Source organism: Castor canadensis, chromosome 11 (genome assembly GCF_047511655.1).
Source record: "Castor canadensis chromosome 11, mCasCan1.hap1v2, whole genome shotgun sequence".
Taxonomy (NCBI): domain Eukaryota; kingdom Metazoa; phylum Chordata; class Mammalia; order Rodentia; family Castoridae; genus Castor; species Castor canadensis.
The window spans coordinates 119,302,674-119,591,031 of record NC_133396.1 but is presented as its reverse complement, the minus strand read 5'-3'; the positions used below and the strand labels follow the sequence as shown (position 1 = coordinate 119,591,031).

Here is a 288,358-nt window from a genome sequence, read left to right as displayed (position 1 = left end):
TCCTTTCAACTATGTTCTTCTACGCTGGCTTAGTCATGAATTACTTTAGTTTATGCCTAGTATCATGGGAAGTCATTTGTCCTTTGATTTTAAACAATTTGGATATGGATTTGCTGGATATGGTAAGATTGGTTGGCAGTTAATTTGTTTCAGGGCTTCAAATTCAATAGCCTATGATCTCCTGGGTTTTAGCATTTCTGCTGAGAGGTCTGATGTTATTCTAATAGCTCTGTCTTTGTAAGTGACTTGGCACTTCACTCTTGCAATTTTCAGAATTCTTTTTTTGTTCTATATTCTTGGCATTTTAGCTATAAAATGGTGTGGAGAGGTTTTTTTCTGGTTCAGTCTAGTTAGGGTTCTAAATACCTCCTATACTTGGATGTACATTTCTTTCTGTAGGTTTGAGAATTTTTCTGCTATAATTTCACCAAGTATCTATCTTTAGTCTATATCTGAATTCTCTCTTCTATAGAACAGATTTGTCGGTTTGGTGTCTTAATCATGCCCCAGAGGCCTGGGATATTGTGGTCATGACTGCATTTATTTTCTTTATTGTTATCTGAATGTAATAATTCCTCAACCTTATTTTCAATCCCTTCTACTCTTTCTTCTGCCTGGTCAAGACTAATGGTGATTCTTTCTATTGAGGGTTTTTTGTTGTTGGGTGGGGGAAGGCAATATGGTTTGAACTCAGGGCCTATACCTTGAGCCACTCCACCAGCACTTTTTTTTGTGATGGGTTTTTTGAGATAGGGTCTCATGAACTATTTGCCAGGGCTGGCTTCAAACTGCAATCCTCCTGATCTCTGCCTGCTGAGTAGCTAGGATCACAAGCTTGAGCCATGGGTGCCCAGATCTATTGAGTTTTTTATTTGATTTATTGAACGTTTCATTCCAAGATTTCTGTTCTCTTCTGAATATCTGTCTTTATGCTAAATTTCTCATCCAAGTTGTTGAATTTCTCATGCTAGTCTTTTTTTTTCTTTTCTCCTTTTATTTTATTGTTTTTACACTTACTTACATGTGTATACATTGTTTGTGCCACCTCTCCCCTCCACTACTCCCTCCCACTTCTGGGCAGAACCTGTTCTGCCTTCTTGTTCTCCAATTTTGTTGAAGGGAAAACATAGGAGATAATAAGAAAGATGTACCATTTTTGCTAGTTTCTGATAAAGATAGCTATACAGAGAGATTCTTAGTGTTGCCTCCATGCACTTGTGTATTGCAACCCACATTGGTACATCTCTATCACACTTCCTGGTCCCCTTCCCACAGTGGCCTCTGCAAATTTAAAATTACTTTATTCACTCCTCAACAGGGAGCACATCAACCACATTCAAGTTTTAGGTTTCCTTTTCTTTCCCTATTTCTCCCGTGCATGTTCTCCCCTTAGTGTGTGACCCATGTCCAATAACATTACTGCATTTGTTTTGGGTGTATAATCCATATATGAGGGAGAACATGAGATTTTTGGCTTTCTGAGCCTGGCTAACTTCACTTAAGATGATGTTCTCTAGTTCCATCCATTTACTTGCGTATGACAAAACTTCATTCTTCTTCATTTGTCAGTAGTGGGGCATCTGGCTGTTTCCATAGCATGGCTATTGTGAATAGTGCTGCAATAAACATGGGTATCCAGGTGCTTTTGTAATAACGTGAGTCACATTCCTTTAGGTATATTCCTAGGAGTGATATGCTGGATATATAGAAGCTCTAAGTTTAGTTTTTACAGGAGCCCCCATATTGTTTTCCAAAGTGGTTGTACTAGCATACATTCCCACCAGCAGTGTATGAAAGTTCCTTTCTTCCCCACATCCTGGCCAACATTTGTTGTTGATGGTGTTCTTGATAATAGCCATTGTAACAGGAGTGAGGTGGAATTTTAGTGTGGTTTTGATTTGCATTTCCTTTATAGCCAGGGATGGTGAGCATTTTTTCATGTGTTTTTTGGCCATTTGTATTTCTTCCTTAGAAAAAGTTCTGTTTAGTTCAGTTTCCCATTTCTTTGTTCATTGACTTTTGGGGGAGTTTAGTTTTTTTGAGCTCTCTGTATATTCTGGTTTTCAGGCATTTGTCTAATGTATAGCTAGCAGATATTTTCTCCCACTCTGTGGGTGGTCTCTTCAATTTAGAGACCAGTTCTTTGGTTATGCAGAAGCTGTTTAATTTCATGTAGTCCCATTTGTCCATTCTTTCTCTTAGTTGCTGGGCTGCTGGAGTTCTACTGAGGAAGTTCTTGCCTACACTTATTGTTTCCAGGGTATTCCATGCTGTTTCATGTACTAACTGCAAGGTTTCAGGTCTGATATTAAAGTCCTCAATCCACTTTGAGATGATACTAGTACAGGGTGACAGATGTGGATCTAGTTTCAATTTTCTGCAGACAGATAGCCACTTTTCCCAGCAATATTTGTTGAAGAGGCTATCTTTTCTCCATTGTATGTTTTTGGTGCCTTTGTCAAAAATAAGGTGGGTATAGCTGTGTGAGTTCATATCTAGGTCCTCTATTCTGTTCCACTGGTCTTCATATCTATTTTTGCACCAGTACCATGTTGTTTTTATTGCTATGGCTCTGTATTTACAGTTTGAGGTCAGGTATTGTGATACCTCCAGCATTGCTCTTTTTGCTTAGTATTGCCTTGGCTATTCATGGTCTTTTGTGTTTCCAAATAAACTTTAGGGTAGATTTTTCAGTCTCTGTGATGAATGTCATTGGAATTTTGATGGGAATTGCATTGAACATGTAGATTGATTTTGGTAGTATAGCCATTTTTACTATGTTGATTCTGCCAATCCATGAACAGCTCATGCTAGCCTTGAGTTGACTTTTGTACTTCATTCGTCTGTTTATTTGAAGTCTATTTGAGGTCATTGATCACTTTTAAAACTAGACTTTTGAAATCTTTGTCTCATATCTTGATCATTTCAATATCTTTAGATTCAATAATTTATATATTATGAACTTTTGAAAGAGACATGTTGCCTTGCTTTTTCATATTTCTTATGTTTCTATGTTGTGACTTGTGCACTCATTAGGAAAATCATGAGTTTTAATCTTGCTTTAGGAGTTTCTGAGCTACAAAGTAACCTGAGGGAAAGAACCAAATGCAGCTAATCTTTTGGATCTGTATCTAACTACAGACTTTTTGAGTAGCTTAATTGATAGAGTGCATGTGAAAGGCCCTGAGTTTGAGCCCCAGTACTGCAAAAAAGTACAGATTTTTTCATGTCATTATTCCATGAACAATACAACATGACCACTATTTACTTAGAATTTGCATAGTGTTAAGTATTCTAAGTAATTCAGAGAAGATTTAAAACATACAGGAAGATGTATGTTGGTTAAACATAAACACTTTACCATTTTATCTAAGAGACTTGTGCATCCATGTGTTTGGATATTCATAGGGGTCCTAAAACTAATCTCTAATGGATACTCAGTGGCAACCATTTTCATAGTGATTGATTGTGTATACCTAACCCTGTTTCTAAGAAGTAAAATAACTTATTTTAATTAAGCTTTACCATCCTAAGAGGGAGGTATTATTATTCTCTGTTGTCATGGGTGAAAAACTGAGGCTTAGAAGGTGAGGAGCACACCGATGGTTATTTGGCCAATCAATGGCAGATCTGGATTCACCCCACGGTGAAAGGGTTTATGGGCTTCCAAACTAAAACCTCATCTTCTATACCAGCTATTTTCCACCCTGCCTGGCACATGCAAATCACCTGAGGAGCTTTAAAACTCTTCATGCCAGGTCAAAACCCAGACCACTTGCATTATTAGCTTTAGGGGTGGAATGCAGGCATCAGCATTTTTTAAGTTTCCTGTATAATTCAAAGGGTCTGAATAACCACCATCCAAAAGGCACTGGAATCACCTGGGAGCTTGTTAGAAATGCAAAATCTAGGACCCAACACCAGAACTACTGCAGTAGTTCACTATTCAGTATTCACTATTCACTATTCACTATTGTGAATCTGCAGTTCACAATATTTCCATGCAAATCACAATTGGAAAAGCTTTGGTCTAGGAGAGAAGTAATGCAGGCCTACACTTGACTTCACAAATCTGTACTCATCTTTATTATCCAAAAAATTGGGGAAGGGGGGGAGAAGAAGAGTAATTTACAGTACCCTAATGAGTAATGCTTAGACTAACTGTTCTGTTTCTAGAAATTCCTTGAGTTTCTTAGTTCAGTTCATTTAGGTTTGCTTTTTCCCAAGACTATTTAAAGATAACTGGCTTTCTCTTCCCAGCTTCAGGCTCTATCTGGAAAATAAGGATGCCAAAAAAAATTACATTGGCCAAGGCTCAACTAAAAACCAACCATCATACAAACCACTGTTATTCTGCAAATATTCACCAAGCACTCTCATTAGGCCTGACACTAAATCATCAGAAAGGAAAGGAACTGTAGCCTGGCCCTAGCAGGCAGTGTGACCTAATCCTGCAGAATTCCCCCAACCCCCGCGCCTTAACAGCTCCTGGATTCTCTAGCTGATGCAGAGGAAGTGTAATTTGAGAAAATTCATCTCTTTCCTTCTCTTAGTTTTAGGCCTGACCTGAGTAGCCAGTACCTGTCCCAGCCTCTTTTTTTTTCTCATCTTCCTCTTCCCTTCTCCTGGCCCTCCTAACTCCCTTCTCCTTGCCCTCCTCGCTCCTGCCTCCTCATCTTCCTGCCTCCCTCCTCCCACCCTGCTGACTGTCTTCTCCTCACCTTCCTTAGGAGTCCTTAGGAGTTGTCACTGGCTCTGGGGAGGTACTGGCATTCTGTGTTTTGCAGCTCCTTATTATCCTCTGTTCCTATAACCAGGGTCTCTGACTGCTTCTTCATTGTGTTGTCAGCTCTCTTTTTGATTCCTACATTAATGCTAATGGACAACTCTTTCAGCTGTTTGCTTACTCTTTTTTTTTTTCTTGCTCAGTTTTTCCTACTTGAGTATTCCTTAGTTCTTGCTGTGAGCTTGTCTTGGATCCACTTTAAAAAAAAACAAAACAAAACCAAACCCTGAGTACCTTACACATTGGGTACCACCCTGCAGCTGAACTATGCAGAGGGATGTGGGAAAGGTGATTGCAGCAGAGTCTACCACATAGCCACCTGAACACTGCTTACTTTGAACTGTAGAACCTTGTAGCCCCTTTGTCATGGGGTGAATGATACTGCCCTTCATACTTGCTAATATTTCTTATTCAATGATTCTTCTTGGGGACAGTTCCTGTCATTTGAGGAGCTTATGAGAGACTTTCCCAATCCCAAATACTTTCTTTCATGGGCAACAAATATCTGAAATTTCACCTCTTTAGAAATTGTTCCTTTAGGTTGTTTTCAGATTTGAACCAAAGGAAGGAGGACAGCTTTGGGAGTTTGCATGTTAAAGCCATGATTATACCTGTATGGACAGGGGACTTTGTTGGTAGGTAGCAAAGGGCAAGATGGAGAAGGAAGCTTTCTGGTCCTGAGGTAGTTCCTGGGTGGGTGGGGACCACCTGCCTCTTCACAGCTTTCCCTGAGGGCAGCAGTGATGTTAAGGAAAACATGCTAGCTGCCTGGTTTCTTCCTTCTTTCCTTTCTTTTTCCTCTCTTTCTTTCTTTCCTTCCTCCTTCCCTTCTTCCCTTCCTTCCTTCCTCCCTCCTTCATTTTCCTTTTTTCTGAGACAAGGTCTTGCTATGTGGTCCAGATTGATCTCCAACTTGTGGGCCCAAGCCATACTGTCTTAGCCTCCCAAGTAAATGAGATTACAAGCATGCACCATTGTGCCCAGAAATCCTGATTTCTTTCCCTCCCTAATCAGCCAATATTCAACAAACATTTGTCAGGGACCTAAAGTTCTGGCTAGAATGCAAAGAAAAAGAAGTGGAATAGAAAAATTAGTAAATAAAGTTAGTAACCTAGTCACCAATACTAAATATCTTCTAGGTTCAGAATTCAAGCCCCACAGAAACCTACAAAAAGCACAAATGTATAAACCATTAAACATACAGCCCAAGGTATAAAGAGATACATACACCTGGGAGTAGGGGACACACATACACACACACATACACACACACACACACACACAAATGTGTATATGAATATACATGAGTAATACAGATATTGTATATGTATTTCCCCCACTAATACATCTCTTTATATCTTACATACACAGACAGTGGTCAGTTCATAGAAACAAGTACAAATTAATAACATCTCCATCATTATCATCAGACAGGATCTGAGTCTAGTGGGCTGGAGGAGCTACACATCACCCTTGATCTCTTTTTAGTTCTCTTTAGTAACCTCAACTAAGGGAAATATTCTTATATATTTTGTTTTGTTATTACTTCTCCTCCATTTTTTCCATTTTATACCTCTTATACTCCTCATAGTCATCGAGTTAATCACTTGATCTGATCTCCAATTCTTCATCTTTTCCCTAATTTTTTCTTCCCTTTATTTGTTTGAATGGTTGGCTTTGTTTTATTTTACTTTGTTTCTTTTTTTTTTTCTTTTTCTTGATCTTTCAAATTCTTACCTTGGATCTTTTAAGTCACAGTTTCTAGTTGAAAATCTCTTTTGAGCTTTATTTGGTTGAAGGGTATCCTTATATGTGCTGTTATTGTTCCTTCCCTGCTTTGGGGACCTCACCTAGTTGTTGAATGAAATTCCCATAAACTCTAAGTTCTTAATTGCACTGAGCTGCCTGCCAGCCCTTGCAGCTGCTTGGCTCAGAACTGACAACAAAGTTTAGAGTTGGGAATGGGGGAAGTAGGATGAAGTCAGGTTGCTATTGACTTCAAATCCCCTTGGAAAACTCTGGGAGCCAAGCACTTAAATGGCTCTCCACTGTATTTTCAAGAATCCCAAATGCAGTCAATGACATGAATTCGAGTTTGGTGTTTTCGTCCCCATCTGAGTAAACTTGCACATGTCCTTTAAAAACACAAGGGACAGAGGGGTGCTGGTGACTCATGCCTGCAATCCAAGCTACTTGGGAGGCTGAGATCAGGAGGATCGAATCTTGAGGCTAGTCTGGACAAATAGTTCATTTTCAAGACCCAACTCTAAAATACCCACAGCAAAATGGACTGATGGTGTGGCTCAAGAAGTAGAGTGACTGTTTTGCAAGCTTGAAGCCTGAGTTCAAACCCCAGTCTCACCTAAACAAATAAATAAATACCCATGCAGAACATTGGGCTCCTTGTGCCAATGTATCAATTATTTCCTTACCTGCCTCTCAGAATTTGTTGTGAGGAGCAAGTAAAACATTAACTCAGTTGTAAACATGATGTGTCTCCGATTGCTGCTATCTTTAATCTTAACTCCCTTTTTCTTTGACTGAAGAAATAAGAAAGGATTTAGAGAGCACTGGAATAATTATGGAATATGTATATGACTGCTAGAGCCCTAAGAGAAATGCCTTCAAACAGAACAATCGTGACATAGTTTCCAAAAACTGCAAATTTATCTGTGAAGCACAAACTGCAGACAGTGAGAAGAAGGGGGCCAACTGCAAGCATGCACCAATGCCTATCCCTCACTCGTTATAAAGCCATGGTAGGGGAGCCAGGCAAGGAAGAAAAGTGATTAAGCAGAGCATTTTGGAGGTCAGAGAGACCCAGGCTAGGGAGCTCCTTACCAGTTACCACTAATAAAGAAATACTTCACACAAAACAAATTCAACAGTTTATTTGTACAAATAACCATGTGCCAATCCAACAGAAAAAGTTGGACCAGAAAAGGTTCAGAGAACATTGCTCTACATAGAGAGCAGAGAGTACCTCTAGAACGGAAAAAGCTGAAAAAGGCAGAAAAAAGGGACAAAAAGTGGACTGGTTATTTCAAGTTGTTTTTATTATAAGGGTTAAGGTCAGATAAACAACTCAGTTTCAATTTGGTAACAAGGAATTTTGACACAAGAGACTCTATCTGGTTTTTATTGGGACCCAGGGCAGGAGCTCAGCCCAAATCAATGGTTCTGATAAGTTTCCTTTAACACCATTTTTATGACATTGGGCAAGCTATTTTCAAATCTTGCTGAACTTACTCCTTCATCAGTAAAATGGGAAAGAAATACAATAGCTTTGCCATTGGCTTTTGTAGAGATAAAAAGGCATAATAACATGTGATACATAAAATCCCTGATGTGTAATACATTCTCAACAAACGGAAGTAAGTTGTGTATATATCTATATTCAGACAACACACACTGTATTTATTTGACTTTATAAATAAACAGATATTTTTTCAATTTTCCAATTTAAACTTCCAACCCATTACTTGCAAATTAAGGTGATGGGTGAGGGGAGGGCGGGAATCTGTTTCTGGAGTTATAAAATAACAGCCCTCTGTGATTGACTTGAATGATGAGTTTTCATCTGCCAGGAAAAAAAAAAGTGAAATTAGCGTTCTCATCAGCTGAGCACAGGCCCCAGCAAGACTGGCAACTGTCACTACGTCATTGTGAGGACACATTGACAAGCCAGGACACAGAGTGCCTGATGTAGCACTCTAGGTCTAATTACAGAATCTTTTAATTCGCTGCCTATTTTGGCAGGGAAGATCCATGAGGCAGATCCATGAGGACAAATAAAGCTTCTGCATATTAGCACTTGGCTTGACAGCCAACAAGCTCTAACTGAACACCTGCCCACTGCTACCAGTGCTAAGCACCACGCATTAGGGGGAATCAAAAGAAATTAACGAGGTGGTCCCTGCCCTTGGAGAGCTTAGGGTCTACAGGATCAGGTTGCCTCTACATTCCTGCTTTAAAATAGATATGTTTATATCCACACCATTTGGGTTTGCTGATTCTTACTTTCAAAAACTTTAAATATTAGGTTATTCAACCTTCTTTGTTTCATAGCTTAGTTGACTATAAGGTCTGCATTTCATGCAAAAATTATACTGTGTAAAAGAAAATAATATGTGAATAACAGTTTCCTAGTACAGATCTTTGGATGCTTGGGCAAGCTAAATGGGGTATGTGACACAATTTTTTTATCACTTCTTTCTCTCCCATTTAGGTAACACAGAGATTTGGAAGAAAACTGACTTACATGAACAAAAGAGCCAGTTGTGGTGGTACACATCTGTAATCTCAGTTACACAGGAGGCAGAGGTAGGAAAATCACAATGTGAGGCCAGACTCAGGTTAAAAGAAAAAAAAGACAGAAATAAAAGGCATTTTTACCTTTTCAGGTATTTTTATTTACCTGAAAAATAAAGCAAAAAGTTCTGGTGTAAGGCTTAAGAGTACCTGCCTGTAGCAAGCACGAGACTCTGAGTTCAAACCCCAGTACTGTCACAAAAAAAAAGAGAGAGAAAGAAAGAGAAGATAAAGGAGGAGAGGAGAGAAAAAGCAAAAAGAAAAAAGATCCTCTCCAAGGGAAAAGGATGGAAGGGACAACGTGAATGTTGGCAGCCAGCCCAAGCAACACAGGTAATGTACAGACACTGGGATCTCCTTCAGCAGCAACTTGGTGTTGACTGTCCACCCCTCTGGTGACCCAGTTGCAGGCCCTGTGAAGGGTTCTCCCTGAAAAAGAAGGTGGAAGGCAAGTTCCTTGAACTTGAGTCTACTTTAGTAACTTTTCTGACTGTGGAATCAGAAAAAGACAATCATGATATTCTGGCAGAATCTCATTGTTTAAAATATTTTATTTAGTTAAGGATTCAAATGCCCTTACCAACGAGAGCTTGCAATCCTCAGAACTCTGTAGACCACCTCACTGCAGCCATCATTAAGTATGGGATGCAATTAATATCCCTGCCTTGCGAGCACAGGTGCTCCCATCCCTCACACCCACACCAACTGCTTCTGTGAGTCAGACACATTCCTGGTACACTCCAACACCAAGTTTTTCTCTCTGTAATGTTGGCACTCTGAGTTCTCTTTAGGGAAGTTATGAACTCATTGGCATGTGGGAGTGAAGGATATGACACAAGAAGACAGTCAGGAAATGGAAGCTCTTATGTGTTCTACCTTTGGGACTGGCTTTTCTAGGAGACCTTATCTGAGTGATTCCTTTCAGCAAAGGGTCAGTACTGGGCTTCTTAATAGAAGTATCCAGAGGCTCAGAAAACCTCTGGAAATGAAGGGCTGCTGAAGCTACTTGGGTAAAACCTTCCATTCAGAATCACAGCCCTGAGTGGGGCTTGGGAATCCAGATGTGGAAACTTGAGCAAGGTGTTCACCTCTCAATAGGTGAATTTTCATATGGGTAGAATGCTAGTGTGTGTACCCCTGGAGAGTATGATGAAGTTTCTATAGCTCCTTCATATGTACAATGTTTAAAACAAGCACACCTCCTCTATTCAATCCTGACAAATTGATAATAAATTATGAAATAATGTACTTTTATTTAAAAGAAGTCCGTGACATAGGTCTGATGTAATGCAGGAATCACAAAAGGAAATAATAACATCTAAAAAAAATGCTCATGTTAATCTCCCAGTGCAGATTAACGATAATGCCCAGAGTAGATGGATGGGTCAGTATGTGCCGCACACCTTCCAAATCATAAAGAAGACCATTGGTGTCAGCCCAGGTTCTCATACTCCAAGTGATGGGCAAAGCTGCTCTTGTTTTGACCTTGGTTTTCAAGGACTTTTCCTCACCACCAGGCCCCAAAGTCTTCAAGTCACTGAATGAAGACTTGGGAGCTCTCAACCACTTCTCTTGGAAGAAGGGATATAACAATTCTTTAATTCCTCTCTTTTCCATACATAAAATTCCAAATAAGTATCTGCTGTCAACCACATGTACGTGTCGCTTTTCTTCCCTCTCCCTCCACTGATGTCAAAACTCTACAGACATATTTGTCTTTTTGAATAAAAATGAGTTGCCATCAGAGCCCTTTTATGCACCCCACCCCAAATTCATATACTATATTTGGAGACAGGGCCTTTAATGAGGTAATGGAGGTTAAATGAGGTCCTAAGGGTGGGACCCTGGTCCCACAGGAGTAGTGTCCTTAGAAGAAGAGGCAGAGGCACCAGTAACATGTGCACACAGAGAAAAAGGCCATATGAGGACATAGAGATGAGGTGGTCCTCCACAAGCCAAGGAGCTAGGCCTAACCAGAAACCAACCTTGTCAGCACCTTGCTTTTGGACTTTCAGGCTGCTGAAATGTGGGAAAATAAATTTCTGTTCCAGTCTGTTAGTGTCTGTTATGGTTGCTGTATCAGACAAATACAGAGCCCTCCTATGAAGTGAACTCTCTCCCTTTCCCTGATGCTAAGAGTGAAAACACTAACATACACATCCATGTAGCATGAAGGGGGAAGCCATGAAAATATCCACTATTTCCAGCTAACCGGAAAGTATTTACAATCATTTATATTAGCAAAAAAGGAAACAAGGTAGTGCAAGGCCTTGCAATTTTTGTGTAAGAAAGAAAGAAGTACAACTAGATTTATCACTTTTATTATTTACATGACAAACAAGAAAGCCTATCTTGTATTCCATGGTGAAGAATAAATTGGTTCTCATTTTTTTGCACAATATTTCCTGGTGTATTTTTGGTTAGCATGTAAAAATCTTGGGAATAATATTTTGGTTTTTCCAAGTGTTCATTTCATTCAAAGCAAATTAGTCAGAGAATCACAACCGGTATAAATCTGTCATCATCATGGCCCTTGCTCTCAGAACACTACTGTGCTGAATCCTGAGATAAATCTTTATGCCAGAAATCCTATTATTTAGAAGTGTAATAAAAAAAAAAAAAAAAAAAACTGGGGATGACATCAGGACTGTGAGAACAGTGCTCTCCTCTGAGTGTCAGAAGAATCTCACTTCCGCTCATCACTGGCTACAAGGACAATACCAGTCTGCAAAATATTCGGTTGGTTCCAACATAAATAATCTTCTATCCTCCTGGGAAAATTCTTTTTTTCACTCCATGGCTTCAGAAAGGCCATTGGCAAGGACACAGTCACACCTTCTGGAGATGGCATGGAAATATCATTTGGTGAGTTGAAAAGAGATTAGGAAATGTTTTCCCACTTGTGGGTAAGTAGATAGTACTTGAGGTATAGTGATCACTCTTGTCCACACGTCCTTTCTCAACTCTTGGCCTCTGGCTCATTTAAAGACCTAGCAGGGAGCATTGGCTTGATGGGCGGGGTGGGGGGTTGTGCATTTAGGTACAAGAAGTTGGCAGGAGTGTAGCACAGATAAAAGTGAAGAGATCAGGCAAGGCAAGAGGAAACATCTGGAGCACCCGGCCAGGTCGGCTTTAGGCTTCTTGCCTGAAGTGGCTCTTTATTGACTCCTCTTCATTGTTGGCCTATCATCTGGTTTTCCTGCTGCTGCAGATTTCTCTGAAAACAAGTAGATAAGTGCAAACGCTGCCATTTGCTTTTGAGGCTCACAAGATGTTCTCTCAAATCACACATGTAGCCTCACTTTGGTAATTCCCAAGTTGGGATTTTTCTTAGACTGCTCCTCTAAGCACCACTGAACTTGAAGAGCACATAGTAGGGAAACAGGTCAGTCTCCTGAGTCATTCATGTCTGGTTACAGATCTAAAAGAAAGCCCTGTGACTACATTTCTTAGGTCTGACTAGGCTGGTTGTCTTTTATTTTCAAGCAACAGTACATTTATCTGGAATGTTGGAGAAAGGAGTAGTTTTTTTTCTTTTTATTGCAATAAGGACACTTAACATGAGCTATAACCTCTCAGTAAATTTCCAGTGTGCAATACCATGCTGTTGACTATAGAGCTACACTGTTGTGCAGCAGTTCTCCAAGCCTGGCTTGACTTCATCTTGCATGACTCAAGTTGTAGACCCATTGGTCAGGTTGCTCCCTATTTCCTCCTCTTTCCAGCCCCTGACACCACCATTCCTCTCTCTGATTCTCTGAATTTGATTATTTTAGATGCTCATGTAAGTTGAGTCATGAAACACTTGTCCATCTGTCACTGGGCTATTCCACCCAGCATAAGGTCCTCAAAGTTCACCTGTGTGGCTGAGGGTAGGGATGTTTAAAGCAATGAGCACCAAGCAGGTCTATTGGATACTGATGCCTTCTGAGCAGCTGCAGCCTTCTCCACACACATCTGATGGATATTCCTGAGTCCTGCAGAGCAGCAGGACTCTGAGTCCAACCCTCAGTAGAGTGAGATGGTTCTGTAGATGCCTTTTTTTCCATTAAAAACTTTCTGCTGGGTTGCTTGAAATCTGAAATCTGGGTATCTTGTTACAAATGCATTATAAAACTCAAGGGTGTTGTTGATTTTCTGGCATGGGAATTCCTGATTCCAAGGTTGAAATGATGGGTTGAGTTGATTCCCACATATATTTCTTTTGGTGATTACTGGTTAAACTCAAGGGTTGAGGCTTGTGAAGCAGGCACTCACTCACTCCACCACTCGAGACACACCTTAAGCTCTTTTTACTCTGGTTATTTTAGAGATAGGGGCTTGCATTTTGCCCAGCCAACCTGGATTGCCATTACCCTATGTTAAGCTTCCCCCGTCTCTGGGATGGCATCACTTATTTAAATATTATTTCAATATGTGAAATATATTTCGCAAACATGAGTTACAACTAATATAAAATATCAAAAACAAATATATTTTATATAAATCTATATAAAACATAGATTTTAATATGTACCTCACATTTTATCCATTTTCTTGAGCATTTCTGATTTATCATAGGAGCATAATCTAATCCTACACTGACTTCCCTAAGGGATTAGTTAATATTTATTTTAATGCCTTTTAAATCTTTGGGTTCCTAAAATCTTACATCTCTCAATTTAAATCAAATCTTGATTTCCTGGAAATCCTGGCTAATGTCAACAATCCCTTGAGTCCTTAAAGAGTAGCAGGTAATTTGTAGAAATATTTGAAACAGATTAATTCTCAGGGATCACAGCTTCTCTACATGGAGAGCAATATAATTTTAGTTTTCTTATTTACACACTTTAAGAAGAAAAACAAAACCAAACTTTTAAGTTAGTCAGTTACCAAATATTTATTGAGACTTTCTGCTTTATGATAACACAATATTAACAGGCTAATTTATTCATTTCAGTTAATCCCTCGAATCCAAATGGTGTTAATCATTCATTTTTTTCTCCACATTTTAATTTAAAGATTGAATTCATATTCATTCATAAATGTTCTTCATTATATTTCTATTCTAGAGTCCAAAACTGTAAGATGAATAGGATATTAATATACACTAAAGTATTATGTATATCCATAGGATATATTCATATGTATTTACTTGCCCACCAGTTGTATTATAAGCTTAAAAGTGGCAAGGACAACATCGTTTTGCATTTATTATATCACTCCCTCCCTCCCTCCCTTCTCTTCCTCTACACATTGGGAGAGGAGCCACCATCGCTGACTTGTTGCTGCCATTCTGGATAGTAAAGTACCAGAGCTAAAGAGCTGAACTTAACTATGATATTTTAAAGGAAAGCTCTTATAGCATCAGCAGACACAATGGGTAAAAAATAATCAACATTATCATCAACCAAGTGTAATAATAACTCTCTGGTTAGACTATTCCAATTTGACTTTTGAGTCTGTCTCACTTGTCTGGTTTTGGTGTTTTTTTTTAAATTCGGGGTGGGGGGAGAGAGAGGCAGAGAGGCAGAGAGACAGAGAGACAGAGAGAGAAGATTATGGAGAATAATCTGCCCTATAGTCTCCTACCTCTAAGTCTTCTCCTTTGATAATTAGCAGAAGCCTGGAAGATGAGAAAGTGAGAAAAGATATGACGATGTAGAAAGAAAGGATTTGCAAGTGAGAATGCAGTTCATTTGAATAAGAGGAGACAATGAGAGGACAGAGAAGAAGAGGAAAGGCCTGGAAGGGAGCTGGGGAGGGCTCCTGCCCTGGATCCTGCTCATCAGGATCTGGGGTGTGGGTGAACAGATGGCATAAACCACAAAGGTAAGCTTCCTACACTGTCAAAATACCACTGCTGTTTGACTTTCTCAAAATAAGAATTCTTTGCAGTAATTATAACACCACACCCTGACAAATCTTATTTTAGACTTATGACGATCTCCCTTATGGGCTCTTAAATAATTTTAAATGGACGTTGTACCTAAAATTATATAAGAAAATACTTGGAGATTTTGATTTTTTGCTTAAAAAGTGAAAGCACAGATCTGAAAAGTTAGGAATTGTCTACATAGTCAACGATCAGGCAGTGTATCTCTCCACAGACAACTCCACAGAATGGGACACATGGCCAGGATGTAGACTTTCCCAAGGATATGGTCTAAGTTCTTATTTACCCACAGATGTGCAGGATCTCTTTGACCTTGAGACAGGGCCAGTCCTCCTCCTCCTCCTCCTCCTCCTCCTCCTTACAAACTAAGCAAGGTGTGGTACTCCACTGGCAGTAGCATTAGAAGGCACAATAGCCCACAGCTGATAACCTATGCTTGGTTCTTTCAGTTGGAAAAAGTAGGCAAGGGAGCATTCTCATTGCCTTCCCTAAAGCAGTAGGCCACAACATGCAGTGGGCATGAGAATTTCCCAGGTTGCTTACGGAAATTTAAGATTGCCTGGAACTCCTGCTGTCCTTTCTCCCTATCTCCCCAGCTCTTGATTCTTCAGGTCTGCAGTGATTCCAGGAATTTGCACTTTTATAAATCCTTCCAGGTGATTTTGGTGCAGATGATCTAAACACTTAGGGAAATATTGCTACATATCTTTTGTATATTTCTGATGTCATATGATGTCTTAATGTTTGTCACATTTCATCCTTTCCAGACCTGTTAAACTTAATCCTAGAAATCAAAATCTTATTATATAAACACTGAAATTATAGGCACTAAGTCAGTTTCAAGGAAATTTTGTGCGTGCACATGTGTGTACATGGATGGAGATGATGATGTATAGATAGAAAGAGAGATAGATAGATAGATGCAGAAGAAAAATTATGCCGAGTCCCTTAAATTTGGCTCTGTTTGATGTATGTATTGATTGATCTCTGTCTGTCCTGATTTTATGGGATAAGAAATACTTTTCCAAAAGTGATAGCTCTGTACATGAGGGAAATTAGAATATTAATGCCTGACATGCAACTATATTAATAATCTAAAGTGATATCAGAGTGTGAGTATCATGATTATTTCTATTTCCTGGAGGTAAACAGATAATTTGTATTCAAAAGGACAAGCTATTCTGAGGTCAGCCTGAAAAAAATATATCTATAAAATCAATTTGTTGGCCATCCTTAATCTTTGTCTAAAATTCATTCAGACCCAACTTTTATGCACTTCAAGGAATAGACCAGAATGCGGGCTGTGGAGGCTGTTTTTTTTTTTTTTTTTGGACCTCAATTCTTCGTGTCTCTTTTTAGTCAAGGCTGAGTCTCACCATGAAAAAGCTGATGTTACTGTCCAGGTAAATAAGAACAAGCAAGTCCTTCCACTGCTGTCTCCCAAGCTTAGGAAAGTGCAAAAGTATGTAGGGTCTCAATCAATATTTGTTGAATGAATGGATTGCCTAATGCATTGTTCTTTTAACATAAAGCATTTACATTAAAAATTTTTGCATCAAAAAATGAAATTTTATTCTAAATTTTCTCCTTTTGTTGGTATATTTATAGATGTCTTCCTGTCGCTGTAATTGGGTGTGTATTAATTTACAACTCAAAAGTTGTTTCAACTCTGAGTTTCTTCTCCAAAATTGCTCTGTGGACTACAAGACAACTTCTCTGTCTCTTGCACACTGTGGTGCCTCTCCCAACTTCAGTACCCTGAGCTGCTGCAGAAGGCTGTGTCACATGCCCACAGTCTGCAGCTGTCAGGTGGTTCCTCAGAGAACCAAAGCTCCAAATTATGACCAGGAAAGAGCTTAGTACAGTGGTCATAGGGCTGCCTAATTGAGAATTTTTCTTGGATAAGTTCAGCTAAAACAATTTTGTAGCCATTTTCTCCTTTTTGAAAGCTACTTGATTTAAGAAACACTGGCTCTCTCCTCAGCTTACCTCCCTCAGCTCACCTCTGCCCCAAACACACACACACACACACACACCCTGTAGTTGTCTAACACAAAGTCTAATTAATTGCTTCTGGCGGTATCCTCCAAATCTTTATCTTTTCCTGGGAAACACTGTTACCTAATTTTAGGGATGTAAAAGCACTGTGGCTTCTCTCCAATCTCTACTTTTTTTAAATTTAACATGTTCTTAAATTAAAAGTGTTCTGCACTATATTCCTTAAAAAAGAAAAGACTAACAGAAAAACATTTTCATATTAGATTCTTTTTAAGTCTTCATTAATAGTTATTTCTATCCCAGGTGGCTTTACCAGGATCTGTTTTGAATCTTGCCCTGCAGATGTCACAACTGCCTAGCGCCCTGTCCCTGGGGTGAAAACAATCTAATGTGACTCCAGACGTGTACTTATTTAAAAAGGACAGAAGTTGCCATCTATTTAATGGCCACTGCAAGGAAGTATCTGGATAAACTCATGCAGGTAAGATGGGAATAAATGCTTTCTAGATTGCAATTCGAAAGCTGAGTGGCAATACAAAAATCCCATAATGACCAGGAGTTTCTCTGCACTCTGTGCTTCAACCTTGACCCTCTCTTTTCTGACCTCTTCATGTAAGTCTCAGAAGAAACACATGATGGGGAGAAAAATCATTGTGAAAAAAAAACACAGAAGATAATGATGTGAAATAGTTGCCCACACAGTATGTAAACAGGAGATGTCACAACAGTCATAGTTTTCTTCTGGAAAGTGTAAGAAAATGGTATTGTATAACAAGCATACTTTTTTTTGTTTTTCTTTCTTTTTTCCTTTTTCTTTAATGTGATAATTTCAAAGATACATTTTCTTTACTTCTCACAGACAAATTCCTAGAAAGCTCCCTCTTTGCAGTTACTGTCTACAAGTAGTTAGTGATAAAAACACATGAAACATGACAGAGTGTTTTTATTCTACAGACTCCCAAAGATGGAAGGGACTTTGAGCTAAACTGGTGCATGACTTCTCAAATGTGGCTATGTTAGACCACAGCTAATGCTTCTGACTGTGTGGTCTCAGAAGGAGCCTGGGCTTATGTCCACTTAAAAGGTCCAGAGTTGTTATGCTATGCAGCCAGCATGAACAAATCTAGCCCAAACACCTTATTTTGTACAGGGGAAACTAGAGACCATGGAGATTAAGTGAATTATTAAAGAGTCACTTCAATCCTTTTGAAAAAAAATATTTTTAATTATTCAGCAAACACTAATCACATGTCTACTTTGTGCTGTGTTAAATATTAGACAACGGCAGAATGCAGACAAATAAGACATAGACCTTGTCCTTCACGTCTTATGTAGTCAAGACAAATAATCATCTAATTATTAAATGAGTGAGTGACTGCATATTGAAAGTACTTGCAAACTATAAAATGCTATGCAGATATAATGTGCAATTATTGCTTCTCTGAGTTAAAATCTGGAATTCTATTTGAAGCAAATGTCTGTACACTGGTTTTTCTTTTTCAGGAACTAGTAGTAACTTTTGCCATAAGATGAAACACCATGATTTCACATCACTAATTTAGGAAGACTAATAAATAACTTTCATGTATCTCCTGAACTAACCAGCCAGAGATTACCTTGCTCCTATCTCAGTTGACCTATGTATATATACTTGCTCATCCATGTGAGAGGAAGCTAATTAAGAAACAGAACTTCAGTTTGCCTGCTGCCCCTCTGAAGAAGACATAAGATGACAGTTGTATGTATTGAAATTCAAGACATACATTTCATTTGTAACAAGTCAATTTTCTGTCCTCCCCATGGCCCCACTTCTACTGACCCCCGGTCTGCTGGTGACCCAGTGCCCCTCTGCAACCCTGTGGTGGAAACTCGTGCCACTTTGGGTACTGAACTACACAGGATCTGAATTCCTTTTCCATTCCTACAGTCCTTGCTGGTGCATTGACTCCCTGATAGAATGCTCTAGAAGATTAGCAAGGCCATTCATTTTCCGCTAACTGCACACAAACACCATGAGACGACTCTGGGGCTCACTGATACCTCAGTCAATTCTCTTTTCCAAGTTTGCTTCTCACTCTCCTATGTCTTTTTGTGTGCCATTTGGCACAGTGTCTCAATTCTGTAGGAAGGTAACTTTTTTTTTTTCATTTATATCCAGATTCTCTTGTTTCCCACTTGGGGCAGAATTTTACTAATAAATGCTTAAACAGCAGCTCCACAGTTATGAGTGGCTTTTCATTGCCAGAATAAACTCTAATTAGTTATTTAAGTATGTCTCTGACTAAATTCATTTTATTGTTAAGAACAAATGAGAGAAGAGAAATTCTTTGCAAACAGAGTTGTAATGCTCAATAAAGGAAGGTTACAGATATTATAATTTGGAGTGTTTCACTAAGGTTTTGAGAGAGGCATCATAAAAGATGGTGATCATCCTTTTGCAACAAATTATCTTTCAGTCAATTTTCTGGGAAGATGGACATATGGAGCCATGCATCTCACTGGAAATGGCCTCTGATATGCTTATTTGTATGAAAGAACACAAATACAAATATAGACTTATACCCCCAAAGAATTACTTATGGATTTATAATGTTCAGCTATCTTCCAATTAGACTCACTTCTTTATTCTTGCCTACATCTGGGATGAATTAAATATAAGCGACATTACCCCAAAGTAAAATGTGTGGCAGAAACTTTTATCTCATGACAAGGCATGCTTTCATGGCATTTTAATCATGCATTTCCTCTTAGAGTCTGGTTCTGGAGGAAGATGATCCTTCTCAGTGACAATGACTCCAATCCATCACTCTCTCTGAGCCAAAGTCTTATCTCAGGTTCACTCTCAGACACGATGTACCAAGCATCCGTGGCCATCTTTCAAGCTCTCTTCCTGTTTATTGCCTTAAAACTGGGAAATGGTTCAATGAACAAAGGCAGTCCCCCAAGGCCAAGCAGTGTGCAATGCGCTAATAAATATTCAAGCCAATGTCTTTCAAATGTTATTGTGAATCATCTTCCCTCCTTCCTTCCCATGGTTCAGTCATCTTGCTGGCTCCAAATTGTCACCTTTTGTCTCAGGCCTCAGCTGCCTTCAGTTTATTGCCTATGGCTGCTATTGTCTTTGTCCCCTTTATGCTTCACTGTGTCTCATTTTCCTAAATTATCTGGCACCCACTTTTCCATAACATTGTTCCTTTGTTCCAGGAAAAAAATAATTTTTAGAGGCAGCAGAAACCCAGTTCCAAAGGCCACAGGGTGACATCCTTTCTCACCTGATCTTTATTCATATCTGGTTTTTAATTGCATTTTTTTCCCATTTCTCAAGCACCGCACACCTCCCTTCCGCTCTGACAGGAAGGAGCACTTTATTTCTCATTCAAAACGCTTTCCTACTGATCTCAATTCTTCAGAAGCTCCAGAGGCCTCTTGTTACCTGTTGGTTTTTCTCATGTTGGTTGATCTGTTGGCCTTGCTGTCGTTTATTACTTTTTCAACCTTTTTTTTTCCCCTTCTTCTTTCCGAACTTAGGCCAGAACTTACAACCTGCTGTCTTTTCTCATCTTCACTATCATTATCTTCAGACCGAGTCTTCCCAAAATGGATTTTTTTACCAACCCCGTGCTCTTTAAAGAAACAAAGAGGAGAATTATGTGATGGTTTCCAGTGTCGGATTGTCTGAGGCTTTGTTTGAGCGAGAGCTTCAAATCCAAAGCTAAACCTTGACTTAACACACAAACTCAATTGGCAAGAGGAGTACCCATGTTCAAGCCCACCAATTGGCCGAGGACACAATCAGAGGGTTATTGGCAGGTATCTTCTTATCTCCCTGGTGCACTGAAAAAACTCAATTCATTAAAATAATAAAAAAAGATCTTGGTCCCTCATGTGAGCGGCATGTGATTTTCCATGAACGTTCGGCTCAGAAGGCATCGTGCCTATTATACATTCCATTTATAAATCAAACACCCCTCGTCCTGCGGCTGCACGCTGACATGTCAGCGAGGTTTGGGTCAGCCGCACACACTTCCACGTGAACAGCAGATGAAGGCAAAGAGACAGGGAAGCGGCTCTTTTTTGCCCCCCTTTTCTACCAGTAATAGGCAGCTCGAACGTTAAAATTGGGCTGAGACTCCAAAACCAAAGTCCCATGAACCATAGAAGCAAAGGGACTTGAAATGAAAGACAGGATCTGTCTGTTCTCTTGGATCCTTCACCTTTCTTTCTCTCCCCTTCATCGTGTTCATTGGAAAGGAAAGTATGTGCATGTGTGTGTGAATTAAAGAATATATCCAGGAAAAGATGGGGGGGGGGATCAGGTCCAAGAAAGACTTTGGTTTCTAAATGCTGTGAAGGTGGTTTGGGCCTGGGAGTCTAGGGCTTTGTCCATGTCCAGAAGTGAAAACAGAAAGATGACAGTCAGGTTGCCTATCAGATGCCATGGAGAGCCCCACTGAATAGCTCTACCATGAAGGCAACAGGTACCAAGTCAGCCCGGCCACATTTTAAAGTCATCTTGCCCTTCCTTGCTGCACGGGGACCTCCTATGATCTTGCAGCCTCCCGTCTGTGTCAAAAACTTGCAATTCACCAAGATCCAAAGGGGAGAAGATTTCACTAAGAAAATTAATTTCCGACAGAGCAAGGTATGTCAAAATGTTCCAGTCTTTGCTCCTTTTCCCTCCCCCTCCTGTCCGCATATAACCCTATTATCTTTTGTCATGAGTAGCAGAAAACCAAACTAAAAGGAGGGTAAAGGACTTTTAACTTGCATTTTCCTTTGGACTCTTTTACTTACTGCACCAGATGAGAGCCAGGAGGAAAGGAATTGAGAGGATCTAGAAAAATAAAAGCCAACTAAAAATGTGAAGTTCTGAAGGTAGACATTGCTAGGAAAGGGTCATGTATTAGGGGACTTGATTCTCTCTGCAAACGGGGGCAAGCAAGAAAAGATCTATTGAAAGGTGATGACATAATTTTTTACCATTTTTTCATATCTCATGTCCTAAGACTTATAATCTCCCTGCTACCTAGATTGTGAGAAATGTAGAATAAATAATTCAGTAAAACTCCAAAAAAGGAAAATAAGTAAAGATGATTGAAGTAGAATAAAGGTAATTATTTTCCCTGAAACAATGAAATCTTGTTGAAACAAGTAGGTCATCACATGGTGAGCTGATAAGACTTATCACTAACAGTTCCTCTCAAAGGACAAACCGAAAGTAGGTCTAGAATTCAATCAGGTTTTAGGATAAATTGGTATTGAGGCAGGCTAGGTTAGGGATAGTCTGGGACTGCTCCCTCGGTTGACTCAAGAGCCCCTCCCCCTAGCCCACAGGTGAGAGGACCCAGGTAATGAGCAGTCTCGCCCCACCTCCAAGTTCAAGGTGGTAAAAAATGATCTACCAAAAACCCCAGCCTCCTTCTTTTCTTCCTTCACCTGGCAGAGCGGGTGACTCCCCTCCCCTCAATAAAGCTGTTCTACCTCTCCCCATCCATGTGCTCTGCTTGGATTCTTCTACTCAGAATGCAAAGACCAAGATCTCCTGAAAACATGGTTTGCTGATAACATTTGTAACAGTTTGGTCAGAAATGTTTCATTGAAGGGTTTACTTGTCATGCAGAATAGGCTTTTTCAGCCATAGTTTGATATTTGAATTAGAATTTAGTGCAGTTCTCAAAAAGTATAGTTTGTAGACACAATGAGCAAAATATCAAGGAGTAGGATCCAGGCACATGAAGTTGAAAAAAAATTAAATTTCTGGAGCATTCTAATGTATATCAAAAGTTGAAGACCATTGCTTGGACCTTATATAAATGCCTTACATAATAAATGATGTGCAATTGTTTAAACAAAGAATTGGCATTCCATATTACTTTTTCTAGTAATAGCAATGAATCAGTGTTGCCACCTGGTTCACCTGTGTGGCCCAGCATTGGCCAGAAGTGGCAGAATTAGGAAAGGAAAAGCTAATTGTCCTCTAACTGTAGGTCATTTCTCCTCCAGCAGCACAAAGACCGTCCTCCAGGGACTGACCAATTAACAAAGTGAATGCAGTGTCACGTGCCTAGGTTTGGTATAACACTTATTATTAAAGACAATGTTTATTACTGTTTTTATTAAATGCAGAAACTAAATTGAGGACATTTTTCTTCAGTGGCGCATAATATATACCTGCTGATTATTTTTATGTTAGAGTCTGACACTGTTTTTTGGGATAGTTTTTACTTCTTTAATTAACTGAGTATAGATGACTTATATTTTTTAGGTATTTATCTGATTTTGCAAAGTCAGTTTCTGCCTTGGCTGCCAACAACATAGGATGCATAAAACAAGCAGTGATAGCTATAGTGGGATAAAATTGAATGGATTAATTTTTAAAGTAGTTAAGTTGCTTAGAAGCAATATTTAGAAAATATAGGCCCTATTTCCTCACAAGTGTGCTGTAACCAGTTAAGAAGCATTTATCCCCAGAATGTCATGTTATATGTAAGTTATCAGTACCGGATGCAGCATTCGTAATGCTTTTTACTTTAAAAATTTGTGTGCACACCTTACTCAGATACTTTGTTTGTCCTTTAACTTAAGCCTAGGTTGTTCTTTAAGTTGTTATGTGCTAACCAGTTGCACAAAATGTTATCCAGAGCAACAAGTGAGAAAACTAAGGTACAGAGCCATGAGACAGTCAGACGGCTGGCTAGACAAGAATCAAGTCTCCTATTTCTTGCTCCAGTGCTTTTAAATTACACTGTCCTGATCTTACTAATTAGCAGAGTTCTGATCCACCAGTTTACAACTAACCTAAGATAAGCAGAGGAAAGAAACCCCACAAAAAAGCAATACATTGCAAGGGACAAGAGTTTTTTTTTCTGCATACCAAACGAAAGACAAGGGCTCTCTTTGGGGTTGGTTAAATTTCTAGGCAGTCATGATTACTGACATGCAAAGAGATAGAAAACATTCTGCTAAAAATGCTTCACTAATAAGTCACTTAGAGAAAGTTTTTCATTTCTATATATTTTAGGTACAATTAGATTTAAACGAAAATACACAAATTCATTATCAGTAACAACCCAGAAGATATCTTTCTTAGTTCTGTATACCTACCTACATAAAAGTAATAGCTCTACATTGTACTTAAATCACATCCTGTGTACTATCTCTGCCATTAGAAGATTATTACTGAATTTTTTTTTTTTTTGAATGACTGAGGTTTGAACTTGGGGCCTCACCCTTGCTAGGCAAGCACTCTACCACTTGAGTAGAGTGGCAAACTTCAAGGTCATTTATCAAGATTGTGTTAGCCATCCTTGTGTTGTCATTGATTTATTTTAAATTTAAATTTTATGTGTTTCAAAGTTATATATGCATAGTTTAAATTTTCAGTGTTCAAAGGCTTATTAAAGAATAAAGAGTTCTGCGGCCTGAGAACTATTCTCCAGAGTCAGCCTCTCTTGATTCTTTTAGCTGCTTATTTTATGTTAATAACACATTTGCTTGTACAGGATGAGTTTTCAAGATTAAGTATAAATAACTGCTTTCCCACCTTAAAAACTAAGGATTTTTTTTTCACCATTACTATACTAATCACCATCATATATATGTGTGTGTTATATATAAATATGCTAGATATATGTTACATACATGTAAGTGTATATATACCTTCCTACTCTTTATTTTCTAATAAAGTTACATCTTTACTTTTGGTTGATGCATATTCAGTTTTGTAGTATTATTTCTAAGTTCATTCTAATCACAGATAAACAACTCTATTTAGTTGGTCAAAGATTCTTTCCAACACACATTTTAACAACTGATATATCTTTCAATTGTTAGTCAGACAGCTGTTGTAATCGACTTAGCATTGCACATACCCAAGTTTGCTCAAAGTTACTGATAATTTCTTCACTCAGTTGAGTTCATACATGGTTGGCACCACACATGCTGGATTTAACTGCCACATAGATATATTTAAGAAGAATTGGCATTTTAGAAAAAGTTATTGTATGAATAGAAAGATAAAAATGAGCAGTAGAGCATGGATTAATTATTAGTAAATATGTGTCACTAAAATAATGATAGCAATTCAATACTTAACTTGCTAAGTATACCCAAGAGCTTTATGCAATCTAAGAAAAAAAACACATGAGTAGATGAAACTATGTTATGTTGGATAATGAATGTAGACAGGATTCCCTATCACAGCAAATGCAACCCAAGACAGGAGAATACACTCAGCCCCTCAGTACAGGTAAGAGTCATTTCAAAGCTACAAGAAACATTGTGACTGATTCACACAGGACTGACATGAAAACATGTGTCATTATTTACAGAGATTTTTCTTTCTTAGTGGTACATAAAATATTGGTGCATTATGTAATTAATAGCATCCTAGAGTCAAGTAAGTTTGGAATACAATGCAGTATGGTTGTATTTATTATTTTGAACAACATTTGGGCATCCCAGAGTTATTTTTTATTCTTTCATTTGTGTTTTCTAAATGTTTATAACAAACTCATCACAAATTGTTCTCTAAAAGTGTAGCTCTCTTCTTAGAGAAGGCAAGATCAGGAACACTCCCAGTTTCATTTGATTCTTTCAATCTGCACTCTACTTCATAGCTCATGTCCTATGCTCTTCATTAGCATATTAGGATATTTTTTCTCCCTATCATTCCCCTTGATTAGTAGTATAACAAAACTACTTCTAGTTAGTTTGGTGGGGGCAAGAAGTCATATTTCTGAAATCTTGCATGTCAGAAAATGTCTTTACTCTAAATAAGTTTTGTAGAAATACAATTCCAGGTTGGAAATTATTTTCCCTCAGAATTGTTAAGATGTCATTCCATTGTCTTCTAACTTTCCATTGTCTTGCTTTAGATAACTCAAATGTCATTCTGACATGATATGTATGTGACAGTCTACATACCTTACTCCTTCTAGGAGCATTATGACTTTCTCTTTATCTCTGCTATTCTAAAATTCTATAGTGATATAATATGTGTCTAATTTCATCTACTACTCTCATCTCTTGGTGGTATTATTCAATCATTAGTGTGACATTTTATGAATTGTATCTGTGATGATTTGGTCTATGTTCTCTTTCTACAATTCCTATTATTTAAATATGGGAATTCTTGAACAGATCCTCTAAATCTTTTTAATCATTTTTTATTTTTGTCAAATTATTCTGTTGTATTATAAATTTTCACTATTTTATGTCCCTCTTCTACTTTTTCTCTTATGCAATCACATTTTTAATTTCAAGAGTTCTTCAATATACTCAGAATGTTCTTTTTTATAGCATCGTGTTCTTGTTTCATAGATATAATGAGTTTATTATATCTCTGAGGCTATTTTCCCTCACAGTTTTCTTCTCTGTATGTGGTCTCTATTTCCTCCAAAGTTTTTTCTGTTGTTTGGTCTCTGTTTTTTTTTTTTTAAAGGCTTCCCTCAAATGTTTGCTAATCTGCTTATAATTTTAAATGGAGAAATAAAGGTCTGATTGAAGTTGTGAGGGGGTGAGACTTCATAAAAAATGGGCTTTACCCTATGGTGATTTGTCTTGTCCCTTTCATTACTAGATCTTTGGCTGCCAGTACCCTTAGGTCTATGTTCTTGGACAAATCAGAGACGGGACTTTCAGTCTCCTCCCTGAGAAAATGCTAGGAGGGTGAGTCGCAGCAGTAACTCCCAGTGGAGTGTAAACTGAGTGTGTGGATCATCTGCGTAATTCAGGCCTGTAAACATCCCTGACGATCAGTGGCCCCAGTAATCACACCACTCCATCCGCTCTGTGTCAACACTGTCTCCAAAGATGTAAGCAAGCCAGGAAATCTCTTTGACTTTTTCCCAGGGATCAGGTGACTGAGGCTGTCAGACTGTCAACACATGACATCTACTGGCCACAAGGATTGGCACTGGGCACAGATGACTTCCCTGATAATTGAAGAAGGGCATTCTGTCTCTTTGGGCCTTTTCAAGAGAGCAAATAGCCCAACTATCCTTGGCAACCTCTATAGGCCTGCAAAGAAAGCCAGTTTCAAGTTGAAGACAATAATTTGGATTGTAAGCAGAGAGGCAGGAAAAAATAAACAAAATATTTCAATTCATATCAACAAACCTTGAAGTCTATCCTAATTCTGTATTTTCTAATATGTGTCAATCAACTTCCTTACTTTAAAAATTGGGTTAAACTGGGTTCTTTTCTACTGATAAACCTCCTCCCATACCTATATTACTTACACTATCTACTACTATTACACAGTTCATCGTGGATGGAGTATGCATCCGAACTTCCTCACGTTTGCCCAACTAGCTATAATAAGAGTGTTAAAGTGGTTCTAATATTAAATAGTGCTGATAAAACGCATTTACCACACCACGATCCTTGAACTCAGAATCCTCCTACCTCTGCCTCCCAAGTGCTGGGATTAGAGATATGTGACACCATGCCTAGCTAGCTTCAGCAGTTGCTTTTGTTAGATAAAACAACAACTGTATTTAAATATCTTTGCCTAAAAAGAGCATTTTCTCTTTGCTCAGCCATAACTTTTAATAGTAATTTACTCTATCACCAAAATGAGAGCTGTCAAGTCATAAACTTAGAAAGAGGAAAGAATTGTCATATTCCAACAATATATTTGCTTTTAATTCAGAAAGTAAGCACAGATGAGGATTATTCCCTGGAGGAAACTACTTGAAAGCATTTTGAACGTTACTGTCCCAAAGATTAATATATTATTGATTAAATAATTCTGAGACAAAGCAACTCAAAATGTAGCTGTCCCAGTACTGGTTCATGCAGATGTTTGTAGAAAATCAAACCATATAATTGAGGAAAATTATTATACTTTGCAAATTTAACTGTTTGATTGGTCATCTAAAGTAATTTAGATAATTGTCAATTTCTCCTTTTATTTCGGGCAGCATAATAATTTTCTAAGCAAAATGAGAAATGATAAATAGAAACTCATATAACAGAATAATTATAAGGGCACAGTCCTTAATAACCTTCTTTTCTCTATCCACAGTATTTCTTGGTCATCTCATCCAGGCTCATGGCACTAAACACCATTTATCCTTCAAATCCTTAACTCTCTTGCCCTGACCTCACTCTAAACTCAGGATTCTCTTGCCAGTTGCCTATATGATAGCTCCCTCTAGATATGTCATAGACAACACAAAGTCAGCAGATTCAGAACTCGGCTCTTGATCTTTCCCTCAAAATCTGCTCTAGCTAGGCTTTCTCGTATCAGTGGATGGCAATGTCATCTTTCCCAGGGCTTAGGACAAAAGCGTTGAGTCACCCTGGACTCATCTCTTTCTCTCAAACACTGCATTGCACTTATCAGCAAATCCTTCCTCTTGGCTACACCATCAAAACATATCCAGACTCCAATAACATCTCTCTGCCACCAATGCCACTAGCCTGTGCAGAATCATTGCCACCTCTTGCTCGGACGGCTGCAAAAGTTTCCTAACTGGAGGCCCTGCTCCCACACTTGTCCCCCGCAAGATTTACTTTTTAAAATACCGAGTCTGGTCATGTCATGCCTCTTCTCAACATCATCCAATGGTGTCTGATTTCATCCAAGATTTAAGTAAAAACTTTCGTAATGGCCTGTATGAATTCATCCTCTACTCCTTAATTTCATGTTCTACCATTTTCTTCTTGGTCACTTCTGGGTCACTTCTCTCACTGTAGGATCTTTCTTCATTGTTGTCTTTCACTTCCTTGCAGGTTCCATCCATGAGGTCATATATGAGTGAAACCCACCCTGGGGTTCATGTTTAAAACTGCAAATTCTTTGCTCTGCACCCACCTGTCCCAATTTCAACTTTGCTGCTCCATTTTTCTGCTTTTCGTCTGAAATGATTGCTCTCTTAACATTTTACTGAGCGACCATGTTTACTGTCTCTTTGTGCCACCAGAAGGGAAGTAGCATGAGTTCAGGGATACTGGTTTGGTCACCGGCATCCCACTACCTACCTCAGAACCTAGAACAGAGTGAACGAACAACTCACTGTTGCTAAATAAGTAGGAAACATAGACTGTGTATGCCTTCCTTGCTGATGGCAAAAATGAAATAATTCCCAGGCTAAATTATTAGTTTTACAAAAGGGTTTGTAATTTGTATTATTAATTTTCTACTGGATGGAAACTTGAATGCTTTAAAAATATGTACTGATGTATGTAATACCTAGTACTAATGGAAAAACACTAATAAATAAGCGCTGACATCTCTATGTAATCACATAGCACAGGAGTACAGATCTCAAAGCTTGCCTATGGGTTTCAACCGCAATACACTTCTCTCATTTGTTCCCACTCCCAGTGCTCCAGGCAGAACTGTTGCCTATATCCATGGCTCTTTCTTATTTTAAGAGGAAGTTTCTTCATGCTATACTTTTTTTTCTCCTTTTTTTATTGTTGTGCTGGGAGTACACTGTGGCATTTGCAAAAGTCTTTACAATATATCAAATATATCATAGTTGATTGCTCTAAAATTTCAAATCTAGAAAAAAATGCTTTAAAAATAATATCATGAACACCACGTAGCTCTTACCTTTTTTCTCAACTTTTAACACTTTGCCATATTTGCTTTCTCTTTCTTTCTCATTAATATTTTTATTTTCTTGGACTGTTTGATAGTGATTGGCTGATATACTAAACTTTTTACCCTAAACACTTCATCCAATGTCAGCAAAATGTTGTTTATAGCTTTGTTTTTTTATATCTAGAAGATCCAGTCATGGACAATGAATTGTATTTAGCTGTCACATCTCTAGATGAGTTTTCTTCTCCCTCTTCCTTTTTTTTCTCTTCCTCCTTTTCTTCCACCTCTTTCTTCACCTTTTCTTTCTTGGTCTATTATATCATTGTCATTTTAAAGCGTCTATGTGACAATTTTTCCTCATTCTCAGATTAAAATTATAGCTTTTTGTTTAGCACTGTTAATGCATGCCTTGATAGCTAGAAAAGAGGACATACTGTGAAGTGATTACAAGCCTAGTCCATGTAGTCAGGCCTCCATGGTTCAAGTCCAGCTCTACCACTCATGAACTGTGAGAAATTCTTAGCAGTCCCTTGCCTCTACTCCACTATTTATAAGATAGGAATGGTCATATTACCCACCTTACAGAGCTGTTGGGTAAATTAGATAGGTTAATATATGACACACTTAAATTAGTCCTTAGTATGTGGCAAGGCTTTTTAAGTGTTAGCTCTATTTATAGTTTCAAGACAACCTTAACATTTCTCTTTAGTGGCTGAGCTAGGTATGAAAATACAGGGCAGTCACTTAATATCTTTCCGGAGTACACAGGAACTATCAGGGGCCTGAATGGGAATTTTAATTAAGATAGATCACTGGTTTTGAAAGTTCAGAGTGCATTCACCACATTTCCTTTTATAATTGACATTTATTCGAGCCTCAGACGAGAGTGGAAAGGTGGCATCTATTCAGAGGTGAACTGTCTTGACCTAACACACCTCTAGAGGGCAGCAGAGGTGCTAGCAGCTGGCCTCTTTGCAAGGAACCCACATGAGTCACTCCTGTCCCCAAACCTTAAACAGAATAGGAGGTCAGCTTGACTCAATAGACTAAATTGGTGTGTGATTGTTTACTTGGGGACATGAAGCAAATAGCCATGAGTAATATCAGCGTGCATTTATCTTTTTGGTAATAAAGCTTATCTTACATTTAACTGTTTCTGAAGACTAAATATTTCCCACTAATGTGCTCACCTCATTCAAACCATGGTAACATGAGGCCGGCTCCATCTAGTTCGAGCAATTTAATTCTTAGCAAGTAGCTGAGTGTTGAGAGCGGCTTAGTGATGTAATTGCTGCCAGTGTCCACTCCAAGGGGCAGGGAGCCTGCCTGGCTGCCATCTCTTATTCTTTAAAGTTTCACATCAACGTTAAAACCATTTTGCAAATGTCTTGCTATCAGAATTCAAGTGTTTCCCCAAAGTTTAGCCATTACCAAGGTTTGGATAGAAGTGGTTTTGAAAATCCAGAAATAAACCATACACAGTGATTTAGTGGCATTATCAGAAAGTTCTCTGCACTCCAGATGGGTAAGTGCAGACAGTGGCTAACTACATAGAATCTAAAAACAGGTGCACCGTAACTAACCAGGTGTGTGATCTTGAACAAGTAATTTAATCTCTCTGGTCCTCAGTTTCTTCTTCTGTAAAATGAGAATAATAACAGTCCCTGCTCTATAGGGTTTTAGGAGAATTTAAGTAGATAACATATGTGAAGCTCTTCCAACAGTTCCTTGCACTTAGTAAGCACTCTGGAAGTGTTAGTTGTCTTGATCGAGTACCTGAAAATCTTTTGGAAGCATTCAAGTCTTTCTCTCCCTCATTTTCCCTTCCCTCAATCATGATGCACAACAGAGAGCAGGGTTCAATGCTCTCAAGTATTGCCCTCCACAGGTATGTGCACTTGCCCTGTTCAGCCAAACACATAGAAGAAAACACCTATATTCCACAGCTTTCCCTTTAAGTGCCTTTGCTCCATCTGGCCTGCTCCTCTCCTTGGTGTCATTTTCTCTGGACCAGCAAGGGTCTGTCAGATTTTCTTGGCATGGGTTAGGTTACTATTTCTCTCTTGCTCATTTGTGTTCTAACAGCCATCTTAAGAACCTTAAGATTTCGTGTCTGAACACTCATTATCAGATATACTCTTCTTCTTTTTAATGTAGTAGAAAGAAATAGACAAATATTACAATGCTCCCCCTTCCTTTTCAGTACTTGTGTTCGCTAGGCAAGCACTCTATCACTTGAGCTACATACTCCCCCCACCCCCAGTCCTTTTGCTTTTGATGTGTTTTTCAGATAGGGTCTCACATTTTTGCCTAGACCAAATTTGGACCACAACACTCCTCCTACCTCTGCCTCCCAAGTAGCTGAAAATTGTAGGCATAAGCCACCCTGGCCATATTCCACCCGCTCCCCCCCACCCCGCTTAAAGCAGAAAAATATAAAGAATTCCTTTACTAAAAGCAAACTCCTTAAAAAAAAGAAGAACTTAAATTTCAGAAAATAGGTACAGTATTATACCAAAACTATATAAATAAATAATTAAGGATTAAGAAGATGATGCTTATACAGAGAATCAGGTTAGTGTTTTAGACTTACGTTATTTTAATGTAGAAATAGGACCCATACGAATACAGCTTATTAAGAAAGACTTGTGAGTCTGTGTGGTGGTATACACCTGTAATCCCAACTACTTAGGAGGAGAGGCAGGAGGATCTCAAGTTCAAGGCCAGCCGAGGCAAAGGAAGGGAGATTCTGTCTCAAAAAAAAAAAAAAAGGCTAGGGCATAGCTCAAGTAGTAGAGTGCTTGTCTAGCATGCACAAGGCCCTAGGTTCAATCCTGGTACTGCCCCCAAAAGAAGAAAGACTTGTGAACTCATATTGGTGGACTGGGAGTATGCATTCTTCAAGGTACACCAATAGTTTCATGTTTTTCTATTGTCTGAGCATATCTTTGGCTTGGGAGGTGGGTATATGAAGCTTAGTTCAACAAAATGTTCATAGATTTCATCCCAGACCTACTTTTAGGATTTTTAGGAAACCAATAAAATCAAAATAATTCAATCCATCAGTCCATTGTGAAAAACTATAGAAAATGTATTGATAATAGCATAGCACACTGAAAGACAGGATCTTACCCAACAAGCACTGTGGTTAAGCACATGGCTTTTGTCCCAAACTAAAGGATTCCAATTCCCAGCTATTCCACTTGTAGGCTCGAAGATCTTGAGCAAGACTTGGTGGCCTTGACTGTCACATGGAGCTAATAGTACTTACCTGTGGCAAATAATGGTGTTCCTATCCCAACCCCCTCTGTGTATGCCTGTAGCTCTCCCTCTCACTCCCCCTCCCCTTCCTCTTCCCTCTCCCCTTCTCTCTCTCTCTCTCTCTCTCTCTCTCTCTCTCTCACACACACACACACACACACACACACACACACACAGCTTCCCTGCCACCCTGGAAACTGTCAACAACTGACTGAGTAGCAGGATGGAAGCCATGCCCCCTTTCCAAGTCTACACAGGAGCTGCCCTATGGGAGCAAGCTGAAGCTGTCTCCTGAAGGAGTTTGCCTGAGATAGACCCTTGTCTGGCTGCTTCTTTTTCCCATCCATCTTTCCCCTCTCCATCACTAGTCTCTCCTGGAAACACCTCAGGGATCTATCCCTTGCATTTGAACCTTATCCTAGTGTGTACTTCTGGGGACCTAGGATTTAACCTGTAACTCTCAGAGAATTTGGAAAGGATGGAATATGATAACACAGCTAAAGCACCTAAAACATTGCCTGGCATACAGTAAGTACTATTTAAGTTCTAGTTATTGTTATGAGTGGAGGATGTAGGGTGTAGAATGGACCTATCATACCAAAGGTAATGGATGGAGCTATACAGGAACTTCAAACAAACACAGTACTGCAAACATACACACTTGAGAAATGTCGAAGGAGCAGAATAATCCACATAATTGCTTCCATTCTCATCACTGGCTGTCCCCTTGCCCTTAATTACAAGGGAACAAATGCTTCTGGCTGAGCAGTAATATAAAGAGGCTGCCACTATGTGCCCCTGTGAGACCCACCACAGGCATTCAATTTAGCTAATAAGTATGGATACTAGGAGACTCGAATGTTCTCTCTCCTGTGTGCTTTGTATTTTTTTTTTTTTAAATAAGTGAAACTCTTTGGTTCGTCCTTTAACCTTGTTTCATAGAGTAGTTTCAAGGTGGCGTGTTTGAAGGTAAGCAGCAGGGGTCTTAAGAGCTTAATTTTAAGAAATTCAAAGAGCAAAGAATGCACTTTGTTCTCTGAGTTTCTTAAACCTATATTTCATATCCTTTCATAATAATTTGTCTTTTATGGATAAAATATACACAAATCACTGAGAAAAAAAGGCATCTGAAATGACCTTGGGCGACCAAGTTCTTCTGTTTTTAAGCAGCGCACTCGGGGTATTATTAAGATTTCTATGTGGTGGCATTTCTAGCACATAGGAAGACTCAGAAAGAGATGTTACCATTTCTTTATTTTTCAGTTCAAAAATAAGGGCAAAGAAACTTACTCATAGGATTTCTTTTTTTTAAGGTTTTCATTTATCAGCTCCTGGAAAAAAAATTGATATAGGCAAAATCCCTACATGATAAAACCAGAACTAAAGTAATAGTGGCTAGGGGGAACCTGTAAGTGAATTATTATGATCCTAAGTCCTAAAAAAAAATTATTCTTCTCATCTGACCCCACTGCAGACCGGCCTTTGTCCACTTCACAGCATTTGAGCCATTAATGATCCCTCCAGGCCAAAATGAGCGTCCTCCCTCTGTCCTCACTCACTTTCATCTATTTGAGCCTTTGTTCGACTCCACCACTGTCTTCCTCCTCCTCCATAAGCCTCTCTTCTTCTAATTTTGTCTGATCCTTTAGTACTCCTTTTCTTTTCAATTTCATCATCTATTTTACAAAAATAAAAATGAGAACGATAATTAGAGATAAGGGAGAAAAAGGAACCCTATCCAAACACTATTATATAATTATATTTTTTCCAGTTGGGTTTTATGTACTATGAATAGGATTTCGTATCCTTTTTCTACCAAATACTTTCCTTTAATTATTTCACAAGTTGCTCCATAGTCTCTACAACCTCTTTCCTTAATTATTCTTAATAATTTCTACTCTCTTTTGATTCTCACCTTCTCAGGCTAATTTCTTTCTCCATGGAAATTCACTTCTTTGTGTGCCCAGTCCCCGAATCCATTGAACCAATAAATATATCCTACATTCTCTTTTTCTGTTCCTGTATCCCTTTTATTCTAATGACATGAATAACATTGGAAAAACAAACAAAATGAAACTCTCTAGTGTTCTCTGAAATGTCTAAAACATATTTTTCCTCTAAATAATTTCTAAGATTTTCTTTAGAATTGTTAGAAAAGTGACAAGTAGGAAGAGTCACTTAATGAGTATTTTTCAACAGAATAGAAAATGGAACACCATTTCCCAAACTCGATTTTAAAAGGGAATGGGGCGGGGTAGGGAATAGCTCAGGAGGTAGAGAGCTTGCAAGCTCCAGGCCCTGAATTTGATCCCTAGTAATATAAATAAAGCAGGGGAGGGATGATTCATGATCAAAAAAAATTTTCCTGAGGAACCTTAAATTAAGCAAAATTTAGAATGTTTCTTTACTGTAAGAATTCTCAGAGCTATAAAATGTTAACACTAGCACCTAGTATAGTTGGCAGGCATTCAGTAAGTATTGCCTTATTATAGAACACACCTGATGACTCTCCAAGAAATACTGTAGTACCTGCAATATTTCCCCTAAAGAAAAGAAGTTTATTTATTAGAGATATTTGAACAATTATTAAACAAAAGATTGTTTATTGAAGCATTATTTAGACTAGTTAAAAACTTCCCAACAATCCTAATGTTTATAAGCTATGGATTAATTGAACAAATTATGGCACAATAAAAAAAAACCTCATAGCCTTACAAATTATGATAAAGCTTAATATTTATTGACAGTAAGAGATAAATTGTATGTGAGAAAAATTAGATTATAGAACGGTATGAAATTTTTCAAGTAGCTGGGCCAATCACATGAAGCATAAATGCACATGTTGAAGATGGTGGAACGTACACCAAAAACTAACAATAATTGTCTTTGGTTGGTAGTTACACATGACTTTCACCTTGCACTTTATATTCTTATTATTTTTTTAACAACAAATATGTCTAATCCCGTTAGAAACAGCAATAAAGCTATTTTCATTCTAATAAATAATACAAGCAGCATTCAATGGAATTACACAACATTAAATGGCCATTGCTATAAAATTACAGGTAACAAACCAACCTTTTAAGAAGCTTTTCTGATCTAAGTATTTTAAGCACAAAATTATTTTCAAACACTCTATCTTGTTAATAGCAGCAACAATGAAATTAATAGTGAAACTTGTACATCAGAATCTTTTTAATTTCTTTGCACTCGAATTCTCAAGAACAACTTGAACTTTCCAGAGCCTCTTGGGAGAAGAGAGTACCTGAGCCCAGAACTGGATTGCACTGGTGTATGTGAGCTATGACTGTGACCAGGATACAAATGAATTCTGTCTCAAGTTCCTTCAGTCTAGAATGAAGCACTGGGACTAGACAATGTGCCTTCTCTTTACCCAAAGTTTGATGATTTTTGTCAAAGGTGTCTCACTGAGCTGTGATATTTTTGAAATTGAACGAAGAACCTGGAGCAATGTAATTATTTCTTATCCTTTCCATGGGTTATAAACATTACAATAAAAAAATGCAAGGAAATAAATACATATATCATGTATAATTTGCAAATAATGTATCAAGCTTAATTAATTTTCATGTGCTTTATCTACCAATTCTACTTTTAATACTTGACCTAACAATCATTCCAGAATGTAACTAAAGTGTTAACTGTACAAAATGTTCATTTCAATATTAAAATAGAATAAAAAGAACATCAGCAATATCCAAGAAGAAAGCAGTTAAATAGGTGACCGTGCACCATAGAATTCCACAACACGATGCCGTTGAAATGATTTAATGTCAGCACAAGAGATTTACAAGCTATTTTAAGTTGAAAAAGTAGGTTACAAAAGAGCATGTACAGGGACTGGTGGGGTGGCTCAAGTGGTAGAGTGCTTGCCTAGCAGCATGAGGTCCTGAGTGCAAACCCCAGTGCTGATAAAAAGAGCACATACGATACCAATTTTTATACTACCAATTTTGTTGTAAAATATTTTCAGGTACATACATAAAGATATAGAAGAATTCACAACAAAAACTTTATGCTAGCAATTATAGGGTATATGCATGTGTTTTCTAAACTTTATTACATGAATACATATTGCTGCTAATGCAATAAAATCAGTGGCCATGTAAATTTTCCCAGAGTCTGTTTCCTTACTACTGTGAGCAACACAATAAATAATTTGTAATCCAAGTAAAAATAGAAGTCAATTAGACTATATAAGTAAATGTTCATATACTGCATTAGTGTTAATAACACTGGGATCAAATATTCCTAGACTCTTTTTTAAAAATGATAAAATTGTGGACTGGCAGAGTGGCTTAAGTGGTAGATTACCTGCCTGGCAAGTATGAGGCCCTGAGTTCAGACCCCAGTGCTGCAAAAAATAAATAATACATAAATAAAAATTTAAAATAGTGAAATTGTGCTAAGAACAGAAATAAAAATGTTGAATGTCTTTAAAGAAATGATATGTGTCCATTCAATTCTGTGTGGCCTTCTATTTCTTGAACCACACCAGTCTGGAGTATAAATGGTGTTGACATGCACCAGCATCCATGACCAAGACCTTAAAGAAATCAAAGTATCCTGGTTGTGAATGTCTAGCATAAGCTTGTTTGAAGACTCAACAATCTGTGTTAAGGAATACTGAGTAGTCTTTGAAGTGATGCTGGAATGCCATCCACAGTCTCCATGCCTCTAAAACCTAGCGATGCCTATAATGGTTTGTAAAACGAGGTGGAATTCACACAGGGTTGGCAATTTTTATTTTGCCTAGAACATTGAAAAGGATATCATTCATAGCTGCCATCATTTAAAAAGACATTGGAGTCTTGAAAAAGTTGATATTTTGAAAGCCCTGGAAGATGAGTACATTTAGCTTTGGGAATGTAAGTAGTTCATTTAGCATGTTTTTCTCATTTTGCTGCAGATCTGTGAAAACCCTAGCATGTATTGGCACCATTTTCTAAATGAACACAGTTATGGATAAAAAGGTTCCTGTAAGAAAAGACCCCAATACCAAAAGACACCATGCACATTTAGTCAAATATCCACAAAGTAATTGGTAAACACTTAGAGGATGTAAGGATGTATGAATGTAAACTTGCTGGGTGCAGTGGTAACACCTGTAATCCAGCTACTTGGAATACAGAGTTCAGAGCTTGCAATTTGAGGCCAGCATGGGCACAATGTTAGCAAGACCCATCTCAGTCATCAAATGGGACATGTTAGTATGCATCTATAATTCCAGCTACTCAGGAGTCAGAGGTAGGAGAATCAACGGCTGAGGCCAGCCCTAGGCAAAAAGCGAAACCCTATCTAAAAATAACCTACATGCCAAAAGAGCTGGAGGTGTGGCTCAAGTGGTAGAGCACTTGCCTAACAAACACAATACCTCTAATTCAAATCCAAGCACTGCCAAAAAAAAAAAAAAGGAAGAAAAGAAAGCAACTTTTTGATTGAAGTTAATTTTAAAAATAAAACATTAAAACAAAAATGACCTTAATAACTTTAAATAATATTAAAACAAAAATGACCTTAATAACCTTCCTCCCCACAATTCCCAAGGTTTATTTCATATTCAAATATGACAGTTTTTGTCATATTTGCATAATACCTAGTATTATATATTTAATCCTTTTCCTTTAAGTCTCCCTCTAAGGCAAGAATATTGATAGTTGATGTACTAAGTGTACACATCTAATCATTTTCACATTTTTGTCCCCACGACTGCTTGACTGCTTTTCTAGTCTGACTTCCTCAATGGCCCCTCCCCAGGCTCAGTAATGGGCTGGTGATCTCACACGTGGAGGATGGCAGAGCAGTCCATGAATTTGAAAAGCAATAGTGATGCCAGGGAGATTCAGTTTAATCGTTCCTAAGTTAAAAACACAATTTCAATGATGCTGGAAGTTATGTGACCCTGCTTTTACCAATTTTGTCCCCCTCCCCATTCTCCTATGGCTTAATCTTACCTGCCTGTATAATCCATTCATTCAGTGAATATTGAGTACCTACCTTGTACCTGGCACTGCCTAGGGCTATAGCAGTGAGCAAAACACACAGACACCCTTGACCTCAAGAGGCAAAGGGTCTAGTAGATTTTTATCCGTCATATTTCTTATGTAGTCTAAACTCCTGGAGGACAAGCTCTGGCACTTTGGGTCCCCTCCAGCACCCCAGAGAGTATTTTACACTGTTAGATTAACACAAATGATTAAATAATGAAGGATGCAGAGCTATTTCAGTTGGTTTATCCTTTCACCTTGGAAACCACACATAACATTTTTTTCCCTCCCCATTTAATCTATTTTTTTAGTTCCCAATTTTTCATATTTTAATTTACTAAATGCTAAAAAACATAACTGTAGCTTTCAGGGAAGGAAAACTTAATAGTTGAGGAAAATAAATAAAAAATAAATAAAAGTTTCATTTGCTGCATTCTAAGTGCTGTATTTCAGAAATTCAAGCCAATGAAATAAATGCTTGAATTATTTAAATTTCATAAAAGGTAGCCTTTGGAGTATATTCAGACAAAATATTTGACTTCTGTTTACTATGTAAAACAATTCAGGATAAAACAATTTAGGACTTAAATTAGTTGTAGTTAAAGATAACACATACTTCATTCATTAGTAAGCAAACAAGAAATCGTCTTTTGCCAGTTTAAGAAAATATGCCATATTTACCTTAATTTTAATGATTTGCCATATAACAGACATTTGATGTTACTAAATTTTAACCTCTATTAGGAAAAAAACAATGAGCTGACAGAATGGCTCAAGTGGTAGAGCACGTGCGTAGCAAGTGTGAGGCCCAGAACTCAAACCCCAGCGTCACAAAGAAGAAAAAAAGAAAGTGCTGCAATAGTTACTCCTTAAGATGGCAAGATGACATTTGACCAGATTGAGTTTTTACATGGATTCTTCCTTAGCTCACAGTTACTTTTTTCCTCCTGTATTTTTCTTCCTTCATATTAAGAAAAATAATCTCCACTGTATAAAGATTCTGTGTGAAGATTAAACCTATAAAGCAAGTAAAGCTTTAAAATTTTAAATATCACATCTCATCTCTTCATTTGGTAGAACTTACCTACCCTTGCATAAAGTCAGTGTGAACTTCCCAGAGGGTACAAGGCACTTTGGCTTCCTTTGTACTGCTCAAAGTCCTGAGCAAATTCAAACCATGTCCCCAGCCCCCTTCTTCCAGCCACTAGATGACACCGCCTCCCCAAAAATAAGAAAATTGTTAATTATGCCCAGTAGGAGAGAAATATGCAGGACTAATGAACTTTGTTGCTACTTTGGGTCCATTTTTTTTAGTGGATAAAAAAATAATGACAATTCCCAGGGAGAAAATTTTAAATGTTTACAAGTCTTATTCAGGACCAAGCATGTCAGCAATGAAGTCTTTTCCTGAGTTTTTATTATCTTTTGATTCAATTTTTATTATCTGGTCAGAATTATTAATTGCCTGAATCAGAAGGACAAAGTCAGCTTAAGCTTTTTCTTTTCTGCTTTCCCCCAGATACAAGAGAGCATGGCTGGAAGTTTAAAAATTGATCAATCTGCCTCTGATATCATAATGCATGTACTATTTTTTTGGCTTTCTTACTCCTCCCCCAGTACAAAGAGTTCCTTCTGGGGTGACAGCATAGGAAAAATGCTGCAATGCAGCTGAGATGCTGGAGTCAGACTGTGAATTATGCATGAGAGTGATCTGTTCTTGCTGCATTCAGCCTGTAAGCACAGGTCTATTTCTATTCACACCTTTGTTTGCCAGCCAGGCAGCAGAGCAAGACACGAGTGCCTTCGGCCCCCTGGATTCACGGGCATTCCAAGTCCACATGTAGAACTCTGTGATCAGGAAAATCAACAATGCACTCCTTTAAAACAACAACAAAATCTCTCATCACTTTTATAATTGTTGATAACAACCTTGGAATACAGATTCTGCTCAATAGATATTGATCTCTTTAAACTTTTTCTAGATTTGCTTACTTAGAATTGTTTATTCATTCTTTGGATAATGGGCTAATGAAGTCTAGGAGTTACTTCAAAAACATTGTCAGTATAGCCCAGGTGCTGTGGGCTCAAGTCTGTAATCCTAGCTACTTGGGAGGCAGAGATAAGGAGGATTGATAGTCAAGGCCAGTCAGGGGTAAAAAAATTTGAGAGACCCCATCTCAACCAGTTGTTGTGTGTGGTATCATCCCAGCTACTTGAGGATACACAAATAGGAGGACTGTGGTCCAGGGCATCCAAGGCGTAAGTTGAGACCCTATCTCAAAAATAACCAACTCAAAAAGGGTTGTGGGTGTGGATCAAGCGGTAGGACACCTGCCTAGCAAGCACAAGGCTCTGAGTTCAAACTTCAGTACCATCTAAATTAATAAGTTAATAATTAATTAACAATATCAGTACTTTGGTCACTCATCAAATATTGCAGAAACTAACACATAACAAGAATCATGCTATCCACTGAGAAGACTATGAAGTAAATACAGCATATGGCACTAAAGCTGTCCTTTAAAAGCTTTCAAATAAGGTCCAAAAAAATCAAGCTGATTTTAAATTACTGTAACTGTCAGAACAAAATTCTGCACTATTTAAAGGATAAGAACAAAACCCACAGGTAAGACTTAGCTTCGGAGGCAAAGATTGTTAACGGGAAGAAAAGTTGGAGACATCTCAGAGTAGCTAGGACTTAAGCTGAGTAAGACAGAAGTGGGTTTTTAAAGCCAGAAAGAAGAACTTGACCTTGTGAGATGGATGATAAGGGGTAATTGGAAGGTGTTCAACAGAAAGGGAGGGTCATTATTAAAGCAGTTATTTTATGACAATGTGTTTGATGGTAGTAACAAGGCACATGGGACAGGGAGACACTGGACAAATGAAGCGCTTCTATAAATTCATGTATTTAAGACACAACAAAGCCAGGCATGGATGGCTCACGCCTGTAATCCTAGCTGCTCAGGAGGCAGAGATCAAGAGGATCAAGGTTCAAACCTTGTCTGGGCAAATAGTTTGCAAGACCCTATTTTGAAAAAACCCACAAAAAAAAAAAAAAAAAAAAGGCTGGTGGAGTGGCTTCAAACCCCAGTACTGGGAAAAAAAAAAAAAAAAAAAAGAAAGACATGGTTACACTTTTCATTATGCCTCTCATTGCCCCTGAATGGTGAAATGTCTTCTCAGTCAGTTTCCATCCCTCTTACATTTGGGTGTCTCCATCATGGTAAGACATGGCAGGGTGGAGACATCTGGTTCTTGGTCATTTGTCCATACAGGTTCCTGCAGTGTCCCTTGTTCTCATTGCCAGGGGTGTTCTTGGAGGGTGTCTTAGTGTGTTGTGGCTGCTGTAATAAAATGCCACTGTTACTGCTCACAGCTTTGGAGGTTGCAATGTCCAAGATCAAGACACCAGCAGGTCTGATGTCTGGTGCTGGCCCATTCCCCAAACACAGCACCTTGTGGCTGTTCATCACATGGCAGAGGGGGCAAACAGCCTCCCTCAGGCCTCTTTATGAGGACACTAATGCCATCACGAGGACTCCACCCTCATGATTTCATGATATCCCAAAGACCACATCTGTTAATTCCATTACCTGGGGAGGTCAGACTTGGACTTCCGAATTTGGGAGGGCAGGACACAAACATTCGGATCATAGCATGATGGCAAGTCACTGTCCTGGTTCCCATGGAAGACTTCTGAAAGGTTTTAGTCATTTCTTCCACACACTCATTTCTATTACCCAGGGAAAATGTGGGGTCTTTGTCCTGTGGCTGCCCTAACAAATGATCACAAGTGAGATGGCTTAGAACAACAGTAATTTATCCTCTTGTGGTTATGGAGGGCAGAAGTCTGAACTCAAGATATCAGCAGGGTTGTGCTCCCTGAAGACTCCAAGGGAAAATCTGATTCTTGCCTCTTCCAGCTTCTGGTGGTTGCTGGCATTCTTTGGCTTATTACCATGTAAATTCAATCTCTGCATCCGTGGTCACGTTGGTGCCTCCTCTTCTGTCCATGTCAAATCTCCTCTGCCTCTCTCATAAGGGCACTTGTGACTACATTGAGGGCCCACCTGCATAAACTAGGATTTTAAATTTAACACATCCTTAAGTCCTTCTTAAACCGCATATGGTAACACTTACAGGTGCAGGGATAAGGATCCTTGAGTGCCGTTATTCAGCTACTTCACAAAAGTTTACACACACGTCAACCTCTTCACCTTCATACAACTAGGGCCTGCTACATCGTAAGCGCCTGATATGTGCTTAATAGATGAAATGCACGTACAGCACACCTGTCCATTTTCTTAATTGTCCCTCTTTGCTAGGGCTTTATTTCCCCAGGCCAGAGCTATTTCTTTCATGTGTTAATCTGTGGCTGGAAGGATATTTTACTCATGAATTACATCATCCTCTAGGTTACAGAAATTTAGCAAAGGGGGCCTTCATCTTGGTGCCATTTCTTCCCCTGCATTTCAGTGAGGCAGAGCAACCAAAACTCTCCTTTCCGACTCCAGTCTCTCCCAATCACGGGGCCAAGAGAGTGAGAAAGGTGGATGGGTCCTGGCAGCAATGAAGGCCTCTTTCAGGGAATGTGAGAATGCAGAGTGGCTGAGTGACAAGTATGAGCTGCATGAAGAGTGCTGTCATCGGTCTGCCCTGGCTGGGTGGAAGCCATTCTTTGGCTGTTTATTTTAAACACAGTTTTCTTCGTAATTCAAGCCCCTAAATTCATGGCAATTCCTTCACTAACCATTCCCCATCTAGAGTCACTTAAGTTCAGCACCAAGATTGTTCTGAAATGAGGCTGCTTCTTTTTCAGTGTTCTCTACTCACCTGGAAAGAAAACTCCATAGGGAGAAATCTGTTCAGTAAATAAAAAAGGAAACAAGTAGATCACTTTGCATAAGGGATCCTTGAGACAGTAAATTGTCTACTGTATTTTAAATATGCAATGTTTATTTCTATGCATCTTTTCATCTTTGTGCTGGCGAGAGCCATTGGAAATCAGAATGGTAAAAAACAAAAGAAAATGATGAGTCCAAAAACATATTCAAAACTTGTCTAGGTAGGTATGTATTCAGAAACTTCTAAGATTTGAGAAAACTCTTGGATCTCTAAAACTGTGAGCTAAAATAAATCTCTTTATAAATTTCTCAGTCTCAGGTATTCTGTTAAAGTAACTGAGAATAGACTAAGACATCAGGTCACAGAAGCTCACTCTGAGCATTAAAAACCTCCTGACAGGTGCCAGCCTGCTCTTTTTGGTAAGGTTCACTGCAGTGATGCTTCCTAAGACGACTAACAGGTAGCTAGCTAGCACAAGAAAAGAATTTTCTCTTAGGACCTGACTCACTGGGCTGTTGTAAGATTAAACAAGATTATGTGTTTAGTGACTTAGCACAATACCTGGCCCATAATACTCAATAACTAGTGGTAATTATTATTGGACTCAAATGTTTTAAATCAAGTAGGCCAGGCTACACTTGGTCCAACTTTCTAGCCCAATGACTAGCTCATAGTCAATCATTGTCTCCTAAAACAGATGTGAAACCGTACCCATGATGCCCAAATAAAGGCCAAGGGCTTCTTTATTTTGTCATTAATAAAGGAATTTTTTTTGAAGTGCTCCTAATTCCCCTGATGATGTGATATACTCCCAGTAATATTCATGTTTCCCTTTGCTAAATTAGTCCTGAACTAAAGGGGTAACACAATTTGAGATCACATCTGCAACATTATCTCTTAATACTTTTTGTCTTTGTAAGTAAAACAGTCATATGAATTTTCAGCCTTTGTGGCTATGTGCAACACACATTATATTTTCTCACATGAATAACAATAGCATGTGCGTGTATAGGAGTTACAGGCCAGGCAGTATTCTACCAGCTTTCTGCGTTTCAAACCCTCTCTGCGACTCATGGCCTATGCGGCTTTTCTAAGATCACAGTTGGTGGGGTACTCAAGCCATCAAAGCCACTGCAGTGTTCTGGCCACGCATGGCATCGGCCCCCAACAGGAGTCCAAGTTTCTTGAAGGAAGGGGGATCCCCTGCCTGCTCCGCAGAGCTCGCACCTCCCCTTCTGTCCCTACAACTGACTTCCACTGGCGGGGCAGGGGGCAAAGCGTTCCCAGCGAGGCAGCCTCCTAGGGTCCCGGACGCGCGGGGAAACACACCCATCTTTCCTGCTGGAGCTTCCCTTTACCAGTGTCCCTTCGGGGTTCCCAGAGGGGCCCTTCTAGGGTCCGTGCCAAGGACGCAGGCACGCGGGGCTGAGAGCTCCTCGCCCCTTCCTGTCGTCAAGGGCGCGCCATCCTCCGTCCAGGCCCACGGTGCATGCGGGGAACCCTCGGACACCGGCCCCGGCGACCCCACCGCGACCCCGCCGGCAGCGGCCGGGGGTCCCTCGGGGGTCCGGGGGCGGGGCGGCCCCCTCCTTCTCCCGCCTCCCCGGGGCGCGCGCGCGCGCGCGGCCGGCCGGGCGGGGAGGGGCGGGGCGGCCCTTCCGGGGCGCGGGCAGCCGTGGCGTCTGCGGGCGCTTCCCACCCCGCCCCCCGCGGCTCGGGGTGACGCGTCTCCCAGAACAGCTCGCGGGGCGCCGCGCTCGGCCACAGCGGCGCCGGCCACCCCCCCACCCGCCTTTCCGCCACCATGCGGGCCGAGGGCCACGGCGGCCTGGAGCGCTTCTGCAGCCCGGGCAAGGGCCGAGGGCTGCGGGCCCTCCAGTGCTTCCAGGTGGGGGACTTGCTCTTCTCCTGCCCGGCCTACGCCTACGTGCTCACCGTCGCCGAGCGCGGCAACCACTGCGAGCACTGCTTCGCCAGGTAGGCGGCGGGGAGCCGGGGTGGCGGCGGAGGCGGCGGCCCGACCGCGGCGGAGGAAGTGCGCGGGCTGCGCGGGGTCCTAGCGCCGGCCTCTCGGCCGTGGGGGAGGGGCGAGGCGGGGACCCGGCGGGTCGCGCGGTCCTGCCCCACGCCCAGTGGTACCACGTGCGCTCGCACCGCGGGCCAAGTTCCCGCCGCGTGCCCCGCTCTGCACGCTTTCAGGGTTGCTCGCGCGGGCTGTGCAAACCCGGGGTGCCGTCCCTGACCTCCAACGTGGCCGAGAGCCAGGCTGGTCCCGAGCATGGACATGCGCTGCGCACTGGGTGCATGGGCCCCAGACTCGGGCAGCCACAGTGTCACCTTTCACTTGTGCTTCCTGCGGTGTGTTATGTGTTCCCCCATCCCCCGCGGCCCCAGCTCGGCCCTGCTTCGGATTGGCCGTCCCCCCCCCCCAAGGAATTTAATGACTTGGTAGTAAAAGCAGTGACCCCCTCTTCCTTGTCATTCGGCGCTGGGTATTAGGAGAGAAGCAGGTGGGGCAACCAGGGCTCTGCAATGATGATACCTATCTCGCTCTGTTTGCAGTTAGGAAAACGTGGTCACCAGGGGGGATTAGGCAAAATTGAAATGGGATTTAATTGTATACTGTGTGCGTGTATATATATGTCCATATTCACCTATATGATATATACATGTGTATTCCCGTATTTGTATACCAAACCTTATGACAGTTTCAGAGCTGAAAGGTGCGTTAGAAACACCAATCCTGTTTTGCAGATGAGAAAACTAAAGCCCAGAGAGGAAGGATGGTTGTACACACACTCACACCATTAATTACTGTGTTGAGACGTGGTGTCACTTAGTGCTGCCCGTGTCCCATCTACTTCGGTACTCAGTAAATTTAGGAAGGCAGGAGGTAGTGGTGTTGGAGTTAAGTTTGTACCAGGCCCCCCCAGCTGCTCCCTGCTTTACTTTCTTTGAACCTCAGTTTCTTCACCTTTGAGCTGGAGATTTCTGGACTAGATGAAGTGACTTGAGGTCCAGCAGGTCCCTCTTGAGAATAGGTCTCAAGTCCAGCACACGCTGAGGCCCTCAGTCTCCCAGACCTGAGTGCCTTATCTACAGTAAGACAGCAAAAGAAGGGACAAAGGCTGAATATTACAGTAATCTTGTCCGGACTCCCTGCCAGAACTGTCTTCCGCTTGGGGGGACCTGGAAAGGAACTAGACACAGAATCATGCCGTGGGCAGCCGAAGGGCTGTATGTGATGTGGCTCTTTGAATTGGTGAGCCAAGAGCTAAAGGGTCATGGCACCACTTTGCGACGTTTGAGTGAAGTGAGCATTGGGTTTTCCCAAAGTTAAAAAGGCTGCTGCGACTGGTCCCTTGATCTTCTGAGCCTCGCTGTGGCTGGGAGTCTGCAGCAGTGTGGGTGTCTGCAAGTGGCAGGAGCAAAGCAGGTCACCCAGCACAGAAGGAGCCTCTGTCAGGGATCCTGACGATGTGAAGTAAGATGGTGAGTGCCAGGCGCATAGTAGGTACTCAGATGATGGTTGCCAGTCCTCTTCCCCACTGAATTAAAGATCAAAATCTCCCAGCTAGGAAGGAGAGCAGGAACTGAGAGAAGCTTCTCTTCAGCACACAGCCGCACCCCAACCTTAGTACAGTAACGTGTGACCAACCTGTTAGTGCACCCTCACAACTCATCTGCCTCAGGTACTCTGCCATATGTGACTAAGTTTGTTGCCTTTTTTTTCCTTTCATTTTTCTGATGACATCATTAGTGTCACTAACTTGCCATAGGCCTCTTTCCAGGGCTGCCACATGCAATGGGCTGGTACTACTGCAACTTCACCCCATTCTACTTGGCTTAGGTGAATTTCTGTTAACACCGTAGTTCAGTTTCTCTCCCTGTCTCCAAAGAGTCCTTTGAAATCAACTAAATGTACAAGAAATAATACTTCTGAGACCCATCCATTTGGAAATATCTTTGTGCCTGACTCTACTTGCATTAAATTTGACTAGTTTAGAATTAGTGGGTAGATCATTCTAGTAAATTTAGCGCCAGTTCCTTTGTATTTGTTTGTGACTGAGGACAAATCCATTCAGATGTATTTGGGGGACATGTATATATCTTCATATGGCCTCAAAGGAGTAGGAACAGAAGTCTACAAATGGTGTTGCGTGCAGGTCAGAATTCACTCCCTGTCCCTGTGGCACACACCTGAAAGAAAATGACCCCTTGTCCTTTCTTATGGTTGAAATAATATTGCTGAAGATAAGGGAGCCACCTGAGAATTACCTTGACATATTAATTACATCAGAATTTAACTTGTTTTGATGGGAAAAAAATTCTTTGGGAATCAGTATTATTTGATGAATTGAAAAATGATAGGGAATTTCTTAGCTCTCAGCAGAGTAGGATTTGTTTCTGGGAGTTTGAAATTTGTATCACACTTTCTCAATTGGGTGGATGACACTTGGGAAGATAGGTGTCTTGGATAAGCTGCTAGAGAAGGCAACCCGTAAACATCTAAGTGATGGCGCTGTGTCTATCAGAGAGCTCTGAGATACATTTTTTACACACACACACAGAGGCATGTTTTGATTATTGGCCAATATTTTCTGGCAGGCTTAAAAAAAAGATACGTAGCTATTTTAAATATCACACTGAGACTTGAAGTGCGTTAAGACTGGATGTTGTTTTGTCTTAGAAAGGGAGCACTGGCTATACAGCCCAATGTTCCATTTGAATATTCATTCATTCTGCTGTGGCTCCTCAAATGTCTCCCGCTTGATCTTTATTCTCTTAGCTTTGGGTCCTTAATGGCGAGAATATTGTTTTCTTTGCTTCCTCTGAGCAAGGGGAAAGACCCACTTTGCTTCCTTGGGATAGAGCTATTAGAAACTAGTTTTGGTGAATTTCTATCATGTTGGGCTCTCTTAGAGTGGTTTTAAAAGCCGAAATGTTCTTTTGAGCAAATACTGTGATTAGGATGTCCTGTTATAAGTAATTATGAAGACGTTTTTCTTAGTGTCCCTCAGATGTATTCTCTTACAGTGTTCATCTTATCTTTCCTATTATTTTATCAAATTGGCAAGATAATCTTTAGTGGGTCTTTTATCTGCATTAAGGGCCATGAAGCCCTGATGCTGTTTTCTTAAAGTTCTCTATAATCGCGCTCAGCCTGGCTGCCTGAAGCTGAGTGTTGGAAGAGACATTGTCCCACGGCTATTGTGATTCCTGTTACTCTGAGAACTTTCTCTGAGTATTGTCTGTGGACAAATGACTTCAAATGTTCTCAGATTATGCTTTTTAAATGAACAGTTGGACATGTGCACTGGTAGAGGTTCCTCCCCTCTGGTTCAGATGTACTTTTATAAAATGGGTAATAAGATTAAGATATACAGACAGCGGGTTTCCTCTAAAAAGTTACATCAAAGTATACCAAAGTCAGCTCTCTGTATGTTAGGTAAGAAGATACTGTGTTGTCCCTTTGAATATTTCAAGTTTTTAATTTATTTAGATAAAGACAGCAAAGCAGGGGCTCTGTGCCGACTGACTGGGTTTGAATTCTGGCTCCATCCTTCCTGATGGTTTTTTTGGGCAGTTGTTAATTAACCTCCCCGAGCTTCTAGGTTCCTTTGTCTGTATACTGTGCGTTCTAAATTCCTCACTACCAAGCTAGTCTGAAGTAGAGAAGTCAGGCGCTCAGGACAACCCTCAGACTAAGTAAATGTAACAGTCAGCTTGGCCTCTTGTTTTTGTCTGATGAACTCTACTAGTTAAATGTTTCAGATTCATTGAGTCATCTAAGAAAAGACCGCAATTTCAGGGATGTATTTATGGTGGTAGGGTTGCAGTGGGGGACACTGGGAAGGGTATAAAGGAAATTGTTGGCCAGTGGAGCTTCCACTAACCCTGTTCCAGAGCTAAAACCAGCACTTCTCCACTTTGGGTCCCTCAGGATAACAATGGGTGTCTTGGATCAGCTTTCAGTGTTTTTGAAAACTGAATGAGGTTTTTGAGGTAAAGCCTCTTCAAAAACGGACCTCTTCTAACTCCAGAGTGCTTAAACTCTGATAGGAGGTTAAACAGGTATTTGTAAAGAGGAATGGAAGAAAACAGAATTTTCCACAGAGCAAGGATGTCTTGACTCCTCTCTCCTACCTTCAACATGATTCTTCAGCTGCGTCAAGGACTTCAGTGTATCAGGAGCCATACAGGCCTTTTTTTTCTTATGTGGAGAACATAATTTGTTAGTTTATAGGGGCTCAGTGACCACTGCACACTTGGAAGTGATTTCAGATGAAAGAAATAGAACAGCAGGATATCCTGAAGTAAAATTCAGGGCTGGGATGTAGCTCGGTGGTACAGCGCTTCCCTAGCATGCATGAGGCCCTGGGTTCGATCCCAGCACCAAAAAAGAAAAGACAAAAAAAAAAAAAAAAAAAAAAAAAAAAAAACCTCTCCCCTGAAGTAAAATTCAAACCCTGGTGAATTAAAACTACCATCCAACGCCTCACAAAAGTAATAGGACAAAGTCCTCTTGATCAAAAAAAAAAAAAAAAAAATCTGAAGCTCCCATATAAAATGACATTCCTGTCAATCATACTGTTCTTTGCAGCTCACGAAACATTTCCAGATATGTTGTTTTTTGATCCTGCTGAAGATAACTAGTATAGACAGGGTCTTATCCCATTTTACACAGAAAGAAACTGAGTGTTGAAGAAGCTAAGCAATTTCCCTGAATTTCACTTATTTTTTGCTGTTTAATATTTATGGTGTGCCACCTAACTGCCAGGCTCTGTGACTTTCAGGACAGAGCTAAATTTTCCTAGTGCTAGTGAGATTTTCTTTCCTGTGCCCCCTTCAGCCTGAACCTGCTGTGTGGTTCACTGGAGACCTAATTCATCTCTGATATGTCCTTGAGCAAATGCATTTCTTATCACCTCCTTTCAAAGTAGGTAATTCAATGATTTAATGTACTATTTCTAAAAGCTTAAAAATTCAATGCTCGAAGCTCTGGGTTCAAAGCTTAGTCCCACCATAAACAAAAACAAAAAAACCCCTTAATTGATTCTGCTGTCATTGGTGTCAATCTGCGCTGATGAGAAGGTTTTGGAATGTGTGTAAGAGCCACATTTTCTTTTGTATGTATCAGTTACTACATAACAAAAAGAACGTTAGACCCTGATCCTTTTGTAGGTTTGGAATAATTTAAAACATGCTAGAAGTAAGTCATTGCTCCTCATCTCAATGGTTTTTTTGGGTGGGTGGGGGTGGAATGGAGTTGAACTCAGGGTCTCACACTTGCTCAGCCCATGCTCCACCACTGGAGCTGTACCTCCATACCTGCATATAAAGACTTTGTTCAGTGCTATTTGGTGGGACAGCATTAAAGAATAACTCCTTTTCTTTCTCCTAAATAATGTTTTCAAAACCCTCGTGTACAAATAATTCTGTAAGATTGGGACATGGAATTTGTGGTGCAGCTCTGCCGCAAGATACTTGTAGGACAAGCCTGTTTCACACTTACTATCAGAAGGTTCTTTAAAAATGTTTTTAAAAAGTCTTAATTTCCTTTGGGAATATCCAGGCTCAGTGCTTATAGCATGGCAGGGATCAGGTGTTCAGGAGAACTCAGAATTGAGGAGAACTCAGGACAGCAAAGTTGTCTGTTTTAGAATTTGAAATAGTGGGAAAATTGTAAACTAAGTTTATTCTGTTTCAGAGTTGTAGATCTTTAGACTTAGGTTAATCTCCCCTTTCCTTTCCCTGTTAGTAGGAAAAAAAAATCATCACAGATTTAGACCACTTTATTTCTGCCTATGAAGACAGTCAGTAAAAATAAGTAAGCATCTTTTATGCAAAGTTCCTAAAGTCGTGAATAACTAATTCTCTCTCCCTTTCCACACACCTATTTTGGACCTCAGATGTAGATTTGAGGTAATGATATCTTCTAGTTGAAGGCCTGCTTTCATCTGGTATATGTAGGGCCAATGTATGTGTGTGTGTGTGTGTGTGTGTGTGTGTGTGTGTGTGTGTGTGTCCTGATCATTACCAGGAGCTAGCTGGATATAGAACAGGACATCCTGACACGTGTGTGTGTGTCTGTGTGTGTGTGTGTGTGTGTGTCCCCGTCCTGATCATTACCAGGAGCTAGCTGGATATAGAACAGGACATCCTGATTGTACTTGACCACGTTCAGACCTTCCTTTCCCTGGGAGCCTGGCTGCTCAGTGCTTTCACCTGCGGGTGGCCTGCTCCCGGGCCCGTGGGAGGCTGCGTGTGCTGAAGTCTCCTTTTCCTCTCGGGAACTTGTATTCTCTGCACATCCTACCCATACCCCCAGCCCTCACATCTTTGGATTTCTAGAAAATCTGCAGTAGTTTAGGGGTGCAGTTCTCTGGCAGGGAATTGACTGAAGTACCTGCCTTTTCAGGGTTGAACCCATGACCTTGGCCTCATTAGCGCTCTAACCAGTCACAAAGCCACACACCTCACTTTGTGTAACTTCTGCTGACTCCGTTCCTGCCACCCTCCCGTGGCCTCCTTTTCAATTGCAAAGGCGTTCACAGGACACAATAGAACAGAAGGAAATCAGATCTCTTCAAGACTGCTCTGAAGGACAGGAATATGCAATTTAGCAGGAAAATAATACAAAAAAGTCTTGAAGGTTCAGGAAACAACTTATCTTTTTAGGCCATGCATGTGCTGAGGATCCAGCTGTGTCCCTCAGAATCTTCAATCAAGTTTAAAAATAGTGTGGAACTCCTCATGCCAATTTATTAACATAAAATCTGGTGACTCTTGTGTGTGAAGTGGAAGGTCTCAGATGACTAAGTAGAAATAGGGTGTTATATTATGAAAATGGATTGGATTTGCTCTCATGGGAAAGAATGGATGTTAGAATTTGTAAGTGCTTATTTTGGGCAAATGTGTAGTCTTCAAGACTAAAATGAATGCTTACCATAATAACTAAGATACTGTGTGTGACAGCTAGGATGTAGGAGGAGGTTGGTTCCCATGGGGGCAGGAGTCACCCTGGAGGAGAGGAAAGAAAAGGATGCTTGATGAAGTGAACTGCACAGCAGGGCTTGCAGACTTCAGCCTGCTTTGGGGGAGGAACATGGTTAGAAATCTGGCTGTCCAGGAAGATGCAGGTTTTCATCCAAGCCAAACAGAATCTCAGGGATTTTATAACCTGGCACTTGACAGGCATTATGTTAAACTCTGTGTCAAAATGAAATGTTCTTAGACAGGAAGAACCTTTTCTCTTTAGTCTCTTGAGTACCAGGAATGTAGTACTGCCTCATATTTTGGCAATATTTCTCACTGTAATGATAGTATGAGAAGCACTTGTCCATTTGTCACCTGAAAAGCCCCTTCTTACCTGTTTGTCCCACAAATGTGCAGTATACTGATGGTTGCTGTTCACAATGAGAAGCTCTCATTTTCATGTACTTAGGAGTCACTAGCCGGTGATAAGTTCCCTGAAAATAGGGACTTTTTTTTTTAAAACTCATTCAAAAATATTTATATTTCTGGAGTCTAGTAGATTTTATTCACCTTTATTTTACTACAGTGTCTTGAACTTTGTGAGGTTTCAGCAGAGGTGGTATGAAAAATTTGGGGCTTGAGTATTTTAACTCAGTTGAAAACTTGTAAGCCATGTGTGTCATGAAGAACATGCTGTTAACCAGAATGTTTAACCACACTTATATAAATGAAAAGAGAGCTTTGATCAGATAGTGCTTAGGTCCAATGATATGGTAACATGCCTACTGTAACCTGGCATTCTAGGCCAGAGGCCCAGTTCCTGGGTTTCCATATGTCATGTTCAGCTCCGTGCTTGTCAATTGAAATTTTAAGCTTTTAGAAATAATATATTAAATTGTTGAATTACCTTCTTTGAAAGGAGGTGGAAGGCAGGGAAAAGAGATTTATTACATGGCTTGGGCACACTACAGGAAGAGGCCGAGTAAGCACTGCAGCCATCTTCAGGGTACAGACACGAGCTTTATGTTGAAGTAAAGGAGTAACTGGGCAGGGTGTGAGAGGTATGGGTGATTATTAACAGTCCAGCTCACAGGTGTGGTCCAGTGATCAGAAGTATAGTCTCTTGATTATTATCTCAGGATTGGTCTGGCAGGGCCTGGTCACCGTAAGAAAGTCATTTGTGGCTTGGGGGCAGTTTTGATTCTTGTCACAAGATGTTATTAGTCAGCCCTGTCTTACTTGGATTCCAGGCAGGGAGATGCTCAAAGGACACAGATATAAAATGGAGGCTTCCAGTTAACATGCGGGCCCAAGTAAGGAGACAGGGCTTTCTACCAAGAGCAGTTTCTAAGTACTTGTTACACTACTGGCAGCTCTGGGGAGGCATATTTTGGTAGGTAATTAAGTAGTCTACCTGTGTCTGTGAGTAAACATTTTTAATTATGACTAAAAAAAAACCTTTAGGATTTTTTCAATTTAAGAACATTGAGGTTCAGAAGGTAAGGATTTAGAAATAATCTACTTAGCTGGTCTAATATTTAATTGATTTCACACATGGCCAGATCTTATAAGATACCAGCTACTAAGTATTTTCAGAAGTGGTGAGGAGTCTACGGCCATACCACCCTGAAAGTGCCTGATCTCGTCTGAGGGTTGGGCCTGGTTAGTACTTGGATGGGAGAAGTGGCGAGGAAGCCTACAGACACCTTGCTTTCAGAGAGTGGTCCTGGTGGAACTCCAGTGGAGTCAGAGCTGCTTGCTGGGCACCCCTGGAGCTAAGCCAGGGGCTGGGTCTTCTGCCATGTTAGCTTCATCCTGCAGTGCCAGACTCAGGTAGTGATACATATGCATGCACTACAACACACATGTGTACCTTGCTCTTTTTCCTCTCTTGTGTCCCTCTTTGCCTGGCTAATGCCTCAGTTTCTTCTGAGTAGTGTGTCTTGGTTTCTGCAGGCTTGATTCATTTCTGCCACCTTTGTTCCCATAGCACCTGATCCTTGGTCACACTTGCTTCCTGAGGGCAAGAACTAGGTTTTGCTTATCCAAACTTACGCCAGCCTCGAGGCACTCTGTTACCTCAGTCAGTGTTTGTGAAATCAGTAGTCTCAGTTCAGCAGCTTGTCATTTGCTGGCAGCCCATAGGGCAGGCAACATCACCTATGTAAATATAGAGCCTTGCTCATTTTTGGAAATGAATACTTGAATGAATCCTGCTCTCAGAACCCTTCATGGACTGCCTGTTTGCCTCAGGACACAACGTAGATTCCCAGGTCTTTCGTGGAAGGCTCCCACCCTGTCCTGTGTTATCCAGGCCTACATCGTTTACTTAGACCATTTACTCAAGCAGGTGGTCTTTCCCATGCTCTCCAAAGCCTCCATTCCATTCTTCATCCTTCCTGTTGTCATTGGCTGAATGCTGTTCTCTGCACCTTTCCCTTCCTTCTGCTTGGCCTCCTTCCCTGACAAGGCCTCATACCCCAAGTCTGCCACACTCAAGAAAGCTCCCCATCAAATTGCATCTCTTATTAAGCTCTCCCTTAACCACTCCAGCCTGCAAATCTCTTCATTCCATTTATTTACTACTTTATATTTATTTACAGTGTTTATTATTTATAATCATTGGTCATCCTACAATCCCAGGAATTGTGCTCAGAGAGGATTCAGAGACGGATGTGACCAACTGCTCTATAAATCGCCCTGGCTGTGTCCTTTCCTTGAAGAATGTAGATGACGGCAGCTTCTTGCCCTCCATTCGGTGTTGCCTGGGCCGTTTCGTGCTGCTTCATTTCCATGACATTTCTGTTTATCATTTTGCCTGATACTTTTTTGCCACTTTCACGTAGGCAGGGCCTATTTCCCCAAGTAGCTCATGTTTTGCCTATCACAGTACTTTGCACATAGAAAATAATACTTTTTGAGTAGAAATTGGCTATGATAGATTAAGGTTATCTTCTTACTGCTTCACAGACAAGGTTTTCTAGAGAAAACTGTTCGTCACTCAGAATGCCAATGAAATCAGTAAGACCTGAAAGAAAAATTTCTGTTAAATATGTTCAAACCTTGTCTGGTGAGTCTGAGTCGAAGTCCATAGTTGGAGTAATTGGCTTTAACAGATTGGTAATTCAGGTTTTTTTTTATTCTCTCTTGTATTTTGTTTTTGTTTTTTTGAGAGAGGCTCTTGCCATGTAGCGCCGGCTGACCTGAAACTCACAATGTAGCAGAGGCTGGCCTCCCAGTCACTGTTCTCCTGCTTCCCCCTCTTGCGTGCAAGGACTACAGACATGCGACACCATGCCTGGTGGCAATTTAGCTTTTGTTTGTCTACAGGAAAATAAAACCAAGTTGATGAGAGGGTCAACTCTTAAAAAATTCTTCTCTAAGCGATTTAACAGGCCTCTTTTCCTGTGAGATTAAGAACAGGTCTGTCTGGGGCCAGGAGTTTATACTCAGATTGGACTGCAGAGGACCCAGCTATGGTCAGGGAATTCACATTTAGCATTAGGTTATAGAGGCAATTTTTTTTTTTTTACAGTGGTCTATTTCCAGTTTGAAAACAGAACGTGAGTGAGGAATATCTTTGGGAGTATTTAAAGTTTTAAAATAGTCAAATTTACACTATTTTGGTTTCCCCATTTTTCTTTGATATTTAGCCACATGAATATTTTGTCAGTTAGAGCACCAGCAGTCATAAGGAAATCTGAAAATACTGGCATTCATTCCAGGGTACTAAGGACAACATTCAGGATTGATTATACTGTTCAAGAAATGGTGGATGTTATTGTGAGTCCTTGTATAAGAGAACTGAGTTAAAAACAAAGGCCTTTGTTGTCTCTTTCCTTTTGACCTCATCATCAGCCATGGGCTTTAGAGAAGTAAAGATAAAAGTAGCAAAGCAGTAGCATTCTGCTCTTGCATGAAAGTTAAGACATGGGCCGAGCATAGTGGTACATGTCTGTAATGATAGCTGCTTGGGAGGTAGAGGTAGGAGGATTGAGGTCCAAGGACGGCTTGGTAAAAGCAAAGGGTGTGTGGCTCAACTGGTAGAGCAGGAGGCTCTGAGTTCAATTCCCCTTCCTCCACCAAGAAAAAGTTAGGACATTTCCAGAGGAAAACATGAAAATTTAGCAGAGAACATTTCTATCCTTTGAACAAGCTTTAACTATTCCTGAGATTGTCAAGGCCTTCAAGATAAAGTTTGGATGCAGGTGCCATCCCATAGCTGAAAGGGTATTTTAATGTTCCCTGTTCCATAGACTAAATATTTCTCTCCATCCCTAAATTGTGTGGATTTTTTTCTTTCTAAGACAAAAGTAAATTTCATCTCAGCCAGATCCTATATTAAAACAAATCCTAAACTAGTGTCATCCTTTTATAGCAAGGACAGTCCACCAAGCCTAGATTCTACCTTGTAAATCATGCTTTTAATTCCTATTAAAACCTATTAGTTGCTACCTCACTGCCCTAAATATTTCCTGCCTCCCCTTGAGGACTGAGCTCTAACTTTTAACAAGCTGAGAACAAAGCTGGAGCTGAGGCGAAGGTTCAGCACAGCTCTGGGAAGAAGCCCCCCGCCGCACGTGGGCCCCATTCCACTGTACATCATGGATTAAAGTGATGTGCAGAGCATCTTTCACTGTTACACAAAAAACCTGTCGCTCGAGTATTATCCTTGTGCCTGACCAGGGTTATAATAGGGTTCTGCCACAATTCCTCCAATTTTTATTTCTCTCCAACAAGACTGGAGGCCTTGCTAGTGTGACCACCCTCGCTGGGTGGGAGGCTAACTTTGTCTCTGATTGTCTTATTTCAGCCTATGGTGAAGTTATATTGTGCTGCTGGGCTTTTTTTTTTTTTCCTTTCTCTTTTTCATTTGGCTGGGACTGCCTCTGTTCAGCAGAGCATACTTATCACTTCTTCTGTCACCGTTAGTTAAAAGTAATTGTTATTGCAAGGCCCCTGTATGCCAGTATCATTTTCTTTTCATGGTGAAACCCACGAAGCATTTATTTCAGTAGCAGAAAGTAGGGAGCTTATAGAATCCAGTCCTTTTTATCTAGACCAACAGCACCTGTGGCAACGCATTAACTAGCAGGACTTGTTAATTACATTTCTAACTTGTTGATCTTCATGGGCCTCCAGTGTTTAAAAGCAAGGAAATTAATCACTGTGTGTCCTCCAGTAGAGAATGACAGGTGCGTATCTTCTAAGTTCTGTCCTAGTCACTAATAATCAAATACTTGTATTTTTTCGGTAACATTTCTTTTCCCCTTTGTGGATAGAACCATTAAGTTCAAAGAGCTGCTCTATCACAGCAGGGTAGATATTTGCCCATAAAACGAAGGCTTCAGAAACATAAATCCCCTAGCCATACCTCTGAGTGACATTGTACTGAAGGTATTTCAGTAGTGGACATTAAAAAAAACACACAAAACTGATCAAAAGGGCAGTTGTAGTGCTTAACATTTACGGACTATTTGCCATGTTCCAAACAGTGGAGAAAACACTTTGCTTAAGTTTTCTCATTTAATTTTCGTAGCAAGCCTATGAGATCAAGGTGTCTGGAAGAAGCTGAGGTTCAGAAAGGATGAATAACTTGACCATCATCACATTGCATGTCAAGCACCAAAATAAAAAAAGGATGTGAGATGGGAAGTGGGGAAGAGTAACTCATATTCATGTATTCAAACTAAACTGTGAGGTGAAGTCAGGAAGAAGGGAAAGGAAGCTGAGGGTTTCTTTCTTAAAACTTGCACTTGGCTTCTAGAATACTTCTGTCATGGTTAAAAAATCCAGTGCGGGGTGCTTTATTCTAACATTCATTGTCAAGATAGGGTAGCTAAACAGCCTGATACATCCACTGGATGCCATTCATTCTTGAGAAAAGTTACACCAAAACACAGTCGAGCACATTCTGCACAAAGACGCCACCCTGTTGAGACCCATTACAAAGGCTAGTGGTTTGGACTTCTGGAAGCAAGTTAGAATCTCCTGGGGAAACTTGGAAATCCCAATTTCTGGCCCAGCACAGACCAATCACAAAGAATCAATGGACCTACCCCAGGCACCAGAGTTAGGACCCTGAGTGCTTCTTAGTGATCCTCTCTTAACCTACTTTTTGGTTCCTTTCCTTTGAGGTTCTGTTATTTGTTTATTCTGTTGTTTGCTTTCTTTGTTTGGCACAACCTTTCTTCAAACCTCCCGGACAATTCAGATCAGGTTACATTGCAAATGAAAGTTTCACCGGCTGTGTCTTCTGGAGGCACAAGAGTTTATTCCAAATGTCTTGTCTCATGCTACAGTGAAAATGGATAGCCCCTCTGAAGTTTCTCTATGGGTAGAGTTCCTCAGTTAGCAATAGGCAAACTTAGAAGATCTCTCTCTCTCTCTCTCTCTCTCTCTCTCTCTCTCTCTCTCTCCCCCACCCCCTTTCTTCCTCTCCTCCTTCCCTCCCTCCCTCTCTATCTAGCACATACCGCACACAGTACAGGTATTAACTCAGCAAGTTTTGGTTGCCATGAGACTTCTCTTGAAAACTTTACATCTGTCCCCAGCCATGGAAAGAGCTGAGCACCTGTCTGGATAATTCACACACAGTTCCCTGCCCCACCCCACCTCATCTAGAATGACTCAGGCCAAAATAGATCAAAGCACATTCTTGAGTTATTCATTATTAGTAACAGTGGCTATCAAAATTGTTAGCTTTTCTGTTTCTCTGCTTTGAAGGGAGGCTGGCTCCAGGAGTCGCTGGATTAAGGAAATTCACATTAAGGAAGTTGTATTATAAAATCTGCCCCAGAGACAAGCGAGGCTTCTTAGTTCTTAGTGAGAAGCGCACAGTTCTATTGCTAGGATCCTGGAGGACATGATATTAGCCTGGACCCACCAGGCTAGCTTCCCTTACTGAATAAGAGGGGAGGACCTTCTTTGCACAGAAAATATAGCAGGCCTTGTTTTCTGCAATACATTTTGAGTGAAAGTGTTTCCTGTCAGGTTGGTTAAGAGCCCCTCCTGGGCAATGGGGGGGTGTGTGTGGAGGGGGGGTGGAGGGGGGTGGGGGCGGTGGGTTCACCTTGAGAATGATTCTGGATTCTCCCCCACTGCGTGCCTGTGAAGTGAAGTGACATTAATGGGATAGCGTTGGGACTGGACCTTACACAAACCAGAGAAAAGAATGTCTTCCTTTGTTTTGCTATTCCCATTAGCTTATCCAGATACGTAGATTACCTTTGCTTCTCATTGTCCATTCTCCTGGACAGTTGTCCTGAATGAGGGAGATCTTTGCATGATGAAGACAAAAACGAGTGAATTCAGACTCTGTTACCTGCTCACTTATCTGTTAGATTAGTTACTTCACCTTTAGGGTCCTCGTTATCTTCATTTCAGAAATAAGAATCTTAATAATTTCTTCTTTGATCTGATAGTATTATTAAGATAGATCAGCAGTCTTTGCTTTTAAAAATTGAGAACCTCAAAGAACTTTTTTTCTTATAGCTGTTAATATTTATCATTTAAAATTAAAACAGAAAAATATTAATTTTTTTAGAAGATAATCATTACTGTTAGCATTTTATGCCTAGGCTTTTTTATGAGAGATATTTTCCAATATCAAGGAGTTAGTGAGAATAGTGGTATTTTTTTACATTTTTTCAAATCTCTTTAATGTAAGTAATATAGAAGACAGTGGATTCTCAGATATACTTCTGAATGCGGTGTTACATTGTTTTGGTTGAAGTATATGGCAAAAATCCACCTTTCTAAACTAATTTGAAAGGGAAGAGTTTTTAAATATCTTTTTTGGTTAAATATGGATATTGTCCTTTGATTCCACATTAAAACTCACTAAGTGATACTGACTTAAAGATTAGTTGTAATTGCAATCTGAAGTCATGTCAGTAAACTTCATATATTGTATTAAAATTCATTGATTTATTTTTTGTTTTGATTTTTTTCCTTTTCTTTCTTTGTTTTTTTTTGTTGTTGTTGTTGGTACTGGGGATTGAACTTAGGGCTGCTAGCTAGGCAAGTCCTCTACCACTTGAGCCATACCCTGGTCCTTAGTTTATCTTGTGCTTTAAATGACTCATTTAGCCATGACTAACTTCTAAAACCTCATAATTACTCATTTGGAGAATATTGAATCACTAAGTAACATAGATCTTCCAAAATGACAGTGGCTAATACCATTGCCAGTCTCATCTGAAAAGTGTTAACTATTGAGAAGCTGTCAAGTTCAGGGTGGCAGATACATGTTTTCTAAAATTCTAACTTTTGCTTGAAAGCTCAGATTTTATCATTGGCAGCAAATACTGTTTTCCTGGAAGCGACAGGCTCTCTTCATTCTTTTCAATAATATATCTGCCAAGTGTTCAAGTCTGAATAACAACAGTTATAAAGCTGTTCTTTGAAGTAAAAAAAAAAAAGAAGGCATTCTAAGAAAGAAGTGACTAGTCTGTTTTTCACTGCTAGCAGTCACACAAGTGCCTTTCCCAAGGTCTGTAGCCATTGTACTTCCATTTCTGAATGCAGAAATGCTCAGCATTCTTTCCATTTCATCACAGAATCTCAAAAGAGATACCACACAAGAATCATGTAACATCGATCAGTGCTGCGTCAGGGATGTCTTTCAGACATTTCCCCTCTTGTTGTAAGCAAATGACAGTGAAGGATGCAGAGTTCCTGGACAGTGGGTGCTGCTGCCTTGGTGAAGTTTTGCTCCTGGGCTCCTTTACATCTTACTGTTCTGCATTGCGAATGCTAAGACTGTGGGGGAAAGCTTGCAGCATCATGGTATTATTTTGAGAATAATTTTGACCTACCACTCCGTGAATGGGATTTTTGGGACCCCAGCTGTCTGCAGGCCAACAACTGAGAACCACCATGAGAGATAATAGAAAATAGGTATTATTTAGCCAACACCGAAAAGTTCACCTTTTCTTGCTGGTTTTTGTCTTTTGTGGCTGGCCGACTTGGTGAAGAGCTGGTTCTAATGAAGGTGGCCTTATGGAGTTAATTTCAGTGAAATCATGTTAGAACTCCTCCCTGGCTCCCCATTGCTTTTTCTCTTTCTCCGTGTTATATGGAGGCTGACAGCCACAAGCCAAGAAGATCTGTCTAACCCTTACCTTTGTGTGTGTTGTTGAACTCCTATGTTTTAGATGAGATCAGGCGCATTCACGGTGGTATGGCCGTATACTACTCATATGTTTTGAATGTGATTATTTCCTCATCTTTCACATGAAGAGTTTTAACTCTGGTTTCAGAGGATGGGCTTTGGTGGCTCATGAATCCTTGAAATTTTTATAGAATTTTCTTTTTTTTTTTTTTTTTGGTGAGGGGTGAAGAAGGAGGATTGTTGGGGAAAGTTAATGACTTTAGTCAAATCTTAAAGAGGTCTCTGACCTGTTTCCCTACAAACTCAAATTAATGCCTATCTCAAATTGACATTTTTATGGGGTGGCATTTCCTCACCTATTATCCATTTCCTAACACATTTCTTCTGAAAGAATTTTGCAAGCTCCCTGCCTGCCTTGGGTGGTCTTTCCTTACCAGCCCCTTGGCATTCCTTCCCAGTCCACATGAGTATGGACTGTGTGCTGACATGTCACTTAACAGTTGTTTTTGAGCTGCAGGTGGGCAGCTACCATGCATCTTCTTTCTTTGATAATCCAGAATGCAGTCAGAGTCTGGAGTCCTTCAGAGGCTCACTTAGGGATAATTCAGGCCAGAGAATACACCCAGTCCAATTAGTGGGTTCATTTGTGAACTATTGAGATGTGCGAACTTGGAATATTTATTTATACCTCAACCCCAAGATGTATTTTTCTCCCACACATGCTTCTGTCTGCTTCTTGAAACCCAATTGCTGTCAGGAAAGCTGCAAGGCAGTCTGCTTGGTTCCTACAGCAGCATTTGGATCACTTTATCTGTGGGAGGAGTGTGGTGACTACCGCTCACTGATGAGAAGTGGTGGAGGTTTCTGCAGCATAAAGACACGACATGTATCCGTGTTGTAAAATGTCAGCTCCTTTCCCAACATCACCTTTGCCTGGCTTGCAGAGGAGGTGGCACAAGGTGGCTCAGAGTAGCTCTGCAACAACAGAGCACTCCTTGCAGCAGCAAGAATGCCCTCCAGGGTGTCAGACTCACCAGATTGAGAGTTAGACAGCACTTTTTATAGATGGCACTCTGACTTAAATTATGTGGCTGTTCCCTACTTCACAAAAACCTTCAGTTTTGTAGTGTGTTGGCTTAATTCAGTGGCCTCACAGTTTTTGAAAGAGTATCGGCCTGTCTCACAGCACGCGCACTAGCACTCAATGTTTGGGCAGCCACACTCTCCCTGTGCTTCGGAGGAGGCAGGAAAATAACGCAGCAGCGAACAGGCCAAAGTGACTGAATTACGCAGAGGCAGCAGAGCCTCTAAGTTGTACATGGAAGGCAGGTGTGTAGACATCAGGTCTAATATTAATACCTTGTTCAAGAATGTGCCTTGGCTTGCTGGGATGCATTTATTTTTAAACTGAGCTTTCTGAACAACATTTGAATGGTAGTGGCCTCCTGCCTTCTACCTGTGCACATTCCCTGCAGTATACTAAATCTCTCTTCCTCACATGGCATTTTTTACTTGATATGTGTACCCTGACTCTCCATCTTCTTGGGCTGAGACCTGCAACCTGGCTTGACCTATGTCTGCCTCGCCAGGAGATCCAATAAACAGGATGTAGGAGAATTTGACTCTCCTTAAACCACTGAATAATAGTACAGGTGATGTTAGTGGTTAAGAAATCCTAGATCAGGGTTGCCAAGTTAGAGCGCGTGTTCTTGGTCTCTGTGGACAGAGCCCTTCATGCTGGAGGGCTTAGTTGAATGTTGGTGTGTGTTCTCTTTGATTAACTTTCTCCTCCTCAAGGGCTCAATCTGGTCTAAACTTGCTTGGGGAAGATGCCACTTGGGGGAGAGGATGGTAAGGTGAATCTTGGCTCTGCATTCTGACCAGATGGCTTCTGTTATTGCATGATCAAATGTGCTGCCTCACGACTCTGCCTCTCGCCACTACAGTGCCCTTTCTGTTTTTAAGGAAAGAAGGATTGTCGAAATGTGGAAGATGCAAGCAGGCATTTTACTGCAATGCGGAGTGTCAGGTAGGTGCTGGGTCCGCTGGCAGGGAGGGCTTTCTCTCGGAAGATCGGGACCCCTAGTGTCCTCTTATCCTTGTCGGCATTCTGCAGTGCCTCCCTGCAGCCAGAGCATACCTTGTGTGTGTACACACTGTCCCAGAATGAACAGGCAGCCAGTGATAGGCAGTCTTAGTTTGGGGTCACATGCAGGATCCAAAATGAGGTGCAGTAATGGGAAAGACACAAGGAAAACTGTGTTAGGTACAGACAGGGACATTGATAGTCTGCCCCAAGGATTCCAGCAATAGGTGGAAAATACAGAGATGATAAATGAAAAAATACTGTCTTTAAAAACTTTTAAAAGGTTGTAAAGGATCTGTAATTTTAGAAATTCCTATAGCAGCATCTATCTCTTGCCCTTGGGTTGTTTGAGCCCAGCCAAGTTATGACTAGAGTCAGTTGAGCACCTGGCACAGCCTTTGCAAGACCAGAGGTGGCTGCTGTGAACTTGAACCCAGCCAGTGCCTTGGAAGCAGCCAAGGGCTGAGGGTCTGGGGTGTGGGGCTCAGGAGGCTGGGTGTGATGGATAAGTCTCAGGTCCTGCAATGTGAGAATGGGAAGGTAAATAAGGAGGATGTTGGAGGACCCCTTGGTAGTCCTTTTGAGGGACTAATGACAGACCATTATAGTAAACACTAGTTGAGTAAAATGTTCTTAGATATTTCACAGAAAATGCATTCCATAGTCAATTTAGGGAAACATGGCCTCTTAACTTATTTCACAGACTTTTATAGTTGTTTGTCATTATATACATTAAAAATTTCTAATTTACCTCTAAACTCTCCCTGTTTTTTTTTTTATTATTATTTTTTTAAGGGAACCTGTTAATACACCTGGGAAAATGCTGATGCTGTTAAAGTATGGCTCTAAGTGGCAAGAAAGATTTTTCTTTGTATCTGGACCTCTTTGTTATGTTCTTCTTATACCCAGTGTTATGTACCCTCAACCTTCCCAAACCCCACCTCCTGTCCACTTTTGATTACCTTCTCACCTTGCTGTGCTCTTGGCCTCAAAGCACAGTGGGAACAGTGGGAGTGATTGCTAAGTCCTGTGTCTGATTTGTCAGCAGAGCTCCAGTGACAGTGGCCCCTTGCCAGAGTGAAGCACATACAAAAGCATTGACTTGGGAATTTCAACCTCCCTTAGCTCTGAAGACCATGTGCACAGTCCCTTTGCCTGCCATGGCAGGTTTCCAGAGATACTTGGCCCATGTGACAGAACAGCAATATGGCTTGTGTTGAGTTTCAGGGAGTGTGTCTTCTTTGCAAGAAGAGAGATCATACTTAGACTGGTTGTGGAAAGTGTAGAGCCCAGCAGGTCTTAGGAAATACATGGTTTGACAACTTGTACATGTAAGTCAAGCACTTCTAGATGTTCTTTAGAGATGCAAACATAGCAAATCACATACAGTCCAGATAAAAGAACACAGAACGGTAAGAGGAAATGGCCAAGGAGCAGGTTCTAGAGCTCCTAATTCCTAACTCTGTGAGCATGACAGGTCACAGAGTTGCACTTCCTTTAAATGTAAACCGAGGACTGGGTTTCCATCTTGATGAGTTATAGGAACCAAGTAATACAAAAGAAATGAAAGTTGTATATAAACTGATGTTCTGAACAGACATGAGGGGTTATATAAGCAATAATATTGGAGTTCACAAGTAAAGTTGAATTTGTAAAATTGAGGCTGTACTGAAGCTTAGCTTTATGCAAAGAAAAAAGCCAACATACTTTTGATTTAAGGGGCTTGGTTTCTAACTCAAGAGAACGGCTGGCTCCTAAGAATCAAGGGCACTAATGCTGTACGTTGGGTGAGTCATGCTTATTGCAAAATGAGTCTGAACTCCTCTGAGAGTTCATTAATATAAAATCTCAGGAGTCATGGCCTCTGGGTCTCCTTCCCACTGCTAAACTCTGTTTCATTAGGTCTCACTATATGGCAATACCTGGATGAACTGTCCTAGTCCAAGTTGGGATGTCAAGGCGCCCATTATGGTTCCTGAGGCACTAGTTCTCCATGTTTGTGGACTCTGGAGCATGCAGTGAGGGATCTCTTCTTTGGGGGAGACTTACTTAACCCCAACTTTTTATTGCTTTATAGTATACTTTGACAGCCTGCATGCTGTTCCCCTGAAGACTGCATGGGTGGTCACATCATAGTAGCTAGGAACCCTGGGATGGAGGACAGACTAGTGGGACCGTAATATTCAGAGGTGGCAGGCCAAGATATCCTCCTGATGGACAGTTTTCCTTCCGTCTTGTTGCTCAGTTCCTAGGCCATGTACCCTGTGCCCTGGGAAGTGCTTTGCAGCTCTGTTTTTCTTGTGCTTCTAAGAATCTAGTGATCAGAGTACCCTTCTAGGTGCAAGTGATGACACACCTCTCAAAGCCTTTGTTTGTAAAGGTGACATTCCTGTCAGTTTCATTTTTTTTTTCATCTCTTTCCTGTTGCTGAGGGAAGAGACTAATGGTCATTAAGGTTTTTCAATCTTTAGAACTGAAGAACTGAGTAAGTGTGGGGCAGTGTGTTATAATGAAGTAGAGTAGTGTAAAGGAAAAGACTAGAAATGGAAGGAAGTACAAGGGCTTCACTCAGGAAATCATTGCAAGAGGAGAGATCATACTTTGACTGGTTGTGGAAAGTGTAGAGCCCAGCACGTCTTAGGAACTACATGGTTTGACAACTTGTACATGTAAGTTAAGCACTTCTAGATGTTCTTTAGAGATGGGGCATTTGCTCCAGATGAAAATGTATTCGGGGGCCCTACTGAGAAGTTGCTTAGATGGGCTTAAAGTGGAGGCCCTATGGAAGGATAAAATGTGGCACCAAAACCAGGAACAGTGATGAGGAAGGCAATTGAAAGATTGTCCACTGAAGAAAGCTTGGCTCTGCTGCTCCTTGACCCCACCCACCTGGAGTCTGTAGATGGACAATGTCCCACAGCAAATGGAGTTAGACTGGAGGTTGTCTGGTTCAACTTGTCAGTAGATAAGAATGTAGTGGTGCCCAAAGCAGTCAAGTGACCTGCCCAAAGTCATCAACGGCAGAATTGGGGTGACATCTGACACACTGTCAGGGAAAGCTTTTACCATTTGACACCAGTGCCTATGGGAGTCCTATGGGCCTTCCAGCAATGGAGGCACTGTGGGGATGTATCAGAGAAGGAGAAAGCTTTCAGTGGATGTGGAAGGGCGGAGCTGTGTCCATTGATAATGTAGTGGCTAGAAACCTCCCCAGGAGTGCAAAGGCACACATCCTTCCTGGGGTCTCCTCTTTTCATGTAATAAGGTGTCTTTGGGGATTCCACTCACTGTGTGTGTCCTCCCCAGCTTTCCTCTGCCCACAGTGCTTTAGGATTTTGCTTTATTTACTGTGGTTGGTTTTTATCTTGTCCCATTTACTTTTCTCTTAGTTCACTTGACTCAGTAGGATGGCGCCAGAGGAAAGGTTTTAATTGATGATCATGAAAAGGTATGAGGAGGAAATAAAAAAGACAAAGAAATTCCTTTTTAGTTAGGCTTATTATTTTGCAACCTGTATGTTTTAATGAACTATATTTATTTTTATAAATGTGCCTGGAAACCTGAGTATACTACTCACTCAGACTTCTTTATTAAATTATACCATGACATGTTCAAGGAGAATAGTTTTAGAAAGATGGTTTTGTGGGTTTTTTTTTTTTTTTTGGTGGGTTTAAACTCAGAGCCTCACACTTGCTAAGTAGGAGCTCTACCACTTGAGCCACACTTCCAGCCCTTTTGCTTTAGTTCTTTTTCAAATGGGGTCTCTCATTCATGCCCAGGCAGCCTGAACCACCATCCTCTAATTTATGCTTCCTCTGTAGCTGGGATGACAGGTGTGCACCATCACACCCAGCTTTTATTGGTTGAGATGGGAGTCTCATGAACTTTTTACTCAGGGTTGGCCTTGAACCCCAAATCCTCCTGATCTCTGCCTCCCAAGTGGCTAGGATTATAAGCATGAGCTAGTACCCAGCTAAGAAGTTTTTGTACAGGATAATCATTATGCAGTAGAACAGTCTGGTGGATATTTCTTAACCTGAAATGTAGAGAAAAAAGTCTGTTTTATAAGGGGAAGTGATAGATTATAAGTATGCTTTTGAAAGTAGCGAGGGGCATGTCCTCAAAAAAGCGTGTGAGGAACATGTAGCAAAAGATATAATTGAAGTGTTGGAAATGTTTAATCAACGCTTGTGGGACCCTGTCGTTGTTATGGGTGATTAGTGAATGGGGCCAGAGTCTTAGGTTCAGTCCTGGCTGGGCTCACGGTAGTCTCTTCACCCAGCCATGGAGGGCATCCTAAACCTGGGTTTCTCTTTTTTCTAGAGTACTGTTTTTTTTTTTTTTTTTTCTGGTAGTACTGGGTTTTGAACTTGCTAAGCAGGTGCTCTACCACTTGAGCCACTCTACCAGCCCTCTCTTTTTTCTAAATGTTCAGCATGACCAGGGGGAAGAAATGTGTGTGGATGACTGATTAAATACCATCACTTCCTTTTTGGGAGTTCAAAACACAGTCCACACCCTAGGGATGGTGGCTCAACAACAGTTGTCCTTTTTGTATAAGATAGCCCGTGTCCACCTGACTTCTTTTGCACTCTTCCTCTCAAAAATAAATGGCAGTACAAAGCAGAAATCCAGTGGCATTTTCTTGCTCTTCCACATTTTAAGAAATGACATGCATGTGTGCAAGTAGACTACATGTTAGTTTTGAAAGCACCATTAGAACAATAGAAATATCCAATGCTAGAGTTAGAATTCTAAGAAGGCTTCATGATGAAAATTCAACTGTCTTATCCAAGAAGACAATATCATTTGCTCAGCAGAAAACAGGATACCATCAGGATCTCTCCTTTCTTTCAGTGTTGGAAATGCTGGTGCAACATGAAACAATTTTGCAACTCTTTATATATCTTGAAGTGATATTGTTTGTGCAGAAAAATGAAAGAAAGTCATGCACAGCAGTTAACTGCCTTATCTAAAAATGAAGCATCAGTACAAAAAAATGCCATATCTTAATTTTGTATAGATTTGGTTGCTTAAGTTTATTACAGCAGTTGGTGCTCATTATAGAAAAATCGGAAAGTGCAGACTAAAAGAACAGAGAGGGTATTTTATCCCTTGAGAGAACGCCACTAGTAACAGCTGCTTTGGTTCATATCTTTCTGAATCCTTTCTGTATATGTATGTTATTTTTCTGGAAAATGGGTCCTAGTTTATATAAAATTTTATCTAGCAGAAGTAATAGCTTGAAAGAACTTTGAAGAAAAACAGTAGTTTTAGGAAAAAAACATTTTAGGAAAACAAAAGATGTTTTAAAAGGCAAAAGGAGTTGCAAAACCTCCATGTTCAACAAAACCACCAGTATTAGAAAACAAAACAGTTAATAAAATCAATTCTTACTCATCTGGTTAGCCTGTTTTTTTTGGGGTGGGGGCAAAAAAATCCTGCCTAGTGTAGTTGTTGATAATTTCTTATGTGCACTATTTGGACAGGTTGCTTCTGTCAGGTTCTCCGAGATCTATGGATCATCACTATGGTAGAAGAAGTGTATCAAAATGCTTAAGGAGGCTAGAGGCTGTTGCTCAGTGGTAGAGCGCTTGCCTGTCATGCACCAGGTCACCACGGGTTACATCTCAGCACTACAAACAGAACAACATGCTCAAAACCTAGCTGATACTTGTACCAGATGTTGTCCCTCCCCCTCTCCTTTTTTCTTTAAGAATTAGAGCTGAGCAGTGCAATTGTGATGCAGTCTGTCCTTCTTCCTTTAGTCCATCTCTCTCATCACCTTCAAAAGGGAAATGAGACATTATTATTATGGTAAATCTCCCTTGGTGTAACTTACATGATTCTGCATTTCCTGGAATTTATCCAGATCTCTGGTTTAACTGTGTGTGGGGGACTGTATCTAATTATAGGTGCTCTTACTTTTACCCTTGTGCTCTGACATGGTCTTGAATTGCTTGAAGTTTGTCCTCCATCCATGCCTCTGAGGTCAGTGGCAGCACCTGTACTGAGTGAACCAACAACTGAATCATTACCAGTGTTTGTTGAGGTTGCACTATTTGAAGTGTTTCCTGTGGGTTAGTTGATGGAACCCTTGCAAGGATCCTTTGTGTTTGCATGAATGCCTGATGATCACAATTTAAAAGTTCCACGTCTGCTAGTAGTCTTCAAGCTTTTGTCTAAGTATCACTGTTGGAAGGTGTATATAATCCAGCCCTCAATTTCTGGACCGTTAATTAACGTAGGGATCATGTTATTTACAGCCACGGAGACGGGCAAAAAGGGATTAAGAGGCTGTGTGATATCACATAACTGCTTTGCTGCAGAGTGGACAGGACATTCAAGTCTCCTGAGTCCTGGGCCAGAGGCCCTTCTGACTGCATAGCATTCTCCTTCTCTCCCAGAGCATTTGTTGAAGAGCATCTCTCCCCTCCCATGACATTTACATCATAAACATCAGTATTTATATTAACATTAATTTAAAATTAATTATACCAATAATTAATGACACTCATAAATGTTAATGTTTAACTTCTTTCTCCCAGAAGTTCATTGTTGGTAAACACCAAAATGCCACCCACAGTTCAGAAAAACAGCAGTTTACAGGCCCTGAGGACAGAGATGGTGTCTCCATTAGACAGAGTTCCTGGGTTCATGGTGGGCACTTGCCTGGAGTTGTTAACTGCCCTCCTGTCCCAGCTGGTGGTCTGCCTTTCCCTTAGGTGTCCCAGGCCTTCTTTGTCCTTTCCTCTTTGCTTACAGCTGGGAGGAAGTCTCTTGTCTATAGGGAGCTAGACCCACCTGTTCCCATCTCATTGCCTCATCCCTATGCTCTCGTTTTAGGCTCTGGCTGAAAACAGATCCTCTGCTCCCTTGGGCATATCTTGTCATTTCTTTCTCTCCCTGCTCTCAGTTATATTCGGCATGGCGTTATTTAACTCTGCAGAACATCTTGGCACAGAACTTGACCCAGACAGTTGTGCCAGGTTCCACACTAAGTCGTTAGCAGTGGGTGTTTTTCCTTCTCTGGATTGAGGTGAAGGAAAGAGCAGGGAGACATCTTCATTCTCTCAACAACTCTACTGAGGGCCTACTAAACACCAGGCACAGGTGTACATCTTGGGGTCACAGCCATGAACACAACAGACTAAGTTCCTTTGTTTTAATGGGGGAAGACAGGTATTAAACCAAGTAGCTAACCCATATGTCTAGTATCAGATTTTGAGAAGTACTAAGAAGCAGCAGAAAGCAAGGTAAGGGAGAGTGATTGGGAAAGGGCTGTTTTTGGCAGGGTCATCATAGCAGGTGGCTTGAGAAGGTGACATTGGAGGAGTAGAGGTGTGTAGAGCAGAAGGAGGGAGGGAGCCATGTGAAAAGTTTGAAGAAGACAGTGATAGACAGGAAACAGTGCAAGTACAAGGTCTGACAGCAAGGACACTGTTGTGGCCAGAAAGAAGCAGGGGAGAGTGGGGGTGGGAAGATGATGGAGTTGGAGTGGTAGTGGGAACACCTTTCCCTGTGGCCTCACAGGTCATCTTTAGGACTTCACCTTATGTCTGAGCTGAGAAGCCATTAAAGTTTCTGCGCTCAGTTTTGTGTAACAGGATCCCTCTGGCCCTGTCGTTGTCTGTGGGGGCCATGGGCAGAAGCAGGCATTGGTTAGAAGGCAGTGGAAGTAATCTTGGTGAGTGGTGTCAGGACTGCTACAGGGTAAAAGGGTCAGGGTGGCAAAAAGGTGTCAGACTCTAGATATGTTCTAAGGGCAGAAAGGAAGGAGCATCAAAGAGCAGATGTGACGTGTGAATAAGTACACGGGCTTCAGGAGACTCCAGGCTTCTGGCCTGGGCATCTGAAAGAACAGACTTACCATTTTCTGAGCTGGGGAAGGCTGAGGGCAGAACAGGATAGTAGCCATTCCATTGTGTGCAAGAGAGTGTCTGAGGGCTGTCAGTGAACATGTTCTGATTTCCCATCTAAAAAGCAAATCCCCTCAACCCCTCATCCCTGTAAGCCTTCACCTATTTCACATTTCCTCCCATTCTCTTGTGAATCCACTCCCAGCAGCTTCTCACCTCATCACTCCACCAAAACTATAGGGTTTTTGTTGTTTTGTTTTAAATCAAAGTCAGTTATGACCTTTGCAATATCAGATCAATATTTGGTCACTTCACATTATACCTATCACCAGTCTTGGCATCATCATTTACTCCCTCTTCTTTTCTTCTTTTTTGGTCTTTAAAACACCATTGTGTCCTCTTCCCTTTACCTTTTCCATCTCAGTGGATCACATCAGTACCCTTCCAGTAATGAAAACAGCCCTTTAACCCTCTACCTGGAACAGAAAAGATTAAAGATATGACAAAAAACAAACAAACAAAAAACCCACATTTTTTGGGGGGAGGGTGTTATCAAATGAATATGAGAAATTCTTTTTCATGTATTCTTAATAGTTGCCATTGCCAGACATTTTGAGGGCCCTTGACAAAGTCCTCATTTGTGTTTCTTCTTTTCTTTTTGTAATCTGTGTAAGCCACCTGTCAGTTACTGCCCTGATGTGAGAAGAGTCAGAACAGGACCGTACAGGAGCAGAACCAAATCAGTGGCCAGTACCCCATCCCTGCCCTGCAGTCTGACAGCTTACACAGATAATGGAAGGGTATACATGTTGTTTGGAATAACTGGGCTGCTTGCTGAAAAAACACAAAGCAGATTTTCTCATCCAGCTACCTTGACCAGGCCTGAGTCAAGGTTATACAATTATATCTATCTTGAAAGGTGTTTTTGTTTCTAGCTTTTGTGAGAATCCTCATATTTTCCAAAAGGAAACATTTCACTTGACCTTACTAGGGGGATTTCTTACATCCTTTCTTCTACTTTGTTCCACAGTGTGTGTTTTGGTAATTTTTTAAAAATCTTCCCAGAAAGAAGATTGGCCTGTGCACAAACTGGAGTGTTCTCCCATGGTGGTTTTTGGGGAAAACTGGAATCCCTCAGAGACTGTAAGGCTAACAGCAAGGATTCTGGCCAAACAGGTGAGGACATGTGATACTGTTTGACTGCATTGTATTTTATTTCTTTAACGGTCAGAAAAATCAGTAATTTGGCTTAGGCTGATCATGCTTTGGTAACCTTCTTGGACTCTGTTTCCTGTCGCATTATATGAATGGCTTGGGAACAGTCACAAGGTTGGCTTGTTGTCTGCACTGTGCAATCAGGGTGTTGCATGCCCCAGATCAGGAACATAGCTTCGGCTATTAAGTTCAAAGCTTTACTTTTTTGAGACTAGTTTACATAGAAAAACTTAACCATGACCTCATAATGGCATGAAAAACCTGATCGAAATATTTGCAGCTTCTTAGGGGTCAGGCTGGTCTAAGAAGCTTTAAGATTTCTCCTTTCCTTTCTGAGAGAGCTACCATGCTTCCTTTCTTGTGTGGTATTCTCCTCTCTGTCAGAAGTGGCAGAGACAACCAGGGTGATAGCACATACAAAGAAGAGAGAGTGGAAAATTAGAAGCTGAGGCAGAGGGGAGGGGAAGAAAGAAGAAAGATGCTCCAATGAAGAGGAGACAGTCAATCACGAGCAACACTTTATTCAAAGACTGACTGTTTTCCCTTCTCCTTGCTTGATTAGCTTTTCTGATTGCATGAGAATTGGACACTTAATCTCTGAAGGCCCAAACTCAAAATGAGGGTAGGAAAACACCATAGGTTTTGTCCTTGTGACCCATTGAAATAGGCCTGGGAGGCTTAGGAGGCATACATCCATGGAGGTCTTGCTGTCCCTGTTGATGGAGAAGTTGGTAGCAAGGCCTCTATGCTATAAATATCTAAATGTTGGAACTTCATCCACTGTTGTCTTCTTCCATTTACCTACCAGCACCCACATAGTTACAATTTGTCTACGTTTTAGCCTTAAGTTCAGTGTGATTGTAATGATTAGTATGTGTCTGTCCCTAGACCAAATTAGGATGCTGGGTGTGTAACTCTGAGGTCATTGTCCCACTGTGTTCAGCTTGGGTCAGATGCTACTAAAGTGAGTTGCTGGCTCATAGTAATCAGGGGCATTCAGAAATTGATTAAAAGATCTGAATTTTCACTGGAGGAGGCCAACTTTTGGATCCTTAATAACGGTTATCTTTGAATTTATGAACAGTAGTTGACAAAAAAGAGTACAGGGTAATGGTGTGACTAGATGAAGTGTCAGGGTAAATAAGCCATCAGATTGTATCAAATTGTGCATATCTTGAGTGAATTAGGATACCATTCTTCTGGCTTTTCTTCTTTTCCTCTGACTTACTAGTTACTGATGGTGTTGAGAATAAAGAAGAAGCTGTTATGCTTTCTTGAATGAAACACTTCACTGGGCAAAATAACTTATTAATCTTACAGAAGTACATCCTGTGAATGGAAGATTGCTGCTCTGAAAAAGAATGATTGAAATGTTTTGACACCAGGAGGGTAGTCTGAATGCTATGATGAGTTTACACCAGCTTCATTCAACTTTTATTATAATTACTACCACTACTAATAGTCTATTAAATAAAAAGTTACCTGGCCACCTTTTCATCTCTATAGGACTTGGTGATTAAAAAACCAGACCATTTGTATTCTAGTAGCTTGCAAAGGATTAGGGGAGACAGACTACCAAACTACCAAGGGGAAGCTTAACATGTTAACTAGGAAGGTGAGAACACCCTGCAAGACCACCTGTATCCCCAAATTGAATAGCCGGATTACAAAGACAGGCCTTAGGCCAGCTCCTGAGCTCTGCGTTTGAACTCTTGTCAACACCAAGTTTATTCATGTTCTCAAAGCCTAGCAGGTTTACTATTGTTAGCTCCTCTTGGGGTGTCTAGAACAAAGCCTGCAACACGTTTAAAGTGAATCTGGGCTCATAGATACAACCAAAAGTGTTCTTTTTGAAACACAGAATTTGAAATCATTTTAGCCTGTGCTTAAAGAAAGTGTAAAGTGGATGGCAGGGGGGTGGGGCGTTGATTTTGTTCCTTTTTAGAAGGAGAAATAACAAATAGGATGGTTTGTCTGCAGACTCAGTCCTTTTAAGTAAGGGCCCTAAAAAGTTATTTTTTGGCCCTGTTCTTTCCCATAATAAGCATTTCTGAACCTACTGTGTGCATATTATTTTCAGGGTGTCAGAAATGTGGCAGACACTTAATTTTTCAAGTGTCTTTTAAAAGAGCTCTCCGGATTTGGATGCTGGGCAAACACTCTCAGAGCCCAAGTGGCAGACTCCTTGGGTAGCTTTCTTCCTTGAAAATTGTTGCCTTTTTCTTCATGTGGATGTAAAAGTGAAAGCACTGCTTTTTTACACTGGGGGTTAACATCTCTATCTGTGTGATTTCTTTCCCAATTACTAGAAAATCCACCCAGAAAGAACACCTTCAGAGAAATTGTTAGCTGTGAAGGAGTTTGAATCACGTAAGTCTTTCTATGATCAGTGGGCAGTTATTTTAGCCACACATTTAATGTGGAGTAGCAGGGCTGAGAAAAGGAAGGGGTGCCATATCCACTTGGTAAGGATGGTGACTTTTTAATTATTAGTGTTATTTTGACTTCGTGCTATTTTGAGAATGCTTTTAACTTTCCCCTCCCAGGAATTGACAGGTTTATTAGGAAATAATTGAGAACAGGCAGGATCTCACAAGATGAATTACTGCATTGTGAATCGTCTCCTGCTGACTCTCCTGGCCTGCTGAATATTTTTGGATCTTTGCTGAATTGCAGTCCTGAAAACAGCTGATGTCCTTACCAAAAGGCATTAAATCAGGACTATCCAGTTGCTTGATCATGACATGGATCCCAGGACCAGCTGGGGATCCCTTGACCAGACTGAGGCTGGTTATCAGTCACTGCCTCTCATTCTGACTTCATTGCTAATGATTGGAATTTCATGTTCTGAGGGACTTGAGATTGTTGGAAGAAGAGAGAAAGGAATAATGTGCTGTTTTCTCTCTAGGGTTATGTTTGTCAGTTAGACCAAGTGATAGGGAAACACATATTCTCTGAGGGTTCCACATGTTGGATTTCTACCCCTTCAATGTCATTTATGGGAGAAAAGGATATAGCTGGTAATCCAGTGTTTTTTGCAGGGTGAATAATGGATTTTTTATTCATAGATTTGGATAAGCTAGACAATGAGAAGAAGGATTTGATTCAGAGTGACATCGCTGCCCTCCATCAGTTCTACTCCAAGCACCTCGAATTCCCCAACCATGACAGCCTCATAGTGCTCTTTGCACAGGTAATGATGCCAGCATAAGGTAATACTTTGGCCTTTCCCTTTCTGAGTCTCTCCCCTCAGCACACATGCAGTGACCTGTGAAATTGCCTTGCGGGGTGCCGTGATGAGATCAAGGCACTGGGTTGATCCTCTCTGGGGGCTGCCTCACAAATGCTTCCTGGAAACAAAGGAGCTGTCACTGCCTTGGTTCTCTGGAACATGTTCTTTGCAAAGAAATGACCAAGTGAAAGTCCTACATTAAGCTTCACTTTTCCTCTCTGAAGTCTTGCACCCTGACAAATAAATGTCCTTCTCTCCATAGTGGTTTTTTTCTCCTACCAAGGCCATGCTGATAAAGCCCAGTATTAACAGATACCCCAGAGGAAGGTATGTTTGAGGAAGGACAGAGGGAGGTCCCACTGTGTCTAGGTGCCGCAGTCTTTCCTGATGGTTGCTCAGGAATCTTTAGAGAAGCATAGGTTTTCCGAAGTCGGGTATAGTAAAACATTAGAGAGGTTTGTAAACAAGAGCAAGTTGGAAGTAATTAGAGAGCTGGACATTAGGCCATTGGAAAAGTTAAACGTGGAGCACAGTTAGGACAAGAGAGGAAAGAGCACTGTGGTCAGGACTTTGTCTGGGGTACATGGTCTTCCTGTTCTTACCAGGCTGCTCTTGCCACATTGCCTCTCTCTCCCTCCCAAAGCGGTGTATTTTCCTTCCCAAGCTGGGCATCTGATTGAAGGTGACCTTCCCAGAGAGGGAAGGACTGGGATACTGATCCATCCCCTGCTAGAACCTTCAGTCTCTAAATGTATTAAAAAGCCTTGGGGGTTACTTACACACATTTTGTCTTATAACAGAATACACATCACTGAGGTACCGTTTGACCCAGTCATTCCATTTTCAGAAATCTGTCTGAAGGAAGTAATCAAAAATCATGGGCAGAGATTTACATGCAAATTATTTGTTACAGGGTTCTTTTAAAAACGGGAAAGAAAGTGAGGGAGGGGAGAGAAGAGGGAAGGAGGAAAAAGGAAATAATGTAAATGACTACAACAGAAGTTTGATTAAATACATTATGACATAACCAGGTGACGGCAGGTTACACAGCCTCTGTAAGTTATGTTTCAGTGACTGTCAAAAGTCATGGGGAAATGTTGGTTAGATATAATATCAAGTGTAAAAAGCAGGATGAGCATATGTGTAATATGAAAATACCCATTTATAGTTAAAGGTTACATGGATTACATGGAAGTTCACAGTTGGTTGTGGAAAAATTTTGCTTTTCCCACTTAATAATTTTATGGGTTTTTTAAAGTATTGGACACATATAACTTAAAAAAAAATTAAGAAAAAAAATGTAAAAAGCACGTACTTTAAAGATTGCACATATAAGGAAGGAGGTCTTTCCTCACTTTTGCCTACCTCAAACCCAAGACAACCCCTGTTAATAGTTCATGAATCTTTTACAAACTTTTTGTTTCTGTAGATATATTTCAGCTATGTGACTGTCGTGATCAGAACAAAATGATGTTCCTTGTGAAAGGATTAATGGGATCAATGGGTTCAAGTTACAAATGTTAAGGTAGAAGTGATGAAAAACCTTCTGGATTTTTATTGTCCTTGTTTCCCACCATATTTTCCTGAGCATCCCAAGATGATGGATTTGGGTGATGGTGGGGAAAGTTGAAGAATTGACTTCTCTTAAATATTTCGAGTAAGTAGATGTGGTTATATGAGAAAACAGAGTGATGAAATAAATAGAATGTGTCTTTTCTTAAGCTGTGAAAAAAGATAATTTTTCTTCTAACATAGTAAACTTGCTTGTTGATAGGATTTCTCTTTGTGGTGATGTAGTAGATAAGGGATTATATTTTCATAGCAAAAGTCAAGGCAAGTGTACTTGTAATGAAAATGGGTCAGAGTTTGAAATTTGGAGTCAAGTAGTCTAACACATTTGTGTGTCTAAGAAAAATGTACACAAACATGCAAGCCAGGCATCGATGGCTCACACCTGTAACCCTAGCTACTCAGGAGGCAGAGATCAGGAGGATCACAGTTTGAAGCCAGCCCTGGCAAATAGTTCACGAGATCCTATCTTGAAAAAACCCATCTCACACACACACAAAAGGGCTGGTGGAGTGGCTCAAGTGGTAGGAGTGCCTGCCTGCCTAACAAGTGTGAGGCCCTAAGTTCAAATCCCAGTGCCACCAAAAAAAACCTCTATTCACATAGATACATAAATACACACATATGTAACTATAGATAACTCATTGCTTTATAAACTTTATATTGGTCAAATTATAGCATCCATTCTCACATTGTATGTGCACACACAAACACACACACGCATTCTTTTCATATGTAAATTTAAAAAGGGGCATTCAGTAGCTCCAAAGAAAACTATAAAGCAAAAATGAAAAGTATGGTTCCCTTGCCATACTACCCTCTGGCTCTGCCTGAACCCCACAGTGTGCCTGCTATCTTACCTCTGAGACCTTTTCTCCTTCTGGTTCTGAGGATGCTGTTGTGAGTTAACTCACAGCCCAGCAGCAGCTGGCAGCCAAAGGTAACTGCATCGAGGTGTGTTTTAATCGCTGGGAACATATGTATGGTTGACAAGTGTATTTTTGGTGTGCAGCCTACATCTAGTCTAAATGCTAATTATGAGAATAGCTTTAGCAAGGCACTTATGCCTGATTTGACTTGAAAAAGAGGACAGTGGCCCATGCATCTTTCTTAATGTGCAAGTTCTCTTTGCTTCTCTAGGGATATCTCTGAAGGGAGGGAAAGCTGGCAGGAAAATTGCTGTGCAATTTGGCTTGAACACCATCACTGCCTCCCAAAAGGAACATTAATGAGACTTAAGCAGATAGGAGCCTTTGCTTATGAAGAAGCATATACCCTCTTTCACAGTAAAGTGGGGATGGGGAAGGGGTAAAGAGACCGATGGTCAGAGAATGGTCAAGCCTGAAGGAAACTGGAGTCACAGCTTGGTCCATTCAGGCTCACTGCAAGGGAGAGGGTTGAAAAGCAATGGAGCAAGAACTCCTCCTCCAAGCTTTCCCTATATGTTTTGATAATTCTTGCTAAATTCTCACATTTATTCTTTCATTTTTCAAATATATGTTGTCCTTTGTGGGTACCAGGCACCACTGAGACAGGGTAGTGGCCAGTGGGAGAAGATTGTACATAGGTCACCCAGTACTAGCTGGTGCAAGGCAGAACACAGTTCATATGCCAAGAGGTCTTGCTGATGAATGAGTCCCAACTTACGCCTACCTCATGTTGTTTGGTGGTCATTCGTTCATGTCCCAGTGGCAGAATTGATAAGGATACTTGGAGTTTGGAGTTGGCACAAAAGAATAGTATGCTAAGTCTTCTATTCAGAATTACCTAAGACCTTGGGGTTGTTTTATTAACCCACAGTGCCCTCCCATCTCCCATTTCTCTTCTCTCCCTCTTTCCTCTTCCTCCTGTCTCTCTCTCAAATACTGCAAGTGAGACCTATCATAGTCCCTCTTGCCCCTTCTCTTTCTTTCCCCTCCCCCACTCAATCTCTCCTGTAAGTAAGACCTATACTTCAGTTTGTACCAAGATTTCCAAGCTTTTGCCAGTGGCCCTTGAATTTTATGTAAATGGGTTCTTGACCATGTCATTTAACCGTTGAATTTGCTGTGAGCCTTAGTTTGTACATCGGTAAGATGGGTTTTTATAATAATGCCAGAGTGAAACTGTCCTGGCTTCAGTAAGGGCTCGGTGATGCTCATTTTACAAAGCTCGTCTCTTGGCTAAGATGTTGCATTATCTCCAAGTATGGGGTGAAGTCAGGGCACGAGAAGGAGTTTCAGCCTTTGCCACTGACTGTTTTGTGACCAGACCAGCCTTCGTTCCTTTCTGACCTGCTTCATCTTTTAGCAAGTGAAGAGCTAGTTCCTTCCTGCTCTGTGATTGTACACACTTATAAAGAGTACCCATGGGGTCGTCTCCCAGAATACTTAAGAGGGTGGAGATTCTGGCCTGATTATCTTTCTATGCCCTGTAACCTGCATAAGGCCTCTCAGCAAATCTCTGTAGAAGGAATGAATTTACAGAATACAGGAGGTGGCATCTGTGGTCCTCATTTCCTTCAGCCTACCTGCCCTAGGTGAGACCTACAGAATGGTGAGCGTTGCCCTGAATGCTTTTAATGCAACAATCTTTTTGAAGGATGAGAAAGCGGCCAGCGGTTGGTTTAGCTAAGACATGAAAGGCACAGCCTCCATCTCTTAGCTTCAGGCCCTCGGATCCTCTGCCTCTCAAAGGAAGGGACAGCCATTAGATTAAGTGAAGACGGGCTTTCATATTTACCACCTATCTTCTGAAATAGGCATTCAATTAAGTGGTTACTTTCTTGAGGGGAAGGGACTTGGCGGTGGGCTCCCGATCACACACAAAAGAACTGTGGCATCATTGGAATTAGACTCCAGATATCCTGACCCCAAGTAGCCTGACTCACATGCAGACATGCAAACTTCAGTCCAGTATTTCCAGCCCAGTATGTGCAGTTGAGTACGTAGGCCACATGAACAGGGAGTTCAACCCTAACAATTCTGCTCTTATCTGTTTACATATGGGACTACTGAGTAAATTTTGTTTGAACAAAGGATGTCATGGCCACAAGAAAGCTTTTAAAACCACCAAAGAAGAACATCATCCTAGTTGATGTGTTAAAGGTTGGAATGAAATAACCTCCATTGGAGGGAAGTTCTAGCTTGTCTTTTCTCTCCTTCTCCCTTTTCACTACAGGTGAACTGCAATGGCTTCACCATTGAAGATGAAGAACTTTCTCACTTGGGATCAGCGATATTTCCTGAGTAGGTTGAGTTTGATTTCGTTTCTTTTCTTGGTACTTATTTAACACTAATTTGATTTTTTTTTTTATTTTTACATAAGCCACCTAACTGCATGTGGCAGACATGAAACTCAAAGTGAATTAAGACAGCTTTTTAATCTTCCATAGTTCAAAATATTTCCCCTACACTTAAGGATCCGAAGGTAGTAGTTAAGAGAACAGTTGCTGTTAAGTCCTGCTAGGCAGAGAGCTGTTATTAAAGAACGTCTGATAGTGTGCAGAGAAGGAGCAGCACATGCCCCGCTGAGTAATGTGCTTTCTGCATGTCTGTGGCTCTGGAAATCTTTGGGCTTCTTACGCTCCAAGTGAAGCATTAATTGCTAACTGAGAATTGGACATGGGCTTGTGTAGAGAATACAGGAGCTTCTCGTCCAGCTGCCCTTTCTGAAAAAAACTGGTACAGAAACACAATTTCGAGGGAGACTAAGCTAAAGTATTGAACTAGCAAAAAAAATTTCAAAGAATGATGAGATTTTTCTCTACTTTAGTAATATTCAGGTAATTCACAAAAGGCTAGCTGGTGGACAAATGAAGATGTTTCCAGTTCTGACTTTAATGGAGTGCCAAGAATGATTTTACCCTGGTCTTCCTGTTGAAATGGGTCTTTCAAAAAATGATTCAGTCCCCTAAAATCAAGCCCTGTTTCACAGATGGGCCCGGGGAAGTCTTTCTGCATGCCGAGTTAATCCACACTATAGATTAGTTCCATCTGAAGGGAGGGTGTTGGATGCATCCTGCGGGGCCTTTGGTGTTCTGTGGTATTCTGTTGAAGTGCACATGGGAAACGCCCAGCACCCATGCAGGTGGCATGGAGATGCTCTTGCTCCTGGTGTGTGGTTTCATTGCTGTACCTTCAGTGTGCTAGCAGGATCAGAAAGGAGAATCTACAGATCTATCTCATAAGCAGCTGTCACAGGCTTACTTGACCAGAGAGACAGAAAGTAACATTCTAATTCGCCAGGCTACAGTCATCTGCAGTTTGAATTCCTAGTAAAGACAGAAGTGCATCTGGGGGGGTGTTCTTTTAAATTTTTGCCCTTGGAAAAGGAAGAAGTGAAAGGGGATTGGGCCCTGTGAAGAAGACGCCTCTTTACAACCTCAGGACTGAAACAAACTCTTCAGTGCCTCTGTTCTCAGGTACTGGTGTCACAAAGACTAAAAGTTTAAAAGTGGCGGTGTTTGAGACCTCACTGTTACCTGGGGTGGCCAAGAAGAGTGGCAAGCCCAAGAAGGTATTTGTTTCATGCTCTCTGCCTTAGTGCATTTCCTCACTGACCTTGCAGAGAAACCCAAGACACCATCAAAAATGGGGTCACCTAGTCCTTCTTCTGCAAGATGGCTTAGAAGCCTGCTTTTCCTTTAATGTGCACCCTTTCTATACCTTTGTTTAGCAGATGTCCTGGGTCCTGCTCATCACTTGTCAGGAAGGTGGGTGTGTGGGGTGCAGGGACAAGGACAAGACCACAAGACTGGGTGCAGGTCAGCCACACACTTACTCAGACTTTAGTAAGCTCCACTTGGACACAATACCCTGGGGTAGTGCATTCTGGGCTTCTCAACCCCTTTCCTTTTTTTGTATGTCTGGGGCAGGCGGGAGAGGTGTTCTGGTCTCTGAAGGGTCGGACAGGTGGTACTGGCCATCAGAGAAATGGTACATATGGCTGTGTGTGCCCACAGGAGCATGAGCCCCAGTTTCTGGGCAGTTTTAATTGGGGAAAAAAATCCCCTTGGGCTGAAATCATATCAGCATTGTGATTTCAAAGGCAGCATTTTCAGAGATCAAGCACTCTTTCCCTGTAGTTTAGAAATTTCTGTTCTCAGAACTTTGACCTTGATATAATCAGAAAGCTCAAAGCACCTCACATAGGCGAATCTCTCTCTCTCTCTCTGTCTCTCCTCTTCGCTGTCCCTGAAAAGCAGACAGTGAGCAGCAGGAGCAATAATGTCCCAATTTTCCAGATGAGGAAATTGAGGTGCAGAGAGACTCAAACGGGCTTTTTCCAAGGCCCTCTGGGGATCACAAGCTCTCCCTCGCTTAGGCAGCTAGCATTTCTCAACATCTGAAGAAAATACGCAAGAAATGAGCTGGTTACACAAAAAGCCTCTTGCAAATGACAACCCATTTGTCTTGTAGCCTACTTAGCTGTAGGTATTGGGCTTTGAGTCCTGCTTCTACCAGGAAGGAATATTTGTGGCATTTATTGTTTTTATTATTGTGTGGTTTAGTTTTTAGCTTAGATAACACTGTTTTGAATTGTGAATTACACTTTTCAATATGATTAAAGTTTAACTGTTAGATATTATTATAAATATATGCAGAACAGCCCCTTAGAACAGCCTAAGCTAGCCTATTACGTATATTTTTAAATGTCTTCCAAGAATTCAGTTCCTCTAACTCAGCAAGCAAGTAGCCAGTGAGTCACTTAAATTGTCTTGTCTATGCCATTCACAAAAGTGGGTTTTGTTTTCTGATTGACAGTGTTGCATTGATGAATCACAGCTGTTGCCCCAATGTCATTGTGACCTATAAGGGGACCTTGGCAGAAGTAAGAGCTGTGCAGGAAATCTACCCAGGAGAAGAGGTGAGTGTTCAGTGAGCTCAAGCTGCTGTAAAAGGCCATTGTAGACAGACCCGTGCAGTTATCAGTTGCCAATACTGGTTGTGAGTGATTCTGGTTAATGATCTGACTTGAAATCCCTCACTGGAGCTGTCATTGGACCTTGCCATTTCCTTCTTTAGTCAAGAAGAAACAGGAAAGACTACATTCAAGTTACATTTTTGACAAAGATTTCAAGAGATGCATGGAGAAAGGAGACTGCCAAAATGGCCAGATTGAAAATTTTGATTGTCTTTGGAATCTTTTATCCCTATTGTCAAACAATTGATTCAGAAATTTGTGCCTGTCCTCCTGTCACCCTCCAGCAAAGGTATTACCTAAAAGAGAGTAGAATAAGTGACCCAACAGTAGCTGAAGAGCCACCACTCCAAGTGACATCTGCATTTCACATCATATGAGTTCCGCATATGCACTTCAGGTTGCAGTACACTTTTTAGGAATGTAATTCAGGTGGCCCAAGGGTGTATCTGATAGAGAAAGTAGAGACAGTCTGGGCAAGAGGCATCATCAGCTTCCTTCCTTAACTAAGGGATGTGGAGACAGCCAGGTGTTTATCATCTGCTCTCCAGTCCCTTTTCTTCCCCGTGCAGTGAGTGCTTGACCTCCTCATAAGACATCTCACCTCAAGAAGCCTGACCTGGTGAATTGCTACATGGATGCTTGGTGTTCTTAAGTAAATCCTATATGGAAAGGGTGAATATGGTAGGAATATTATGTACTTGTGTATGCAAATGGAAAATAAGACCTATTGAAACTATTCCAGGAATGGGGGGAGGAGGGATAAAGGAGAATGCTGGAGGGGGTGAACTCAACTATGATGCATTGTAAGAACTTTGGTAAGTGCCACAATGTACCCTCAGTATAACAATAATCATTAAAAAAATGGGAAAAACCCCCAAATTCTTAGCAAGACACATGCATTTTTAGGGACTGTAGTCATACATTTTGGGTTCAACTGCAGTTTAAGTTATAATGCTATTTTTAGGTGTATATCTGGATATTTTAAAAATTTTAAATCTTATTCAGTATGCTAAAAGATGAATGCTTTAGGCTGGACACTGGTGGCTCATGCCTCTAATCCTAGCTACTCAGGAGGCAGAGATCAGGAGGATCACGGTTTGAATCCAGCCTGGGCAAATAATTCACAAGACCCTATCTTGACTCATCACACACATACAAAAAGGACTGAAGGACTGGTGGAGTGGCCTGAGTTCAACGCCTGCACCCCCTCCCCCCACACAGAGATGAATGTCATTTCTCTGGAGGGCGTTAACTAGTCCACACCTGAAGTACAGCCCCAAGCCCAAGGTGTCCTTTATGGTATCCCACTTGGAGCCAGTATTAGGTTTCTGAGTGCCTTGTAGAGATTGTCCTGATGCCTCTTTGTTAAAACAGACAGTTACAGTCAAGCGGGATAGAATCATCCCAGCACTCCTGTGGGTTGATGGGAGACAGTGGCAGTTTGAGCCATGAAGTGATGTTAGTGTGGCCTTTGTCGCCATCTTCTGGAACCTTCTCTGTGTTGCACTGTATCCATGAGTCATTTCAAAGAAGTCAGGCTGGCTTTCACTGCATGCTTGTAGCAGAGCAGGGCTGGCTGCTGTTTCTGTTTGGTGGCATGCTGTCCCAGATCTTAATGTGGTGACCTTGGTTTTGGGAAGTCAGTGCTTTTTGGGTTACTTGCCTTCCAGAGGAGAAGGAACCCATTCCCGAGTGTCAGAACAAGCCATGACATGCCCAGTCCTGCCTTTTGGACCGGGGAGACCATGGCTGCAGCAGTCCTGAGCCCTGTGCTGACACTTGCTGCCCAGGAGTGACTGGAACACTGGTGGCTTTGTGGACTCCATCTGTTGAGGCAGGCGTGTGTCTGATCATGTGGGCTGAGCAGCCAGTGCCTTCCCTAGGAGTACATAATGGACATCTAAGTGCTGGCCTTCCCCACGTGCTTCAAGTTGTAGTTGCAGACCCTGATAAGAAACAAGGGCGGGAGAACCCAGTGAGCCCAACGGTAAGACTTCCCACATTCCCTGACCAGCAGGATCAGGAACTGCCCATTGGGAAGACCATCACAGTGTGTGTGTTCTAGAAGCTGTGCTTTTTTCCTGAAGTGGCTTTTGGGGCCATTCAGAGCTGCTGCTCCAGGCTACTGAGCTCTGCCTCTTGCTCCATTACCAGCCAGCGTCAGGCGAAAGGCTGAATGTAGTAGGATATGCGTGGTCATGCTCTTCCCGGGTGTACCCACGGTGACGGCAGTATCAGCACCTGAGCCATCCCAGGCTGGAAATAAAAGAGACCAAATAAAGACCAGGCAGAGAGAGAACAGGCCTAACCCCAAGCATGAGTTTGCTCTTTGCCCAGAAAGGCCCTGGCTTCTGTCTGTGAGACCAAAGACAGATGGACAACCTACTCTCTTTTGGGAGGAAAAGGATGTCTGATGGATCTTTTCAACCCTACAGTTTCTCCTGTTAGGAACTCTGACTCTCTCCGCCATGAGGAAGCAGAGATTGATTACGTGGGTGCTCAGTTTGGGAAACTAAGTGCCTTGCTACTGGGAGATGGAGATAGGAGGACTGCTGTCCAAGGCTAGCCCAGGCAGAAGTTAGCAAGACCCTGTCTCAAAAACAAGCTGGGTGTGGTGACGCACATTTGTAGTCCCAGTGTCTTGGAGGGTGCAGGTAGGAGGATCTCAGTCTAAGGCTTGCTCTGGGCAAAAACTGTGTGACCCCATCTGAAAAACAAACTGAAAGCCAAAGGACTGGGGGCAGAGTTGAAGAGGCTGTGAGTTCAGTCTCCAGTATTGCCCTCCCCCAGCCGGTACATTAAAACAAACAGCACGGCCCTCAGTGGTGGCTCTCCTGCCCTCTGCCCCAGCAATGTCGCCTCAGATACTTGTATAGCCACAGAATGACAGGGACTGAGTTTCCTTACAGTGGACTGAAGCTTCACCTCTGTGGACCCTTAGGTGTTCACCAGCTACATTGACCTCCTGTATCCAACAGAAGACAGGAATGACCGGTTAAGAGACTCCTATTTCTTTACTTGTGAGTGCCAGGAATGCACCACCAAAGACAAGGTCAGTTCATGGAGGGGCACAGGCTGCCGTGAGGTCCAGGACCCCTGCTGCAGATGAGTTCTCCTGGCTTGCTGGGCATGTTGGCAGGGAATTTTGACCCTTTTAACCTCTTTACAAAGACAGCCAGAGAGAATCCAGTTCCACCAGTCTCTGTTCATACCTGCTTCTTGTAGCAGTACACTGAACAAATAAGAGAAGGATCTGCCAAATTCCTATTATTTAAAAAAAAAAAAAAAAAGATTGCTCAGCCAGGCGTGATGGCACATGCCTCTACTCCCACCTACTCAGGAGGTAGAAGTAGGATAATCGTGAGTTTGAGGTCAGCCTGAGCAAAGTTATTGAGGCACTTGGTGAAGTTATGGAGACCCCACCTCAAAAACAAACGGGTGGAGGTCAAGTGGTAGAGTGCTTACCTAGGAAATGCGAGGGATCAAACTCCAGTACCATAAAAAGGAAAGAAATGATTATTCAAAAGAGAGGGGAGAAAAATACACCAGAGAATCAGGTTTGGACTTGCCGGAGTTTTCTCTGGCACCGGTTACCCCTCCTCATTGTGGCCCATAATAAACACGTTCATTGTATGCTGCCTAGAAAAGACTGACTAGAATATTAATATTTTTGTTTTGTAAGAAGGTGATAGATTTCTGGATTTCATTTAGATCTACTGCGTGATTTCCTTCTACTCTGCTGTAACCTTAGAATGGGCAGGCCTCTTTGTCTGCAGGGGAATGTGTATTGTTTGAGAGGCTCCCACAGGAGATGATGCCTCACACATGTGGACATTTCCCTTAGGACAAGGCCAAGGTGGAAATTCGGAAGCTCAATGATCCCCCAAAGGCAGAAGCCATCCGAGACATGGTCAGATATGCACGCAACGTCATTGAGGAATTCCGGAGAGCCAAGCACTACAAATATATCCTTTCTGGCTTGACAGTCCAGACACTTTACTACCCCTTGCTGACAAGAGTGGGGAGGGAGCAAGAGCAGGATGGACTAGCATTCTGAATTCTGAAGGAAGAATGCCTCCTGGCCAATGTGTGAAGATGGATTGACCTCCATGATCTGGTGTCAACTCAGCATTTTGTGACACTGTTATTTCTCCTTAGTTGATTAGTTTGGTCAGGAGTGCCATGTGTGGAACACTGCAACACTTGCTGTAAGACCCTCGTTTATCAGATGCTTTACTTTGACCAGGCTTAGTACCAAGAACCTAGCTTGTCTCAACTGCTCAATACTTGTATAGTGCCGAGTAGGGGCTGCTGCCACTTAGCAAATGAGGAAGCAGGTTCATAGTCTTCACCTTGTAACTTGTCCAAGGGACACAGCTGGTGGTGGCAGATCTAGGGTTTTACCCCAGCTCTGCTTACTACAAGAACACATGTTCTTATACATTGTGACATTCTCTTGGGGTTTGAAAAGGGATTGGATTTGTATACCAGAAGGTAGAACTTAAAACCAGTGAAAAGAAATTACAGAAAGACTCGAAGTTTTGCAACATAAAAAAGAATTTTGAAGGTGTGGGGATGTAGTTCAGTGGTAGAGCACTTGCCTAAGGGAGAAAAAAATAAGAATTTTGAGGATTGGGGTTGTAGCTGGGGTGCAATTCCCAGTGGCAGGAAGGAAGGGAGGGTGGAAGGACTTTTATTACAAGACTGAGGACCTGTGACTTTAATTAACTTTATTTACATCAGAAGTGAGGATCTGTACTCTGTAACTAAAATTCTTAGGTTTTATATAGCACTTGTGTAGCACTTAAGGACTTCGGGTTTTCCTAGTTCATTAAAAAAAAATTATAATTCCTTTTATTTTAGTTTGGCTTTCTATAATTTACTTTTCCCGGGGGGGCAAGGCAATGGGTAGAGCAGAGGCAATAACTCCTTGACCCCTGCCTGGGAAGTCTTCAACAGCAAGGGCCTGCCAGTCATTTCCTTGACGCCACAGCACCCCCTAGTGAGCTGCTGGAGATCTGCGAGCTCAGCCAGGAGAAGATGAGCTCTGTGTTTGAGGATACCAATGTGTACATGCTGCACATGATGTACCAGGCCATGGGCGTGTGCTTGTACATGCAGGACTGGGAAGGAGCCCTGCGATACGGACAGAAGATCATTAAGCCATACAGGTGATTGCCATGGATCTTCTGATCCTCATAGCGCTGAATGGGACTTCGGGTTTGAAATGTGCACACCAGGTGTGTTATCTTCCTGTCCCGTGTCCAAACGTGCCTAGACGGCTGCTGCTTCTCTGCACCCACATCTGGACATGCCAGGGTAGGCGCTGCTCTGCTGAGCAAGGCAAGCTCCCTCTACTACCCCAAGGAGACACCTAAGAAGGCGAATTGAGGTTATGCTGGGGGTTCCTGGAGCAAGGTTCCTTCTAGGTCCCATCCAGGGCTAGTATCCACACTAGTTAATTACAGGTAGTTGTAAAAGCCCCTAGTTTTCTGCTTTTGCCATCCATACCTTCTAAGGTAAATGACACTTACAAGCTGGTCTCAAAACACTTCTGTCACTATTCATAATGTCCTCTTATTTCATCTTTTCAAATTGCAGTCCCAGTTTGCATATGGGGAAACTTTGGGGCTAATGGGTCAGCTGTGATTATTTAATGTCTCCTCCCCCAGGTTTGAATAAAATGCCTTGCCCCAGGGGGTTATTGAACCTTAAAGTGGGTGATAGAGGAAGTATGGCATTGTCATCTGCCTCGGCCCACACTTTTCAAGGCTGCAAGGATTCCTCAAAGGCCTGGGCATTATTTATGAATGTCCAGGGTCTGCCCAACACCAAGTGAACCAAGTACATCCAAAGTTCTGGACACTAGACCCAGAAATTCTTGTGTTCATAGGCATGCCAGATGTTTCTTGTGGTTACAGAAGCCCCCAGTACCCCTCAAGTTCTAAGACTGTGGACTGTAAAGTTCGTGTCTAGTCTGAATTTCCACTGCCAACTCTGCCATCTACTTATCCCACTGTGCCTTGAATAACCAGCAGGGGGAGCCCAAGGGGAAGCCAGCCTTTAAAATCTCTTAAAACAGAATTTGTTAATTTGGAGATAATCTCAGTCCTCAAATCTTCTCTTGCTACTGAGGAGGGCCAAGAAGTCCTCTGGTTTCACGAGCACCTTCTTCTATGAGATCTGGAAAGAGAGAGAGAGCGATAGAGACAGACAGACAGACACAGGTAGGTAGACAACCTCCCAGCAGGGTCTGGCTGTGCTGGACCCTTCCTTGTCTTAGTCTTTCCTGGAGGCCCAGCTCCATCCTCGTGGGTCTGCTGGTTCTAGGATTTCCTGCAGGGAGCACACTGTCTCCTGCCCAGGAATTCACCTAGAACATGTCTTCTGGACAGGATAGTAGACTAACCTGTAATAAACACCTCTTACATGCTTAGACATACTCTCTCATCCATGAAACACCTCCTGGTCCCCGTTCTAGGGAAATGGCTTTTTCCTAAGCAGACTCATCAGCTGGCTCTCGGTTCAACACAGGAAAAAACCACCCTCTGGGTCCACAGCCCTCTGCTGGAGAGTAGAGGAAGAATCTAGAAGAAATAGGAGTCATCTTCCTGGCTTCACAGAGCTTACAGTTTTGCTAAGCTGACTCAGGGTGTAGCAGACATTTGTGTATGTCTTTGTGCCTGTGTACTGTTTTTCTAATGGGAGGGAATAGGTCTAATGGCTGTCCCTGTGAAAGGGGCATTTACTTAAAAAGATATTTTCCTAGCACCTTGCTCTGGGAACACCTGAAAAAGAAAAATCTGACTGGGTCAACATTGAATGTCACATTTATACATTTTGTATAGAATTTTCTCCAGCAATTCTGATGTAACTTTTCCAAAATACACAAACTGCAAACTGTAAGATGGCATGTCTGATGGTGAGGTGGTATTGACCCACTCCCATTCTGCCCAGGACCTGGCAAGGATTGGAGAAGCTTGGCTGTAGAGTCTGGTCAGCAGCTATAGGCTTTCTGGTCCCAGCTGTGGGACAACAGGTAGACCAGCCTCTGATAAGGTAGTCTGTTGTCCTTTTCCTTTTCCCAGTAAGCACTATCCTGTGTACTCCCTGAATGTGGCCTCAATGTGGTTGAAGCTGGGAAGACTGTACATGGGCCTGGAGAATAAAGCTGCAGGAGAGAGAGCCCTGAAGAAGGTACATCTGAGACTCAAGGCTGGGAGGCCCCCATAGCGCATGCCCTCATGCCTAGGGAGCCCTGTGGCTGCAGGATTGGAGGGTGACCAGCTCTTGATCACCCCCTAGCCATGGCATGCTGCAGGGTGTGTTCAGTAGGTAGAGTAGGGTGAGAAGTTGAACCTCAGCCTAGGCTGGTGCTGATCACAGGCCCAGCCCTTGTCTGGGAAGGATGGATAGCGTCTCCCTAACCCTCACTGCCTTGTAAAGTCGTGGAAGTGGAAGGAGGCTACTGACCTGGAGACCATGGTGGGGAATTCTAAGTTTGCCCCTTAGGATTTAAAATGATGCCCAGTCATGGTGAGATCAAGGGATTGGATATGGAGAGTTGCTTAGTGTTAGATGGTGCCTTGGTAGTGTCTAAAACAGTCTTAATAATCCTTACCATTTATCAAGTTTCAGCTATGCACTAGGACCCTTTTGTGCTTTTTTCTTTTAATTCTCACAATAATAAGATAAGCTTTCCTGATGAACAAGTAAGGCTCAAGTGGGTGAAGTAAGGAGTGTAGGGTATGTAGTGACCTTTCCTTGAACTAGGGCTCTTTCTGAGTTGAAATTTCACCCTTCCCATTCATGCTAGGACTAGAACGCCTGGAGAGAGTGAAGATCAGGTCCCCCTTCCCTGCAGCATTTTTCCTCTGTGTTCGGTAGCTGCCTTGTGAGCCAGACACTTTACCATAGCTTCATCACCTTCCTGAGTACTGATTCTCGTTCTTTACATCGAAGTTAACAATACAGCAACATTCGAGGGCCAGTCTGTTTACTCCTGTGAGACTGTTCAAAAATGTGATGCCTGGAGACCTAATCCTCTGTTTCCCAAAAGCCTCTATAGGCTATTTGGGAAAAGAAGTAAGGCCCCACACCCCAAATAGAAGGGTCAGGGCCCAGCCAGGGTAGAAATGTGAGTTAAACATACGATTCTTTTTTTTGCTTAGACCATAGGATTTGTCACTTAAGATGATAAGTTCATTGACTTTGAGGCTGAAGGAAATGTGGCCAGTTAAGCCACATTTGCAAAATGTTGGTCTAGAAATGGAATAGTGAGGAAAAAGATGCCATGAAATCAGCATCTCTACCTCACTTCTCCAGCTACCACGTGGGTATTTTTCAGAACGTTTCACTCAGCAGTGGAGGGTGAGTGACTAGTTGGTTACTACCTGATCATGTTTCCTTACTTGTCAAAAGCCCAACTATGGATGAGAACAAGGCTCTAAAAGCCAGTTTGCATCCTGTGGCTTAAAGCCATTAAGCCTAGCTTGGGTCCCACTGCAGCAGGTGGGTGGAGGGAGGGCTTCTTGGCTCCTCGGTCATGTCTCTTTCTGTCCTAGGCTATTGCAATCATGGAAGTCGCACATGGCAAAGATCATCCGTATATTTCTGAGATCAAACAGGAAATCGAAAGCCACTGAAACTGTGCCCCTCAGAAACTTCAAACGCTACACATTACTCCAGCATGTCTAAACTCGCTGGAATGAAAACATATCTTGCACCTAAGCCTTGCACACGCCATACTTCGAGGTTGACCTTACTCTTTAACATCAAATTCATTTTAAATGTTTCGTTTTTTCTAAGAGCTAATGGCATGGTTTCATATTTAATAATTTGGGCAGATCAAGTTTTAAAATGCAGGTATTTTCCCTCCATGCCTATTGCCGTCACAATATTGTTAGAACAAGCTTGAATGATGGAAGATAATAATAAAAGACATACCATACTTGAGGTTTATGTTTTCTTCTGTCTGCGGCGAGGATTTTTCTTTTTTATCTCTGAAAAACAGAGACAGGGTCTCACTGTGTAGCCCAGGCTGGGATTACAGATGTATACCACCATACCCTGCTTTGAGGGGAGGAGTTGTGTGTGGTGGAAGTAGCCTGGCTTTGGAGTAAAAGTGGTAACTTGATCTCCATTGTTCAGTGAACCCAATTCTCCACTGTAGGGGGGCGGGGGTCATGTGGTCTCTTTGTTCTGCAGTCACTTTCGCAAGGCACTGGCTATGGAGGAAGAACACAAAGAGGGAAGGTACAAGAAGGAAAGAAATGTCTGGTGGAGACCATCCTCTGACCTGGGCTCCCCTCTGGCAGAAGACTAGTCCATTTAAATCTCTCTGTGCCATCAGTGCGCTTTGTGCCTGCTTTACTTTCCTGGGTCCCCTACCCCATGTGTCTGAAAGGTGACTTTCCACCTGTCATTCCATTGATTGTTCTGTGCATACTCTTTTTTTTTTCCCCTTGGAAAGACTCCAGGGGAAGTTTGAGAAATAAAAAACTTTTCCTTGCCAACCCTGTGTTGTGAGCAAACACTGATCTCAGCCCACGTGGCCAGCAGCAATTCAGCTCTTTGCAGCTCTGCAGCCCAGATAGCAGCAACCTGGACAATTATTTGTTAGCAACGCCGTGCGGAGGACCCAGTGGGCACTCCTGAGTGCAGGGAAGTTTCTCTCAGGAAAATGTCTTGCTCTCCAAGGAGAAGAGCTACCCCATTAGGTAGTAAAGGGAAGCGTGGTGGAGTTTACACTTCCATTATCGTTTTGAGTCATGAAGACTGTGAGGACAGCTGTAAACCTCTCAGTTTACTGCACACAGTGGGATCTAGTAGGTAGAAGGTATTCTCTTGTCCAGTGTAGTCCAATAGACATTTATTGAGCACCTACTGTATGCAAAACACTCTGTAAGACTCAGTCCCAGTCAGGGAGCTTAGTGTTTTAAGAATGCTAAATGGCTACAATTCTGTGGCAAAGCCTCAGATGAGCTTCGACTAACCATATCTAGAAGTTTTATAGAATTAGGAAAGTAGTAACTTTGAGAGATTCAAATAATGCAAACTAAATGAAAGACATGAGCCATTCTTTTCCTTGCTAGCCCCACTGTGGAGGTGAAGCCACTAGACACAGTTGGCTTGATGAGGTCCCAGTTTTCCCATGCCTCTAAAGTGCATTTATATATAGATTTAGAAAAACAAAGGCAGAATGGTACTGATATGGTGCTGGCATTTGCTTCTAATTTAACAATGTGGACTTCTTTTTATTTCCACCCTTGGAGATTTTCCTCATTCTTTTTAGAGATAGAATATTTCACCAAATGCAGAGGTCACAATTCTCTTTGGACATGTTTCTTCCTACTTTGGTGCTATTACAAGCAATGCCACAGGAATAGTCTTAAACACATAACTCTGCTGGTGTGTGGTAGCATGATGGGGGAAAGGATAGATTCCTAAAAGGGAATTGCAGGATCAAATAGAACATTTAAAATGTGGGTCTTTGAATAAATATAGCCATGTTTCCCTTAAAAAATAAGTGTGTTCCTCTTCCTCATAACCACTGTCCCAGATTTTTTTGGTCAATCTAATGTGTGAACTGTTTTGTTTTATATGCATTTATAAGTGAGGTTGGGCACTTTTTGTTTCCGTGAGTTGCTTTTCATGGCTAAGGTGTTTTACTTACACTGCTGACACGAAGTGTGTGTGTGATTTTCTCACAGCAACCAGTTCTCCCACTCCTCTGGCACCAACTGTGTGTCCAATTCAATTCATCATCCACACTACCCAGAGTTAAGAGTTCGACTGCACAGGTTTAAAGTCTCTGTCCCACAAGATTGCCTCACTTCAGATGCCAGCCACCATGACAGTGTCCCTTTCTGTCTGATCTGGCCACAAAGTCAGGGTTCCCATAATCCCATCTCCCTTTGTGTTTGATAATTTACTACAGTGGCTCTGAAAACTCCAGGAAATCATTTTACTTAATACTAACAGTTCATTATAAAGGACACAATGAACAAGCAGAGGAAGAGGTAGGAGCTGTAAGAGTCCTGGTTACAGGAGCTATGGGCTCCATGGACTTGGGTGTACCACCCTGCATACCACACCTGATGTGCTCAAGTCAGAAGCTCTCGCAACCCCATTGTTTGGGGCTTTTTATGTAGGTTCCATTACATAGGCATGATTGATTAATCACTGGTAATTGGCAATTAACTCAGTCTCCAGCCCCAGAAGTTGGGGTGTGGAGCTGAAATCGGGTTGGTTTTTGTGGAGAAGAGTTCCCACCCTACAGCTATCTAGGGGTCTGCCAAGAGTTGCCTCGTAGGAAGAAAAGAAGAAGGCTTGGGGATGGAGCTCAGTGGCCAAGTGCTTGCCTGGAACAAAAGGAGCTCCCATTGCTTTGATTACTCAGGAAATCCCAAGGGTTTTGGAAGCTGTGTGCCAGGAGACAAAGATCAAGTATCTTTCTAGGATGCCATAATGGCCATTGCCTATTTGGCTATTTGTTCATGTTTTCCACAGCTTATTTGCTCAGTGTATTTTGGGGTGGGGTCTTGGCTCTTCATCAATGTTGAAAGTATTTGGTTCTCTGGTTGTCCGTTATTTTTCACAACAGTTGTACAGAGGCAGATACTGTTTTTCATCTTTAAATGAACCAAACTTTTTAAGTCTTTGATCTATCTGGGATTGCTTAATAATAAGGTGTCCAATTGTACTCTAATAAATTTTGACATTTGAAATTGCTAGTTATTTGCACTAGCATCATTTATTGAATGGTTCGTTTTCCCTGTACCACTGCCATTCTCCTAAGACTCTGGTGTGTTTCTGCATTCGTTCATTCCATCTGTCTATTCTGGTGCCAGTAAAAATACTCTTTTAATTATTGTGTTGCAAAACTTTAAGTGTCTATTAGGACTAGTGCTTCTGTGTGCTCTTGAATTTCCCTGACAACTCCCCCATACGCTTACCTCTCCAAAATAACTTGAGAGTCTTTGGACTTGTCCTTTCCTCCACATTTCACCCAACTGCAGTTGTGATTTTTTTTGGATTTTCATTGCTGCACGGGACCAACCTCAAGAATGTGGCAAGTTTTATCAGTTTTAAGTTTTGCCTCTTTAAAGAGGGGTTACTTTAAGTTCACATTCTTCTCAATTCCTAGATTTTATAAACCTATGAGTTGTTTGTTTTTTTTTTAAATCCCAGTGTACTTCTAAATTGATAAGTCAGCTGAGGTTTTCCCATTTTTTATTATTAAAATGTCAAGTAAAATCACATGAACTAGATGTACTTGATCTTTTTGTCATTTTAATGCATGTCAGTATATGTGTGTTTCTTATATTTATCTTTAGTTTCGGAGGTTCTTCTCTTTCTTTCTTCATAAATTTCTTCCTTACCTCTGTTAGTACTCTGGAGAAACAGGTCTACTAGTGGTCACTTGTATCCCTTAAATTATATGATGAGAACTTTTTTTATATTTATCTACCAAAGTAAATAAACTGGGTCTATTTAATCAGTCTAAGAAAAAGAAACCTTTTCTTTTGTTATCCTGCCTCACTGCTCTCCATTTTCATTGGCATGTTTTGCTATCATTTTTAAACATTATGTATCTTTTCTTTCAAGAATTATAATTGTTTTGTTGACACAGTCACCATGTTAAGTGACTTCTGTGTTTAACGAAATAATCATCCCTTTTACCCCAGAGTCTCTTAGACAGTCTCACTTATGATGAATCCCTGGCAGGTGCTTTACCCCTTGAATGGTAACAGATGCAAATGGGTCACTGGCAGAAGTCATTATATTGCCCTGCTACTTATCAAAGGCACATAAACCAAGAGTCTTACCCTCATTACAATCGGATTCACTGTATATGCACTGTGGCAGTTGACTGGCTGAAAATCTGAGACAGGGCAGCAACCTATAAACCTGGAGATGAATGGAGCTGTTAGCTCAAAGACTAAGGTTTTCTCTAGTAGTCTGATGCCCTGCCTTTTCCACATTAACAATTTAGTGTCTGAGTAAATGGGGTTAGTACTTAATGAGGGTTATCATGGCATTTGTGAGAAAGACCCATTTCTATGCCTTTTTCACTCCGTTTACCTACTGACCACACGCTTTTCAGCTTCCTTCTGATAATGATGACTTTGGAAATTTCCAGCTAAATCTTTATTATGATCAAGTTATGCAAGATTAAAAGGTAGATGGCAATAAAAAGTAGGTGGGTTTATATATATATATAAACAGAAGGCAGGTTTTCCTAGATACCTTCGGCTATGAAAATAATCTTTTATGTAAGGGATATAAGTGTGTCCAACCAATGCAAACATACTGAGTACAGAATAGTGTTAAAAGATTTAACTTTTCTCTGAAAAAAAAAAGTTTATTGCATATGGAAATCAATAGATATCTTTTACAAAAAAGGTTAGAATAAAGATCTCACATTTGTAAAGGCACATATGAAACATTTTACAGTAATGATGAGGGCAGTGAGAACATTAAGTAGGTCCAATATCTAAATAAGACTATAAAAACAAGGAACAGTGCAAAAATACTGTCAAAGTCAGTTTTATACACCTCATAATTGTGTATGAAACTGGCAAGCATAAGCTTATTTACTGATCTGAAACAGCACATAGAACAGCATGCATAGCTTCATTTAAGGCATTTAATTAATATTATTAAACTGATAGGGAGTCTATACCAAAGTACAGTTGACATGACTGTTGACAGCATCACTCCCCAACTTAGGGAATGCCCAATACATGTCTCAGTCCCCGCTCCTTTTGACTAGTTTGGTAGTAAAGAGACTCAAGCGCCATCTTGCAGAGCAGCAAGTGGCCATCACAGAAGAGAATGTTTTCTCAGGATCCCAGCCTGGAATGCATCTCTTGCAGCAACAACAGAATGGGTGCTAGTTACATTTCCAGGGCAGCCCACAAACACCAAGCAGCCACAGTCCTATATTTTGGGTGTGTTAGACACCTAGGCTCATGTGGGCTGATCCAAGAACCCTAAAACAAAATGGCTTCTACGCTGGGGACCTCTCTGCACATCATTTCAAAATAAAATCTTTTAAATGTCAGTTATTTTGAAGGATACCAAAATTCATAACATTTTACAAGACACAGACCAAAGAAAGCATCAAAATACTGAATTAAGTAGCAAAAACAGTCCAGTGAAACAAACTAGATTAGGCTATTATCCGATGTAACACAAGTAACATAAGGTTATACATTTAAAAGTCATCTGCATATGTAAACCTTTTCTCCCCCACTTAAACTATCCTCAGGCAGGTTAGCTGACTACTAAAAGAACAAGGGACATACACAGGGAACCATCTCTGATGAAGAAACCTTAAATTTGAAAGGATAAGGCTAAAGAATTTTAGGATTCCCAATAGTAGCAAGAAAGTTCAAAGGAAACTGCAATAAAATTTTACAATGTTCAAGTTGAAAAAAAATGGCTGAGTGACAGTTTTCAGTTCTATGTTGAAGGTATTTATTAGCTAACCACTGCAATTGAGGGAGGTGAGAGGCCCTGAGAAATTGCCAAGAATGCCAGGCACCCTTGCCCTGATCACCTGGCTAAACTCAAAGCAGCATTCCTGAGATTTCAGCAAAATATTCCACCCCAAGGCACAGAAAGATTCCAACCCAAACTTCTCTGCTTTCTCTAAACCTTTTGTCAAATGAGATGGCAATTTGTGCTTCCCTGGATGAAGAGGTTGCAGAAAAAAGATTAACTCACAGATTAGATGAACAGTTTATCCTGCCTTCCCCAGATAACTGAATGTGGATGACAATACATCTTTCAGTATCCCTGGGCAGCCCAGAGGTGCACCTGTCTCACCAGGAAGCCAGTGTGCTGAGAAGCTATGATGAGGGAAATGTGGTCTATCGGGTAGAAGCCAGAAACAAGCCAGTCAGATTGCAGATGTCACTACACTAAATGCAGCCATTGTGAATCTATGTATGTTCACATGAAAATAAATAGTAAATACTACAGCAATTGCTATTTCAAACAGGACTGATACTAATCTTTTTGATTTCTTTGGGAATGAGTGGTAGCTCCTATCATCAAGGGAACAAAAAAGGGTGTAGGAATGTAGCTTCAAGGTTGTTGACAGTTTTCTACCTTCTTCATTCTGGTTATTTTCACTTGCCAGATCTTATTCCTTGAAAACATACCAGCTTTTTTTTTTAATTAGATTTCCTAATTACTTATTTTGAAGAAGTTTTTAAGATAGTGATTCTCTATGACTGGATTTAACTTTTGTAGGAGTTGCACAGACAAGGTAGGTAAGGAAAAAGTATACTGTTGACAACAAGGGGATTGGACTTTGAGCACATGATAAAAGCGAAAGCACACAAGGGAGGGGTGAGGATAGGTAAGACACCTAAAAAATTAGTTAGCATTTGTTGCCCTCAACGCAGAGAAACTAAAGCAGATACCTTAAAAGCAGCTGAGGCCAATAGGAGAAGGGGACCAGGAACTAGAGAAAAGGTTAGTTCGAGAAGAATTAACCTAGAAGGTAACACACACGCACAGGAAATTAATGTGAGTCAACTCCCTGTATAGCTATCCTTATCTCAACTAGCAAAACCCTTGTTCCTTCCTATTATTGCTTATACTCTCTCTTCAACAAAATTAGAGATAAGGGCAAAATAGTATCTGCCGGGTATTGAGGGGGTGGGGGGGAGACGGAGGGGGTGGAGTGGGTGGTAAGGGAGGGGGTGGGGGCAGGGGGGAGAAATGACCCAAGCATTGTATGCACATATAAATAAAAAAAAAAGTATACTGTTGAGAGTTTAAGTGAAAGGAAATGAAAACGCGTGAAAGGTCAGCAGAGCCTAAGGTAAATAACGTGCCCTGGGAATGAAGATAGTGACATCTCAAAATGGTGTCACTCAGATCCCCAAACAAGAGAGGGAACAGTCTTTATATTTCTCTCTGGTTTTTGTGTTCTGATAACACACAACTTGTTGTAAAGTGGAGACATACTGCAGCCCTGGGGATCACAGGTGAGAGGAATCCTGACTGCTGGCTCTGGGAGCCACATGCATGAGCTCACAGGCTGTGGGAAAAGTAGGGATAGCCAGCGGCAAGTGAGGGGTGTCTCTTGAGCAGCAAATCCAAGAACATAGGAGAAACCATGCATCACAGCTACAACACCCATCAAGCTCAACCTCAGCTCTGAAGACACAGTCAACAACTAAGCCAAGATGAAATGAATCCCAACACCACAGCAGAGTCTCGCTTTGAGGTGCCACTTTCTGATTTCCCAAACTGGCATCACAGAAAGGAAAGTTGGAGTAGGAGAGATGTTTTAAGTTTCAGAAAATGTGAAGCGAGAGATGGAAACTTCAGGGCTGTTCTAAAAACCCCTCCTCCTCCTCTCCTCTCTCTGGACAAGCTCCGGCATCTTTTGGAAGAATGACCCTGTTGATCCAAAGCATGGCAGACAATGAATACTGACTTTCTGTGTAGTCACATGTCATATTTAGGCTGCTATGAGCTCCAGCGCTCCTGCCTTGTAACTTGATGTCCTTCAATTTATTGTTAAAATGGGAAGACTGAACAAAGCTCTGAACAGTAGGAATGGATACACATCCTCCCATCTACTACACCAAGTAACAATAAATTGTTCCATTTATGAAACTGATTGATGCCAGATGCTCAATGCCTGGCTCTTGGATATATTAATAGGGAACTTTTTAAGTTGGTCCTGAGAAAAGATGCATCATATTAAGCTAGGAAGGTAAGAAAGGGCACTAGATAAAAATGCTTACCTACCTAAGTATGTGGTGGAAATACCAAGCTGAAAGCAGAGGGGATGAAGGTAGAGAACTCACTGAGCAAGCTGGTGGTTGAGCTTCACAGGACCCTCGAATACCAGTGACTTCTGGAAGACATATTTGGGTTTTCCCAAATTGGGGAGAATTTAGTTGAATACACACTCACACTTCTCCCAGGCATGTTGCTGTTAGTTTTAACAGATGCATCACTAAGCTGTTCTGCTTCAAAATGACTTAGAAGCTGAGGTGACAAGAACCATTCTGCTTCCTTGCTTAGAGACCACCCTATGGGTCCAGCTAAGCTCATTTCCACCCTTCAGAGCCAATTAGTTTGCCACCCACCAAGTTGTAGGCCACTGGAAATTTTGTGGAATTTTCATGAAGATCCAAATTTTGCCATTTGAAAGAGTTGGATGAGTTGCTACTCTGCTCATGGAAAGAAATTGATAAATAGCATGCTGGATAGCTAACAGAAACACTGGCAATCAAATGAGGCTGAGCAGCAGAAGTATGATTGGTAAAACGAGGAAGCCGAATTCCTGCAAAGACCACCTTAAGAGTCCAACAGTGATAACTTGGCAATTCTTGCACTAAACAGCCCATTATGGTTATTTCTGACACTGAGGAGGAATGAAAAATAAATTAATATGAACATGGATATGAGCCAATCACATTTCTTGAATTTATGCTCCGTGGCACACATTCTAGGATGCCTTTACCTCAAGTGATGCAAATGAAAATAAGTAACTGTACTTGCTTTTCCTATCAACCCCACCATTGGATATGGGGAAAAGTAAAAGGCTTTTTAACTAAAGACACCACTGGGACCCACAGATGATGTTTTATGACAGCAAATAAAGGCCAATAGTTAATACATCCAGAAAGGACAACTGCTAAAAATCCCAATGATGTGCCTATCAGAATCAACAGTGCACCTTTACTTTTGCAAAGAGTGACTTCCAAGCCCTAGGAGATGGCCACTGACCGGACAGGATAAGCATCACAAATAATAAGGCAGCAAGTTCACAAAGAGCTAGGCAGCCCATTGCACACATGTCAATGCCCATTAGCTCTCACTTAGAGAAAAGACACAGTACTGTAATCCTTACTGTATGGTGGGAAGAAATTGGATTAGGTTGATTCCCATGAAGTTTCTGTATCCACAGAAAATTTGCTCAATTATTGGAAATTCCACATGGGTCAACTGGTATCAAACTAGAAAAGATGATAAAAGTAGTTAGCTGGATAAACATGCTGACCTACTGTGCCCATTGGGGTTTATAACTACAAGAAAAAGCTGAGAGAAGGCCAGGATAAAGGTTAAGTGAGTATGAGCCAGTGGTGTACTCCCCACAAAGCCATCTTCAGCAGTCTCTTAAGACCTTTGATCCAGGTTGATAGAGGAGGGAGTCAGAGATAGCCATGTGACTCGGGCAGAAAAAGTTTCAATTATAAGTGAAAAAGAGTTCCCCCTCAACGTACAACTATAAAAGTTGCAGAAGTAAATTTCTCTCAATTTAAGTTACTAGAAAGCTTATTACTCTGTATGATCCATGTGGACATGATTTCACCTTCCCTGATTTTGTGCCTTACTTCCAAATGAGTAGAGGACTCATTTTTCACTCCTCTAAGTCAATCAACATTTGACACCCTTCTCTAAATGCTGCTAGATCCTCCTTTACTTCCTATCTACGGCAAGAGCTGTGTATTGATGTGACGGTTACCTGGAAATGGGTTTACTCCAAGCCTACCTCATCTCATCTCCTCTCAAGGGTGAAAACACCAAATTTAGCCACCAGGATCCACAGCCTACAGTGGATGAGGATGAACACTTTGAGTCAACACATTCAGACATGTGTAAATGAAAGAAACAAAACATTTCAACCAGAACACTTCAAAACCGGAGGCTGGGAAATGGCTGTCGGCTTTGTTGTGAGATGGGATCTTTTATTTCCTCCATTTTTAATTTTCTCTCTTCAAATCCAAATGGCAGCAATAGACCCTGACAGCTCTAGCTTTAGACTTGATACACCATCAGGAAATCATTCCAAAAGCTCTAACTAGATAACTAATTTAGTACACTTTGCTTCAAGGTTTATTCCTTGGCTTGCTTCCCAGATATAAAACATCTCTAGGCAATTATTATGCAGATGCCACTAAAAGGACTTTAAATGGCTGCTGCTAATTTAACAGGAGATGCACTGGCATTTACTGGAGATGTGAAAAGGAATCCAAAATGTGCTAGAGAACCAAAAGCATTTGTTTTTAAAAATGAACTATGTGGAATAACTTCTAAATGTTTTCCTTTGGGTTTCAATATAAATGTTGGCTAGGAAATTGGGTATTAAACCTACTTCCTCCCTGCACCATGTGCTGGTAATTAATTATGGAACCATAAGGTAAGAACAGTGGATGAGTTTAAACAAAGCCCATGAGTGATGAGCTCAAAAAAACATTAGATCTACAAGCTGCCCACATGAGACATTTTAGCTGTGCCTACCTAGGGCTTAGAGACAAAAGAAAAATATTGACATTCTTTAGCATATTATAAGCCAGTAACTGAGACCAACTGTTAGAATATCCTAAGGATGAATAATCTCTAAGGAATGATAGGTGCCTTTGCCTGTGCCACTGAAAATACATGTGATACCAGTGGTTTTTGTTTCAGAATATATGTCAAAAATTCAGTTTTTACAAAGCTCAGTTGAAGTTATACTCCTTGATCGATTCTTTAGACCTTGGAGTAGAAGAGAAAGAGGGAGTGCTTCATCTCCAGATAATCTGAGTTTAAACCTGTAGGACTACCATCACGATGCTTGTCCAGAAGTAAAGCTGGGTTGGTTCATCTGCTAAGAGAGTTGATGGGGAATCTGCTTTCCTAGGCATCTGTTGATAAGTGGTGACATGAAGTCACAAAGGTATGATCTTTCTGGTTGATATGATGCCATTTTTTGTCTTTTTTAAAAAAAAAAAGAATCCCAAAACAAACAACAAAAACCAACAAGTAATGGAGGGAAAAATGTATAGAAGACCTGCCATGGTCTATTCTAAGAACAAAACCACAATTAAAAATTGTGTTCAGGAAAAACTAGATGTAAAAAGGAAGATCCCCAAAAATTCAGGAAGAGGAAAACTGTGTGGAACATGATACTGTGTGTACTAAATCAAGAAATTCAGGACACCAGCCAAAGAAGTCAGAAGAAACTAAGCACTGAGCTACAAATAGTTAACATCATAACTGACCAGAGAGTGGGTATGTAAAGAAAGGAAAGCCATGGTGGACTTTGTGAAAAACAAGCTCCATTTTTCATCAAGAGAGGCAAGATTTCACCAAAAGAAGACTAGAGGGTCTTGAGAGGGATCAACTCTGCTCTCATAGGCCAAAGCCTGGGGATGGTACTCGTACAGTGTGTATATGTAGGAAGGGCCACACTTGTGTGACTCCTAGCCAGGGCCCTGCTACCTAAGTGAAGTACCAAACATCTCTCAGAAACTAGCTTTCCCAAATGTGTCCTTTATAACCCTTCTAATGAATTAGTGATAGAAAAATGGAACACACTCAAAGCTTCACCCTACAGGTCCCTATCCAGTGCACATATCATATTTAAATAAGAAACAGTATCAAGACCCTGCCCTTCTCTGTTCCCTTTCTACTCTGATCTACATCCTCTCTTAATCAGGCAAGAGGCTGAGTTGCACAGATGGCCTGGCTCAGGGTCTTAAAGCCACCAGACTGGGACAATAAGGAGAAGCAAGCAGATTCCCTGGGTGCAGTCCCCAGCAGGGTAGCTCAGAATATGGGGTGGTGAAGGAAGACGTAATACAGAGCTCCTCATTTGGTCCAAATGATGTCATTGCTGCCCAGAAAGGAGCATGTTCTCTAAGTGACCCCATCTTTAACTCAAGCTTAGGAAGACATAGTGGGGTGGGAGAAGAGATTACTGAGGATGAGGGCAGAAATAAAGAGAAGAAAGCAACTGTCCATCAAGACTCATGAGTCCACTAATAAAACATTCCTCTCTCCTTTAGAAAAGGGTCTTTTCTTTATATTTCAAGATGGATCCTTTTTCTTGCCATCTTTGATTTGGACATGAGCATTAAAGAATGAATTTCAGGGTGCATTACCAATCTGGCTTCAACTTCACTAGAGATGTCCCCTTATGCTCCTGTCCCTGTCAGTAGGCAACCTTCCCTACTAACATGTTACAATGCAGATCAGTCAAATGTGGTTCAAATGAAAAGTACTGTATTGTGAAAACCGCATTATAATAATTCACAAAAGTTATTCCAAAGGGGGAAAAATAAATTATCTCGTATAAAATAATACATGATGTTTGTAGGTAACTTTGGCTCCTGTCTGCAGAGCCTGCTGCCAGCCATCCACACCCCAGTGGGGAGAGCAGATGTTGTCTGGAGGTGACTTTCCACCTACAGGATGGAGCCGGGCCCATCCTCCAGGAGCTGGACTTGGCAGATTAAATGAGTCTGGAGTTTTGGAGGAACTGGATAAGGACTTGGTAGACAAACTTGTACTGAGCGATGGTCTGGATCATGAACATCCTTTGCTCCCTGAGGAGCCTCAGCATCATGGGTACTTCCACCTTCTGCAAGAAAAGAGAAAAAGCTCAAGTTTCAGACAGGCAGTGACCCTTGCATCCTTCTTCACTCCCTCGTTCAGAATTACTCATCCACTGCCCATGCCCAAGAGCAAGAGAAGAAAAGAACTTTGCCCTGCTAAGGTCTTATGAAATGAGTCTATACCTGCAATGAGAGAATCTCATCGCCAACTGTCATTGGTGTGATATTTTAAATACAGGTTAGTTTGCGAATAAAATAGAGGTTGGATTGGTTGACAGCTACCAACTGTACCACACCTGATAATGAGATTTAAGGCACGTCTGGGTCCTAGTTTTCACATCTGTGAAATAAGCATCATAATGCTCCCTCTAACAGCGTGGCCTTGCCCAGGTTAGGAACACTTCCTCAGCAGAACATGCAGCAAAACCCAGCATCCACCTCTCAGGATCAAACGATGATATGCATGGAAGGCATTTAGTGCCACATTGGACACACGCTGAGTTCTTAGGAAAAGCAATGCATGTAAACAATAATATGGTGTCAGTGCAATATACTCATTTGCTATCTTGTAGGACTGTGGTCATAATCAAACATGATATTTATGTGTCAGCCTTTAAAATGTCAAAGCACAATCCTTGAGCACCAGTCACGTTTGCAGTAAAGGCCTTTAACTAAAAACATCTTCAGTATTAAACAAGATTGTTTTTGTGTGAATTCTTTGAGAATTAAGCTTTCTTAAATGAAGAAAACAAATACTGTGGGTCAATTTTCTGGGTTTTTTGTGTGTGTGTTTGTTTGGTGGTACTGTGAGCCTTCCATTTGTGTTTCCCTGCATAGCCGGAATGACAGGCATGAACCAGAACACCTAGTCATTGGTTGAGGTGGAGTTTCATGAATTTTTTGCCAGGGCTGGCCTAGAACTATGATTCTCCCAATCTCCACCTCCTAAATAGCTAAGGTCACAGATTTGAGCCACGGCGTCTTGGTTCGTAGGTTACTGCTGCTTGAGAAGACCTAAGTCTGTTCCAGAGTCCCCTCACCCTCATCAGATCAATCCTCCTGAGCCAACTAGGCGTCATGGTAGGAGTGCCACTGGGCTTGGCAACATTCACTTTACTTTGGGAACTCTAACCCAGGCCAAATGACACCCACGAAGTTATGAAGGACTGAGCAAGAATCAAAAGTCACATAATAAAAAGTCAGCTATATGCCTCACTTTGTGACCTTCAAACCTTGAAAAATAATCTCAGCTACTTTCAAACTTTGGGTAGTTATGATACAACTAGGCCATCCTCATTGGTTGATCTTCTCAAAACCAACTAAGGAATGCACACTACAGACTTTAAAAGGACAAAGTCAAGTCCTTCGGTAAAGAGAAGATAAAAAAAAAATCATGTGAGCCCTCAAACTACTAGTCAAAATATAGAACCTAGATTATAAGCTTCTGATTGCAACAAGTTGGTCCCTGCCTAAAATATACTCCAAAATGATCACTACAGGCAAGGGCCACCTAGAGATGAACAGAATGAATGTGTTTGATGAGTACTACTCCATTGGGCACTGAAGACACAGGGAAAGAGAGCCCTGTGTCTCTTTCAAAGCCCACCAAAGGCTTTGAAAGGCAGGGTCCCCAGGAGTTCAGAGCAAAGGCTCGGAGTCAGGCTTCATTTGCTGAATCCAACCGAATGTAGTTGGCTCATTACTTCATATTTCTGTGACTCAGTTTCCTCTTCTATTGCACGAGTGCACTAACAGGACCTATCTCACAGTGTTATAGTGAAGGCTACTTGAGTTAATACTGCAAGGGTCTTAGAACAGTGATAATACACAGTCAACACTAAATGCAGATTAGCAATTTCCACTGCTGTTGTCACCATCACCTCCACTATCACCTCCCTTCCCCCACCATCACCTCCTCTGCCACCTCCTCCACTACAATCTCCTCCTCCATTTCTTCTCCCCCACTTCCACCACTTTCCATGCTACCTCCTCCACTACCACCACCTCCTCCACCTCTTCCTCCATCACTTCCTCCTCCACCTCCTCTGCCACCATTACCACTTCCTCTTCCTCTTCTACCACTATTTTCTTACTACCTCCTCCTTCACCACCTCCATTTCCACTACCTCCTCCTTCACCACCACTTCCTTCTCCTCCACCACCTCTGTGCCATCTCCTCCACCACTATTTCCTCCTCCACCAGTTTCCTCATCTACTACTTTCTCCTCTACCTCCACCAACCCCTGTGCCATCTCCTCCCCCACCATCACTACTTTGTCCTCCACCATCACTTCCTCCTGCTACCTTCTCCTCCACTTCCACCACCCTCTGTTATCTCCTCTATCACCACCACTATCTGCCCTTCTGCCAACACTTCCTCTTCTGGCTCCACCATCTCTTCCATCACTACCACCTCCTCCTCCACTACCACTACCATCTCCTCTTTCACCATCACTTCCTCTTCCACCACCTCCTCCACCAGTATCACTTTCTCCACTATCCTTTACTACCTCCATTACCATCATCATCCTTATTCCTTTAACTTATGAGACTAGGCCCATAAGACATATTTTCTGATATGGGGCAGTTTAAGAACAAAGCAAAGCTGGTTGCCCAGGTCCTCAATGAAAGGTTCTCACTCCCACATGCTCCACTGTTAAGTATTTTGAACCCAGAAAATCATGAGGCAATAGACATTTGCTCAGTCTTTCCCAGAAGACATTTTCTCTTTCTCACTCTGTAAAGGAGAGAGAACTTATTCAGAACACCATGATCAAGTCCTCGGCGCTTTAGCTAGGGAGAGCCTGACCTTTTGTAATTAGCTGTTGCTGCGACAGGCAAAACAGCCAGGGGACCAAAGGGGAGGACTGCAAACCATAAAACAAGTGCTTCCTGGGAAGTGCAGGGGCACACAGTCACCAAAAGCACTGGACCATGGGGGCTTCAGTGCAGCCAGGAAGAACTGTCCCATGACTTTCACCTTGCAGACATCAGACTCAACGTAAGCATCTTCATTTCACGGTTCACGCCCAATTTTCTGTGTTTAGAGTAAGTGTAAGAGGGAAAAGTCCAGGAGAAAGAAAAACCATTTCATTGACAAAATTCTAACTGTATGAATTACAAACTAAAACATGAACTATGCTAGCCAGCTGTGGAAAGAAGGCAGGAATGCCCGCATGGGAGGAAAATGAAACTCAAAATTTCATATATATTTGTCAAAAATCTTTGCTTAAAAAATAAATGAACTAAACATGTTCCACTCTTCTACTGAAACAGGAGCTTCAATTTGACTAGCCAGGCCTGAAACAGCATCAGAACAAAGTAGAGAATTTTTTTCCCTAACCATCTACCAATAGCAATTATGGGAAATGGGACAGATAAGACTGACTATATTTGTCCTGGGGGAAAGGAAGTGAAAAATATGAGTCATCTTGCTATCTTTGAGTATCAATGGGAACAGTTCTTTTTGGACTGACCACATACCAACAAAGACTGTTCTGGCATGCAACTGGGCATTGAGGAAGTACACTATGTTTGGACACACCATAGGGAATTTAACCGCCCCGGGCCTTCACCAAGTCCATAGATGGCCCTGTGGGCTGAGTCCCTCACTCCACACCATGCTAGCTTTGATATGTGCTGTTTATGTCCTACTGGACCAATAACACCTGGTGAGCAATAGGACCTACCTCACGGAGCCATAGCCCTTGATATGGTCTCCAAATTGCTCAGAACATAACAATCTTCCATGTCGGACAAGACAGACAAACTAGCTTACTGAGATGAGAAAGAGACAAGGGGCAAGAAAAACACAGATAGGGAGGAAAATCCATTGAAATGGGGAGACGATAATGAGAGCCTCTTTCCTTCCTTGGATCCCACAGTACCACCAGTTTTGAGCTCTGACATACTCAAGCCGTGTGTCCACTGATTCTGTTTCATCTTATTCCACTTTCTAGCACTAGGAGGATTGGGACTTAATGGGAAGTCATTATCTGTACTAGAGAGTTCTAGACATTTCTAGTAGTGAAAGGATATAAACAAATTCAAGGTGAAACAAAGTGGTTAAAAAAAAAAGAGAGCGAGAGAAGACAAATTTCTGCTATGTGATCTCAACTGACTCCATGAGCATTTTCCTTACCAACAAGTTTTGAAGGGTGTGTTTTTGGGACATTAGACCATAGCTGGGATAGCTGCTCTTCTACTTTTTTAGCAGAACAACATTTCTATGTACAGATGGAAGTTTCCAAAATTTAACTTTTTCTAGGCAGGACTTTAAAAATCCTTTGAACATGTTTAAGCCTAACATTGATTACTTTCCTGGAAGCTTCAACGGAACAAACTTCATGGGGCACTGAGGCTATTTGATAAAGAATTTCCTTGTATTTTCTAAGCTGTATGGTATGACTTGGCAGAGACAGAGTAAAGATGGGAAATAACTCTGGACTAGGAGATGGAAGAGCTGGCTTATTGCTTGTGTACCATGATTTAAGAGTCATACAGCAGTAGACAAGTCACGTAATTGTTTCTAGGCCTTGATTTCCTCATCTATGTGACAGATATAAAGATCTACAAGGAAGCAAAGAAGTAAAAGTCCTCTATAAACATTATAGCCTAGGGCTGTGCTTGCCTAGTATGTACAAAGCCCTGGGTTTGATCCCCAGCACTACAAAAAAAATAGTAATGGTGGGGAAGGAAGAAGCACACAACCGTATAGGTTCACATAAATAAGGCAGAAGAACTGTTCTTCAGCCTTTGCTGCTTGAGTCTCTCAGCATAACTCCTGAATCTGATCGCAGTTAAGGGAACACCACATCCCACATCCTACTTCTGCAGGGAGAAGAGGGGCTCCAGGTGATACAAAGACAGGTGATGTTTGCATGCTCAGAGTCTCTGCCCTGCTCTGCTGCACCTCATACTGCCAATCTAGAAAAGAGCAAATACACCCCCCTATAAATTAAAAACTTCACACTTCGACATTTTCCATGCAGACACATTTTCTCATAGGATTTAGGCCAAAGTACATCCAAGAAATGCAAGTCACATCTAAATTACATGTGGCAAAATAACTCTACATGGGAAATTACCTACAGTAGAGCCAGACTGTCTACTTCTAGAAGTGGATGACAACTGTGATCAGAGTTTTTGTTTGAATGTTTCCTAACTCACATTTTCATTTCTTCTACACTATTTTGCATATCTACATAGTCCAATGAGAGGCCAAGCACAAGGAAAGATGTAAATGCCAGAGTCAAAGTAGGAACCAAAGGTCAGGAAACTTCTGGTCAGGAGAAGGGAAGTTAACCACACAATAGGAAAGGGCACAGGCAAAAGAGTGGTCATGGTACACATAGATCTGTTCCTGAGGTGGAACATTCAGAGAGAAGCCCAGAGTGACTCACTTCATTATGCTCCAGGCAGTAGATCATGAGCTCAGAGAGAATGACCACGCCGGTCCTTCCCACCCCTGCACTGCAGTGGACGACAATGGGAGGGTGCCGATGGGTCTTAGTCCCTTCCAGCATGCTGTTCGTATGGCGGCGGACCGACTGGATCTCCTCCAAGTAGGCTGCAGGACAAAATGCGCATCTTGTCACCAGAGTGCTGCATGGCTTTGCACACAAGTATGGGTAAGGGAGGAATAATGATGAATCCTTTTTCTTTTTTTTTAACTGAGAATAATTTACAGTTCTTATAAGACACTAATTATTTGGCTGGTACCTGCTGTACTGTCCTGGATCCAAAAAGGACCAGCTGGGAGTCAATTAGTCCATGGGAGAATTTGTTCTTTAAATGGAATAGTTCTTTTTTTAAAAATTAAATTCTGTTCTCCCTCTGCAAATCCCTAAGTCCCCCAAGCAGATGATCCTAGACATTACTTACAGCAGTTCCTACGATTAACAGACTGATGAGAACAACAGCTAAGTACCCTTGAAACGCCCGCCTGTCAGAGCCAATTCCTGGTGGGGAGAGAGAGCATCCACCGTTCCTTCCTCCTTTCCCTCACTGAAAGAGTGATGTCAAGTGAGGCTTGATTTCATTTCAGATTTTAAAATAGACTTTAGGGAGTCTTGTTTTTCAGCACAGATTCCTTGGGGTTATGTGAATAGATGAGCCTTTTCTGGAGGCAACACACATGTGGGGCAAGGGTTCAAGTCACCCCTCCCTACCACCACCACCACTTCCAACAGCTGCCTATCTCAGCAGGGCTACACAAGGCTCTGTTCACAACTCCAATTGAGCACAAAAGAAAAATTACAGCAATACAACAGAAAAAGAGAAAGTCTATAAATGTAATCGTCAGGCCAAAAACCAGAAAAAAGTCAATTAGTAACTTAGATTTTGCAGTAGCTGAGAAGAAAAAGGTTGAAAGGTCCTAGATACTCAGAAAAACCTCATCCTAATGCAACAGTATGAGCAGGACTGTAAGGTAAATACTCCATTATGAAAGAAAAAGGAGTACATAGACCCATTCTTGTAATTTAAAAGCACTATTAACATCCAATTACTAAAAATACTGGTACTTTCTAACCTCATTCAATTACAAAATAATCTGCAGTAGTTTACCATGCAGACAAACTACTATTACTACTTTTGGGATGATAGCTAGCAGAACATGAGAAGAGCAGTTTTACTGATAGTCGTGTTACTAGTGGTAATATAAAATAAGATAAGAACAAAACAAAAAGACACCCTGAGAAGAACAGTGAGAAGTTGCTATTGGGCACCAACATGAGCCAAGTATTAAGCATAAATTCTTCCTGCATTTTTTTTCTTCAAGGGGGAAAGTATATCTGGCAACTGAGTATTTTGTCTGACAGAGGTTCATGCACAAGAGACACAGCTTTTCTTTTTTTTTTTTTTTTTTTTTTCCATTTTTCTTTTATTATTCATATGTGCATACAAGGCTTGGTTTATTTCTCCCCCCTGCCCCCACCCCCTCCCTTACCACCCACTCCACCCCCTCCCGCTCCCCCCCTCAATACCCAGCAGAAACTATTTTGCCCTTATCTCTAATTTTGTTGTAGAGAGAGTATCAGCAATAATAGGAAGGAACAAGTGTTTTTGCTGGTTGAGATAAGGATAGCTATACAGGGCATTGACTCACATTGATTTCCTGTGCGTGGGTGTTACCTTCTAGGTTAATTCTTTTTGATCTAACCTTTTCTCTAGTTCCTGGTCCCCTTTTCCTATTGGCCTCAGTTGCTTTAAGGTATCTGCTTTAGTTTCTCTGCGTTAAGGGCAACAAATGCTAGCTAGTTTTTTAGGTGTCTTACCTATCCTCACCCCTCCCTTGTGTGCTGACAGAGGTTCATGCACAAGAGACACAGCTTTTCTTGAGTTCAAGTTAAGAAGAAAAATGCAGGGAATATTGGGCATCACAGCAAATGCTAATTTCTTTCCTCCCCTTTTCCTTCCCACTCCTCTTCTTCCCCTTGCCCTCCTCCTCTTCAGTACTGGGGATTGAACCCAAGACCTCATTTTATGCCTGATGCCACTTTAAAATAGTTTTGAATAAAACACGGAGAAACTGGATTAAAATGGATGCTTCCTCCATCAATCACACTAATAGAAGTCCAAAAGCTGTAACTCAATGAAAACTCCTGAAGGGAGTTTTCTGGCTGGCTATGCTGAATCCAGGCAGTTTAATTTAAACATGAGCAAAAATCATTAAAACCTAGAAGAAATGGAAAGCCAACATTTCTGGGCCCTGCACACTTACTGTGAGTTTCTTAGAAATATAACTTAGTCAACTAATTTATAGTCTTTAAAAATATCTCCCATACTTTTTAGAAACTTAGATAGACCTTCCTTAAATTGGTCTGATTTAAAAGATTTGTTTACACTTCTGACTACCTGATTATAAGCTTGATGTTTAATCAGAACTGTTAACCAATCATCAAACCAATCTATTTATATTCTTTTCCATGTTCTGCCTCTTGGAGCAAATTTTAATAAGTGAATTAGCAAAAGATGTCTGAAAGGAATAAAAAGCATGGTTAGGAGGAAAGGAAGTTCTACAAAGGTCTCTGCCCTCCTTATTAATGTTCCGAAGTCTTGACAGCTATCTTTGATCTTGGGCAAATCACAGCCGTTTCTGAGGCTTGTTGCAGATCCTCTGACTCCGATCATCTCCTCACTCACCACATTCACTGCCCAACTTCAGAAGCAAATGAAATCCTGGTATTGATAAACAAGCATGCATCAGAATCTAATGGAACTTGCAAACTGGTTATTCCTAGGCCTTGAAAACCAATTCTCTCTTTTCTTCTTCTTCTCCCACCTTAGCTCCAATTCTAGAAATCAAAATGGACTCAAGGTTTTGACACTGTCTCATATCTGGATGATGGGCCCTTCATCATGGTCACAGGTCTTCCGAGCTAGAGAAGACGACATGGCTGATACAATGCTGCCTGCCTTCCAGTTGGGTAAGTAAGGAACGGGGTTTCTCCACACATTCAGGACCATGAGGATCATTTGCAAAGGGAGGGGGAGATGCACCTCCCCCCCATGAAAAGCAGTTGGCAGCATCAGATCTCACCCATGGACTAGAGTTACCAGCCTATCTTCCCTTTTTAAGTGTGAATGTCTCTTTTGTTTGTTTGTTTTGGTGCTGGGCATTGAACCCATGGCCTTGATTGTGTTAAGCACTCATGCTACAGCCTAGACTGTGAACATCTTTAAAACAAAGACTGTGAACTTAGTTTTATCTCTGTGTCCCCATAGCCAATACCAAATCCTGGTATACGGTGGGTCCACACCTAAGTTTTGATCAAGTACCACATACTCTGAAAAATTAGAGTATTTTTCAGAAGTGATTATATCCTGGGGAGAAAAATCAGTAAATTGATGAGTTTGTCTTCTAAACTCATTTTAATTTCAAAACTACAAGTTGAAGCTGGGCACTGGTGGGTTCATGCCAGTAATCCTAGCTACTCAGAGCTAGGCAGAGATCAAAAGGATTGTGTTTTGAAGCCAGCCTGGGCAAATACCTTATCTCGAAAAAACCCATCACAAAAAAGGGCTGGGGGAGTGACTCAAGGTGTAGGCCCTGAGTTCAAGCCTACACTGCAAAAAAAAACCCCCCAAAAACTACAAGTTGATCTCAACAGTTCCTAGTGCCTTCATCCTAGGTGTGAGACAGTAGTCTCAGATTTACTGCTGTCAGGAAATACAGGGCTTGTGAGATGTAATCCTTTCTGAGAAATAAAAAGTAAGTTTTTAAAAAATTCTATTTCCCTGTGGTTTTTCAATTTGGTAAAAGTGCCACAACACAAAATTTACCATTTTAACAATTTTTTTTTTTTAAATATGGAACACTTCACGAATTTGCGTGTCATCCTTGTGCAGGGGCCATGCTAATCTTCTCTGTATCGTTCCAATTTTAGTATATGTGCTGCCGAAGCGAGCACCCATTTTAACAATTTTTAAGAGGACAATTCACTGCCATTAAGTATTCACAGTGCTGTGCAACCATTTTCCATTTCCAGAACTTTTTTATTGTTCCAAACACAAACTTTGTATGCATCAAATAGTAATTCCCCAATTGCCCTTCCCTCTAGCCACTGGTAACACTTCTACTTTCCGTCGCTAAGGATTTGCCAGTTGCAAGTATGTCAGCATGTGGGATCACACAGTATATCCTTTTGTGTCTGGCTTAGCTCACTTAGCATAATGCCTTCAGGATTCAGCCATATTGTGTCCTGTATCAGAACAGTTATTGATCAATGAGTAATCAAAGATCTAAATCAATGTAGGACTAATTAGTTTATCTGTCTTAGCTTATTTGCATAAAAAGTAAACAAAATATAAGTGACACTCTTTTCTGTTCTGCATAGTAATAAAAGTACAGACTCTCCAATCTTATAATACTTTGCCCTGAAAGAGAAAGCATCCTCTCATTCCATTTACCTCCAATGAAACTGGAGTTCTGCTGCTGGCAAGACCCAGTTCGGTAAAACACAGACTTACATAAAAATCCTTGGACATCCTCTGGGCAGCCATGATCCGGCCAGTCAGTATATTGCAAATGCCACACTGTCCTTTCTTGCCCAGACAAAAGGTGCTTGACCTTCAAGCCTGTGGTTGCATAGCAACCAGAATCTGTTCGGAACTTTGTGGTGACCTTGAACTTGCCATAGGTGGCAGAGCTGTGCTTGGACCCCAGTTTGGGCCAATATCGGTGGCTTTTGGTCCTTCCGCCCTCCTACATCACACACAAAAGCAAAATTGGAAATAAGTCAGGGGAACTGCTAACATCTTAATCTTAAGAGCTGAGAAAGAAGAAAACATGAAAAGTTCCTAAATCAATAACTCAGTGGGGGTACTGTGCAGTGTCTATCATTAGGCAGATTCTCTACAGTTTGGCTAAGACTAATAATAACAAGATTTACAATGACAATTACATCAAGGGAAAAATTTAGAGAAAAGAAAAGTACAAAAGGGAATAAGGTTGGTGTGCTCAAAAAAGGGAAGTCTTCACAGTCTAGGGTAGGCAGCTTGGATTTCACTCCATGGACAATGGGAAGCCACCCAAAGGATTTTAGCAGGGGAGACACAGTGACGATTCTCGGCCCTGCGTCTCATTCTGATGTTCAGCATAGGACTCTATTACACCGCACTGACTTCTACACTGTCCCTATCACCTAGTGTCAATCTCATATTTTTTTCAGCCTGACTCATTTGCTTTAGTTCAACTTACATGTGAAACAGAACAGCTGGCAAAAGCACCATTCTTTTTCCCTTAATTTTATCATCTTTTCTGAGGTGATGCATTGCCAACCATTTTCAAAAGGCCTACTTTTAAGTTCTGCACAGTTTTTAAGTCACTGGAGTAATGTGGAAAGTGTGAAGGGGCTGGTGATTGAGGAAGAGCTCCAAGGCAGAGACTAGATGCAAAGAAGAAGGCACACAGAGCACACAGCTGTAGAGGTGTTTGGGAGCTCTGAAAGCCCTAATGGCTGTTTAGAGGAACCCTAATGACTAGCCTACTTGTAAAGCAATGCATTTTTTGGGGGATATAATCAATCTTGTCTGTGTCTGTAGGGTTTAATGAACAAATCTCCTTTAGTTTGAAGTTATACCACTCCTGCAAAAGTGGGCTTACCTGAGATCTTGAATATATATTTCTGCTTAATACCTAAATCACGTCTGGATTTGTAAGAGATGATAAGTCCTTGGATATCTCACAGATCATTAGACTCTACTTGTTTTAAGATGGCAGGTCCTTTCTTGTCACTTAGTCTCAGGTCAAAAGGATCTTGGCTGCCCACTTGACTTAAAGCAGCCCCCTCAGTCACTCTCCTTCCTATTACCTTGTTCCATTTGCTCTGTGGCATTTGCTACTATCTTAGGTTAGTTCTTCTGTTTACTTTTTACTGTGGTTCCTATTAGTATGTAAGCTTCATGGCGATAGGAGTGAGAATTGTGTATCACATGCCCCAAAGACAGCACAGGTGGCAAACTGTATTCAGTTGAATAAATCCTCTGCATTGCATGTGATCCATGAGGTGATGAATCTAGTCTAGATACTTTAAGGAAGATTCACTTAGTTGGGAAGGTCAGACAAAAGGTCAGCCTAGGAAGTATGAATGGCTTTAAGAAGTTTGATATTCCCCTTCTCTACTCTCTTCTCATAGACTGTTCTAGAAAGCAATTACCCAGAACAGTCAGTAGAGGATATACCTTCCCCCACCCCCAATTCTCTCTTCTCCTGGCCCCCTCATAACTGTTAAGAAATAGGTACAGCAGTATCATGAATACTGGTTAAAAAATGAATGAAGCTAAGTCCCCTAAGTGACTTTAAAAACTTAAGTTGAAATTTCATGAAAGGATCAAAACAGAGATGGTTAATCAAAACAGAGACCATAACAAGAGAGGAAACACAATGCTTTTTCTCCCAGTGGCAGCTGCAGGCTGGCAGGATCAGAGGGCAGTGCATTCCAGATTGTGTAACATCACACAGGGCTCTCCAGGTACAACAGAAAAACTGTACTTGGCTTGGCAAAGGAAAAAAAAAGATATATATTTTTTCTCCCCAAAGAATAGAGAACCCTCCAAGAACAACAGCTTCTGGTGCTGGCCTTTCCAGCTGATAAGCAGAATGGCCTGGGGAGCTGGTTGTGCCTGGGATTGGGAATGTACGTCCACGTATCCAGAGAGCCTGAGCTCAAATTCCAGTGGAAAGTTCACTGCTTTGTTTGGCACACACAGTTAGCTGGTTGAATTCAAGTATGGTCGTTTTTGGTTTTGTGTTGCTTTGTTTTCATTGTACTGCATGGCAATACAAAGAAAAGAGTTAAAAGCCAAATGAAAATGAGAGAGAAAAAACCTCAACAAGATATTGTTTCTGGGGGAAAAATCTACATGGAAGCAAGAAAAGAAAGAAGACACACGCCAAAAGGAAAAGGATTTAAGAAGAAACAGAGCTGCAGGGAGGAGGAGTGGGCAGCAAAGTCACTGGCACCAGGCCCATCTCCTGGCCATCCGTTTCCAGGAAAGCAGGGAGGGAGCCACGCCACTTACCTCCTCTGCAGTGACCATGGCGATGACGTTCACTCCCTGCTCCCATACCATTTGCCAGAAGTCGTGGCATGTGTGTGGCAGAGGTCCCTGAGTTGCAATGTAGTGCCATTCTGCCCCACCAACCACCACCTGAAGGCCAAGAAAAGCATCAGTAAAGGAACCCCAAGACCAGAATGGTCACCTGTCCATTTATAGCCTCCTTCAAATTTGGTTAATTTTTTTGAGCCCAACAGCTTAGTGCAATTATCAAAAACCATAAACTGTTGTCACCATAAACAACTAATGACACAAAAAAATTTTTTGGTCACTCAAGCTTTTCAAGATATATTTACCTGATCTTTTCTGACTGCAACTGACAGTTTGCACATATTAAAACCATATTTTATATACATACATACACATGTATATACATACACACATATATGCACATATAGGTAAATATACACTATGTAAATATGTATATGTCAAACTTTATAGGATTTGTTACTGAAACAAAGTTATGTTTACCATGTGCAATGTATTCTGATACTTTGCATTCGTTTCGCTATTCTAATTTATTTCAATAGAACATAAACACATATAAAAGTGACTAGGACCATTAAATTAGCTTTACAATACCATTGTGTTGTTATCCACAGTTTAAAAATGACTATTTGGGGGCACCCCCTTAAACAATTAAAAAAAAAATCTATGACATCCCTTTTGGAGTAATCTTTCTCCTGCTGACCTGATGTGAAGCATGTCATAAACCTCTGCTGTCACTGCTGCTCTAACTAAATATGTATGGCAAAGATGTGATGAACATACTTCCAACAGTACATAACATTTTATCAGTAACTTCACTTGTGCAGTAACAGAGAATCCAACTGATCTACGGAGTCATGTGATGATTTTTGGAAATAAAATTATTCTCCCATGTAGGACAGGAAGATTGTGGGAGGATAATACTAGAGTTGTGAATGTCACCTGCAGAGAATCGTAAATAAGTTGTGCCCAAAGCACTGAAGGTAATACTATCAAGGTGAAATGATGGCCTTTGGAGGAAGTTTTTGCCTCTCCTTCTATTCCTGTGCCTTGATAGGCAAAGATAAGCCTCCTTACATATCCATGCAATGTAGACCTCTAGAGAATTCTGTGAGCAATGAAGTGATCATTGTTTGAAACTTCCCCCCTCATTTATTTTATCAAACTATATGCTAACTTGATTCAAACAGAAACAATGTTAGTTGTTGTCTCATTACACAAGATATGTTTAGGTCAAAGCTGGCAAGAAAAATCCATTTTCCAAGAACTAGTGGGAGATAACATTCATATACTCACTGGCTGGGAGTCTGGTTTGTTTGTGAATTGTGATTTTAAACATTAGCCTTCCTGGCACCCAACATATAGGAACCATAAATACTTCCAGAGAATGCTGCTGCCTGGGGCCTTTTAGCATACTCCGAGTATTGACAGGAGGGTATTAAAAACTGCATTAAAAACACAACAACCAATGCTACCGAGGTAGATTTCACAGATGTGATTCCACTTCTGGAGCAAATAAATCTCTGTATTGTGTTAATGGCTGCTTGGAACTCAGGGGAGAAAACATTGACAAAACGTACAACTCTATTCCAAAAACACAAGGACAAGTTCTTGCAAGCTCTATGGGTCTATTAAATGCATCCGTGTCTACCCTGGATCCACAAGATGAAATACAGGCCTCAGAGAATGCTGAAGAAAGGAAGGCATCTCGGGTAACAATACCCAATGGGCACCATTTATGCAGAGTGACAGCTGTTTCTAAAGAGCAGATGGAAAATGGTGGAAGAGACTTGGCCAAGGGAAGAGGACAGAAGAATACTTCTCTGTGAGATTTTCATAGTCACTCGATCAAGAGGCAGCTGTGTCATCTGCATCTTTGAGTATATTATTCAGCTCATTATTTCATAATCTAAACTAAGATCAGTTTGCTTAAGACCTTCCTGGGGTTCATTTTTATTGTTTTAGTTCCTATTCCTTAAAATAAGGACAGCCAATATGGTCTGTGATCACTGATTGCTTTTTTCATGTTTCTTTCCTTCTCTTTTTTTTGAGACAAGGTTTTGCTATGTAGCCCAGGCTGGCCTCAAACTCACGATCTTCCTGCCTCAGCCACCCAAGTGCTGAGGTAACAGGTATGCACCACCATGCGCAGCTCAATTTCTTTTTGACAATGCATCCTTATCTATCTATCTATCTATCTATCTATCTATCTATCTATCTATCTATCTATGCTCTTTGCACAAAAACACTAAACCCAACCACAGCATCCTTTGCAAATTCTGTAGCTGGGAACAGGTTTCGAAAGCTACTCAACACAATAGACTATGAAGGGGAACTTCCTAGAACAACTGACTGGATTACTGTATGGAGAAATTCTTCCACTTCAGAGTTCAGAGCAAGTGGTACTATTCTAACTAAATATGTTCAGTTATTAGGACTCCTGGGGAAGGTAAGCTATTTAGGAAATATTTGCCTGAATACACATGTATCATAGCTATAAGTTCTAACTAGAGTCCAGTTAAGCTTTGAAATACTGAGATATGAAGGTCTAAAGTATCTGAAATATTAACAAAAATCCAACACCACCAATTCATTGACTAATGTGGCAAATCTCGCCAGATTCAATATCAACCTCAGCCTTATGGTTTACATATAAACTAAATTTGTCCACTCTTCTAAATGTCATGCAAAATTGGAGCTTCAGCTCTAAAATGAATAACCCATAGTATTTTAAGGAAGAAATGATAGTTTGTTGCTATTGAATAAAAACTTCAATGAGAATAAATACCCATGACTACTGAGGTTTTGGAAGTCACAAATCACATGCTAATTACAATCTGAAAAGACAATCCCCAGTTTCTCCTGAGGGTTTTTTTTTTTGGGGGGGAGGGGAAGGAACGGAGATTACAGCCCACAGAGAAAGAATGAGCTCAATCCTCTGTAATGAGCAAATTTTGGAAACAGCTGACCTGAGGTTTTTCCTGAGACTGCTACTAGACATTCCTCTCTCTGCAGTGACAAACGTCTCCTTCAGTTCACTAAGAAAAACATGGGACTTCAAAAGCTCTCCCTAATTGGGGGCAAGCTCTAGTATAACACCTACACATTTCTTCTCCCTGCATTTTCTTTTTACCAGCAATCTTTTTTTTTTATTCTTCTAGAATTTATTCTTCTTGCATACACATATCCATTGATCAACAATTCCACATTTTCTACAGCTTCTAGCAACCAGTATTCTTTTTGCTGCTTCTATGAGTTTGACTATTTTAAGTATGTCATAAACATGGAATCATTTGTCCTTTTGTAGCAGGCTTATATGTTAAGATGCTAGATCTCATGTAAAATGTTCTTATCACATACACACAAAAAGAACAACGAAAATTTTAGTGGTGATGGATATCGCCACTGGTATGTATATATGTCTAACCTCATCAAAACGTATACATTAAATATGTGCAATTTTGTGTATCAATTATACCTCAGAAATTTTTTTAAAAAAGAAAAGATAATTGCTGGGTGTGGTGGCTCATACCTGTAATCCTAGCTACTCAAGAGGTTGAGATTGGAAGGACCATGGTTCAAGGCCAGTCTGGGTAAAAAGTTAGCAAAACCCCATAAAAAGAGACCAAGAAAAGGAAGCTTCACCAGCAATCTTGAGTTGATCTTGAGGTGCTGATCCAGCGTGTTCCCCTTCTCACCTTGATGTGCGAGGCATTGATGTAGCCTGTGTTGTTTTCTTTGGTTGGGATTAGCTCCACTCGGTTCTCCTCGTAAGGGACGACTTCTCGGATTCTGCTGCGCTCAGCATTTTCTGGTAGAGCTGCGGTGCTGAAAATACCATTTGCCTTTTTCTTTGGAATTTGCTCGTACTCTGTGAACACCATTCCCTCTTCTAACTTCTTCTTCAGGGTTCTGAACTGCAGCAGAAATTAATGTTCAGCTCTGTGAATTACCTTGTCCCAAAACTCCAATAAAACAACCAGATCTCCTTCAATATTCACAGTGACAGTGTTGAGAGATTTCAGTGTGGACAAGTAGACAGTACTGATCTCATTGTTAACCACACTGCTAGTTTCTCTTGTCTGATAACCATTTTACTTCTCACTCATAAAATGGAAAAATCTGCAAGAACTGGTGTGAGTTGAAACTAAAAACCAATACTTCTGCTATTAACACCTGCTTAAAGTCCTAATAAGAAGCAGATTGTTAATTTTGTTATCTGAACATCTGGTCCTCTATGTACACAGCTGTTTCTACTGAGCTAAATTTTAAAATTCTGGTCCACAGATATATAAATCCTTCCTTCCCCCTCCTCCTTTTTTTTTTTCCTCTTCTTGGCCAAATTACTAATTACGATAACATTGTATTAACTAGATTACCTGATCTCTCTAGATGTCCTTTTTGGCTCCAAATACTGAATATCTGCTGTCAGAAACCTAACACTATAATTTTACTAGCTCTCTTAAATTTAGACAACTTGTATCTTAACTTCTGACGGCAAATTCAGGAACTTTGAGGAGCCTTTCTCCATCTCTAAAACACAGCAAGTTTTTGCTTTTCAAACTCAAAGTTCTCATGAAGCATTATGCTAATAACTATAAGCCAACTGCATTTTCTACCTACATTAAAAGAATTCTATAAATTCTTGGATAAAATAATCATTTCCTAGGGAATAGCAGTAATTCACACAAGTCATGGAGCGCTACAGAAATTGTTTGACTTTCTCATCTTATAGAAAAGAAAACAGGCAAAAAGTAATTGACTTGACCTTGGTCATACAACTTGTTAAAAGCTGTTCTTTTTAGTCAAGTATGGATACACCAACTTGATGAAGCAGGAAGACCAGAACAGAGAAACACTGGATGTTGGAAAGAACTGATTTAAGCCATGCAGTTAGACAAGACCTTCCTACTCTCAAACTGAAGAATTAATTCATCAAACAGTGTTGGCATGTTTGGACAGGGAGTGAGCTTTGGGATGTGGAGACTACAGAGAGTGAATCACACACCTGACAAGCCTGGCACTTACCCTCTCATCCATGGGAACTCGGGTGGCATCATGTCGACTTTCTTCCCGCCCAGAGACCCGAGCCACTGAGAGCCCATTCAATGCTGCCAACATCAGGGGCCTCTTCTGTGCCTCCAGGCCTGCCATCTTCTGCTTCTCTAGATTCTTGAGGCAAGAAAAGGCATGTTCTCATTGTTTATAATACCAGTGGAAGGTTGGAATGTGTTTTAATCTCCTCAAATCTATAACTCTCCAGCCAAGGAATGCAGATGATCACCATTAGCAAGGCAGATTCAAACAGCCCTCCCATTATTCCCACTGTGCCTGAGGAAGCCAGTTCCTACAGGACCTCTGAGGTTTTATTTTTAATTAATTCACTCATTAGATAGATAAATAACAGATGCCCTAACAAGAATACCCTGTCATAGGGTTCACAAAGAAAAGGTGGAGAGGTCCATACAATACACTTTAGAATGATAAGGGCTGGAGAAAGATAAGGCGAGGAAAACAGAAACAGAGTTATATCAATAATCTTATCTAATCACGGTGACAGGCATTTTGCAGAGGCTGAATGGTATAAAACTTGTAAAACACTTTGTTGACTGAGAGATCCAGATACAAAAATCACAGTAGAAAATCTTCCTATGTTTCCATCCTGAGAAGCTCATGCTAAAGAGGTGAATCTCCTATTTAACTTCTCATCCTTAGGGTCCCTACTGGCATCAGCCCCAGACAAGAGCTGATGTAGTTTAGTTTAGCAAGATCATCAACAATGAAGCCTAGCTGGTGGTCATGTAAGATGATACACCAGCCATTGTTCTTCACACTCATCCAGGAATCCAAAGGAATGAATGCCATGGCTCCCACTGGCTACATTTAATGGCTATGACTAAGTCATGGAAAGAAGCACAAATGGATTTGGAAGCTTAGCAGATCACTTGGGGGAAGGGATTGTGATTCCATGTAGCCTTCCTTTATGGCTTTCCCATGGCCAAACTCTATCCTCATACAACCTGTGGTCTAACCTGGAGCAGTCAGGGTTCTGGCTATTAGGGCCACTATTGGGCTTTCTCATGTCCTTAGAATGGGTAGAGCAATGAAAACCTACTTAATCATTTCAGGCAGCTCACAAAAAGCATTTCCTGGAAATTCTTGTTTTAAACAACAAGGGAAGAACAGAGGGACTTCATTAAGCACAGAAACAGATAAGTTTGACAGTGTTGATGATTTCAGTGAAAACTGAAGTGAAATCAATTTGCAGATTCTTATGACTGCCATAGAGAAAGGGGTTATCTCATCTCTGGTTTCTTTTCAAGCCATTAGACTTGTTTTCTTTTTATCATTTATAAATTTACTCCCCAGAGAGGTGTCTCGATGGAGCCAAGATACTGGTAGATCACACAGATTATTCTAATTGGGATGGCAGGAATGGCATTACAGCCTATGGCATGTACGTTGTCACCACAAAGTCTCCTGCACTCAGCAAAATGAAGCCTTTGTGAGTGATGCTGCCAACAGGATACCTATTCAGTGATGGGCTGAATCACAGAACAAACCAAAGGTGCAATCTCAGAGGAGGATGAACTCTGACAAGTGTGAAAAGTAGCCACAGACTTCCAGCTAAAAAAAAATCTTAAAACAAGCCTTGGTTTCTCAATTCTAGGCATCCCTCAGGACAAGATTTTGGATTTAAATTTTTGGTTATTGGTTTGCTTAATAGTTAATCTTTGTGAAAGGTAAGTCATCCCAGGTCCCCTACCCTGCTCCCTCTAGTCACCTCTTTTAGTTGGAATGTCTCAAAGTTTTGAGACAGCAATACCTCAGGAAAAAAATGACTTGAAGTCCTCAAAGATCTCCTTCCTTTCTACCTCTATACTACAGGGAGATCACATTTGAGCCTAAGAGAAAAAAAGGATTATACTGTCTCTCTTAGGAAAGGACCACTACCTGCATAGGGAAATGGACTTGTGTCTTAGCTCCTTCTCACTCATCCTACTAGTTTTTCAGCAGCTGTAAAAATCAAACACAGAGACCTGACTTCTGGTTAGTGGGGTGGAAGCAGGGAAGTAGCTTCAAGCTAGCAGGCCTAAGTCATTCATCACATAGACAAGGCTCTAGAATGAGGAGTGCTGCCCACAGGGCAAATTCTTACCATACCTGTGTTTCCTTTTGCTTAAAGTTTCTCACTGTTCTGTTATTTGAGAGGGCCCAAGATGACCATGGCAGCCTCTGTCTCATCCATTCCTATTAAACTGACAAAAGCTGCCTGTGGTGAGGACAAGTATCTGAGCTGTGGGGATGCTGCCTAGGTTAGCAGGTGATATTGTGCAGTAAAAAAAAAAAAGATGAAAAATCATCTTGGGTATCCAAGCCACTGGCATGGTCCCCATCCCGCCTGGCCTCCTGGCTCCCGGACGACTCCTAAGCTTCCTTTGAGGTCAGGAAGCTGGCTGAGGGTAGCAGTCCTTGAGCTCCTGAGTGTTTGGGACTCCAGAAAAAATTAACAGGGAAGATGAAATAGGTCTGGGGCAATTATGTTCCTGAACTAAGAGTTAGTGGGTGAAATTTGCTAGTTGCTATTATCCACATGGATGGAATGAAATAGCATATGGGTGAGAACAGCAGAAAACCCCTGGCTCCTTTGTGATAATGCGCCGAAGCTCTCAGTGGAGACCAATGCCATGATTTTGGCTACAGGCTGTTTGTTTAATATGGGTAACAAGAGAAGAGGAAGAATATGACCAAAATGAGGTTACAGGACCATGTGGACATCATTATGCATCAACTTGGCAGAAGAAACAGCTCAGATGAATGCTTAGACTATTTGATTCTTGATGCTAATGTTGCTCTTAAGAGGCCTGGGGCCAAAAAGTGTTGAAAAAAAAAATCTCTTTATACCAATGAATTACTTTTTTTCCAAGCTGGGGAAGTTCTTTCCCCATGGCACCCACCCTCACATGTCACTCCATCCCCAGCCAAAGGTTTTCATTGCCTGAGGCACAGGTATAAATTTCACAATCTCCCTCTGTTTGCCTGAGGCACAGGTATAAATTTCACAATTTCCCTCTGGCTTGCAAAAAATGGAAAATTTATGCCCATACCAACTCTTAGCACTACCCCACTGATGATCAAAACTGTTAGGATGAGTGTCCTTAAGGTTTTTCTAAAGTAAACAAATTTGCCCTAGATTAGATTTCTGAAGTCAGCAACTTGGCCTCCTTAAAACTTTGGCCCTTGATTATTCTCTTCAGGTTGATTTCCAAGGGTGAATTTGGAAAACTCAGAAATGGAGTCTCCTGAACTCTATCAAAGCAAATTTAAACTGAAACTGTCCTAGAGTTCCTAAAAGAAGGCCCAGCTACCTGACGTGCAGCTGTGGTGAATGAAAAGAAGTCAATCTGAGTTTGATTAGTTACATAATTAAATGATCATTTTAAGGAAGTGAAAATTTCCAAGAAAAGAAGCAGTGGAGTTGTTTTTTCAAAGGTAGAGACTACAATCCAGCCATGTTCTCATTAGTAAGAGCCAGATTCCTTTGTTTTTCTACATGAGCACCTATTACCTGCATAGTCTTGCTTTAGTAATAGAACTGGCCATCTGAATTGTATGTATTCTGAAGGGGGGTTGTTCATATCCAACATCAGAGTGTAGCTTCAGATACTATTCATTTGTGCAAACGAGGTATGTGTATATTCACACACATGCATATGAACTTTACATGAACAAATCTGATGGGGAATTGAAGCTCAAAAGTCAACTTCCAAGTTACATATCCAGCTACTATAGTTTTCTTGAATTTGTATTAAACAGCTATTGAAAAAAATCTAAAACTAAAGCTAGATACATTACAGTCTAGACAATACAGTCTTGACATATAGAACTATGCAGAAAAGGGTACTCTGTAGAGATGATGTTCTTTTAATATTTAATCGGAGAAAAAGAAAAAAAACTTGCTGCTCCAAAAGAAATCCCAAGACATTAAGAGATGTTGGGAGGCAAGCACCTAGCAGTTCGCACAACTGGAAGTTTGAGCCCTGACTAAATGCAAAACGCTGACCTAGGTATTGACCTCACTAACACGCGAACTCAACTACAGTGCTCTGTGCCAAGTGTATGTACTAGAAGCCACAATAAGAATGGAAGATGTACTTGAGAGGGCAGGACCCAACATTTGGTGAAATAAAATACCCATGATTAAATACCCAATGATTGTTTAAAACCGTAACACATCCCTGGTGCCTCATTCCTCCCTTTCAGTGCCTGAAGTGTCTGTGATTTCGCTCTGAAAGGCTGTAAACGGACGACACTTACCCTAATCATCATCTCTCTCTCTATGATACTATCCTCCAGGGAAAACATCTCAGACACAGGCCTCTCCTTCACAGGCTCTTTTTTGACCCGTTCCTTCACGCTGGTCAGGTCAGGCTCGGAGATGGAGGGACCAAGAGAGGACCCGTTGATGGCCAGCTGGTCGGTTCGGGAGACACTGAGGGCCTTAGCCGGCCCGTGCCTCAGCACCCTGGCCCTGGCGATGGCGGTAGGGAGGTTCCCCTGGTCATGCCTCAGGGCCCCATTGCTGACACTTTTCCTTGGTCCAGGGTACTCGGGTGGGGGCTTGTTTGGAATCCGGGCGAGGGCTGCCTGCAGCTGGGCGCTGTACTCCATCTTCTCCCGCAGCACAGGGATCTGGGGCACGGCCTCCGGAGCCTCCTCCTCCTCCTCGCTCTCGCTGCTGTGGATCAGCATGGTGGCATCAGAGAAGGTCTTCTTGTGGTGATACTGTGGGAGCTGGTGGACCTCGTGGGCCCCTGGGTCTTCCTCTGGCGGCCCCTGCTCCCGGAACGTGTTACGGCGGACCATGGGGATGTGCAGTGACTTGAGTGTCATGGCTTCCATGCCACGCACCATGCTGTTCATCACCTCCAGGCTGTGGCGCTTGTTCACTGTGCCATGGTGCTTGGTGGCTGTGAGGGGCTCGCTCACCTCCTGGAGAGACTGATGCACCACTGGAGAGCTGTCTTCCTGGAAGGTCTTCACAGACAGCTGCACCTTCCGGGTCACCAGGTCCGGGCTGCTGCCACTGACATACTTGTGGCGATGACTGGCAAGGTCTGGGGTGCTGGTGGCAGGGCGGGGCCGTGGGTAGGGGGGCGGCGGTCTGAAGAGATAGTTCTTGAGCATATGGGCTGCATTGTAGTTATGGGTGCCTTGCAGCTGCATGTTGGCCAACTCAGGGGTGCTCACTGTGTGTGAGATGGAACTTGCCCCTGGCTTGCTGGGCACAGTACTATTCTTTGGGTTCATCTGGTCAGATGGACTAACAAGTTTGTGACTATAGCCCCCCTGTGGCCCATATGGGACGGTGTAGTGGTGTCTGTCCCGCATCTCGGGCTGGCTGTACACCAGGTCCTCTGGCTGGTTGTAGGCGTGGGTGTTGATGATGTTGAGGTTCCGCAGAGACTGGCTCTGGCTGTCCGCATGCATCATCCCCCTCTTCAGCTGCCGCATGACTGTCTCATAATCGGGGGTCGGCCTGTAAGACGGAACGATGATTGCGCTATGCCGGTGGCTAGGGATGTAGTCAGCCCGCATGACATCACTCCCAGGGATGCTGAGGTTGGAGGATACAGGAGAAGCCTGGATGAAGCTTTGGGAGCAGCTGAGGGAGTTGATGCTGTGAACGCTACACACACTGCCATTGGTGACGGTGCCATTCAAGTAATTTAGGTCCAGGCTGTTGTGAGAATTGCGATACAAGACTTCCTCGTTCCCATGGAAAATGCTGTCTATGAGAAGTCAAACAGAGGCATGTGAATTTTCACACTGTCCTGTTTCAATAAAGTTTTTCTCCATGTTTGTGGGGCAACTTAAATAAGTCATAAAGAGTGAACTCTCACAGTCTCCACTCTCACATTCTGATAATAGCTTGGATAAGATGGAAGGAATTCTTTAGAATATACTGAAAAGAAAGAGTGACCCTAAACAGACAAAGGTATGCACACATAGCATGTTTGTCATTGAGGTAAGCTCTCCATTTTGCCCTGAGTTTTGAGGTCAGTCTCCAATAATGACCCTCACATTGGGTAGACCTGTCTTCTTGTGCAGGGCTCAGCAACAGGACTGGATATTTGGGCCAGAAGTCAAGGGCCTTAATAGTATGACAGATTTGAAATTATCCAGACCTGGAACTGCTCTTTCTGACCACAATGGAAAAGGTTCCTTTACCCAAGTGACTACTGAGTGTTCATAAAAAAACAAGACAAATAACATGACTAGGATGTCAGCATGGCTAGGTTGTGAGCAGCAATAAAGGCAAGCAAAATTAGAATCAGTTCTTTTAGCCATACTCCTCTCATTCTGGATCTACTATGGAGGTTAATTCAAGTAAAAGTTAATTACAGTATAAAGAAGTACCTAGAGAGATACAATGACAAATTTCTAAAGTCAGTCCACTCTGGATATCCATGTTCCTCTAGCACTTTTCTGAAGCCTAAATACACTCGTCCTCACACTGTAGATTTAAGCATGAGAAGAACAAACAAAGATAAAGAAAAAGTGAAAACCAGAAGGGTAATTGAAAATAGTCAACTGTCTGAAAAGAAGGGTGTGGACAAAGGTGACCAAATGAGAGTCTTCCACAAGAGGCAAGAAAAAAGAGAGACCAATGTGTGGGGATTTATCTACCTCCAGTGGATTTGGTGCCTGCCCTGGAAAATAGTGTGATTCTGCTCATCAGATTATAAAAAGTACTGCTGTATCAAATGCTCTTGATTGTGTTGATTTTCATGCATAAGCTTTCCTATTGCATTCAAACTAGCCACGAGATGCTAACACAGAAACTCAAGATCCATTCACTATAACGTCAACATCTGAGGTTTTCTACCATCTCCTTTCTTGAGATGCAGTTAGTATAATGATTGAAAGATACTGAGTTTCATATCCAAACTCCACCATGAACCTCTGTATCCCAGTTTCTATACCTGTAAGAAGGAAGTAAGAGCATCTTAGATTTAGCTTGAGGATTAAATGAGACAATACACAGAAGTAGTTAATGCATGGCGCGCCATAACTGCTCTGTAAATGGCAACTGTTACCACTGAGCTTGTTATTACTAATCGAATGGGCTTGTTTCTGCATTTTGCCTGGGAAATGTTTTGGGAGAAAAGAGAAGTGAAATGGATTTTGTTTATTCTGAGAGGCAATAAATACTAAGAAAGAGGCTAGAGGGAGAGATGAAAGAAAAAAAAAAGCTAAAAGACCAACTAAGAGTGTGTTTCTTCCAATTACAGATGCATGTATTCCTCACCTAAGAAACTCACCGAGCGCTACAAACTTCTGACATGTCAGCAAACATGAAGTGCATTCAGGTGGGCTGAGCAGTCGCTCTCCTCTCTTGACCCCCTTAGAAGGGGAGGAGACAAGAATGCGCCCACTGCCTTGGCTCTTCTGGGAAATATTTTCTCAGGGATGACTAATATTCTAGGCCTTTCACAAGTTGAAGTTGGTGGCTACTGTTACTCAGGCAATGATAAAGTTAAAAGGAGAATATTGCTGTCATGTTAAAAAAAAATTCTTCCTTCCTTAACAGTACCCAACCTTTTGTCTTAAGAAGAGAAAATGGCAAGTCAGAGTTACCTTGTGAAGTGTGCGTTTCCGAGTAGTGCTCGCCACACTGGACGTGCATGGGAGGCAAGATGTACGGCTGCTGCCTCGGCTGAAACAGAGAACACAGCAGGGCTGGGGAGGCCATGGCAGACATGGCCCAAGACTCACAAGAGAACCAGCACACACCATCCCCACCAGCCCCAACTACAGGGAAGCACACTACAGCTGCTCCCTAACCACCCCTGTGACCTCTTCCACTCATCTGAACCCCCACCTCCTCACAAAGTTTGTGACAAACAAGTTGGCTCAAGATCAGACAAAGAGCCACAATCAAAGGACTAGATGGAGCTATGCATTATCTATTTTCTCATACACTTGTGAAATTCTATGCCTTCTTAGTAAGTTTAATCAGAACAGGTATATTACGATGACCCATCTAAGAAATAGAAAGATAGAAGCCTGGTTTGTTTTATTCAAAATTGGCTCCCTCCTGGAGCCACAAGTTCCTATCACCAGTACAATCCATAATTGTAGTTCACAGTTCCACAGCAACCTCAAATGGGGTCAGAGTTAGTACTAACGTGGGCCCAGTAGCAAATTTATATAAAACTTTAAAATGTGATCCACAATACTATGTGTAGTTCTCAAGTCCACTTATTCACCCTCCCCATGCAGAATCAAATGGGGGAAGGGCCTGGCAGGTAATCTAGCCTAACTATCTACTTCCTACCCCAGTGCAGCACTTTTTCTGTAGGATCTCAAGGAATGCCATTTAGACTCAGTCTGAATCACTTCCTGCTGCACAAGAAGGTAAAACTTTGGAAGAAAAAAATACTTTAATGGATCAAGTATTTGTGGCAAGCCAACAAAGGAAATATAATTATTTTCTACTGTGATCTAGAGCAAGCTGTTTAGTATTAGAAATAACGCTTCTTCAATGAAATCCAGTCCCACCCCCTACCTCAAACAGTATCTACTTTACTGATATGAGGTTCCAGGAACAGTTTGTTTGATGAAAGAGTTTTGATATGGGATTTAAAAATCCTGAAGTTTATATGCCACTGAACAGGATGATCTCTTATGTTTCTATTAATTGACCTTATAGATATTATTTTAAGATTACTGTTTCAGGAAGAAGATGACTTTTAAAAAGCAGAGATCAAACCAAGAAACCCAAAGCCAGCAGGGGTCACACTCTCCCAGCATCTTTCAAAGGAAGACCAGTACTCACTAGAGTCAGAAACTAGGAAATAGCTCACCTATCCTTTTCCCTGCTACAAATAATGCTTAGGCATCAAACGGACAAATAAAGAAGGTACTGGAGACAAAAATTCAAAGAAATTAAGACAACAGTAAAGAGCTGAAGTTAAATTAACCTAAGACAGTGGTTCCTGGTACCGAAGAAAAAGTGCTGTATCACTTCTCCAAAACATTTCCTAGTGTCATGGTAGTTGATTTTTAAGTTACAATTTAAAAGTATTTTTCCTTTTGTTGGAAATACATAATTCAACTAAGATTTCCCATAGTAGGACTGTTGGCTTTATATCTTTAAAAAAAAAAAAAAAGCAAGGAGAAATTTATGCAAGGGAATAGAAATAGATGGCACTGCCTTTTCCTGCTCTTATTTTTAAAAAATTCTAGAAATTAAGTAAGTGTGTATGAACTGGCCTAAGTATACAGGCAAAGGACACCAGCTAAACCTTCAAACATTATTTTAGGGTTATTTATTTCCATTCTTCCTGCTTCTTCCTCCCCTTCACCTCCCCAAAAGTCTTAGAGATGGAACCTAAGGCCTCTCACATGCCAGGCAAGCACTCTATTGCTGAGCTACATCCCCAGCCCTTGTTTCATTTCTTTCTCTATTCCAATACATTATTCCATTTCTTTCTATACCAACTAACACAGAAATAAACAAAGTGCTGTAACAGGAAGCAGAAGGGGAAAAGAAAAACAGCAATGGGAGGACCTTCTTATCAGCAAGGAAGCCAAGAGACAATACAGTCTGGTTTTACTTTCACTCATTGTAAAGAACCCTTAGTGTTGAAACCTAAAAGTTGGGGGAAAGAGTGATGCTCTGAATCCCTAGTCTGAAGCTCTGAATTCCCAGTCCTAGATAAGGTCTTCATGAAAGAAACAAAGGTAAGCTTCCCTCAGTATCTTCTCTGGATAATTAGGATGAGATTGGATCACAAGATAGCCTTAAAACACTATGCCTCTCATGGTATGTCATGGACATAACTGAAAAATGATTTCACTAATTAAAATATTTAGACTATAAAGAAAAGGACAATAACATTAAGGAAGAAAAGAATAAAAAACAAAAACCATGAAAACATCTACTGTGCCCCAGGGGAAAGCCCAAGGGATCCTTCTAAATCTTCCAGGGCCAAAAGCCACAGGGGAGATAAGGTACATAATACTGAAATTAATAACAGTAATGACTCAATTCCAGAATTCTAAGTCAGTGTCCATACATTTTTCCAGAAAAAATTATCCTTAAAACTTTTTAAGAAAAAAAACCAAGTTAACAACATGCTAGAAGTAAATATAGTATATAAAATAAAATTCTATCAGATGCTCCTGTTTATCAACTCAAAGGAAGTATTCATCTAGAAAAGTAAAAAGACTACTTTTTTGGAGTAGTCATAACCTAAAATTTAAGAATTGTGACAAAACAGGCAGAAAACTTTAATGGAAACCAAGTCTTCACATCTATTACATTATCCTTGAGTAACTCTCAAAATGTAACACAGCCTAACGTAGAGCACATGCACTGAAAATAAAGTTGTTTCCTTATTCACATAATGAAGGGAACAGTAAAATAAAAAAGTAAGAGAGAAGGTAAAGCTTAGAGAAAAACGTGGATTAATTCAAATTTTGTTGTCAAATCTTTAAAATTGGGAAATGAGCAATCAATCTTCTCTATCAAATACTCCAAGATAATGAGCTAGTCTCATTCAATTTTTGCTCATTTAAAAAACATTTTCTGACTAGTCTGTTGAGTTCCACCTACAGAAGTGAATTTACAACTGAAGACATCTCCTTGCAATGAGCAGCACAGATGAGCAAGTGGAAAAAACGCACAGTAGGCTGGTGGCGGGCTGAAGGTACACAGTTCCATTGGCCTGGTCTAAGACTCACAGTGTGTACCTTGAGCCACACTTAAAGAGGTGATGAGCAAGGGTGGGCACTGCAGACCTGGCAGGGAGGGGACACAGTGGATATTCACTGCCCCCCCCAGCAGGATAACACTCTTTTGTATTCCCACAAGATCTCCCCTAACCATGATGCCCTCAAATCAATAACACAACCCCCTATCCCCACTGTCAGGCTGCTATGCTACTGAGGCTACATACATACCAGGGAGGACCGGCTCCAGGTGGGCTGGCGTCTGATGGGAGGTGGAGAATTTGATTGTCTATATGAAAAGTTGGATTATTATTTATCAGATATAAAAAGATCATAAAGACAAGGGACAAACAGAACGAGAAAATGCACAAGATCTGTGAGAATTATATCAAAACATAAACATTGTTCATTTCTGGATGTTAGAACAATTTTGACCTCCATTTGTAGTCTTTCCTTTATTCTCAAAATGTTTGGAACATATATTTTTGTAAAATACTAAAAGAATGAGGCCAGGCTTACTTTTAAAGAAATATTATGAAAGAAATAAACACTGAAAAACATTACCATTACATGAATTTTTAAAACTGTGTTCTTTGTGCCTTGCGTACAAAATAGTTTGTAATAAAAATTATGAGAGGCAAAAAGAAAAATATTTTTAAATGCTTCCAGTCAAATGAAATTCCAAAGTAGATAAAATATTTTTTAGCATGAGCATATAAAGATAATACATATTATAAATATTTATCTAACCAGAACCTTTATTTTTCAGTGCCGATAATCAAACTCAGGGCCTTGTGAATGCTAGGCAATCACTGTACACTGAGCTACATCCCCCAATCAGATCCTTTACAAACTGAGAACCAAAATAGGTTTAAAAAAAACAATAAACAATTCCAGAGATATAGCTGAGTGGGAACTAGGAATATTATCAAATTCTTGAGAGCTGAAATCAAAAGTGCTTTTGAGCAATGGGTATAAATGCTGTACAGTGTTTTCCTTAGTCCATGGTATTACCACTTAAAAAACAAAAAAATTTAAAAAGTCAAGATGTAGCTCTTCCATTTAAAGGGCTCTCCTTAATGAGGCTTCACCCTTTGTACCTTTTTGGTAATAGAATAGTTTGTGTCCTATGAAAGGATGAAGACAATGTGATAATGTTGGATTTCTTTTTTTTTTTAATGACTGTCCAACTACAATATTATCAGGCCTATGGTAAACACATTCCCCCATTCCTTTTCCCAGGTCAGAGGTATATTCCCCTCTTCCCCTGAGCTATGCTTGCAAGTGGCAAACTGTAGTTCCACAGGAACAGGAAAACTAATGGCTGCCTTCTGAGGTGAGAGAGTGTAGTGCCCCACAAAGGACTCCTATGAGGAGAAGGAGGCTGTTGAGTTGATGCTAGTTTCTCAAACCAGCTACTTGCTGAAAAATGTGTAAGCAGAAGACTGCAGTAACTCCACTTCTCAGGATCTCAGGATGCTTTTTTTTTTTTAAATCCTATAGAAATCAACAATAGAATTCCTGTTAAGGTCAAAGCCACCACCCAAGGTCAAAGGCAAAAGCAGGGTAGAACCACAGAAGGGAATCTGCCCAAAAGAATGGTGGGTGTGTGTGGTACATGTGAGAATGTGCATGTAAGAAGATAGAGCTGCTTAATTTGCACAACCCCTATTGTCCCTTCTGATGTACCTTTGGTAGGCCTAAGCCTATCAGACATATTTTTAGAGCCCAGCAGTGACCAATTGCAGTGCCTGGTAGGAAAGGACCTCCATCACATGTAGAAAAAAGTCTGCCTCGACCTGGGGATCCAGTTCTAAAGCAGCTGCATTCTCTAGCAGTGACTGCTTGCTATAGCGAAATACTCTGCCACTCTTGGATGTGTCCACTGTGGGACTGGAAAAGCAGCCGTCTCTCACATTTACATCCCTGAAGCCCTTTGAACCAAAATTAAACACATTGGTACCCAAATGGTGAAAGTACTCTGCTGAGGAACGTTTTTTTGAAGGCAACCAAGGTAAAGACAACGACCGACTGAGCCCCAGCACGCCATCTCCGAGGTCAGGCCGCATGGAAGTGCCCTCATCAGACTCCTCTTTATCATCTTTATTTCCAAACTAAATTAAAAAGACACACAGATTTGTGACATCTCTGAGTGCCTTCCAAATCTTCCTCTAATTACCCTGGCCTCTCAGTTGCAGTCAGATGACATGACCCAGGAGCACACGCAGGGTTCGCCAACTGTGTGAGCGAAACCAGGGCTGAGGATGACAGCAGCGTCTTCCCTTTCAAGTTGGCTCATCACTTCTGAGCATACGCCACGTCTGACACGGAGGGGCACCCCGGCAAATTGGGAACTGCTCGGTTCTTCCGAACTCAGAGCCGAGGGTCTGAAAGGCACTAATGTGGCTCTCCTAACCAGGCAGTTAAGAATTCACAGTCAATTTGAGAATTATTTGCTCTCTAGGCCTATGGACTATACTACCCAGTCTTCATCATTAAAGTTCTTTCACTCCTGCCTGCTTTAGCCTACTTCTTTGGCTTCTACAAGGATCAAGGGAAAAAGGCAAAGAGAAAAAGTGATCTACAACCTTCAGAAAGCACAAGTTAATCCCACAAAGCCATAGCGAGAGCATGCACTAAATATTTACTTACTCCGTGCAGATTTTGTTTTGTTTGTAAAACTTGTGCCGTGTTGTAAATAACCGAGAAATATACTTGGCATTTTCAATATCATCCTTGGAAAAGAAGGAAAAAAACAAGCATTTGTTTGATTAGGCATGCATTTCACAAGGATTGCTCTATGCAGAGACACAGCCCTCCCTTCATTTACAAAGTAACACGCTGGGCCAGGAAGGAATCAACTTGCTGGATTTCAGTAGGAGTTATGCCTGCCTACAAAGTCCACCAAAGAATGGCAGAAAATGCTGTCTCCTAAAGAGCTATTTGTGACCAAGATGCTGGGGCTGACAGTGACCTAATTCTGAAGCAAGTGTTTTTAAAACAAATAACAGAGACAAGGCAGAGAACAGAGCAAACATGGGACATCATTAAGTTGGAGGCAGTGAGGTACCTTGACTCTAGAAGAGATACTCAATGGAAGGTCAATCACTCAGCTGACTCCAGAGTGAGCCTGGTTTATGATGGGACCAAGAATCCAGGTCAGCCAGCAAAAGAAAATGCAATGCAAATAATCAGGAGTTCCCTGATTAGGGCCATGACAACAGTGCCAAGGAATGCATGCCAGATAAGGAGATCTGTCACAAATCAAGCAGCTAGGGAAGCCCAAATCCTCGAGCCTCGAGACAGTGTGGACACATGGCATTTCATCACCAATACCTTGAAAACGAATAATTGTGGTGCTGGGCAAGAACTAGACATTATCTCTCCAATAAAATACTGATTCTCTGAAGATACACAGAACAAGACAAGGAAGGAGGTGAAAATCAAACAGCAGGTGCTCGCTGGAGCCAGCCTTTTCGGTCCCCTTTGCTCACCGTGTGGAAGAGCACTGTCTCCTCCTTGTCAGTGAGCTCAACCAGAATGGCCGCCTTGTTGTGAGTGATGTTCCCGATCTCATTCCACCTGGACCGAAAGAAATGTAACTGGGTTTGCCCTCAGACGCTCCAAGAATTTACCATCCGGCAACAGGGTATCATCAGTTTCATTTTACAAATTAGTATTTCACTGTTTTTTAAAAAATGCTAAACGTTCCTTCTCTCCAAGAAGAAAACCAAAGGAAATCAACATGTATCTGTTTACATAGGTAACATTCTATGCAAAATAAACCTAGGCACCGATACTCATAAAATATAGTTTTCTTTAGGCCTAGCTATGAGGAAAATTTGCAAAGGCATTTTGTTGCCTTCCTCCCTTCCCCATTTCCAAACTGACACAGCATTTGCCATGACCTACTTGGGTTTTATGCTTTTTGTCCAGGCCAGCCTTGGACTGTGCACCTCCCACCTCTACCTCATGAATCAATGGGATAACAGACATGAACCACCTTGCCTGGCTTCTTTTTTAAGTTAGGATCTCCCTGGCCTTTTGTCAGGGCTGGCATGACCACGAACCTCCTACCTCCACCACAGGATCATTATGCCCACTTAACATAAAAAGTCATGTGAGCTGGGCACCAGTGGCTCACGCCTGTAAGCCTAACTACTCAGGAGGCAGAGATCAGGAGGATTTCGGTTCAAAGCCAGCCTGGGCAAAAAGTTTGCAAGACACTACCTCAAAAATACCCATCACAAAAAAAGGGCTGGTGGAGTGGCTCAAGGTGAAGGTCCTGAGTTCAAGCCCCAGTACCACAAAAAAAAAAAAAGTCATGGATTTCCAAGAAGCTAGACTGAAGAATCCACAGAGTCTGTGCTTCAGTATACACTACAGATTGACTATGCCACCTAGAAAAAAGTACTTAGAGGATGATTAATAAGATTTGAACACACAGACACACACAATTTCCTTCCCTGTCCTACTGGAGACCTTGTCTAACATAAGACACAGTGAAGTAAATACCAAACAAGGGGTGAGAAACCACTGTCTCATCCTACTTGAAGCCAGCTCTTAGCCATCCTTCCTGCCTATGCTTCACTCAGAGCCCCAACCTGTAACTCCTGACCCACTGCTTCTGCACTCCAGCACCTGGCTTTCTGCTCACTACACTTTCACCATCCCCTGCTAACCCTCGACCCTAAATTCCCTCCCTCTAGGAAGCTCTTCTCATTCCCCACCACTACCTGGAGGAGAAGAACTTGCAGGAGCTCTCTACCAACCACCACACTGTGGTACAAGTTTTTACTTGTGTGACTCCGACCTACTAGACCACATACCCAATGGAGGGATTCTGCTTTACCATATCTGAACCCCAAGCACTGAGCCACGGGCTTCACACAGAACGCTCAGTAAATGTTTGCTGAAAAAAATGAGAAACAGGGCTAGGGCTGGGGCTGGGGCTCAGTGGTAAAGTGCCTGCCTAGCACACCCAAGGCCTAGGCTTGATCCTCAGCACTACAGAAAACAAAAAAACAAGAGAGTGAAAAGTAGTAATATTGCCATTGCCTGCACAGAGTATGATCCTTTAATGTACCTTAAGGTAGACAGGTAGCTATTTTTGTTCCTACTTTGGAGCAGCGGCAATGTGGACACAAGCGAGAGTCTGACTCAGTCACATTTGTTCTTTTGGTCAGGGATGGATGAGTTCCCTGCCTGGGTGTACAGGTTTCCTCCAGTAGTCTGTACATGATGCCAGTACCCCCTGTGTCTAGGGCACATGCTGGTGCAATACTCTGCATGTGCTCAGCCCAGCTCTCTGCCTGACTGTACTTTCATCAGACTATAGCTACTTGGACTCAAGGCTACCTGCTCTTCAGTGAGGGCCTGGAGAGGTAAGAGGGATTTGGTTCCTCCAGCTCTGTTCCTTCAAATCAGCTACCAAAACTCTGGGGACACTCCTTGTCCTACCACATGACCTCACCTAGAGGCACAATGAACGTGACATTGTGGTAGAAGTCAATTCCCTTCTTGCAGGGGTTTCAATATAAGTGAAGCCTGGAAGTAGTTCTAAAAGAGCTGAGCACAACCTGTGAATGGCTTCTGCTCACACACTTGCCAATCTACTTTCTTTCTCTACTTTGCCTCAGTAGCTCTTGTGCAAGACTTGTCCACTTCTCTTTTGCAGGCTCAGGGAGAAACTGCAGCGTGGACTTAGCTTTGGAGAACTGGCGAGACAAAATGCCTGGCTAGTTTTGGATGAGCATAATTTATGAGGGCAACTCTGCACATGGTTACATACTTAATTTATACTTTGTTACAGGTTTAGGGAGTTGACTTTGAATATGTCCATAAGTCAGAAAGTTTATTCAAAGCTCTGAAAATCTCTGGTCTCATTCCAGTTTCAATAATATCTTTATTCAATGAGAAAAAAATATATAAAAATGATGGCAAGGTGGCGACCTAGGGAAAGAAAAGCCAGTCAGGCAGCTTTTGGTTGGAACATTGACTCAAAATGACCAAAAGTAACTGCTGTTCTAGAGAGCATGCAGCTAGCCGAGACTCACTTCCAGAAGGTGGCCTGTGCTTTGCCTCTGCGAATAGTCTTCAGTCACCACCCGAGATGCACAGCTCTGTCTACCAGATGCACACGTAGGAAATAACAGGCCATGCTGTCCGTGCAAATGGCAGGCAAGAAGCACACGGACGTTACCATGGAGTCCATGTGCACCAATACAAAGAGCAAGCTCATGGGCACGCCATGGATAGGGGAAAGGCTGCATCCCTGCACAGAATACTTGCGTTAAGTGGGAAAGAGGGCTAAAGTGTCCAAACAATGAACAAAAACGTACTCAAGTCCTTTAAGTTTTTCATAATATGTTTATTGCTTTTTAAGATGCTTTTCTCTAATAATTAATATAAAATATAAAAAATTAGTTTAATGAAATTTAAAAATAAAATAACAGTAAAATAAAAATAAAAAATAACATTTTAATAAAATGAATTTCATATAAAAATTAGTTTGCATCAAGATGCAGTGATATAGGTCTTTAATCCAAGCAGACACCTCCAAGGCAGAGACTGGAAGGACTGTGGTTCGAGGCCAGTCCAGCAAAAAGTGAGGCTGGAGATGAGGCTCGAGCTGTAAAGTGCTTTTGACCAAGAAGGGCTAGCAAGTGCAAAGCCCTGAGTTTAAACTCTAGTACTAGCACAAAAAAAGAAAAAAAATTAGTGAGATGTCATCTCAACCGATAAGCTTAGTAGTTGTGTGTACCTGTGATTCCAGCTACATGGGAGGCTTAAGAAGATGGATTGCAATTCAAGGCAGCCCTGGGCAAAAACATAAGACCCTATCCAAAAAATTAAAGCAAAATGGGCTGGGGGCCATGACTCAAGTGGTAGTGCACCTGCCAAGCAAGCATGAGGTCCTGAGTTCCAACTACAGTACTGCGAAACAACACGAAAACCATCACCATCATCATCATGAAAATAAATAAGTAAGAATCAGTTTCTCTCTGCTACCATGTGTGGTTGGGCAGAGGCTGCAGGACAAGCGGAAGAAGCAGCGTGGATCTAAGGACTGGCATGGAAGATCCCAAAAAAGTAACCAGAAGGAGGCTGGAGAACCAGCTCCAACTACACTTACAGGCCAACTCCACTCTTCTGACTTGAATGGGATTCAAATGTATTTCCTGGAGTCTGTTAGGAAGAAGGGGCTCTTCTTTCCCAGTCAGATCTCCAGGAAAAGTGAGGTGAATTTCTCCCTAACTGCCTTAACCCCACAGAGGGCTAATCATATCTGGGCTGAGAAAGGTTCAATTCTGATCCATAGTCTAACTCACTAATTTGATAACTTTTAATACTCAATGAAGTTGTCTAGAATGTCTCAAAGGAAGAAAGGACAAGATTACCTGTATATTACTGCTTGTCTTCCAATTCTGTTTCTTGCAAAAATCCCCATAAAGAAAATGCCAAGGTGCATACAGTTTCCATGATTGTCCTGCAAAAGATCAACAAGACACTTGTTCAATTCTTCAGATTCATAGTAGTTAAGATATAGAATTGGCCTATGTGTTCATCAATGGATGAATGGACAAAGAAAATGTGGTACATATATATATATATACACATACATCATGTATATATACATACATACATACATATACATATATGTATATATACATGCTGGGAAACTATGTAGCCTTAACAACAGACAGGCATCCTGTCCTTTGAAACAACACGGATAAACCTGGATGACCTTATATTAAGCAAAATAAGTCAGGCACAAAAAGATAGGGTCTACCTCCCTCAGACATAGATCCTAAAATAAGTTGAGCTAATTGAAGTAGAATAGAATGGTGGTTATAGGGACTAGGGAACAACAAGTATGAGGAGATGTTGATCAAAGGATACAAAATTTCAGTTAGGTCTAAGGGACAAATTAAAGAGATTTATCTCATGCTGTCATGGTTATTAACATTGTACTGTATTCTTGAAAATCCACTAAGAGTAGATTTAAAGGGTTTTCACTACAAGAAATGCTAAGTCTATGAGATATTGTATGTTAGTTTGCTTGATTTAGTCATTGCACACATACACACATTTCAAAACATGTGGTAGGTATTAACAATACATAATTTTTATTTGTCAATTAGAATTTTTTAAAAAACTTGTAATGCACAGAGATCACCAGTGTCTTCCAGCATTTGGCTGCAGCCCACCCCTGGGTACCACACCCATGGGCACAGGGTTAGGGTTAGGAGAATCAGGTCCTAGAGGAATTTACTCCCCTGAACATCTTGGTGGACTATATATGGTTTTCCTTTTCTCTCAATTTGTCACAGTACATTTCTAGTTGAAGAGAGAATTTTAGAATTTTCTCAAATTTTTTGACCTTTTGGGTTTTATGAACATCTATTAATTTTTTTAAACTTAGGTCTTGTCTTTTAAATCACAGTTATCCATACACACACTTTGAAGAGTTAAATATTCCTCAGGGCTTGTTTAAAAGAGGAATCAGTCCCAGCTCCCATTTCCTTGCCCCAGATACACAATCTCCACCTCTTACAGCCCCGCTGTGTGTCTCTGCAGTCACAGTGCTTGGCCCTTTCCAGGAGAACCCCACTACAGGGTGATTTTTTTCCAAAGCACTCCCTCTGTTTCCTCTGCTCACTTTTCTTTGAACTCACATTAGTCAGACATTGGACATCCTGGATGGTCCTCTAAATTTTTATCTCCTCCCCCCACTTTCCATTACTTTGAGCTTTTATTGTTTTTCTATTTTTTGATAAGCTTTTTTTTCAATTTCACCTTCTAACCTGTCTATTAAGTCTTCCACTCCTGATATTATATATTTTTTTTATTTCTGAGAGTTATTATTTTCTATACATTCTTTCTTTACAAGCACCCTATTCCTTCAAAGAGGCATTTTGTTTTGTTTTGCTTTTTCATTCTGAAGGTTTGGGATATACTTTTTTGAACAAGGGGCTCTTCTTTCTGCAGAGTGGCTGCTTCATTCTTGTGTCAGCCTCCATGGTTCTATCACAGCATATTGCAGGGTGACACTGGCCACTTATTCACACAGGGAATGGGGGCCCAATGTTAGTTGGGCGACTGATAACACAGGAGGGGTTTGTGGGCTTCACTGTGGGGTGATGTGCTGGGTCCTGCAATGAGGAACCCCACAGTCTTTCCGTCCAGTCAGATGTTTCCAACCTGTTGCCTGGAAGGCTGTAACCTGGCTACCAGGGTTCTGACAGCAGTGTGAGAATAGGCTCAACACTGAGTAGACACAATATCCCTCAGTCCCCTGCTTTCACTGAAAGGAGGTTCCCTTTCTAGAGCAAGAGTGTAGTCATGTGCAACAAGACCAAAGAGGAAGGGAAGAACCTCTGCCTTCCCCCAGATACTTGATAGCATTAAAGTCCAGAAATGTGGTCCCTTCTCAGTAGTGTCTTCTCAACCCACCAAAGCTGATGCTAGAACAGGTTTCTTCCAGCAGCATTAGAGAACAGGGGAAGAGGGTAGACAACTGCTGATGGCCAAAACAGAAAGAGTGCTAAGATGGAAAGAACTGGGAAGAAGAAAGAAAACAGTCTTAGGGATATTGAGAGGTTGAAAAGGTAAGTTTCACTACAGAAGAATACATGTGGGAAAAGAAGATGGGAGGAGTGGAGACAGAAGGAAAAATTCTGCAGAAAGACTTCCCTGGCGTTTTGCCAGTAGGTCCATATCTGGGTCAGGTGGTGATGGGGATTTGGGAAGCAGTTCCCAAGGTATGACAATGGGAAAACATGGAAAAAAAATGCCCAAGGTAGCCATGTCCCCATGATGCTGGGGCACTGCATTAGACAAAGCTTTGACTCCAACTGAGCAAAACATGGAAGCTGCAGACTCGGCCTCAGTCACCCCAGAATTACCCCCACTCTGTCCATGTCCTCTGACATTATGGGACGGACTTGGGCAGCAGTTACACCAGTGTTTATAGAGAAGAAGGAGAAGGATGGGCAGTCCTGTTGGGAAGTGACTAGGACCATTTGGAGGAAGCATTCATGGAAAAACCCATACTAAATGGAAGTGTTCTTCCCTAGGATTCAGCGTGCTATACTTTTTACTTAATTAGATCTGAAGGACCTGCACAAAGCCAAAGGGCCTGCAACCTTTGCTGTCTTATTTTCCAAACTTATTTCAGGGCTGGCCACATCACTGTCCACCCCCACTGCCTTGCTCCCATCTACCATCCTTGGGGCACCAGGCATGATGTGTGTCACCTCAGACATGGACAGATATGTGCAACTGTGCTACACCCAACTGACAATGAGTCAGCATTGCTCGTCTTCCCACTCAGAGGAAGGCAGAATATCCCCTTTGGTCCCACTAAAGAAGCTACTAGAAAGGGCATCAGGACCCTGTACAGTGGATTTCAACCCTACCTCAACTGTCCCTCTTTCCCACAGTTCAGAATTGCTAAAAACAAGCAAATAATATCAACAACTTCCAGGCACTGAGAAGTCAGTTTTCTAGAAGTGGAGACAAGTTTACTAATTTTTCAGTGACCCAAAATATCATGACTATATATGGGCTGCTGAAATGTAAGTGCAATGCAGATGGCTTCATAAGGCATTATTGCAAGGAAAATGGATTACAACCCTATGAAGGGCAGTCATTAGAGAAGCAAAAGAAAATTAAACAAATCTAAAAAAGAGCCATTTAGCCCTTTTTGCAAGCTGTGGCCACCCTGCTCGATTCTACTTGATACACATGGGCAGTTCTCATTAAGGCAAATTGCAAATGTGCAATGGAAGGGGAACAGAGCACTTATAAACCAGCCAGTGGAGTCAGTCTGGAGAGAAATGTTTGTACTGAAATTGCAGGCGTCTCCCAAATTGCTGGAATGTGCTGGTTGCTTTAGGTTTCTGATAGAACTCCATTTTTTTTGAAAAGTTAGTCCACAGAGAAAGGAAAATGAGTTTGGATTATGGGCTCAGCTCTATAAATGACCATGCACCATGACCCCAACTACACCTACTTCAGGAGGGAGGGGTGTTGCAATGGACATGATGTGCTTGAACAGTTTCCTAGGCATAACTTCCATGGAACACCTAAGGGGCTACAAACATGCAAGGCAGAACTGGAGAAATACACCACAATTGCATATGGCAAATGTCTCATTCTACCCCATCAACAATGATCTCTGTACCCATTCAAAGAAGACAAAAGAGAAAAAGCACAGGGAATAAAATTACTCACTAGAGTCTCTGTCAACACACACATGACACTAGCTGTGTCCTGTTGGAAAACTAGGCCTAGCCGTGATCCCTCTGAAGTGCGGGATAAGCTGGTCTGTGGTGATCACTTAGATGGTTGTCTTCTAAATGAGGTATTCCTCAGTATTCTGCTGGAGACCATGACAAATCTCAAAATCTCTGAGTTAAGAAAAGGTGTTTGTTTTACCTAAACTAGGCTTGCTGAATGCTGCCATGTGGCAGTAAGAAGGCCAAGTCACCCTGGCCCACTGCAGTCAAGGCTGGTTTTCCAAATTCCTGTGTCTTTCTGAGAAGGCTGATGTAGCATAGGGTACAGTGTGTTACCTTCACAGGGAAGATTTCCTGTCCGAATCCATCCAAACGTTCCACTTCATTGATGTACATTAGTTCAGCTTCTGCTGGCGGGATTCCACTGCAATCAAAATAGCATCAAAGGAGGAAGTGGTTAAGGGCAAGAAAGTCAGTGGAAGATCCTACCTTCTTGATGGCAAATTCCAGAGCTGTGGTTTAGCTCTAGCTTCTGGGAAAAGCAATCATTACCCAACTGGGAGGGCACAGCACATAACTAAGTAATTCATTAACACATTCCCCAGTAGCCTTTTACTCAACAGGGAATAATAAGAGGAAGGTACAAATATTTAATGAAGAGTCACAGTCCTAAAAACAGCAAATAAATAATTATTCCACACATCACTGTGAATAATGCTCTCTGCTTAAAAAAGAAATTATTTTTTCCCAAATGGGCAAAAATGTCTACTATTTAAAAAAAAGGAAACAATTTGAAAAAGAAAAAAGCTTATTCTTCAATAATTATGTCTTCATGTCATCATCCCCTCGCCTCTCATTCTTCACCTTGCCACCCAGCAGGGCAGTCAACACAGACAGTAGATATGGCAACAACGTTGATTTTTAACCAGTTCACAGAAGAATTCACCTAACAACAGCTCCACATCTGGGTGGGCTTTCTGGTGAGGAGGAGCAAGAAGAAGAGGAGAAAGGAAGGGAAGGAGGCAAGGCAGAAGAGGAAGGAAGGGGAGGAAGGGGAAAAAGAGAGGAAGGGGGCAAAGAAGAAATGGAAAGAAATGAAGAAAAGGAAAAAGGGAGGGAGGAAGGAAAAAATGGGAGGGAGGGAGGGGAATAGGAGGGAGGGAGACAGAAGAAGAAAGGGAAGGAGGAAAGAGAAGATAGTTTTCAGGTCCACATGCTCCTTTCTCATAGCAGAAATTTGGAGCTGAGTCACATGGTCGAAGAAAGAAAACCGTGTTGACCCAGGCCAGAAGTGGGACTGGGAAAACAAAGTCCTCCTGCCCCATAAGCAGAGGACATCTGGCCAGGCAGCCCCTTGCCTTCTACCTGCCTTACCTATGGGCTTTATGTTCTTGGGCCACCTTCTGGGTCAGCTCCTCCAGAACAGCCTCTTCAAGGGCCAAATCCTGGATGAACAGAAAGCACTTAGGTCAGGGTATGAAGAGCATTTGTGATCTTGCTTGCAAACTTTAAAGGCTCCCTTCTGATGTTGCTGGTGAGCCTTGCTCCCTCAGTCTCCACTCCTGTAGAATTATGGGCTGCAATGCTTAGGACTGAGTTGTGATTTCTACTGGTACAACATGGCTGTACACTGTAACCTGGGTTCTTTGAGGGATATTTCGGGTTGCTGCCTAAATTCTGTACCATCTACCCTATCTGCCTGTTTCTCAAATGCAGTTTTAACAAAGTGGCTTGGTATGTAGTTATATGTTTTTACTGATCAAAGTATGGGCCAATGAGCTTCTAGGCTATTGTCCTTCCAAAACTTGAGCCTAGGAAGGTGCTGTGCCAGGCCTGTTTATCCATCCCTACCTCTGGTATTAGCAAACCAATTCAAGTCACATGAAGGCAGAGCAGGCTTATTCAGAAGTTACTTGGTGGCCACGCCGGTGAGTAGGTTATGATGGCTAAGGTACCACAAGGAGAGTTGTAAGATGGTGCTGTGTATCTGGCCAGTTAGTGTCTTGCCCAACTAGAAAACATGACTGCTAAGCACCAAGAGATCACAGTGTGTACCTTCTTTCTCTGAGTGCTGGAGGGGACGGCAGAAAGGACTCTGAGCTATGTATGTCCTGATGAGAGCACCCTACGGCTCCTGCTGATATTCTGGCAGATATCATACAAAGTACTCATTTCCCATTTCTAAAATATCATTTATTATGTCCCTCCTAAAATGGACATCCCATCCTAAACCATTACAATGAAGAAAACTGATACTTTAAAAAACTGGAAAAAAATATATATATAGTTGTATCTATATATAATTATATATAGATATAGTTTTATATATAACTATATCCTGGAAATTCAGTATCTCTGCAGGTTTTTCTGATTCTATAGCTCCTGAGTGAAGATGGAGGGAATTGTGGGAGCTCTTAGTTTTCACATGTTTATTGATTAATTTGCTGTTTCCTATTCAGCCTTCCACTAAGATAACTCAACTCCATCATGGATAAAAAGCTCAGTATTTTCAGCCTTGGGGCTGAAACCACAAAGACATCACATGGCTTAGAAACATAACTGTATGCATACCTCTTTATCAAGTAGTAGTACTGATTTGGTATTAATTTTGAAAAGCAAATGAAAGGCATGTAGCAAAAAGAATAAACTAAAGTGTAAGTGAAGATCAAAAAGGGTTCCATTAAACCTTCACTTCCTCCTTTTAAAAGAAAAAGCCCAAAGGTGCCCCTTTGCTATTGTACTCAATTCAACTGCTTCCACCTGCGCCTGGGGCCCTGTGGTATGTGCCCCACCAGAAAGACGTGCAAGCAAGGCCCTGGGTGAGTGAAAAATGGCAGAGTGCATGCCTGTACACAGCCACACACCTGTGGAGCACCCTGTGTACTTAACTTTGTTCTTTTTTCTGCTGAAGAAATGCCATTTGACAAATTCAGTTACTTGGTAAGATCAAACACAGCCATTCATCCTATCTTCCCTCCCCCACCAAAGGAATGCATTCTTCCTTTTAAAAGCTCCAGTGGAACCAAGCAGAATACTTACAACTTTCCATGGCTCCCCACTGCCTACTCAATTAAGTCAACACCTGCGCCTGCCATTTGGACCATCCTTCAATGTGACCCAGACTTCCTTTCTAGACCTCCTCTCCCAAGGGTTCAACGCCTCAGGCAAACTCCTGTTCTTGACACAAACTACTTTTATATATCCATTCATGCATGTGGCCCGTCTTTCTTGGAAGAGCCATCCATCCAAGGACACCATATGAAATGTCCATCACACTCTGGAGGCCCACTCTCAGCTCTCACTGCCCTCCACAGGGCTTTTCTATTTCCCCAGTGTTCCTCTTAAAGCCCTCTGTACATTCTGCCTGCTGCCTCCCTTACATAGTTATTTGTAAACCCATCTTCTTTATCCTTGTTTCCTTTCTCTATTAGAATTTAGGTAATTTCTCTTCAAAATTTCCCTTCATATCACATAAGGGGCTTCGATCACAGGGCTTTTCCACAAAAACACTTTGTAAGCTCTCAATAAGGCTTTACTGAGCTGAGTTTACTACACAGCATGTAAGTTTCATATTATCAAATAAGAGTTTTTGACTATGCAAAGCTGGTTAATGACCATTTGTACCTCCCGTCTGTCATCTGTCTGCTTATATTTCAATATGTAGAGAGCACTGTTACCTGGAAAGCACATTAGACAGAATAATGACACTAATGCTAATAAAGAAGAAGAAAACCGAAGAGCTACTGAGAATTTACCATGTGCCAAGTTAGGAACCTCACATACATTTCCCCTTGAACGCTCACAATGGGATTAGCTTTGTCATCCTCATTTTAGATGAGAAAACAGAGGCTTAGAAGTGCTCACTTGCCCAAAGTCACATAACCACCATAAAGCACAGCCAGAATGTGGGCATGGCACTGCTCAGCAGCTACGCTGTGATGTTTCTGACCACAGACCACAGCACACCCAGAACACGACATGGCAGGGCAGGCAGGGCATGCAAGCAGAGATGAAAGAAGAGGACTGTATGCCAAAGCCTGGGAATATCCCCAGTTCGGACACACACGGATAACAACCAGCTCCTGCCACATCATCATCAGTGCTTTCCAAGAAGACTTTGTGGAGTGATGGAAATGTTCACATCTGAGCTTTCCAACTCAGTACCATCCAGAAGAGAGCAACTTCAGATCTAAGAATAGCAATCTCAGTATTTATCTATGCAATGGTGAGAGTATATAAAGTCTACACTATGTAAGGAGCTGATCTGCTTAGAGCCCAGAGAGGGTCCACAGTAACGCCTTGACTGCCTCACAGCACTTTAACCTGCTACAAACTCATCATTCATCATGCTGGTCATCTCTTCTGAAAAGTCCAATAGCATCCAATCCTGGTCTCTTCCTATAGGTAGTGTGATAAAGGCTTTTAATGAAAGTAGGGTGGAAACAATGTGATAAACAATCTACCCTCCATTACCAGCCACTCCATCTGACAAAAGTGTGCACCTTCTGAAATCCTAAGGTCTGAGCTCACACTAAGCACACTGGCAAACATCCTGACTGCTGAGGTGAGCTGCTGCAATGTCACAGATGGTGATTCAAGCATATTGACACCAAGTCCTACAAAGACTAAGTAAGATGTTAATCTTTTTGAATCAAGGTTGATAGAACTGGGTAGAGTTAACAAGGCAATAAAAACATCAGGCACAGCAGATAAGCCTGCTGTTTCCTTGAGGGAAGAAAAATCAGGAGAGAGTTATTCTTGAAAAGTTAGAGGTTTAGATTATTTTCTTAACCTCTGAGAACAAAGTAAGATTTGGACCAATTAAATTAATATCCTATACAAATACAGATAAGAACTCTAGCCTTACTTATCCCACTCTCTCAAAACTTAAAATCCTTTCACTTCTAGCTTCAACTGCAGGAAGATAACAGCCTCAGCACTAAAGGTCACCTGCAGGTGTCTGGAGATTTGGTGTGCACATGCCTACCCTAAGACTTTTGGGACAGATAATGACTTCCTTTTGGTCAGCTTCTCAAAGGATCAGTTTACAAAGTGGTTCTTCACAATGACATCCTTCTGAGACATCCCCAGAATTCACCAGAACAATTTCTGGCCAACTCAGGTGAGGAGACCAGACCACCACATTTAGGTTATAGAAAAGGTGATTGTCCTGGATCAATACAGCTGGCTCTTTGTCACATGCACTTTGTCAACCGCCAAAAAAAGGCAGCCTCAGGAATCCTGCTTTTAAGTGAAAATTAATTAGACATTATGTGTGAAGAGAAGATATGGTCAGAGACGGCTCTACTGGCTGGGGTGAACAACTTTATGCTACTTGGCAAGTCGCTTCTTGGAGAGGATCTTGTTTTAAGTCAAAGCCATAGTCATTGAAAAAGGACAGAATCACAACCCAAAGCCAGTATGAAATTAAAAGAAGGAAAACCTTCATGAAGAAAAGAATTATTGGGACCCCACAGATCATCCACTGGATAAATTCCACTGGGGTTGCTCCTTGGTTGTTGTAATGGCTAAGCTAATAGTTATGGAAGTATAAAAATAAACTCACTTTCCAAAAAGTAAAAAAACTTTTGTCACTAGACACTCTGCTTTCTCTCAGATGCCACTGATGAAAAGACACCAAGTTTTATCTGTTTTACTTCCCAAATAGCTATTGCTTTGCTTTCTCGATCTATCTAACTGCAGGCACCTAAAGTCTATCTCCTGCCCAGACCACCCCAACAGATTTCCAGTCAACTTCTTCCCAAAAGTGGTCTCATTGTTTAATCCAGCAGTGTTCAAAATGTAGGGTCTTCACAACCCTGGAAGGAGCCCAGGCATTCTACCTTAACTCCTGAGAAATTTTCAGTCTCATCCATCACAATTCCCCTCGAACACTGCCACGCCACGCTGCAGTCAGACCAGCCAGTTGATCCTCCCAAAAACCCAGGGCACCCTCCCTCTTCTCTCCTGTGTCTGGATCATTCCTCCCTCCTTCTCTCCCTCCCTTCCTCCCTCTCTGCCTCTTACAATCTGCCATCCTTTGAGACACAGCTCACACCCTATTAGTCTTTAATCCTCCCCTAATCCCCCAGCACTCATGGCCCCTCCTCAGTGAGAATCCTGATTGCACTTTATTACACTTGGTTTTGCAAATTTCCTATTTACCTACCCACATTGTAGTCTCCTTGAGGACATGGCACCATTTCTTGTATAATCTCATCCCCCAGGTATTAGTTACCCAGGTCAGTGTTTTGGGCAAAACAAAAAAAAGTGAATGATCATGACTTCTAAACTAGAGCCAGCTCGTTGGATGGGTTCTAGCTCTTTCCTGAAACAGCTTTTCAGATGTTTCCATTCCTCCTCACTAACTCTTTTCATTTAACCAGAAGTTACCAGTTAAGCTACAAACAAAAATTCCTTCAGTGTTAAAACCTAGTCTCACCCCTAATTCAGTCCAGGAACAGGCAGTTTACTTCACGGATTCATTCCACAAACATTCATGTGTTAGACAACAGCAGATAAGACACACTGGATATTTGGTGGCTCACACATATAATCCTAGCTACTTGGAAAGCTGAGCTCAGGAGGATCGAAGTTCCAGGCCAGCCAGGACAAAAATTCATGAGATGCCACCTCAAGAGAAAAACCTGGGCACGCTGGTGTGCACTTATCCCAGTGACAGAGGGAATCATAAAATAGTAAGATCATATTCAGGACTGGCCTGGGCAAAAAGCAAGACCCCCATCTCCAAAATAACCAGAGCAGAAAGGGCTGGTAGCATGGCTCAAGCAATAGATCCTGCCTGGCAAAGATGAAGCTCTGAGTTCAAACCCCATACTGCTAAAAAAAGAAAAAAAGTAAAAAGTAAAAAAAAAAGTCCCTGCTTAGGGGCTGTAGAGCTGACATTTCAGTTGACAAAAGCAAACAAATGCACGCAGCTGTAAATAATGAGAACGAACAACTTCATAAACTGAAGGAGCTTTTGCAGCACAAGTGTGTGCACACAAAACTTAACGGGGCAGAGGAGTCGGGGTGGTTTGATGGTTAAGGAATAGCAGACAGGTAGGTGGGCAAGAGGTAGGAAGACCTCTTTGATGTGACATGTGAATGAAGACCTCAATGATGTTAATGTCTGGGTCACACACAGAGACCAAATGGAGGACATTCGGGAAGGAAGAGATTTGGCTTTGCTGCAGGGTGATGAGCGAACCTGGAGGGCTCAGTAGAAAAGTGTCTTTTTAAGATTTTTATTTTTATTAACAAATAATAATCACCTCTATTTCTGAGTTGCCATGTGGTATTTTGTACACCTATACATGGTCGGGATAAGCATGTGGAGCTAAGCCACATAACCATCACCCCCATACGTACCGTACCTTTAGGGTGAGAACATTTCAAATGTACTCTTTCAGCAATTTTGAAATTATGGAATTATTAAGGTTAGTCGCCACTCTGTGCAACAGATCACCAGAACTTATTCCTTTTGGGTGGGAACTTCGCACCTTTTCACCTACATTTTCCCTTTCCCTATGCTTCCATCCTCTGGCAATGACTACTCTAGTTTTATGAATCTGACTTTAGATTCTACTGTAACTGAATCGTGCATTTGTCGTTCCCTGCCTGCTTTGTTTCGCCTAGCATAACATCTTCTAGATTCATGCAACTTGCTGCAAATGTGAGGATTTCATGCTTTTTTAAAGCCAGACAGTATTTTTTTAATCTGCTCATTTGTTGGAGGGAATTTAGTTTGTTTGTACCTTGGCTATTGTGAAGACGGCTGCAATGAACACACGGATACAAGTCTCCCTCTGAAAACTTATTTCAGTTCTTTTGAGTGTACACTCAGAAGTGGGATTGCTGGATCACATGGTAATCCCATTTGTTTTGAGGAACTTCCACGTTGTTTTCCATATGACTGTGTACAAGGGTCCCCTTTTCTCCATACCCTCACCCACACTTAAGATCTGTCTTCTTTTTGATAATGGTCACTGGTCCAATAGGAGTGAGGTGGTATTTCATTGTGGTTTTAACTCACATTCCTTGATGATTAATCAGGTTGCTTTTTCACATATCTGCTGAAATTTTGTGTCTTCTTTTGAGAAATATTTGTTCGGGTGCTTTGCTCATTTTTAAAAATAGGCTTATTTGTTTTCTTGTTGCTCAGTATGAGTTCCTTATATATTTTGGATATGAGTCCTTATCTGATACATGATTTGCAAATATTTTCTCCAGTCTGTAGGCTATATCTTCACTCTGTTAATTATTTTTTCTGTCATGCAGAAGCTTTGTGGTTTGGAGCAATTCCATTTGTTTAGTTTTTGCTTTCGTTGGCTATGCTTTGAGGGTCAAATGTCATAAACCATTGTCAACACCAATGTCTTACAGCCCTCCCTGTTTACCGCCTGCAGTTTTGAAGTCTCAGGTCATACACCTATGTCTTTAATCCATTTTGATATGATTCACGCATACTGGGTGAGATAAGGGCCCAATTTTAGGCTTTTTCATGTGGATAGTCAGTTTTTCTAGCACCACTTATTGAAGATATTGTCTGCTGCATTGTGTGTTCTTGGCCCCTTTGTGAAAAAGCAACTGATGCCTATGTGGATTCATTTCCAATGGTCACTATGTCTGTTTTTATATCAGTACCAGGCTGCTTTATAATTACCCTTCCCCTGTAACATATTTTGAAGTCAGGTAGTGTGATGCCTCTATCTTTCCTCTTTGTATTTATGATTGCTTTGGCTATTTGAGATCTTTTGTGGTTCCGTGTGCATGTAAGGATTGCTTTTTTCTATTTTTGTGAGATTTTGACAGAGGTTGCATTAAATCTGTGAATTTCTTTGGTTAACATGGACATTTTAACAATATTCATTCTTCTAATCCATGAACACAGGATATCTTTATATCTGCATTATCTTCAATTTCAGTTCCTTGAGTAAACGTATGCCTAAATTTTGTTTTTTATGCTATTATAAATGTAACCAGTTTCTGCCCGCTCTTGCTTTTCCCTCACTCCCTCCCTCTCTTCCTCCCTCCTTTTTTCCTTTTGTGTATACGTGTATGTTTATGTGTGTGTATTTTTGTGTTTCTGGGAATTGAACCCAGATCAAGTGCTCTACCACTCCCCAGCCCTCTCTCACTACTTGTATTTAAAACAGTGCTAGCAGCCCTAGCCAGAACAATTAGGCAAGAAAAGAAACAAAAGGCATCAGGATAAATGATCTGAAAAGAAGAAATAAAACTGCCTCTATTTGCTGACTGCATGATTTGATTTATTTATTTAGGCAGCATTGGGGTTTGAACTCAGGGCTCATGCTTGCTAGGCATGCTTCTGCTCTGGTTATTTTGGATATAGAGTCTCACTTTTTGCCCAGGCCCACCTGGACCATGACTGTCCTATTTTATGCTTCCTTCTGTCACTGGGATGACAGGCCTGTGCCACCACACCCAGCTTTTTTCCATTGAGATGGGGTTTCACACAATTTTTTTTGCCTGGGCTGGTCTGGAAGTGTGATCCTTTGGATTTCAGCCTCCTGAGTAGCTTGGGATGATAGGCACACACCACTGCATCCAGCTATTGGTTGAGATGTCGTTTTGCTAACTTTTTGCCCTGGTTGGCCTCTAACTGTGATTCTGCCCAATCTCAGCCTCTAAAGTAGCTAGGATAAGAGGCATGAACCACTAGCACCTGGGTTGGTTTTATATATGAAACCCCCCCCCAAAAAAAACACACCAAAAAAGCCTGTTAGATCTAATAAACAAATTCAGTTAAGTTAAAGGTTATCAGCGACATTTCTAGAAGCTGGCCAGGATCTATGTGAAAAAGAAATCAGGAAACATGTCCAGGTAGGAACAGGCATCTTTCCTCTCTCAGCACACTTTGTAAAACTTGGCTCTATTTTTATAAACGTGTGGATTCTCCTCCCCAGAGAACATGTAAGATTCTCTGAGATAGTCTTAGGAAAAAATTACATGTCCAAAGAAGGTAGAAAATCAATTAAGAAAAAAAGAAATTACACTTACCATTGGAAACAGCACATATTCTCGGAGGAATTCTTGAGAGTCAAACTGATTATAATCTCCAAAATCAGCTGAGAAGGAAAGAAAATGGGGATTATTACATGAAACTAAAGACGGACTAAATGAGGCCAGACCTGTCACCACATTTATTCCTCTACTCCATCCTATTTCTGCACAACAATTAAACAAAAATAGTGCTGAGATGTGTTTGGTATACGCACCACCTTTACCTAACAACTGTCAATATCAACATGTCAGCATCACCAAGCAATTTTTTTTTTTTTTAGAAAGAATGGGGAACTCTGAAAGCAATTCCTAATTTAAAGATTTTAAAAGAAACCCACATTTATCTGTTTGTTCAATGTGCATCCATACATATCTTCAGAATATCTGCCACAGGGACTTTCTAACTCAAGGTTAATTGGGAGAACTGAAGAGCCAAATGCATCTGCTTCTGTTCGTATTTTTGCATCTGGAAATTCCCACTGTAAATCACCCTTGACCAGGAAGGATGAAAATCTTTACACCTCCAAAACAACTTCACATGTTGCCAGGTGCCAGAAATTCTGTTCTGTCCTGTTCTCATCTCACAAATGTTGGAGCACATGCAAACAGAACACATGGAACTTATGTCATAAATATACAGATGTCCTGCTTCTTATCTCCCTCACCTTCACAAAAACAAAACCTGCATGGAATCATGATTTCATGTAAAAGATTTAGCATCCAACAGAAATGCAATCAGGTATGATTCAGAACAGGAAGATGTACATACACACAGAGAAGGTAAACTTGAAGAGACTGTTGAGCATGTAAAGATCCGCCTACAAATGTAGCACACAATTAATTACCAGTTGGGTGCGACATTCAAGAATACTAAAAATGACTCACTTACGCATCTTTTCAAGTTTATCACCATCAGTTATTGGCTTCCAACCCAACTTATATTTCTGTTGGTCTGTCTTCTAATAGCCCAATATGGTGTTCTCAGGAAAACCTTTTCTAAAATATAGCTAGAGCTGGCCATGGTAGCATATGCTTGTAATCCCATCATTGGAGGATTTAGGCAAGAAGATAGTGAGTCTGAGCCCAGCCTGAGCTATAATAGTGAGACCTTGTTTCAAAAGATGAAAGGAAGAAAGGGAGGGAAGGAGGGGAGAGGAGGCAAGGGAAGGAGAGAGGAAGGCAGGGAAGGAGGGAGGGAGGGAAGGAAGGAAGGGGAAAGGGAGGGAGAGGAAGGGAGGAAGGAAGAAAGGAAGGAAGGAAGGAACGAAGGAAGGAAGGAAGGAAGGAAGGAAGGGAGGTAGAGGGAGAGAGAGAGAGAGAGAGAGAGAGAGAGAGAGAGAGAGAGAATATTGTAGCTAGAGGACATTTCCTCAGACTGAACAGCCAGTTCCAAGGACCCAATGAAAAGGGAGTCCTTTCTCAAAGGTCCTCTGATATCCAGGATATCTGCTCTAAACCTAATGAGTGAGTAGTGAGAGAAAAAAAAGAGTAAATACAGTAAACAGAAAAGAAAGCTTTCTCAAAAGAGAGAGGCCCAACTTGAAGATACGGGACATATTAGACCTTCTCACTCTGTTAAGGGATCTTCACCATTATTGCAACGACACTACCACTGCCACTGCCACCAAAACTGGCCACTGTTTCTTCCCTTTCTGGTCCTTAAGAAGACGGATATAATATAACAGATCTGGGGCATTTCCATCCACAGAGTAATAACAAGAACTATACCACTAATAACCCAGAATGAAAGAGGTTACGGACAGGATGCCTCCCTAGACACTTAGACCCCAGAGGGTTCAACATAGTTCAGTTTGGGATTGGAAGTTCATTTCACAGCTTCTAAATCTGCACTCCACACAGCAAGGACTCAGCTGTTGGCAGGACAACACTTGACTATTAGCTAGTTTACAAGAAAATAAGGACCAAAGGGAAGCCAGTTTCCTTTTAAAAATTAACAGTTCCTTGTTTTCAATTTAACTGAAGGCAATTAAGCCACCACCCCATAAATATATAAGATGTAAACAAAAAGTACTCACACATAACAATGTAGAGAAAGTTTTTAAAATAGCTGATAAATCTATGTTGAAAGATAAATTTACTCCAATACACATTTATTATCTTAAATAGAATAATGGTTAAAGCTATTTGACCATTTAAACATTTAACATTTAAATTTGTCGTGACAGTAACACATTCATAGCATCAAGTCACAGATTATGACCACACTGTGCAGTGGAATAATTCTGAGAAAATGTTCCACAAATTGAAATGTCACTTGAAAAGCAAGAGAAAAGCAGCTATTCCTTCAAATAAAATTGTAGTTACACAAGCATGCATGGTTTGTGCACAGCTTCGAGGAACCTGCTCTTCTGTCACCAAAGATCACTAACTTTTCATTTTAACATAAGATATACTGAAACAACAAGGGACTCAGTGAGGTATCCTTTAACTAAATCTAGCTTTTCACTTGAAGAGGCCAGCAACACCAGGATCAAACAGAACATGAAGTTTCACACGCAGGTCATGACAATGTCTTACCTTGTACAGCTAAGCCGGCCAGCCGGATCACCTGTTCAAGCGTGCACCGTAATCGCCCTTCTAGCACATCTTTTTTCACTTGCAGGTAATACTGATATCTATTCATGGGAAGAGAGGAACAAACAATCTTAAAAAACACATCCTGGGCAGGTATTCCTACAGCAGAGATGTGTCTAGATGCAAACCCTTGTGTACACACCAGAATCTGCAGGTGACGTTGACAAAGGTTGTCTCTGTAAAAGATGGAAAGTGACTTCTGCCTGTGTTTGTCTTTGTTTGATGTAGTAGGTGCCATATCCCGCTCATCCTGAGTTTGAGAACATTCTCATCAAATCACTTGCTTGGGGCCCAGCAGGAAGAACAATTGATAAGGACTCCTTTATAAGACAGACCAAGCATGAAAAACAAAAAAGGCTCCTCCACACCTGGACATGCATTGCAACACTACTGCCAAAGCCACACTCAACACAGTGTGCTCCTGAATCAAGTCCTGAAGCACATAGCCTTTTAAATGTGAAAGCTCGGTAGGGCACATCACAAACAGGTCAAATAGCTTGGAATTCCTCTAAAGGATGGGATGAGGTTTTCAGAGCCAGGTTTCACCTCACACGTCTGGGATTCATAAAAACAGAGTTGAATGCAACTTTCCAAGCAGGGGTACATTCTCCAACCAGCAAAGTACAGAGGGACAGAACATGTCCACAACAGCATCCAGCCTCAGAGCAGAAGCTCAGGGTACTGTTTTCTTGCCAATAAAACCACACTCTCAGGATTACCTAAACATTCAGAAATCTCCTTACCGGGACGTTTACTCCTCAGGACACCACTTCCTCTTACGTCACAGTAACCTCTCCAACAGTCACACTTTTCTACTGTTACTTCCCAACAAACGTCCTTCGGTTTTGGGTAAGCAGAACTCTATATTTTAACTGAACTTTGACACTTCAGTCTGGGGAATCCCAAGCTGACCTGAAGTCCAGCTTTTCCTGGAGCCAGGCAATCAGCTCTGAGAGCTAATTATGGTTGGTTCTGATGCATCACAGGTGTCGTGACATGCCAGCCTACCTCTACTTGAGGGAAGGGCTCGGGCTGTCCATATCCCAGCCCAGTCTTCACTTGACTCTTTCCTCTTGGGTATAATGGACATGGAAAGACGACCACGTTAGTCTTTGGTGGGAAAAAAACTTAAAAAACTCAAATCACAAGGGCAAACACTGGGAGTCAGTTAAAAATCCTTTTCAATTAAACTTAATAAGCAATAGAAAAATAACCTCTTTTTTCTCTACTCACATCCAATCTTTCACCTGAAAAATTTATAACCATTTGCAGGTTTCACTATTTAATCAAGAATTTGACTTCCTGCCTACTTTATTTGAACAGATTAATGAATACATGACAACTGTCTCCACTGATTTTTGGAGACTAGCCCCTCCCTGGTGTGTGCAGAAAGCCTTTTTGCTTACTTGTCAAAACTGGGCCACTTGCCACTCTGCTCAGTGAACACTGCTCTGCCTTTAATGTGTAATTGTTGCCTCAGAATCCCTGATTTCTCTAAGAACTACCTAAGTCCCAGAAAACAGATAGAGGTTGTATGTTAAGAACTTGCGGTCAAAAGCCTTTTGCTAGTAATGAAAGGGCAGTTGTGCTGTTTGTGAATGTGCATAAGCTGATAAGGAGGAAATAATAGGTAGGACCATTCTTAAAACCTTGAAAAATAAAAAAATTTTTTTTTTTTTTTGCAGTACTGATGTTGGAACTCAGGGTTTTGCACTTGCTAGGCCGGCGCTCTACCGCTTGAGCCACACCTCTAGCCCTTTTTGCTCTGGTTATGTTTGAGACAGGGTCTTGTTTTTTTGTGGAAGCAGGACTGGACCACAATCCTCCTATTTACCCTTCCCATTGTAGTTGGAATGACAGGCACACGCCACCATGCCTAGCCACTGACTCAGATGAGGTCTCAAGAACTTTTTGCTTGGGCTGGCCTCAAACCCCGATCTCCCACATCTCGTCTCCCAAGTAGGATTACAAGTGTGAGATAACATACCCAGCTCTGTATGTGTGATTTTTAATGGAGTTTTTGATAATAAAAAAAAATATGATGGAAAGAAGAGTGAAGTCGGATTTGCCCCTTTGTTCTTCATAGGAGAGAATCAGAATAAGCAAAAATTTTGAACCAGTAATTTTACATGAATTTAAAGAAACTTTACTAGAGAACAAAATAACCAACATAAAGCATTCTGAATTCTGCAGTAAAACCAGCTACATGAGTATCTTTTAGCTTCCTTTTTCCCCTGCTCACTAGTCAAGTCCCTAGCTCAGGCATATTTTCAACTGTTGCTTTCAGAGTGAGCTTGCATTACAGAAGGCAGGTCCCACACATTCCCATGGTCCAAGTGCCTCTGTGGGACTGCCTGTCCCCTACTCCCATGGGATCAAGGTGGGGGAGGGAGAACAAGTCTGCTGTGGCTAGTCACATTTACCATGTTCCTCAGTTTCCCCCAGCAGAGCAGGAGCTCCAGTAAAAGTATTTTGCATGTCACTTGCAAGCAAAGCTCAAGGTTTTCTAGCTTTATTTTAAATAAAAAGAAGATTCATGCTTAAAAGCTAGCTAATGATGCTCAGTATTGGGAAGGCAGTTCAGTAAAATCTGAAACAGGAGGGAGGATGAGGGCTCTGCAAAGTGGCCTCTCATTCCAGGTACCATATCATGCTTCCTGTTTGTGTTCTGCACCCTCCCTCCCTCCCAGGCTTTCCCTCAGCACCCGCTGTCATCTTGTTTACTGGGGGAGACTGGTTCATGCTTTTCCTCTGACAGCCCTCTTGTGTCTCCAAGCCAGTTCTCAAGGGAACTGTAAAAGGTCCACTCATTCATACGAGGTAATCTTGTCTTTAAGAGACTTTGGGAAGTGTCAGGGAACTGTCAAGAAAGAGCTTTCATGTTTGGAAGTTAGTAAGGCAAGGGACACCTAGGCAAGTAAGAGGGTCCTTGAGTTATCAAAACCTCTTTTAAGTGCCAAGAGTTCACTGTGAAAGCAGATACATCTTTGAAGATGAGCCACTTAGAATCTGAAGACCCTACTTTCAATACTGGGGGAACAAGAACGAAAGAACAACAAGGGAAAGTGTAGTTTCATCTTATTCCCAGAGGGTCTCACTGGGCCTTTCTTCAGTATGATTAAAAGATACCAAATCAAATAAACAATAAGGAAAAGCCCTTAATAATCCAAAAAGGATTCTCAAATAATCCAATGGGATTCTCAAAATAAAACAACAAACCGGAAACAAAAGCTCAAGATGAGAAACGAAGATAAAATTCACTGGTTCAAAACTTGCTCAAAACACATTGTATGTATATATGGAATTTTCACATGCCTTTGTACTGTTAATGAATCCTAAATACAGTAATAATATTCACCGATTCCTTCTTACTAATCTTACAATGGTTGACTCTCTTCTCTGTGCCATTCATTCTCTCCTATCAAGTAGTTTTCACTTGTTTTCTGCTTTTTTTTAGGGACAGATATTAACATAAGCATATTAAGCCCTTCCTAAGAGCAAACATCTGCTAGACATGTAGTCATCCTAGAAAGAACTAACACACAGTCTTTGCTTAAAAGATGGAAATCACCTTTGTGATCCCTGCTGCCATGTTTCTCCAATGCACTATCTGAGGATTCAATATTTAAGAACCACAGAGAAAAACATTTGGAAAGATGTTATCCTGGCATCTGCTAGAGCTAGAGCCTTTTCACACGTCACCTTGGAGGTGAAAATGATCACCCAAGATGATTCATCAGCAGATTCCTTTGAGACTACAACACCAACCAAGGAACCCATAGGATCCAGCAAAACAAGAGTTCTAGTTTTTCTTAGCCTGCTGCTCCCAACTTTCATCTACAATGCACAAACACATTGTAGCACAGTGAATCACAGTCCCCTAGCAAACAGCACTGGGAATGTTCCCTGTCACTTAGGTTGAGTGTACACTTATGCTAGGATATAAGAGCTTAGGCCTGCAGAATGTGATTCTCCCCCTGGAAGCCATCCAAACAACGAGAGCATCAGAGCATGAGTAAATGACATGGAGCTATCACCACAAGACTGTGGCTGTACTACATATGACTGCAGAAATGAGAAGAAAATTCGGATCTCTTTGGAAATTGGTACATTTTTGTACAGAAAGCACTTTATAAAATATAAAAATTGTATCACTTAGGAAGATTTGATTAGTAAACAGGAGCTGAAATTCTATTTTTAGAATATTGGGTTTTGCTTATTTTTGATTAGAGACTCAATTATAACAGCAGTAAAATATAACAGTGTATCTTATTTTGGAAACATGCAATTTCATGGATGTATACTCCACCCTGTCAGAGCCGGGTGGAGGATGGGGGAAAAAACCAATCCTCATGCCAGGAAAGTAAATTTGTGCCAACTTTCCAAAGAGATGTTCTTTGAAAATCTAAGCTCACAAGGAAAACTTTTTAATATTTTTTCATATTCAAAGACCTGGAAATAATCCTTACTGTTGAGGTCATATTGGTTGGTTTTAGGTTCGGCTTCTCTCTCTTTCCTCTAAGAATTGGTGGATATAATTGTGCTTGTTAAATAATGGTAAAATTTCTACTTTCAATTTTCTTTTTTGTTGTTATTTTGCTTTTAATTTAATGAGAAGATTCACTTGCTGGTTAAATGCAGGTTTCTCTGGGTAAGTAGAAAGGATTCACAATAACTGGTGTTACTAAACGTTACAACTAGGAGCTGATAGATGCTACAAACTCAGCTCTGGAGGCTTCATCCATCTGGAATGCTCCTATCCCATGGAAAGTGACTTTTCTAAGTTCCTTTCTTCTCTAAGATTTTAAAAAGAAAGTTCTTTTTCTTTACTTTTTTTTTTAAATGTCATACTGTGTCAAATCAATAGAGCATTCAGTACTTCTGACAGAGGTATCAAAGGACTCTTTCACCAGGATACCCCGTAAGATTGCCCCGATGTTTAGAGATTCACTGCTAAGATCTTTAATCTCTCCTTTTTAATTCATGCATGAAGAATTTAAGCACTTATGCACTGTGTTTTACTTGCAGGTCTGTTCATTCTTCTCAGATAGAAAAATGCCTTGTGTTGTTCTGCAAAGCATGGGCCACACTGTCACAGAACCACCAGCAAGGTACCAGAGATTCGGAGTCTGAGTACATGGTGCTTTGGGATTACACCTCCACCCAAGCCCAGATGGAACCTTCATCTAAGGCCAGAACCTTGAGATGTGATTTTTTGGTCCTATTTCCACCCCAGGGCACAGCATCCTCAGCGTAAATCACTGGATGGTAGAGCCAGGAGAAGCAGTAGACTGCTAATATGGTGGCAAATGTTTGCTCAGAAGAGTCCCCCAAAACGGTCTACCTGCTGAACTCATTTCCTTGTAACTAACTTTGGCTCAATGAAATGGGATGGAGGTGACTATCATTACCAAGCCGATGTCCTCAGAGCCAGTGGCATTTCTAATTTGGTTCCCTTTGTCCTGAAAGCTGCAGTGTGTGGCAGGGGTGGCTGTTCACTTAGCCTGTGCCCTGGACCAAGATGGCAGGAAATAAAGCCTCGGCCTCAGGTGGACAAGTGAGGTACACAGCCATAGAGATTTGGGGGTACATACAGTCGCAGCACAGTTGAACCTAAGCTATTTAATAAGGGAGGGCTCTAAAAATCCAAGTCTAGCTCTTTCATGTTTAGAACAGCAAATTGTGTTTAAAGAGGAGAGCAACTGGCCCAAAGAAACTGCTTCTCAAAGACACAGTCAGGCAGAGCCAGAGCAGGCCAACCACAGATGTGAGGAGGGCAGGATCTGATTCCCAGCAGCCCTCAATTTCACTGGAATCCAAATACGAAAATTAAAACGAAAGCACCACTGTCTGTGATATTTATAACCCCAAGGGTCTGAGGAAGGGCTTCGAGAACCCAGCCTCCCCAACCCTCAACTAAATCGTCTGTTCCTCAGCCCCAGACAGTGATATGGGAAGCTTTTCTATAAAATCCTACTTCAGGACCTGTTTCATATGGTGGCCCATGATTCTTCAGCTCTGGTTTTTCTCCTGCTGTCAGTCCCCGGGATATTTTCCCTTCCTCCTTCAGAGGCCGAAGGAAGGGAAAGAGATGGAGCTCAGTAGTCTAACCACTTGCTGATAGTTTCTTATGAAGAGAAGCAGAGGGGATTCGAAGTAAAAGCTACAGGGCGGTCTCTGGCTGTAGGCTCCCACCTAGAAAGGGCTATGCCAGTAGCAGGTAGGAAGTGGAGCCTGCACTATGCTGTATTCCCAAGTACAGATTATTTGTAAAAAAAATATCACACAAGTCTTTGCTGACCCTGGCACTGAGTAGCTTCCATAGTCTGAATCACACACACAAAAAATTTATCCAGACTTATTTCTATTGCTACCCTAAAAATACCAGAAGAAGCTGTACAAATAGCATGGATCTCCTATGTGTTACTCCTTCTACTGTTACAGACCAAGGAGGTCTGGTACAGAAAGAAAAAGCTCCTGCCTGGTTATGGTGGATGGAGACACTGTGAGCTGGGACTACCGACCTGTGGTATCTTCAGTGTCATCAATGAGTTCCCATCTGCCCTTGCCTCTTCTAGCTGCTTGAATCAGCTAAACCAACCTATCTCTTTCCATCTGCAGAACCAGTAGGGTTGAGATAATTTGGAGAAAGGGACCACCCTTACATTCCTTAGTCTCCTAAGCCTGTCCATGAAACTGCAGGGGCTGGTGGACCAGAGGAGAAAGACAATTATTTAGTTGTTGTTATTATTAGGGAGCAGGGTAAGACTTACAATGTCCTTTCTTGCTAGAAAATTTCCTTCACAAGGAGCAGTATCAGAAGGCTCTTGCTAGAATGTCTAGAACCTACTTCTCCAAGGCCAGAGTGCCAGACAGTACTGCATTCTGATTGATGCTATGTTGTGCAAATAAGTAACAAATGCAAAAGTTTCTCTACTACAAAAGAGGATATGTTGTCTTGGAATTCTGGGGTAAGGGGAGCAAAGGAGAATAATTTTAAGTCTTAGATTGACTGGGAGAGCAAGAGGAGAAAAACACCACATTCCATCCATTCCAAAGGGTGTTCATAGCTGTAAATCCAGACAATGGACAGGGTGGCCCACACTGTGCTCTGTCTGCCAGGACCAGATAAACAGTATGTACTCAGGCATGCAACCAGATAAACCTGAATGCCTCCCTCCCTCTGTCCCTTGGTCCTCAAAATCCTTGGGAAGAATTTCAGATTATGACTACTGACGTGTAAATACATGTTTGGTACCTGATCCATGCGCTATCTAAAAGCTTTCATATGTAATGAATGTCCACACTGACAGTCAATTAAAACTCTGCACTAAGAGACTGCAAAACCAGCACTTCTACAACTATGCAAAATGGAAATAACCCCAAAGGAAAAAAACAAACAAAGGGAAAAGGCTAAGGCCAGAGAAGACAAAAGATCACCCTAAAAGGGAAAGTTTCTCCTCTAGCCTTTTGCACACCGCATGCTAATACATGTGCACGCATGAAAACAAAAACACATGCATATTCCCAAAGCATACAGAGATGAGATTTCCTTGGCTAAAGTTCAACTCCACAACTTTTCAACACTCACTGATCAATAAATATTGTCTTTTGCCAGAGACACCTAACCTCTTACTGGGACTCCTTCAGTTTCAATGAGTCAAAAGATGGCAATTTTTTTTTTTCCTAAAAAGGATGATGTTTGTTTAAATGCACAGAAATACACACGGGGCCTAAGTACTTGTGAAAAAAGGCAACGATCGCAAGGTGTTGCAAAAGAGAGAGGCATGCCTCAACCTGATCTGGCTTTCTGCTCTTGAACTCTTGCATTAATTATAACAAATTACAGGGAATCCATGTACAGTTTATAAGTATAATAAATTCCCTAATAATAGCCTATAATTTAATCAGGGGTTCTGTGTAGAAAAGAAAACTTGTTTTCTGTAATGCACCACAGATGGAGAGGGAATGCCCTGACACCACTTCTTTCTGTTCCATCCCATACTATTCGTAACATATGCCTTTATTGCAACCACATCTACAGAACTTGAAAGACCCTGGCAGGTTTCATGACTGCGTGCTGAGAGACTATGAACCAGGCAACCATGACAGCAGAGGTAAAATATTTAATCTCAAAAAAACAAAAAACTGTGCTAAAGTGTTTGATGTTAAAATAAAATCAGAATCTGTTTTGATCTGTCGTAAAATCTCCAATGACTTGGAAAACAGTTTTACAGTTTCTCAAAAAGTTAAACATAGAATTATCACTTGACCTGGCAATTACACCCATAAGTATACTATACTCAAGAAAATTAAGAACACATCATTCCCACAAACACTTGTACAGGAATAGCAACATTAACCACAATCACCAAAAAGAGAAAGCAAACCATTTGCCCATTAATTGACAAATGGACAAACAAAATGTGGTCTAGCCATACAATGGAATATTACTTAGTCATAAAAAGGAATGAAGCATTGATACATGGTGCAACACTGATAAACTTTGAAACAATTGGCTAAGTGGAAAATGCCAGACACAAAAGTCCATACCTTGTATGATCCCATTTATATGAAATATCCAGAACAGATAAACCCATAGAGACAGAAAAGTATATTAATGGTTGCCAGAGGCTGGGGGAGAAAGGGGAGCATGTGAGATAGTGGGGATGGCTGCACTTGAGAATGCACAAGATCCCACTGGTTAAATGGTGAATTTTGTTATGTCAGTTGCATCTCAGAACACACAACATCCAGTGATCCCAAAAAGGAGAAAGCACACCAGGCTCTTCATGATCCTGTGAAAAGCACTTTATTTTCAATTTCACACTGCCCCACCATGAGCTGTAGTGACCTGATGCTCTTTCCACAGTTACCACATTCCTTCTTCCCTTGCCCTTTCCTTGGTCCAATGCCTCACCTGCCCTCCACTTGTACACCCTCTGCCCACTTCCAGACTCAGATGAATTTCTCTCTCCTCCAAACCCTGTCATCCAGTCAGCAGGCTCCCCATAGTACTTCAGGCATCACCTCCAGCACGGCCACTGTGTCCTCCCCCTCGACCACGACCTCCTCAGGATCATCTATTGGCAGCACCTGGACATTCAGTAAATGCTTCAAAGTGGATGAAATACCAACAGAGATACAAAAATAGACAGACGGAGGGGAGGCAGGAAATGAGTCACAGCACAGTAACTTTATTAGATGTTATTTCTATGAAATAGGTAAAAGAGGCACCTAAAAGTTTCAGAAATGGCCTGGTGTAGTGGAGTACACCTGTAGTCCCAGAACTAAGGAGGCTGAGACAGGAAGATCACCTAAACTCAGGAGTCAGAGACCAGCCTGGGCAACCCAGCAAGAACCCAGCTAAAAACAAACAAAAAAAAATTTCATAAACGCAACCCATCACACATCAAGTAAAAAAACCTGATAAAGCCTCCGTCTTTATGAAAAGGGCAAAAATACTGCTTTAGTAGTTGGGTGCTGGTGGTTCACGCCTGTAATCCTAGCCATGTGGAAGGTTGAGATTGGGAGGACTGAAGTTCCAGACCAGCCCAGGAAGGGAGTTCTTCAGACCCCATCTCAACTAATAGTGGGCCTGGGGGCACGCAGCTGTCATCTGACATCCCAAGCTAGGAAGGAGGCTGAGAGCGGGAGGATTGCAGTTCCAGGCTAGCCAGAGCAACCAAAATTTTGTGGACCCCATCTCATCAGGAGTGGTAGCACTCACCTGTTACCCTAGCAATGGTAGGAAGCTTAAAATAGGAGGGTCACAGACCACACCAGCCTCGGCAAAAAAGTGAGACCCCCGTCTCCAACATAACAAGAGCAGAAAGGGTTGGCTGTGTGGCTCAAGTGGTAGAGCACTTGCCTTCAAAGTACAAAGCCCCAAGTTCAAACCCCAGTATTGCCAAAAAATAAAACAAAAAAATCCAAAACAAACCAAAAAAACTCCTTTAGTGTGGATAGTTTGTGTACATAATTATTTAGACTATTCTCTGAGCTACCACACAGCAAAGGAGATATTTGGAGAGAAATCTCAGCCTGGGAGCAATGGGATTAAAGAAACCCTTATGCTGGTAAAAGGACACACCAAGATACAACAAGACTCCACGCTTATTAGCCAGCCCAAACCACTTCTCTAAATTGCAGCTGTAGAGAATTTAGAGCCTTATCCATCTTACACTAGCAATAAATATGTCTTGACTCATCAGCTCAAAATACACACCTGCCTGCCCCGAAAATCATGTGTTCAAAACATTACCCACCAGCCGCTGTGGGAAAGGGAGCTTCAATTACATCTGGAAGCAGTGAGTCAACTACTCAAAGATCTGTCTTTCTGATAAGAAGCCAGGTTTGTGGCAAGAAGTCTGCCTAAGCCTGAAAATGTGGCAAGCTAGCAGTTGGGGGAACAGTTCTAAGGTTAGTAAAATGCTGGGCAGAAGGAGAACAGACGTGAAAATCAACACGTAGGAGGCAAGAGGACGGCTCTGTGCATGGCCTGAGTTCTTCCTTAGAATAACCTAAGGAAAGGCACTGCCTACCTTTTCACAGGTAAGTAACTACCAGAAGGGCCATTTCTCCATGGATGAAGTAATGTCTCAGAATTGAGTAGGAAACACTGACTACTGGCTTCATAGTGAAGCCATGGAAGCAATTTATCATTCTACATCCCTAGTGACCCTGATAAAAAGAAAGAAAATGGAAATTCCCAGTCCATATTAACTCACTGTGGTAGACCCTTTACTGGCAACCTTGAAGCTATATGGATGGAGATCAGTGAAAACCGGGGTACCAGGCTTCTACCCTCTACTACCCAGATTCCTGCCGTGTAAACAGGACAAGCACATAGACCAGGTCTTCCTCAGCTCTTGTAAATGGAACATGCTGGTATGCCAACCCTCATGCACCTGCTAGACTCAAGAGGCAGGCCAGAGGCACATGACAAGCCAGGCCATGGGGACTTTTGTGTGTTAAGTGTTGGAAGGGAATGACTTGCATTGATTGTGACTTTTTTTCCTGTTTATAGTGAAGGGCGAGAACCCTTCCCGTCTCAGTCAACCATGTCTTTAGATCTTGACCCCTCAGTATTCTACGTAAGTACTGTCACCTACAGCCCCCTACTGTAATTATGACTGCATGATCCGTCCCTGACTAAGAGCTACTTAAGCCTAACTTCAATAAGTCAGTCAAGCCTAATTTTAAACTTTGGTTGGTTTTGGGTTTATTAACCAATCTCAGTTTTAATGATTTCTAATGACTGAGCTTTAGGCTGTCATGCTCAAGCACTTCAGGTGTCTTGTCTACTCATCCCACACTCTCTCAGTCACGGGATCCCCACTTTGTCATATTCATAATTTAAATAAATCTTCATGCCACAAGTGTGACCCAGAGGAAAAGTATACTTGAAAACACTGGCAAATAAAACACAAACCCAGCAGCTGAATGGGGTATTCATTGGAGATAGCAACACAGCTACTATTTCTGCATGAAGTCAGGAAAGACTTCTGAGGTCCTGCTGGGTCACGTGAGTTCCCATAGCATGGATGGTGAGACATATGCAGGTAATCCATAGCCTCTCCCACCCTCCCCTCACCAAATAGCACTTCACTGTCACACATTTTATACATTCCTAACAATAACAAACCCATCCCTCTTTATTTTGTACCCTACTAACCCATAAGCACCTTGGAGGCACAGCTCACCTCTCTCTGTTCTGTAAATCTTGGACTTAGGAAATGATGCAAGACTTGGTGGCTATATGAAATGCACTAAGACCACTTACTGACTCAGGGAATCACAGTGGGTAAAAGAATGCTTTCTTGGAAGTTAGTCACCCAAATAGTTGACATAACACAAATACTGGACTCAGAAGTAAAACAAAAAAACCAAATTGTCTAAACTGCAGGCATTATGTAATATAAAGACTTTCTCCAGCCATAAAATTAAAATAATTCACAGCACTCTGTATTACCAACCCATTTTGTAACTCTAACTTGCTAATCATGGCAGCACTAAGGCTTGAACTCAGGGCCTCATGCTTGCTAGGCAGGCACTTTACCATTTAAGCCACTCTGCCAGCCCTTTTTTATACTGGGTGTTTTCAAGATAGGATTTTGCAAATCATTTGCCTGGGCTGGCTTCAAACAGCAATCCTTCACATCTCTGCCTCCTAAGTAGTTAGGACTACAGGCATGAGCCACCAGCGCCCAGCTATGTGTACCCATTTTTGTCTCCTTGATTATTTTATAAACTTACTTTGTTCATCTTCATATTTCTCCTCAAAATCTAGCATACATTAGGTCTCTTTTGTATATTTACAGTATAGCAAGACATCATTACAGCCACATATCATGTGACCTTATTAAAAGGACAGTCAGTTACAAATTGGCTGAAAGAGACTAACATTTGCCTAGAATGAACTGAAAGAAATAATAAAAGCCTACCTCATGTGCATCAAGAGCTATGGAAGGAATAAATTCCCACAATTGGAATTTGAGTCAGTTTCTCTGGATATTAAGCCACTAGAGCATTCAAACTGTTCTAAACAAGAACAGTGTTACACTTGTGCAGTAATTCATGTCATTTCATCCAGCCATCCTTTAAGAGCAACACATGATTTCCATTTACATGAGAGGAAATGGAGGGGGCTGGGGGGACCTGCCATGTCTTCTGATTTCAGAGTCAAGTGCTCTTTGGCTATAACACTGTGTTTATGTAGTAAATTGGTATAGGCTATAGTTTCTACAGTGTAAAGTATAAATTTCAAAGGTCAAATGGGAAGGAAGAAGAGAAAAAACTACAGGAGGTCATTAGTACATTACAACATGAAAACATTAAACATTTACTGAATTTTTAATGCTGGAGATGAATTAATCTTCTTATATAGAATCTTCAAAAGCAACTGAGGATATCAAACATGGCAACAACTACCAAAGATAAAATACCAATCCAACAAACATCTCACTGCCCAAGAATCCAGCATCTTCCTGTGCTGTGATTTCTGCCAAAATTGTGCTTGATGTTTTTAAGCATGGAAATGTCTCTCTACAATTCTTCCTTTCAAATCTCTTCTCAGGCTCTAGAATTAAAGGGGGGAAGTATTCATTTGTGAATATAATTTTAAAATAATTTTAGATGTCCTTTCTTCTTTTAGAGTTTCAGTTTTTCTAGCCACCTGTCATCATACCAAAATCTTTTATAACCCTCAACCCAGGAAACTTTAAGATAGGAAATATAATCTCCTAGAGAAAAAAAAAAGTGATAACCCAAAGCAATAAGGAACTACACACAGTTGAATGAAAACCCTTTGTTAAGGATATGGGGACAGGGATGGGGGATTCCCAAGTCTGAAAAAATTCCTCATATTTTCCATTCTATGGAGGAGACTGCTATAAACACATTTCTCCTTTTCACCCTAAGTGTAAGAATTAAAACCATCTCATTAGAAGCCAGAATGGGAACATGTTAAATGTCCTGTTAGGACCCAAGAACTCTGGGGCATTGCTATGACCTGAATCTGGAATGTTGCCTAAAGGTTCACATAGTAAAGGATTGGTCTCTAATGTAGCTCTACTGGGAGGTGGTGGAACCTTTAAAAGGAAGGGCCTACTGAGAGGTCTTCTGGTAAGAAAGGGGGTTGCCCTACAAGAGGATGATGAAACTCCAGGCATCCTTCTTTCTCTTTCATCCCAGCCATGAATGGGTGACTTTGGCACATACTACCACTGTGATACGCCAACACAGGCCCAAGGCCAACATCACGAACTGAAATCTCCAAAACTAGAAAACAAAAATAAACCTTTTCCCTTTATAGGCTGATTGTCTTAGTTATCTGGTACCTAATATGGCATGAAACCCAGAGAGGATGTTAGTTGGGGGCAGTCAGTTCCTATACTGGACATGCAGTATGGGCATCCAGACATGTTCAAAAGAGGAGATTCCTACAGAACAGAACCAAGTAGGCACTCAAATTCCCCCTTCCAGAAGAGCTCAGCAGGTTTATCCTAAAAACATGACTGCAGAAAACACATGGCATCCCATGTTTTGCTAACATGTTCATGAAACCAGCACAGAATCTACTGGTTCAAAATCATAAAAGTTTTCAAAGTCTAATAACATAATGACTTCTCTTACAGAACTTCCATTTAAAAATTAATCCAACTTAGACCCAATTTACTGGTAAAAATAATATAGTAAATATATTCAATTACTTATTTATTCATCTGTTCACCAGAATCCAAATGAGCACCTAACTCCATGTGAGAAGTTATCCTAGGCACAAGGGACATAGAAATAAACTGAGCAAACCTAGCCCCCACTGCATTCACAGTGCATGCATTCTAGTGAGGAAGACAGGTAAAAGTTAAGTAAATAAATAATAGGTCCACTAAGATGCAAGCAGATTAGAGCTACAGTGAGCAACAGAGGCAGGTGCTCAAGAAAGGTCTCTCTGGTAAGGTGAACTTTGAGCCGAGATCCAAAAGGGATGAAGAGTTAGCCTTGTGGATATTTGGGGGATGGATGGTCTAGCTGCAAGCAGAGGAAATGCAAGAACAAAGGCCAGTGGGGACGTGATGGTGGGTTCATGAATGGGCAAGATGCTAGTGTTAGCAAAGAGTGAACAAGAGGATGAATGGCTATGATGACAAGGGAAAGGCCTCATGGGCCCAGTAGAAAGTCTATCATGAGTAAGATGGCAGACCAGGGAAAGGGCTGAGCAAAGAAGCTACATAAACTGATGTGGTTTAGAAAGAATGTACTAGTTGTTTGCTGTGCAGACATTAGACTATAGGGGCCAGGGTGGAAGAAGGGATGTGGGTCAGAAGAAATGACAGTCCACTGGGCAACAGTGCAGCAGTGGATATGGAAGGAAGTAGTCAGAATCTGGACATATTTTGAAGGTGGAATGTAGAACACAGGAGAAAGAGAATCGAAGATTGCTGTATGATTTTTGGTCTGAGCAACTGAAATACAACTTCAGGTAAACACATGATCTTTTTTTGGAAATTGACAGGATGCTTTTTAACAAAATAGAATTTGGGAAATGGACATAACCACTGGCTTAAAAATTATAATCATATTATCTTTCACTAAAACCTAGGAGTTCAAAATAGTGATCACACTACTTCAAACATCTGATCTAATCTCTTTTTCAAAAAAACCGAGGATATAATAATGGATTCATTCTCCCTCCATCTCTCCCCCTGTGGTTGTCTTTTTTAAATCATTCTTTCTCTTTCTCATCCCTGAATCCTCTGCTTCCTATTTCAGTGAAAGAATTAATTTTACAGAATGAAGTTCACATATATTTCTGTTTTCTATGATATGACTTTTCATATCAAAAACAATGCTCTAACCCAGCGTTTCACAAAATCTCCAGCAGCCCAAACTAAGGGCACTATCCACTTGATCCCTTACAACACTGTCCTGCACAAACAACATCAAGTTAAAATAGTAAGACGAAAAACAGTCTTTGCAGTAGAACTTGATCAAAAGAAAAGAATTAAAAAGATTAGGGAGGGGAAAACACTTTATATAATTAAGTTACTTGTCCATGCATCTTCTGCCATTTAAGTATTGTTTTTATGAAAACTCACCCAGAGACACTCCCATCTTTACACTGGCAAACTCTGTCCTTCATGCTTTCCACACAGAACTAAATCCCAAGTATCTCTCCATCTTCTCACGTTAGCACCTTCTGTATAACTCCCATTGATTCTTACCTAAATGCACGACTGGGTTTAGAGACAGGCTGATTTCCTCATAAAAATCATGTTCATAAATTTAAGATAAATCTAAAGGAGAGTTTGATCAAAAGCTTATATGAGAACAATTGTATTTTACTGGGCTCATCTGTAGTTTGTCATCTACACATTTATTCAAACTTTTCTGTAGATTTATCATTGGAGATCAATAATAGCTAGGTGAAAATAACTGATTTTGAGGGAATCACTTCATTTTCCTTTTTTTTAAAGAAAAAATAATATGGCATTTGATTATAATTGTTCAGATAACATACCCAACTTGACTTCTATAAAAATGGCAAGAGACATTCATAAACTACTAGAAATACTTTTTAAATGCAAGGACTTTGTCTATTCTGCTTACTACTGCACTGTCAATAACCAAGAGATTTCTAGCACACAGAGATGCTCCTAGCACACAGAGATGCTCCTAGCACACAGTTAATACTTATTGAATGTATGCATGAGTGAATGAAAAATCCAACTGATTGGTACCATACTCCAAGTGGGCTGTCCAAACTAACTAAAACATTAATTCTGTAAACTTATAAAAATAGTTTTCGAATTGTGTTAAGTAGCAGGCTGGCAGAGTGGCTCAAGTGGTAGATTGTCTGCCTAGCAAGCGTGAGATCCTAAGTTCAAACCCCAGGAGGAGAACTGTGTTAAATTACACTAGTTATTCTATGCTAAGGGAAAAATATGTAGAGTTTTTTGCTTGGGATTTTGGGTTGTTTTGTTTTTGTTTGTTTGGCTTTTTTGAGACAGGGTCTTACCATGTAGCCCAGGCTGCTTTCAAATTCACAATCTTCCTGCCTTAGCCTCCCAAGTGCTGGGATTATAGATGTATACCACCAAGCCTAGTCTTGTAACATTTAATAATTTTTTTTTAGGAATTACTAATGGTAGATGATTTTTTTCTAAACACAGGGCTTTATGATGAGTAGAAAAAATAAACAGGGCTTCTTTATAATGAAAATATTGGGTGTTCTAGATTTAGAATGTATTTCCCCTTAATGATCCTATCAAATTAAAATTCTAAAGATGATATAGAGAAAGATTTCATACTAGGAACCTGTGACCCAATAGTAATAGGAAAACCTTGGACTTTAAAAAATTCTTTCTTCTGAGAAACCAAAAGCTTGCATAGAAAGATCTGATTGTTTCTCTAAGATAGAAATCACTTTGGTTTTTCTCTGGAAGAGAACCTATTTAAAACACTAGGAAGTAATGGAAAGGTCAACTGGCTTCCCCAAGATCTCAAGGCAAGTTCCAGGGGCTCCAGAAGCAATGGAGACAGCCAACCTCTGGTCTGCCTCCAGGAAGCTGGCCAAACTCATACCCACTCAACACAATTCAGCAGCAGCTATGTCTGTGCTGGTGGAATGGAGGAATAAACACCATGATCTTTATTTTACAGATGTGGAAACTGACTTATGGAGGTTTGGTAGCTTGTACCAGGTTACACATGGGGTGGGGTAAAAATATAAATCTGGGCTCTCTCTGCTATAAATCTGTTGCCCAGCTCACATTCCAGACTTCCTTGAGGACTTCACACTGCAGTTTTCTTCTCTTTTGATATAATTTCCTCTGAGAGGACTGCTCCTTCCTCATACCTTCCACATGCATCCTCCAATGAGCTCCTGCTACAGGTTGGAGTTGCCTTTCCCTTTAGATATTTGGGGGACAAAACTGGCTCAGAGCTCCTGGTCTACCTTGTCTTCCTGTCCAGATTCATTTATCAAAACCCAATCCCTTCTTCTAAGTCCCATTTTAAACTGACCCTTCCTGAGATGGCCTCTATGGATGATCTGTGAAGAGTGGGCACTCTGTGTCTTATGCTGTCCAGAATGAAAGCAGGGTAATGGCTCGGGGTGGCAATATGGAGAGGCCAATGAGAACAAAGTAAGATGGACATAATTTTTCAAGAACTTAAGAAAGAAGAAATAAACAAAAGTGCAAAGCAATAACTAATTAGAAAACAAACAAAAACAATAACAGCAAAAACCAGGTGTCCCAAAGCAAGAAAGATGTTAAGTATTAATTGAAAAGTATAAAGGTGTGAAATGAATATTTTGTGGAGGTTTGTTGTTGTTGTTGTTTTTGGTGGTAGGGATTGAACCCAGGGCCATGTCCTCTATCACTGAGAACCTACTAGTCCTGTTAATTTTTAATTAAGAAAAAACAAAGTGTGATTGGAAACAGAAGGCAAGGAATCTATGAAAGTCACAAAAAACTGGAGTTGTCCTGGATGAAGCTGAACCAACATTAAGAGAAGAAAGCAGTCAGTCCTTGGACCAGAGCAGGTACCTGGTGTTCTTCTCTGGTCTCTAATCAATAATCCTACAATTGCAGAGGTTGGTTTCTTTTAACAGGCATCCAATTTGATGACTTGAAATACTTACTCCTTATCACTGCAAAATTCTGTTTTTTTAATTGAGAACCACAGAGTAAAATCTGTGCAATGTCCAAAGGAGCCTCCGTCACAATTCTGCAGTAACTTTGCTCTAGACAACGACTTCATTCCTGGTGATCTAAAACTCCAATGATTCTCCCTCACTTATTTTAATTCTCTCTCACCAACTGCTTATGTACTGGGTCAAGGAAAAAAGATGAAATGAGTTAGTTGTGTGCATGTGTGTGTGTGTATGTGAATTATAATTATCACAGAGTAATATGGAAGAACATCTAGGACTAGGGTGTGGTTCAAGAGGTAGAGAACTTGCCTAGGAAATGTGCAGCTCTGAGTTCAATCCCCAGTACCACCAAAAAAAAAAAAAAAAAAAAGGAATCTTTATGTCTCTAGTTAGACTTAAATAGAGACTTATTTTTCTTCTAGATAAATAAGAAAATTTATCTAGAAGTTTAGCTCACCATTTTTCTGAAGATGTTCTATATGTTAACAATACTAAATGGATTTTTAACTATATCTTGTTATTTAGAATGTAAGTGTTATTTATTGTGTCCTTTGGAAAGTAGTCAATGAACCAAGTGTAAAAAGAATACAGTTTTCCCAAGATAAATGCTTTGGGTCCTACTTGGAACTTTCACATATAGGTTACTTTGTAATACAGTAACTTTTTGTGTATCATGATTTGGGTGAAAAACTTAAGTATCTTTTCAAACTATTTATATGAGAAAATCATTGTATATAAGATATCCTTAAGGTTTTTTTTTTTTAATTTTGTGAGACAAAAGGCTTTATTTATGTTTGTGAAACTGTTAAGGTCCATTTTAAATTCCTACACTATGAGGTGAGGACAGTGTCAAAATGACAAAATTTAACACTTGACCTAAACTTCTATTTTCTTAAGGCAGAATAATGTTAAATGTATACTGACTCCTAGATATCTATTTATTTAAACTTATTGTATATATAGACTAGGTATTCTGCATAAATATCTTTGATTAGCCTTTTTAAATTTCAAAATAAATTTAATTAGATAAAAAAAGCACATTAGATTTCTAGTTTATTACCACACGTGAATCACTTCTCCCTTTGAAGAAATTGTAAATTTAAGCTACTGTTATGGTATGAAGTTTTCTGTATCATTTTTGTTTTTTAAACCAGTATTTCAGTATTTTGTCTGAAAAGAAAATATCACTAAATGTGTACATATGTATTATATGAACTTAATCTTTTAATACTATTTAGTTTTAGCCCATTGGCTAAAAAAAAACTTTAAAAGTTTTAACAAGCAAACAAAATAAAGAATACAGTTTTCCTTTATCTGCTGCTTTCCAATTTCCTATGGATAAACATTTCCAAGCCATACTTTTTGAAATTAGAGTGGAAATTTTTTGTGAAAGACTGTCATATTGTTAGCTCTCAGGATAATGTTTTTATTACTGTTAGCAAGAGTCAATACATCATAAAAGCATGGATGGAGATGTGAAGGCAAATGTAACACATACAAAATCCCTCAATATGTAGAAAGGAGGTGATCACAGAAGTTTGCAAAACAAGACTACTATTTAGAACTGAGCTTGTCTGTCTATAAGATTTTGATTAAATATACTGTACTTCTGGTAACTGGAATCAAGAATTTCATGATCTTCTAGGAAATATCTTTTTTTTCCTCTAGGAAAATACTGATCACAAAAAGAAACTAATGTTTTCCCAACTTTGGTATTTTCTTTGGCTGTGAAATGATTTTACTGTTTCTAAATTTACCTATTGTTTTATCTTACCCTTATCAACATGCAAAGTTAATAACCAGAGAAAGGCAAGACAATTCTAAACCAATTTAGAGGACTTATTATATATTATATAATATATAATTTATTTTGCATTATAGAAGTTTAAGTAGAAGAGTAAATTATTCTAAAATAAAAGAAATACTAAGTAATCCAACCAAAAAAATTTTTTTAAGGTAGGGTCTCATTATGTAGGCCAGACTGTCTTTGAACTCACAATCCTGCTGCTTCAGCCTGCCAAGTGCTGGGATTACAGATATCCATCACTATGCCCAGCTCAAGTGACAAAAATTCTTGAAGAACCTTGGGTTCTCTATTCTGTTCACTCTAGAACCCCCCAGAAAAATGCCCACAGTTCTTCTACTAAATAAGATAACAACCATTTATCCTCTAAATTCCTTAGCCTAAACCAGGTGTCTCAAGCTTTACAACTCTTTAATTCCTCCTCAGTTCCTCCAAATTCACTGTAAGAGAATCTAACATGGATTTACTAACACAAAACACCAGTTATTGCTGAAGGACATCGGGAGACAGTTGCCTTCCATTTAACCAAACTCACTTAAAAGAATCACTTGTAGCACAACTTAAAAATAGATTTTAATTCAGGGTGTCAGGAGTAGGGCACATGAACCCACATTTTACAAAAATGCTGCAGACAACTGGAGCAAGGTCCACACTTACAGCATACCAGGCCCTGAGTACTTAGTTTTGGTTTTTAATAATTATCGCTTACCAAGACACCATCATCCCCTTAAGTAATTTTTTATTAGGATCTTTTTTTTTTTTTTTTTTTTTTTTTTGGTTTTTGTAGTAGTGGGGTTTGAACTCAAGGCCTCATGCTTGCTAGACAGGAGCTCTGCCACTTGAGCCAAGGTCCCAGCCCCATCAGGATCTATTTATCTTTGCAGATGACACCCTCTTCAAGTTACAAGTACGATGAGATCAGCATCAGGTCAGCCTGGCCCATCTAACCAGGCTTCATGGTCCTGCACAGTGGCTTGACCTTCTGGGAGCAGCAAAGCAGGGTCTACCTTATCCCGGTAATCTTAGCCTGCCCACACTCAGCATTGGACCCCTCGAGGGCTGGGCCTCTGCAGTGCACCTGCTCCCTCCCATGGGCGCCGGCTGTGGGAAGGAACCTAGTTGCAAAATATATGGTCATGCTAACAACACAAAATTTTTGTTTAAATTATATTTTGCAACTCCACCTTTGGAAAGTGCCTGAAAAAACTATGGGTCCAATTTGAAGGTATCTTTGATGATATCCCTTTGTCTTTGGGGGACTCTTGAGTCAGTACCAAATTTGTTCTCAATACAGTTTCTACTAAAGCAGGAATTAAGAGTGACCTGAATTTTACTAGTCATCAATTATGCACTAAGCCCCACAGTAGCACTATAAAGTCTCAACATGGCTAGGCTGAGCTACATTTCCCAGCATGCTCTTCCTGTAGGTTTCTGGCTATGTGGTTCACAGAGAGTCTTCTATCAGAGAATAAATAATACAGGTTAAAAAAATACAGGTTAAGTATCCCTTGGCTGAAGTGCTTTAGACCAGAAGTGTTTCAGATTCCAGAGTTTTTAGATTTTGGAATATCTGCATAGAATTTACTGGTTGAGAGCCCCTAATCTGAAAATTCAAATCCAAAATGACTAAAGTCAAAATTTTGCAAGTTTCAGGTTTCAAAGCATTTTGGAATTCAGATTTGTAGATTTTCAGATTAGGGATGCTTAATCTATACCTGCACAGCCTCCTGAGGGATGCAGCAGGTTCTTCCCCATCTTATGTTATGTGCCAAACACTGTGATAGGTGCTTTCTGAATTAATCTCTACCTTACTAATATGACTGATGTCTGACTGTACACAGATACTGAATTTGGGGAAAGAGTATACAGCCTGACCAAGAAACAAATACTGTAGAAGTGAGGTCTTCTAACTTCAAGTTCATGTTCCTTCTAGAACAGAGTTTTAGCTTTGTACCTCATTTTATTTTCAGCTGTTATTTTCCCTGAAGATCAGGTGAAAATGCTAGCTCTTTGCTATTCCGGTAATCCTTTAAAATAGGTAACAGAATTTTAGCAGATATATGACTTGTGTTCGGATTTCCCATCACTACTTCCTCATTAGTCTACATTCCTTCACAGTGGATCATTTATTTGAGGGATCCAATTAGGAACATTTTAAAGTTTTCAGTGAGACCAATGGGTTTCTCATTTTAGCCATAGAAAACATCTTTTCTATCTTCTTCCAAAAGTGTGTCTTGGTCAAAAACACTTGTTTTAAATGTTACGTCATCTCCTGATCTTCTACTAAAGTCAAATGCCTGGCTTGGACTTTAGTTCAATTTACATCAGATATGCTGCGCTTTGCTCAGGGTAGCAGTAACTCATTTTTATGCTGGCAGGAAACAGCAGGCGAAATGTCTACTTACTGTCCCCAGCTGCAGGCACAAGATTGACGGGCTGACCTTGCAAAGAGTTGGGCGGCTATAAACTGAAACATGTTGCAACATGCCCCACTATGATACCTCCTCCTGTCTTTTGCAAACTACACTGGAAAGTACATCACTATTTCATGGTCACACCTGGTAACCTGACACTTGCTGACACCCACAGTTCTATTATTTATTTCAAATGTCTCAATTTTCCACAGTTTGTCATCTGAAAGTCTGGCACTTTCACTACGGCCCAGGGCTGGAGATGACTGATAAAAACGCTAAATAAAACCCATCTTAGTTCCAATCTGTACATAATGCTCACTGTTTAAAAGACTCCACTCAAAGAAGTGCCTGTTTCCCCCTACGCTTTGTTTCCTCCGTCTACACTACTTCCTTCTCTTTGACAAAACTCATCCCGTCCAATTCCAGCAAGTCCACGGTGTGTCACAGTGCTTGCAGGGCAGGGCTGGGGAGGACTGGCAACGGCTCTCTGAGAGTTTAAATAAATCCTACCCACGGGCTCTCCCATGTCAGCAAGCTCGTTCACCTAAAACCAGAGCCAGGCTTGTCACTGAGCAGCTGTGTGACTGAGCAAAGTCCCTGGTTCTCCATTTCTTCATCTGTAAAATAAAGCAACTAGCCCCTGTAATCTCTGGGGCTTTATGTATAGATGTAAAACTCTATGATTCTGTTAAAACTTTGTCTTGATAGAAGGCAAACTGCTTCTCAAATAGACTAAGATTTTTTGGGGGGAAGGGGCTACGAAACAATTGGTACTCTTACTATGGATGAACCTTTAATGGGTAATCGGAAATGAGGCAGATAGTGAATGCAGAAAAGAGGAAATCTGAAAAAAAAAAAAAAAGTGAGCCTCCTCTCTGCAACACAGTACAGGGACCTACTGTCCACTACCCAGGAGTGGTGCGTCCATAGAAACAAGGTCTTCCATAACGGGGAAATTACATCCTCCCATCCAGCTGACCATGACAGTCTAGGTGCTGAATGGCACAAAACCATTTGCGCCCATGAAGAGGTATGGGTTGACCCAAGTATTCAGAAGGACTTCTCGTTATAGGAACAGTATTAGCAGTTACAACCTAAGGTATCAGCAACCTAAATGCCTATGGATCAGACAGATCACACGGTACAAACACTACCAACTGTATACCACACGGCGGGGAGGGCGGGGAGGGCGGGGAGCCAGGCCAAGCCAGCCAGCGTCTGCCTATCTGTAAGGCATATCAGATCAGTTCTCTCAAAACTGATCCCAATGAAACAAAACCTAGCTGCCAATCAGAATCGACCCTCCTAGCACCAGTTTTACTGGTGTTTCAGCCCTGTGGATTTGTTAGCTGACATTTCAATAGGAACTAAACTCCCTGTTAACTTTTATAAGCTGGCGAGGGGAGGTGTGGATGGATGCATTCCTCTGGGAAAGTAGTATAAAATACTATTTTTATTTGATGACCTAAATCTCTACTTGATAGGAATAAAACATCTATTATTTACAAAAAGAAACACTCCTTTTTTCAGGGACTGGTAATAGGGCTCACTTCCTAGAGTTCTAGTGAGAACTGAAGAGATGATCGTTTAAGATACTAAGCTTAGCACCTTGCACATAAATGGCAGCCCGTCATTGGTACTAGTTGGAGATCGCATCCAGTGACAGAATGCAGGCTCCATTCTTGCGCAGAACCTCACTGAACTACAGTATCAGTGAGAGAGGGTTATGGTCTGGGTGTCTGTGCTTTGTAGATCCTGCAGTTGCTACTTAGTGCTGCGGATCCGTTTAATGTGTGGACAGTGCATCTGTCCCTTCCTGCCTCCCTCTTCACCCATCCTATTCCAATTCAATGTCCCAACACGCATATTCCAGGAAAAAGGAAGAGCACAGGATATTAAAGCATCCACTCTGTGCCTCACCAATATTCGTTAAAAATCCATTTTTATAATCAACGCACCATTCCCAATCCCACCCATTATAATGCTACCCCTGAAATCCTACGACTCCTTTACAAGGAGTGGATGTCTTTTAAAAAATTCATCAAACATAGCTTGCATGCTTTGACACGACAAAACATCTCTACATAGTTCTGGTTTGTTTTTCTCCTTTCTCCACCCCTTCATTAAAGGCGAATACTACAGTGTGGCATCATCATATTTGACTCAGATTTTGGAAAAATACAACATTTCCAAGTTTTCACCCATGCTCTATCGCAAACCTTTAATACTTCACCAACTGAATGCTGAGTATCAGTCTAATAATGTAACACTGATAACCCTTTGGAATGAATGAATATATCTTTGAAAATCAAGGAATTTGAGAAATTAAGTTATTTTTAAAACACCTTTTAAGAAATTCCAAATAATATGCATTAAACATATAATTCAAGTATGCAGTAATAAAATTATCACCTTAAAGGCAGATTTCCTTGAAGTATGTTATTGTACTTGTTTTTATAAACTTTGCTTTACAAAGTTTGCATGTACACAAAGCATACATATAAGCGCTCTTGCTTTACAAAGAGTGCAAGTCAAATGATGCAGATAAACTATATGTTAACAACACATGAAGATTCCTTTTGTTATATAAATGAGGCCTCTGATTTATTTCCTTTTGGAATTCTGGTATTTCCCTTTAATAAATTATGCCAATTTATTTTGCTATTCACTATGCTAATTTACTTTACTATTTGTTTTCTGACACCCTAGAGAAAGAATATGAGAGACCCCAGATTACCAGTAGGAATAACCTCACTTCATTTGTCTACACTTGTTGGTTTCTAATGGCAGCAAGTTACTGAACAGCTAACTACCTCCTCCTTGCACATCTTGCAAACTGCAGCATTTACCTAGGAGGGGGAAAAAACAAGAAGTGACTCAACGCATCTGGAAGACTTATCTAATAAAGCAGGCACACATGGTATACTCTTAATTTTACAAAGTGTAAACTTCACTCTCATCTTCACAGTAAAATACAAGGAAATCCTAGTTGAAGATCGAGACAAGTTAATCAATCAACTTCCCTAAAGGAAATTAAATTGGCCTTATGCTATAACCCCCAACTCCACCAAGAGCAAATCCAGGAACAGAAATGGTAATGAGGCAAGTTTCTATTTGCCTAATTGCATAGACAGTGATATTTTAAATTTTGTTTCCTTGGTTTATTTTTAATGTACTTTTTATTTGATCATACTCATAACAGCAGACTCAGCATCCACTCATCCTAAAAAAGTCACAAGGCGAAACAACCTAAGAAGCAGAAATGAATGAACAGAGATGGGAGTATGAGGAGTAGGGGCTGTCGTAGGCCGGTTACTGAATCTGCAGTCTAGTGCAAAGTATGAATGCTGGATCTGCCGTTCAAAAATTAAGAATTTCAAGATGGCAACAGTGGAGCATTAAACCAAGTTCAAGGCCTTTCTGAGCACTGTGCCATGTGCAACTAACTGCACAGGACCAGACTCATGCTGCTGGTCCTGGTCCTGGTCCGGGAAGACACCTGCTAGGCTCCCTGGGTTTTCACCAAAAGTAGTTACAGAGCCTCTTCCAGAAAGATAGGGTCAGCAATGCAAACAAAAAGGACAAATTCAAATAAGCCCCCAATAAATCAAATAGATGGAAATGAAATAAAGGCTGCTTAGAGACACAGCAACTTGATGGTGGAGGTGGGGCCACTGAGATCTGTTTATTCCTACATTCACACTGCCTAGCAAGAGGTCCAGACTGGAACAGCTATTAATGAAAGTCAAAATGAAAAGGAACGCAAATGGAAACTAACCTTTGCATCAATATTTAATCTCCTTCGGGGAAGGCAATTCTCTCTTCCAGGTTTCTGTCCAATGCAGACAGCCATTCTCTTCTATCCCATCACTCGTTACATTAACTGCACACAGTGTTTGAGATTAGATCCTGGTATTGGCTGCATCTTAAAATGCCCAAAGCCTCTGGCAGAAACAAGGCCGTTCTCAATAACCAGTGGAGAGAGAACAAGTTCCCATTCACAGCTGGAGCTGGGCAGGAGGGCTTGCCATTCTCAGCAAATTACATTATCCGCAGGAACCCAGCTGAATCTTAAGCCCCACTTGAAGGGAGTCCCTATTTCCAAGCCCATGGTAAACTTTAAATATCCATTAAAATGGCATTTCACAATAATAAAAGAACCGGAGGAACAAAATAAAGGGTGTTGTAAAAAGCAATGGAAATATTACGGTAATTAGAGCTGTAAAGAGATACTTTGAACACTGACTAACTTGTTTGCAGTGGCACACACGGCAGACTGCAAGAAGAGGAGGGAGAGCACAGAATTTACAAGAAAGGAAAGGTGAAGAGAGTTTTTGTAAGGTCACTGGAACTACTTCCTGAAACCTAGTTTATATACATAAACCTAGTTTTACACACACACACACAACACACCATTTTGTCCCCTTATGGAACCTAACCTGGCTTTGCCACCATATGCCATAGGCCTGAATGTGCTACGGGAAGAAAAGCGTCCCTATCATAGTCTAGAAGTATAATAACTTATCTCTTTTGTCCCTCACTGTCACCAAAAATTGCACTTACCCTCTTTATTGTACATAAACAGCACAGGTTTAAACGTGGTTGAAAGACAACTTGTCCAGTCAGTTGTTCCCAGACAGGAACTCCCTCCAACATTGCAGAATGCCCCAGGCAAGCCCCTGCAGAGAGCGAGGACTTTGAAAATCCTTCTGGGCAGTGTTACCCAGCAGACTAGGCCACAGACTCACAGTCCAGTACTTTGGAGGAGCTGGGCAGTATACAGAGAAGAGTAATACTAAACCAAATGTGGTAGTGAATACCTGTAATCCCAGTGCTTGAGAGGTAGAGGCAGCAGGACTGTGAGTCTGAGGTTAGTCTGGGGTACACAGCAAGTTTAAGACCAGCCTGAGCTACATAGAAGGTACCCTATCTCAAAAAAGAAAGGAAAAGACAGGAGAGAGAGTAGGAGGGAGGGAGGGAGAAAAGGAAGGAGGGAGAGAGAAGAGGAGGAAGGGAAGAAAGAAGGATTCAGAAGAGTGATCCTAAGGGTATGGCACACAGTGGTTGAAAAGCTCAGAAAACACTGAGGCAGCACATGGAGTAGAGGGTAACTGGACAGGTCCCATGGCTTTGGGCCTCGTCCAGTTCACAACACTATATTAAGCCAGTCAGTAATGGCACCATGTAACAGCCTGGACAGCCCCACCCCAACAGGCAAGCTACCACCACAGCCTGGAAAAGGATGAAATGTCATCTGGCCTCATTAGGACAATCCAAAGCTCCTTTGCGCTATGCAAACATACCATTCATCAGTGAGTAATGTAAGACAAACACATTCTGGTATAAAGCAAAATATCCCAGAATTATGTATTTCAGACCATGCATGCACTCAGCAAAGAAAGAAAGAATGAATAAAGGTCTAAATTCACTCTTCAAAAATTATTTTTTCTTTTAAAGTGCTCTGCTTAGTATTAAAAAACTAAACAGGGACTTCCTCACTTGAGGAAGACTTGGAAAAGCCCCAGACCTAAACTAAAAGCAGTGGTTGTGGCCAGCAGCCTTCTGGCTTCCCCTTGCTGTTATTAAGAATCCTTCTGTTTAAAAATTTCTCCACCTCTTACAAGCCATCGTTTTTACTTTCTGAGTCCAGAAAAATCGGAAAACCATGTGTTTATAATGAGCCTGTTGCTATGCAGATCATTAAAACACATTACAAAAATCTTTCCTTTGAGTCAGGAAGATATAATGGGGGGGAAGATGAGTGGCTAGCAAGAGTTCCTTTGTTGAACAGAAAACCTGGCAAGAAGGAGCAGGAGAAGCAAAGCAAGATGGAAAGAATTATGGTTATCCCATCCCTTGAATCGTTCGCACTGAAGGGGGAAAACTAACATTTTCAAAGCCCCAAAGTAATTCATCTTACGGTCTGGAGTGAGGTGAACAGGCTCACTGGGTCTTAATCCCTTTAGGCTGCATGACTCATCCCCAGCTGTCTACTAGTAAGTGCTTCTTTTCACCAGTTTTTTTCACACTTCTGGAATAATGCCAAAAAATCTCTTTTTTTCCTTTCCCTTTTGTTTCTGCTCCTATGTGTATTCTCCTTTTGAGGTCTTTTGTCTTCTCATCCAATTAACATCTTTAGCTGGGGCCTGACTTGTCCATCTTCTTCTCCAATGTCATCACAGTATCTTAGCAGGTTTTCCTCATTATTTGGAGGTTTGGTCCTCAATAGTCATACCCAGTAGATGAGATGAGAAACAAAATATTAAATTAATGTCAAAAAAACCCTTGCTTCCTAATTTTCTAAGTCAAAACAATTTGGAGTTTATCATTTTAATAAAGTCAGTCACCTTATTAAGTAATTTGCAATCAACATCATTCTCAAATTTTTGCTGTGTTCTGAATACACTATTAACCTACAAGTTTGCATGGGCGAGATTATGTGGGGACACGAAGTAAAATAAAACTTCTTAACCATATCATCCTTTCACCCCCTATGAATCTTGAGATTATGTGTATGTATGTATGTGTATATGCATAAATGTATAGGTCTGTACACACACCTACAGTATTAATTCTAAGCTCCTAGTCATGATTAATGCTATGGAACCTGTTTGACTTTCAAACAGAAGCAGCCAGACCAAGGCAAACACGTGCTGGGTGAAAACAAGTTTGGTTGGCTCCAGACAAAGACTTATTTTTTAGCCCAAAGGTTGAATGGGTGCCTCCTCCAATGGTATGCCTGCAAATGAAAGACAGATTTCTATTTCTAATCTATACAAATATCTTACTGTGTGGGATCAGAGACTGCAGATCCCAGGTGCTCCAGGAAAGGCCAGAGCGTATCTCCACCTGAGATGCCTGGTAACACGGGATGACTGGACAGTTAGTCATTAGAAATATTCATTCCTAATGAATATCACTGGAGCCTCTGGTGAAACATTCTGCTGGAATCCTGCTTCACCTCCACTGCTTCCCCTTGGCCACTCTGCATGGAAGGCAGCAGCATTCTCAATTTAGATCTCACATGTTTCTAAAAACCTCCCAAGAAGGTTTATATTCCCAAAGGCTCCTACTCACTGTTACTACTTCACCAGAAAACTTCAGCATTTCAAAATGTTACTCTCTTCAAACCAACTTTCTTTCATGCTCTGGTTTGTAGCCCTACAACTCATGACATGTTACTAAACCACACCTGGGTGGCTGCTGATGGTCCTCGACCTTCCCAAGAGCATGCAATTCTTTTGTTCTTTTCTTTCTCTCACTATCAGTTTTCTTTTCTTTGCTTATGACACTCTTCTTTTACTACTCCATCTCCCAGGCTTAAGTCTTCCTCTTGAAATGCCATCCCTTGACACACTCCAATTTTAGGGCCCCTTGGGAGCAACAAAATTTTTTTGTGATGCTTAAAAAAAAAAGCCCACACAACTCCTTGTGCTAGCCCAATTCCTAACTTTAAACAGTGTTTGCCATAAAAGCAGGTTATACCTGAAATCTACATAGTTCAGTTCCAATGTTTAAATCTAAAGATGTCTCTCAAAGCTTTAAATTTTTTCTTTGTTGGCTTTTCTGCTCAAAAAGAGTAAGAATTTCCTTCAAAATCCTGTATTGGAAAACACTCCTTTCCCTACTTACTAATCTTTATCTTAAATTTGCAAGACTAACTGAGCAAAAGCAATTCTACATCAAAGAAAGTAAGTCCTTTCTAATTAATCACCACCTCTAAACTTCTTTATACCTCAAATTTTGAGATTTAAACACTTCTTCAGATTATGAGTTCAAATATTGATAGTCAAATAGCACAGATTTATGTTTACTTCTCTAGGAAATCTAAAACTATAAAGCTTGTCAGAGGTTAATGAATCCATTGATTTTCAGGTACGGAAAAGTGTCAGACCCACCTGAGGAATCCTATCCCTTTTAAACAACACCTGCTCTTGATCTTCAGCCCTAGGCATTACAACTTAAACTTCTGGTAAAGCTCTAGAATCCATATTTATAATAAATGCTCTAGGTAACTATGAAATGGTAGGGTCTGGTTTGATCCATCCTGACATTTTACCCAATATGGCTGCCTTCTCTATAAGACACCAAACAACCCATGCAGTCTGTGCTACAGCATCCCCAGAGATCTTTTTATAAGTCTTGTTCTACTTTTATATGGCTTCAGTTATTAGAAACTGGAGCCAAATAGCCAACGTCTTTCAACTTCACTTATTGTAGGCCTTAATTTTGTGCTCCAGAGTTAATACAGAATTCCCCTCTCACAAAAGTCTTCAGATGTCCAAAGGCAGCTGCTGTGCCTTAAAAGACTTCATTTTTCAAAGCTTATGTGACCCTTTTCTTTAACTTCATAACATACAATTTCTGAGTTCCTCACCATTTCAACAACTTTCTCTCAACAACAGACATTACAGAATAAGTTTTTTGAGAGTAACACTTCATTTTTCTTAAAAACTTTTAAAAATATACACTATTTTACAGTCTATGCTTCACACTTGTCCCTTGCTGTCTTGCATTTAATTTTCTGATAGCCAAGGATCAGCAAGTACTTATTAATGAATACTGTGTTTGACAGGACTATGTAAAGTACCCAAAAAAGACTCAAAATGAAGTAGACACAATCCCTTGTACAGGAAAGATGTGGATAAGTGAAATAACTTGAAAATAGTGCAAAACAGTATATATCAGAATGCTTCAAATTACTCATGAGAATGAGTGAATACCTCGTGTTTAGATTCAGACTGTGAGCTAACTAATGTCCTGTCTTTTCATACATATCATCTATTTAACAACAGATTTTGATTAAAAAAAAAAAGAAAACGGAGACTATCAAAAAATGTACATGATAATCTCAAGTGTATCTTTATTTCAGATATTTAAATTTTAATACCCTACACAAGTGAATGTAATGTGGAAGGTACAATAGTACTTTCTTCTAAGAATGCCGCTGGCTTGGTTTCCCAAGCACTCTGAATGCCAAAATCTGAGCAAAAAGTGAAAATTAGAGAGTTAAGTCATTCCTTTTCCAACTAGAAAAACCTACTGGAAATATATCCTACTGATGAAGAGGTTCCCTAGATATTTTCATGAAAAACTCTTACCAATAAAAACAATGTACTAATGCCAACAAAAATATTCTTGTTTCATCCACTGAATCATAAACCATCAGAACTTTATTAACTCTTACAACACATCATGTCAAAGATAGTAGGTGGCTCCTCCAGGATACAGCAGAGTGGGGACAATAGCCAGGTCTCCTCTCTATTGACTTCTCATCCCTTTTATTTAATAATCAAAGCTTTGACCTGTCAACATTTTCCACTTTATCTTTACTTCAATCTTTAGCTACCTTCCAAATCCTCAAATCCAAGGCCCAATGGTGCACTACAGGGAAGGAGAGGGGGGTAATTTTGAGGAAAAGAGTAGACAAAACAGTGTTGGGTGGTTAATTTTTATTATATTCTAGCACACCTATTTTACTCAACTTTCCCCCAAAATACTTCTATGATGTTAGACAGAAAACTCTATGTGGATCAGGATTACTACTGCTTTACCAGTGTTATATGGGTTCAATCAAAATTCCACAGCCACAAAGCAACTAGCAAACAACCCCCAGCTACCCCACACTCTCTGTCACTGCAGACAGAGAACTAAGTCAACCAGCATGAGCTGGTTTGTCAGAAGTCCACACCCTTATGTGGAACTTAGAGGGGAAATACACCTACCTTGTGGCCTCTTGCTGAAGCCATGACACATTTGGCACATAAAACATGACTCCGAAGAAAAGCAGAGGCTCATTAGCAAATTTGTCCAGATGTTTCTTCAGAGGTTTCTCCAACTCCACCCATCTTGCTTGCTGGCTCTTGCTGAGAAACCAAAGGCCAAAGTAGTGTGTCTAGATAAAAGGATAAAACCACCATCAGTTCATGCTTACCACAAGCATCCCAAGACCACACAGAAAACAAGACTCCAGCACATGGTCAGCCTTAGTTCCTCAGCATTTCAAAAAGGATCCCACTTCTGTACAATCCCATCTGTACAACAATGTAACCTACTCAGAGCATCCAGCACTGCTCTCCCATGCTTCTGTATGTACATGTAGCTCCTGATGCACCTGTGTGTTTGATAAGGGAGTTGGGGCAAGGTGGAGGACACTACTCACTTTTTTTTTAAGCTCTAAAGGCTGACTTTCCTACATACCTTCTCAATTCCTCATGATCTCTCAGAGAACATGCGGCAAAGGCCAACCCAGTTCTTGCACCTGCTGCAGAACTTATTACTCAACTCCTAAAACAAAACCTTTTGCCAAATAAAGCTGCTGCACTGTGGAAAAACTTTCATACAGTACCAGATTTTAACCGAAAATTAATGCACTCTTTTTGAGCTTTAATGAAGCACTTTAAAAGCATCGCTCTGCACCACTTTACTATACATGAGCTGTAGCAAATCTCTCCCCACATCTAGCTTTTCAGAGTGGAAGACTCTCCTCTCCACAGCTGCCCCAGGAGCCCCTGGTGGCTGTTCTTGGCAGATTACAGTGGGATTTGATAGATGAAAGCGAGATTGTCACCCTTAGACTTGAAGCCACAACTGGTTTAGTTTTCAACAACATGCTAAATGATTAAAACAGGTACTTTCATGCACACAATCCCATCTTTATATTAATTCATCTAGGATTTCAGGATTAGCACAATAATCACCAAAAAAATAGATCACTGCTTTTGAAGATTCTTTTTATATTTCAATTATAGCCTAGAATGATTTACAGCACACCTGGAAATCTGCCTTCAAAAGAATGTTTTCATTACAAAGTTTAATTTCCAAAGGCATGTTCCCACTCCAGCTGGCTGCCCCCTCAATGTACCAAAGATCAATCCCTGTGACAACCCTACCAAAATCCCTAATGAAGCTTTGACTCTAACTTTACTAGAAAACCAGGTGTGCCCTGATGTACAGAAAGCTGCAGACCAAATACTTTAATGGATATTTTTTAATGGATTGCCTTTCAGATGGGTGCAATGATCTGATCAGCTTTCTTAAATGATCTTCCAAAGGACAGGCTCACATCAGATGTCTACAGGTTTCTCAAACTACAACCACCAACAAGACAGAGCCTGGGTGATATTTCTATCAACTGAGACAAACATAACCTAGTAAATTCTGACCCTAGTGTTCATTTCCTAGCTTTAGTGAGTCTGTGAGTTGTTCAAATGTGAGTGATGACATAAAGGAAACGAAATGTGGCTGAATAGAAAGAAAACAGGCTTTGAAGCCAGCTTATCTCCGAGCATGTGTACCGGCCTCAGGAATGTGGCACAAGTTAATGAACCCCCAGCCTCTCAGAGCTTTCTCTTCTGTAAAATGGGAATGATGGCAACCCTCACCCACAGGCTGAAAGGAACCTAAGTTAGAGAATGCCTGTCTCCTAACGCTCAAGGCACACATAAGGAGCTTACTTAATAAAGTGCTTTCTGCGGCAGGTGCTGCTGGTCACTACTCCTGCTGTTACTACCACCATCATTAGCACTGTAATCAGTAAATGGAAGCAGGCAGGCTGCATCAACCTTCCTCTCACTATGACCAGTTTGGATCTGGAGTGTCCCCCAAAGGCATGTGTACAGTCGTGGTCCCAGTTTCATACTATCGGGAGGTGGTGGAACCTTTAACAGGTGGGCCTAGTGGGAGGTCTTTAGGTTACTGGGAGTGTGCCCTTGAATGAGACTGTGCACCCCAGGCTCTTCATCTTCTTTTCTTTTGATTCTCTACCACGAGGTGCATGGTTTTACTCTGCCACACACTCCTGCCATGATATGCTGCCTCACCACAGGCCCAAAGCAACAAAACCAATCAGCCATGGATTGCACCATCTGAAACTTAAAGACAAAACAAACCTTTTCTCTTTATAAGTTGATTATCTCAGGTATTTGTTTTAATGACAAAAGACTGATTCACACACCTCTGAACCATAAACTTAGAACACAGAATTTACCTGGAAGTAAACAAAAAAAAGCAGGCAAAAGTAGAAGTTGGATTATCTCTAAATAACATAAAAGCCTAACAGGTATAAGAGAAAAATAACCAAAAAGCAATGACTCCCCTAGATTTCTCTTGAGAGGCCCTTTATAGTAGAACACGAAAATATCAGTCTGATGCTATCTGAAAAGATGTGTGATTCAGGCTTAGACTAATCTCAAAATGAGGTACCCTGGTCTAAAAAATGGTTCAAGGCAGTTCTGCATCATGCATAATTCCCATGATGGGAATTCCTTTATGGAGGATGGACAGTGCCATAAGGGTCTCCCACTACACTGTGGATGACTAGGAATGCTTGCATATAGTAAATGAGGTAATCTACACAAACTGTAACATGCTATGTAATAATTACTATAGTTGGGAAAGAGCCCTTTTCTAAGCATGGGTGGAGGTAGAGAGGAGGCGCCTCCCAACTGCTTAACAGACTAAGACTAACCATGATTTACCTCTGTCACTAAGAGTAGCTGTGGCACTTGGGGGATCCTTTTATGATCCATACTTCATTCTAATTATAATATTAATTAAAATTATTAACATCGAATTATAAAGGGGCACACAGTAACTGCATAAACATTTGAAAATTGATTTTGAAAAAAAAGAAGAAATTAAAATTTTTATTACTCCTATGCCTTGAAGGTTAGTATTTTATATTTCTTTTCATTCATTCTCACTTATCCAGATCATTAAGCCAGATCTGACCTCCTGCAAAAAATACACCCAGAGGTGAAATATTCCATAGATTACACACAAATGCACACATACTCCAGCACACACGCACTTGCATGCATATGTAGAAATGGAGGATGATGAGGTACAAGAGAACTCGGAGTAAGGTAATAATCTTCAGCTGCAGTCAATACTATAGGATTCTAAATAACAAAGTAAACCACGTCTAATGGAAAAACCTAATTTGTGGCATAAGGTATTTTTTTTTTGTTTGAACACACCACTTTCCAAAAGGACACAGGGCATTTCAGCCTGACTCACCAGGCAGTTATCCAGTGAAATAATTATGTAACTCCTGAAGAAATGGAATTGTCAGTGTAGGGTAAGATTGGGGAGGCAGGTAATCTGCAGCATAGTTTCTGTGCCTTACTGACGGCCAGAACACACTAATTGTAAAGGGCTGGATCCAGTCTTCCAGCAGGAAGGAAAAGTCCACTAATGAGACTGCCAACCTCACGCTGGTGTTTGAAGCTATGCCCAAGAAACCTTCTCTGCTCCAACTATTTCTCTCATCCCTTCTTTGGCTACCTTCCTACTCTGGAATTGAAAGACCCAGTTTCAAAGTTCTTACACTGCTCTGTTCAATTCACAAAACAGCATAGTTTATATTCTGCCATGTCTATACAGTGCCTCCCAGCACACAGAATCAGAGCTTAAATTCTCATTTCAACTCGCATGGGCACCAACCAACTTCCTGTGTATTGTCCAAGGGACTATTAAGCCCGTCAAGCCCAGCTGAGACCACACCAGGCCTGTGCACAGTTGACTTGACTTGCCAATATAAACTCTAGCTCAATTTTGTTAACTGAGCTTTGCTGCTAAACACTACAGGGTTGCAGAAAGCATGGCAGATGATTCCAAGTAGAAACCAGAACCAAAAGGATCTTACTCGAGTATTGCCCGAAAACTTGTTTTATGTCTGATGTATCAGAAGTAAGCCAGGCCCAGCTGATCCTCGTGATACCTCTTGGCAAAGTACAGACTGCCTCATTTTTTTCCCTCTAGTTTCAGAGCCCACAGCTCTGAAGCCATGAGTTTATTGCAATGATGAGAAAAGAAGGCAGAAAAACCAGCTCTCAGGGAGAGAGGAACCACATCTCTGAACCAATTACTAAAAATGCACTGTGATGAAACAATGTAGGGAAAGCCAAACTACACCATCACTTTTTATGTGAGTAGTTTCCTGGTTTGTTTGGTTCGGGGTTTGCCATTTTGTCAGAGGAAGCTAAATGCATGCACTGAAATGCTGGTGCCTTCATATGACTACTTCAAAGTGAAAATGTCCATTTCTTCAGTATTGTGAAAAGATTCCAGGGAATAAAGGCCTTTAAAAAAGAGCTAGGGAGTTACTGGGGATACAAAAATTCTCTGTAGCATCTGTTCAATTTTTCTGTCAACCTAAAACTCCTCTAAAAAACAAAGTCTATTAAAAATAGTTGGAGTGTTGTTGATTTGTTTGCTTATTGTGCTGCTGGGGATTGAGCCCAGGGCCTCAAGCATTCCTCAAACCCAGGCAAGTGTTCTGTCACTGAACTGCATCTCCAGCCCTTCATTCATTATTTATAAAGAGATGATATAATTCCACACCTTACCTATTTTTTGAGAATTTTGTTTTTCCAGATTTGTGACCCATGGCATGGCTTTAATGTTATTTATAGGAGTGACAGATGCAGTCTTCGAAATTACAGGGCATTTAACCCTTGATCTTAATGCAAGCATTTTGAAGAGCTAGTCATCCAGATGCAAAAGTCTGTAGTATCTCACACTGAATTGTAACAGGTTTTCTGTCTTCCTCAGTATTTCAGTTGTTAATTAAGAAACAGAGGTGGTATGCCTCCACGTAAAATATAGAGGAGTACATATAACCATCAAAGTTCCACTAAGGCATAAGGAATACTTCAAAAGGTGACCACACACAGGCTCTGACTCAGCACTTCATGCAATTACATTACAGGAGCTTTGGGAAACAGGCCACTTTGCATCACTTGGATAACTGTAAAATCCAATTTGTGTGTGATCTATCTCTAGCCTGGGTAGGTTTTGGATTTTTCTTTTCTTTTCTTGGGGCAGAGGGCAATACTGGGCCCAAGTGTGAGGTGAATTCAGCACCTCACACTTGCTAGGCAGGCACTGTACCACTTGAGTCACTCCATCAGTCCTTTTTTGTGTTACTTAATTTTGAGACAGGGTCTCACTGTATGCCCTGGTGAGCTTGGACTGCTGTCCTCCTATTTGTGCTTCCCCACAACGCTGAGATGACAGACACACACCACTGTGCCCAGCCACTGGTTGAAACAGGGTCTTAGGAACTTTCTGCCCAGGCTGCGCTGGAACCATGATCCTCCTGATCTCTTCTTTCCAAATAGCTCACTGCACCTGGTCAAGGTATGGAATTTATAATTACCAAGTGTAGCCAAATCTTCATGAAAGTATAGGAAAAGAGACTACAGAGTAACACAGACCCAAGAAATCAAGTCTCATAGCCAAGAACTCACTCTTGAGGCACTGGACTCCCTCAGAATACCAGACAGATGAAAATTTACAAGTGATGCCTGGGGAGATTATTTCACCTGTAACACTTCTATTCTTAGAAAAATGAAGGCACAAGAGCCAATTTACATGATAGGACTGACATGAAGCTTCTAAGACTTCATATTATGATCTTTCAAACGGATGAAAAAAAACAATACAAAGTTCAAAGACCAGAAATAGCCCCCAACATTCTACTCTTAGCAGAATCTTAATCAGTGATGATTATTTTAATCCCTTGAAGTCTACATGTCTATGGATACAGCTATGCAACCTACAAAATACTGCAGGATTCCACTGTTACCTGATGTGACAGGGGAATGAGGTATTTCAATTAATCCAGTCCTCCTCAAGTTACACGAGTTGCCAGGTAGATTCAAAACCCACACCTATCCTTAACACAAGTTGACTTTTCTTTGATGATAGGAAAATACATGTGAAGATTCTGGGTCCTTGTAATCTCTAGCCACTATGAAACTAGCAAAATGTGGAAAAGTAACAATATAGTGGATAGCTTTACGTAAAGATGAAAATATAAATTTGTAAAAGAAAAGTGAAGTGATTTTAATTGGTTTTTTGGATTCCTTTAAAAAACCATGACTCTCGGTCTACCCTTAGCAGAGATAGAAGTGTTAAAAAATTCACCATTTCCCAGAACACTGAATTTTCCAACAAAACAGCAGTTAAGAGTATCTCAGGTCCCTTGTTCAATCATTTATTCCTCTCTCTTCCACTTAAGGATAACACTGTGGCATAGTTTTACATTTTGTGGAATTCTTGCATAGATGTTTGGGGCTGTGGGGGTGGGGGTGTCGGAGTCCTAAACCCAGGGCATGCTAGGCAAGCACTCTAGATTGAGCCTCATCCTCAGCCTGGATGATCTTTAATGTGCATCAGCATCAATAACACAGCCCTCTGCCTTTCTCCCAACTGTACCCTGGAGCACAAATACAATATGAGCCACAGATTCAATTTGAAAGCTTCTAGTGCCAAAAGTGCTCAAAGAAGTAAACCTAATTAAAAAAGTGTCCAAATGTGATACTAATTTCATAAATTTTATTTAAAATGATATAGTCAAAATATTATCACTGTAACCTGTAAACATAAAATTGAGATATTTTAACTTTTCTTCTTCATACTAAGTCTTCAAATTTTGATACGTGATACTAACCACATATCCAACTAGACACATTTGAAGTGCCTAACAGCCACACGTGTGGCCACCACACTGAACAATGTAATTTTGAGTAACTCTTCAAGGAACTAAAAGACTTTGTTTCTTTGGCTCAGATATCAGATCACAGTTTCTAATCATTGAAGCCATTTAAAAATGGAACAAGCAAACTTAGAAAAGGCTGAGAACCCAGTCTCTGAAAGTTGTACCACAGAGGCTGGGCAGCCTGCATGGTGTCTGCAGGCGGATGGCCATAGTGAATGCTTCTATGAGCCAGACGCTATGACACTGTACCAACTTTGCAAAACTAACTCTTTCACTGCTCACAACCACTCGTAGAGGATGCTACTGTGTCTATCTCCATTTTACAAAGGGAAACAACTGAAGCACAGGGTTGCTGAGTAACTAACTAAAATTACATAGATACTAAGAGGCAGAGCCAGGATTCAAATTCAGACAATTTGAACAGAGCTCACATTTCTGGCCACTAAACTCTGCTGTCTCTTTCCTTGGACTATAGAGGGGAAGAATTGGGAGTCAGGTTCAAGCATCTATCTACTACAGTGTATTTATCTCAGAAGATGCCACCTAACAGCAAAAGCAGCTACAGCAGTTGACAAACCCACTGCAGCTCATCCAAGTTTCACCAGCAATCACAGCAATGTTTATTCTCCTTCATTCCAGTGTTTGTGATGGCAGCAAACAGTAGTTGACTGTATATTCTGAAAGGGCCTGTGAGAAACACATAGCTAGAACCTGTACAAAAGGACACCACACAGTTATCCCTTGTGATTGGTGCTAGGACCTTAGAAACCCAAATCAACAGATTTTCAAGTCACTTATATGAAATGGCATGGTATTTGCACATAACCACACATATCTTCCTGTATACTTTAAGTCATCTTTAGATTACTTAAAATACCTAATACAATGTAAATATTTATTTTATTGTATTGCTTAGGGAATAAAAACAAGGGAAACACCTGCATATGTGCAGGAGAGATGCAGTTTTTTCTGAATGTTTTCTATCTGTGATTAGCTGGATCCACAGGTGGGCACCCCATAGATACAGAAGGCTGACAATATTCATTTTTTAAATGTGTGAATTAGTTATAAGGCAATATTGTTTTAGCTATTCCTTAATCTAGACAATGACTTGCAAACTGAGATGAGGTTTCAGATATAGACTCTGCTCTATAAACAGAACAGCACTGTTTTATACATCCAAGTTCTACCTAAGACTTCACGTGGGGAAAGGAAAAGGGAAAAAGTCATTAATCCAGGTATGCTGTAACTACATTAGAATTCTGATTTTCTGATTCCCCTTTATCTCTTAAATCTCTTCTTCAATACAGTTTGCAGCCAGAAACTCATATCTAATTTTCATCTGAGCTTGAAAACAGCTGAATTTTTTTTTTTTTGTAAGAAGTTCATTACCTCTTTCCAGGATTTTTTTTTTTTTTTCTATATCCACTGGTATCTCTACTCCTCTTGTCCCTCCCTCCCCATCTTCATTCTGTTCTGCTGTTGGTTCTTTTCCTAATTGCAAGACAATGGTGTCATGCTCTTCCCTGGAGTCATTTGGTGACTTTGCATCTCATAATAATGTTTTACTCACTCAAACAATTCAGGAATCTTTGCTAGAAGGCTAAAATAATTGTGAAACACTGAGCAAATGTATTAGGGACAGACCCTCATTTATCACCCCCAACCACCACTTCTGCTTTTGGTAGAAGATGAACTCTTGCTCAAGGTGTGCATATACAAATGAAAACCAAAGTGTTAGCTTGCTCTATCTCATCCTTTAATTCAGGAGCATCTATATCCCTTCAGTGTTATCTGCCACAAAATGAAAGCCTAAAATTGAGAGACAAAGGGACTTGGTCCTCTGTGAATGTACTCACTTAGAGCACATAGTCATCATTAAATGCAGACCCAACCTTAGCAATGGAACATCAATCTCTGACAAATGACACTTGACAGAAGACACTGATTGCTCTGCTTTATCCTTGGTGACAACAGTGTAGTCATGGGATAATCTCTCACTGAAAGAAACCATAGTGCACAGCAAGCAGTAATTACCACATGCATGTCCACACTCTCACCTCTCACCATTCACTCCAGCTCAACCTGGTGATGGGCAGGTACCTTCCAGGCCCCCAAGACTGGTTCTTTCACCTCCTTGATTTTTTAAAAATCCAGTTCCCCTTGCTAAGAATGACCTGACTTCTTTTCTCCCTGTAAGTCCAGGTTCAAAGAATGAAGGCTCTATTCACTCTTTACTTAGGCTTTCTCTCCTGGACCACAGCGGTCAGTGGGTGAACCGTGCACCATGCAACACCAGGGAAAACCACTACCCCTCAGGCCTGACCCTGAATTCTATTTGAGCACAGGCACATTCCAGTTCACTGTTCATGTAAATGCTGATTCTCCAGCTGTTCTAGGCGTGTCTTGAACACAAAAGTGCGCCTTACTAATCTATTCCATCAAGTCCTAAAACAGTATCTGCTACATTCTAGTTGCTCAATATTTTCCTCAGTGAAAAGTTGTTTTGTAAGACATGCAAATTTGAACAATTATAAGTTATTAGACGCAGCACTCCTTACTTTCCATACAGTATCTCGTCCAAGATTTACAATAGGCCTATGAAGTAAGCATCGTTATTCCCACTCCACAGGGAGGAAAACTGATGCCCAAGTAGTTTCAGTAACTTTTCCATGTCACCCAACTAGTAAATGACAAAAACGTAATCTGAACTCAAATTTAAGCCTACAAGGCCTAAAGACTATAACCACATGTTATACTGCTCCTGATGTATATGGATAATACTTAATCTAAAAGGCGAGGGGCCAGAAATACTCAGAAGTAACACTACTGGAGATCTTTTTATACATTTGATCATTGTTTTGGCAGTACTAGGGTTTGAACTCACAGCCTTATGCTTGCTAGGCAGCCACTCTACCACTTAAGCCATGCTTCCAGCTCTTGTAGATCTTTTTAAATGGTCTATAATTCAAAATTTTTATGAGACTTTAGATGGCTCTCCTGCCTGACCAATCTACAGTACTAGGGTTCTTCCTTTGTGTCCATGCACATACGGGCATGTGTTTACGTATGTGTACCCTAATGTGGTATCAATAAATAAAAGACAGTCAGCTCCTAATCAACAAGGTCAGGACATTTTATGTGTCTAGTCTGTTGTGTCAGCTCCTAGGCTACACATACTTGCCATTTAGGACAGGTCCCTCCACAGGAAAATAAACCTCAAAGGATGGCTCAGTCACTAAAACCAGAATGCAAACACAAAGAGCCAAAGTGTTCAGGTAGAACAGTGTCCCTGAGAACAAGTTGGTCTGCAAAGGATGCTGAGGGAAGCAGAGAATGCTCTGAACTCCAGTTGCCTTGTGCAGGTGGAGAAAGCACACAAATGAAACCAGTAATCATCACCTTTCTTGTCCATCACCTGTGGTCCTGGGCAATCACTTGGAGCCCACAAGAGCCCACGTCCTCCAACAATTACACAGCACTTCCTGGTGACCCAGGATATCTGAATCTCAGAGGGCTTGGAGTCACCCCACCCTGGCCACCACTCACCCATACCACCTACCCAGCAGCCAATGTGTCATGTGGCCATGAAGACACAAATGCAAGTCTGGATTTCTCACAAAAATCTCTTGCCCTGAATGTCTGGAAGACTGCAAAAAATAGGGCTTGCTTGTTACAATGACCTTCTACACCAAGTCCCTCACAAAGAGCCACGATGTTGAGTGTCTAGATGGTCAACCTCAGCATGCTTGAAGCCAAAGCAGTCTCAGAGACAAAGAAAACAAGGACCAGGAGGGATCTTGCAGGGAATAAATCCCTGTACCAACAGCTCTCCCTCAAAGTCTCACTGGGCACGCTCACTTTAAATGCTTTTTCTCCTTTTCTTCTTTTTGAAAAGGAAAATACAGAAACAAACAGAAAGCAGCTGCATCTGTCTCAAATGTGGGCGTCTTCTCTGAAACTTGAGAGGCAGCCATAATGCCAGGATACCAGCTACCCACTCAATTGTTTTAAAAAGAGAAAATGACTTTGCTGGTCCAAGTCTCCTTTTAACCTCAAAACCCACCTCACTACAGGAAGCGTAAGGGAGCCCATCACCCCTGCAAGTTCTAGGCAGTGCCCTTGCTTCTGGCAACCTCAGCACAGGTCTCCTGATCCACAGAGAGATGATAAGATCACGCATCACTCCATGCTGAGAATAACAGGTTCTTATTAACACATCAGTTGGTAAAAAATCACAGCGGGTGCCAAGAAACAGATGGCTAGTTCCTTTGGGGGGGGATTCTCCCAGTCCCCCTCACCACATGCACACCCACTCACGATGTCTTACCTCTCGCAGCTCCAGCCTCTGGGCTACCGCCTCCAGGCACTCCTGCCCTGTGCTTTCCACTGACAGGGTGCACTCGATGACATTGCTGTCCAACAGACGGATCCGGGTGACAAAGCAGTTCTTGCTCAGGACATTGTAGCGCCGTGTGCGGCGAAGTTTCAGACCGAAAGGCATGGCTCTGGAGCCCTGGTGCTCTGCCCTCCTCTCCTGGCACACACGCCCCTGAGGGGGCCTTAGCAGTTTCGTGACTGGGCAGTCACACTAACACCTGTGCTCCTGCAGGTATGGAAAAAGGTGTCCATGCCCGGCGTGGCCCTCTGAAAGACAGCTGCAAGTAGAAAAGAACAGTCTGGTCATGCACTGGAAGGGAAGCTGCTGATGGTGAGGCCCTGGCTGGTGTACACACACTCACACACACACACACACAGAGGCAGTGAACAACCAGGTTCCAGCATCGGCAAGCTCTACAGCTCCCCTGAGTCTTGGCAAAGCCTGTGCACTTCACCCTCAGTTGTAATGGTGATATGAAAAAAGTCACTTTACCAATAGAGAGGCAGAGTTCAGAGAGGCTAAATAACTCATCTGTGGATGCACAGGGCCTATGGCATACCAATGTCTACACAACCACAATCCCCACGCCTTTTTCACTACACAGTACTGTCTGCTTACTCAAGAAAGCAGGAGGAGTCAGATTAGAACTTTTTTAAAATTTCTTTTAACATCTATGTACTTTTTCTCATTGTAATTGCATGGTGAAAATTTCAACATTTTACAGGTAAGAGTGAGGCTTGGTGATCTCCGAGCTCGCTCCTCCTCGCTCTGCAACGCTGCCTCCTTACCGTTAGCATTTATTTTTCCTTTTTATATTTTAACACTTATTTCTATTTTACTATTAACTTAGAATGGATGGTTTTAAATGGTGGAGATGTAAATTTAATATAGTCAGCCACTTCTCTGTTTTCTAAAATTAATTTAAAATACATGAGAAAGAATTTTGGTGCTGAGGACTGAACCCAGGGCTTTGCAGATGCTAAGCCCAACTCTATCACTGAGATACACCTCGGTGCCCCAAAATGTGTGAGCTCTTTAATGTGCCTAAAATCAAAACTCACTGTCCTTTTCAACAACCATTTAGACAGCTAGATGTGTGAACCTACCTAAGCATCATTTTATTCCTTTACAAAATGCCTGATGCAAAAACCCCGTCAACAAATTACAAATAATTTAACTTCTTAATAACAAGACTTACTGGCACCCTGTCACCCCACCAAATGAAAATAGCCACAGGATTACCATGGAGAATACATGAATAAAATAATAACAAAAGTGGCTTTACCATTTCACCTTCAGCCAGCAATGGTCTGGCCAGAAGGCTCATGAAACTTGTTTTTCAAAGAAGCCAGAGATGTCCAGCAAGTTTTTGTGTTCCAATAGTGTGTTCTCCATTAAGCTCAAAGGACCATGTCTTGCTCATCCGACTGGTTAACTGGATTCCCTAACTCAGGCAGATCCACCCAGGGTATAAAGACAGCCTTCATCCACCTACCAATTTAACATTATCGTTGAGCCCCAGGACACTTGGATGGATAACAAGGAATAACTACTATTTGCAGGAATTCTTCAGTTAATAAATAAAATGGCTTCAATATTTATAAACCATGTCCTGCCAGAAGCCCAGGCCTCATGGAGGTTGTCAGGGTACAACCCTACAACACAGCAAACACACCCCCGGACTCCCAAAGCAGGTCTTTGATACTTGCCCTCAGCACATTCCTTAACATGACAGGTATATGTTTTATGATGGCTTAAAACACAGATGCTAGAAACTCTGGCTTGGTAAAATATATTAGCATTTCTAAATCACTTTATGTTGGCAGTGAATAGTGTTTACCTCCAAGGTAGTCTAACTTGATCTCTTGATATGCACAGAAAAAATAAATAAATAAATAAAATGTGGGGACAGAATTTAAACACACAGTTGGAAAGTGTTTACTACTGACGAATTCCCCCTCAACTTACTGAGGCATGAGGCAGACAGGCCAAGATGAAATGCCTACACTAGTCAGAAAACCTCAAACTGAGAAAAATATTTGCTCTGTGGGCACGAGCCACATTTCTGATCCTGAGCCAGGCACTTTGCATTTGGGTGTGCCTCGCCTTAAACACCTATGAAAGAATGTGGCTAGCTTGGTGCAGGTTTGCCCTAGCAAAAACAATGTCTAGGTATATTCCATGGGGTGACATTCCCAATGCATAGCTATGAAACAAAAGTAAACTGCACAACCATGTGTGCAGACAACTGCAGTTCTTATAAACAAAACACACAAATAGGAAAAAATGTGAGTTCAACAAAATTATCTCAGGGCTGCTTGCTGATACTAAACAGAACTCTATAATTCATCTGTTTCTAAACTTTTTGAATGTTTTACAACTGCCTTATATTTATTTTTGTGCATAAAGATTATGTTACAGTAGATAGACCAAGTAGAATATAAAGAATAGTCTTTATGTTCATGGCTAACAGAGAAGCTGACTGTAAATCTCCTAGAATATACTTATTTTGAGTTTTTAAAAGCTTTCCTAGTCTTCCATTTGTAAGAAACTTGCATGATAAGGTTTTGACAAAAAGTTATAAGGAAACTGTTTTGGTCCTTAAAGCAAAAGAGATTCAGGATTTAGGAAGATAAAATGCAATGTGCTGATCTTGGTTAAATTTAGGCTTCAAAATAAAATAGCTACAAATGATCTGAGTGTAAAATGAGGGAATTTTTAAAAGATGGGAACCAGCAGAAGCAGGAGGAAGAGGGGGGAGGGAACGAATATGATGGAAGTACTTCATACTCATGTATGAAAATAGAACAATGAAACCCATTAAAACTGTTTTAAAAGGGGGAGATAGGGGATAAGAAAGAGTAAGAGAGGGTGAACTTCATCTAAATAAGTTATATGCATGCATGGAAATATCACAATGAAACCCTTTTGTACAATAAATATATGCTAATAAAAAACAAAAATTAAAAAGATATATAAGATGATTAAGGAAACTTGAAATAAAAAATAGAAAGCAGACAATATGAATGTATTATTGCTCATTTTCCTTGTTTTTTGCTTGTGGAATGGCTATGTAGGAGAATGGGATTCGAAGCTGTATTCAGGGTAAAAACACTGTGATACCTGTAACTTACTTAAAATGCATGCAGGTACTCATTACACTGTTGTTCCCTTTTCTGTATGCATAAACATTTTCACGATGAAAAAGTTAAAGAGAAGGCACCTCTCCATGCAGGTATGAAATGTGCTCTACCTCCTCTTTAAGGCTCAGTTTTAGTCCTGCTGCCTCTTTTAATGAACTCCTCCAGCACAGGGAATGTTCTCTGTCTGAACTCCCATAGTCATTTGTGCTTATTTTAATCCACTAATCTACAATTAAAAATACTAGCACACTTTGACTCTGCACTGTCCCAGAGCTAGAAACATATTTTTCTAACTCTTAACACACATCATCTTCCTAGTTGAAAAGCCATGTACTCCCAGAACTAGCCTAGCCAAAGAGCTGTGCTTCTGGAAAGAACTTTTAGGCACTGGCTGGAAATAACCATTACCTTTAGGAAGTGCTACACCTAAATTATTCCCAGGTAAACCACCTGTATGACACTAACCTGTAATGATAGGGTTTAGAGAGCTCTTGATCCTTTTTAGTTTTAACATTTTATTAGTCGGATATTTATCTACTATTTTTAAGCTCTCAAAGAATCCATTGCACACATGTCAAATTCTACCTTTTACCTATCCACACAGGTAGATGGTTCTGCTTCAAGTGTAACTCAGCTCCCCACATGTCCTGGACAAAGCAAGAATGAAATGATCCCAACACACTGTGGGCTTGATGTGAAATTTACTCCCATCACCTCTGTTTTGTTCAACAGCCTGCAGAGGTGAAGAGAAAGAGGGAGAATGAGAGAGAGGAAGAATATTTCCTTCAGATTCTGTCAGAGTATGCTAGGTTTGCTGAAAGGATAGTGACTCAGTTGTGCAAAGAGGAACTTCACTACCTCACCAGGTATCATGGAGAAAGTCCTTTAAGTAGAAAAGAAAAGAACTCAAAAGAAAGACCAAGTTTAACAAGAAGGATAATCTCGTGGGATTGACCAAGTATAAAGTTGAGCTATGAATCCTCCCAGCCCAACCACTGCTACCTGGTTAGCCCACAACTCTGACACCGGAAGCAAAAGTGAGCCAATCATCACACTAACTGTCCCTTTAAGAGCCCATCCTGAGTGAGGAAAACAACTCTAGCTACCATATAATCTTAACCAATAACATGTGCACAGTGTCTAGTGTTACCAACTGTCTGTTTTATTTTTTTCCTTTTCCAGGAGAAAACTTATTCCAAATTGCCTTTGATCTTACAATCCATAAGGGTGTGTCACTACAGCTTCTGCAACATGCCCAGCCTCTCTCATACCAGTGACTCTCATTGGATCACCTCAATTAGAATCCTGAAGGGAAAGACTGTGTCAGTCAACTTTGTGTGTCCTATAATCATAAAATGGAACTCTGAACAAAGTAGGGAGCTAAAGGAATGTTTGTCATTGTGATGAAAGGGAGAAAAATGACCCCTGGGAGAGCTGAGGTTTTTGATGCTGAAGCAGGGCAGGAGCCTCCAGTATGACTTCAGTAACTCTTTAGATCACTGGAAGAATTTGGAGCCTTAAGAAAGAATGCTGAGGTCAGAGGTGGTGGTGCTGCCTGTAATCCCAAGCTATAAAGGAGAAGAAGGTAGGAGGATCAAGGTTCAAGGCTGGCCCTAACAAAAATGCAAGACCCTACCTGAAAAATAAACTAAAAACAAAAGGATTAGGGTATGCCTCAAGTGATAGAGCACTTGTCCAGCAAGTACAAGGCCTCAGTTCAACAGTTCAGTTCCCAGTAATGCCCCCTGTCCCCACTGTGAAGAACAGAGATGAGAGTAAGTTAATCAGCTCACCGGTGCTTTAGGGAGAGAAAAAAATTGAACCGGGACTGCTGAAAGAAACTCCCCACCTCCACCACCAAATCCCCAAGCTTTCCTTTTCCAACCCTTGCTGTGTCTTCTACTGGGGAGGTGGGGTCCTCACAGATAGAGAAATGACATCCCATTCAAGTTCTTTGCTAAATAAATAAGTAATAAATAATAAATAAATAAACACATACATACAATGGAATTACTGGTGGGATGCAAAGTATTTCAGTGCGTCCATGACAGCTGAAAGCAATTGTTGGGTTATTTGCTGTGTAAACACCATACTTAAAAGGCTTTTTGTAGAATAGGCTGCAGTGGGAGAGAGCGCAGACAGAGAAGCTTCAAAGCTGCTTCTAAAATATACTCCTGAGAGGTTCATCAGCTTCCTACAATTTCTAAGATGTAAGTTTCCGTATTTAGCTAGGAGCTATGAATTTCCAGGATTTTATACTCTCATTTTGAATAATAAACAGTATCAACAATAACAACAACAAAAAAGAAACCTTTCAAAGCCAAAAACAGCTTTCTTATATTATGGAAAAGGTTACTTGGCTGATCAAATATATCTTTCAACAAGACAGGAGAAGAGTAAAAAGATCTTTCACTAATATCAACCAAATATGGTTTAATTCTCTTATAGAATTACTTGCACAGTCTTTAAGGAAATGGTCATCACAGTTTCTTTATATTTCTCATGCTATGTCATGAATACGTGGTTTAGGGGAACCCTCCCCCCAAATCTATGTTCTAAAATCACCAAAAAAATCTAACTGCTATGTATTTCTTAAGAGCCTCTGGACTTTTTCCAGCATTCTACATTATTACAACCCCCAAGCACACCTTCCCAACTGTGCATCACTGACATGGGTGCAAGGAAGGAGAAACTGAAGCAACCTGCACAAGACACAGCTCAGTTTTCATATATATTCTGTCATTTTCTCAAGAGGAGCTAAAAATGGGTGAAGTAGAGGGATGGGGAAGGAAAGGAGCATTGAAAATGTCTTTTCTGGTTTCCCCTAAAGAAGAGTGCAAAGGAAATGAGCTTTGTTTGGTGAAAATTAGACTATTAGTTTCTTCTACCAACTTTATTTATGTATTTACTTATTTATTTACTACAATGCCACCAACTCTTGGGCTGAAGCAGTCCTCCTGCATCAGCCTCCAGACTAAAAAAATGAAAGCATATCCACATATCAAAGTACTTTTAGCCAAGTGAAGCTTTTGCACAAAGTCTAAAACCCAACTCCCCAATTTTAGTTACTAAAGAAAATAACTATGACAACAAAAGCTTTAAAAAGCACATTTTAGAATTCTAATGTTTCCTTCCTCCTTTCAGGCACTGGACAGTGAGACAGAAATCCGTCCATATGCACTCTTTCCAATTTTCTTAGGCACTGGCCATGTAAATGACCTCTCAAGGCTTTCCCGAAGACACACTGGAAATTAGAAAAGAGAGGCTGTTGCCCTATCCTGCTTAGTTACAATGATGGCTGACCTACATGAAGGTTGGCTACACACCAATCTCTCTGTATAGACAGATACAGCCGCACACAGACTGAACAGTCATATAACACAAAGTCTCTAAGACCAACAAAGTATATACATTTTGCTCAGGAAATAAAAAGTCATCCTCGTTTCATTTCCTCTAACTTTCCATATCATTTCTTATGAATTTTTGGACCTTATTTCTCAGCCCTCAGCAGATTTCAAAGAGTTTATCATAGACAAACACACTGGCAAGGGATATAAATTGCAATAAATGCAGCGACAGGTAAATTATAAAAATAAGCACGCCACACCTGGGAAGCTGTGTCCAAAAAATGCCCTGTATTAGACAGGAACAATTAAATAATAGCTAGCATAACCTTAGTAAGAAAGGCAGAAAATAAATACATTTTTAAATAAGTCCCATCCATCATGGTTAAAATAACAACAGGTCACAAGACACTATCTTGAAAATACTCAAGAGAAAAGAGGGCAGGAGGAGTGGCTCAAGAGGCAGAGCACCTGCCTAGCAAGCGTAAGGCCCTGAGTTCAATCCTCAGTACCTCCAAAAATCATGGGCAAGGACAGCACCAGGGGGATAGAAGCCAGGCATGGTAGCATTCTGGAGGCTGAGGCAAGAAGATCTCAAGTTCAAGGTCAGCCTGGGCTAAGTAGTAAGATCCCGTCTGAAAAAAGAAAAAAATCATAGGGTACAGGAATTGAGTGGGGGCACAGATGAGGCAATAATGGCAGTCATCAAAGCTGGGAAATAGATGGTCAGGGCCACGCTATTCTCTACCACTTTCCATGTCTGAAAGTTTCCATAAAAAACAGATTTTTTTTTAATGAAAAAAATGCTTTTTTAAATGACACTTTGTAAAGCAGCCTGGTAAAACAGGTAACAATGCCCATTTTTCAGAGACATGTTATAGGAAAAAAATAGGGTGCATGTTTTCTCTTCAACCTAAACCTCTCTCCTTCCAAAATAAAACTTGCATTTAGCTAGGCAAAACTGACTACAATACTTTGTCTGTCTCATTTTAAATGATAGCAGGGAAAAAATTTGTAAATAAGACAGGTTGTTTAAAATGCAAAGAATAGTCAACAAATGCCAAGAAAGCATTGTTCTAAGACCCCAGGGGCACCCTCCTTTAAAAACCAGGGAATCTGCACATCTCCAATGCCAGTTCTTTATGCGTCAGTGTCTATCCGTGGTCATGCGTGTCCTAGAATGTCAGAGCCCATCACAGGCAGAAATCAGAATGGAAACCTCCGGCAGCACCAGAGTACTTAGAAGGCAATGTAAGTACCCCCATTTATCAAGCAGATGCATTGCAGTGCACCCTGCTGAGCACTGTCTCCAACATCCATGAGAGGACTCATTCCTATCGCCTCGTCTTACAGACAAGGGCACCTGAGGCTGGAGAGGTGACCAATGACAGTCTAACCCAGCATTCTTACCCAATGAACCAAGCTGTTACACAGAAGGCAGTTAGAAGTGATGATACAAAAGTAACAATGACCGTAGCAAGCAACCACATTCTGCAAGGAAGGGCTGTGACATGCCACCTGCTATCTTTGCTCACCCACAGTGAATATTATTCAGATATAGCAGAGAGGAGCCCAACGGCTAGAACTCAAGTTCAGCCTTAAGATACTCATTCTATCTAGAAGTCCAGTGGAGAATCAGGGTCCCAGTGCAGCTGTAGCACCCTGGCAATCAATGTCTCTTACCTCAATGGCTTTCTGTCTCCTGAACCACTGTGCTGTAGCAAGAGGGAATCCAAGCATGTCACATAAAACCTCTTCTTAACCAATATCAAAAACACAACCACAAAAGCAACTGAAAAGGTTCTCTAGCCTGAGCAAATGACTCCCAGCAAAAGAATCTCACTGAAGGTAAACACACCTGTAAGTGGCTTCACCGTCCTTTGAAACTGTGCGTGGCTGAAGGGACAAAACTGGGGAAAAGAGGGGCTCTTGGTGAGAGGCAGTTGCCTATGACCTCCCTCAGCAAAAGTATTCCACACCTCCCTTTCCGTTTCCTTCCTGCCCGTGCCTGACTGTTCCCTCAACTTCCCTCACCGGTCCAGGGATCTCGGATGGGAGGACTCATCTGTGTCACTTCCTGTGCAAACAGTGAGCAGTGGACAAGCGACCCTGCCAACTCTCTCTGCCTGAGTCTAAACTTCCCTGGGTAGGTAGCCTCGCTCACTAGGTAGGTAGCCCTGCCAGCAAGCCTCACCCTGATACAGTCATTAACCTGCATAAGCCACTTACACGCCACATAACTGTGGCTCAGAAGCTGCCTGGCTTCCTTCACCTTGAGCATGGCCAAGATAACAATACCCACTACATATAATTGTGATAACTGTGTGAGTTAATATGACAGGTTAGAAATCTCTTATCTAAAATGCTTAGGACCAGAAGTGTTTCAGATTGGAGAATTTTTCAGATTTTGGAATAGCTGCATATACACAACCAAGTACCTTGGGGATGGGGCCCAAGACTAAACACAAAATCCTTTTGTCTCGTATATAATTTCTATACACAGTCTGAAGGTAATTTTATACCATATATTTGAAACAAGGTCTCATGGTATGGAATTATCCACTGTTGCATCACATCAGTGCTCAAAATGTTTCAGATTTTAGAAGCACTTTGGATTTTCAAATTAAAGATGCTGAGCCTACAGTAACTTCCTGGCACAAAGTAAGCATTATTTCTGTGTGTGTCATCATTGCCATTATCGTTATCCCACTGAATATTGCAGGAAGCCCACACAATCACCACTAAGCACCACAACCAAACTGCTTTCGACAAGCCAGGAAATTTTCAGCAGAGAAGTTTGAAAATTGAAGATATTCATCACAAGGAGACATAACACGAGAGCAAAACAAGCAACTGCAGGTCCCAGTGAGTTGGAAGTGTGACAGGGTGGGCTTCAGATCTGTGACCACTTGGTGAGTCAGAAAGACAACCAAGCAAGTTCTACAGTGTTCTAATGCAACTGGAGCTCCAGGGCCAACAAGCTGAACCAGAGGGGAGAAAGAATGAAGACAGGTGTGACATAGTGTTGGCTGTTGGAGGGACCACATAATCCCTACTGACGTAGCCCAATGTCAGTAACTGATGGGGAAAGACAAAAGCTTCCAAATAGAGATGGTCATGCTACTTATTCCAGGGAGACTACATGCACACACGCACCACAGCCCCTTCACAAATGTCCTTTCTTCTTTCTGTCCCCTGCCTTGTCAAGACACACCCCCACACTACTTAAGTGGGTACTTGGAACAACTTAAGTAGCTCTCATTGACATTACAGAGCAAAATAGCCTGTCTACCTCTAGCTTGTAACGATACTGTTGTAAAGCCAGTCTGTTGACCTTCTATCACTCCTGTTGCCATCGGCAACCTCTACAAAAAACACATCAGCACTGAGCAAGCCTGGGCATCTAAGGATGAGATGCTGTATGTGGGGCTGGCTCTGACACCATCTGCACCTCCAGGGTGTGAGCACGCCAGCAATGGAAGGGCAAATGTCAACTGCTTCAGTTTTCAAGACGGCCTCTTAACTCTTGAATACTGAAAAACTTCAACATGTACAATTTCTAACAAATCTGTATTTAATAAATACAGCAATTATTACACAGAGTAAACCTAACTCAAGAGGGTCCCTTTGCTCTTCTGGTTTATACCTATGTTTCAGAATGATAAGGATTTCAAACCTTCCATTGACTAAAATCCTTCAAATAAGCAAAATAATTCTGGGAAAATAAATGCCTATTTGTTCTCCAATTTGACTGTAGAAGGGTAGGAGCCAACACAACTTTATAAAGCTTTTTAATCCGAAATTCCTTTGCTTTATAATTAGCACATACTGTGACTCAGCAATGCCAGTTTGGAAACAAAAGTGATGAATCTTGAGGATTATACATAAGGTTGCTGCAACAAACGCTAACTGCAGTAGAGGGTGACGGATGGTGCCAAACGCAGTATCCATAACATAACATCGTATGTTATGCTCAAATAAACTTTAGCATGTCCACATTACTTAGGGCATGATGCAATTATTAACAAGTAGTTAAGTCTGCATTGGCTCTGAGCAATTTCCATGATATGCTTTTAAGTGAGAAAAGTTGCAGAGTAACATGTAAAGCAAGCCAACGTAAATGCAGTCATGTTGTGTGTGTTCTTGCTGATGGGAGCTTAGAAAAGTCACAGACATTTCTATCCTCAGCGGATGTGTAGAGAAGCAAAATAACAGCTATTACTTGACATTTCAGCTGTAACAGAATTTAAGTAATTACTATGTGCCAAAAATTATGCTGAAGACTTTTTCATGCATTATCTCATTTAACCCTCACAATTCCGATTTATAGACGAGAAAACTGAGACTACACAATCTGGCCATGCTTCTAGACTAGCAGGGGTAAATTGGCCCCAAAGGTCAGACTCTCACCATTATATTACACTGTAGGATGCACAAGTACCACAGGTGCCCCTTCTTAAATAGCAATATTTATAATACTGTCCCCCAACCACACGGCTTCTAGCACTGCATACAATCATACATTGACTGGAAGCAAAAGAAAAAAAAACTTGGTAGTAAGCATTCCTTTTTAATATCAGAATTGATTAAAATTACTTAAATTCTAGAATTTAAGTATATATGAAGTTCCATTCTTTTGAATTATTAGAGTTAGAAATGTCCATCCTTTTCTACTTTAAAATTCTAATAACATTTAATATTTTTAAATTATAAATTCATTAAAAGAAAATTGGAAATTATAGGAAACTAAAAGGAAAAATTAAAATTACCTGTAATGCCATCACCCAGAGAGGATCAATGTTAAACTGTTCACACATTTTATCATACTCTTTTAATTAAGCAGATATTTAATTTGTCTACAGAATAGAAACTGTAGTAATTTGGACAAATTTCACTAATTGAGATTACTGTCTATTATCCCCCCATACATATGAAAAATTTCAAAAATAATTTTAAGTTGTCATATAATATTTTACTACATAAATTACCATCTATTTAACCATTCTCTATTGTTCAAATGTTAGGTTAATTCTGATTTTTGCTGTTGTTCAAAAAGATTCGCCCATAACTTTGACTTTTTTATTTGTTGTTGGGGATTGAACCCAGGGCCTTATGCAAGCTGGGCAAGCCCTCTACCACAGAGCTGCATGTCCAGCCCCAATTCTTTCTTTAGAGTAGACTCTTAAGGACACTGATTAAATCAGAAGCTATTTACTTTAATGTCTCATATATTCCTAAATTGCATCCCCAATTGCTGTCAAATGCAGAAGCTCTGCCTTCCATTTCTTTACCTGTGAAATGATTGAAATAATGAGTTTTCTTAAGTACTTCAATGAGCAACTACATAGTCTAAAATAGAAAGGAATCAAACCCAGTTAAAAGAATAAAGTCACCAGATGCCCATGGCTCATGCCTGTAATCCTAGCTACTCAGGAGACAGATATAAAGAGGATCACAGTTCAAAGCCAACCTATGCAAATAGTTCCACAGGACCCTATCTCAAAAAAGCCCTTCACAAAAAAGGGTTGGTGGAGTGGCTCATGGTGTAGGCCACAAAAAAAAAAAAAAAGAAAAGAAATCAAGTCTATGTTATAACATTTTTCTCTTATGAGTTATCTTAACCATGACTCTCCAAAATGACAGAAAAGCTTTACTAGAAGAAAATTTCAACCCCTTAAAGGGATAAATCAAAGTCTCAGTCCCCTCTTACAACAGAAAGTCTCAGAAAGAGAATATCTCCCAAAATCCAGTCAGCAATAAACAGGGGAATTGTGACTCTTAAGCAGGGCCCTGGGTATGATTCAGCCATCAAAAATGTCAGTAGTACCTTCTCTCCACAGCTACAGTGCTAAGTCACAGTATAACTTCCAAGGCAGCAGTTCTAAGCACAGCTTTTGAGAATGGTAAAGCACTGCCCTCCACCAAGGGATAACTATGGAAAACATTACCTGGCCTTATTTTTTTAGATCATTTCCTCAAAAACTACTTTCACATAGCACAGAATATTAATTGTGGTATTTCCAAAGAACAAGACAAGACTCCCTTCTCTGCCTATGAGGTTGTATGAGCCACTAAATAAGAGAAAATATCACTGCACAGCAGACAAAAGATCAACCCGCCTCGAGGCAAGGGCAAGAGAGACACAAGGAATGGAGGAAAATTCACAAGAACCACCTGGAAACTGCTCAAGGGTTTAGATAATCCACAGAGGTATAATAAAGTAAAAAGGAGAAAGGGAGATGGCAACTGTACCTGGTTCAAGAAGAAAACAAGACCTTCTAGTATAGAGTTGTTTGGGCTTAAGTTTATATCCAAAATCACTGTATTTCACATAAATGTAATAGTTGAAGTAAAGATAATGGGAGACACAAACATAGGACAAGAATAAAAATCTAATTTTTCTTCTCTCACTATTATATGGATTTTTAAAAACTCTTTCGCTTAATCAAACACTGGAGACATGCGAAGTCAGGACCTCCCAAGAGCGCTGCAGTTCTGATGTGAGACTGGGGAGAGAGGACTGAATATAGCAATAAACACAGGCAAGCCGTGAGGAATGAAGACTCCACTCTACCACTGAGTCTGGAATCTCCCATGAGAGAATGAACTGATCGGGAAAAATGTAATAGTTCCTAGCCACTTACATTCTAAATTAGAACTCTTGGATGGTGGCTAAAGCACATCAAAAAAAATTACCCAAGATGGCCAAAGCTTGCCAGCTCTTTCCAGTAACCACTTTCACTGTGTTGAGATTTTTCTTTGTAAAATATACTTACTCCACTGCTCCTTTTATATTCCATCATGCTAGTTGTATTGGTTATTGCCAATGTTGTCTATGTCCTCTTAAAAGTTTTCACCTTGAACAGGGCAACTGGGAACTATGGTCCCTGCATTACACCTTCACACATTTAACTGTCTTATTAGGACAACCTGCTTCAAATTCTCTAACATAAATAATCCTACCTTTCTTACCTTCTCTTTTAGGCATGATTCCATCACCTTTAAGTTATTCTTTGTTAACTCTAAATACTCCTTGTCTTCCAAAAGTTGCAGTACTAAAATAAGACAAGCTATCTTCACAACCCAGTTCATATAGGTAAGCTTATTCAGCAGAAAACAGAGTACACAAATTGGATTTTCCTATAAAATCTGCATCTGAAGGAAAAGATCTGTCACTAGAGAAAGAACCCAAAAGAAAATGTAAACACACTGACATTTGTATCAGAAAATGAATAAAGGATATAAAAGGATAAAAGGAAAAAGAAGACACAGAATGGGTCTGGAGTATCAAGGTTTATTAAATGCCTTATTCTGCCTGTTATTTTAATTCAGTCAGTAATTAGAAATTTGGAACTAGAAGCTAGGAGACGCTAAGCTGAAGTGGCATAATAAAGATGTTTTCACCCCTTCCCTAATTGAAAAATCATTTCAAATCAACAACACAGATGCTAAACGCTCCATGTTTGATGAAGCAAGAGGATTTCAGAAATCTCACACTACAAAATATAAACACACTGGGTAAAACCTTGGCAGAGCAAGCTAAATGGGCCTCTATAAGCTTAACTTTTAGAAATACAAGGTACCAGGTATTTTGTTATGTTTTTGAAAGGGAAGTGAGTGGATTGTGGGTAGAAGGACTTGAAAATAGAATTGTTTGAATGTCTTTATAAGGAAGTGTGACTCCTCCCAGTGAGATGGGAAAAGGAAGTCACAAGACGGCTTTTTTTTTGGGGGGTGGGGAGCAGGGAAACAAAGGCGGGGGGCTTGAAATTATGAGCCAAAGCTTGATTATGTGGAAAGTTATATGGAAGGCGATTTATAAAGAAGACTTAGTCAGATGTTCAAAGAAAAACAAGCAAATGACAAGGTACTTATTTAAGGAAATCAAAAATGTGTTCAAAAAAGGAAATGTCATCTAAACACCACACTTGACTTAGCAGTAAACAATGCTCACAAATTTACAGGGAAGGAAAAGCTTTGAACTGAGTCTAACGAGAGCATCAATGCTGCCTATCACAGGAAGATGGAAGCACAGAGGTGCTCGCCACCCAGCTAGCACTGCAGAGCACTCACTGTGCTATTTTCATTCTGAGCACTTATAAGTGGGCCTCCTGTCTCTCTCAGGAGTCAGGAGGCTGTCATGGGGCAAAAGGCACCAAGAAGTCTCCTAGAACAAGAATTCTCAGGTTAGAAAGGCTCCCCGTGAATGCTTCAAAGCAGCCTGTGGAATCCTTGCAGCAAGGAGAAGAGGAGGAACATCAGGCTCAAGTTCAGACAACCTGTGGTAACCAAGCTCCTGTACGGAAGGAAGGCTCATTGGACAAAGGGATGAAATTATTTGTGGAATTGCTGAGAACAGATGAATAAGGAAGAGCCAGTAGACACTGAGCTGGGAGAAATGGACCTAAAGAGAAGTCCAAAATACATCTGACCTAGACCTACAGTTCTCCACCCCCACACCTGAGTAATCCAGAGAAGGCTGATGGAACTACAGATTGCAGTGCTTCTGCTCTATGCCTCATCCCATGAAGACCAATGACCTCAGGGCTGAAGACAGCTTTTCCATTGAAGTGGTGATTCCTCGAGCACAGACATCTAGAGATACTGGCACCACAATGGTCAGTATCACAGGAGGGAAGTATCAATGAATAAATGCTCATAGCACCAAACCATCCCCTAATTTTACTAAACACTATAGTTACCGTTTTTGAAGCATTTCCCCCGTAAACCCTGTATATACATTATTTCTAACACATCACTAACCCCGTGGTAGGCAATATCTCCATTTAACAGATAGTAAAGTAAGGCTTGCAGAATCTAAGTAACTTAAGATAACACACCAGCTAGTCACTAGCTAGTCATGGAGCTCAGTCTGTTTCCATTAGGCTGTGCATTCTTACCTTCCATCATATCTTAAAGTTTGAGGTTTTATTATGACTTTTCCATAGAGTCTGGAAGGATTCAGGGAAATAAGTCTCTACCACTGGAACTACAGTATAACTTAGAGCTCAAGACCGACCTTAAAGAAATAGACTCTTTGGAGGACCTAGGGTTGGAGTAACAGGAATGAAGTCGCTAGACAGCCCAGAACACAGAACAAAAAGGAAAAGAACTGAGAAGGAGTGAAAAGAAAAAAATCCATATTTATCTAGTGTATGTGGATGCCTGGCATCCACCCTGGACACCTGATCACTGACATTTACAGCATTTTTCCTCTTCTGTTCAAACAACAAATCCAACCTCCCAAAATCCTCACACTCCCCACAGTGGTGAACACAGGCCAGTCTTGACACTGTAGTGGTGAAAAATAAACCAAAACATGCTGGAGTGCTCAGATGTTTACATGTCAAACTAGCATATCCCAAGTTTTAAATTTGACACAGTTCCATAAATCTGGGAAAACTGACCCAGTGTCCTCACGTGTAACAACCTCCTGCCTATTCTCCGAAGCTTCTTTTCTTTTTCACTGTACCAAAAGAAAAACAAATACCAGAAAAATCTATATGCTTTTATATTTTCATGAGTAAGTACAGAAATGAACACAAATTGTATTGTCCCTACTCTTTGTAAGCCAACTCCAGTATTAAAAAAAACAAAACCTAGTGAGTGACATGTTTCTAATTTCTAAAATAATCCTAACATCACTGATTCTTGGAGAATTCACATATGACCAAAGGAGAGATATGGAAAATAAAGTGAAATAATGAGATGGAGGCAGGAAGACTCATTACAGATCTCAAAAACTTCCAGACTAGAATTAGAGAAGATGAAACAAAGACTAAATCCAAGGGAAAAGCAACAGGGAAAAGCTTCAACTCATCCTTTGCACATAAGAATTAGAAAGCTTTTGTGGAGAAATAACACGTTAGGAATGACTTAGAAGGTAACAAGAAGCTGGCTGGGTAGAAAAAGCCCTTCTCGAAGGTACCAGAGAAGAGAAAGATGCTAAGCAGGGAGTGGTAAACACGCCTCTGATCCCAACACGTGGGAGGCAGAGGCAAGAGGATTTTGAGTTTGATGCCAGTCTGCCCAGCACTTGTCTCCCTGTGTCATTCAGTTAGAGCAGCTCAAGGTCAAGGCCACTTAATATTCAACTCTGGAGCTCTAGAGCTACGCAGATTACATAATTCAGAGCAGGGATCAGGATGGCTCAGCTAATGAAGGAGGAAAGAGAATGGAAGCAAAGGCCTTAATCCAGGACAGTCTTGGGAGCAAGAGATATCGGAATTCAAGTCCTGACTCCATCTCTTACTCACATGACCATTTAAACCTCACCAAGTGCCAGTGTCTCATCCATTATATAAAGGCTGACACTAGCATCTAGCTCAAAAGTCAGTTCTAATAGGAAATTTAATAGACTTGTTTAAGTGAGTGGAGTTGAGTATGTGGTAATAAATGTTAGTGACCAGCGGTAAAGTACAGATCAAAAACCAACTCTTCTATAATAAAGGACTTTGCCTTTGGTACCCAGCTACTCTTTCCCATGTAATCCCAAGGTTCTGTGCTAATACAAAGTCAACCTTCCTATAACATAGCCATGGGTCAGGTAATCATTCTGACAACCAATCCAAGTTTCTTTCAGAGCCACACATTTAAAGATTCTTTAGATCTTTCTATAAAGCTAGGAGGGGAAAAAATGTTTCTTGAACAATCTTGAATTTAATCTTTTCTCCCAAGACAGGCATTTCCCTGGGAACTGAGGACTTAGGTCAGACTAAAGCAATTCCTACTGTAACATATCTCTTTGACAGAGCACTATCAATAATTGTATCCCATTGATCACAGTAAAACTATATTATTTTTATTTAAAACCATATTTCATGCCACATTCATCCAAATAACTTTGGCTCTAAATAAAACATGTTTCCCATTTGCACATATAAATGAGGATACATAAAAGATATCAGATTTCATAGCTATATTTATGCTACTTTAAGAAACACTGAGCATAGTAGTAAACACATGTAATCCCAGCTACTTAGGAGGTAGATATATGAGGATCACAGTTGGAAGCCAGCACATGTAAAAAAGGTACCAGGACTCTATCTCAAAAAACAAGCCAGGCATGGCAGTACAGTGCTTTAATCCCAGCTACTCATGAGGTAGAGGTAGGATAATCACGTTTGACACCAGCACAAGACCCTATCTGAAAAACAAACTAAAAAGAAGCAAAAGGACTATGAGTGTAGCTCAAGTAGTAGAGTGCTTGCCTAGCAAGTGTGAGATCCTTAGTTCAATACTGCCAAAAAAAAGAAAGAAAAAGAAATAGAATTTGGTTCCTATTTCAACTCTATAGTCAACAGATAGGCAAATGTTTTCTAAGTTACATTGTTTTAATCTTAGATATCATCATAGCAATTATGTAGAACTGGGAATGATCCGGACAAAGTGAACTCAAGCCTGTTCTGCATGGCCTCACGATGCTGCAATGCAATATTGCTTCAAGAACAGAGCTCGGTGTTGGCTGCAGGCTGCTCAGCCGCAGGCTGTATTCAGTCGTGGATGGTAGAGCTGGATCCCTCTAGGCCTAGAGTAAGAACCTCAGAACCTAGAAAGGTGGTTTTAGAAGGAAGCTACAGGATGAGAAGGGGAATCTACAGGCAAGCTACCCTGAAAGAACCTGACCCGACCTCATCTGAGCCAGAAGCTAAGCAGGGTTAGGCCTGGTTAGTACCTGGATGGAGGACAGGCACAGAAGGAGGAGGCTCCAGAGCCTCGCATACCTGAGTAGCCTGCCAGAGAAAGCTTCCACCGTTTTCCTTCCGTTCTTCATTTTCCTCTGATATTCTCCCCACCTCAAAATAAGGGTTACTCACTGCACTAAACCTTAGTCTAAAGATTCGGGTTGTTGTGTGCAGATGCAGTAACACCTGCACTTAGGTGTAAATGCAATCTGGAACTTACAATTACATTCAACTGCCTATCTAAATGTCAAGTGGGGGATTTTCTTTTTCTACCCCATACTCTGCTTATTTCCATTTTGGAGACATGAATGTGATATTCATTAATTCACATAATGGCAACACATTTAGTAAAAGAACCTGTTAAATGCAGGATGCTGTGTTAAAAAATGGGGGGGGGGGGCATGAGGCCATGGGTTCAATCCCAACCACAAGAGAAGGAAGAAGGGAGGGAGAGAGGGAGGAAAGTAGGAGGAGAAGAGAGGAGAAAGAGAAGGAGAGAAAGGAGAGAGAAGGAGAAAAAACAACTACTACTAGTACTACTCTTAGAGAATACAAAAATGAGGAAAATATCATCCCTACCCCAATAAGAAGAAATAAGATATGCCCATAACCATGTGGCTAGAATAGAAGACAGATGGCAACCATAGGAAAATCAGTCTGAATCTTCAGCATCTATAGATTCAGCACTTGTAAATTCAACCCCAAAGGTCCACAAATAATGAGCTACAAGTTTGTTAAGAATGTGTAACACTGATTTAATATTAACAATAGAATTTATTAAAGTTTATAGATTATTTTGTGTGGGCAAAGAGGATCAGGTAGATGCAAAATATATGTAATGACTTTTGATGAATGAGATAAAGTGTAATAATGATATTTTCAAAGACAAGGTATCCTTTGGAGTGTTGTACATCTGCTGGTGAGCACTGTGCTGAAGAAAGAGTGGCACAGGAGTGAGTCAAGACAGCTGGAGACAAGGCTGCCTGTGAGCAAGTCTTTGTGCCTAGCAGAACTGCAGCACTCAGTGGTGATGGTTGTTTCCAGAAGTATCTCATCATCTTGAGGAGATCTGGCATTCTACACCAGGGAAGCAGAAGGCAGGTTTATAGGTCAAAAGATGAAAACCAGGGGTGGTGGCAGGGCAGAGGAATCCTAAGTGCTAGAAAGCTCAGAAGGAGTCATGAGGGAGCATCAAGGAAGAGCAAGAGCCACACTTCCACAGGAGTGGTGGACTGGAAGAAGTGGCTGAAGACAGGAACTTCAGATTCAAGGACCTACAGGCAGAAGGGCTCAAGAGATGAAGAGAAATGAATCAGGTAGCCAATGAAGAGTTGTCATATCTCAATAAATTGACACAGAAGAGAATGGCAGAGAGGGTGAGACAGGAAATTTATTTTTTATATAAATTGTAATCTTCTCAGAGGCTTAAGCATCAAGGTAGATAACATAAGCTAACACACTGGCCCATGTTAGATCCAGTTTCTACACAAGAGCTTTACATACAAGGTCATAAATATATGGCTAAGAGCTGCTCAAATATAAAATGTTGGATCTTTTCACCACCCATTCTTGTTGGTATCTAGCAAAGAAAATTAGAACAACTTCTGAAGTTGTGGCACTCGATTTATATGGAGATACTTGTATTCCCTCTTGGGTCTTCAGAACCTCCCTTTTACCTTTCTCCATCTTCTTCCTTACCTCACTTGTTTCATCAGTGGTCTTGCTGTCGACCATGTTCATGGACTCGTGTTTTCCAAGGCTCCAGTGGTTTGTTACTCCCACTATGCCCAATGCTTTCTGGTCAAAATGGGAGCTAGCCTGAAGGGGCTTCTTTCTACCCTTCAACTTAGCCAATCTTAAACTATGCTACATTGTGTTCTACTGTTCTCTGACTTTTGTTCTTTTTTTCTGCAAAGATAAAAAGAAATGATGCTAAGAAGCCAGTTGTATAAATGAAGCTCTTACATGAGGAAAGAAAGAAGACACAAAACTAACAAAATGTTTGGGAATCTAAAGGCAGAGTACCTCTAATGATATTTCTAAGACCAGGGAGGGAAGGAGGGTGTTAAAGTCTGGATGAGAAATATCCCCCCAAAAGGCTCATGTGTTGAGGGCTTGGTTCTCATCTGATGGATCCGATCATTGGGAGGCAGTCATGAGGGCTTTGACCTTAATGATAGATTCGTAATTTGATAGTGTTACTAGGAGGTGTTGGAAACAGCACAGGGAGAGCCAAGCTGGAGGAAGGAACGGCTGGGGACATGTCCTTGGCAGCTAGATCCTGTCCTGGGCCTCTCTTTGTCTGTCTGTCTGCTTCCTGGCTGTCATGAGGTAAGCAGCTCTACTTGACGGCACCCTTCTGCCATGATGCTCTGCCTCACCTCAAGCCCAGAAACAACAGAGCTAAGTGAAGTGACAATGGCCTGATGCTCTGAAACTGTTAGCCAAAATAAATCTTTCCTCTCTTAAGTTTTATTTTTTTTCCAGATATTTTGTCACAGCAATGAAAAAGTGACTACCACAGTGGGGCAGTGGTTCTGGTCTTTGTTGAGGTTCCATAAAAAAGAAGAGCACAGTATAATCAGTAAAGCTGACTGCCTATCATTTTCACCACCCGTGAATTTAAGGAAAGGAGATGGTTGAAGACCTGGAATTCCTCTTGCCTGATTCAGGAAACTAAATAGAGATTATTTACCACTGAAATTGCTTTGGATGGAGACACACTGTCTGAAACCTGGGACCAACATGAGTGGTGAGATGATTTTCTCTTTTAGCATCATCTCAGAAAGAGATGGAGATACACTGAGTTACTCATTCAGGTGGGAAAAAAAAAAAAAAAACCCTAAAGACATTACAATAGGTAAGAGCTTGGGCTTCAAAGGAAGAGAGTCCTAATCTGAGTTTCAAATGACTAGAAAAGACGACTATTTAATCTCCCAGTTTCCTTGTCTGGAAAATGGAAATCTTAGTAACCACAGTCACAGGGTTCTTAGAAGGAGTAAAGTGATAATGTGTGGAGGGCAGCCATCAGAGTTTCTGGCCCACAAATAAATGCCTCCTGAATTATGTGTTAATTACAGCTATTACAATTAGGGGAAAGGTGGTAAAAAGCCAGCATTCGAGGAATAAAGAGGAGATTGAAAGGTGACTCTAAGAACCATATTTATTTAATATCTTCCGAAAAAATTAAATACCATTAAGGTGAGGAAAAAAAATAGGGCAGAACAATCTGTAGTAACTCAAAGGAATCTAAGTAAGAAATTATGGACTGGTGGATTGGCTCAAGTGGTAGGGTGCCTGCCTAGCAAGCACAGGTCCTGAGTTCAAACCCCAGTACTGCCAAAAAAGTGAAAGTATTTGGATAACACTGTAACTATCAAACTAAGATAGAGCAGGAAAAAAGCTGTTCACACAGTTCTGTGCTATGTTAGTGTATTTTCACACCCACCAGTAAACACTACTTTATGTCTCTTAGTCTCTAAATAAAAATAAAACTCTCCTGGCGTTCTTGGTCCTGGGCTTAGTAATTTTCCATTTCAGTCTTGGCCTCACAGATTTAGAAATGTACTTCAGTTCTTAACAAAAACATTTATGCTCTGCAGTATTTATTGTTTCTGCATAACTAGATACCAGTGAACAGATGAGAAAGGTATCCGAGAGGAAATGTGGAATAATTGTGTGCAAAGTCTTCCAGAGCAGAAGGTCAGTCTACAGAACACACTTCACAAGCTAGCAGGGCAGTGCTGGACACCGAGTACACTAGGCCCCACCCTGCTAAGGAAGTGCAGCCTTGGTCCTGGGACAGGGAACTCTAGTGCCACTCACAATGACCACTTGCATGACCAACACTAATCACAACAACCCGGAGGAAATGGGTTGTTAATGAACGTCCACTCCCAAAACTTTAAATAGATTTGCAAAGAGATAGTCTTTTTTTAAAGCAACACCTTTGTTTTCAAGTGAATATTGCAAATAAAAGCAGAACTGAGTTGATGAGCCTATATATCTTTGTGACCCTCTTCAAGCTCTGGTTCCCGTAAGGTGACTAGGGAACATTATTCGATTTAAACCAAATGACTGCCAGAGAGCGATTTGGAAGTCCTAAACAAAAAATCATATTCATCTTCAACAAGTGGATTTCTATCATTCAGTTCAATTTAATCTACAATTTGATATAGACTATTCAGAACTGCTTTGATAAATCGTAAAAAACTACTATAAACATATTCTGGCTTTCATAATTAAATGATAATCTGCTAATAGTTGGATTCGATTCATCAGTCTTCCAATCAAGCTCAGATTTTGTTCATAAGAAAATAGAATCATTAAAGTGTTAAAAGAAAACATGAAAAAAATACATCATAAACTTAAAGGTATGGAGTTCTTTGCTAAATAAGATCCAGAACTAAGAAACCATAACAGATTGCATCAAATAATTTTAAACTACAACATAGCTAAAAACAACATAAAGCAAGCTAGAAAACAACCATCTGGGAGAAATACTTGCAACATAAGTAACACACAAAAATGTTAAAACAAAGGAACCCTGCCAATCAGCCAGAAACTAGAAAATGGAAAATATATACATAGCTGAAAGACATATACCCAAGAAGCACCTTGGAGCGATCCACCTCATCATCAGGAACACATAAATTAAATATGCATAAGACGCCACTTTTTAATATATAAAGTTGAAAAAAATTAAAGCGATTGATCATTTCCAGGAAGGATGAGGCTATGTAGGTTATTTACTGGAATACAAACAGATCTAACAGTTTTAAGAAGAAATTTGGGATGATCTGCCTAAATTTAAAGGTGCATGACCTTTAACCAGATCACTCTACTTCTAAGAATGAATGCTATAATAACAGATTCCACATGTATCTACATAAAAGGATATTTACCTGTGCACTATTTGTAACAAGGAAAGCCGGGTATTCAGTGTAAAATTTCATAAGAACTAGGCTGATCCGATGACAGGGGCTTCCCAATGTCACGGAGTGCCAAAAGCAAATGCAGCATTATGCACAGTATAATTAACTTTTTCACAAGCTTTTTATACGTTTTTTATTCAGTACATATGTATATAGGAAGTTCTGGAAGGACATACCCCAAACCGTCAAATGTTCATAAGCTGAAAAACAGCAAAATATTAACTTACATCAGCACATTGCTCCCAATTTAACAAATGCATACATACAGGAACAACAACGACAAAAACAATGGCGGTGATTACTCTGTGGTAAGGTTCTGGGTGAGTTTTATTTTCTGCTTTATAAAATTTTCTGTATTTCTTATATTTTGTACAATGATCACTATTAATTTTACATTCAGAAAGATAATAAGAGTTATGCCTAAAATGTTACAATGGAGTATTTGAAAAGGCTCTTGAAAAACATGAGAAAGTAGTATTTACTGAAGATTATTGATTCAGTCCCAAGAACTGGCTAAAAACCACAACGCAGAGCCAAGAGGTAAACCCCTCCCTGCTCTTTGTAGTCTAGCATTATGAAGTACAGATTCTAGGTCAATAAAAATAGAATCATGATGGAAAATGGTGTGAAGGCAAGACTGAGCTGGACCTCAAAGAATTTAGAGGGGCAAAAGAGAGGACATAAAACCAAAAGCTCCTCAAATTTTTTTACTACTCCTATTTTCTCAATCTGATAGCTCTCAGTGTTTGAAAATTGCTACACTAAACAGAAGCTCAAATATGATTACTCATGAAATATATATTGATGCGTATCTATATATACAACTACATATTATACATCTAACTATGTGTATTTTAAAACTCTCAAATTCTCATTTCTAAGAAAAAGCCTTCAAAGCCAAGTCTATGAGGTACCACAGTATGTTGCTGCTGATATCATTTCTGTGATGAGCAATTTTGACAATTTCAACTAAAATTACAAATGAACATACCTTCTGACTCAGCAATTCCTCTAACAGGAATTTATTCCAAGACTCACACACATGTGGAAAAACTTCTTTGTAATTGCAAAGTCTGGAAACAACCTAAAACTTCCATCATATACAAGTTACATGGGCAGCGTGTGCTTGTAATACAAAAATGACTGAAGCAGCTCTGGACGCACTGAAGTAAAAGGCTTCCCAGGTGAGGGACAACGCTGATATTGTACAGGAGAGAGACTGACCAGTAGAGAGAATGTAAGGAAGAAGAGGGCAATGATACATGTGTTTACATATAAAGTATTTCTAAAGGATACATTTAAAACTATTAGCAAATGACCCAGAAGAGGGGAACCTGGAGGCTCCAAGCAGGAATGGAAGGAAGGCTTTATATTGTACAACCTTTTGTATTTCAAAAATTTTTTATCATGTTCATCTTTTCCCCATGCAAACAAAAATAATTTAAAATTTAAAATTAACATATTTAATCCCTTTCCTTCCAAAAAATCTTCAAAGTCAACATTACACATAGTGAAATTATCCATTCATGTGAATTCGGAAAGTCCTGCTAAAGTTCACATGATTGTAATTTTTTAAAACAGTTAAGCTGTCAAACTCTTTAAAGTTGTTATATCATTTATAATTTAAGTATACATTTTTTTAAATTGCCTATGAAACAACTTCTCAAAAGAAAATAATTCTCAGTCCTGTTTTATATTCAAATACAGCAACACTGCTCACATTACAGGAAACTCCTGCCCCTAGCAATGCGGCCATTCCAGCCACTTGGATTGGGGGGTGGGGGCGGGGCGGGAAGTGCAAATGGTTCTACCTACCAGAGCTTAATGCAGCTCCTTGGGTATAACATTTTCTCACTTTAGACAATGAATCACAAATCCAATTTACTTGCTTTATATTTTATTCTAATGCACCAATGAGTATGTCTCCAAGATGGAAAGTTCCCTATACAATATTTCCCCAAATAAGTTAACCTAGCCATATGTGTCCATATTGTTGATAAATTTATGGCAATTGTCAAAGACTCTGGAAAAATACTCTTAGCAGCCTGGGACAAAGATGGACTCAGGTCATAGATTCCTGTTTAGAACAGGTAGGAGGTCTCTGGCCCGTCCTACTGAATGCTGTCTCCTGTACAATAACCCCATGTCAATTTATGCCCCAGCTTTCCTGGCTCTTTCACAGGACACAGATTCAACTCTCTACCTGAGAGCTTCTTAGAATCAGTGCCATCCTTTCAGCAAAGAAGAAAGCCACCAATACCCTCCTCCTTCAGCTCCATGATGGACACCTTTTCCATGGCTTCTAAACATGGAAGGACAACTGGCTTACTGAGTAAAAAGTTGACATGCTAAAGTTTCAGAGTCACTGAGAGGGAGACAGAAGAAATCAATTCACACAGCTCTCACCAGATGCCAATGGACAGAAGGAACTTGGCTGTTACAGAAGGGAATAAAGAGAGTAATTTGTTCCAGCCTATCTAAGGGCTTTATAAAAAAGTTTGAAGGAAATCTGCTGTGGAATAATAGCATCTGTGGAGCATGTGGAACCTCAGGTCCCTTGTTCTGAAAATGAAGAAAAGACAGATTAATGCAGAAGGATGCTTGTGAACATTCAAGGAAAGATTCTAAAACATCTGGAACTCGGTAATTCTTCACTACGATTAGAAATTATGTAGAACACTGACAATGAAAAGATGCACTGTGCTCAATATGGGACATGAGAAAAGCTAATACAGGAAAGATATAAATGCATTCTGAGTTGACATGCTGTGCAGTTTTAAGTCAGCATCAAAGCCCAAGGAATAAAGAGGCAAATCATGAAATTCATCCAGTGGAACTGAGGGAAAATGTCAAGCCTGTCTCTTCATGTTTTCAGAGTACTACAGCATGACAGTTATTCAGCCATGGCAGACCTGGTTAAACACAGAGAACTTAACCAACAAAAACATAATAAGAATTCTATGAGCAAGTAGGATATCAACTCCTTAAGCGGTAACCCTCCGCCTGTGTCATCCCTGCACAATTTCTATCTACCCCTGTGCCTGGAACATATTAGAAGCTCAATAACCACTTGTTAAAGAAATGAATTGAGATCACCAGGTATAGTACAGACAAAAAGTAACTTAAGACCATTTTTCATGCCATATACCCACTCAATTCCAAGAGTTATCTTTTAAACCTTTTTATGAGGTGTGGTTGAGATACAAAACATTGTGCATGGTTAATGTAGAGGCCCAGATTCCACAGCTCTCTAAAGCTAATTTTCATCCGCAGCCGGCTGTTAACTTGGTGCTTCTATGGGAGGACTGGGATTTGCTACCGCCTTGCTGATGTCAGGAAGGGTCATTCTGAACAAATTGTATCATGAAACTTAGAGATATGGGGACCTGTATTCAATCCAGTACTGTTCTTAACTAGCTAGAAAAATCATGCACATTTTATAAACCTGTTTTTCAATGTGTAAAACAAGCCTCGATGTTCTACAAAACAGCTCAACAAACTGGTTAAAACAATAAATGCCAATAGTGCTCAACAGTAGTAGGCTCTGGAACTTTCTTATGAAATAGCACAGTTTTTTGTGTTTGGGTTTTTGTTTTTTGTGATACTGGAATTTGAAATCAGGGCCTTGAGCTTGCTAAGCAAGAAAACTTGCCTCCAGCCCATAAAAGCACAACTTTAAAAAAAAATAATATTTTTAAACAAAAGCTTGTAGTAAGCAAGAAATATGCCAACGGGAACTAAACAGTCAGTTTGCAGTAGATTTACAACGAACTCCTAGGGGTAAATACAAGCCCAAAGAAAGAAAGAGGCACTGACTATGTGAGCCATGTATCCTCTGGTTAGAGTGCAGACAGACTACAAAGAAAATAAAGCTCAGGAAAATTCCTTGGATAGATGACTAAGAGGAAAGGAAACTGGGACCCTTATCATGGTGTGGAATCATTCATACCATTAATCCCAAACTTCTCAGAACTGGCAAGACCACGTTTCAGCCAAGCTTTTTTCAAATATAAAGATGATTTCTCACGTTTATACAATTTTTTTTTAAAGTAGGCAAGAGCACCAAAAGCTTTAGTTGGATGCAATAAAGGGTCAGCCTAAAAACTACATCTTGTTGGCAGTGGGTCTGCCAGGTGACCAACGCTCATTAGCCAGGCGCACAGGTGTTTCTCGAAGGAATTAGTCATCAGATCACCCTGCCCAAAGCAGCCCCTTGAATTTCTCTTTGTTCCCTTCATTTATTTTTGGATTTTATCTTTTTTTTCCCTGTCTGATCCAAATGATGAGTTCCCATAAATAAGAATGTCACACTGTCACATGCAGCAAAGACACATCTGCAAGCAAGTGCACTGTTTCGTTTTGTTTTTCATGTTTTGTACTGAAGAAAAGGACTGTTTTTGTGGCCTCTAACTCCACAGCTGTGTCATATTTAATAAAAATTCAGTAGCAACTATCCTAGTAGTCTCTAAAACATGGCAAGCTATTCAAAGCGACCACCTGCTTTCTTTGCAAGGCATGAATCAGAAAACTTCTGTGCTATGCAAATTTTATATGCAAAAGAAACAAACCTTCATGGTTCCACATATGTAGGAGAATAAACTCAGAAAGGTAAATGGTCTTAGTCAAAGGTAAGGGACGGTTAACGATTTTTCTGAGGAGCAGGTCTCATCAAAACTTAGGTGTGTGTGTCTGGCACGTTGCAGGGGCTAACCCTTAACCAACTGGCTAACAATACCCTGCAGTCCTTCCCAGCCCTCCTCCCTACAAACTAGAAAGGCAGGAATGCCTCCCTTTGTTTCTAAGGCTGCAGAGAGAGCTAATCCCTCCTCAGTGTAGCACTGGGAAAGGACGAATAGGAGCCCAGACCTCAATTAATGACCTTTTTCAGAAAACCTTCAGTCACAGGATTCACCCTCAATTATTAAATCCTAGAATGAATTTTTTTAAAATGTGTATAACACCTTTTAACTCTGAAACTACAAATTAGCCACCACAGAATTTAAAGGTACTCTCCTTTGGATTTGGGATAAATTTATTATATTTTAGGTTTTCTTCAGTGCTGAGGATAGAACCCAGGACGTCGCACATACTAAGCAAATGCTCTACCACTGAGCTATATCCTCAGCTCCCAGATTTGAGGATTGTAGGCATTCCTATGATTTTCACCAGACTGATCTGACCACCTTTTATTCCTCTTATTACCAACTAATGATATAGAAATGAAAAATCATTTACTTCCCTTTCCTAAATGGCAGCTTCAGCTTATCAATCCTAAAGACACTAAAGTCTGCTATAAGAGGCTGCAGATTTCTGAATGAAAGGTCAGTCTCTTCACCTTCCTCCTTCTTCCTGCTCTCCATAACCTCCTCTCAAAAAGTTTCAGCAGGTTCCATGGCAAAGTGCTCTCCGATGTAAAGCGGTCCCTCTATGTTCTACAAACAGCTAGAGACTGTCGGTGTTTGTACTTGGATGGATCTAAACCATGGCCAGGACACAGTACATCCTCTGCGAATGAGTGATCTGTTCTTCAAGTGGTAAGAGCTAGAGACCAAGGTTCCCAGCTAGATGCTAGACAAGTGACAGTAACACAATAGGTTAAAAACCCTGCTTACAATTTGTTGCTTATTTGGGACAGTTTCATTTAAAACTTTGAATGTCTTGCCACCCATAAACATCATATTATTTCACATAAAAATATGGATCTCTATTAACTCTTTAAATTTTTTTTTAAAGTATCGTGTAGCAACTGGCCTGAATTTCAGCCTAGCAACAATGAACTAGGACAGAAGCGAGTACCCATGACAGGGCAAGCACCTTCTGGAGGGCCACAGCCACCTGGACCTGTGTGTCACAGCGGTGTTCCCCTAATTGTCTCTGCCTAGCCCCAGCCTGGAGTCTTTGGAGTCTTTAATCCGTACTGTACCCTGTGCTGGGCTTCCAACTGAGACTTCACAGTGTGAATTCTACATCTTCCACTCCTTACTATTTGACTTGAGCTAACCCCTGTCTGCCTCAGTTTCCCCACTGGCAAATTGAGAGTGATAGAATCGGTGCTTATTTCACAGGGCTGTCATAAAGATTAAGTGAGATGATGTATGCAATGGATTTAGCACAGCGCTTGCAAAGAGCATGTCCTCATTAAATACTTGCTATTTTTTCTGTTATTAATCTCCTCATCAACAATACTATCATTGTCCAACTTTGAAACATCCTCTCCTTGTATGATCTCCCCACCCCCCTACCCCCAATTTCCCTTTTTCTATCCTTGCCTTTATTTAACCCAGGATAATTTTGAGAGTTGACTCAGGAACCCCAGGTGGTCTTTTACCATGTGCGTACTCCCAGGCTACAAATTCCACAGCAGCAGGCATAGTCAATATATAGCCCCAGGGAGCAAAATTAACAGTCTGAGGTTGTCCTCAGACAGGACAAAGCACCCCCATTTTAAAAGGCAATAAACCCAAGTGCTTGAAAGGCCTCAGCTCTCAGCAGAGCCATCAAGAACTGAGCATTATTTTAAGATGTGTCACATGCATGGACCCTGTGTGTCCTAACAACCGCTCTGGGTAGTTCACTCAGCATCCCATGGATGGATCACTTCAGAGAAGAGTTTTTTCAATTGCCAAATAAAAAACCAACCAGTGGTTTTCTCACTGAAAAGACATCAGGAAGCTTGTTTAAAATGCAGATTTCAAGGCTATACCAATAGAGAAATTGATCCCTGAAAGGAAGCTTAACTTTAATGCAGTTCCAGGCAGGTGGGACTGAGTCAGTCCCCAGACAAGCCCAATGTGTGCCAACAACCCCATCATCAGATCAAGCCTTCGCCAATGACCCCAGCTCAAATCACTTGTACAAAACCACAGAACTGAAGAATTTCCTCACCCTGCCCAGTCTCCTGGCAGCTCCTCTTCTCTAGACAACAACCAGCAAGCCTGCAGCAGGAAAAGTAAAGCTTCCTCCCTAAGTCTTCTAACCTAACACTGCAGAACCAGACCCGGGGACGTGGCATCTCTTCAATGCCTTCAACCCAGTCAACTCCCCAGAACTCAGCAGGGAGTTCCCTCCACACACAGGGAGGAAAGTCAATGAAGAATTTCCACACCAGTCAATGTGTTTTTAAAAGCTAAATTCAATGTACTGCTAATCTCATGAAAAGGATTTTCCTTTTTACTTCCTTCTCTCAAGAAATATCCTGCTATCTCACTGCTCTTGGAAAAGTTGGCAAAATACAGCCTTTCCTGGCCAAACTGCAATGGGCTGATAGTCTCACTGAGGCCTTAACCTATATCTGATGAAAAGCTTTGTCTGCAACTTCTCAAGCAGCTTTTAATATCTGGGTATGTCTCTTGAACCCCTTTTCCAAAGCATAAAAACAGGAAGTACACCTCCACCCCAGCCCAGAGGAGTTAGACCTACCCCACCCATGCCCCCCTCCCTCCCCAGGTTCTCATAGAAATCTCTGTGTTGGCACTGTGCACAACTCAGAGCCAGGCACTAAATATAAGAGCAAATCATCTGCTCCTCTAATTTCTTCACCTTCCTCTCACACTTGAAGTACAACAGTACTGAAGGTATAGGAAAAATTTCTTTATGTGTCTTTTGTTTTGTTTTGAATGTCAACAGTTAAGAGGCCAAGGTACATACAGACACAAATTGGAAAGCAATTCACAACCTTTGAGACACACAACACTTTGCAAGGATGGCAGTGACCAACAAAATACATTGCTGTCCTCACTGAAACATGTTTGAAAGAATCATCGTGGAAGGCTTGCCAGCAACTATGACATCTGCAGAGCTAGCATTCCTGTGACACAGATGGTTTATTAAGATATGTTGCCTTTCCTGCTGGACATCATTCTTGCCAGATTAGCACCACAGCAAAACAAACACAAAATGTGCTTTGGTAAACTATGCTTGAAGTTACCTAGTCCTAAAAGCTTACCTGAGCAATATATATTACTATCAGGACTAAATATTTATTTTTCTTGGGAACAGAGTTAAAAGAAATAGAAAGGCAGCTGATGTTTGAAAACACTAGATTAATTCTGATACAAGGAAAAAAAAATACACTGGGAGAGGCAGGTACTAAGTGTCCCACGTAGGAAAATTCTCATCTTTCCCAACATAAATTCCACAAATTCCTTTTGTTACCCTCATATCCCGACTGGAAGGCAATTCCCATCCCCCTTCCATCCTACCCATCCTGGGCACCGCCACTCTGGACTCCTAGCTTTCCAAACATACCCTCAACTTTAAGGCATCCCTTCTCCACTTCCTCTCAGCTTCTGCTCTCTCCTGCTGAGACACTGTTTCTCATGCACCCACCAAACCAGTCCTATTCCTCCCTTCAGACCTAACTGTGTTCGCTTCTGCCAAGGTTGTCTCCTGCCACCAGGCAAATGCAATCAGTCCCAAGCCTTCATGATGTTGTGTTCATATCATTTATACAACAATCGCCATCCCTGCTTCTGCCACAAGGGCACTGCTGCCTCTGTTTTTGTGTGCACACATGACAGATGCAGGATAAAATCTTCTTTTTTATGTGTTATAAAGTTCGTATCATTTACACAGCAATTGCCAGCCCTGCCTGTCTAGCCTACTTCTGCCTCAGGGGCACTACTGCCTCAGTTTCTGTAAACATATGACAAGTGCAGGATAAAAATCTTCCAAATGTGTTATAAAGTGCATGCATTTCTTCTTTCTGAATTCATTACCGCACCAAAACTTAAAAGACCTAAATGGAGAGGGGAAACCCCTTCCCCAAGTATGTTCCATTGGCCCAACAACCGTTAAATTTAAAATTAGTTGAAGACGAAGCTACGTTGAATCTAAAGAAGTGTGAGAATGTGGTGAGCCAGGACGACTCACCAAATTTAATCAGGGTAACAATGAAGAACAGCTCAAGTAAGAAACATCACTTAACCACCTGCATTCAAAAATCTTACCACGCCACAACCAGAGGCCCGCATGAAAATAAGCAGGAACACGCCAACTAAGTGAAACATGTCTTTGTTATAAAATGAAAGAAAAAAATTCGGGCAGGAGAAGGAAAGGTACTTACATATAGAAAGCTTACAATAAAGTCCTCTGACGAAGGGACTTAAAATATTTCTTTTAAAAAGTTAAGAAATCCGTTAAGGAAGGCACTGTGTTTTGGCATCGTTTCATAACTCCTTAGTTACTACTCCTAATCTCACCTAACCTGTGGTAAACAATAAAAACTTGTCAGAAGGTTGGACTGGGTACTGTCACTGAAAATCCTGCCTGGATGGGCTCCTCTTCCCAAGAGTGAAATTGTAGGGCAGGGCATGTAGCTCAGTGGTAGAGCACTTACCTAGCATGCACCAGGTCTTGAGTTCATTCAATCCCCAGCACCCGAAGAAAGACACACAGAAATTACTGGGTTTTGGATGGGAGAAATATTAAAACATTACCTCATGTGAATGACTCTGACATATGAAAAACATTACCTGATGTTCACCAGTACTAATAAAAGAGACTCCCAGGTAGATTCAAAGACAACTGTATTTGTAATTCAATAAATTATATCCCCATAATGACATTTTATTTCACGTCTTTGTTCAGAATGTCCTGTTATACCAACTGTCCTAAATATAAGCTCCTTTGCCTAAAACACAATCACTCTCCATCTTCCATGGTAGTGAACGATGTAGTTCACAGAGAATGAAAAACAGCAGATAATGATTGAATAATTTATTCACACCGAGAGGATGAGTCTTCATAAATACACTTCCTGTAGGTTCTCTTGAACAAGGACTGAAACCTCTGGACACATGGAGGGAAGGACAGTCACTCTGTTATTTGTGTAATAATAAATACAGCAGCTATTTATTTCATTTTTAGTAGTTATATTCAGTTAAACTGAAATAAGAAAAGTAAATGCCTATAATTCCAGCTATTTGGGAAGTAGAGGTAGGAGGATCATAGTCTGAGGCTGGCCTGGGCAAAAGCAGGAGACCCTATCTGAAAAAACAAACTAAAAGCAAAAGGACTGGTGGTGTGGCCCAAGTGGTAGAGCACCTGCCTAGCAAGTATGGGACCCTGAGTTCAACCCCCTAGACCACCACCAACAACAAAAACACTATGGTGTACACACACACACACACACACACACACACACACACACACACAGAAGACTTTATCTTCAAATAGCAAAATAAATTAAATGAGAAAATGTCTTAGGAAAGTCTGACCTGTGTTCTGTTTTATATTGTAGGTATGTTGACTTTAAACTACAACCCTAGAAAATTTGGAAGGTGACTTTAGATTTTTAAAAATCCCACAAAAAGCAAGAGAGAAGCATGTTCCTTTGGCTGCCTCAGTTGCATTCCCAGTTAAAGCCCTCACCACTCTCAAAATGATCTGAGTGTGCCCCCATCCCATCCCCACCTGAGAGCACTTCATTCATTTCATAGCCCCCATCCCATCCCCACCTGAGAGCACTTCATTCATTTTATAGTCCCCATCCCATCCCCAGCTCCTTCATTTTCATAGTCCTGGTTATGATACCTGCAACACAGTAAATTCTCAAGGATGCTTGCTGGTCCAAAATAAACTAAAGTAACTTCCACATGTCTCTGATATATTCCAGAGACAGTTTAGAAAAAGAAACGCCCAAATAATACCAAAAGTCTCATTTTGATACCCAAGCACTCTTATTTGTGGAATAAGCTAACACTAAATTATTCTTTATTCATTGAACTAATCCTGCCTAGAATTCTCCTATGTAGTGGAGAGCATTGCTTATATCAATTGTTTTTCTGGTAGTCTATTAAATCAAAGTTCTCCAAATTAATCTGGATTATTAATACTTACAAAGAATTTAAGCCCTATGAATTCTTTCATCTAAGACATAAGGAAGCAGAGCAGCCCACATGAATGAAAGCCCTCTCAGGACTGGGGGGTTACTCAGTGGTAGAGCACTCATCTAGCATGCGCAAAGCCTTGGGTTCAATCACCAGCACTGCCAAACATAAACGAATAAACAGTAAAAAACAAATAGCATGAATGAAGGCCGTGACAGCCCATGATTTGATGGAGATGCAATGAGAAGATGGACAACAGCCAAGGCTGCAGGAAGGAAGACCAGGGGTTGCCGATCAACCCCAGGGTTTCCCATGTGGCAGGCCTTCTGCAGGAAAAACATCATGGACTACTTCATTTCTAAAGACACTATCCTGCTGGGCTGTTGTTGTTCTCTACAAATTACAACTAAACAAATAAAAGATGATGACAATAAAAATAACAAAACTGAGAAGACTTCAGAATGCTTTTGCTTTAAATCAGACTGTGAGAACAATGAAATTGAGTGATCAACTCTAGCACAACAGAAGATACCAAATATAGTAGGAATGTATAGACAGGAAGTTTTAAGTAAAGAAGGTTAAAGAAAAAAAATGAAGCAGATTCAGCAAAACAAAACTCAAATGCTATTTGATGCCTGGAACCTAAAAGAACAATGTCAAGCAGTCCCGCAGCAGGTGGGAACAGAATGGGCCTCATTACATTCCTCATCAAATCCACACACGACCACCGACCACCACGCTGATGACCATCTTTCCACAGGGGGTACCGGGAGCAGCCTAGAGACCCTTCTAGACACCACTTTTACTGTTATGCATGCCCCATATACTTTCCTCCATCACTAGGACTTGTTGAGTTTATTAGGATCAGCCCTGTGATTAACTGCCTTGTAAATAAATACAAAACATTTCACCAGCTCACTCAAATGTGTTACTGCCTGACCTCCTGCTTGGAGGTTACACATGGAGCTGAAGGGAAGAATGTCACCAGCATTCTTTTCTACCCACCTGGACTAAATTGGTATTTACCCGAGGCTAGTATCTCTTTAAAGAGGACTAAAATGCCTTCCTTGCTTTTTTTGTGACACAAGGAAAAATAAAAGAGATTCACAGGCTACAGGTCCACATGTCACTGCACAGAAGGAATTTTAGGGGAAGAGAGTCATCTGTTTTTATAAACAAAGTGAATTTTATTTCTGGAATTATAGTTTTTTTAGAAAATAGCTCAATGCAAATAAAATGAAGTGAAATGTTTAATGGAAAAGCCACATAAATGCTGTCCTGTGTATGTTGTTTTCACAAAATGTGTCTCTTAGTGGCAGAAAAGACGGCCACCAACTCTAGCCCAGACACAGAAAGACTTTCTGACATAGCTATATGACTGAAACAGTAGAACCCTGTCGTGGGAGAAAGGGGTATACAAATCCTAAGCCAAGGACAGAATAAAAAATAGGTCCAAGAAACAACAAGAAGATTTCAACAGGAAAAATTCCTAAAGGCAGGAAAATCGGCAGAAGTCTGGGCAACACTGACTGGAACATGCTTCCCCAAGGGTTTATTAACAGACACTTCTGACTGTATTTCATGGGAGAAATTTTGCTTTCATTTTTATTTAAGAAAATATAAACCAGAAGCTTCTTAGATCAAGAATGAGAGATTTCACATTAGTGATGTAGCATTTTAAAGATTCAAAAAGTAGTTTCAATTGAATATGGAGACCTACAGCCAATGTGGAGATTGGTACAACCCACTACTGAGGGAAAAATCCCTGCTATGAAAATCCAAAATCCAAAATGTGTCAGCACTCAGAAAGTTTCAGATTTGGAATTCGGAATGTTCAGATTGGGGATATTCACCCACTAAAGCCCATGCAATTCCTTATTCCTCCTGAATGTGTTCTCCCCTCAAAATCTGAAAAAAAAAAAAAAAAGGAATATGAAACACTTCTGGTCTCAAGCATTTCAATAAGAGACACTCAACCTGTATCTCCTTCTCAAAAATAAATTGCAAAATGACTGACCAATAAATAACTAATTTCAATCCCCTCCAATAACCATCAGTGTTTAGAAAAGGAACATGCAAGATAAAAGCACCCAGGCTGAGGGAACATAACCAAGGAGTAGATATGCGACACATTTTTTCTAACAGGTACTGAAACAAGCCGGTTGTCCTAATTACAGTTAGCTTAAACCAGCATAAAAAATAGCTTACATTCCTTGAATCTAAACCAATTCGTGGTAAGTGGAGGAGGCTGCTTAGAAGCAGTTCGCTGACTCCAGGCTATTTTAAGTACAGGACAAGAAGACCAGGGGGGTGGGTGGGGGGAGACCAAAAGCAAAGTAGTAAAAGTAAGCTTCCTAGTAAACAAAACACAGTCAATGGTGAAAATGAATGCCGTGGTGTTTCTAATAATTCAACGTACAACTCATGTTTAACACGCCATAAAATTTCAGGTGATATAAATTACATTTCAAATGCTGACAAAAGAAGACTGAGAGGAGAAAGGAGTCAGCCACCAGGAATGAAGATGCAGAGAAGCACCAAGTCAGACCTTCTGAAAATTCCTACAGTGATAGGGAGCTGACCACACTTCAGAATAAGGAGACTGACTCTGATTTTTAAGACTCTGTCACACTCAATGAGACTGCTGCACTAAGAATCCCTGGGGAACATTACAATGCCACAGTGCAGGATCTACAAAGACTACAAGGACAGGCCTGGCCCATACAGGCAGTGTCCTTGAACCTGACTCCCAGGGGTCAACACAATCTCTCACAGGAACACATCTGCCTCTTCCTATCTTACTACGTCCCTCATGCATCCTGTATTGGAAGTCCTTCCTAACCAAGAATAAAACCAGAGGAACTACTCGGACTGGTTCCATGGATCTGACAACTGGGGAAACAGCAAACAGGGAGCCGTGGGGAGGTGAAGGCAATGTCAATGTGTCCAGAGGGGCAGACCCCTGGTCCAGTGGTACTCACCAGGCAGCTGGCTCTGGGAACACAAGGCACTTCTACAAAGCCTAGAGCCCCATCTCCTGCTGGGCCTGACCAAGCAAGCCTCCAGCCCTTCAAGTGAGCACTGGGCTGGGAATCTATTGTTTGAAATGAAGTCGCAGTTGAAAGAATGGCTAGATTGTGACAAGTACTGCATAAGAGGACACAGAGCTTTTGCCAAACAGCTGGGAATTACGCACCAATTTTAACACTGTTCCATAGGAAAATCATTTCAACTTCTGGAACCTTCACAAAGTGGGCCTGGAAAGGGAAACAGCATCGTAAGTCAGGCAGTAAAAGTGGAGAGAAAAATAATGGCAATTTGCAGCAATAAAAACAAACTGCGTGTGTGTCTATGTCTACAAGGGAAATAAAGGGAGACTTTTCCTTAAATTAAAATCCAGTTAAAAATCAGTTACTTAGAGTAGAAAGTAAGCAGTATAAAGATTTCCTTTTAAAACTATGAGCTCTTCCAGTGAGTGGCCTGAGATGATGTCCTGTGCACAGAGTTCACTATTCTCTTGACCCAAAGAATCATGCAAATCAAGTGGTTCAAATCTTCCTGTTCACTTTAAAAGCACCCAAGGGACTGCCCAGGCCATCAAGGGTATGAGTATTCAAAAAGCCACTAAGTATTTGGAAGACATCATTTTCAGAAGCAATGTGTACCATTTAGATGTCATCATGGTGAAGCTGATGGGTATGCCAGCCAAACAGTGGGGCTGGACACAGGATTGTTGGCCTAAAAGGATTGCTGAATTTTTGCTGCACATGCTTTAAAATGAAGACAGTAAGGGCCAGGCATACTGGCTCATGCCTGTAATCCCAGATACTCCAGAGGCAGAGATCAGAAGGGTCAAGGTTCAAGACCAGCACAAGTAAAATGCTAGCGAGACCACATCCCAACAAACAAGCCTGCTGGTGTGTACCTGTGATCCCATCTTCATGGGAGGTATACCCCACCTGAAAAATAACTAAAGCAAAAAGGGAAGGGAGCATAGCTCAAGTGGTAGAATGCCTGCCTCACAAGTGCAAGGTTCTAAATTCAAATCCCAGTATCACCCAAAAAAAAAAAAATTTCAGAAAGTACTGCTGAACATAAGACACAGATGAAGATATTCAGGTGAACAAAGTATCCAAGATGCATCATTCATGATCACAGTCATAAAACCCACATCTGAGCTCCCTGCCACATAGAGGTGATCCTCACTGAAGAGCAACAAATTGTTCCTAGATCAGAAAAGGAGGGAGCACAGAGGAAAAAGAGATCCATAAAGAAACAAAAACTTCTGGCACATGAATAATGTACATACATATATATTATACAAGTATATAATACATAATGTATATAATATAGACTATATATGATATATACTGTAAATCATACAGAGAGAAAGAGAGAGAATGAAAATGAACTGATAATAAATGATGCAAAATCTGAAATTTTTTGAGCACTGACGTAATGCCCCGTGACACTCCAAAAGGTTTGGATTTGGGAGCATTTTACACTCTTAGATCAGGAATGCTCGGGCAGGTAAAGTCTAAGCAAGTATTCCAAAATGGGTATTCTATGAACTCTGAAACACTCCTGGCCCCACGCAATTGGGATAAGGGATACTCAACCGGTACAGCAGAATCACAGGAAAAGATGACAGGTATCCTGGAAATCTCTTTTCTCAGACGAGCTTTTCTCCAGCCACCCCTCACCTACCAACCATGGCTCCCCTGTAAGGAAGTAATTCACCCCCTCTCAATTGTCTCCTTTCTCCCTGTCATCACAGCCTGCTGTCTACACTGGAGATTTCTAGCCCAGAATTTCAAACTCCCCCAATGTCTCTATTATTTCAAAATAAGTTATGAAATTCTCAAAAAAAATTAATGTAATATATGAATCCTATAAAGAAATCTGCTACCCAGAGGGTGTCAGGAAACCTAAAACCCGGGAGATGATGTTGCAACTCCCAAAAGGACACTCAAGAGAAGCCAAGGAGGCACATGTGTAACACAGAAAGCGCCATCAAGAGCAAATGTCCATTGAGTCTGCAAGGATGGGGAATTCCTGTCCTGCTGCAAAGGAAGGCAATGTTTTACAGAGGGTTGAGGACTTACAATGGGACAGGTATCTTTTTTCACAAGACAAGAAATTTCTGCCAAATTCTGCTCCTCTCACTCCAGTGACTTCCAAGTTCTGACAAGGGCAACACCTATCTAAAAGACCACAGAAACCATAGAGAAACTCTGAAAATGTGTCCACACAAAATTGGTATTCATTTAAATGAATTCAGAAACAAGCATATTGCCTACATGATTACTTCATTTTTCATGGGAGAGGTCAGAGGCAAATGCTACTGAATCACATGAAGAGAACTAGCACTGAAAAACCAAAGTTTAAATTTAGTATTTAAGTTTGCTACTTGAATCTTTCCCTGGACAAGAATAAATGTGCAAACTAGATTCTTCTGAGAAGAAGAAAATGCAGGGGTTTCTTTCCTTCCTCTGACCACAAATTCAACCACAGAGTTGAGACAAAACGTTTTCTAGAATAGTGAATTTTTTCACAGAGGTGTGAAACTGGGAACTTGAGGAATCATGTTTTACTGGATAAACTACCTCTTGACAAAGAAAGGGAAACCAAGTCAGGAGTGGTTAAGCCACTAGCTCAAAATCTAACTGACTAATCAGTACCAGCAGTAGCACTTTGGTTTCTGACATTCCACAGGGGAGCACTTTCCTCTAGACCACCTGGGCAGTGATGGGGATGGCTACAGAGCTTGGCCCACTGCACATCTGCACAGAGGGGTCTCACCTTACATGGCATTAAGGGACTCTGCAGCAAGCTAGAGGGGCTTCTAATGATACCTGGGTACTTTTCTTGGACATCAAAGTAGTTAATATTAAGCTGGAGTTCAAGTGTGTGTGTGTGTGAGTGTGTGTGTGTGTGTATACACATATATACATATGTATACATATACATGTAAATACATATACACACACACACACATAGAGAGAGAGAGAGAGAGAGAATGAGAGACAGAGACGAGAGGGACTATGGGGTGAGAGATACAGAATGCTAGTTTTAGTAGAGAAACAATTCTTAAGCTGGGTACAGTGGTGTACTCCTATAATCCCAGCAAGCACTCGGGAGGCAGAGGCAGTTCAAGACTACATAGTTTAACCCCATCTCAAAGGACCAAGAAAAATTTAAAGAGAAGTAGTAGTAGTAGTAATTCTTTAAGCACTGTAGCCAGAAGTGAAACAAGCAGTGAAAGGGACCCAAGATACACCTGCCCAAACATAGCAGAGAGGAGGTATTTAGACTGGCAAAGTGTTTGAAAATCCAGATGGCATTTTTTAAAATTTTATTTTGTTTTATTTTTATTGAAGTTGGAAGAAGTGACAGGAGACAGAAAAGAGTGAAGAAAAGTAGAGGAGAGGAGGAGAGAAGAGAGAGTAGTGTGGAGGTAAAGAGAGTAGGTGCTATATTCAGGACAAGGCAAGAGAGGGCAGGAACAAAGCCCCTGTCCCAAGCAAGGAGAGCTCCAGCCAAGACCTAAGCAGACCAGGGGTTCCAGATATTGGGGCTTTCTACCCACAAACAGAGTTTTCTAACATACTGGTCTGTTCTTTAGCATTTGTCTGTTCAGAAACTTGATTTTCTGAATTCAACCAGGAAAGACCAATGCATATCAGAAATTACACTGAGGACAACACTTGTCCAGAGCACTCAGCCCATTCTTAACACAAAAGGACTAGAGTTTGGACAAATCAGTTCAGTATTCAAAAGTCCAAAGTGAAGAGAGTTTAACCACCTGTCGTAATAAAAGGAGGGGAGCCTCACCATGTGCACTGGTACTTCTGCTGCTTGCTCAGGGTCTCCCCTAAAAATCGATTACAGTCTTAACTTCCTTTTTTTTAAATATTCCTTTTCATTAACCCAAAACTTCTATTGGCATAACAGTATTTTCTCACAGGACATACATTTAAGATTCAGAAGTCATGTACCTAAAAATGGGCTGGACATCATAGCACAGAAATGCACAGGAAATCCTACAAAGGTAAAGAAGAAATCAATTAGACAGAGCTTTCAGTCTGGGGGCCAAGTGCAAGCTGTGGGGTTTTAAATGTTTTCTTTCCTCATCATATCTTTTTATTAAGAACCTATAAAAACGATTTAAAAATCAATAAGGTACACAGAAAGATGGATAATGTAATATTGGAAATACTAACACTGTAAAGTGTTTCTCCCTAAAGTTCAATTAATTAAAATTTAGTGGGCACCTGCCAAGGACCAAAATGGAATAGAAAAATTCTAACTTCAAGCTGCCAGTATCCTAATAATAAATATTTCACATTGATCTATAAAACAGTGGTTTAATATTAGCCTTCTAAAATAGAAATCTGACAGCATATAAATGGGGCAATCCTTGGAAGAGGAGCCTTGCCAACTGAGAACATAAAAATGTGTATATTGTTTTCTTTGATGCAGTAATCCTTTTCCTGGGAATTCAATCCAAAGGAATAATTTGAAAGAAGAAAAACACTATACAGCTAAAGGTGCTCAGGACATTTTATGTATAACTGCTGAAAAATAAACTAAAATGAGCCCAAATAGTCAACAAATGGAAATTACTAATTATTTTATAATATATTAACTCAATGAACTATACATCCATTAACACTAAATTAAGAATATGTAGAAATGGGGGAAAGTGTGACTAAAAAGATTCATGAGCCTGGTGGGGAGAGCTCAGAGGTACAGGTACAACAAATGCTTAGCATGAGCAAGGCTCTGAGTTCAATCCATGACACACAAAAAAAGTTTTAAATAAATAAGAAGATAAGTGGTAAGAAAGCTGAATGAAAAGTATTCTCTCAACATATTATTCTATTTGAATATTATTCTATATACACATGTTCACAGTTATATGGAAAGTTTATGAAGAGTAATAAAGACACAGAGGATATACTTGAGTGGTAGTAATGTTGATATGAATGTTTTTGAGATATTTAAAACAACTGAAATATGGTTGCTTCAGAAAGGAGGGGGTCTGGTGTGTTACGTGAAGAAGTCAAGAAGATGGGTCCTAATCTATGCCATGATACTTGACCAAAAGGATGTGCTTGTGAGACAGAAGTCCTCAAAGAAGCAGAACGAGGAAAACAGACTAGCTCACACAGAAGATGGCTACCTAGAAAATGTACTTTTACCTGGCAACTAGACATACTAGCAAACTAGAGTGTGCTGCATGTGCTTTTGTTGGGGATCTGGGGCAAGGCAACAAGGCGGAAATGAACAGTTCTGTGCTGCCCTCCTGATAAACAACCACCCACAATTTATGGACATTGACAAACTCATGCTAATTACTAGATGCCAACCAATAGGGAACTGGTTCATATTTATAAATCTATTGTTGCATTAAACATTCAGTATCGGAGATGGATAAGCCTACTACCTATGACAGACAGTCAGGTAGACTGAAGTATGTTAAAACAGTCCAGTGGTCACAGCCCTCTCTAGGTCAACAAGTACAACTTCTGGTGTGACAAACATCCATCAGGTTAATCACACAGGTAGACTCCACAGTAATACACAGACACAGAGAGCAAGAAAAAGGTGAGGGAAGGCACTCGGGGATGGACACTAACAGATTTGGGCAGCACAGTACAGTCCCACAGAGCTCATACACATATAAAACATTTCACACCGTTAGCCTCGACTTTCCCCAAATAAAGAATTCAGTGAGGCAGAACACATTACAAGATGTACACCCCTTTTATTTTCAAAACTATTAGCAGCTTAAAACATTTATGATGTACAAGACAAACAGTAAAAAGAGTCCAGGAGCAATAATTTTACAAATTCAGCCAAACTATGTAAAAATCCAATATAAATAAGCATAGTGTAGCACTGGTTTTGAAAAACTTTTATTCTATTCTATAATGACTTAGTTTCTTCTATATTGACATAAAGCATCCTCATTTCTACCTACTGTGAACCTCAGCACCCAATTTTTTCAAAAGATGTACCTACTCTACAATGAAGCTTCATAAACCAATGGGTCCTAATCTTTGAAAGAAATTTGTGATGAATCCAGAAAGACCTACATAAAATGATCTGAAATAGAAATAAAAATCCATTTCAGGAACAAAATTCCAAAAACCTTCATTGTAAATCCATTCAAATTTGTATTTTTCAACACTAATCCACATGCCAACATCCACTCAATGAAGACTCACACTTTTACCCTTCTACAGTCAGCAACTCCTACTGCTTATATAAGCTGGTTCACACACTGATGTCTGGTTCACAAGTCAACCTGCTTCTCCCACACTTGCACTTGCTTCCCACAGTGTTATCAGATTTCTTACAAGCTTCACCCGGCTGTGTCTCAAGACACAGAGAGCAGCTCTCAGGATTTTTGACATTCCTCTGTTAAATGAGGTGAGAGGCCTTTGCACTGCAATGATAGTTGCCCAAGTCCCATCTCCACTTCCCATCCCAACACACACACACACACACACACACACACACACACACACACACACACACACACGGGTGGGGGCTAGGGGCTAGGGAGAGAGGGAGAGAACCAGGCTGTTCTGCCTATGCACTGCCTATGGACTTTGGTTTGGTCCCCCCTGCAAGTCTTCTCACCTCTGCTGTGAAGTCTCAGAACCTTACACGACAAGGTAGAGCCAACAATGTTTATAGGTATATCTAGACACCACTGTTTCTAAGCAGAAGCCAAGGGCAAGTGCAGCAGCAGGCAACATGGAACTTGTAAAGTAAACCAAGTGAGAGGATACAGATGGTAATTAAAAAGTTTTCATTTACAGTTTGGGGGAAAAACTGTAGGAGAGCCCATTCTTATGTTTCAGTGTCATATTTTCTGCTGAATAAACCATTGAGCGACAGGCAAATCTAAAAACCATGGAATTAAAAGCTGTCCAGTGTTGGGCAAGAGAACACAAATCTCCTTTCTTAAGACTTTGCAATTATGCAACAAAATTCAGAAATTTGAGTAGGTTTGACATTTACAAAGTTCTGTAAGAATAATTACAATGATTTGATTCAGATAAAAGAAACAAACTCATATCAAGTACATGCTTCACTTTATTCTAATATAAGAATAAAGATGTGTTTAATAGCTACTGAGAAAAATATGGGCAAAGAAAACAAAGACGGGATGAAATGAGCATTTTTGACAATGACTTTCAAAAGCCAGGAAAGAAAATCATTCAGTGACCTTTGTTTTATTCAGCTTAATAGGTGAATAACAACACAATTTGTTCTAAAATTTTTGATTTTAAAATACTATCACTAGTAATTGCAAAAGTGTCTGCAATTATGAAACTAGAAAAATGAACATTGCAAAACCTGGTGCTGGCAGGAGATGAGGAAAGCTGAATACTTAAATATTAATGATGCCACTATAAACTGATAGTCTTTCCAGAGAGCAATCTGGTCATATGTAACAAGATCTCTTAGCAATTCTTGACCTCTGACCCACACAGCCTACTTAGGAAACTATACCCTAAGGAAATACCCTCCAAGTACAATAAATGTAATTTGTTCAACAATGCTTAAAGCAATGTTATTTCTAATTGTTAACACTGGAAGTAATCCAATCATACTACAAGACAATGGTTAAATCAATTATGGCATAATAAGACATGGAATTATCGATCCCAGTCTTAGCTTCTCTGCTATAAGAAATCCCCTTTAGCTGCACGTGTGGCTCAAATGGTAGAGTGCCTGCTTTGTAAGCCTGAGGCCCTGAGTTCAAACCCCAGTACCACCAAAAAAAAAGTCCCTTCTATTTCCCTGTGACTCTGGAAATCCTATAGGGTAAAGGTAGGACCTCAATTCAAATGATTTGGGGCTTTGGAAAGGTGATATACTCTGGGATGGGATGTGAGCAGACAACCTATGTACATCTCTGGATAGCAACTTTAAGTGAAATTACATGTTTCTCACTACACTGCTACCTTCAGCCACAAGAACAGCATGGGCTGTCCTTTAGCCTGTGTCCTCGAAGGAGAAAAGATGTGGAGCACAACTGAGTCCAGTCAAGCACCAAGAGCTGCAGCCCACCACAGCAGTCACATAAGGGAGACAAGAAATAAATGTAAACCACTAAGATGTTGGAACCATCTTATTACCATAGCAAAAACCAACAGTACAACAGCTGGATGACAATAACTTATCATCAAAATATGGCAAGCTGTAGAGTAGCTGATATTTAAAAAACTCATGAAAAAGAAAAGAAAAAAAATAGGCAGATATCAATGGTATCTATATATGACAAGCCAGCAAGAACCAGAAAATAAGAATGATCCTAACATCTTACAGTTGTTCCTTTTAGTCAATGAAGTATATGTTCCTATGTGTCTATAAATCTATGTATCTTTCAATTACCATTTAAATATCACTATTGTAAATATATTTTTCAACAATTATATATACTATACCCATAAGAGAAATATTTCTATCCAGCCAGGTAATGAAGTGCACCAGTAGTCCCGCCAACTTGAGAAGCTGAGGCAGGAAGACTGCTTGAGCTCAGAAGTTTGAGGCCAACCTGGACAACAGAGCAAAAAGGTTTTTTTTCTATCTAACAAGTTTTTTCTGCGTCAAATGATGGCAGGATTAGTGAACACATATGGCAAAAATGAAACCAAGGCAAAAGTGAATCAGTGAATAATTTATTATTCTGCCTTTGAGTGCTTGGTATAGGCTCAACAATTCTTTTTCTCATACTATAAAGAAGGGAACTGAGGCTAGAGCTATAGCAGAGTACTTGCCTAGCAAGTGTGAGATCCTGGGTTCAATCCCTAGCAACACACACACATACACACAGGAACCATAAAAACCAACAAAAGCAAGAACTGAGAGAAACTATTTATTTGATGGGATAATCTACTTCCTCACTGTCATCAAACATTGTATAAAAGCAAGATCTGAAAAATCCTCCACTATCTGAAAATAAACAAATGTGTTCCCTTTATCTTTATAACTCATGTTTGAAATTCCACTGCATTTATCTGATTAAAGAATCATAAAAATGTTTAGTATATCAATCTCGCCAAAAGATTTATCCTAGAACAAATTCAATGATAATTTTACAAAACAACCAATGTGAATAATCCTAGCAATCATTTTTTTTTGTTGAAACAGGGACTTACTATGTAGCTCAAGCTGGCCTCAAACCCACAGTCTTCTTGCCTCCATGTGTAAGTGGTGGGATTACAGGCATGTACCCATGACTGAACCCAAATGTAAACTTATGTACTTCCAATAATAAAAGTAAGTAAAGGGATGTATAGTCTACCGATTGTAAGTAGATACACTAAACATGTTAGTTATTAAAACTATAAATATGGCAAGAATTCATACATGTGAAGGAATATATTAAACTATATCTATGAAAACATCCACATATGGATGTTAATGTTTGGGTAAGACGTGTTCCCCTAAAAAGGCTCATGTGCTAAAGTCTTGGTTGCCAGCTGATGGACTTTTGGGAAGTGATTGGGTCACGAAAGCTCTGATCTAATCAATGGATTAATCACATAATTAATGGATTAATCACATAATTAATTAATGGATTAATCACATAATTAATCATATAATTAAAGGAAAATCACATAATTTGATAGCATTATTGGAGGTAGTAGAAACTTCTGGAGGTGGGACTAACAGGAGGAAACAGATCACTGTGGGTATCTTCTCAGGGGCTATATTTTGTCCCAGACCCTTTCCTTGTTCTGACTCTATGTTCCTGGCCACCAGGATTTGAGTAATTTTGCCCTGCCATGCCCTCCTGCTGCCATGTTTTTCCTTACCACAGGCCCATAGCAATGAAACAAGCCAATCGTGGACTAAAACTTCTTACACCGTGAGTCAAAATAAATCTTTCCTCCCTTAAGTTGCTTCCTCAGGTTTTTTTTTTTTTTAATCACAGCAACAACAGGCTAAATAATACAATAAACATGAACTAGAAAAATGAAAGAAAAACTTCTAAAATACCTTGGAGTACATTTGTGGGTAGACAACAATTTTTTAAAAAGTATTATTACTTTGAGGAAAGAAAAGGGTCTAATGCTTGCATTTACAAAACTTGTACTTGCTATAAAATAAAGTAATATCTCTTAGTTAAAAAGGAATCTAAAGTTTGCTTCAAGTTATAGAAATTTCTGTTAAATATCTTCCCAATTAACACAGCCTTGGATTAGTAGATGGAGTATGTAAGCATTATAATCATTTTTGGATAACCTGAGGTCATTCTTAGCTCATCAATAGCTGAACTATCTTCTATAATTTGAAGATGACATCCTTCAGTGCTGTGAAGAAAAATGAGCACTCCTGGTAGACATTAAATAAAAGGGTTGCAATGAGTGGGTTCTGGGTAATGTTTTCTCTTTAGCTTTTGCGAGGCAGTGATGCAGAATGTTTAAAAACACAAGCTCTGGATTCATGCTCAGATTTCACACTCAGGACATCACCTACTAGTGTTTGCACACTGATGGGGTTACACAGAAAACTGGTATCTATGTAGCAGCTATAGGACCTTGTACGAGTTACTTAGCCTTTCTAAGCCCTAGTGTTCTCAGCTCTAAAAAAAGACAGTGACAGTACTTTCTTCACAGGGCAGATACAGAGCTCAGAAGAGATAATCTACTTAAAGTGCTGGACAAAGTACTTGCACAGGGTAAGTACTAAATCAGTGCCAGCTAATCTCAGTCTCTCTCTGCTGGCTGTCTCAAGTGTCATCAGGCTTGCTTCTTACCATCCATTGCCTGTGACTATTTTCCATCTCTGCCTCGAAGCACTTGCCCTTCAATCCTCCCTGCAGGACAAGGGTTCTTAGGAATGCTTTGATAACCATCTGAGACAGCGCTGTCCAAAAGAAACACAACATAAACCACAAACGAGAGCAATCTACCCAATTTTTAACTTCCTCAAAGTCACATGGAAAAAGCTAATCAAGACAGGTGAAATTAATTTTGATCATATATTAAATTCAGGATACCACAAATATTAGAATTTCAACATGAAACCAATAAGAATTTACGAGACAGCTTAAATTGTTCTACTTGTCTTCGAAGTCCCATGAATATTTGATACATGTCAACTCCAACTAGTCACGTTTCTAGTGTTGACTGGCCAGATGACGGTAATGGCCACAATGAAGGCCCAGGCTGGCCTCGAAGTTTCCATCTTCCTGGAATAACAGGAATAATGTATCACCACACCCAGCTCATTACATTTTTATTTTTGATGATAATGGGGAACCCAGGACTTTGCACTTGCTAGACAGGTGCTCTACCCCTTGAGTCTCACCTAGCACCCTTTTTGTTCTAGTTATTTTGGAGATAGAGTTTCACTTTTTGTTCAGGCAGCCTGGACAGTGATCCTCCTATATTTTATGCTTCCCAACATAGCTAGGCTGACAAGCATGCATCACAATGCTCAGCTACTGGTTGAAACGGAGTCTTGTGAACTTTTTGCCTGGTCTGGCCTCAAACTGGAATCTTCCGGATCTCAGCCTCTCAAGTAGCTAAGATTACAGGCATGAGCCACAGCACCCAGTATCACTACAATTTTTAATGACACAAGGAGTGCTGTTCTTTCCATGAAAATTAATTATGTATGTGTGTGTACACACACAGAGACAGTTATTAGTTGCTAATTCTTTTAAAGATCATGACCATAGAAAGATATTTTCAGGCCCGCCAAGTGGCTCAAGTGGTACAGCGCCTGCCTAGCAAGCATGAAGCCCTGAGTTCAAACCCTAGTACTGTCAAAAAAAGAAAAGAAAAACATCTTCACCTTCAAAAACATCAATATGCACTTATTAAACGAGCTGATGGGTGAATGGAAGGAAAGAAAGACAGGAGGAAGAAAAAGAAGAGGAAGAAACATTTTCAATTGTTCACATTATATTTACAACATCTTTGTAAATGCCCAATTACATAAAACAATTAAAACAGAGGCAGCTGTTACTAAAATAATGACATTTCTAAAGCTTCATGGCTTACACCTCACTGACCTACCTGCTTTTTTATTGGCAGTATTGTAAGAGGGGAGGAAGAGGGCCGACCACCAGAATTTGTAGAACTGAGATTTGTCAGCAACATATATATTAACCTCATTTCTTGTCCTCGATAAGACAAACTACTGAATAGTTATAAATTTTTCTTTGAAGGATGAGTTTCCTGTAGTGCCTCAAGTTTAATGTGAACCTTAGGCTTCACCATATTATAAGTACATAAAATTAGACTAAATGTTTACTGTCACTGAAACTTCCCCTAAAAGTTGGTTTTGTAAATAAATTCCTGATGTTTTCCTTGAAAATTGCTCTTGTTCTGTGCTCAAAAAAGTCCAGTTGTTTTTATAAAAAATTAAAGTTAATTCTAGTCTGCTAGTGAAGACTTAAAATGTTTATTCATTTTAGCAATCCAAGTTGCTATACAAACTGCAGTGTTGAATTTTTTGCTTAAAAACAACAAATATGGCTTCTCTATTCCAGACATCTTATAAACTGAGATTTCTCTACTAAGGATTCTATGTGCTATTAGTTTCCCTTGAGATTATAGGTATTCCATAATTTTTTTTGTTTTAAGAAAGATTCTTTCTAAGATGAATTTAGCTTTGGAACACTTTTATCTGCTGCAGGGACAGTGGTTTTTTTGTGGGGGGGTGGAAGTGGGGTGTACACTCAAGGCTTCACACTTATAAAGGAGGCAGTACCACTTCAGCCATACCCCTAGCTGATTTTGCTTTGATTATTTTGGAGATGGGGCCTGTTTGCCCAGGCTAATCTCAAACCACTATCCTCCCAATTTCAGTCTCCCAAATAGCTAGGATTATAGGCGTGAGCCACCACACCCAGCAAGGGCTAGTTTTTATAATGCCAACATAAATGGAGTTCAAAGTTCTGTGCTCAGTCATTATAATAGTTTTATCAGTCTAACAAAAGAGAAAAAATAACAATGCGATCCAAAAACTGAACAATAGGGAGCTAATTATCCCATGGAAACAGACATCTTTTACAGAGCTGTGCATTGTTTCTTGCCTGACGTGCATGGGCTATGCATTTCTCCATCTTATCATACCCAAAATGACACTGATTTTGAATATGTATGGGGTAATTAACCTATCAGAACCTTCCAAGTGGAGATTCATCACTCATAAAGGAGAGAGGAGAGAAATTTGTTTGAATAATTTAGCTAAAATTCATTTTGCATTTACAGGCAGAACCAAACTTCTAAACACATTCATAAGGATGAAGGAACACATTGTACACATTTGTACCTAACCTGGCATGCAGAAACTTTTTGAGAACACACAGACAGCTGCTCAGCAGAAGCACAGTACACATCACCCTCTCCAGTCTTTATTTTTAGTTACCTCTTCAGTAAAACAAGAATTTTCTAAAGAATACAAGATCAGAAGGTATCATTTCGTTATTTTGGAGTTTTAACTCATTTCCTATCAGTCACACATTTTTTTTCCTCTGAAATCACATAATTATGAAACATTCCATATCAGATTCCTTACCTTTGGATAAAAGAATTTATAGAATCTTTTAAAAATGTATTGCCTTGAACAGCACATCCCATCCAGCATGTTCATTAGCAGAGCCCACAGATTTAAACATGGGGTGTCTGAAAGTCAGTCCCGTTTTTCAAATGATCATTTGGAGACTTGCTTAAGTCTTTAAAAATAAACGCCTTCATGACACAAAGCACACTGCGCCAAGTGTCCGGTGAAAGAGAAGGAGATGGCTCACAGATCCTGGGTTTTCCTCTGAGAAGGGAATGCTAATTGCCTCCTGGAGTCTTAAAAGAAACCTAATTGCTGCCTTGGGCTGTCACCACTGACCCTGGTCACAGGCGAGTGCACCCTTCATAAACCTAATACAGCGTAATCCTCCTTCATTATAGTTATTACGGCTCTGCAGAGGGACACATCTGTCACGAAAATAAACTCTGCAGCCTGTCCCCCAAATGGGCATGTTGCTTGTCCATCTCAGAAGAAGTCACTGTGATGGCAGACATCAGCTCCACAACAGGCAGTACCACTCCCAGCCTGGGTCTCCTTCCTACACTCTTCTATAGGACCCAAAACTCTCCATAGTGATGGAGGAGAAAGGAGAAGGGGGAGTTCGATGGCTATTTTTATTATTCTTATTACTATTTTAACCCACCACCATAAGGTAACTGGAAAAGGAGGAAAAAAAAGTTGCTAAAACAAATCAAAAGTTTGAACTAGGAACTAGGAAAAGTTTAAATCAATTGGATTTAGAATCGAAATGTCACACAGAGCCCAAAAGATATTCTCTTCAATTTTTAAAAACTTTTTCTACAAGCTTTAAAGAAAGTTCTCCCATTATAAGCAATTATCTTATATCTACTATTTATCAGTTGCTCAAACCTGTATTGAAATCACTGCATCTTGTACCAAGAACCCAAGGATAAATAAAACATGTCCTCGAAGAGCTCACAACTTTGGGGAGATAGATGAGCAAACCATTAAAACATGCTGTAGTACATACCATGGAAAAGGACATGAAAAGTACCACAGGTGACAATTCCTAGTCATAAAAAAGGGAATGCCAGATAAAACATATTTTAAAAATATATAAAAATCACACTCAAAATTAAAGAATGAGTCAGAGGTTATTATGTGACCGGATATGAAAAGGACTTCAGAGATAAGTAACAATAATATCACTAGTCAAAGCAACAAGGTTTCAACCATGAGAAATGTTTGAGGGTGTTAGGGAGCCAAGAGAGGCTTAGGGGAGAGGCTGGGTGGACAGAGCTGGGAAAGGAGGGGGGATCAAGAACTATGGAGATCCTAGAATGCTACTTTGGCCAGTGTGCACTTAACCTCAGGCAATTTGGTGTGCCTTTAAAATTAAATATTTTAGATCTAAGGGAGAATATAATAAATATATAAGCTTCTATTCCCCCAGTTTAACAAAGAAAACAATACCATGTCTCCAACCTCACCTCCACAACCACCTACACCCTGCACTCTTCTGGCACTTCTACCTCCTTACTACAGATATATGTATCCCTACACAACATAAAAAGTGACATAAAAGATCTTAAGCAAGAGAGAGAAAGTATCAGAGATGTCTTACAAAGACTCAAGAGCACAGACTATGGACTAGTCCCAGGGGACAGCTTATAGCCTATGTGGTGCTGTGACAGGTATCCTCACAAGGACTGTCATAGTGAACAGGCCAGGGGCAGCCAGATCTGCATGCACAGTTTCAGGTGACCAACAGCAGAAGAGAAGCAACAGTAGTGAGTAAGGCAGGTGACAGTTCCCAGGCAGCTAAGAGGTGAACCAGGACAGGAAGCACCAGCAGGTAAAAGCCAAGAGCAAAATGGCAGGAAGGCCTGGCCCACAGGGACAGCAGGAAAGGTTGCCCAGAGAAAGCAGTGTTTAAGGGGAACCCTGAGGGTGGGTTAGACAAGCAACGATGAGTGTTTGGGTGCCTGAGCAAGGAAGCAGTGAGACCACAGGTGGGAATTACTGGTCCTGTTCAGGAAACACCTGCAGCTTGGCTGAACCTGGGAAACGGTGAGACAAATCTGAAGACAGTGGAGGTCCATTAGGGAATTATATGTGAAGAACCTTAAATACAGGCTGAAGTATGTACATAACTCATGACAAATTCACTTTCAAGGCCATGAAATCTGCCTTAATCCCTTTTACTTGAGAACTAAAATAATGACAGGAGTCAGTCTTGTGACTTGGGGAAACAGCGTTGACCTCATCAGTGTTTATTACAGTTCTATGTGGAGAACAGGCTCCCTTGGATACAGGCAAGCCAGCAAACCAGCCTTGACTCAGGTCGTAGGCCATGCCCCCTGCCACTTAAGCACTGATTTCGAGGAGAATAATGAGACATGCTGCCTTTTCCTGTTTTACATAAGGTATAAAAGAAAAAACATGCAGAGAAAAAAAGTTGAGCTAATCAATAGCTCTAAACCTGCAAAAAATAACTTATTTTTAGTTTTAGTGCTCAAGTGGTAGAGCATTTGCCTAGCATGTGTGAGGCCCTGAGTTCAATTCCCAACACTGAAAATAAATAAATAGACCTTTATGTTTTAACTTTTCTGTGACATTTACAGTCCCTTGATCTACAAGTTAGCCAGGGCTTGAAAATGAGAGAAAGCATTGTCATATTTTTGAAGTATCCACGTAAAGCCAAATAACATTAAGAAACATTACTAGTAACTTCAAATAACATCTTGAGATGTGATTTGTCTCCTCAAATGAACACGTAGATGTATACAAAAAGGAACATTGATGTCTGTTTAACTTTTAAGTCACATGAAGTCATTAAAAAGGTGCACTTTTCCCAAAGCATAATAACTAGTCATTAGAGAATAAATTAAAATGTCCAAAGCAGGCTGGGCTCCTGACCCTCTCACAAACGCATTCATTCACTGATTCTACAAATAAGTTTTTGGCAATAGTGGGGTTTGAACTCAGGGCCTCACATTTGCTAGGAAGGCATTCTACCACTTGAGCCACTCCACTAGCCCTTATAAATGCATTTTTCAAAATCAATTCCACTTCACTCTGCAAAATGGCAACAACAAAACCATCACCATGACTACTGCCATTGAACTTCCACAGAGTGGGGCAAACTGATTTGAAACCAAGCAAGGTCCCTACCCCAAAAAGCCCGCAACTCAGTAGAGGGGACAGAGACATAAACAGGAAAAAAATACAGAGCACTTAGCAAGGAAGGCAAATTCAAAGTGCTCTGGGATAAAAAAGACAGGAAAGCCTCACTGGTAATAGGGATCAGTGACAGGGAAGGGGAAGCTTTGTCTGAGTGTGGAGAGGCCAAGCAAGCAGCCAGGGCACAGCCTCTCAGACTGACAATGTAATAAAAGAGAAGGGAATTGAACACCAGGAAGGGTTAGGGGTTCTAGCATGGACAGAGGGGATGAGCACAAATGGGAGAGGAAGGTAGTCCACGGTGAAGAGGCCTTATCTTAAAGCGAATTAGAAGCAAAAGACTTTAAATTTCTTTTTAAAATAATTTTAAAAGAATTTAAATTATTTCCCTGGCATGGTGACACATGCCTGTGCATGCCTGTAATTCTAGCACTTGGGATGTTGAGACAGGAGGGTCACAAGTTCAAGGCTAGTCTGCACTATATTGCAAGACCCTGTCTTTAAAAAAAAAAAAGAGTTTCAAATTTGGGTAAAAACTCTGTTTTTACAGCCCTGAAATAGAGTAAAGAATATATGATAGACAGCCTTTAACGTAACTATCTCAAGTGGAAGTGGAGAAGGAAGGAAGGGAGCAAATTAAAAATATTTTAGACAGTCTGACTCAAAGGACATAATAAATGACTGATGGGATTTGCTAGGGGGTTTGAGAAAAGAGGTTGAGGGTGCAAAGGTGTGAAGGAAGAATGACATATGAAGAGAATTCCAAGTACCCCACATGAGCAGCTGACTCAGTGGAAGGCAATGTCACCAAGACAGAAAATACAGAAGCAGTGAATTTGGTAGCAAGAAGCAGAGGAGCTCAATTTGACACAGGTAGGATTCAGCAATGTAAGTCAGCTGCAAACACAGATTTTAGTGCCAGATAAACCAAATTGTCTGGTAGCAAATAGAGAGGTCTGGATTGGAAATGATAGCCAGGCAGATCGGGAAAATGGAAGCATCAAGTTCATGTTCTGTGTGGGTGAACCTAAGGATAACCTGCCATTAAGTGGTTCCTAGCTGCTTGGTGGCTCTAAAGCAACCAAATAAAACCATTCACACCCATGCAGTGAGAAAGTTAAGTGACCACCATACCATGCCTAAGGACCATGGGTGGGTGGACCAAAACAAGATTTCTCAGCTAAAAATGCACTTGATCAGGGACCATCCATAAAGCATCACCTGGAGCAACTTGGAAATAGAAATGCTCAGGCCCATGCCAAAAGCTACTGACCAGAGCCTCGGGTGGACTTTGGGAGCAGCAATGTGTGTTTTTTTGGGTTTTTTTTTCCCCTTCTTTTTTTTTTGGCAACACTAGGGGTTGAACTCAGGACCTTCCACTTGCTAGACAAGTACTTTATCCCTTAAGCCATACTCCCAGACCTTTTTGCCTTAGTTATTTTTTGACTAGGGACTAGCATTTCTGCCCCGGCCAACTGGACAGGGGATCTTCCTATTTGTGCTTCCCTGGCAAAGCTGGGATGATAGGTGTGCACCACAGCACCCAGCCATTGGCTGAAATGGGGTCTTGTGAACTACTTGCCTGCACTGGTCTAGAACTTCGATCCTCCAGATCTGTACCTCCTGAGTGCTGGGATTACACAATGAACCACTATGCCCAGCAGCAATCTGTGTTTTAACCAGCCCTCCAGGTGACTCTGGTGCTCTCTAGAGTTTGAACTGTACAGCCCCAATGAAAGAATAAAACAAACAAAACAAAAGACAGGCTTTCAAAGATAGGAGGAATATGTAAAGCATATACTTCACACAAACATAAGCACTAGGGATGAACTTTGGCTAATTTTCATCAAGGAGTAATTCTTCCCTGTGAGCTAAAAACATGTAAGGCCAAGTAGATTGAGTCTGTGGTCTATGGTGAGGTTTCCCAGCTTAGGAATATAGCTTAACATGGAATTCTCAAACATGGCAAATGTGAAGAGGATTTCTACTACTCAAAGGAGGCTTCACCCTTTCTCATCTTCTCACCAGACAGCTCCCTGTTGACCAACATCAAGCATTTATGGGATAAACCAGCTATGGTTACAGGATCTCTGGATATGCGATAGACCTGTAGGTCAAGCTCATTGACCAGGTCCAGGATGCAGCTCTTGACCTAAACATAATTTAGCCCCCTAAGGAACTAAGCTAACTCACTCCCATATCAAATTTTACACATAGACTGATCTAAGAATAGCTCTGTTATATTCAATCTAATAGCAAAAGTCATGAAGCAAATCAAACAAAAGCTTGACAGGAAAGGAACAGTAAGGGACACAGAAGGCAAACAATGTTAATATGCTATTTATAATCCAACTTAGGCCCACAACCGCCCTGACCGCACAAAAAACCTACTTAGTCACTATTACCTTTTATCCTCAGCTACTCTAACTCCTTCAAGCACAAGCATTGCATCATATCCTTTAATTCAGAATTATAAATAATTCCAAGAGTATTTATTTTCATAATCAGCATACATGCAATGTATGGCAAAGACATTACTGGTCTGGGTAAAATGAATTTTCTCTCCCCTGCCACTGCAAAACTCCTAATTAGACTTGTATTTTTCTTCTAGACTTTCTCTCCCTGCCCCCTCAAAAGGGAAGGGTACCTACCTATGACCTCCTGGCCTGTATGCAATTCTGCATATAAGAGAGTGAACCAATTCTTGCTGTTAACAATCCATTCTGCTTTAAGAACACATACCACACACCTGCCCTACTGCCACGTTGGGAATTTTTTCTTTCTTCTAACACTCCCTCCTGCTGGGAAGTTGATATGAAGATCAATGAGTTAGTGTTTGTCAAATACTTCAGGCTTCTCTCAGATGAAAGGCAACATCAAAATTCAAGCGAACTGTGGCTGGCACTACACTAGAGGTATTGCAGTTGACTCTGTATTTGGGCTTCAAAGAAGGAAATCAGCACCACCAAGAAACTTTGTGAAAATCAGTTAGCTTCTTTGCAGTCTTGCTAAAGGGAGGCCGTTATTCTAACATTCTTTAATTAACTGGGTTTCTACATTAGAAATGTAGAAGGCCCCTTTTCATAGTAAGGAACGTATAGGCAAAAGAGTCTTTTCCTCTGCCCTTTTTCCCTAAGTGACTTTCCCTCCCCAAATGTTCCTGCAGCCTGATCTCCAGTGTGAATGGCCACATGGCAGCTGCCAGCCAACATGTTTGCTTTGAGCCAATAGACTAAAAAAAAAAGTCAAAGACAAAGCTTTATGTGTATGTTGGCATGTGAGTTCAGGCTGCTGAGTAACAAAGAACACATTCATAACTACATACAACCCCTCAAACATATAAATAGCCATCCTTGACCTCGTCGGTCTCAGACACTATATTATATAGCATTACACTGAATTTTCCATACATATCCTGGCAAGCTAGAATCTACTGGCTCCATCTTGCAGGTGGCTCAGATAGGCTGTGAAATTTGCCTAACATCACACAGCTAAAAAGTGGCAGTGCTGGAACTCACACCTAGCTATATTTCAAACTCCCAAACCTGGACCCCTGTGCTGTCGCACACTGATAGCAGGAAAAGCTGCAGGTCTCACCCCACAAACCCCTGGGACAATTCAGCAAGCCCTCTGTGGAAGGCACACAGGGATAGGGTAAATTAAATCAGTAAGGGAGATCAAAAGTCTTATTTTAGACATTAACTTCCTCCCTACCAAAGCTTTTGTGTTTGTTTTCCCTCATTTCTTAATTAGCTAATTAAGTATTTCATCTTATCTCCTTCCCCTGCCTTATCTCTAACAAAGTACACAGCAGTGTTCCCAGGCTTAGAATGAATTTTACAATCACACAGGACTTAGAGAAGAAGTAATGACGTTCAAGTGCAAGAATTTGATCAAATACGACAAGAATATGGAACCCAAGTGGACAATAATTTGCAGTCAAATGGTTGCTATTTGCACCATGGAGCAAACTTAAACCAATAAGGCAGGTGCTGAAAAAAGAAAAATCTTCATAGTTCTTAACTTTTGGCTCACCCACTACAAGCAAGTAAGAATGCTCCTAAAAATTCTGATTTTCCTCTAATTCTTTATGGTTCTCCCATTCTAAAATAGTCTCCCTAATTGTTCTAGGACACTGTCCATTCAACACAGTATGTGCAAACTTAGCATAAGCCCATGATGGAACCTGGTCAGAGACATGGGATGGGCAGGAAAGAGCTGAAAGAGCTCCTTTCTCATCGACCACTTCATCTCCCCCAGATTCTATACCTTCAAGAAAACTCCTGTCAGGGGCTGTTCTTGAGATAAGAGAAGATGCTGGGAGAGGGGCTTGGATTAACAAGTGAGGCTGCAGGAAGCCAGAGTGTACTCCTATGTACTGGCCTGAGGTCACAGAGAGCTGGACATCTGCCACCTGGGCCAGGACTCAGTCACTATGAATAATATTGCAACGGGCCACTTCAACCCAGTGAACAGGCACTTTAGAAAGGTAAGTCTCTGACAAAATGCTACTGCACTGTAGGAAACATTTCCAGGCAGGGTTTGCTGAATCCTAGAAATCAGGCTGCACGATTTCAATTTGCATAAAGTTTCAGAGAAAGGAACAGTAGTCTTTATGACTCTGCTGAAGCAATAATGACGACTTTTAAAGGCAGAGATACTATGACAAACGTGATGTCACATAAATGAACTAAGTCTGCACATCACAGCCACTCATTCAGACCAGGCAAAGGGACATCATGGTATTCAGCTTCTGCTCAAGAAAGCTGCATTTCTATGGCACAAGCTGTTAACCCCATCACCCAATGATAAGGAAACTTTTAATACAAGGTTCTGTGGCTCTCCATATGGTCATCGACTATTATGGTCAAGTGGCTCTGTTAAGGGAACCAATACCATTTTAATGAAACCAAGCATGGGTCAATTAGTACCAATTAAAACATAGCCATTCAACAGCTGCTTGTGGGAGAAAAGCACCAGGTTGTGTGTCCAAAGAGGAAGAGTTTTGTCCTCTAAAAATGTATTCCTGATTCCTGCATATGGGTAACCTGCTTCTACTTTAATTTCTGATATACGGAGGGAGGGTGCTATGTCAGCAACACTGCACAGCCTGCCCATAAATGCCTCTCTGGCCACGAGGTAATGACTTCTCAGTACTTTTTTGCACTCACTTTGCACAAGCCCCTTTCCTCTACCTGGAATGCATCCCCCCAACCCACTCCCCAGCTGAGCATCCTGGCTGCACTGTAAGAGCTGCGCACAGCTCCCCTCCAGGATCAAGTCCTCCCCAGGCTCTCTCTGAATCCCTCCCCGCTCAGAGTATAGGTTTCCTCCGGGACACTGCAGACTCTCACACTGTGATCCTGTTCTAGCAGAGCACAAGCTCAGTGCTCGGCTTTTTGAATGAATGAGTGAATAAATCCATTTCAAGAATCTAGCACATTGGTGGAAACTCTGTATCTATACATGCAAGTTTAGGGATTCCTCATCTCCAGCAAGCGCCTGTAACATTCGAGTGGAAACCCTACAATCTCCTCAAATTGTAGGTGAGAATGGAGTGGGAGGGGGGATGACAGGAACTGAAGGAAGTGTGAGGGGAAGGGAGTTAGGAACAGGGCTACCTCCTTGCTCCTCCAAAAAAAAAAAAAAAAGGCAGAAAACCCACTTGCAAGTTTTCAAAACCCAGATCTGCGGGTCTCGTAAGGAAGAGGGATGTTAATGCGCAGAACTTTGGAAGTGTGAGGTAAAGACCTGGTCTGAAATTATGTGGCCACACATTTTCCCTGTGAGCCTACCCGACCACCCAAGTAGGGACCAAGACTTTCTCGGGAGTTGGGTGGCACGGCTAGGGCCTAGCTTCATCCCAGGAAAACTCCTCTCCCTTCCAAATCCTTTCCCGATTTTGGGGAGGGGGGAAAAAGGAGAGCTGCATTTCCCCATCCTCCTGAGCGACAGCAAGGTCGTAGTCTTTCATCCTCCTGTCCCCAAGGTCCAGCAGCCCTTACCCAGCCCTCTCCTTCCCAAAAAAGCAGAAGGGAACTGAGAGGAGGGGGCGAGTGTCTGGTTTAACCACAAACTTCCCATGCAGCGCTCACCTTCCAGCTCACTCCCGGGACAAGCCGTGCGCCACTCGGCCCGCTGCTCCCAGAGCGAAATAACCCCCGGCGGCCGGCCCACCTCGCGCCTCCGCTGCCCTGCCAGGCGTCCCGGGCCGCCGATCGTAAGTTGGCGTTGGCAGCGTTTGCCCAAGTCATCTGCAAGGCGCGGGATGGAGCACCCAGGCGGCCCCCACGCGCGGCCCGCCGCCCCCCGCCTCGGCCCGGCTTACCTGCTTACATGGTCCGCGCGGTGTCCACAGTCCCGCGCCTCACGACTGTCCGCCGCCGCGGAGCCCCGATTCCCCACGGAGTCGATTCCAGTGGCAGGCGGAGGAGGGGCGAGGGAAGCAGCCGCTGGAGGCGAAAGGGGAGGGAGGTTTCCGCCGCGATCCCGGCGCGAGAGTCGGCGCCGGGGCGCACCGGGGAAGGAGAAAGAGAGAAGGACCAGAGCACCGGGGTGTCCTGCTCGAGGGGGCCCGGAGCGAAGAGGCCGGGGAGGATGGGTGAGGGAGAAAAGGACCGCCAGCGGCCACTTAATGCCTGCTGCGCCCTCGAGGACCTGCCCAGGAGAGGAGGCGACTGAGCCCCGAAGAGCGCAGCAACCTGCCCCCGGCACTGCGCCCGCGGCGCTCGCTGGGCGGAGGAAAAGTTGGGAAGAACTTTGAGGGGCCGGGAGAGCCAGAGCGCCAGGAAATGCGAGTGGCCGGGAGAGGAGAGAGGAAGGGGCCGTGCGAGTGGGAGGGGACGGAGCAGGCGCCGGCTGCCGCGGCTCCCCCACCCCCGGGCCGGGCTCGGCGGCGCTGGGGGCCGGGAGGCGGAGGGAGGGAGTGCAGGGCGCGCGGCCGGGGGCGGGGAGGAATGCGGTCCGGGAGGGCGCGCGCTGGGGGCGCGGGCGCGCGCGCGAGAATCGCGGAAACGTGGAGCCCCAGCTAGGGAGCTGGAGGCGCGCCGTCCTTGGGGACGTCACAGCGCTGGAATCCGAGGAATGCCGGGCTGCCGGAGCTCCTTCTGCAGGCCCGGGAAGAGTCGCGCACTTTTAATGGGCTAGCTTTGGAAAATGTTTTCAAAGGTGGGGGCTGAGGACGGGATGAAACTCCCTGCAGTAAGAGATGTGGGAGTGGAGAAGACCAGGCGACCGGAGTCAGCCCAACCCTGCGACGCTCCCGGGAGGTCGGGAGAAAAGCGGGAAGGAAAGGAAGATCCCACCTACATTTCCGCAGTAGAAGGCAGGAGAGGCGTGGTGGTAGAAACTTGCCCACTCCCTAGAACCAAGACATGGCACCATGTATTTAGGGGACCCTCCAGGTGGGACTCCCCCATGCCACCACCTCATAGGGGAGGATAGCCCAGGAGAAAGTAAGGTGGCCTCGCTGAGCAGGCAATCTCAGATCTGTCCATAAAACCTCTGGGTAAAGAACTTGTCTAAGTGCTCTTCCTCTCTCCACCCCCACCCCCACGGCAAAGGCAGCCTTTGTATGCTCAGAGTTGGAATATGCCGTTTTCCCAGTTTGTTCCATGCCACAGAATGGCCCCACCCTGCCTGGGTTGGCACTAGGAAGGAACTTCCTTAGCACTTTCGGAGGTGGAGTTAATGAGGCACAGCTGGTTTGATGGAAAAAGCACCGAGCCGAGCTAGGGAACCTGGCTAGGCCCTGCCCAGCCGGTGATGGATTGGATAACCCTGGTGTATCCCACCCCGAGGATCCTTGGTTTCTGTAGTTGTAAAATGAAAAGTATTGCCCACATTTCTGTGTTCCTTTGCACGACTGCAAACATGTCTTGGAGTCTGTTATCTCACCAGGACTCAAGCCCAGTCCTTTCAACCTTTCAACGACCTTGAAGTCATCACAGAACATCCAACAACTCAGTACAAAAATTCCAGGCCTCTTGCTGGAATTGGAGAACTGGAAACCAAACGGCAAAGCCTTCTTGTACACATCGTGCGCAAATCTGTAATGACTCTGACTTCTCTGAGCCTTTGCCAGTCTCTGGAATGATAAAGACTTAGAGAAGACTTGCCTAGGACACAGCACAAAATGGATAGGGGGAAAAGGCTGAACAGGAATGAGGTCAGTTTCTCAGATTTTCAGGGAAATAGCTGGCAGACTTGCTGAATTTTCAAAGAAAACCTTGGGGAGTGCCTTACTATGTAGCAAGAAGTGTGAAGAGCACACTTCATGCTTCTGCATAATTATCCCTATTTCCTAGATAAGGAGGGATACAGAAAGAGATTGACTCACCAAGGGACACACTGGTGTCCCATGATAGTGGATAGCAGTCTGTCTGGCCCAAAGTGTCTGCTCTTAATCTCTGACATTTGACCAAAACAGGATTCTGATGAAAGATAAGAAAATGCCTGCAGCCTGTAAGTAAAAGTCAGGTGCTGCTCCTCCCTTGGGAGATGGGAGGCCTCTTGGCATCTTTCACAGAAGAAAGGAAATGGCATATGTGTGTTATTGCTCTAAAGTTACCATGATACCAAACTGAGCCCAGCCCCCCAAGGCTACTGTGTTCTAGAAGAAAGAGCAAAGGATTTGCAAGCAGATGCAAGAATTCAATTCTGCTTCTGACCGGCTGTGTGACCCTGAGCAAGCCCTTTCACTTGAGGCTTGAGTTTATTTTTTAAGTGGAGTGTGACATAGAGGACAGAGCCAGGTTGGATTAGTTCATCTCTGAGATCTCTCCCAGGTCTGAACTTGCACACTCCTCCAGACAGATGGCATGTGTGTGAAGGAAGGCAAGCAATAAAGCCAGTACCAGAGTAAAGCAAACTGTTTGCATATTGCCTTCAGATCAAAGGAAACGTTGAAAATCCTACAAATGTCCTGGGTGTTCAATGATGAGTAAAGCTGAGGTTAAGCACTAGTTCCATGAACTCATTTTTAAAATTTAAATAAATTTACTCACAAAAGTAAAAAGTGCATCATTAACTAAAGCACCTGACAACCTACATTTCTTTTTCTTTAGAATAGACCACAGAATGAAAGTTTTGTGAGTTTTTTTTTTTTAATCACTTCAAGTTGTACCTTTTTGTGTGTGGCATTGGGGCTGGAACCTGGGGCCTCATGCATGCTAGGCAAGTGTCTATCCCACTGAGTTGCACCTCTTTTTAAATAGACAGTACAAGTTGAAGCTGGGGGTTGTAGCTCAGTGCTTGCCTTCCCAGCACCCCCCTCCCCACACCAAAGAAAGAACTTCATTCTTTCTATACTAGTCACAAACTTCTTTTAAAAACAAAATAAGCAATCCACTTCCTAAGTCTGTATTACACTCCAGTCTCCTTAACAATCATCAGGGCGAACAAGAGTTTGTTGAACTTGGCTCAGGACAAATCACTACTTTAAAGCATTGTGATTTTAGGAGCTTGTGGATATTAAAATTTTCAACACATTATTTCTGTTTGTTCTAAGTCCGATTCAACTGTAAACCCAGGGTGCCAAGCAGAATCTCAGGAGCCTCTGTGATTCCTCCCGCCTCCAATATGTTCTTCTCGGTAATGTATTAATTTTCTATCTTCAAAGACATTGAAGTTGCTGAAAGCAAAACAGTTTCCTGAGTCAAAGCAAACTAGAAAGTAAGCAGGCTTTGTCAGAAAAATTCTGATGGTCTCTAGGATCTCTCTACAAATTTTGAAGTTACACACACACAAACATATACACACACTGACACACACATATGGAGGTAAGTGGGGAGCTTTTTCATAACATCCAGCATCTCTGAATCCCTTGCTCTCATATCTTATTCCTAGATGTAGGATAAAAGGGAGTTGGAATGTATGTTTGTGTGTATAATATTTTTAGATGATTTTATTAAGATAATTCGCATTCAATGAAAACACAAATCTTAAGTGTACACACAGCTTGAACACTTCCTATGTATAAATATATGTGACTACTACCCATGTGAGGATGTGGAAAATGTCCATCACAGACGGGCATTCTCTTACATGATTTTGTTATCACTATGGCACCTCTAAGCTGATTTCTACCACCATAGACTCATTTTGCCAGTTCTCAGACTTCATTTAAATATATAATATTTATATACAATACATACCTATGGGGAAGGGTCTGGCCTCTTTGGATCAATATGTTTCTAAAATTTATTCATGTTACTGAATGTATTAGGAGTTTGTTCCCATTTATTGTAAAACAGATTCCACTGAAAAAACAATAGCACGATTTGCTTATCCATTCTTCTATTGATATATGGAGCGGTATACACTGGACACATTTCTCAAGTACTTCCGTTATGCCTGCCCCCCTGGGCCACTGGCTTGTAGAAAATATAATAAAATAAACCTAGATTATTAATGCCTGCAAAAAAAAGATTATACAACAGAGAAGGGAAGGAAAAGAACATTTGAGAAAAACTACACTTAAGAATGCTTTAATGGTAGTATACATTTAGAACTTATTAATAAAAACCAAGTTAGAGAATTTACTGAAACATGAACTTGTTATCCCATGATAACAAGTTGTCATATTCTACCACATATGATACAGAATGCAACTCCAGGAGCTAAATTAAGAGTGGCAACTCTGGGAGTTGTACAGTGTGGTGACCCTTTAAAGATGGGTTTCTGGTATCTATTCCAGGAGAATCATTTCTGACACAGAAAACAGAGCTCTTCCTCCTCCTGGTCGCATCTTTGAGGTCTTTTCAGCTTGGAAAAGAGAGAAGCCTCCCAAATGCAGACTTTCCCAAAGCTGAGAAGGTCAGGAAGTCACACTATTCTTAAACATTGCTAACAGAATAAGGGGTGAAAGAGGCATAGATAAGGTGAAATTGCAAAATGATTGTTTGGATTCACTTTCTAGTTTTTTTGTAGGCCCAACATATTCAGCCCCCTTTCATGTCACACACTATCTCCCATTGTTTCCTACTGTCTCAGATCTGTTGTTTAAATAGGCTCCCACCCTCCTACATATTGGCCACCTCTTCATCTCACTTCTTTTTCCTTTTCACTTCCCTTAGGTCAAGGCTCCCAGTTCCCAAAGGGACTTCCTTCTAACCTGAGCCAGTTAACTTGGACCACAAATGAACTATTTCCTTGTTACTTCCTTCTATAAAGAATGCCAAGGATGTTTGGGTTGTATATCTTCAAGCTGGGGAGAGGAAAGATGGAGCACTGGGCCAACTCTTCTGACAATTGTGGTTGACCATGGGGGGAGGATGTCAGTTAGAGTCACTACATCAAAAGGGCAGACTCACAACTGGCAGGTCCAAGATTCAGCCAGTTTACTTTTTACAAATTCCATCTATAGCAATATATACTAATCAATATACTATAGAAAGGGTAAATCACACACATTATTGATACCGTTGGCAAGATTAAAAGAAATTAAGCACAATTAAGTATTATATACTATGATATCCATGTATTTATTATCATACTCTACAAATTTCCCTTTAGGTCACCAACACCCTTGGAATTATATGTTCATGGTATAAACTTCCCAATCATAGTCACCTGGCTCAGTTTGCTGACTGCTCCCCAACACACACACACACACACACACACACACACACACACACACACACACACTTGTCCCCAACTTTGCCTTTTAGCCTTTCTGGGCTTGATAGAAATACACAATTTAACTCCCTACACACACCATACACATGCATATGGGCTCATTTGTCACCACGTCCTCACTGGAGCACATTTGCAATGAAGAATTTACCCACCCCTACTAATGAAATGTGTTTACCATGCTGAAAAGGAAGTTTGCACTTCCCTAAAGATCTCTTCTTCAAGAACTCTTTCATTTAAATATTGTAATGAAATATCGTCATTTAAAAAAAATTCTCCATAGTCATGTACATAGTTTGTTAAACTCAAAGACTGCTCTATATTGGGTGCAACAGATTTGGTAGGCAAGGCAAATGGTGTTGATAAGAATTTTTTTCTTGGTTTATAAAGAACAAAACTCCATTTCTAACTGCTATAGCAAAAAAGGAATATGTTGTATTATTAGCAGGACACTGGTACATGTCACGGTATCCATGATGGGGCAGGAGATATGGGGGGAGGGCAGAGACCCACAGGGATGCTGCCTTTCTTCTCTGACTGTGAGTGCCATCTTTCCCTTTTGACCATACCCAAGCTAATAGCTATATGTGCCTGGCCCAGTACTACACCTCTCAAGCCTGAATTTCCTCACCTATAAAAAGGGAATACAAAAGTATTTACCTCATAGTGTTGAAATAATGACTCAATAAGTCAATATGTGAAATACCCTTAGAACTGTACCCAGTATACATCAAGTTCTCATTATGTTACCTAATATTGTCATCAACCTAATTCTGTCCTTGAAGATTGGATTTTTATCTTTTAGCAGGAACCAATTCTCAAGTCCAAATTCCCAAGATAAAGAATCTGACTTGAGTCATGAATCTAGGGTCTTAGAGAAGGAACAAGTTTCTGTGGCTGGGCCTCAGCCTTGGAGTCAGAAGAAGAATTCTCAAAAAGCGAGCAACCCACACAACATCTGAAGTTACATCAGTAAGGAAACAGAAATGTTTTAACTAAGAGAAGATTTGGGAATCCCTCCATTCATTTAACTGTCTATCCCACCAAAGAGCCAGACCTGGCTTTTCGTGTGTAGAGGAGAAGCTACTCACTAAGGGAGAGAGTGATACAGGAGGGGAGTAAGGGGACCAGTGTCCACTGAGCACTTCTGTGCTGTGAGGACAAGGCCAGGTACCATACATACATTATCTGAAATAATTCCTCACAGCACTGTTTAAGTGCTATAAATTACATAATGTCCCTCCCAAATCCTTATGTTAAAATCCTTAGTCCCCAATATGACTATGTTTAAAGATACCTTCTTTAAGGAGATAATTAAGTTTTAAGTCCCTAATACATGAGAGAACCAAGATTCAACCCTAGATTCTTCTAATTCCAAAGTTCTAATAATCCATCATGTCGCACAATTTATTGAGCACCCTCATATGTCAGGAATAATATTAGGAAGTGGTTGAAATTGTGTGGTAAAAACAGGAAAAGTAAAATCATCAGCAGGATAGACTTAGTGTTCAAAATTTTTCCATTACAGTAGTCTACCAGGGGACAATTCTACTTGACTGATATTAAACTGGACTTATGGGAAAAGATATATTCAGAGTCTGTATCTCCAATTATTGCTGTTATTTTCACAGAGCTGGGGATCAAACCCATGGTAGGCAAGCAGTCTGTCACTGAACTACACCTCCAGCCTCTCCCCCAATTGTCTTAAGTCCTTTTCCCAGGCTTTTCTGAGTGCATCTAGTACAAAAGGAAACAGAAACTATTTCTGTAAAATCAAAGAGCAAATCCTTTCTAAGAATTTTAATACCTATGGACTATTTATTTCATTGGCTTTCAGAATTCCTATGAGTTAATATATTCACCTATTAGCTGTGTGAAATCCATGAAGTGACATGTTGGGTCAATGGTCTTTCCAGTACCCAGGAGGCTGCCTCTGACTGGCCTGAAGTCATACTTTCTTGGACTATGGAGCAGTTTCTGTTCGTGACATCAATCTCAAAAGGTCAAAAAATATTTTAACTTTTTTTTTTTTTTTGCAACACTAGAGTTTGAACTCAGGGCCTCAGGCTTGCTAGGCAGGTGCTCTTACTGCTTCAGTCACTCTGCCAGTCCTTTTTTTTTTTTTTTTGTGATGAGTTTTTTCCTAGATAGGGTCTTATGAACTATTTGCCTGGGCTGGGTTCAAACTGTGATCCTTCTGATCTCTACCTTCTGAGTAGCTAGGATTACAGGCGTGAGCCACCAGTGCCTGGCTAGAAATATCCTAACTTCTAAAAATAGTTGGTTATGATTTTCTCATCCATAAACTGAGCTTAACTGTTTGTCATCCAGTCTATGTCCCTCCCTGGGCCAGCTCCTAGGAAGGCACACAGGTATAGAATTTAAGGTATCTAACCAAGGAACCATAAGCACCTTCACAGGGACGCATGAGGGCAGGTAAATGATATCTGAAATTATCCTTATCTAATCCCTTCCCAAATAACTGCTTGCTGCCATTTAGTGGCATGAAAGTGGGAAGAGGTTCCAGGTTTCTAAGAATAACTAGAAATTCTAAGCAGACACTTTAAATCCTTGCTCAGAGAAGATAAAGTGATGGTTGGGAATGCTATTATAAGAAGCCAAGTCAGCCAGGACATTGCTGAGTTTAAAACGTCAATAGTTGTCCCCCCCCATTAAGGGTATAACTCAATCCTTTTCCACCAAGCTCAGAAGGCAAATATTTGGAGGTAGGCATCCATCTTTACCTTCTCGCAATGATGGTGTTCAGAAGGAAGGAGCCAGTCCAGACATGATGCTCTTGCAGGCATTGTCTCTGGCTGGTCATTTGTAGTTGCACTGAGCCTCTGAAACTGCATCTAATTTGAGGGAAAAGTCTGACAAAAATGGATTTCAATCTTATGGGCCACTGCCTCTTCTCCTTCTAATAGTCCTGGATACTAAATTAAAATAAAGCCCTAAGATATAATGATTCATTTCTTTGTTTTTCCTTTTCTTTGGTTCTGGGCTGATTTTTTTTTAATGTAATCCAAACACCTCAATGAAAATGGCAAAAATTAATAATGCAAATAAGATTTATGGTGGTTAAAAACTGGATACCCTTCCAGACTAATGACAAATTCTAAGATGACCAGAAAGTAAAATAAGAACAAAGTTGCATTTGTTTCCATAACAGCCCTCTGAGAAGTATGGGACATGAAAGGAATCCTCTGCTGTGATTAGCGACCAGGAACAACCTCCACTGGGGGAGTGAAGAATGAGGTCGTGTTTGGGATGCCATTCTAAAGAACATGGACACCCCAGCCTGAAGGGGTGAGATAGGGTGACCCACAGAATGAGCCAGGTTGTGTAAGAAAATCCAGCAACACTAAATCAAAACCTCCCTCAAGACCTGGCTGCTTCCTGGCTGACTCCCGTAGAATGAGGGGGTGACTCAGAGTGTGGCTGGCTCTGGCACTTCAAACACATCTGAGTAATGCATACGTACCCGGACAAGGGCAATTAGAGGACTGGTTTGAACTGACCACTGAAGGGCACTTCCTGTGACCAGCAGGGAAAAGGCAAATTGCCTAGGAAACAGATTTGAAGTGTGTTCTGCTACAACTGTGAAGCAGGGGTAACTTCTGACATAATAAATTTACTGGCTAGAAAGAGTCTACCAACCTAAGAAAGAGCCCACTGGATTTCACTGCATCGGTGCTTCTGATTTAGTGTGATGTGCAAAATAAAAACTTTCAAGTGGTGCAAGAGAAACTGATACTTCACTGACAGATGAAGAGCCGAAAGATCTTGCTGCTTGCTACCTCTCTGATCTTATTTTCAACTCCTCTTCCCAGATGCACCCTGCCCCCTCGAAACTGGCATCCTGCCCTTCCTGGAACATGCCAAGTATGGACTCTCCCACCTCGGGGTCTTCTCCCTTGCTGTTCCTTCTACAAAGAACTCCACTCTGCAGATGTTTCCTGACTTGTTCACTCGCTTCATTCCTCCCATGGACCTTTCCTGTCTAAAGGCTCCCCTCACCCCTGCTCCCCATTCCTTCCCCTCACTCTGTTTTCTTTGCTGGCACTTACACTGCCTCCTATCAGATGAACATTTATGTTCATTTGCTTATTGTCTTTCTCCCTCACCAGAAGCTCTGCTTTAATACGGATTGTTGTCTGTTGGGGTCCTAGAAAAGCCTCAACAAATATTCATTGAAAGTTTGAATCAATTAAATTTCTGTTATTTTTATATGAACATATCTGGCCAGTTATTTTCCTGTGCTCAGAATTCCACATATGTTACTTAATCTTTATGACAACCCTATGAGGTAGGCATAGTAGTCTTTCATTTGCAGATGTAGGAATTGAGGATCAGAAAGTTGAAGTCATGTGCCTGTACTTGTTGCTATTTTTAGGTTGTGGGTTTCTGTGCTTTGGGGGTTTCAACGTTTGTGCATTTTTAATGGGACCTTGGTCACATAGAGTTGAGACACCAGATTTACCCTATTCCTAATACAGTCTGCCAAAATTCAGGTATTGCCTTTCTTCTGTTTATTTTATAATTTTCCCCTTTTACAACCTATTCTCCCTCCTCCAGACTGGCATCTGATGTGGCATATCTAAGTCTGTAAATAACATTTAAGAGTATGTACTGGAGCCACAGTCCTGGGATGACCGCCAGACTTTGCCATTTACTAGCTGTGTGACATCAGGAAATTCTTGGTCAGAATGTCTGAATGATTTGTTTCCTTCCATAATTTTTTTTTCTTCTGAGATCCTCAATAAATAGACTTTGAAACTTAACTCATTCTCCAAATTTCTTCTTTCTCTCTCTTTTTCCATTCTGAATCCTTATCTTTTCCTGACACCTCTCAGGGGAACCTGTGACCTAATCTTCCAGCTCATTACTTCCCAGATGCTTTCACTATTGAAGTAATCCATCTCATTCTTTATTTAATAATGATGGGATTGGGTTGGGGCTGTAGCTCAGTGGTTTGGGTTGCCTAGTGTGCATGAGGCCCTGAGTTCAATTCTCAACATCTCACATAAGAGTAGTAGGAAGAAGAAAAAGAAGAAGGAGAAGGAGGAGGAGGAGAAGGAAGTGGAGGAGGAGGAGGAGGAGAATGCCCAATGACAGTTGTATTTTGTTGAGGATTTTCACATCTACATTCATCATGGATAGTGGCACATGGTTTGTTTTCTTGTGGTAACTTTGTCTTTCATTGGTATTAGAGCTTGGAAATATATAGTAAAGCTACAGTAACCAACAGCATGGAACTGGCATACAGACAGATATATAGATCAATGAAACAGAACTGAGCTCAGAAATAAATCCATGTGTGTGTGGTTAAATGACTTTTGACAAGGGTTCCAAGATCACAATAAGGAAGGATAGTCACCTCAACAGATAGTATTGGGAAAACTGAATATACATATGAGAAAGAAAGAAATTGAGCCCTTATCTTGCAGAATGGATAAAAATCAATTCAACAAGGATTAAAGGATTCGAATATAAGAGCTGAAATGTAAAACTTCTAGAAGAAAACATAAATAAAAACTTCATGATAATGGTCTTGGCAATGATTTCATGTATATGACACCAAAAAGCACTGGTAACAAAAGCAAAAACAGACAAGGGGGATAAAATCAAACTAAAAAGCTTTCTCACTATAAAAGAAGCTATCAATAGGGTGGAAAGGCAACCCATAGAATTGGAGAAAATATTTTCAAATGACATCTGACAAAGGGCTAATTTCCAGAAGATCTTAGAAACTCAAAAGCAAAATCTTCAACAAGCCAATTAGTCTGATTAGACATTTCTTCAAAGAAGATATACAAACGGACAATGGGATATAGAAAGATGTTTATTATTACTAATCCTTAAAGACACGCAGTTCCAACTCATAGTGAGATGTCATTTCATACCTGTTGAGATGGTTATAAAAAAAACAAAAGCCAACAAGAATTGGCAATGCATGTATGGAGATGTCACAAATTCTTCTGTACAATTAGTTTGTGCTACTAAAAAATTTTAAACAGAGTTGGTGAGGATGTGTAGAAATTGGAACTCTTGTATGCTGTTAGGGAGAATGCAAAATGGTATAGCCACGATGAAAAACAGCTTAGTGTTTATACTGGACCAAACTGATTGCACTCAAATAGAATAACCATGATCCAACAATTCCACTTCTGATATTTATCGCAAAGGAATTTGAATTAGAATCTCAAAGAGATGTTCACTGCAGTATTATTCATAATAGTCAAAATGTGGAAGTAACTTCACTTTTCATCAACAGAGGAATGGAAGAAAATGTGAAAACCAGATGCAGATTATACATTATAATCTCAGCCTTGGGAGAAGCTGAGGCTGCAGAATTAAAACTTTGGACCCTGCCTGAGGATTGAGTTTTGAGACTGCATCTCTGAAAGGAAGGAAGGAAAAAAGAAAAGAAATCAGGTATACACATGCAATATATTTCTCAGCTTTTAAAGAGAAGGAACTTCTGTAACATGTGACAATGTGGAAGAATGTGGAGTGTGCTAAGTGAAATGAAGCAGATATAGATAGAGAAATATTTAAGAATATATTTATATGAGGGATCAAAAATGGTCAAACTGACAGAAGCAGAGAGCATCAATATGGTTGCCAGGGACAAGGGGGACAGAAAGGAGGAGTTGCCAAAAATGCTGCATGTATAAATGCAACATTAAAAAGTCTTACTAATGCAAAATGAGTAAGTTCTAGAACTCTGCATCATTGTTAATCAGTAGTTAATCATATTGTAAAAATTTGCTGAAAGCATTCTTATCACACTTTTTTTGAAAAAAGAACTCTAGAGTCATAACCAAAAAATTCAGAAGCACCCTGAAGAGACTCCAAGCGCCTAGAGACGGACCAATGTTAGCACCAAGGAAAACAGTGGCAATTAGTTGAAACATTTCAACTGTATTTAAATTGATGCATTCATAATGGTTCAACAACAAAGAACAATTAGTTTCCACTGGAACTAATTCATTATTTTTGGGAAAGACAGACAAAAATAAGAAAGATTAAAAAAAAAATAACTTACCTTGCTATTCTTTAAAAACAAAACAACAAAAAAAAAATCCAAAATACCACAGTTAACCATGCAGTAGATGAAGATGAGTTTTTCATTACCGAACTTTCCTGGATAACAAAAGAAAGGGATGATAAAATTGCAAATTATCATTTTGTGACCTCTGCTGCAGCATCAGGGGTTGCTAGGGTGACAAAAGCAGAGGTGATCAGATCTTAAGCTTTTACCATTCACTTTGAGCAAGACAACTTGAACCTTACCATACCTCTGGAATAGACTCAGCTTCCAATTTACCAAAAATACAAGGAACATGTTCAAACAGGCTCAAGGGATGCAATCAGTGCAATCTAGGCTGTCGAAAACTGTAGGAAGATTTGTTGTTGTTGACAAATACGTTTCAATGAGGCGGGAAGAAGTAAGAGGCGTCTGTGGCTGAGAGTGCAGCTTAGAGCATGTGCGGGCCCCAGTTGCAGGTGGTGGATGGGGACTGGGAACCCATGGAACCTTAAAAGATAGCAACTATCTCAACATGTGACCTTCTTTGTATTCTAATTCAAATAAACTCTAAGACAAAAGCCCATTTATGCTATTTATAGAGAAATTTGAACACTGAGTAGGTATTAGGGAATTGTAAAATATTTTAGATGTGCTAGTTGGTATCGTGTTAAGTTAAAAACAAAGAGTCTCTTAAATTGAAATATTTGTGGTGGGAATGTTGTGCATCTGGGTTTTGCTTCCAAATAATGTAGTAGTTGGGAAATGGATAAGAGTGTAGAAAAAGCAAGATCATCAGGGAGTCGATGATTTTTGAAGCTGGGTGAAGGGTCTGTGAGGGTTCATTATGCTATTCTGCTTAATTTTATATAAGGTTGAAACAATGAAGTAAAACTGTCATAATAAAAAGTTTTAAAAGAAAAAATACATAACAAAAATAACATTCATATTTCAGATATTATTGAAGTATATAATTGAAAAGTTGATTGTCTATTTTCACACCCCATTCCCATCTTAATTTTCCCTGAGAAATGTTAATTTCTTTAACTCTATTATCCTATTCTTTAATTCTATTCTATACTAATGGAGACAAAGATTATGTGTGTGTGTGTGCGCACACATCTATGCAAGAAAAAGCTGAGGTAAAGCAATAGCTCCCACAAAATGCTGACTGTGGTCGTCTTACATTCTAGGTTTTCTTGTGGCTGGAGGTATGTGCACCAAAGTGTCACAATGTGGGAGAGATGGCGTTACCATTTTACCATTTGGACCAAATTTGCCTTTTGAATTTAAGAGTAAGTTGAAGGCACCTCACATTGGAGAAGACCTATATAAAAATTCCAAATTTAAGAAACAAGTTGGTATTAGATTAGGTAGAAAGAGTTTTCATTAAAATTGAGATAACTTCTCAAATTCACACACATGCATACACCCATCACCTGTGATCTGGATTTGAAGTCAGGAGACCTGAGTCTTATACAGGTAACATTTCTATGGATTAAAAAAAAAAAACTGCTCAGTTCTCTCAGTTAATTTATCTTAATCATCTATTTCAGCTAGAAGTAGTCCATTAAATTATCTGATTAATTAATCGCAGTAGACTTGTCTAGGAAAGAGAAGGCTAAAACTCAGCAAGCACAAAAATATAAATAGTATCTTACCTACATATATCTTACATGAAAACAGAGAGGACACTTGCTGTACCTGGGTCTTATTATCTCTCTTCTGACAAGAAGCAGGAAGATGGATTTATAGGGTCCTTCTGCCTGCCGGGAACCACATCCCACCCATCTGTCAAGCCAGCTCCATATGTTCTGTAAAATCAATATAATCTTGTAAAATTTTTTCCAACTAAGGAGAGTTGTTTTCTACCCCTTTTCTACAAACTCCTTATAAACACATGATTATATCTGTGTAGAATGTAATCAATTATAGACTATATACAGATTAAAACTGACTAATGCTAGTTACTGTTTTCTATGTATATATGTGAATGCTAACATTAATTCAAAATAAACCCTTACTGTTTGCTAAGAACTAATAATGTACAGCCAAGTAAGACACATTTTGAGTTGAGCTTTTTAAAATTTTTTCCATTTTTAAGCTGAAATAGGTCTTTGTTATCATCTTTTGAAATCTTCCTGTACTTAATACAATATTTGCAATGAGTACTTGCTTTTTAATAAGATGAAAGTATGGTTTTTAAAATAATATACCATCAGGAATATGATTGATAGCTAATTTTCTTTAAAGAACATCATTACTACATCTTCAGTATTCTTTAAAAAAGAGTCATTCAAATCAAATGATAGTTGACATAAAACTTCAACAAATATTCCTAAGGCAGGATAGATCAGGCAAAATGAGGCATGGAAAACAGGAGCCAGGAATTCAGAGGTAGAGACCTCCCTGGAGCCTCACTGGTTCCTGTAACGCCATGAGATCATGAAATCATAAAAACAGGAATAAAGTTTGCGAAAACAGGCTTCAGTAGTAACACTGAACACCATTACACCACTTCAACTAAAACAGCATTTTGCTATAAGAACTATAAATGAGGAATATAAAGGATTGTAACTTCATAATTCCCATAAAGGAAGAAAATCATGCTAAAATCATGACCAAAACATTTTAATGTAAATAATAGCTATTCTGCAAACTGAGTTACATTCTTCAGGGTTTTATACATGACTGAATACATTTATTTATTGACTTCATCAGCAATTCCATTGGTATGAGTTTTACTGTAGAAAACAACTACTCAAGGAAAAAAAATTGAGAAACTTCCTCTACTTGTGGATATTAGTCATTTCTTAAACAAATTATGTTACCAAGAAAATAAATATTAATATATGCTTACACAAAACTATCACTTTCCTCAAAACTGTGCTGACATGAATGACTTATAAGAAATTGATTTATGATCTGTGAATAAGGGACCCTCCGTGCCAGCTGCTGGTCGCTTGGCTATGGCCTCATTATTTGCACATGGTGAGCTCACCACAGTGTCTCAGCAAGAGGTTGTAAGGGGAGAAAGTGACATTTTCATTTGTACTAAGATTGGAATTTCATCAGAATAGTTTAGTGGAGCCTCCCTTTGGAGCAAATCTCACACAAAAATTCCAGACTTCGCTAGGGATGTAGCTCAGTGGTAGAGCATTTGCCTAGCTTATGCATGGCGTTGGCTCCTTTTTCTTCCTGGCCTCCATGAAGTGAGCAACTTAGCTCTGCCATGCCTTTCTGCTACAATGTTGTGTCTTATTGTGGCCCAGAAACAATGAAGTCTCTGAAATCATGAGCCAAAATCTTTCCACCTTTTAAATACCTCTCTCAGGTATTTGTCACAGTGATTAAAAGAAAAAAAGACCGAATAACACAGTCAGTCACATGAGATTATTGCCACTTGTAACAATTTATGTATAAACCCTTATTTCCCAAACTATACAGCAAGGGGAATTGACCTAAAGACCTGTTTTACTCTATGACTGTATGATTCTCTGATTTCTCTAAGATAAGCTCTCTACTCCCTTAGAGGCATGGGAAGTTCATACATCTTGTATGTTTTATCTCTAAAAATCCTGTTTGGAAGAACTGTGTTTTGGACAGTGTTATGGGAATGATACTAATATTGGCATCCCATAGTTCTAGAATATTACATATAAAATTTTCAGGACATGTCAATAAAAAATAACCTTTCATTTTCTAAATAGCAGCCCAGAATTCTCATAAGTATCGAGGGATTTTATAGCCAAGACACAATGACAACTGCTTTTTCTAAAATCTTGGGAAAAAGTAAGTTAATATATAAAATTTTCTCATTTTCCTGTGTTTCTGCCATACGGTTTCTTAAAATTTCAGTGACTGTTACCACATGGCTATTGGTGGGAGACAGTGAATAAGCAAGGAGCAAATTAACATGTGGAAAACACAGAAGACCATTGACTTTTACTTCACTAAATTATTTATGCCCATAAACTTCTGGCTGTAATTTTCTTTCTTTTTTTTTTTTCTCTCTCTCTCTTCTTTTTTTTTTTTTTTTTTGGTGTGTCTGGCACTGGGTATTGAACTCAAGGCCTCATGCCTCTACCTCTTGAACCATCCCTTGCTCCCCCAGTCCTTTTGCTTTAGTTAGGGTCTGGTGCCTGGAACTCGCAGTTCTCTTTCCTCAGCCTCTTGAGTGCTGGTATTACAGGTACACCACCACACTCAGCCCAACGACTATATCTTGACTCTTATGAAGTACCAGGCCTTGCAATGAATGCTAGTTACAAGTGGCTGCAACAACAGGCTCTTTGCCTCAGGGAAGTTATAGTCCAGTGTGGACATAAATGTCAAATAAATTGTTACATCATATATACTCATAATTACAAATGATGACAAATGTTATAAGAAAAAAAGAGAAAGACCAATATTAACAGAGAGAGAATAAGTCTTGTAACCCAGAACTTGGGATACATGAATCTTCAAAAAAGCCTATTTTTATTTAAGGTGCTTTCTATAGACTAGGTCTGTACTTCATCTCTGAGGCCAAGATGGAGAGCACAGACAAATTGTCCTTCCACTGCTCTTTTCTCTTCTCTTCCTTCCCTATTCCTAGTTGCCCAGGTACCAGCTTTCTTCCTTTCTCCTCCTTCAGGGAAACAAACAGATTTTCTGGTACATTGGTTTACCTAGGAGATCACGTGGTCACCTGGAATTAGGCACAATAAAGGTTCCCTTGTGAGAAATGTGCTGCGAGTGGAAAGCAAGGAAGTAGACACAGCAGACAGCAGGATCACAGCGTGGGCCATCCTGCTAAAGCCTATGTTCACCTTCATGTCCTCATTTTGCTTGGCTTCTGGGCAGCATTTTGCGTGTTGATTGCTAAAACTCAGCCTGTCATGGCACACTCTTACTTTTTGTTTGGTTTCTTCCCCCTCATGTCTAGCTATTTTTCTCCTCTATCTCTAAATGTTGAATTTATCCGGGTTCAGTCCTGGGTATCCTCTGTCTTCTCTCGGTGATCAGTCACATCTACTCATGTGGCCTCAAGTGCCATCAGAATATGATGAGTCCCAAGTTTTTAACTCACTCTGAACCTTTCTTCTGAGGGCCAATATTTAAACTAAACTCTTAATTTAGATTCTTTAATCCTGTTCCTTTCTCAGTCTACCTTCTTTCATTAAATTGCAACACCACTCAGTTGTTCCAAATATCTAGGAGCATTCTTGATACTCTCACCTCCTACGAGCTTCATCCACTCCATCATATAATCTCTCTCTCTCTCTCTCCCTCCCTCTCCTCCTTTTCTCTCAGACAGATTCTCATTAAATAAGCCAGCCTGGTCTTGAACTTATGAGCTTTTTTAAAATTATTCTTATTTTATTATTCACATGTGCATACAAGGCTTGGGTCATTTCTACCCCCGCCCCACCCCCTCCCTTACCACCCACTCTGCCCCCTCCCTCTCCCCCCCACCCCCTCAATACCCAGCAGAAACTATTTTGCCCTTATCTCTAATTTTGTTGAAGAGAGAGTATAAGCAATAATAGGAAGGACCAAGGGTTTTTGCTGGTTGAGATAAGGATAGCCATACAGGGAGTTGACTCACATTGATTTCCCGTGCGTGTGTGTTACCTTCTAGGTTAATTCTTTTTGATCTAACCTTTTCTGTAGTTCCTGGTCCCCTTTTCCTATTGGCCTCAGTTGCTTTTAAGGTATCTGCTTTAGTTTCTCTGCATTAAGGGCAACAAATGCTACCTAGTTTTTTAGGTGTCTTACCTATCCTCACTCCTCCCTTGTGTGCTCTCGCTTTTATCATGTGCTCAAAGTCCAATCCCCTTGTTGTGTTTGCCCTTGATCTAATGTCCACATATGAGGGAGAACATACGATTTTTGGCCTTTTGGGCCAGGCTAACTTCACTCAGAATGATGTTCTCCAATTCCATCCATTTACCAGTGAATGATAACATTTCGTTCTTCTTCATGGCTGCATAAAATTCCATTGTGTATAGATACCACATTTTCTTAATCCATTCATCAGTGGTGGGGCATCTTGGCTGTTTCCATAACTTGGCTATTGTGAATAGTGCCACAATAAACATGGGTGTGCAGGTGCCTCTGGAGTAACCTGTGTCACAGTCTTTTGGATATATCCCCAAGAGTGGTATTGCTGGATCAAATGATAGATCAATGTTTAGCTTTTTAAGTAGCCTCCAAATTTTTTTCCAGAGTGGTTGTACTAGTCTACATTCCCACCAACAGTGTAAGAAGGTTCCTTTTTCCCCACATCCTCACCAACACCTGTTGGTGGTGGTGTTGCTGATGATGGCTATTCTAACAGGGCTGAGGTGGAATCTTAGTGTGATTTTAATTTGCATTTCCTTTATTGCTAGAGATGGTGAGCATTTTTTCATGTGTTTTTCGGCCATTTGAATTTCTTCTTTTGAGAAAGTTCTGTTTAGTTCACTTGCCCATTTCTTTATTGGTTCATTAGTTTTGGGAGAATTTAGTTTCTTAAGTTCCCCTACATATTTTGGTTATCAGTCCTTTGCCTGATGTGTAGCTGGCAAATATTTTCTCCTACTCTGTGGGTGTTCTCTTCGGTTTAGAGACCATTTCTTTTGACAAACAGAAGCTTTTTAGTTTTATGAGGTCCCATTTATCTATGCTATCTCTTAGTTGCTGTGCTGCTGGGGTTTCATTGAGAAAGTTCTTACCTATACCTACTAACTCCAGAGTATTTCCTACTCTTTCCTGTATCAACTTTAGAGTTTGTGGTCTGATATTAAGATCCTTGATCCATTTTGAGTTAATGTTGGTATAGGGTGATATACATGGATCTAGTTTCAGTTTTTTGCAGACTGCTAACCAGTTTTCCCAGCAGTTTTTGTTGAAGAGGCTGCTATTTCTCCATCGTATATTTTTAGCTCCTTTGTCAAAGATAAGTTGCTTATAGTTGTGTGGCTTCATATCTGGATCCTCTATTCTGTTCCACTGGTCTTCATGTCTGTTTTTGTGCCAGTACCATGCTGTTTTTATCATTATTGCTTTGTAATATAGTTTGAAGTCAGGTATCGTGATACCTCCTGCATTGTTCTTTTGACTGAGTATTCCCTTGGCTATTCGTGGCCTCTTGTATTTCCATATAAATTTCATGGTAGATTTTTCAATCTCTTTAATGAATGTCATTGGAATTTTGATGGGAATTGCATTAAACATGTAGATCACTTTGGGGAGTATAGACATTTTTACTATGTTGATTCTACCAATCCATGAGCATGGGAGATCTCTCCACTTTCTATAGTCTTCCTCAATCTCTTTCTTCAGAAGTGTATACTTTTCCTTGTAGAGGTCATTCACATCTTTTGTTAGGTTTACACCTAGGTATTTGATTTTGTTTGAGGCTATTGTAAATGGAATTGTTTTCATACATTCTTTTTCAGTTTGCTCATTGTTAGTGTATAGAAATGCTAATGATTTTTCTATGTTGATTTTATATCCTGCTACCTTGCTATAGCTATTGATGATGTCCAGAAGCTTCTGAGTAGAGTTTTTTGGGTCTTTAAGGTATAGGATCATGTCATCTGCAAATAGGGATATTTTGACAGTTTCTTTACCTATTTGTATTCCTTTTATTCCTTCTTCTTGCCTAATTGTTCTGGCTAGGAATTCCAGTACTATGTTGAATAGCAGTGAAGATAGCGGGCATCATTGTCTGGTTCCTGATTTTAGAGGGAATGGTTTCAGTTTTTCTCCGTTAAGTATAATGCTGGCTGTAGGTTTGTCGTATATAGCTTTTATAATGTTGAGGTACTTCCCTTCTATTCCTAGTTTTCTTAGAGCTTTTATCATGAAATGGTGTTGGATATTATCAAAGGCTTTTTCTGCATCTATTGAGATGATCAAGTGGTTTTTGTCTTTGCTTCTGTTAGTGCGGTTTATTACGTTTATTGATTTTCGTATGTTGAACCACCCCTGCATCCCTGGGATGAAGCCTACTTGGTCGTGGTGAATAATCTTTTGGATGTGTTGTTGAATTCAGTTTGCCATTATTTTGTTGAGGATTTTTGCGTCAATGTTCATTAAGGAGATTGGCCTATAGTTCTCCTTTTTGGAGGTGTCTTTGCCTGGTTTTGGGATAAGTGTAATACTGGCTTCATAAAATGTGTTTGGCAGTTTTCCTTCCCTTTCTATTTCGTGGAACAGTTTAAGGAGGGTTGGTATCAGTTCTTCTTTAAAGGTCTGATAGAATTCAGCAGAGAATCCATCAGGTTCTGGACTTTTCTTTTTGGGGAGACTCTTGATGGCTGCTTCAATTTCATTTTGTGTTACAGATCTATTCAGGTGATTAATTTCCTCTTGGTTCAGTTTTGGATGATCATATGTATCTAGAAATCTGTCCATTTCTTTAAGATTTTCAAATTTATTTGAATATAGATTCTCAAAGTAGTCTCTGATGATTTCCTGGACTTCCATGGTGTTTGTTGTTATCTCCCCTTTTGCATTCCTGATTCTACTAATTTGGGTTTTTTCTCTCCTCATTTTAGCGAGGTTACCCAGGGGTCTATTGATCTTGTTTAGTTTTTCAAGGAACCAACTTTTTGTTTCATTAATTCTTTGTATGGTTTTTTGGTTTCTATTTCATTGATTTCAGCTCTTATTTTTATTATTTCTCTCCTTCTATTTGTTTTGGGATTTGCTTGTTCTTGTTTTTCTAGGAGTTTGAGATATATCATTAGGTCATTGATTTGGGATCTTTCAGTCTTTTTAATATATGCACTCATGGCTATAAACTTTCCTTTCAGGACTGCCTTTGCTGTGTCCCACAGTTTCGGTAGGTTGTGTTTTCATTTTCATTGACTTCCAGGAACTTTTTAATTTCCTCTTTTATTTCATCAATGACCCGTTGTTCATTAAGTAATGAGTTATTTAGTTTCCAGTTGTTTGCATGTTTTTTGTCTTTACTTTTGTTGTTGAGTTCTACTTTTACTACATTGTGATCAGATAGTATACACAGTATAATTTCTATTTTCTTATATTTGCTGAGGCTTGCTTTGTGCCCTAGGATATGATCTATTTTGGAGAAGGTTCCATGGGCTGCTGAGAAGAATGTATATTGTGTAGAGGTTGGATGAAATATTCTGTAGACATCAACTAGGTCCAATTGATTTATTGAATATTTTAGATCTTGGATTTCTTTATTGATTTTTTGTTTGGATGACCTATCTATTGATGATAATGGGGTGTTAAAGTCTCCCACCACCACAGTGTTGGCATTAATATATACTTTTAGGTCTTTCAGGGTATGTTTGATGAAATTGGGTGCGTTGACATTGGGTGCGTACAGGATGATGATTATTATTTACTTTTGGTCTAGTTCCCCTTTTATTAGTATGGAGTGTCCTTCTTTATCTCGTTTGATCAATGTAGGTTTGAAGTCTACTTTGTCAGAGATAAGTATTGCTACTCCTGCATTTTTTCGGGGGCCATTGGCTTGGTAAATCTTCTTCCAGCCTTTCATCCTAAGCCTATGCTTATTTCTGTCGGTGAGATGGGTCTCCTGTAAGCAACAAATTGTTGGATCTTCCCTTTTAATCCATTTCATCAAGCAGTGCCTTTTGATGGGTGAATTAAGTCCATTAACATTAAGCATTAGTACTGATAGGTATGTGGTGATTCCTGTCATTTAGTTGTCTTAGTTGTTTGAAGGTTTGATTGTGTGTACCTAAGTTGAGGTTACTCTCTACTGTCTTGCTTTTTCTTTTCCTGTGGTTTGGTGCTGTCTGTCTTTTCATGGTTAAGTTGGGTTTCACTTTCTGTGTGCAGAATCCCTTGAAGAATCCTTTGTAGTGGTGTCTTTGTGGTCACATATTGTTTTAGTTTCTGCTTATCATGGAAGACTTTTATTGCGCCATCTATTTTGAATGATAGTTTTGCTGGGTAGAGTATCCTGGGGTTGAAGTTATTTTCATTCAGTGCCCGGAAGTTCCCACCCCATGCTCTTCTTGCTTTTAACGTTGGTGTTGAGAAGTCTGGTGTGATTTTGATGGGTTTACCTTTGTATGTTACTTGTTTTTTCTCTCTTACAGCCTTCAATATTCTTTCCTTAGTTTCTGAACTTGTTGTTTTAATGATGATATGTCGTGGGGTAGTTCTGTTTTGATCTGGTCTGTTTGGTGTCCTGGAGGCCTCTTGCATCTGTATGGGAATATCTTTCTCTAGATTTGGGAAATTTTCCGTTATTATTTTGTTGAATATATTACGCATTCCCTTCGCTTGCACCTCTTCTCCTTCTTCGATGCCCATGATTCTCAAGTTTGGTCTTTTGATGGAGTCAGTGAGTTCTTGCATTTTCTTTTCACAGGTCTTGAGTTGTTTAATTCATAGTTCTTCAGTTTTTCCTTTAATTACCATTTCATCTTCAAGTTCTGAGATTCTGTCTTCTATTCTATTCTGCTGGATTGGCCTTCTGATTTGTTTTGCAGTTCTGTTTCATTCTTTTTTCTGAGGTTTTCCATATCCTGGCTGTTTTCCTCTTTAATTTTGTCTATTTTTGTCCTGAGTTCATTTATCTGTTTATTCATCGTGTTCTCTCTTTCACTTTGGTGTTTATACAGTGCTTCTATGGTTTCCTTTATTTCTTCTTTTGCTTTTTCAAATTCTCTATTTTTGTTGTCTTGGAATTTCTTGAGTGTCTCCTGTACATTTTGGTTGACCCTATCCAGTATCATCTCTATAAAATTCTCATTGAGTACTTGTAGTATGTCTTCTTTTAAATTATTCTTGTGGGCTTCATTGGGTCCTTTGGCATAGTTTATCTTCATTTTGTTGGAGTCTGGATCTGAGTTTCTGTTTTCTTCATTCCCCTCTGGTTCCTGTACTAATTTTTTGCTGTGGGGAAACTGGTTTCCCTGTTTTTTCTGTCTTCCCGTCATTGTCTTTGGTGTTGTTACTGTCCCTGTACTGTGTGCAGTTAAGTATTTTCTAGCTTGTAATAATAACAATGGTAATATTTAGAATGGAAGGGTGAGCTGAGATGGAGAGCAAGATGTTAAAGAAAAGGGGAAAACAAATAAACAGACAAGAAGGAGAAATCAGAACAAAGTATCAGACAAGAAGATTTCAAATTTATAAACAGGAGCTTTAGTGTACTAATCGACAGTAAGCTGAACAGACATTAGAGAGACAGAGAGAGGATTGAAAATCAAAAGTAAAAAAAATAAAGATAAGAATAAAAATAAAAAATAAGTAAATGAAAGAAATATCTGTATATAAAAATGAATTAAAATAAAATGGAAAGTAGAAAATTAAAAAAAAAAAAAAAACCAAAAAACTTCCAAGTTTATATGCAATGCAGTTTCAGTCTTAATAATTTGGGTGTCTGTCTCAGTCTCCAGTCCTGGAGATGGTGCCTCAGATGTTGTTCTGTAGTTGTCTCATCAAAGGGATGCATAAAGTAGAACAAAACTACACACACACACACACACACACACACACACACACACAAACCCACCAAGTGTCCCAAGTTCAAATGCAATACAGTTTCAGTAAGTTTTTAAGCATGCAGGTGTAATTAGGTTGTTCTCTCATCAAAGGTAGGGAGAAAAAGAAAAAAAAGAGTCTGCAGACAGTTCTGAGAATGGTATCTGCAGCTGTGGCTTGCCTGCCCGCTGTTGTCAGCCTGTTGTTGCTGGAGGCGTTGTTTATGCAGATCTCTGGGTGAGCTTAGCACTCACCTGGCCCCACAGGCTTTGTTTGCTCAGAGTTCTCCTGTGCGGGAGCCTCTGCTACAGGCTTTCCCCTTTCCAAGCACTGGAAAAGGTGACACTGCACCTGCATTGTCAGGCCAGCGTGTTTATTTACAGTTCATGTGGGAGGTGGGTCTTACCCCGCTCTCCTGTGGAGTTTTCCTCCCTCTGCCACTCTCACAAGCTTTCCTGCTCCTGATTACTGGGCGGTGCTGCTGCTCCTGCCAGCCGCCATGTTTGTTTACAGCTCACGTGGGAAGTGGGTCTTCCCTCCTCTCCTATGGAATTTTCCTCCCTCCACCACTCTCACAAGCTTTCCCACTCCTGGTTGCTGGGCATGCACCCTCACTTCCCCCGGAGCCTCTCCTGCCTGCCTGGCTTGTTTATTTACAGTCCCAGGAAGGATTCCCTTCTCCCAATCTTCGGCGCTCCGTGCGCCCCACCCTCTTTCCCGCATGTCTTTACTGTTCTTATTGCTTATTACTCAGTTTCTCTTTTTCCCCGGGTGGAGGTTGGTCTGTGCAGGGGGCTATGCTGCTCTGGCCCAGGGTTGTCTGTGGGAGTACCGCAGTACCATGAAGCTCACCTTGTCTGCTTCTTCCCAAGCCATCTGGGAGCAGGTGACTGGCAGCTCAGGGGCCCTCCTTGTTTCTCCATTTAACGTGAAGTGGAGATTCTCTGTGCCGGCTAGAGGTGTGGAGGGGTCAAAGTTTTGCCTCTTCTCAGTGATTTTGCCTGCAAAGTGTGTCTCCAGCGTCTCTCAAGATTTCACTATAGGAGGCTCACTTTCTGCTTCCTCCCCCTAGCCGCCATCTTGGAATCCCCGAACTTATGAGCTTTTTGCCTCAGCCTCCCAAGTGCTGGAATTACAAATGTATGCTACCACAGATGCCTCCATTACACAAATTTTTTTTGGTGATATGGGGTTTGAACTCAAGACTACACGATTGCTAGACAGGCACTCTGTCTAGCACTTGAGTCATTCTACCAGCCGCCATTATATGATCTTGAATCAACATATGTCCTCCTATTTCCTCTGCCAACACACTGGTCCCTGTCATCATTTCTCATCAGAATCATTACAGTAACATTCGAAGTGTTTATTTACTTCCAGTCTTGACTCTGTTCAATCTCTTCTCCAGAAGCAGCCATTTTCCTCCAAGTTAATAATGTTCAATAACTTCCTATAGTACTTTGCAAAAACAAGCTTTGTAAACTTCTCCACCCTCATCTTGAGCCACCTCTACTTTACGCACTGTGCACAAGATATCCTGATTTCTTTTTCACCTATTTTTTTTTGGCTGAGCTGTGGATTGAACTCATGAACTCACACATTCTAAACACACACTCTCTACCTCTGAGCTACATCCCTGGCCCTTCAATTTCTTATGTTTACAAACCTCTTTTGTGCCTGGGGTCTTTGGGTATGCTCTTCCCTCTGTGAGGGGCATAGTTAACCTCCACTTTTCACACAGCTGCCTCCTTATCCATTGAAAGCTCAGTTTAAATATCACTTCCTCAGTCCTTCCTGATCACACTGTGCCAAGGTTCTCCAGAGAAACCAAATCATAGGATAGGTAGATAGAGAAACAGATAGGCAGATGGATAGATGGAGAGATGACAGATAGATAGATAGATAGATAGATAGATAGACAGACAGATAGAGGCTTACACAGTGTGGGGCTGGCAAGGCTGAAATTCATAGGACAGGCTGGTTGGCTGGCTGGAAATTCTAGGGCAGGAGCTGATACGACATTCTTTAGGCAGAACTTCTCTTCATTGCAGAAGTCTTACTTTTGCTATTAAGGTCTAGCAACTGACTGGATGAAGCCCATCCACATTAGCCAGGATAACTTCTTTTCCTTAAAGTAAACTATTTGTGGATGTTAACAACATCTACAAAAAACTTCCACAGTAACACCTAGATGAGTGCTTGGTGGAATAACTGGGTCCTATAGCCTAATCAAGTTGACTCATAACACTAACCAATCACACCCAGCCAGAAAGATTGGACGCTTTCAGTCTTTATTTTTATGTGGTTGGCATATGCATCTTATTTCCTCATACCAGTATCCTGATAAGGGCCTAGAATATTTTTCTTATTACTATTTCCAGACCTGGGCTGAGACATTGTTGATATGCAACAGAATTTCTGGGCTAGGGAATTGTTTCCATAAACAGTCCCCCACCTGTATCTTTCTAGGCTGGAAGTTTTCCTATTAATCCAATATGTAAGCATCAAACATTGCCAAAATTTAACCCTCATAAGTCGTAGTGATGGTTATCCTGTTATTGGGAGTATAAGTAGGTCTTGGTAAGGAGAGGGAAAGTGGGGGATGAAGTTGGTCCAGATCCCTCTGAATCACAAACATTTTCTCCAACTCCCTTTCTTTCTAGTCCTACTGCTTATATCTGTGCTTTAATTTCTCCCTCTCTTTTCACTATGGCTTCCTACTACTCTGAATGGTTTTGTGTGTGTGTGTGTGTGTGTGTGTGTGTGTGTGCTGAAGGGAGATTATTCTAGAATACTTAATTAAAGTCTGATGTTCCCTCAATTTAGCATCTAGATATGTAACTTAGTATTTCTGAATCCTGGAATTTTCCTTGTAAGAAAATAATTGTTCTATAATGACATAACACTGATATATTCTCCTTACTAAGAACAGTAGAGCCACATTTGGTGGTGTACATCTGTAGTCCCAGCTTCCCAGGAAGCTGAGGTAGGTTTGAGCCCAGGAGTTTAAAACCAGCCTGGACAACATAGTGAGATGCTATCTCTTTAAAACAAGAACACACATTGTAAAATGTCAGAGGAAAATATTATTTGGGAGAGACAGAACCTCAATCACCTCTCAGTGTAGACAATAATTAATAGGCATTGCCTAAGATAAATAATGCAAAATTCTGCCACCCGACCCCTGCCAGCCAAAGAGTGGAGAGCCACTGAAAATGCAGAAGTTCACTACCTGTGGTCAGATGACTTTTTAGCTGTAATTATGCTGTTTCCCCAAACTGGCAAAATCTAAGGCACTGGCAAGTTGGACGCAGACTGTGAATAGGTATGATCTTTCATATTCTAATCAACAATGAATATGACAGCTACTTGTAATATTTGCACAGTAAAGTGATGGAGGGATGGTTAGCTGGGCTGTGAACCACGTGGGTCACTCGCTTTACCTACTTCTCTCAAAAGACTGAGCATCTCAGGGGTCCAGGAGGATGGAGCAGGTACAGGATATTATCTTCAATTTGGTCTACTTTATTTTTCTTTAGAAGAACCAATAGAAGGGAACAGATGTTGCAATTAACAAGGTGGAAATGAGGTTGTAAACTATCAGTGCATTTCAATTATCTCTGCCCACACTTGCAGGTTGACTGCATTCAATTTCCTTTAGGTAGAAAAGTCTATAGACTCATGAGAAAGAATCTCTTCTGTCTCATGGAATGAGTAGACCCCAGTCTCCACCTTTAATTATTTTTAAAGGAGAGCTTAAAACTTAGGAAAGTCCTAACAGAGAAAATGTTTATACTTTTTTTGTTTGTTTCTTATGAAAAGCCTTTAAGACAACACTATGGATAGAGAAAGGGATTTCTCTACTGTCTTGGCAGCAGTTCTGAAACGACATTTCATGTTATTTCTCTGCATATGTCTCCAAAGTAGAGGAGCAGAAGAAATGTTAGTATATTACTAATATTTTTCCCTTTATGTACTAATTTCTTCCTTGGTCCATCCTGTTCTTGTTAGAGAAATAACTTCCATTCTTTGAATTTCTTTTAAATTCTAATGTTGGAGAACTTCTGCAAAAACCAAATATGGACTTCTGTTGATGTGTCGAGGTTTAAGAAATTAAAATAACACACTGCCTAGGTGCAAAGGCAGTGAAAAGTCAGTTAGTTATGTTCTACTTCTGTAGGTATATAAGCGATGATAAAAGTC

The 288,358-nt window shown here is 40.9% G+C and overlaps 2 protein-coding genes and 1 non-coding gene across 9 annotated transcripts; 1 reads left to right on the top strand and 2 right to left on the bottom strand.

Annotated features, from left to right (window-relative positions):
• Positions 1-45,312: 45,312 nt before the first annotated feature.
• Positions 45,313-129,871, top strand: Smyd2 (SET and MYND domain containing 2). Of its 3 annotated transcripts, none has more exons than XM_074048340.1 (12): positions 45,313-45,620; positions 63,703-63,766; positions 72,748-72,858; positions 75,207-75,267; positions 75,966-76,090; positions 80,858-80,925; positions 83,443-83,545; positions 86,544-86,654; positions 87,447-87,567; positions 88,599-88,773; positions 113,251-113,390; positions 129,807-129,871. In XM_074048340.1, the coding sequence occupies exons 1-12, from the start codon at positions 45,448-45,450 to the stop codon at positions 129,854-129,856; spliced, it is 1,302 nt and encodes a 433-aa protein (XP_073904441.1). In that variant the 5' UTR covers positions 45,313-45,447; the 3' UTR covers positions 129,857-129,871. The 3 variants fall into 3 exon arrangements, with proteins under 3 accessions (XP_073904441.1, XP_020041606.1, XP_020041605.2); XM_020186016.2 differs by lacking the exons at positions 113,251-113,390; positions 129,807-129,871 and adding exons at positions 90,691-90,799; positions 92,167-92,557 and having other exon boundaries at positions 45,319-45,620; XM_020186017.2 differs by lacking the exons at positions 86,544-86,654; positions 113,251-113,390; positions 129,807-129,871 and adding exons at positions 90,691-90,799; positions 92,167-92,557 and having other exon boundaries at positions 45,317-45,620.
• Ptpn14 (protein tyrosine phosphatase non-receptor type 14) lies at positions 99,309-260,918 on the bottom strand. Of its 5 annotated transcripts, XM_074048336.1 has the most exons (20): positions 260,354-260,918; positions 237,512-237,572; positions 200,331-200,658; positions 189,219-189,388; positions 157,059-157,156; positions 154,518-154,585; positions 145,869-145,939; positions 144,831-144,918; positions 140,652-140,740; positions 136,746-136,833; positions 135,904-135,986; positions 133,483-133,540; positions 130,153-130,231; positions 126,829-128,303; positions 122,539-122,682; positions 121,209-121,427; positions 117,487-117,615; positions 114,934-115,168; positions 110,364-110,530; positions 99,310-104,987 (listed from the first exon to the last, which is right to left on the bottom strand). In XM_074048336.1, the coding sequence occupies exons 3-20, from the start codon at positions 200,502-200,504 to the stop codon at positions 104,859-104,861; spliced, it is 3,564 nt and encodes a 1,187-aa protein (XP_073904437.1). In that variant the 5' UTR covers positions 200,505-200,658; positions 237,512-237,572; positions 260,354-260,918; the 3' UTR covers positions 99,310-104,858. The 5 variants fall into 5 exon arrangements, with proteins under 5 accessions (XP_073904439.1, XP_073904437.1, XP_020041595.1 ...); XM_020186006.2 differs by lacking the exon at positions 237,512-237,572; XM_074048337.1 differs by lacking the exons at positions 237,512-237,572; positions 260,354-260,918 and adding an exon at positions 208,727-209,394.
• On the bottom strand, positions 114,268-114,374 carry LOC141414247 (U6 spliceosomal RNA). Its single transcript, XR_012439309.1, has one exon. It is a non-coding gene; the product is annotated as a U6 spliceosomal RNA (small nuclear RNA).
• Positions 260,919-288,358: the final 27,440 nt, after the last annotated feature.

Excerpts from the sequence above, each read along its gene's own strand:
- Smyd2 (XM_074048340.1), top strand. The coding sequence starts at position 45,448 with ATGCGGGCCGAGGGCCACGGCGGCCTGGAGCGCTTCTGCAGCCCGGGC. Across the intron at positions 45,621-63,702 it reads TGCGAGCACTGCTTCGCCAG|GAAAGAAGGATTGTCGAAAT; the intron begins GTAGGCGGCGGG and ends TCTGTTTTTAAG. Across the intron at positions 88,774-113,250 it reads AAGATCATTAAGCCATACAG|CTCCAATTCTAGAAATCAAA; the intron begins GTGATTGCCATG and ends CTCCCACCTTAG.
- Ptpn14 (XM_074048336.1), bottom strand. The coding sequence starts at position 200,504 with ATGCCTTTCGGTCTGAAACTTCGCCGCACACGGCGCTACAATGTCCTG. Across the intron at positions 133,541-135,903 it reads CAAAACAAAATCTGCACGGA|ACAATCAAATTCTCCACCTC; the intron begins GTAAGTAAATAT and ends CTTTTCATATAG. Across the intron at positions 110,531-114,933 it reads GGATGTCCAAGGATTTTTAT|CCTACTTGGAGGAGATCCAG; the intron begins GTAAGTCTGTGT and ends TTTGTCCTGCAG.